A 288,358-nucleotide genomic window follows, 5' to 3' on the forward strand; every position below is an offset into this window, starting at 1 on the left:
CACATGGTAATGTACGTACAGTATGTACTAGTATATTATTATGACAGTTAAGGTTGAAAGTTAAGGTTGTTATATTAAAAAAATCAACTAGACATGTATATTAATAATAATTACAGTACGTTTAAATAAGTAAATCATGTGTGCTTAAGAAAATATTCTTTTTAATGAGCTTTATGGATTTTTTTTTTATTTTTTAAATGATATTGGAAGGAAAGTGAGGATTTATTTATTAGTATCAACTTCGCTCTTTGGTCCCTCTGGAGCCTATCCCAGCTGACTTTGGGGTACACCCTGGACTGGTTGCCAGCCAATCACGGATTTGGACTTTGTTCTTGCAAAATTACAACTGTTTTTTCCAGTTCCATTGTTGTCTTTTTTTTAAAAAATATTTTCCAAACATTTCAGATTTCTTCCTGTAAGTTTTCGACTCCTAATTAAGACTTTATTCCTATAATAATATAAGTTTTTCCGCAACCTAATTTTCCAAAAACTTTATTTAGTTTTGTTTGTTTCCCATAATATTAAGAATTTTGAAAAATGTTATTTTTTCTTGAATATTTCAACTCTATGCCACTAAAATTACATTATTTTTCCTTTGTTTAGTTTTGTTTGTTTCTCATAATATTATGATTTTTTTTTAAAAGGGTATTGTTTTCTTTAATATTTCAACTCTATGCTACTAAAATTAAAACAAATTTCCTTATAATAATACAAGTTTATGCTTACAACTTTATTTATTTTTAGAGTGCGACTTTTTCCCTTAATATTTTGACTTTATTTTGGTACATGTATGTTTTTGTTTCCAGTTCTGCCAGTTCAGTGTTTTTTTTTTTTTTTTAATTTTCCAACTATTTCAGATTTCTTCTTGTAAATTTTCTTCTCCTATTTATGACTTAATTCCCATAATATAAAGTTTTTCTGCAACCTAATTTTCCAAAACTTCAGTTTTGTTTGTTTCTCATATTAAGAATTTTTACAAATAAGGCATTTTTTATTTAATATTTCAAGTTTATGCCACTAAAATGACATTATTTTTCCTTATAATATTACGAGTTTGACTTTATTTCCATAATATTTTCACTTTATTCTCATGACATTATAACTTTTTCTCCAACCGAGTTTTCCCCAAAATTACAACTTTATTCACAGGTTTTTTTTAATTCATATTACGACTTTTTTTTAAAAAAGTTTTTTTCTTACGTATTTAATCTTTGTACTACGTTAAAATTACAACTTTTTCTTGTTAAACTTTTTTCTCTCTCTCTCTCTTTTCACTTTTTTTTGTAAAATTACTGCTGAATTTTTCCATTTCTGCTGTTGTTGGTTTTTCAAGTGAGTTTTCTTGTTAAATTCTATTTTCAGAATGCGTCGTGAGTCAATAAAAAAAACAAGCCAATCAAACCAAAAACGCAATTGGGTCCTGGGCCGCACTTTGGACATCCGTGGTCTAGTTGATATTTTTGAAAGTGGTGAACATAAGTGGTGAATTATTGTTGCAACTTTTAATTCAGGTTGAACAGTAAGTACATTAGATTGTTACAGTATCTTTGCTGCAAGACAGAGGTTCTTTTTGTTTGGACACAACATAAAACACTCAAGCAACACACGTGGCAATCTTATAGCCCAGCTAAAGATCAGACTCGCATATTTATGATCCGTCGGAGTCTTTTCTACTGGATATCCATGGCTACAATAACACACCGTCAGCAATGAGAATATCTGTCATCAGCAGTACAGTACAACATACAGTATAACTTTTTTCTGACAAGTCCTGCCGTTCAACCTTGCACACTTTCTTACAAGTTAGCACATGCGGGAGATCAAAATATTTTAAATAAAAAAAAAGACTTAAATAGATGTCGCTTGGAAGGAAAGAAGGCATCTTCTAGACGCCTTTCACTTGTCTATGGCACACATACGCTACATGCACTCAAGAAGCAGATGCTCACATCCTAATATAGGAATATTTTATAGCAGGTGATTAAGCCCATTAAAAAAAAAACAAAGAAACAAGGCCAGCATAGTTTTCTCAGCCCGAGCATTTGGATGCCATCAGCAGGTGAACCTCAAATGTCCCTTCCTGGTATTCCCGGCTACAGGCACTCAGACAGCACTTCATGCTTGTCCAGCTCCGTGGATGTCTCCGTGACGAAGCTCGCGCTCAGCTGAAGTTTCAGCCTCTCCACCTCGTAGTTATGCAGGTACTCTTGAATCAGGTAGCGCTCCCGTTTAATCCGCGCCTTCACATCCGAGGGCACGTCCGGGATCATCCACGCCACGAAGAACTTCACCACGAACACCACGTGCTGCAGGAGGAGAGTGTGGAAGCTCAATCTGACGCATTCCCCTACAGCAGTGCTTTCATGTCATGTTCATATCAGCAATACAGCTTACTTCCATGATGATAATGAAGGCCATTTTGGCGGCCAGTATGTGCCAGAACTGCATGGTGTGAGTATACTCCTTCTGGTGGCCTGGAGGGTAGCGATAATCTCTGTATCTGCAAAAACCAGCAAGGATACAATAGAACAGAATCAGCTTTTAATAGTCCTGCAATGGGAAAATTCCAGAATAACACTTCCGCTAACAGCTATCATGACCATTCATTGTCGGTCCTAAGCTTTTAGCCCCATTTTTTAAACCAGGGGTGTCCAAACTTTTTCCGGCGAGGGCCACACAGTGACAAAAGAAAGGATGCAACTTCTCCATTTTGATATTTCGTAGAGCAACACACATATATATGCTAAGAAGTTATATATATTTCAAGAAAAAAACACATTTCAGCTTTGGGATATAAGTGAAATGCTACTAAAATGATTATATGATATTTTCCCCCATAATTTTATGCATTTTTCCTCATAAATTTCATTACTACTATGACTACTAATATGTATGACTGTTTCAATGCAGTATTATCATTGTGGTTGTTGATACTATTTTGTCCTTTCTGACATTTGCTGATGTAGTCCTGTTTGTTTCTGTTGTTTTGTTATTGTTGTCACAATTGTTGTTGTTACTGTTGTCCTTGTCTCTCTCTTTTTGTCCCCCTCTCATCCCCGCACCCCCCTCTCTGTTTTCTTCTCTCTTCTTCTCTGTCCCCTCCTGGTCACACCAAATTTGCATAACAACAAAACATCAAAGCCAAATACATTCTGTATAACAGGGGAAGTGTATCTCACACTTTTCCCTGGCAGAGCAAATCTGTTGAGCACGTGAGGGCATTTAGATCAACAATACTATCCGTCCTAATGGCTGGACAGGACAAAAAAAAAATCCTCCTTTGCTTATGACTTTTTCTCTCAATATTTTGAATTTATTTTAGTAAAACTACAGCTGTTTTTTTCCATTTAAACTGTTGTGTTTTTTTTCCCCAACTAAAGTATTATTTCAACTTTCCTCTTGTAAATTTTCTTCTCGTAATTATATGACTTTATTCCCATAATATTTTGACTTTATTCTCGGAACATTCTAACCACTCTGCAACATAATTTTCCAAAATTGACAACTTAATGAATTTTCTTCTAATAATTGTGACTTTATTCCCGTAATGTTTTGACATTACTCTTTTTCCACAACCTAATTTTCAAAAAATTACAACTTTATTAACAATAATAATATTACAATATTTTCTTTTTTTTTAATATTTCAACAATATTTGATTAAAAATATGTTATTTTTCTCATAATTTTAGAAATGTATTCTTCTAAAACTGTGACTTTTTTTTCCCTCTTTAGACAATTATTTTTTTTCTCTTAGTATTTTGACTTTACTCTCTATATTTCTGCTGTTTTTTTCCATTTGTGCTGTTGCTTTTTATATAATTTTCCAAAAACTTCAACTTTTCCTTGTATTGATGACTTCTTATTCCTATTATATTTGGACTTTATTCTCAAAACATTCTAACTTTTTCCCAAACCTAATATTCCAAAAATTTTAACTTGATTGTTTTGTTTTTTCCTCATAATATTACAACTTAATAAAAATATTTTTTTTCTTTCTTATTTCAACTTTATGCTACTAAAATTATGTTATTTGTTTCCCATAATACTGCAATGTTAATATCGTCAATTTACAACTTTTTTCTCTTAAAAGTTTGACTTTATTCTTGTAAAATTACTGAAGATTTTTCAATTTTTTTCTGTATTGTTGTTTTTTTGTTTACTTTTCTTGTTAATTTATATATTTTGATAATTTACATATTTGAAGTTATTATTTCATGCTGAGAAGTTTTTTATATTTCAGGAAAAAAAACAGCCTGCATCTCAGCTTTTATCGGTTATCGGTAACAAAGTTTATTATTAGTATGAACTTTTTCTCCTTATATTACGCTTTTTTGCTGTGTTATTTTTATTTTGACAAATATGTAAACTTTCTTCTTATAATTTTATTATGATAATATTTTTACTTTATTATCGAGTTTTTCCTCAACCTAATTTTCCAAAAATTGGAACTTTAGTCTTTTGGTTTTTTTTTTTTATATTATGAATTTTTTTCCTTTAATTTTTCAGCTTCATTACATTTTTTTCCTCTTAATATTTTGTCTTTATGCTTGTAAAATTACTGTTCTTTTTTTCCATTTTTGATGGGTTTTTTTTTAGTTTTCTGGTTAAATTATATTTTTCGAATGTGCTGCGGGCCAATAAAAAAAACCCAGCCGCGGGCCACACTCTGGACACCGCTGCCTCAATGTATTATTATTGCTCATTTTTAAATATGCTCTCTTTTTAGTCTTTCTGCGCTAAAATGTAAAGAGTTATAAATATATTCTTATTACCTGCAGTTGGCTGTTGAATTATCAAACCAGCTGGCTTGTTCTTCTGGCATGTTGTGTTCAGGGATCTGTGAAATGTTGTATACTGACAAGCTGTTGTTCACGTAACCCCACATGGAGGCCTCTTTACTGTATGCATAGAGGTAGACCAAACGGGGAATCATGTCTGAGGTGAATGCCATGATGAATGCCTGAAATCAATGTGAGCAGGGTTTAAAAAAAAAATGAGTACCAAAAAAAAGACAATGCAGTAATTGGACACTGAATTCCTCTTGTGTACGTAGGACGCTCACATTCGTAACAACGGACAATATGGCGACTGCATTGAGAATCTCCTGCCATGCTCCGATGTTTCTGGCCTTGGATGCCACCGGTCGTCTGAACTGGGTGGTGAACTTCCAAGCATCCACCCGAATCTCCAGAATGTTGTTGAAGAGAGCCAGGAGAGGAGCCAGAGGAAACGAGGCCACAAACAGAGTGATGAAGCCAAACTGGACAACTGAGAGTGTGCAGGGGCACGGGGAAAATAGACATAATAAATAATCAAAGCTGAAAAAGAAATAGCACAGCTTAGAAAGCATTCAATGATCGTACCCATCTCCAAGTACTCATAGAACAATCCCAGCTGGCTGAAGTTCTGCAGAACGTGGTCCTGCTCCCACCGGCTATAATGATTCTCAGGATGGTGGCGTCCTCTTCTGCTACTCCACCAGTTTCGCATCAACCTGATAGAAAGGTCATGAAGGTGTCAGGTGACATTTTGAGTCACGCAATCAGTAATTGAAGCCCTCGTGAACATGAAAACTAAATTGCAATATGTAATCATGCAAAAAAAAAAAAAAGTACAGGATATAAGGTATGTAAAGTTTTGTAAAATACAGTAGAACCTTGGTTGGCGTCATTAATGCTGACTCTAACCAAAACAGATGCTAACCAAATCAATTTTTCCCATCAGAAATAATGTAAATCCAATTCACCCGTTACAGAAAGTACGTTTTTATAATTTTACAATTATAGTTTTGCATGCAGTTAACAATTACAAATGCATATAAAGGATGAATGAAAGAATGAACATTCAAGGTTACTTTTACCTTCATCGAAGATGAGGCGAGACGCCACACAGACACCACCTTCCTGTTTTTCCATGAGTTATTTCTTGAATTCAATGGTGTTTCTCACCTCAATAACGCAAAATGGAGCCATAGAAAGGTTCAAGTGCCAGCATTTTGATAAAGAAAGTGACAAAACAGGACGGTGGTGTCCGTGTGGTGTCTCGCTGCCACATCGTGTCTTTGGGAACATTCACACCAAGAATCTTGCCCTCAGTGAAGGTAAAAGTAATTTCAAATGTTAATTTATCCCTTTCATTCGTCATTTATATGCATTTCCAATTGTTTTAAGGATCTAAAACTATAAACACGTTTTTTGTGTTAACATTTCATAAATAAACATTGTGCAAAAGATAAACACAGCACAACAGTATGCAGTATAAGTTACAGTATATAAAAATGCCATATTTATTTTAAACATTTGGTCTCAACTAAAGTCATTAAAACATCATGGCCAATTAAAGGAACTCCTTACTTCCTCCTCGCATAACCAGAGATTTGACTGCGAATTGAAGCCGTTTTACTGAGACCCTCATTTTGTTTTCTGCCTTCTGACAGGATGTAACGCTTATAGTTTTATAGTGAAGGCGGAAGTGTGCTGTCTTGTCTTTTTGGACTCCTGACGCCTGTATGGTGAGCGGGTGAGATGAAGCTCCATGCTAATAAGAGTGCCTGTCGTCCTTTCGTCGTGGTGAGCTTGCACAACGTAAGACCCTCGCTTACACATACAGTAATCCATGGTGGTTCGAACATAGCTCCATAACTCTATCTCAGTTTCTCAAAAATGCATTACTTGATAAATGATCGCTGGTTCATGGCTTGTATGCATGTTCAAATCAAATTAAACCATATATACCATTACCATATATATATTTAAGCACGTATTTAAGCAAATGTTGTGTATTCTTGGCCTAAAGATGCATTTTCAAGCATAAAAATGTTCTAAATGAACTAAAATACAAATACAGACGTACATGAACTGTATTACACTGGCCACGAGGTGTCACTAGTAACACGCACCAGACTGGGTCGCCAACGACAGGTTTTTTTTAATTATTTATTGAAGTTATTATTTATCTCACGACAGGGACAATAATAAGATCATAATAATATTAATAGTTATCATCATCCTCATAATAATAACACGAGCTCCACATACTCCAGTAACACTCAACACACGCTCAACCCCCGACGTCACTTCCTGTCTACACGTCCGGAAGACATTTATTGAAACACACTTATTTTCTCTGCTTATATCTACTATATTGGGGAATTTTAGCGTAAAGGTGACCGTATTGGTGTTATTTCATGTCTAGAGGGCTCTAATAATGCCAACAATTGTATTTAGAAAGTCAAACAAGTTCTCTATGCTACAAAAACTTCTTGGAAATTCACTTATAGATGTTGGGGTCTGTAACTTGTTAGCTGGGATAAATAAGGGACTGCTGTATTTACAAGACAAAGGAAACTTTGAAATAACTACAAACCACGGACACGCAGAGTTAGCAAGCTTGTTGCTGTGTGGCGCACATCATGACTCACACGCCGATTATCATTACTGGCAGAAAAAAAACGATTCCGATATGAACTGATATCTCATTTTTATGCCAATACCAATGTCGGTCGGCCGATATTATGGGACATACTTACGGTAGCAGGGCTTCCTGGATGTTTCCCCATAGTTGTTTTCCTGCCATGACAATCACCAACTGAGTAGTCAGCTCAATCAGACAGCCTCCAGGGTCACACTAGGATGGTAAAAAGTTTCAATACAATATTTTCATTGGCTTTTTACTACTGCTGATTGATTGCTGTGGCATAATCCTTCATGAAACGGAAGAAAACGGCGCAGTGGAAGCTCTGATGTCCAACTCAATCCATTCTGATTAGATTGGAAAACAAAACTGTTTTCAGGAATTTTATTAAGTAGGCCTACCTCTGTACAAGCGGTAAAAGTTAACCACTGTTGTACAATATGTACAAATATGGTTGCCCACCACTAATACATTTGGACCACCACAGATAGATTAGGTGCTACTATTAAAAAAAAAAAAAACAACCTTCCTGTTCACACTTACTCATAAACACACAATACCGGGACTGTCTCTCTGAAGCTTGTTGTTACAACTCCGTACAGTAGATGGCATTGTAACTCTGCTTCTTAACACACTTGGTCACGCATTATAATGCATCCGTTCATCAATGTAGTGAGATATTACATGTACAATGACGTGCACCTTATTTTTAAAACCAGCACACACTTACATAATCACCAATGCGCGTTGTAAGGCGCACGGCTGCATGTCTGCCACTGCAGGAAATGAAACCAACACCCGTAGGTCGATAACTTCATGTTCTGTTGTCAGCGAGGTTTCCAAACATGAGATAATATCGCACATTTTTTATGATACAAACCAAAGAGCTCCCTTTTACTCATCCACACACACAAACACTGAGTGAGAGTTGTGGAAAATCTTCACTAGTTCTAGTTTTGCATCATGGCCAATTATGCAAATTAGACAACAATGTCACCTAGGCCCCCTCCCCTTAGGTAGCTTGCAGTCAGGTGGGAAACACTGTGTTTATCACTGTAAAATAAAAAAACAACAACAATAATACACTTTCAAAACAAGGGACAAGGCATACAATGAAGTCTAAGCGCTTTGAATGTGAGTCTGCATAACATGCTGAATTGTACAACATGACAGGCGTTTGACTCTGGAGTAGGGGTGTCCAAACTTTACAGAAAAATCAATATATGCAGGGGGCCACTTTGATATTTTTATATATATTTTTTTGTTTATAAAAAATAAATAAAAGAAGAATTATGAGTATAGTGATACCTCGGTTAACATCCACCCTGGTTAGCATGTTTTTCGGTTAACATCCAAAATTTTGGATTGCGTTCGCCCACTTGTTGAGCGTCGAAAATACCGTCCACTTTGTTTACGCCGCCATCTTGTATCACAAGCCAAAGATGAAATCTTGTGATACTTGCAAGTGACTGTGCAACACATTGTGGGCCGTGGGCCAGTGTTTGCTTTGCTCGAGAGCGATACACGACGTAACAAAATACATGGACAGCACCAAAGAGGAAGGCGATAGACCCTACCGAGACAAGAGTGCAGGACCTCTGAATTTTATGACTTAAAAGAGAAAAGAGAGATGGTTTTGTGTTTTTTTTTTCCTCAACAAAACTAGGTAAAAATGATGTTAGATGTTAAGTTGTCCATTTGTCATTTGTAATTATTTTTTGCTTCATTTTCTGCATGTAAAAGTATAATTATTGTTGATAAAATGTGTTTTGTGTTAACATTTTTGGGTGTCTAGAATACATTAATTGGATTTACGTTATTTTCTATTGGAAAGTTTCCTTTGGTTAGAGTTCATTGTGATTTCAATCGGACCTTCTGGAACGGATTCATGACGTTAACCAGGGGACCACATTTTTGCTGTTTTATTTTTTTTTGCTCTATTTTTCCCATTTTTGCTGCCAATAATGCCGAAATTGGTCCCCGGGCCTCACTTTGGACACCCCTGCTTTAGTGTTTCCTCTGTATAGCCAACCATCCATTTTCTGTGCCGCTTTTCCTCATTAGGGCTGCGGGGGTATGCTGGGGTCTATCCCTACACCCTGGACTGGTTGCCAGCCAATCACAGGGCACATATAGACAAACAACCATTCACGCTCACATTCATACCTATGGACAATTTAGAGTCACCAACTAACCTAACAATCATGTTTTTAGAATGTGGGAGGAAACCGTCTTCATCGGTCCTCCCTATCTCCTGAGTATGTGGCCAACATGCTAACTACTTGGCCACCTTGCGGCCTTCCGCTGTATAATGAGTTGCAATTCAGGACCAAAGACACCCACCTCTTCATTCCTCAGTTTGCTCCACTTTCCAAACATGTACGAATATTCACCAGGGAAGCCCACAAATTTTCCCTTGAAGAACGCAACATAGAAGCAGGAGGAGTAATAGTTGACAAACTGAAAGAGGAACATCTTCATGGTGAGTCGGTTCTCATACTCCAAATGGGTCTTTGGAATCTCTGCATGAGTAACACAACGAGAGATGAACGCATGAGTAAAAGTCACCAAACAGTCATAAGATCAATTTACCCATATCTGTGATCCAGACAGCCACCCTCTCGTAGAAGAAGTTGAGGATCATGATGATGACAAAGTTAATGCAGGAGGCAGTCACGGAGGTGGCCAGTTGTGGAGTGATGAACCTGCCCACCACCTGGATCTTCCTCATGGGGTCTTTGATAATACTGGCAAAGGCAGCATACACAGCCAGCCTGTACGCGATGACGCCGATAATACAGGCCAGGATCAGAGAGATCTGTTTCGAGAACGAACATACAGTGTACTATTAGAAGTGCATGAGCAGGCATGGTCCATTGTCAAACTGTTTTAAACGGTCCAGATACCCAGAATATGACAGTGGTTCCGGAAAGGCAGAAGCGGGCACACTTGCTGGTGATGGGGAGATATGGTTCCATTTCCTGGAAGATTAATTCTTGTTATTGTACAGTGGAACCTTGGTTAGCATCATAAATGTGTTCTAACCAAAACGGATACTACCTGAATCCATTTTTCCCATAAGAAATAATGTAAATCCAATTAATCTGTTCTAGAAAGCCAAAAATGTTATCACAAAACTTGTTTTTATAGTTTTACAATTATAGATTCACATGCAGTAAACAATTCCAAATGCATATAAATACATAAATGATGAATGAAAGGGTTAAATGAACATTTAAGGTTACTTTTACCTTCACTGAAGATTCTTGACGTGACTGTTCCCAAAGACACGATGTAGCAGCGAGACAACACATGGACACCACCTTCCTCATTTGCCATGTGTTATTTTTTTAATTCAATAGTGTTTCTCACCTCAGTAACCCAAAATGGAGCCAAAGAACATTTCAAGTGCCAGCATTTTGATAAAGAAGGTGAAAAACGCTACTGAATTCAAGAAATAACCCACGGCAAAACAGGAAGGCTGTGTCCATGTGGCGTCTCGCTGCCACAACGTTGCCAATGAAGGCAAAGGTAACCATAAATGTTTATTTATCCCTTTCATTCATTTAGAATTGTTTTATACATGCAAAACTATTAAAACATGTTTTGTGTTAACATTTTGGAAAGTCATAGATGAGCTACGTACCTAGCTTCTTTGTTATAAGCTAAGGACATTTTGTGATAAAAATACAGTTGGACTCACAGAGTGTATTAATAACAGGACGAGACACGCGCCGTGTTGTACGCTAACCGCAAAATGGACGTAAACCCGGGCTAAATTTTGGCATCAATTTTCGATGTTAACTGAAAAATATGCTAACTGGGGCGGACGCTAACTGAGGTTCTACTGTATTCATATATTTAGATGTGATTGTTGAATGCACTAATCCAGATTAATTCATTTGTACAATTAATTTGATTACAATTGCTAGCAATTCCGCACACTGGCGCAGTGGTTCTCCAATGCTACTCAATCAAAAGCAACAAACAAGACAGCATAATTGACAGAACTTAAGTTTGCAAACTCTACATTAGAATAAGTTACAGTTATCCCTAGATAATCATTAATTGGTTCAAGACCTGACCGTAAATAGTGAATATCTGCAAAGTAGGATTCCTTATTTATAAATGGAATATTTTTGTATTTTGAGCATAGAAAACCTGTTTCCAACTGTCTAAATACGTTTTTTTTTAAACATTATTAGAACCCTGTAGACATGAAAATAACACCCCCGTAGTCACCTTTACACTCCTATTACCCAATATATGAGACATAATGAGATAAACTTGTTCACCTGAGTGATCTTGTTGAGTCTCCTGTTAGTACATCTGATTTCAAACTCAGGCCGGATTTGAAGCTGTTGCTGTTCCTCTTCAAAGTCCACCAGGTCCCACTCGTACTCCAACCGCGCCTGACGCCGCTTCCAGAACTCCAAGAAGAGAGTTACTGTCAACCGGAGATGGAAGCAAAGATCACTTCATTTATTTGGGAAGCAGCCCAGGTGAAGGTTGTGGTTATGCTATTTACACTCATTGGACATTTCATTAGGCGCACTTGACGATGCCTTGACAAAGATAACACAGTACTCAGTTTGACAAAGGTGAAGACATCAATGAATTTTACAGCGCTGTTTATGTATAATTGTGGTTGGTCAAAATTTGCAGCTAAATTAGAGTAAGAGATGGACTACCCAATATTGTAGACATAATAACAGAAAACAAGACATATAAATAAGGCTCGTGCGCGTGTGAATGAGATGTGTGCAGAAAAAAAAATTCTATTTTTGGAGATAATTTAATTGCTTTTTTTTTTAACAAAAAAATCTCAAACTTGCGGGGAATGCTGAATCGCGAATGCACATTTTTGCGCAAGCTTGTGGATTATTTTGGAGTCTTTCTATTGATTTTGTTTCTAAAAGGCAACGGCTATTGTATGTAACTGGTGAGGAGCGATAACATCGCAGTCATTCTGTGACTCGGCTATGTGTCCAAATGTTTATGTCTGTCAAAAATGTTGAATATCCAAGGCCAGGAAACCTGACTTGAACATTGGCAAGTTGATCTGGCCTTTAAGACGCACAAGTGCAATGTTATGCTTGAGTGCGAAAGACTTAACTGTGAGAAAATCCGTCCTCTATCAGTGTTGGCATGCTGAGTTTTTTTTTTTTACACAAATAGAGAAATCAGAGCTTGTCACTCACCCCAAATCCCCATGAATATGGCAAAGAACACAGTCCCCTCATTGTCGAACAGATGGGATTGCTGGAGGAGGAAACATCATATGGGATCAATTAATCATGTGGCATGATGCTGACTCGGCAGGTTACATTTCATTCCTCGCAGGCAGAAAATTGCCCTGAAATGTGAAACTGAAATACTCAAAGGAGAATTACGTTACCCAAGATGAGAGGCATGTAGAGTTGAGCTTCCAGAAAGAGCACTTTTTGTCACATAACGGGCACATGATGATACTGCCTCCAATATTACGGTCACAAATCTCTTTGCTGAAAGGAAAGAGTCAGAAAGAAGCATGCAGGTGTCAATTTGAATTTGTATTTATCTGTAAACAGACATGGACACCGCATCATTTATTATGGCTGCTGTATCCAATAATGGTTTCAACACATATGACTGAAACACCAACCTGGATATGTTGTCGTCATAGCTAAGCACCCCGTAGGTGAAACATATAAAGCCCATGACGGCTGCAAAGAACAACATCTCTGTGTAGAAGCCCAGCCACGCAAAGTAGATGCCAATCTTTTCCCCGTAGTACTTCCTGGAAGCACAGTTGACTCTTAAATGATAACTTCACTTTTTTGGGAATTTTTCCCCTCATCCACAATCTTTTTATGAGACATGAACACACATGTCTTTGTCTTTTCTGTGCGTTCTAAAGATACAACAACAGATAAAAGGTGACAGCTCGTTACTGCACGTATTGGGACACACCTATGCCGCCTACAAAGACCGCTATTAAAAGACCTCCAACAAGGTGTTATGGTTTTATATCCATCTCTAACCATGGAGTAACAGGTACATTCACGATAATATGTAATACTTACCGTATTTTGTCGTATTTTGGTCCTTTTAAGCATTACGGAGCTTCCTTCCTGGGCGCATTGATTTCATTTAGCACCTATAACACCTACATCTAGGATTAACTTTTCCAAACTCCAAAATAAAAACACAGCAGCAGCTTTACCCTTCGGTAGTCGGCTGAGGCGTCGTGAGCACGTTGTGACGCGTTGTGAGTGTGTGGTGAAGCTAGTTGCTAACTGGCTACACTGGTGTGGTCTGGCAAGGTGTCAATGCGCCAGTAACGTAGTTCAATAGGCCTAACAATGTTAATAATAATAATAATAATAACAATGTTGCTGTTGCTTGGTTAATATGCACGTCACATTATATGCAATGAAGCGTTGTTGCCGCTTTTTGGAGTTTTTTTTTCAGAAGGCTTTACAGGCGGAATAAGTGTTTCCCGTTACGTGGATTCTTAGCTCCATCTTTTTATCTGTTTTTATATCTTTAGAATGCACAAAAAAGAGAGACACGTGTGTTCATGTCTAACATGCTGGGCAAAATTCCAAACAAAAGTAGACTTCTCTGGACTTCAATGGTAATAAATGAAAGACATTCGGAAAACAAAGGAATGGAGGTGTCCCACCTGATGAGGTTAAGCGGCTGTTCTTTGTAAAAGCAGAGAAACCTGGCCCAGTGTTTGTACAAGTTGTAGCGCTCGCTCTCACATTCGGCATCTCTTGCCCTCTTCCAGTAACGACACTGAAAGGAGGAGCGACAGAAAGTTGCAAAAGGTGTTGGTTAATGTTTAGAAAGATAGATACTGTATTCCAGCTAGGGATGCCTATAGTTTTTTTTAAAAGCAGATACCGATACCGATAAATTCCTGCTTCTCAAGACGCTAACGTGTTCGGAAAGGAGAGCTAATGCTAACGTTTAGCAAGGAGATGGAGTGACGTTGCAGCTGAGTGCAACACTCGTCAAACACAAGTTTTTCGTGGTGGCACAGAACTAGGGAAGTTTAATACGACCGAACTCATCGCGCATTTGGAGCAGCATCACATGGGAAACTCCCACGGGACGTCAAGACGTCATTAGCTATAACAGAAAAGATGACCAACCCCTGTTGGCGGTGGGTAAAATCGAGTTGAAGCTCGATATTTTTTTCCCCATAGTTGCGGAATGTTTGCTGAGCATTTGGTGAAATGTCTTCATCTGAAACTGTGACAACTCCCACACGATCGACGCCATGGGGAGGTTACGATAGGCTGTTTGCACTGATCTGTACGAAAAAATCTGGATAGACCATACGTCGCATGCGGCCGTGCAAGCCGCTTAAGCCACAGAGAGGCCATCTTACCACTCACATCTCATACGTAGCAGACTACATTGGCACAGCGTACATAGTGTACAAAGCAGATGAAGAGGCTCGCAGAACATCTATATTTTAAATTCAAAAGCGGGGAGATTCTCCCATTCCTTCAAGTAACGCAACCTTCGTCCCTTAAAAACGATTTGATACGTTATTCTTTATCTTTTGGCAATATTAAATGTACTTTTTCCCCTTCCAATTCTCATTGCCTTTGGGACAAAATTCTACTCTGCACGCTGGCTCAGCACTCCCCTATAGCAATGCATAGTTTTACTCCTCTAGAAAGATTTTAATTTTAACTGCCTATCCCATCCCTTTTTTCCACTAAAATCTATGGTCATGATCCTTTACATACAATTCACTATGCTCTCGTCTGTACAAAATATGAATCATAAAAGACAGTGACTTTGGACAAGTTTTAAAATCATTTAACATTTTGCTGATTTTTTTTTCTGATTTTTTTTGTTTGTGTTATGAAATAGAAATAACCTCTTTTCTAATATAGAAATATATTTTAACAAAAACCACAAGAATAATATGTAATATAATATGTAATAATATATAAACGTTGTCTCATTGGGGGTTCATTTTGAATTCGGGTAAAAAAAAAAAAAAGTATTTTTTTATATTTGCAAGCAACCGCAAATTATTTAGTAGTCTAGTCGCGGTTGTTTGTTTACATATCCCCACTGCCCCCTATGTAAAGCCGTTATGACTCAGGTATGGTATGATATCGACAGAACTTTTAAAAATGATCATACCCGAGTCCTTATGACTAAGCTCAAGCACACCTGTTGTGTGAGGTTCGTCTGAAGACTAACCTTGCATTTAGTGTGAGTGGGTAACAAACTAACAACAGACTTAACAACTCACAAGTTCTGACATAAGTCATTGTCCGAGAAGTGTTTCTTGTGAGTGGTAATATAGCGGCCGCGTGGCTTCACAAGTCATTGACCAATGGCCTATCCAGATTTTTTTTGTACACATCAGTGGCTGTTTGCGGCACGTCATAGAAAAGGAGCACTTGATTTGCTCACACTAACCCACCTACAGCCCAGTACAGGTAATCTCACCCCTAATGTCACTTCCTGTCCTAGAAGCCGAACATCTTTATAGCAACACACACGAGCACAAGTCTTATGTATGTCTTAAATGGCTTATTTTCTATTATGTCGACTATATTGGGTAATACAAGTGTGTAGGTGACTATAGGGATGTTATTTCATGTCTGGAGGGCTCTAATAATGTCAAAAACCATATTTAGATGGTCGCAAACAGGTTTTTGATGCTGTAATTAATGAAAATATTCCATTTATAAACAAGGAATCATACTTTGCGGAAATTCACTTATCACGGTTGTTTCTGGAAACCATTAACCGCGATAAACGAGGGATTACTGTACACACATACGTGCACTCATCAAAATTTTAAGACCAGTTCAAAAATTGCAAGAAAGTATATTCTGCACTGTTGGATCTTAAGGAGGTTCCTTGTAGACCTTCAAAACACGCAAAGAAGACATGAGTGAGACAAAAACATTTTTGTGTAAGCAATTTGTTGCAAAGAAGTGAAATAGGCTTCAGCTAGCAGCTGATCAGAAGTTTAAGAGCACAGCCTTTAAAAAAGAAAATCTTGGCAAAAATGTGGATTGCATGTGATTTTGTGTCAGGTATTCACACCGTCATGATCTCTTGATGTGGCAAAGGCAAAAAAAGCTTTCTCTCTTTGAACGCGGTGGGATTGTTGAGCTGCATCAGCAAGGTCAAGTGGTAGACCCCAAAAAATGTCACCCATTGGCTGTCCGTCCAGACACGGGACCAACCTCGGCCCAAATGAAGGTTGTTACCATCATGTAACCATCATGTTACCATTTAACCATCAGACGGCATCTGTGAGAGAAGGGTTTTAAGCAGAAAAAACATCTTCAAAGGCCTCGTCTCCTTCAACGCCACAAACATTGGCCGTTTTGAATTTGCACGAGAGCACCATACATGGGACATCGAAAGGTGGAAGAATGTTTTATTCTCTGATGAAAAAAAATGGAACCTTGACGGTCCTGATGGCTTCCAACATAACAGAGATGACAAGGAGATCCTATCTAAGATGTTTTCCACACGGCACAGTGGTGGCGCCATCATGATCCCTTAATGGAACGATGGAGCTTAAGGTTGTGCAGGGGTGTCAAATGGCAGTGGCTTTGTGGAGATGTTGCTGGGGGCATCCCTCATAACTGAAGGCCCTCGTCTGTGTGGTAATGACTGGCTTCTTTAACAGGACAACGCTGCAGAAATGGACATCAGTTCCAGACAGGAGATGTCCTCTGTGGAGCTGGAGCAACATTCCCGCTAGCCTCCTGAAAACACTGGCATCAAGCATGCCCAAACCCATTTTTCAGCTGATTAACAAGAATGGCGTGTATAAATACTCACTACTGACTCCTTTTTGAACATTTTATTTCCATTTGGGGGTGGTTTCTGAGTTTTTGATCAGCTGATGAACAGCCTATTTCACTTTAATGCTTGTATGTTTCTTCTTGTTGCATTTCGAAGCTCTACCTGGAACCTCCTTAAGATTCAACAGTGCAAAATGTAAATTCATTTTTCAACTGGTTTTGATCAGGAGTGTGTACGTGTGCAACATGTACACAGTGAGACAACTTCACAGTAAAGCTACAATAATGTGCATTACATCAACAATTCCTGCACAAGTACATTTCCCTTACTTTTAAGCGTGTGCATACTCGTGTTCTTTCTTCCAAAGTGACTTACATCATGAAGTGGGAACGCTGCTGTGTATGTCCCGTTGCTGAGTAATCTCTTTATCCCTGTCTTGTCTTTATCTTGTCGCCTGTCTTTGTAATACGGACATCGAGCCAAGATGTAGAACACCTGGAAAAAAGAAAAGATTCGGTCTTCAAATTTTCAGGCCTAGACATTTTTAAATTAAATTTTTATTTTTACTTCCAATTACAGTATAAAGTATTGAACATGTCTCTACTTGCGGATGAATATGAACTTAAAGGCTAAACAGTATACATTTAACACAAATCAAAGAGAGAAACACTCACAATTCTGTTTCTTGTGGAAGGAGGGAAGAAGGTGTCCTTGTCATTAATGAGGAAGAAGTCAGTCTTGCGTTTGTCAAAGGGATAGGTGAAATAATCAGGCTGAGGGTGCATAATGTGCTCCGGCAAGCGGAAAGGATGCGAGAGCCATTCCAGAGGAACATCCTGGCCGTGAGGGATATCACTAGCCTTGAAAGGAACCTTAATCTTCAAAACGTCAGCGTAGGTGGCCAGAACATCCCATGGAGCATGAATCTTCAAGAAGTATGTCTTTTGGTCTTTGGAGTCCTAACACCGGTGTGGATAAGACAGGAGATAAAGGGAATAATGCTTAGTTCTTAATCAAATCAGTGGACAATCAATGAGATTGGCAGTATGTCGAGCCTCCCCTTTAAGACAATTTCCCTGTAACGTCTTGCACCACTATATATTGTCCTCTGGGTGGTGCAAGTGCTGTGTTTGATTCCCTTACAGATTTGTCTTCTGTCTCCAGCTCCAGTCCAGCTTTCTCAAGGTTGGCCTCAAACTCCCTCCTCCTCTCCTAAGGACAAACACACACACACACACACACACACACACACACACACACACAGACAGAGACAGAGAAAACCGCAAGAATGAGAGCAGAACTTAACAGGCTGACCAGGTTTCCCTTTTTCTTCTTTGTCATCCATCTTTGCTAATGCAACCCCATAAGGTCTGACCACGTTTGACCTGCAGCCACAATCTTGCAAGCGTATTTTAACAAAGAAAGTTGTTGGATGGGGAGCGTTATAACAGTATAGTGGTTGTTTCTTCAAAAAGTACAATACAAACATTACTGTGGTTGACATTCAGGAGCTCTTGTGAGTGATTTTGAGTTCTCTGCAAGGCCAAAAAACAGACCAAATAAGATTTTAATTGAAGAATAGTATGTTACCGTGCAGTAATCACCAAATAAATACATGTTAAAATGGTCAATGAGCAACAACAAAGTACTACGGTCTTACTGTGATTGTCACCCTGGTCACATCACTTCAAACTCGGCAGGCTAATATTTTCTCCACTAGGGGGCAGCAAGACGGATGACGTGATAGTGATGACAATGCACACCTGCAAATTGCTTAGTTGTTACAGGGCAACCTAATGATTCATTTGGGGTTGATCTTTTGCCTAGCATGCATTTAAACCCGAGCTAATCTGGACAGTAAGATACATGAAAGACACGACACCCAAGTGGAATGCCGAAACTCGTGTATCTACACATATAAAGACTTGTTGAACAAGACCATGTAGGATTGGAAAGCAAAAAGGACCCAGACACTCATTTAATTAAAAAGTGTACAGTATTGACCGGGTAAGTTAAAGGCTTGATTGATGTCAAGCAGGGGTCGGGAACCTATGACTCGCGAGGTCATTGAGTGGTCAAGCAGTAAACTTCCCGCCGAGCGGAATCTGTAGCAAGCGCAAACACTTTTGAGGAGAAGATGGCGAAAAAGAACGAAAGATGAGTACCATACATTTCAGCACGAATGGACAGAGGAATTCACCGTCGTGGGGACAGCAGGTTGGCGGTGGCGGTTTTGCAGCGGTAAAATGTCATTGATGAAACAGTCAAATATAAAGCGGCACTTCGACGCATTCGGGTGGTGAACTTTATTGTTGCCCGAGCAACATCACTGAATCAGCAGTAATTTTACAAGAATAAATATTAAAAGAAAAAAGTTGTGATCTAATAAGAAAAAATCTGAATTTTACGAGAATAACTTTTGTACCATTATGAGGAAAAATTAGATCATTTTAGTAGCATAAAGTTGAAATATTAAAGAAAAGGCTGATACTTTTTAATGTTGTAAAATTATGCAAAACAAACAAAGCAGGAAATAAAATAAATTAGGCCGGGGGGAATAAATATTACGAGAATAAAGCTAAATATTATGAGAATAAAGTCATAATTAGGAGAGGAAAATTTATTAAGAAAAAAAGTTGAAATGGGGGAAAAAACAGCAGAAAAACAGCAATATGATGAGAATAAACTCGTGATACTATGAGGAAAAATAATATAATTTTAGTAGCATTATGTAATATTGTGCGAAACAAACAAAACAACAAATAAAGGTGTATTTTTTTTTTAATAAGGTTGGAAAAAGGTCATAATACTACGAGAATAAAGTCAAAATATTATGTGGAATGAAGACATAATTACTGGAAGACAATTTGCTACAAGAAACGTAAAGAAAAAAGCAAAAATTGCAAAATCAGCATCAAGGATGATTCATGAGATGTATTCCATTGTAACCTTAATGCATGTTCAAATAAACTAAACCAAACCAAACCAAAACATTAAAAGAAAAAGTCGTATTCTAACAAGAGAAAAGTCATAATTATACAAGAATCAACTCGTAATATGAGGAAAAATTTTAGTAGCATGGGTGGAAATATTACAGAAAAAATATGTAAATGTTTGTTAAGTTGTAATATAACAAACAAAACAAAATAAAGTTGTATTTTTAGGAAAACTAGGTTGAGGGAAAAGTTATAATATTATGGGAATAATTTTTCACTGCATTTAAAGATGTTTACCTCTGACTACTTTAAGTGCAACTCGATGCTTTACCAATGTCGGGCAAATTAGATGAAGGTTCTACCAATAAATGGCCCAATTATGGAGATTAAAGGCACAAAATGGTGGAAAAAATAACGTTTTGATTTTTAAAAAAGCCTGCAAATTTGCAGAATTGTGAATTCCCAAGGCTGCCTCTCCATGTTTAATATGCACACGGCTAAGCTTCTCAGTTTTAATTCCCTTGTAAGCCCGATTCTCTCAAGCGACCACAAGACTGAACAAGTAGCTGAACACCAAGCAGCTACAGAAGAGCTCTCTATTGTACACGACGGTGGTCGTTTTAATTTACAACTTATCTCAAAGCTTACGGCAGATTGTTTTAAGTGCCAGAGCAGACATTTGTAATCAACCCAAGACAGCACTCTGATTATGAGGTTGGGGGCGGTGCCAGCACAAACAACACATTCGTTGGACACAGGCTCTGGTAAAGTCGGTAAATTGTTGCTAACAGCAACACCGGGTCTCACTCAAGCCCACTTGCTGGGCGCATAATAAACAGTCTTCTGATTTTCACCATGTAAATGAGCTCAACTCTTCAATCTCTGCACAACAATTGAATTGTCACAACATAAGTTTTCAGTGTTTTAGTCATTTTTTTTTGTGATTTGTGCCAGTGGAATTTGTGTTCCTACGATCACTTCCCATTTGCGGTATGCTGCATTGCTGTTGTGGATTGTGCAATAAAACTAAAAGCGGCACTGTTGGTCATCGGTCCCACACCAAAATGCTGACTAGTCAGCTGAAGGCTGACGGTTCTGTTACCTGTTTTTTCTCTCCGTCTTTGTCGTCCACGTAAGACAACACAAAGTCGATCCTCCGCACGCCGTCCCGAAAGAACACAGTGTCTTTGTTGGGTTGTAACTTCTCAGTCTGGAAGAGAAACAACAGCCAAGGCAAAACATGGTTACCTTTTTCACTGACTGCGAAGTACATGCAAATGTACTGTGTACCGTAATGTCACTGTACAGTACACTTCATTCTTTTTTGAAAAAGAGAATCTAAAGCAGGGATATCCAAAGTGCGGCCTGTGGCTGTTTTATTGACCCACGGCACATTCTAAAAATATAATTGATAATATCTTTAGGGTCGCGGGAGCATGCTGGAGCCTATCCCAGCTGACTTCGGGCGACAGGCGGGGTACACCCTGGACTGGTTGCCAGCCAATGACAGGGCACATATAGACAAACAACCATTCACACTCACATTCATACCTATGGACAATTTAGAGTCTCCAATTAAGCTAACATGCATGTTTTTGGAATGTGGGAGGAAACCGGAGCACCCGGAGAAAACCCACACACGGGGAGAACATGCAAACTCCAAAGTTGAAATATTAAAGACATTTTTTTTTTCAGGTTGTAAAATTCTGAGTATTATGTAGTATTATGTAGTAAAACAAAATAAAGTTGTAATTTTGGGGAGATTACGTTGGGGAAAAAGTTATTATATTATGGGAATAACGAGAAGAAAAATTACAAAAACAAAGTTGAAAAAACAACAGAAATGGAAAAAACATCTGTAAATTGACAAGAATAAAGTCAAAATATTAAGAGAAACAAGTCGTATTTGAACGAGTAAAAAAGTCGCAATTTTACAAGAATGAACTCGTAATATTATGAGGAAAAATAATGTCATTTTAGTCGCATACAGTTGGAATATTAAAGAAAAAATAGGTTATTTTCTTTAAGTTGTAATACTATGAGAAACAAACAAAACAAAATTAAGTTGTACTTTTCGGAAAATTACGTTGGGGAAAAACGTTATAGTATTACGTGACTAAGGTCATAATATTATGAGAAGAATTTACAAACATTATTTAAGAAGAAAGTAGAAATATTTGACAAATAAAGTATCAGCAATAATAATGATAATAATAATACTATTATCAGCACATTATGCACACACATAATATATTATATATGAATACTTATAGAATAATAATAGCAATACTATTATCAGCACATCATTATTATTATTATTATCATTATTAAAGTATGAATTATATAATAACAAGTTAGTACTAGCATTGCTACCACAGTGTTTGGGTGCTGCACAAGCAAACATTTCATGTTGTACAAAAACTGCATAAAAGAATCCTAAAAATATTGCAGTCTCGACATATTATTATAGCAAACATTTGCTTGAGAAGGATACTAGTGATTTTGCTGGCATTCTGTATTTTAATTTGTGTTTGTTTGTTTCTGCTGCTGTTTGTAAAACTAAACGGTATACTTAGTTATTACACCATTAACTTCTTAATCTTAATTCATGTTTACTAATCTTGCTGTTCTTTTATTTGAGTATGTAGTGTACATGTCTCACAAAGATGGACATATTTGTGTTTGTGCGTCTGCATACGAGGTAAAGAGCCTCCACACACACACCGACAGCAAATACAATGAGCTCCACTTATATACATTTCAACATTGCAATATGAGAATGAATAAGCACTCATATACAGAGTTGGTATCATGAGTGGAGGAGCAAGCAGTAGTGTAAAAAGCCCCACCCATCTTTCTTATCAAAGCAGCACATCCACTAACAGACCTTCATGTAGGAGAGCTATGAAGGCTGCAAGTGGAATAGTGTGGTATGGTTCACACCGATTCAACGCTCCATTAGAGCGCTCAAGTCAAATAAGCAGTGTTTTCAAAGAAATGAAGCGTCAATAGTCTGTGTCTGTGTGTGTGTCCTCTTTTTAGGGAAATGACAAGAGCTCTTTGAGTCACAGAGGTCTTGTGATTCAGTAATGAGAGCTGCGAGTCAGTAAAAGGCCATCCGAGCATATGCTGCACAAGCACCGTCTGCCGAAACAAAGGAAACCCCTCAGAGTGACAGTAAGGCTATTATACTCTTTATACACTATTCTGGACCATGAATATTACACAACATATTCATGACTATAACAATAAAATTGCCCGCATTGATGAGTCTAATGCTGTTAATATTGTAATCCATGCATCATCCTTGCTTATCTGTCTAAGATCTTGTCGATAGTCTTCTTAAAAAAAAATTTTTTGTTAAATGAAACCCAATAAATCTTGCGGGCGTATGCTGGAGCCTATCCCAGCTGACTTCGGGCGACACGCGGGGTACACCCTGGACTGGTCGCCAGCCAAAGGCAGGGCACATATAGACAAACAACCATTCACACTCACATTCATACCTATGGACAATTTACAGTCGCCAATTAACCTAACATGCATCATTTTTGGAATGTGGGAGGAAGCCGGAGTACCCGGAGAAAACCCACGCACGCACGGGGAGAACATGCAAACTCCACACAGAAATGCCAAAGGGAGAATCTGTGACTGTGAGGCCAACATGCTAACCACTAGACCACCGTGCGGCCCCGTAAACTAATTCGTTCAATATAATAAATGAATTACAAAATTGAATTAAAATTATTACAAAAGTAAATTGAATTAATTACAAATGAAATTCATTAAAGTAATTCAGTATTTCTGTTTTTTATTTACGTCAAAAAACACAAGGAACATTACAGTGTTTCCAACAATTTGCATAATTAGCCAGGACACGTGTACATGTGATTTTTATTGGACGCCGTGGGAAACAAAACGTGACGAAAAAGCATGCAAAGCAAATGAAATAAATGCCTCGGTTTTTCTTTATAATTTATTCCAAACGGTTCAACGAAAGCCGAGGCAATTTTTCCCCAAGGAAATCGTGTAAACCCAACTAATCTGTCCCAGACATTCAAAAATATGAACAAAAAATACGTCTTATAGAGAATGATTATAGTTTTACATGCAGAAAACGATGCAAAATAATTCAAAATGACTGCAACTTATTGTTGATGGGGACTTACCGTATAACTTCATGAAATTTACAAATGTCTCTCTTTCTTTGTCAAAACACTGGAATTGGCAAATTTCTTTGGCCCCATGGCAGGTTATTTACCAGTCGCACTGACCGTGAATCAGCAACGCGTAGATGCTGATGACATTGTACGATGACGAAAAACGAATCACACGAAAAATAGTCTCCAACAGCCTCCAATATGACCAGAAAAAGTTAATGGATTTGTCGGGAGAGTATCTTCAGAGGTCTGAATACTCGCTAAGCATAACGACAAAGTCGCTATCAATGGTCCCTCCTGCAGCGTCTTCTTATTCTCTGACAAACCAGGGACCATATGAGGCGTGCTAAGAAGCACAGTTACGATGCCATTTACTAGACGACATTCACAGACAGTCCCATTGTAATGTGTTTGTGAGCGAGCGTGAAGAGGTAGCCACCAAATCGTTAAGTGGCTGCTTTTCGGTCAATAACTACCTTGCGGCATTCGCGCAACAAACAAAAAGTTGACATGTGAGATGGAGATACGGTCTTGCTTACCTCAGTATGTCCTGGCAGTGTTTCTCTCTCTGATAGGGAATTCACACCATTTCCACCGTTTTCATCTGTTGGTGAAACATGTTGAGAAAAAGCATGAAAGATGTTTGAGTCTTTGTGATAAATAAAGAAAATAATATGCAGTATATTGCTAAACTAACAATTATGGCACCACATGTATTTAGGTACACTGACATTTGTCACACGTGTCTGAAAATCATGGAATGTTCAATCAGACAAACGTTTTTCGGCTGCATCATATAGTTTTCACCAACAGTACAGTAGCCGAAACGTATAATCAAAGTTACAACAATGAAAACGCATTCACAAATTGTAAAAGTCTTTTTATCCTCTTTTTTTTTAATTTTCCAAATTCTTCTTAAATAATATTTGTACATTTTCTTCTTATAATTTTATGACTTTATTCTCATAATATTATCACTTTTTCCCCAAGCTAATTTTCCCCCCCCAAAATTACAACTTTATTTTGTTTTGTGTGTTTTTCATGTTAGCAGCTTATTGTTTTCTTTAGTATTTCAACTCTATGCTACTAAAATGACATGATTTTTCCTCATCATATGTTTATAAGTTTATTCTCGCAAAATTGCAACTTTTTTTCTTGTTACAATATGACTTTTTTCTCTCAACATCTTGACTTTATTCTTGTAAAAATCAGCTGTTTTTTCCATTTCTGCTGCTTGGTGTATTTTGTAACTATTTCAACTTGTACATTTTTTGTCGTACTTATGACTTTATTCCCATAATATTTTGACTTTGTTCTCGTTACATTTGAACTTTTCCCGCAACCTAACTTTCCAAAAAATTACAACTTTGTTGTTTTGTCTGTCTCTCAAAATATTACGACTTTCAAAAAATAACTTTTCTCTTTAATATTTCAACTCTATGCTGTGAAAATCATGTTATTTTTCCTCATATTACGAGTTTTTTCTCGTTAGAATAAAACTTTTTTTCTCATAATATTTTGACTTTATTCTTGCAAACTTACTGCTGATTCTCTTTTTTTTCCATTTCTGCTCGTTTTTTTTTTTATTTTTGACTGACTTTAAAAAAGAGTACTTTTGTTTTTATTTGAACTCTATGCTACTAAAATTGCATTATTTTTCCTCATAAGATTACAAAATCTCACACTCGCACTCACACACGCCGCACGCAACACACGCACACACTCATAGCACTTTTATTTATTTACTTATTTATTTATTTATTAGTATTATTTATCTGTATTAATGTCTCTTCTGTTGTTGTTGCTTAATTTATTGGTATTTATGTTTCTTATGTTCTTATTCTTTGTTGTGTTTTCTTTCTTTTCTTGGGAGAATGAACAGAATAAGATTTCATTGCATAGTATAACTGCCTGTTGTACTATGCATATGACAATAAAACTCTTGAATCTTGAATCTTGAAATGATTCTCATAAAATTACGACTTTTTCTTGTTAGATTACAACATTTTTACCACTGATTTTTCAGTTTTTGCTGCTGTTGTTGGTTTGTTTATAGTTTTCTTTTTTAGAATATTTTTATAAACAAATAAACAAACAGCCGCGGGCCGCAAATGTCCCCGGGCTGCAATTTGGACCCCCCTGATTTGTTACAGTTTATTTCTGTTTTGTATTTCCTGTTGGTGTGTTGTTATTTCTTCCGTGCAGCGGAATGCATTTCAATAATTTTTACATCCACTTTTCGATCGATCCAGTTTATCTCTTTCTCCTCATCGGTTGTCGTCCATCCTGGCATAACACATAATCACGTCATTAATGTGTGTGCTTTGCTCCAACTCATCACCTCTATTCTTCTTTTGCGATATGAGCGGTTCATTCTCTCCATTTTCCTCCTTAAAAGCTGACATTTTTTTTTCTCACCCAGCACTTATGCAACATAGCTCCTCGACAGCAGCCTGGAGAACATTGGTTACCTTTCTTTGCTCCTTGGTTATTGATAAATTTGATCAATCGATACCTCACGCCAGACAATGGTGTTAGCATGTGACGAGCTGATAATTGTGGTCAAGCTCTGTGGCCGGGAAAAGCACCAAAATAATCCAAATCGCAGGCGGTAGGCTTCGGTACTTTGAAGGTTTGAGACTGCTTAACTTTGACACGTGGGACAGATCAATTAGGCTTGTTTTGTATCCTATTAGAAAATGAATTGTCCTGGAATGGATTGTGTTCAACTACTGTAATAATTCCTCAGGGAATAGTTTGTTTTGCATGCAAACAACTTTTGTAGCGGTCCGTGCTCTCTGACTGCCTTTCTGCTTCATTCAAAGCTGCTCCTGTCAACTGAGGTTAAATCGGCTTTCCCTTTAAGAGTAATCACCTGGTTAATATGGCTGCATGCGCCTCTAAGACAACCTAAAAAGGTCCTCAAGATAATCATGAATAGAATATGTGGGAGAAATGAAATTAGTGCCACACACATGCTCCTGTCTGTTTGCAATGCAATAACACACCGCATTCCTGCAGGGCAGCGTGGCAGACGCTGCTCACTGCCTCTCTCGCTCTTTTATTCCTGAATGGTGGGAACGTAGAACTTCCTGTGGGGGAGGTTGGAACGTGCATGAAGACGGCGAGGGGGAGGGGCTGAGCTTGTGCGTCTCTGCAGAGCCAGAAATCCCACGTGAACGACGCACACAAAAGACAATCCCCTGCCTCCTACAGACAGCGGCCTCTGATCGGACACAAAGATCTATGAGGACATTCACTACGGAGGAATGGAAATGTGTCATATCAGTACCTCCTCCCTGAGGTAGACAGTTTACATGCACTAAAAAAAAGTATTTATTGTATTAATTTGGTTGAAACCAGCTTTTTAAAATGCATGTAAACACCTTAATCAGATTGTGAAAGACTTTTAAGAAGTCGGATTAACACGCACAGATTAAACTACGCACTTCCATCAATCAATCATCAGAGTCTTTACTTCATAGCAGGGGTGTCCAAACTTTTTCCAGCGAGGGCCACATAGTGAAAAATGAAAGGAGGCAACTTTGCCGCTTTGAAATTTTGTAAGGCAACACATTTAGATATGCTAAGAAGTTACTTGTGTATATATTTCAAGAAAAAAATGCATCTCAGCTTTGTCATATAGGAGGCGAACAAGCATGAACTTCAGTCTTTTTTCTTTCTTTCTTTCTTTTCTTTTTTTAAATTTGCCAAATAGTTTAACTTTCTTCTTAAATAATCTTTGCAAATTTTCTTCGCATAATATTACAACTTTATTCCCATAATATTACAACTTTTTGTCCACCCTAATTTTCACCCTAAAAAAATCACAACTTTATTTAGTTTTGTTTGTTTCTCATATTACGACTTGACACTTCGCAAAAAACAAGAGATTTTTTCTTTAGTATTTCAACTCTATGCCACTAAAATTTCAGTATTTTTCCTCATAATATTACGAGTTTATTCTTATAAAATTGAAACTTTTTTCTCTTTAGAATACAACTTTTCCTCTTAATATTTTGACTTCATTCTCATAAAATGACTGCTGTTTTTTCTTTTTTTTTTGACAAAATGTTACAACAACGAATTAAAAAAAACGTATTCTTGAATATTTCAACTTTATGCTCCTCATATTACATTATTTTTGTTAAATTACAACTTTTTTCTTGTTAAATTACAACTTTTTCTTGTAACATTTTCACTTTATTCTTGTAAAATTACTGCTGATTTTCCCATTTCTACTGTTGTTTTGAAAAAAATTATTTTTCTTGTTAAATTATAGTTTTAGAATGTGCCGCTAGCCAATAAAAAAAATACAGCCATGGGCCGCAAATGGCCTCCGCGCTGCACTTTGGACGCCCCAGCTTCATAGTTTAATGTAGTAGCAAGATATTGTGACACTACAATGGCATCTGCATTTCCTTTCCATGCCGCTGAGGAATTAAAACATTAAACATTAAAATGTTACTGTAGAGCTGCAGAAAGCTGTTATCCATTCCACCAGCCAGCTTCAGCTAGTAACAGTTAGTCATACAGGTGATGTAGCATTCTCTTCCTTGTTAAGAAACCCCCACAACTAATTGTCCCCCCGTGTTTCGGAGGCACAAGAGTTTGGACAACATGGAAATTAAGCTAGTACATGTAAACTGGGACTGCACATAAAAGTGTTGCATCACTGACAAGGCAAACTATGGCAGTAATGCGACTAATGTGCGTATGTAAACGTACTGAGAGAAATCTTTCCACTGGGATAGTGGGAAGCAGTATTAACTCTGCACCTGGCGTTTTATTTTTGCCTGTGGTGTTTTCTTCTTTCCTTTTTTTGGGCCCACTTGACCTTATACACGGCTAGTTATCTGGGTTGAGCAAACAGAAGCAAAGGCTACTTCCACATAGACAAATAAATAAAGTGCTGCCAAAGGCAGAGTGACTGTTCAGCCTACACAAGACTTAAACCAATGCAAAAAATACACCTGAATGTTTAGTGATGGTACAAACACAGATACATATCACATGTGTCATAAAACAACAATGACCAAAAATAAAACATAATTAGCAATGTCTGATAATATCGATCAACCAATGTTTTTTCTGCCGATAACAGGCACGTGAGTGATGACGAATGATGATGCGCTCCACACATCAATCTGCATGAATACATTCTTATATGTGTCCTTCACTGTTTGGTATAGTGTGAGCTCCATAGCCCAGCCTCTGATGGTGTCCACCCGCTTTTAGCTTTAGTTTTAGCCGGATTTCATACATCTTTTCCGGAGCCGGCGGAATCCCCAGGCTACACCACACTTCACCACCGCCGGACATTCTTCTTAGTGGAAGACCTCGCCGTTTTAGCCAGGGTGATGCTCGAGAAGCCAGGAGAACCAGGGTAGAAAAGGGCCACGGACACCTCGCCTGTCCAGCTTTGAGCCATCACGGGGCGGCAGGTACAGTAAGGCATTTTCCAATATGTGGTGCAGACAATTCCCCCTCTTGTATATGTTACTTTTCCATGTTACTTTTTGTGCAACAGAGCAGGCTGTGTAATCTTAGCAGTATATTTATGGTGTTCATTGAATAATTGGGCACTTGGTGCATTTAGATGAAGCAGTGTGACAACATGACAAATCTATAGGATTATGTATAGTATTATGTCAGGGACCCTTTAATGACTTTATTTGAAACAATATGTTTAAAATAACTGTGGCACTTTTTCTGTAACTCACATTGCATATTGCAGTATTTGTTGAATTTTGCACAAACGCTGTTTACTGTGGGTGAGGTATAGTGGGGGTATTTGTCCACGGCAATGTCAAGCCATTGGTATGTAACATAGGACAGCGAGGATGATTTTGAGGTCACTGGTCAGATCTGTACATTTTGAGCCAGGAAAAATAAATCCTCATCTTTTTTTCACTTGTTCAGATACCTACTGTATATTTGAAATGATAGCTGAAATATGACCTTAGTAACTGAGGTTAGATGTATAAGTCGTATAGAAAATGGATGGATCTACTTCGGTTCCATGGATTTTAAAGTATTGTGATATCAACACAGTTATATACACACTAACAGAGGCCAACATGCTCTACTATGTCACTGTTCATTTTTGTGGCATATGAAACAGAGTATCTTTTTCCCCAGCTAGATATCAGCAAATGTTTTCACAGGCTGAACACTGCCTTGATGTGAAATGATGCGAAAAATCAATGGAATTTCCTCAAGGTGAAAACAAGTTTTAGAGGCGGCAAGGCCAAGGAGTCTGAGATAAATGTGCAGCGAGCCCACAAACCACACAAGCTACTTTCCACCAGGCTCAGTGTCAACAAAGCTGCACAAACTTTAGGTATTTTAGTCGGATCAAGGGACTGCGAGATAAGAACCTTGTGCATCCAAGGTAACATAGTCTTTTTTTCTCTTAAAGGAAAACTGTACTCCTTTTTGGAATTTTGCCCATCATCCACAATCCGTATGTGAGGCATGAACACATATGTCATTCTCTTTTTTGTGCGTTCTAAAGATACAAAATCAGATAAAAAGAGGCAGCGAACAATGCATGTAATGGGACCTGCATATTAACCAAGCTACAGCAACATTCTTATTATTATTGTTATCAACATTGTTATGTCGAAGGACTGACACATCGCTACACCACACTGGCTGGCTAGCTACTAACCAGCTAGTGACGAGCTTCACCACACACTCGCTCGCAGCGCATCAGGCCTCTACTGAGTGCTAACGCTACATACTGTAGCTGCCGCCACTGCTGCTGTGTTTTTATTTTTGAGTTTGGAAAAGGTAAGGCTAGGTGTAGCGTTCCTTTCTACGTTGCTTCAAAAGAGAAAGTCGTGTGTTCATTGTCGTGTGATTGTGGATGATGGGCAAAAACTCCCCCCCAAAAAAGGCAGTTCTATCAGAAACACTGTCAACCACTCACTTGCATGATTGGGGGTTGTCATGTCATTTTTGTTCTTAAAAAAGCCATTTACAGTATATTATATCTGCGGCAGCCCGTCGCAAATAAATTTGGCATTGTTCACCCCCGCCCCATCCCTGAATGTAGATTGTTTTACAACTCCATACAGTAGGTGGCGGTATCCATCGTAAAGCCACTTTTTAACACACCTCATACTAGAGGTGTCCCGATCCGATATTGATATTGGATCGGATTATATCAGCCTGCATCTAAAATCTCAAATATTGGCACTTCGATACAAGCAATCCATTCCAGACTCCGCACCTGCACTTCATTTGTGTCGGGACACCCCTATCTCATACGCACCTCGTCTGTCTGTGAATAAGAAGAAGTAGCAGAAGCGATCAGTGTTGCCAACTTAGTGACTTTGTCACTACATACATTTAGCGAGTATCCAGACGAGTGATCGACCGTCATTATCGGAATCTGCCTTTTTTTTAAAATCCAACAGCTGGTAAGAGATCAATTTAAAACTGGGTTATTTTGGCTCTGATGCGTGCGGCCGAGCCTCTCTGTCTGAACTGGCAAAAGTTGAAACTCTTCTCTTACGGAGCGTGAATGAAGCTAGCTCGGTTGGTGTAGTTTAGCAGAGCATGCTAGTTCGGCTGTGTGTGTGAGACTGTATGAGTGTGTTTACAACGTATTGTGTTTCACTGCGTGTTAATGTAACCAAGCCTTTTACGACGCCCGCTGACTTCATGCAAGTTCTGAGTGAAATAAGGACAAGAGGTTTTCAAAATAGGCGCTCACTTTAGTTTGTCAACAAAATAAGGGCGTCATAAAAATGATCTTACAAATTGGAATTGCATCAGTGACTGTGTCTTCCTTAACTACAAGCGCAAACGCTATTGCACTATTTTTGTGTTATTGATAAAAATGTTCTTCCCGACCATATATATTATATAAACATTTTTTGTTGTCAATAGTTTCGCTTTTACTGACAATTAATATCGGCTTTAAATATCGGTTATCGACCTCCTTGACTACTAAAAATCGGTATCGGCCCTGAAAAAATTGGATCGGTCAAGCTCTAATTCAGACCCCTCTAGATACCCCTTTTCCAAAAAGCTACTCGCTACAAATCTAGAGACTTTTTTGGTCTTATTGGAGACTTCTGCAGCAAGCATGTATCGCTCCTCTCAACGAGCAGCGGGTGCCCTCCTCCATCTAGAAGCACTACCAGGCCACCTCCGTCTTCTTTGTGACATAAACAACAAAAACAAGCAACAGAAGAAAGTTTATTTGTATTTCTAAAGATATTTGTTTTGCTTTTTAGTTTTTTTTTACTCGTTTTTCTGTTGTCTCTCCCATAACGCAGCATTACATTTACATGCACATGGCTATATCCTATAATGCACCTACGTTGCAGCTGGAAATGGACATAATTATGAACTGCGAAAGATGTCATTCAGATTATTTGGCTTCCTTGTCTTGAAATCTAAAATTTAGAATATAGCAAAGCATTCACCATTGTTATTGAAACATACTGTTGATCCCTAAGCTCTTTAAAGCGTCTAAACACCCCTGGCAGACCCATAAATATGAATGGTTAGCTATATTCTGAAGGTTCTGAGACAGAGACCCTGACGATGTTAGGATCAACACAATATATCACGTAAGGAAGACTAACAGGCCAATATAGCACAGGCGTGGCATGAGGAAAAACGGCACAGATTGTGCATTCTCTCTTCCAAGCACTTTACCTGAATCAGACCATTAAAGTTTCATTCATGCGGGGTTTGCCTCGAGGCAGGAGATGCAATAGCCCACTGCTTTACAGCTTTGTTTTTTTCTGCCTTTTTGCAAAAGGACAAAATATTCAATGACAGTTTAATAAGCTTGGGGTATACATACAAAACATGAATTCACACTAGGCTGAGCAATAGAAGCACGGCATCTTGTATTATGTACAAAACCTTGTGATGTGTCGTACATGTCAACATTTTCATTTCAAAACATGATCAATTCCGAGGACATTTTTTTTTTCATGGAATGTAAAAATACGAGCAAAATATGGGAGGAAAACGGGAGGGCTGACAAGTATAGTTGTGATATGTTATTCTGCTTGCATTTCTTTCAGTGTGGCGTAAATATGCCTTGATGATATTGATAACACATTTAGGGCAGTTATCGTCAACTGGTGGCTCAGAAGAGATTTTAACATTACTGTTAAGGAAAGAAAAAATATATGTGTATATGTGTATATATGCAGAGAGTGAACTCTCTTTGTGCCTGTTCGGAGGCAAGAGACGAGGAAAACAGGCACACATCCACATGGCAATATATCGAGGCCGGCAAAATTATCAAGTTCGTTTTTCATCGATTGTGTGATTAATTAATTTGTTTGTTATCGTCCCAGGACTAGCGCCCATGGGGCATTTTGTCACGTTTTAATCTCGTGCAATCTTTTGACACGAGATCTTGTGACACCCCTAGTGGTGGGTCTATGCCTGGGCAAAAAAAAATTAACGAACGCATCTGACATTCTTGTCTGTGCTGTTCCCTTGCTCATGTTTCTTTGCGACTTTGTCAGGTTTGAACAGGAGGGGAAGAACATCGAGGGGGAACTTAACGTGCCACCCGTCCGACACAGCTGCAGATATCTGCTGGAGAAGAGCACGCCACAGAGAGGACAGTATCGCACTGCTGCATCCCTATTTAATGTAAGTTTGATTTGAAAAAAATCCTGCAATTTGGGTCACTGCTTGTCATTGAGGGGTGATGGTGAGTTCCACAGCCAAACCAGTTGAGAACCACTGATTTAGAGGACTCTCACCACATTTATGGGCACTACACCTTCCTTTTGTTAGCATGCCTGACTACTATATGTGTACATGCATCAGTGCAGATGAGACATTTCAGCCATGAACACAGCACACTGTACAACCTGCAGTTGGGGGTGGGCGGCGACATGGAGGCAAACAGGCAAAGACGCTCTTGGGTGTGATTAGCACACATACTAGTGGAGAATTAACAGCCAAACAGAAGCAGCGTTATGCTTATCGATTGAGCAGAGCTTGGCACCATGGGAACAAGTAAATGAAATGAGAGAATAGGAGAAAAGTGATGAAAGGACGGACAGACAGGCGTCACAATAAGCCTCTGATCTGCCCGTACCTGTGTGCAGGTTGGTCCTGAATGCAGTCAGCACGGCAAGGCCATCTTTAAAGAGCAAATATAAATGTTAGCAACTGGTATTATTCTGTCAGTAAGAAGTAAACAAGCCTGCTTTTAAATACTGCTGGACAAAGTCCCAAGTGTATCAGCTTGGACAAATTGAAAGATGCGCAGCAAAGCGTTTTATTCCCATATACTGCAGGAACGACATCAGTGCTGTAACCGAGAACCTCAACATTTACTAATATTTGTAAAATAGGCAACAAAAAGGCTAATAGCTTGCTATGACTCAAGCAGGACGTGTGGGTGTCTGCAACTTCACAACAGAAGCACCAATAGCAGCCTTTGTGTTCACATCACTTTGGAAGCATTTCATTTTTAGACAGGAGTTGTGGTCTCACACTTGAGTAACCTCAGCTTGGCATCGTGTTGCAACACTAAGGAAGTAATACTGATGCTTGGTACAGATTTCACTTCCTCCTAAGTCAGAGGTAGAGATGACAGGCGTGCAAGAAAGAGAGGTGCTACGCTGTGCAGCACATGTATGGCAAGATTTGCACGATAAACTAAATCAGCAATTTTCAAATAGTGGGCCGGGCCGTGGTGAGGTGTCATAGGGGGCATGACAGGCAGGGGGGACTGTACTGTGATAAGTGAATTTCCGCAAAGTAGGATTCCTTATTTATAAATGGAATAGTTTCGTAGTTAGAGCATAGAAAACCTGTTTAAACCTTCTAAATATTATTTTAACAGAGCCCTCTAGACACAAAATAACACCCCTATAGTCACCTTTTCACCTATTACCTAATATAGTAGACATAATCAGACAAAATAAGCCATTTAAGTATAAAAAAATAAGGCTCGTGCTCATGTGTGTTGCAATAAATGTGTTCCAGACATGTGGAGGAGAGGAAGTGACATCAGGGATTCAGAGTCGAGTTTTAGCGTAACAGTGGTCCGTGTTATTATTATGATGATGACTATTATTATGGTTATCATGTTATTATTAGGTGTGCATGATAATTTGGGCCATTTATGACATCATACTGATAAAACCGATTTTTAAAAAGGCTCCAATGAGGCGAGCTTACCCGTACTGTGCTGATGAGCAAATCAAACGCTCAGTTTTCCTCCTGCCCGTGAGGTTAACAGCTTGTTGTAACTTCCCCGCCAGCTGAAATGCCAGCATCGCTACGGTTCCCAGGGCTTGTTCCTATCGCCGCTACTTTTGTCGGCTAGTCAACCCCTTGGAGCCACGCTTTGTACTTCTTTTACGTTTTGTTAATGGTACTGATGTCATGATGTTTGATTCGGACAAATCTACAGGTACGGTTTGTCAAATTCAACATTGTTGGAGTCGTTAGTCAGGTGTGCACAAAATACACTTACATCTAAATTAAAAAAAAAGATATAAAAAAGTTATCAGTATCGGTTTTGAGGAAAGTTATCAGCTTGAAAAAAAAATGATTGTGCATCCCTAGTTATTGGCGATGACAGAAAATAATGGAGAACTGCTGATCTAAAAGACCATTGACCAAATGACTAGCATTCATAGTAAAATGTATATTAAATCAAGTGAAATGTAAAAATGAAGCTTGATACTTTTCAGTACTTTCTGCAGACGGGCAGACAGACAGACTGATAGATAAATAGCATTTTCTTCTATCATCAGGATATTGTCATCCCAAGGCAGAGGTTTCCTTGACTATCCTCAGAGAAATCCCTAATTCAAGAAGTCGTCTTGAAGAAAGAGAAGACAATATCTTATCTCCGTGAGACGTGACTTTAAATAGTATTTTTGACATGGCCATGGAACACATGCGTCTAGGCTCAATGACTGTTTCCAAGAACACTGTCTGACACAGATTAAGGTCAATTATAATCACATTAAGACACCATTACCGGATGATTATGCTGGACAATAATATATGCATACAGTCAGAGAATTATATTACTAACAGGCTTATACTTTCTATTTGCTTTCTGTATTTTTTGCATAGGGCTTCAAGATTGACAATAAAGACCACGGTTAAAAAATTTTACCAGATCATCAATATATTGATTATGACACAAAACAATACTTATGTAGAGTATTTGAAGCTGAGAAGAAAGAGAAGGCTTGCTATGGGTTATTTAGTATCATGCCTCCATCGCAGGGGTAATACAATTACAGGGTCAGTTTCCATAGCAACTCTTTGGCTCGGTCTCTACTCCGACTGCGAGGTGACTTCATCTGGCTGCAGATAGGAGAGTGAGATCAGCTTTGAAGGAAGCATAGATGCTAAAACATCAATAACTGCTATGAAGAACTCATGAAAAGGGCAGAAAATTCATAACACTTGAAAATAAGCCATGATTAAAGGCTATCTTTTCACAATCGATGCCTCGAGACCTCAGCTTAGCCAATATCGAAAGCGGGGGTCTTCAAATACATTAAAACTCCACAAGGACATTTTGCATCGAGTCAAATGCCCATTGATTATAGTCGCTCAAGCCACAAGCCACAATATGGATATATTCTAAAGAAAATGCCCTTTTCAATCAAGATAGTAACACAAATACACTAAAATAAAGTGATATTTTTGACATTTAAACATAATTCCCCCCAAATAGTCAAAAAAATACGGTATATCAAGACATGTGTTAAATCCAAGTTGAATCAAGGATCTAAGGAATTAAAAAATGAACATACATACGAAAATAAAACAAAATATTCTCATGTGTCCCAATCTGACGGCCAAATTTTGCTTATTGTGTGCACCAGGGGTTTCCAAAGTGCAGCCCGGGGGTCATTTACGGCACATTGTAAAAATACATTTAAACAAAAAAATGTAAAAAAAACAACAAAGATGGGAACAAAACCAGTCATTTTTGTATTAAGAGGGAAAAAAATAGCATGAAGTTGAAATATTAAGGAAAAAAAGTCGACAAAAACGACAATAATAAAGTTGCAATTTTTTGGAAAATTAGGCTGGGAAAAGATTATTATGCTACTATTATAAAGTAAAAAATATTATGAGAATAAATTCATAATAATAAGAAAAACTGTACAAGGAGAATGTTGAAATATTTGTAAAAAAAAAAAAAGAAAAGAAACAGCAAAAAAGTGTCATGTAAGGAGAAAACATTTAGATGAATAATACACTTTGTCACCCACAACACAAAGCTAAGATGCAGGCTGGTTTTTTTTTTCCTTTAAAGGAAAACTCCACACTCCACAATCCCTATGTGAGACATGAACACACGTCTTCTTCTTTTCTGTGTTCTAATGATATAAAACAGCTAAAAAGAGGCAGTTAATTAATGCATGTAATGGGACACACCTATTCCGCTCGCTAGTAAAAAACCTCCAAAAACCTCCAACAAGGTTTCATGGTTTTATATCCATGCTGTGAACATGTCGTAACAGGTATATTCATGGTAACATGTAATACTTACAGTATTTTGCCGTATTTTGGTCATTTTAAGCATTAGCGTAACTTCCTTCCTGGGTGCGTTGATTTGACATAGCAACATAGAAAGGAACGCTACACCTAGCGTTAACTTTTCCAGACTCAAAAACAAAAACACAGCAGCAGTGGCCGCAGCTCCAATATGTAGCTTTACCTTTCAGTAGTGGCCTGAGGCATTGTGAGCGAGTGTGTGGTGAAGCTCGTCGCTAGCTGGCTCGTAGATAGCCGGTGTGGTGTGGCGAGGTGTCACTACACCACTAACGTAGTTCTTTGGTGTAACAATGTTAATAACAATAATAATAACAATGTCACTGTAGCTTGGTTAGTATGCAGATCACATTCTGCAAATGGAGTGTTGTTGGCAGGTTATGGAGGTTTTTTCGGAAGGCTTTATAAGTGGAATAGGTGTTTCCCATTATGTGCATTCTTAGCTGCCTCTTTTTAGCTGAACGCACAGAAAAGAGAAAAACGTGTGCTTGTGTTTCACTTAAGGATTGTGGATGTGTGCAGTTTGCCTTTAAGTATAAAAAAACGTCTTTGCATCTCTTCATGGGTCGGTTTAGGAAATGTAAGAGTGGCCCCCGCATGTTTTGATTTTTCCGTATGAAGTAAAACTTTGGATACCTCTGGTGTGTACTATTCAAGTAAACAATACATGCTAAACAATACAAGACTACAGTACTTGTTGTAAAAAGCCACCATGACTACTCTCCAAAATAAAACACTTCTCTCCACCCTGCAGCACGTGACAATATGATAAAAATAGCCAGAAAAATGTACAGTATGGGGCCTTAGTCGCTCACCACTTTGCACAGCAGAAGAGTTGGTGTCAATTTGCATTTTACATTTGAGAGTAAGTTGGAAAAATGAGAATTTAGCACACATGTTGACATCGCTTGTGATGAGCAGGACAAGGACACTGGAAGTTTGGACAAAAGGACAAATGCTAGAATAAAGGTCATGTTTTTCTAGTTGCTATAACTTAAGTTAAAGTGGCACATGACAGCGTTTATTGGGAGATATATACAGAAAAGTGCCAGTGTTGGTACTTGTGATCTGGAAATGGAACTTGGGGAAAAGGGGCAGGGCACAAACACCCGCGTGCGCGCATGATCTGACAATACAGACGCATCACAGCCGATTGCATTGCATTACATCACCCCGCAAAATCAAAATGAATACATGCCATTTAATTCATGTGATCGTCTCCTCGGCACACGATGGAGAGCAGATGACACACCAAGCATTCATTTATCTGTGTAGGAAAAAATGGACCACCACAGCCCCTTGACACTTTTTTTGGTGAAAAGTTGGTGATTTCTTCTCACTCTCGCTCACGTTCACATCGCAATTAACGCAACTCTGCATAGTCAGAAGCACTTCAAAACACAGTGAGCACAAACGACAGTTTAAACCCCCCCAAAAAAACACACAGCACAATACGACTACCATTCTATGTGGTTGACTAAGCGCTAACACAAACACGTAACTTTAACTGTTATTTACAAAGCGCCCACAAGGCATGCTGGGTACTCCAGCAGCAAATAAAATATGCCACACTACAATATAGTGACACAAAAGATTATCTTTAAAATCAGCACACTTAAATGGAGTCCTGAGATCCATCCATCCATCCCTCTTCTATGCCGCTTATCCTCACTAGGGTCGCGCATATGCTGGAGCCTACCCCAGCTGACTTCGAACGAGAGGCGGGGTACACCCTGGACTGGTCACCAGCCAATCACAGGGCACATATAGACAAACAACCACTCACACTCACATTCATACATAGAGTCGCCAATTAAGCTAACATGCATGTTTTTGGAATGTGGGAGGAAACCGGAGTACCCGGAGAAAACCCACGCAGGCACGGGGAGAATGGCGACTGGAACCCAGATCTTCCCGATCTCCTGACTGTGTGGCCAACATGCTAACCACTAGGCCACCGTTTAAATTAAAATTTAATTAAAAAATGAAATGTATATTAATTTGACCTTCTTGGGGGTGCGGAAGGTGCCGTTTGGAGGGCGGGGCACCCCCTAATATACTGGCAGGGGAAACAGTGGTCACTGTGCTGCCTAGTACAATACCCCATGGCCGAAGCGACAGTAAGTGGACATCACTAATAAAAGAACAGAATATACGCTACAACGTGGGCTGTGTTTAGTCTTTACATGAAGCAAATCACCTTCCAAGTACAAGCAGTTATCTCGCCCTGCAAGCGTGTCACCACATCTGTCCATTGTCATCAAATTGAATGTTGAATATACAATTTTTTTGTTTTTAAATTTCAGCTCTTTGCACTTTCATGTCAGTCAAGAGAAATACAGTGTTACTTCAGATAAATATCTCTTCTATGTTGGTTTGTATGTTTGACAGCTGCAGTTTGACCTTGGGACAGAATACAGTGGAACCTTGGTTAGCATCATGAATCCATTCCAGAAGTCAGAGCATAGAAAACCTGTTTACAAGCTTCTAAATACGTTTTTTTTGCATTATTAAAGCCTTCTAGACATGAAATAACACCCCTATAGTCACCTTTACACTCATATTACCCAATATAGTTCACATAATAATTTAAGACATTTTAGAGCAGGGGTGTCAAACTCGTGCCATGGAGGGCCGAGACAATGCAAGTTTTCTTTCCAGCCAGTCACTAAAGCAGGTGATTTTAATGATCAACACCTTCAGTTTGAGGGAAGGAGCTCATCAATTAAATCACCTGCTGAAGAAACTGGTTGGAGAGAAAACCTGCAGCGTCTCGGCCCTCCAGGGCACGAGTTTGACACATGTGTTTTAGGTGTAAATAAGACATAGCACAGAATCACACGTTAGCATTGACAGTGTACTTCCTGCGGTGGCTATTGTCTCATCAATGTAACGTTACTGACACAATACTACTGTAATGCCGCTGTTTGTGGTTAAGGAGAGACTCACGATGCACTTCAAAGGCATTATTTACAAACAGAGAACACATATCCAGTGAACATTCAAACAGGAGCTGTTGTCGGCCACAACTCACGCCAGTCACTGGCACGCTCCACACTGATAACCATGCTAAATACAGCTAAATACAGTCAACTCTAGCTAGTAAACGTCACACACGTCACTTCCCAGGCCCCGCCTCTTAAAGGCGCACACAACAAGTCACAGATATTACGTTACACATCAAGTCTGCTGAATGCCTTATATTTGTATTTTTGTTCATTTAGCCATTTTCTTTGGTTGAGAATGCTTAATTTAGGCCAGGAATATGTACAATTTTGCCACACGGTGGTCTAGTGGTTAGCATGTTGGCCAACACAGCAACAGTATGGAGATTGGGAAGACCTGGGTTTGATTCTCCCTTGGGCATTTCTGTGTGGAGTTTGCCCGTGTGTGGGTTTTCTCCGGGTACATAGGTATGAATGTGAGTGTGAATGGTTGTTTGTCTATATGTGCCCTGCGATTGGCTGGCGACCAGTCCAGGGTGTACTCCGCCTGTCGCCCGTAGGCTCCAGCATGCCTCGCGACCCTAAAGAGGAGAAGCAGTATAGAAAATGGATGGATGGATATGTACAATTTGCTTAATGCTTTTTAAAACTAATTATAGGCCGTTATTCAACCACAAAACAGTGAATGAATAAAATGAATAAAATTTTTGAAAACCACGGTCGCGATGTTCAAACCGTGACGTAGAGGCTCAACTGTAATACCAATTCTGCACTTCTTTCAGGCTATAAATTAGAGTTGTCCAACTTTTTCTAGAGAGGTAAAAAAAAGCCTTTTATTAGCATCAACTTCACTCTTTGCTCTTTTTTTTCCCTTTTTTTTTTGCATTTTGAAAATATTTCAACTTTCTTCAAGTACATTTTCTTCCAGTAATTCTGACTTTATTTCCATTTATTACCCCAATCTAATCTTATTTAACTTTATTTGTTTTGTTTGTTTCACATAATATTACAACATTATTCTTGTAAAATTATGACCGTTTTTTCCATTTCTGTGGTTGTTTCTTTAAAGTTTTCCAACTATTTCTACTGTCTCCTTGTAAATTTTCATCTCGTAATTAGTCCCATAATATTTTGACTTTATTTACGTACTATGATTTGCTTGAATCTCGTAAAATTACGACATTAAAAAGTAACTTTTTTTTTCTTAAATATTTCAACATTATGCTGTAAAATGCCATTATTTTTCCTCAGTATATTCCCACATTATTCTTGTCAAACTGTGGCTTTTTCGCGTTAGATTACAACTATTTTCCTCTTAGTTTTCTGACTTCATTCTTATAAAATTACTGCTGACTTTTCCATTTTTGGTGTCGTTCTAATTTTCTTGTTCAATTCTGTTTTTAGAATGTGTAGAATGTGCCACGGGCCAATAACACAACAGCTGTGGGAGGCAAATGGCCCCGGGGCCGCAGTTTGCACACCCCTGCTATAAATCCATGTTGGCCAGCTGACCCTCTGAACACAGAGAGAGAGAGCAAAGTGAGGAGAGACCTGTTCCCCTCCTTTCACATGTGGATGAAGGTCTGCTCTGATAAGATGCTAAACAAAGCCGTTGCAGTCTATCAACATACAACAGCCCTCTGGTAAACAAACTCTACTGTCTGCTCTCACTGCTCTTTATTAAACGCTTGTCAATAAACACTGTTTAGTGTTAGGAGTGAGCTCAGGTTGATGTTCACTGCGCTTCAATCAACACATTTTGCTTCAGCCTGAATGCTTCTTGTTTCCACTACCAGATAACCGTAACTAACAAAATGGGGCAAATTCAACCATGGGGTAAAACCACTAGAACTAAAAATAACGATCACAAGATTATTACATGGGCTGGGTTTGCCAAGAGGGGTGTGATCATCATGCCACTGACAGTCGACCCCACAGCTGTATGCTGTTTGATATTTTAAATGTAAAAATGTACAGATATGTCCAGAAATATATGCAAAGTGTGTGTGTGTTCACTTCATTATGCTTCATGATGTCTCCCATGTTGTGAGAATGCATAAAAAGCTCACAGAGAGGAGACACACCCACCAATATATTATAGTTGTGCATGCATAAACAATTCTAAATGCATATATCGGGCCCAAGGAAATCAATTTTATTTTTTGTTTTATTATTTGTTTCAAATTCAGTTTTCATTTATTAGAATTCCGCGTTTTACTTTTTACACTTATTTTACCAGCATAGAGTGTGCACTTTTGTGACAGTAAATAAAATGCCAGTTAATTAAATGCAAAAATCCTTGGACAATTTTGCCCAGTATTTTTCAGCTTTGCTAACTTTTCTAATGGGATGTCATCCTTTGCACACATTCCTACAAGCTGTAATGCCCGTGCTTGTGGTTAAGGAAGATGTAATCACTGATTCAATTCCAGTTGAGTTATTTATGTAAGATATTTTTTATGGCACCCATATTTTGTTTACACAATTAGACAGGATATGGAGAGCAGCTCTTATTTTTAAGGGGTGTCGTTGTGTGTTGAGATGGTTAAGACGTGGTTAGATGGTTAAGACGAGCTGGGTGCAAGACTAAACGTTCCTCTCGTCCTCATTTAGCTCAGCTCAGCGCACATCCTAAAAGACTTGCTATTAACAAGCGGTAAAACACAACGCGGTGTCAACACACTCATATAGCATAAGTCGGACACACGCAGCCACACTAGCATGCTCTGCTAAACTAAGCTAACCCCGCTAGCTTCCATTCAGTTTTGAGGGGGGTTTTTTTGCCAACTTTCCCCGTTTTTACATGTTGAGTTTGGGAGGGCAGGTTAGTGTTTGTGAGTAAATTTGGCCAGGATTGAGCTGTGGGCTGGGGAAATACTTCCCCACGCAAACATTCCTTCTTCTCACGATGACCTTCATTCTCACATTACGGCAATTTCCGCAAGATTCCGCTTTCAACAGTAGATTCTGTTTTCATTGGTTTCCGTGATTAGTTTAGTCACGTGATTAGTTTAGTCCGTGATTTTTAGTCACGTCAAGAATCATGTCTTCAATGAGGGTAAAAGTAACCTTAAGTGTTCATTTATTTTATTTATTTCAGTCATCATTTATATGTATTTACGTGCAATTCTAAAACATTTTTGGCTTTCTGGAACCGATTTACATGATTTCTTATGGGTTTACGTCTGTTTCGGTTAAAGTCGGCGCAATTGACGCTAACCAAGGTTCCGCTGTAATAAAGTGATTCATTGCTAATTAATACTTCATTGATGAAGCCTATGTAGGGGTATTTGGCCATTCCTAAATGGACCCCCCAGGATACCTCTCTCATTCCTAATGATGTCCCTCATTTTGCAAGCCATCTGTGATTGTTAACATCAACAAACAATTGTATAACAATGACGTTCCATCACAACAACACATGAAAGCACATCTCCTGCCCTTAATGGGTTGTGGAGGCTTTGCTCCAAACCGCGCTGTCTGCGTTTTGCTGTTTAGCAAGACTGATTGATGCCTTACCCTCAAGAAAATGAGACTGCATTAAATATGGATGTAACATATACACGGCCTGGCCAAAAAAAAGTTGCACGCGTTGGACCGCCTTTAGCTTTGATTTAGCATTTGCTGTGCTATCTTTTCCGCAAGGTTCCAGCACATCCCAATGATTCTCAATGGGCTTCAGGTCTGCAGCTGACCCTAAAACCCTTGACCAATTGCAACAGAGTAGGCGTGGTCAGGGGAGCAGGCGGCGGAATCTGAGAGTTGTAGCCAAGAGGAGAGGAGTGCAGATTTACCCTGGACACAACTTGAGATTTATGGGTTATTTCATTATAAGAAACTAGTACTCCCTGTGATTGGTTGCCGACCAGTCCAGGGTGTACCCTGCCTCACACCCAAAATCAGCTGGGATAAGCTCCAGCATACCCACGACCCTAGTGAGGATAAGCGGCATAGAAGATGGATGGATGGATGGAAACTACAGTAGTACTATCGTGCCCTACTGCGATCCAATATCATTTTAAAAGCCCCTGAAATGAGCAGGATGAGACCCCTTTAAATCCAGGTGGTGACCTTTTTTTTGGCCAGGCAGTGTATAGACAGCATGGTGAGTGCCACAATTTTTCTCTATTTTTAAAAAAGGCAGTTAGGCACAAAACCTACCTGTAATATATGGACATTATCTTATAATGATGATCAATCTACATGTTTTGGAAACACCTTCCAGGGTGCTTGTTTCTGAATGACACACACTCCAATAAGTCAGCTCCAGTCTGGTAAACTTTCCTACTTTACGTGACGTCATTGAACAGAGTCTGTGCCAAGAAGCGCACAGACTTGAATGCAACACGTTTGCACTAAAATGACAACTCAGTCATTCAGGCACTGGACAACTGAAACCTTGGAACCCCCTAACAACCTTAAATTGTTTATTTAGTTGACTTTTTGATTATATTATCTCCCAGGGTAGTGACTCTTGTGAGTGACTGCAATTTGGGCATGCTTTTTGACGTAAATCATTGAAGATGGACGATGACTGCGCAAACAAAAGGGCGCTCTTACCTGCTGTGTGAAAGTCGGTGGTGTTCTGCAGCTCGATCAAAGTTTCATCCTTCGCCTTGCCCGTTATTCTCCTCATTGCGGCCGACAATGTGCTCAGTCAGAGAGGCTTGTGACTGGGGGAGGGCAGAGGGTGCCACTGTGGCACTGTCCATCCACCACGTGAACGACGGCTTACCATTCACCGAGGATGATGATCGAGCCCGGATCAATAAAAGGATGATAGAAGCATCTTTAGCACATTTGCAAGGATCCCAGCGAAAGTGAACCCTTCTGGCTGCCAGACGCTACCCGATCAGAGGAGGCACACATAAAGGGGAGTGGCAAGGGTGTTTTCATCGGCTAAATAAAGTGATGGGTCGTTTGCGATGGATCCGGCTCTTAGAGCCGTCTTTTTGGAGCGAAGGACGGGAGTCAGCTCTTTGAAGCGAAGGAGTATAGAGTGTTTTCACGTGAAGTGACAAAGTCGGAAGTCGGCCACGTTGGAGATACTCACCAGGCAAAACAGTATAAAGCAAAGTTTAAATAAACTAGAAAAGCACTGGGGGAGCGCAGACCTCCACCAAGCGCCACAGTTCCCCCCATATTGTGATTCACACCAAAATAATAATCCTTTTTTGTATCAGCCTTTCATATTTTGTAGAACCTGTTAGAAACGTGTCCTGTATTTTCCCGCCCCCCCAAGTGTTCTGACCATTTTTGTGTAGTTTGTGGAGCACAAATGGTGAAAATGGTCTTGCAATGTTAAAAATTCCTGGATTCAGACGGTGATCCAGATCACCCTTAAAATTTCATCAGTTCTTTCATATCAAATTTCCAACAATTCCTGAAAATTTCATCCAAATCCATTGAGAACTTTTCAAGGTATTTTGAACACAAACCAACAGATAAACGCAGGCAAAAATAAAATGTCTGCACTGAGCTGTGCGCTGCGGTTGCCGGAGGTAAAAAGCCAAATGCACGTATGCTTCAAAATGTTGAAATGTGTAATATCATGCCTGTAATCGAACTAATCAGATGAAGCACCAAAATAGTGGCTAGCATATGTTACGAACCGTGGTTTAAAAGAACAGATGGTGAAAAAATGCCTGTATTTTAAGCAAAATTGCATAAAAATTGGCGTAAATTGTCATTCGGCCCGAATAAGATCACGGCTGCCTCGTAGTCACGTAGATTTCTGTAGTGCATCCACACGCACAAAAGCTCAAAAGTCTCTGAGAGTCACGCTGTTGTTATGATACATTCAATGATAGCCAACATTAGCAGCTAAATTTAGCCACATTGCTGTAATTAGCTGACAACAAATGTCACGAATTGCTGTGTTATGTCTGCGTAATTTACATATATTATGTCACAGCTCCCTATTTCTCATTCCGTGTGGAAGTGCTAAGTTTTGGGCTTCTTTGTCCTTCTTGAAACACTTTCTTAAGTTTAGAAAACCTAAATTGGAAAGGCTAACGAGTTAGCTCGGTACAAGCGGACAATTTAGAGTTGCCAATTTTACCTAACGTGCATGTTTTTGGAATGTGGGAGGAAAACAGACTACCCGGCGAAAACCCACGGGGAGAACATGCAAACTCCACACAGAGATGCCCACCGGAGATTGGAACCCAGAGCTTCCAGGTCTTCTGACTGTGTGGCCAACATGCTAACCACTCGGCCACCGTGCCACTACATTTACCTTGTCTTTCAATATTTGTCGACTAATAGGCTATAGTCAACCACGAAGCAGCCATCATTTATTAATTATTTTGTGAAAAAACACAATATAGTGAGGGAGCAATATTCGACAACTGCATCTTTCTTATTATTTATCCAAACTCAATGACATCTTCATAATTGGTTAATCAATTAGATAAGTAATTGATGATAATAATTGGAGCACATCAACCACAGAAACCAAAGCGTAAGTCATTTAAACACGCGTTAAAACATTACCCACAACACGAAAGACCTGTAAGGTGTTAGATGATCTGTTAGTCTTACAGCTTTAGCAGGGGAGGCTTCACAGCTAATATAGCATGTAGCTTCATCTTCTTCTACACACAAAGCCATTCAATGACCACAATTGCCCCCTAGCGTTTGTAGTGGGCGTAGTGCGCAGCAAAGAAGTTTGCTTCACTTTCATTTGCCGTTTGTTATTTATTTTTACTCCAGCCTCTTTTGCTCATTTGTTTTAAGCTTATTTCCCTCCCCCGCCTATCACGCAGTTGTTTCCAGAGGGGAAAGGAAAGGAATAGAAGTACGTAGAGCTGGGTTTTAATGTTGAAGACATTTCTAAAGCAACTGTGATGTTACAATACAAACAGTTGGATGTTGTTCTGATCAATTTGACAAAGTTTATTTATCGAGAAATACATACCGTATCGTAAATAAAAATAATAATCATTAAATTAGTAAATTAGCATTTATTACCACATAAACACACACAAAAGTACCAAAATTGACACCGTTGAGTATCGGTACCAATTCCCTGGTACCAGATATCGGTACCGTCTCATCCCTAAGCTCATGTATGCAGCATTTTCGCTCTGATTTCACTTGATGACTCGCCACAAGCACGCCTGTTTGCCCCCCCATCTGCTATCCACTATTTGAAGATGTTATTCTCAGATCATAACATTTCCTAACTTTAAAGATCTTTTGTAAACACATTTTTAAGTACATCAACACAGAATGTACCAAAAAGTTGCAGAACATTTTGGTTTCCTGAACTGAAGGAAACGCTGGCAGGAAGAGGTTGAGGAGATAAAAAGCTATACGGCTGTCAAGTGATAAGTTTCTGGTGAGGACACGTCGAAGCATTAGTGTATTTGGGAGCGACTGCCTCAGTATTTTTCAAGAAAACATTGTGCGTGTCTGTTATATAATCATAATAAAATGAAAAATGAAGCAGTAAAGTTATTGAAGCACAAAATGTAAGTGACTCCCAACGTTTTTGGCAATAACTACATGAAAACATACGACAAAGGTAAAAAGGTTGTTACTACAGTTAATTGAACATAATAACCTTCCACTGATATATACATAGTCTGCAGCACACATACTTCATTTCAATGCCATAGTGATAAGACTATTAAAATAAACAGCTCATTGAGAAAGACACAAACATGTACATTTTAATCCGTAGAAGGAAGAAATAAAGCAAGGAAAAATCGCAAAAATTAAAAATCGCATTGTAAACATTCATTCATTCATTTAAAACAGGGGTGTCCAAAGTGCGGCGCAGGGGCCATTTGTTGCCCACTGCTGTTCCTTTAGTAGCCCGCGGCACGTTCTATAAATATGATTTAACAATAAAACTTAAAAAAACAAAACAGCAAAAATGGAAAATCAGCAGTAATTTTACAAGAATAAAGTCAAACTATTAAGGGAAAAAAGTTGTAATCTGGCGAGAAAAGGTCGTATTTTTACGAGAATAATAACATCATATAATGAGGAAAAATAACGTCATTTTAGAAGCACAAATGTGAAATATTCATGAAAAAAGACGTATAATAATATTTCATAATATCATGAAAGATAAAATAACACATGAAGTTGTAATTTTTGGAAAGTTATATCGCGGAAAAAGTTACAAGGTTACGAGAATAAATTCAAAATATGATGGGAATAAAGTCATAACTTTGAGAGGAAAATGTACAAGATGAAAGTTAAGATGGTTGAAAAGTTTACTAAACAAAACAACGGCAGAAATGGAAAGCGCAGCTATCATATTACGAGAATAAAGTCAAAATATTACGAGAAAAAGTGTAAATCTAACGAGAAAAAAGTCGCAACTTGCTGAGAATAAACTCGTAATATTATGAGGAAAAATAATGTCATTTTAGTAGCAAAGGAGAAAAAATATTATAGATTTTTTTAAAGTCATGATATTATGAAAAACCAACAAAACAAAATAAAGTTGTAACGTTGGAAAATTAGCTTTTGGGAAAAGTCCTAACATTGAAAACATTACGAGGAGAAAAATGTATGAAGATTATTTAAAAAGGCAGTTGAAATATTTGGAAAATGTTTAAAAAAAAAACAATAGCAAAATTGGAGGGGGAGAAAAAAAACAAAAGTTGACAGTACTAATATGCTTTTTCACCTATAAGACAAAGCTGAGATGTTTTCTTTAAATATATACAACTTCTTAGCATAACTGCAAACAATAAACAATCCCGGGGACATTTGATCAACCTCTGTGGTCTGCTTGATTGTTTTGGCTCAATGAATATTTATGCTATAAACATCTTTTTCAAATCTCACTCAGCTATGTACACTACACTACATAATTAGTACCTTGGGGACAGAAATGTCCCTCTGAAACTTATTATACCCCTTCCTTTGCCGTTTTAGCATGCAATACATCATACCCTCCAATGTATGAGCTTTCATTTTGCACAACTTTGTTCAAAATGAAAAAACAATTTCACGTTTGGCCTGTGGGACACTTTGTTTACCATGTTGCTCACTGGTTCACGATAAATACCGCATGTTGTCGTGCATTTATGAACATAAATGTGGAGACATGTTGTTCTCCGATGTAACTGGTAATGGCAGCAATAAATGACAGCTGTGCAGTGTGCTGTTAAGGGTTTGACCTCCCTCCTGTGGCCAAAAAGTAGATTTTTTGCTACAACTATTTTAATAGTACACATTTGAGGAGATGCAGTGAATCAGCTCGATATTTACACCCTTATTCACACATCACAAAGCAAGCTTATCAGCCCAAATGCCTACCTCACTCACGGGGCGACCAAAAATAACAAAAGTAACACAATGTAAATACACCACATGGACTACTGCATACTCTACATCCAAATAGACGCTTGCACGCTGATATACTGTTGCTCCTCACCACTTTGTGGTTTTAATTTTCCGGCTGCACTCCATCACGGTTTTCAAATATATATATTAATAAATAATGCTGTTTCATGTTTGAATTTGGCCCATTATTAGTCCAAATTTTTTTTTTTTACCTAAATTAAGCAATTTCAAGCATAAACATGGCTAAATGAACTGAAATACAAATATAAGGTATTCATAAGACACATTCAAAGATCTTGACATAGTATTCTGCACTGGTCACTAGGTGTCAACAGTGTTACTGTAGTGTTGGGTGAGACACACAAGCACCAGACTTAACAGGCGTTTATTGGAGGTTTGAATGATCTCACAACAGGCACAATAATCCCTCATAAAAATCCCAAATAAAAACACGGGCTACTGTTGCGGCCGTAACCCACAGCGACCCCTGACGTCACATCCTGTCCGCCACTCACTCTGCTCCCCTAGGGAGCCCATTTATAGCAACACACACGAGCATGAGTGTTATTTATGTCTTAAATGCCTTATTTACTCGTATTATGTCAACTATATTGGGTAATATGAGTGTAGAGGTGACGATAGGGGTGTTAGTTCACGTCTAGAGGCCTCTAATTATGTTAAAAACCGTATTTAGAAGGTTGTAAACACATTTTCTATGCTCTTACTATGAAAATATTCCATTTATAAATAAGGAAATTCACTTTTCACGGTCGGGTCTGCAACCAATTAAGCGCAATAAACGATGGATTACTGTACATGACCAAAACAATACTATTTTGTACTAATTTATAACCCGCAAGGCATGCTGGGAAGCCCTCGCGCTCGCTTCCCCAACATTTTTTTTAATGTATTTGTATGTAAAATCAGTTTGCTGTATAATACTGTAAAATATTTGGTTTGAAGTATTTAAAGACGGATATCCCTCAGGTCTGGCACCCCTGGTAGCCTGGTAACATCTGTTTTGTTCCCTGAACACGCAGCATTTCTTTCATGCAGTTGCTTTAAGTGGCTTGTGTGTGTTTTGCATTTTGATCTGTATTTTTCATCTGTAGCCCCAAAGCTGCCCCAGGGGTGGACTGTATAGTACGGACGGAAAAGTGGCTGCCAATTTGTGCCTCCCTGATTACCACCAACATCTTGTAGGACAAAGTGGGTGAATTGTCTTGCCCAAGGCCACAACAGCAACAACTGGGATGGACAACGCAGGGCTCATACCGACAAACATCCACTTTATACCTCACAAGCCATATTTATGATGGCAGAGAGAAGCTATTCGAAAGAGGTTAACAGGACGCTTGTGAATACAAAAAAATAAAAAAATAAAATAATTTATTTAAAATGTAGACAAATAAATACAAATTTAAATGCTCAATTTATAATCAATCCACTTTGGGGAGAAAAAAAAAACACATTAAATGCCCATAACTAATGTGACATCCAAGGCCATGATGAGTGTATTTTTGTGTTTTATTTTTTTCTGAGATTACTAGCTATATTTATCCTCATAAATCAAATGAAATTATGATGATGATGGTGAGGATTATTACTATTTTCATTTTAAAGTACTGTTTTAGTCTTAATTCACATACTTAAAACTACATCAAAATGCGTAACCTATCACGATCGTTTCGACCGCTCCCCCATCCCATCTCACGCAATGCACTATTCCATGTTACTGCGCATGCTCAGATAGATCAGGAAGACGACAGGAAAACAAACTTTTTGGCGCAGTTTGGAAACAAATGAAGCTCAGTTACCCCAGTGGAGCTGAGAAGAGGAGAAGGTGAGCGGAGGGCAAAACAGATTTGAACAAAAGTACCGAAGATGTCGACCTTTTTCACAGTCACCACAAATGTTGACACATGACGACAGCAGCAGCTCTGGCACTGTCAGCCACGGAGAATGCAGTAGCTCTGGAGATGAAGCTGAGAGTGACGCTTTTCCTTGCAAAGATGTGAGTATGTGAGTAGATATTCAATGCTGCTTCATGTTCTTATCAATTACAGTAAAAGCGTTGAATAAAACTTTTGTCTGTGCAGTATAAGGATGTGGAGGGACCCAATTGCTGGGTTTACCTTGGGCCCCCAAAGGACTAAATACGCCCCTGGTTATGGTGTAAGTCTGCATATTCATTTTAGACAGAAAGGAAACTTTAATCATGATAATGCAGTATCCAAAGTGCAAAAATACATAGAACCAACAATAACGATAAAGTCTCATTTTCAGTGGAACCCCCACTCACAGTGACTGGTTTTCACCGCTGAGCCGTACTGAAAATGAAATCTTCAAGATGAAACACATTAGATTACTTTATTTGTGGGCGACAATACACTCTAAATTGTCCATAGGTAAGATTGTGAGGGTGAATGGTTGTCTGCGATTGGCTGTCGACCAGTCCAGGGTGTACCCCGCCTCTCGCTCGAAGTCAGCTGGGATAGGCTCCAGCATAGCCGCGACCCTAGTGAGGATGGTGAGGCATAGAAGATGGTTTTTCAGCTGTAGTACCCTGGCCATGACGTTAAAAAGGCAACAAAGTTCAGTACAATAAGACAAAACAATAAAACACAAAATACATGCAGATTAGAACAGTAAGGACATCAGAGAATAGTTAAAAAGATCATTTAGAAAAATAAAAGTACAGCAATAAACAAAGTAATTATATATATATAATAAAATATATATATATATATATATATAATAAAATATATATACTGTATGTAACAACACAAAAATAAAATGGGGTATACAACACATCAGATGCACAAAATAATCAACTTACTTATTCATTCATATGATCAGCTTCATGCTCTGTCTCCTTTCTGCTCCGTTCTCCTTGCGCCGCGAGGCGTTCAGGCGCACTCGTAATTGTGAGTGTTAGGCGCTAATTGTTTTTCATTTGTATTCCCATAAGCCCTTATGACAATTGGTGCACGCCATTTTTTGGACTTGGGCATTAGACTGCAGGCGGCCAACAAAGGGTTGTAACAGACATACACATAACTACCACTAGAGGGCACTACATTACAGCTGAAGAGGCGCTGCTTTGTTCTCGTGGAAGAGTTCCTTGTTTATCCGAACAGGTTCACTTATGCTCAACCATTAAACAAAACACCCTCCTGCTATATGTTATTTCTTTTTTGTTGTTGTTTTTTTGCCTTTTTGCTGCCTAAATAGCCCAATTTGCTAAATAATTGAATAAACAGCTGCCTTGTTTTTTTTTTAACTTCTTTGTTATTTATTTACTTCTTTGTGTGTATCCACAAAAAATACACATCTAGTTGTGCATTTCGAATGACAATACGTGTCATGTGATGTGGTCCATATGCCAAATTATTAATTGTTGCGCGACAGTAACTATTACTTTGCGTTGCATTTAATGACTTAATTTGTGTCCGTCTTTTTTTTTTACACAAATCTACTCGACTCTTTTGTTCTGTGGTGTGTGTGTGTGTGTGTGTGTGAGAGAGAGAGAGAGAGAAAGAGAGAGAGAGAGAGCGCATGGTTGGTTCTAGTGGAGTGGATGAAGAAGAGAAGGAGGAGGATAGGGAAAGCGGGATGCTGACAGATTCCTGATAGATGGCTAAAATGGCGAAAGCGTGTTCAGTCGCCCCGTAGGTCCGAACATGCACCTGGATGTTCCTGAACCTCATCTGTTAACTTCACCTTGTTTTCTGCAAGCGCCGGATTATTTGAGCGTTTAAATGGCACCCACCATTCGTTGCCGCCTTGCTCCGTGCTTTTTGGGGATCCTCTTAAACGCCTTCATGGGTAAGTGGTGGCATCATTGTCCACATCGATGTGGATGGAGGTCCGCTCGCCTCCGCCTGCGTATTCGAAGCTGGCTGCGTGCTGCAAGCCGAGATAAGTGCGAGGAGTGACCGCTAACCTTGAACTTGGCCCCATATATGGCTGTGGATGCCACTGTGTAGACATGGGACAGAGCTTGCATGAATATGATTGTGTCTTGCAATATGCTAAAAGTTTTGTCAATGTACACATCCTGTACCTTCTGTGCGTGTGCGTGTAGTTGAACGGGAACCACGTGCAGCGTCACACGGTCAAGTTTATTTTGATGTGAGCACGTTTAAAGCATGCAACAACCTCCTAATCCACACACTAATACGACTGCTTGTGTGTGTGTGATTTGTCTCCATAGACGGATCCCATCTCATTATTAGGGGTGGACACTGCAAACTTTGGGCTAGATCAGTGGTTCTCAACTGGTGGGTTGAGACCCAAATGCGGATGGCAAGCCAAAAATGACATTAGAAAATGTTATATTCAACTGACGTTTAACTTGTTTATTGTATTTTACTCATCTTGCTTTTTGGGTTAAGTTAAATAAGATTTATTGGCCTTATTTATTACACATTTTCAGATGTAATTTCAATTTATGCATTACAGCATTTGCATGCAGTTATCATTTCATTATCATTTATCATTTCATGACAAAATGCCTTAACAAACATGTAATTTTGTGTATTAGTGTTTCAAAACGTGACCCGAGCCATTTAAAACAATAAATACATTTACGTAGTTTGACTTACATAAAAGTATAACATATTTAAGTAATAAATAAATGAAAAATAAAGGTTGCACAGTGGCCGAGTGGTTTGCATTTTGGCCACACAGTCAGGAGATCGGGAAGATCTGGGTTTGAATCTCCGCTTGGGCATCTCTGTGTGGAGTTTGCATGTTCTCCCCATACGTCCGAGGGTTTTCTCCGGTTTCCTCCCACGTTCCAAAAAATTGGTGACTCTAAATTGTCCATAGGTATGAATGTGAGTGTGAATGGTTGTTTGTCTATATGTGCCCTGCCATTGGCTGGCGACCAGTCCACGGTGTACCCCGCCTCTCGCCCAAAGTCAGCTGGGATAGGCTCCAGCATACTCCCACGACCCTCATGAGGATAAGTGGTATAGAAAATGGATGGATGAAAAATAACTAAAAATATAACAAATTCAAGGGACTTAACATGTAAAAAAACCCCAAGAAGAAGTAAAAATAAAAATGACTGAAATAAAGATGGGTGGTGACTAATGACCGCTGGAAAATGTGGGTCCCAGGTTGAGACCATTTGAGAACCCCTGGTCTAGATCCCATACCAACACAAGACCAGTATTGCTGATACTGTTTGTGATACTTTTTACTTTGTTGAACGATTTGGTCATTTTTCTTGTAATTTGTTCATCATGGTCATGACAGTGTAAGTCGGAATTTATAGCTAAATTAACTCCTAAGTCACTCTCTGTACACAGAACACTTCAAGGAAATATAAAATACAGTAATAGGAGGATTAAATACAAGAACTCCGACAACAACTCCTTATTTTTATCCTGGAGGTTGTCTTAAAATCTTACAAGGAATCCATGAACAGCTTAGTATTCATTAGCATTCCATAATCTTTATCCTTAATGATGATCACCACCAATATTGGTGGGCGTGTCTCCTCGTTTGGAGCTTTTTATGATGTTCATTTTCACTTCCACGGCGTTGGCTTTCCTTTTCTTCCCGCTCGGGAAACATAATGAAGTGTACAACGTGAACTAATCAGCGATGTCATCCTTCCTCAGTGTGGCTGCTCAGGCGCACACTGCATTCTTTTGCCGCACGTGGCGTGTATTCGTCCACCAACAAGTGCTGCAAGTGGTTCTCGAGCGAGTTTCGTGTTTACGGGCCAAACGGAACGCCTGTGTATAAATGCAACAATATAAGACGATGTGACAAAATAAATCAATTAGTGAATTTGGCTCTCATTCAGATCCTTTGCCTTATTGCCCCCTGACAAATGTACTCCCTGACTTTGTAACCAATATAACAATATAGACATGTAACAATATCATGAACTATTAGTGAGAATAAACACAGAAAATAACTAAAAAATATAAATTTCTTCCTGCTAGTATCAATCCAACTCTGATCCTACCCCTGGTATGATACTATCGATTTATGGAGTGATCCACCCGCTCCTTTTTAATTATTATTCACCACTTATATTGCTGATTGCCTGAGCCTTCAAAGGAGGAGCATCATCAAAGTCTTTACATTATGTAATTAATGGTAATGATAAGAAAGTTAATGAGTCCTTAATGGGCTTATTGATACGGCATATGAAGGGTGGTAGGTGTCTTTAATATTCATTATTGATAGACGTCAAGACTTATCGAGGATGGTGCATTCAATGTCACCTGGGTGGGATTTGTTGACTGTTCAGCCTGCTTAGGTATGTGGACATGGTCTGAGGATACATGAAAAGACGTGTACGGTTATTTGCTGCTGCAGAGAATGTTTGGACATATTAAATGTCAAGACTGTCTTGTTCCTTTGCAAATTCTCTCTTTGGGGTGGGGTGTGGGGTGTGCGGGGGGGTTCTTTGTTCACTGTGAGGCCCCCGAATTGAAAGAGCGGAGGATATTGAATATTTGCCACACAGAAAGAAACCCGGCTGGACGGTCAGGGGACTGGGATACATCAGAGCAAGGCTTTTGTTTTTTCTTGTTTCAATTCAAATTCAATCTGCAAATTAGAGAAATGAAGACTTTTAGATTAGAGTCGGTTTAGATGAAGACACCCTTTAAAGACATTTCAATCACGTGGATAAGAAAGCAAGAAGATGAGAGTCGGTGTCACAGCTCATGAATGGCGCTGCTAGAACTCATCATCCATCAGATCTCGTGATAAGACTTTAACTCGTACAGTCTTTCCCACAGGAGAGCAATATATTTTGTGGGGGCAGGTTGGGGGTGGGTGGGGGGTGACGTCATTGTCTAATTTGCATAACAGGCCACGACATATGTGCATGTCATTTTTATAGGCGCAGCGGGAGACAGACGGGGAGCAAAAAAACCTGAGCAAAACAAATATGTTTAACAAATTAGGGCTGTCAATCGATTAAAATATTTAATCGTGATTAATCACATTTTGTCCATAGTGAAGTTATAATTTGTTGCAATTAATCACAGATAGAAGTTTTTATCTATTGTAAGTAGGGATGTAAATCTTTTTTTTTTTTTTTTTCCCCCCTGTCCTGTCCAGCCTTTAAAGCAGATAGAATTGTAGATCTAAATGCCGTCAAGTGCTCAACAGACTTGCCAGGGAGAAGTGTGATATACAATTCCCCTGTTATACAGAATTTATTTGACTTTGATGCTTGTTATTAAGCAAATTTGGAGTGACCGGACCGGAGCAGGAGGGGACAGAGAAGAAGAGAAAAGGAAACAGGGGGGCGGTGCGGGGATGAGAGGGGGACAAAAAAAAGAGAGACAAAGGCAACAGCAGCAACAACAACAATTGTGACAACAAGAACAGAACAACAGAAACATACAGAACGACATCAGCAAATAAATGTCTGTGACAACTATAAAGACGAACAAGGACATAAGGACAAAGGACAAAGCAATATCAACAACCACAATGACAATGCTGTCAATGACAATCACACGTAATAGTAGTCATGAAATGATGAATTATGATAGTGATCACAATGACAATACTGCATTGAAACAGTCACACATAATTGTAGTAATGAAATGATGAACTATGATAGTGATCACAATGACAATACTGCATTGAAACAGTCACACATAATAGTAGTCATGAAATGATGAAGTATGATAGTGATCACAATGACAATACTGCATTGGGGATGTAAATCTTTTTGTGGTAAACAGTTTGTTAAGATACGATTCGAAAACGATATATTTTAAAAACAGAACGATTCGATATGATTCGATACAGTGTACAAACGATATGATTCGATTCGATACGATTCAAAGGTGACATTCGTTGATGTAGACATTAATCTTCCATTATAAAATAAAGAATCCAATTCTATAAAAGCGGCATTCTTACAGTATTTTCAAATGCGTAAAAGAGCACATCACACCCCCAAGCATGCTGTAAGACAGGGGTCCCCAACCAGCTCGTAACCCAGATTTTAGCTCGCAGTTCAAAGCAAAAAATCATCCGAGAGATGGATCACATTTAAAAAACACTCGTTAGTTGGGACACTCGTATGCCAATGTACAACTGTATAAATGACAATAAAAAAAATACCGGCAGTACTCCGGTGCCTTCTCACTTCTCTCTGGCAGTCGACGTATTCTGTGACAACTCCACTTACAGCGACAGTAGACACAAATGACTTTGGTCTTGTTGCGAGATCCATCTGCCAGGGCTTTGAAGCTAAACGTACCAATCAAAATACCCTTTTCTTTCTCCATTTCTGCTCAATATTTGTTCCCGCTTGTGGTTCCACATCCAATGCTGTGTTTCCTCAAACTATGGTGTGGGCCAAGGGTCAAACTGAATGTGCGCACGTTGATTGCACGTAAAAAAAAAAAAATGCTGTTAAAGGAACCTTCCGTTAACATTTCTGTGCCATGACAGCCCTCATAGAAACACAAATTAACTTTTTGTTTTTGTTTGTTTTATGTCACAAGCAGTTAGTAGAATAGGGCTGAAATATTTTTTAAAATACCTCTTTTTTAAATCATAATATTGTGAGAAACAAACAAAAAGAATAAGCTGTAATTTTTGGAAAATTAGGCTATGGAAAAAGTTTTAATATTATGGGAATAAAGTCAAAATATTTTGGAAATAAAGTCATAATTATGAGAGGAAAATTTACAAGAATAAAGTTGAAATTGTTGGAAAATATACAACCCCCCCTAACCCCCCCCCCCCCCCCCCCCCCACTGCATAAATAAAAAAAACAGCTGTGCAAGAATAAAGTCAAAATATCAAGAGAAAAAAAAAACCCAACTTTTTTCACAACTTTTTTTTTTTTTATTACGAGTTTATTTGCTTAAAATTGAGACTTTTTTTCTCATTAGAATACACCTTTTTTTCTCTTGATATTTTGACTTTATTCTTGCACAGCTGTTTTTTTTATTTATGCTGTTGGTGGGGGGGGGTTGTATATTTTCCAACAATTTCAACTTTATTCTTGTAAATTTTCCTCTCATAAAAAAGTTGGTAAGGTTGTGCTACAATTAAAAAAATGTAATTAAAATAAAAAAAAACAGCAAAGGCATAAAAAGGAAAAAAGAGCAAAGGCCGAAGTTGATCGTAATAATAAGCGTTTTCACCGATATGACATGATGATATTTTTTCTTAAAATACAATATACTATTCTTAGCATATGCACACGTGTTGCTTTACAAAATATTAACGTGGCAAAGTTGCATTGTTTCATTTTTCAATATGTGACCCTTGCTGGAAAAAGCTTGGACACCCATGAGTTTTGGTTTTGCCGGCAAAATATCAGAAACGAGGTAAAAATGTCCATCACTGTTTTACCTTTCCGAAGTCAAAGCTGATGTGTGTGAATATCTTGTTTAGCCTAAAACTCGAAGATAACAGGTCTGCTTTCATGGATGATGAAGGAAATTAAAAAAATATTCACATTTGAGAGGCTGAAATCAGAGAATATTTACAATTTTAAATAAAAAAAATGATTAATCGAATACCAAAGTAGATTGAGGTTGATTAATTGGGTTGTTGAGTAATCAGAATTGTTCCAGCTCTAATTCACAGACAGTCCCATTATAATGTGTTTATAAGCGCAGATGGTGCAAAATAAATTCAATAAATGAATGTATGACAAACACTATCTTAGAATAGCCTACTTTACATGTTCTCACTAGATTGTGTAGTTCAGTTTTCACTCATAGCAAGGGCCGTACAGAAAAATAAATGTAACATCAACATCTTAGCTTTGGGTTAAGGTTGACAAAAAGAAATTTATATAATATGTAATAATACATCTCATTAGTAATGAGTTAACTTTATGTTTACCATATGCTGAGGGCCAATAAAAACGAGCTGCAGGCCGAAAATGCTGTCACTTAAAAGATGATTTCCATTAAAATTTCATCATCCTCATAAGTTTACATGAGATTGCACATGGACTGTTTCCCACTGTGCTAGCTGTAACATTACCATGCAATTTACTTGCCAGTACTTTGAATTGCACGGCCATACAGTGCATAGGTAGCTACAAGAGACCAGTATTGATGTCAAAATTCTCTAACTAAGTCTTATTGGGTGAAAATATAAGCACTGTTTGCACTTTTCTGCCTAGAAGGAGAATAAATATGAGCTTTTATGTTGGCACCAAAAGCTGAGTGAGAAAGAAATCGGTATGGGAAACCCTCCTCAATACCTACCGTAGTTTATTTATAGTAAAAAGAGACTGAGTAATACACCAGCACCATATAGACATAAGTATTGGGACAGCTGGTCATTACAGGAGCTGGAAATTGTAGAAAAAAATGAATGGCCTCCCTTTTTATGTTAATGTACAGAATGTTTTTGTTCATTATTTGTGAGGTCAGGTCACCAATGTGGCTCACGATCTTCATTGTATTTTTTTCCCCAATATTTTCATGGGGTTGAGGTCAGGGCCTCGGCATTCTTCCACACCAAACTCACCATGGCATACCTTTGTGCGCTGTGGCACAGCCATGCTGGACCAAAAACTGGCCTTCCCTCGACTGTTGGAGGAATATACTGTAGTTGTTGCGAAGAAGGATTGCCATTTTATGCCGCATGGTGGTCTAGTGGTTAGCACGTTGGCCAACACAGTAACAGCTTGGAGATCGGGAAGATCTGGGTTCGATTCTCCCCTGGGCATTTCTGTGTGGAGTTTGCATGTTCTCCCAGTGTGTGTGTGGGTTTTCTCCGGGTACTCCGGTTTCCTCCCACATTCCGGTTAATTGGTGACTCTAAATTGTCCATAGGTATGAATGTGAGTGTGAATGGTTGTTTGTCTATATGTGCCCTGCGATTGGCTGGCGTGTACTCCGCCTGTCGCCCGAAGTCAGCTGAGATAGGCTCCAGCATGCCTCCACGACCCTAATGAGGAAGAAGCGGTATAGAAAATGGATGGATGGATAGCCATTTTAATGCTTGAAAATGCTTAATTAAGGCAAAAAATAAGTAAAATGTGCTTAAAAATGCACATTATAGGACGTATTGAACCACCAAACAGCATGATTTATTAATTAGTATATGAATGCAATGCAGTTGTGCCTTGTTTATTGCAGTGAATTGGTTCCAGGCTCTATCACGAAAGTAGGATTCAATATTAATAAATGTAATTTTTTCATAATTAGAGCATAAACAACCTGTTCATGACCTTCTAAATGCGGGGTGTCATGATTGGACTCCTTTCCTTGGTGAATCCTTATGCGTGAGCCTGTTTTGTCCTCATGTGACTTGGTACTGTCAAAAATATGACTTGTGTCTGCTAAGTACGTGTGTCTGTCAGAGATTGTGTGTATGATCTCACTCAAACCGCTGCAGTAAAACCTTCTTGCCAGCCAGTCACATTAATCTGTCAATAGTAAAGCGGTGCATGACGCATCTGTGTCTTCCTCTCTCATGGTCAAAAGTTTCAAATCTGAACACATTTGGTAGTGTAGGCACACTTGTCTATCTCGCTACACAAAGGACCTTTACTCATTATTGACCTCAACTTCGTCCCGTCTGCTGGATGACTCAGTGTTGTGTGCAAAATAATTTCCTCTGACCTTTTCACACTTGCTGCTCGCATTGTATTAACTGTCCCTGTCGTCAGGCCTTCATTAACATTCATTAACATTGCTTTCTGCTGGCCCACACATGAAAGTGTGATTATGTAAATTCAAAGGGAAGAGCACGTTGCATCAATGAACTAACAACTTGAACACCTGGGGTTCCTCAGTGCACTACACCATTCGCCCGTCAAAGAAAATGAAAAAGATAATTAAAGCTGCAAGCTGAAGGGGCCCCCGTGCAACTCAGGGCTCATGTAACTCAGAGGGCATGCACATTCCATTTTCTGTTGCCACTGGGTGGCGCTGAGGCGAATTCAGGAAGTGACCTATGTATAGCTCCAAGGCGTCGTCTTCATTATATGTACCAATTATGATGAAGGTCTGACGTGGTAGAACTGAGTTGTGAACATTTAAAATTTAGCGGCGAATTGTCTGAGGGGTCATCAAAGTTTGGTGCCATGCCCCGCCCACATCTTATGAAACAGCCTAAAATCCTTCATCACCCGTCTGTGTAGCATCCGTGATTTTCATTTGGGTTCATTTGGTTTAAGTGCCTCCGACTATCTTATGAAAATAAAACCCCTGGTTTGCCGCCAAAATTGGAAACCAGACTAGCCAACGTCCTATGTGTTTTGGAACATGCGTTCTTCAGACTTTTTTGTGCATTCTGTCATGATTGACGTCACCACCAAATTTCGGGACGTTCTGTGAAACTGGTGGGAGGGGAGCATTTTTTCAAAATTTAAAGGAGGCGCGACTGAGTGAGTTTTGGTTGTTCGCGTTCGGCACCACTGAAATATCACATTTTTCACCAGACCTGACACGCTTGCAAATTTTGGTGAGTTTTCATGAATGTTAAGGCCCTCAAAAATGTGAGGAAAGTGCCGGATTAATAATAATTAAAGCTGCAAGCAGCGTTGCTACTGGGTGGCACTGAGATGAATTCAAGAAATAACCTATGTATGGCTTCAAGGAGTTGTCTTCATCATGTGTACCAATCATGATGAAGAGCTGACCTTGTGGAACTGCGTTATTAATCTATACAGTTTATTGGCGAATTGTGTGATTGATCATCAAAGTTTGTTGCCATCCCCTGCTCACATCTTATGAACAACCTAAAATCCTTCGCAATATAACATCACCCGTCTGTCTAGTATCCGTGATTTTCATTTGGGCTCATTTGGTCAAAGTTTAGACTAGTTTGTTGAAATACAACCCCTGGTTTTCGTCAGAAGAGCCAACTTTATAGCCGTTTCTTTTGGAACATGGGTTCTTCTCATGACTGACGTCTCCACCAAATTTCGTGAGGTTCTGTGAAACTGGTGGCAGGGTCTAATGTTTTAAAAGTTTAAAGGAGCACTATTGTGTGAGTTTTTGGGGGTTTGCACTTGCAAATTTTACCACCAAAATCTGAAAAAAAGTTGCAGAATATACATAATTAAAAATATATATTTAGTCAGGCCATCACTAGAAGCTAGCAAGCTAGAGAAGGCCTTTCTCCAAGCTACGTCTACATAATCCACACTGCTTACTTTTTGTAATTCCAGTAACAATTTAACAACATATATTACTTTCTGTTCACCAAATGACTGTCAAAGCTAGTGCTTTCATAGGACATAACTGTGGTGTGTTCAAGGACTGTCAAAACAAAGTGCGAACACGAAAAAACTATCAGTGAAACATGACGTAAGCATGTAAATAGTGTGCTTTCTCACAGTGGTACGTGTATGCTGTTAATATTTTTATCTGTATTATCACATGTTATTTTTAATTTTAATTACCGACTTTTGAGGAATGACGTGGTTTTTCCTTGAAAATTTTGGGAGAAAAATGAGAAATAAATGTGGCCAAAAATCTGTGAATGCCGAGTTGTGAATGTGCAGGAATCCGCTGTACTTACTTACTAGGATTTTAATATTTTCAGTTCATTACGTTTATTCATTCCTCTGAAACCTGTTGTTTGACGAATCGAGTAATTGGTCAGGCCAAGGGTGTCCAAAGTGCGACCCTAGGGCTATTTCTGGCCCGCAGTGTTTTCTTAGATGGCATTGAAAGCATTCCAAAAATACAATTAAATAGGAAAACTAAAGAAAAAAACAACAGCAAATATGGAAGAGATGAGCAGTAATTTTACGAGCATAACAAAATACTAGGAAGATAACGTTATCATATTAAGAAAAAAGCAGTACTCTTTCAAGAACAAAAATCATAATTTTACAAAACTAGAGTCATAATATAATGAGTGGAAAAATATATTTTACAAGCCTAAAGTTGAAATATATAAAAAAAAGAATCATGTTTTCTTTCAAGTTGTAATATGAAAAACAAAAATAAAATGATGCAACTTTTGGAAAATAAGGTTGAGAGAAAGTTATATTATAAGAATGAAATCAAAATATTTTGTGATAAAGTCGAAAAATTATGTTTGAAAAGCCTAAAATTTACATATTACATAATTTTTTTAAATTTTTGTTAAATTTGTACAAAAAAACCCCATAGAATAAAGGTGCAACATTGGCAAAATTAGGTTGGGAAAAAGTTGGTTGGTGTACAAAGTGTAAAATATCAAAGTGCCCCCCCGCATTCTTTAATGTTTCAATGTGTGGCTCTCTGCGGAAAAAGTTTGGACACTCCTGAGTTAGGCCCTAGACGGACCAAACCAATATGAACCAAACACAAACAGTTATTGGTTTGGTCGGCAAAATATCAGGCAAAAACTTCCATCGCTGTTTTGCAAAGCTAAACCTGATGTGTGTGAATATCTTGTTTTGCCTAAAACACAAACACAAAACACCACCTGAACCATGTTGTAGACACTATGCTTTCTTTACACTGTTCTCTTTACTTGTCTTGCTGCTGTAACAAGTAAATTTCCCCGCTGTGGGATAAATAAAGTACATACATACATACATACATACATACATACATACATACATACATACATACATACAAAGATAATAGTTCTGCTTTCACGGATGACTAAGGAAATGAAAAAATATTCACATTTGAGAGGCTGAAATCAGAGGATATTTACATTTTTAAATAAAAAAACAATGAATCAAATACCGTAATAGTTGTCGATTAATTAGATAGTCAATTAATCATCGATTAATTGTTGCAGCTCTAGTCTGGAGCATAATTTTTGAAAAGCAACAGCAGAATCTGAACCTGCCAGTTAAGGGTTAAATATTTCTACTACCACCCCCTTGTTTTTCACAAGTGGCAGCACTGATGTGTCTCTGACCCTGTGGTCCATTTTACTGACTGTGCTTTTTGATTGCGAAAAATAGCACGGGAGAAAAGGAATGAGGAAATAACTCTTTTCTTTTAGTCGTGATGTGATCATTGCGCTCATTCAGCTTCTCCTCTGAACCAAATGGGAAGCATTTTCTGGCTGGAATTTCAGGGATGAAGGTTTTCTGTTTTGACCCGTGTGCCCCCAGCCCCGCCCCCCATGCTGCCCTCCACCAGCCCCATCCCCTTCCACCAGATTCCAGGGCCTGGGGGCAGAGACTGGTAGTGCTTAGTTCATCAGCAGCTGAAACGTGATACCCGGAGAGCCCGCCAAGCTCCTCTTTTATAGAACCAAGTCAGTTTAAACTGTTTACATTCTTTATTTATTGTTGCCAGCCCGTCTGTGGCCACAGAGATACCACAAATATGGCACATTTGCTCGATCACGAAAAGGAAATCCTTACCTCAAACAAATATCAGGGATATGAGTGTGGTTTATTTTACGGCAGAATAAAAGATCCCAGGATGAAGGCGGTTGTCAGCTGTTTTAGCGCGCATGTTAAAGGTTGTCGGTAGGTTAGTGTATGTGTGTGTTACACATGCATTACCTGATTCAAACTGTGAATTCCCCGCAGACTTCAGCCCTGAGGTATTGTAACACAAAGCTTTTCATTCCTGTAGAGTTGCCATAAGTGATACTCCACACAGGCATACTGTACATCCTACTTGTTTGCATGTGAAGGTCGATATGGAAATGATTACTAAGGCCACAACTGCTGCAGTGCTTGCTTTAGAACCCAGCATGACTCAAATCAAAGGATGATGCAGCTTCTCCAGACATGCAACTTAAATCTATTTCAAGAAGCTGCAGGAGAAGTGTCAATTCTGTTCTTCCAGCCAAAGTACTATAACAACCTTAACTGTGAATATTCTCATTCACCCAGGTCATTTTACTCTCAGGGCACTGAGTCGATAGATGTTAACCGAAAAACATGTTAACTGTGGCGGACGTCAACCGAGGTACCACTGTTCTGGGAAATACTGGGAGAAGGATGCAAATGCAAATGTAGTCATTTTGCACACACAATGTGATTCAGCAAATCTGACACTGTTTGCGGTTGGAGTTTTGCGTCTATATTTAGCAACGTTTGAAAAGCAGGTCGGCCGCACGGTGGTCTAGTGGGTAGCATGTTGGCCACACAGTCACAGTCAGGAGATCGGGAAGACCTGGTTTCGAATCTCTGTTGGGCATCACTGTGTGGAGTTTGCATGTTCTTCCCGTGTGTGCGTGGGTTTTCTCCGGGTACTCCGGTTTCCTCCCACATTCCAAAAACATGCATGTTAGGTTTCTTGGAGACTCTAAATTGTCCATAGGTATGAATGTGAGTGTGAATGGTTGTTTGTCTATATGTGCCCTGCCATTGGCTGGCGACCAGTCCAGGGTGTACCCCGCCTCTCGCCCAAAGTGAGCTGGGATAGGCTGTAGCATACCCCCGCGACCCTAATGAGGAGAAAATGGATGGATGGATGAAAGGCAGGTGCAAACTGGTGCGTTACGCACAAATGGCTGCGGTTGTTGTGGCGAGAAGGAGGCATAGATGCAATACTGACAGATGATGGAGATGAAGAATAACAGTACATTTGAAAATTTTTTACATGACTATCGTAACCTAATAAACAGTCAATTTAATTGTTTAATAATGTTGTAGTCTAAGACATGTATATTAAATGACGAAATAGACTAATATGGCGTTATTATGATGTTGTGACGTCTCTGCTGGAGTTCACCAGTGTGTTTATGTGCATCCTCCACCAAGACCTCCAACTCCATGGCTCCAAACCTAATTTTTCATGTACGTCCACTCAGCTACCCTAAACTGTCCATGGTGAAAGCCGCTACCACATTCTCTTTTAAATAGGGCTGTTGGCACCACTTTTGCAGTTGTTCAAAATTGCACAAGCGATCATAGGAGCTCACTAATAGCACGTGCCATTTTTTTGGTTTGCTCACACAAGTTAACGCTCGTTATGTGGCATATCAGTAGATCAGGCCCATAGTGTATTATTGTATAACTATTGTATAACGGGCCAAAATTAAGTTTTTAATTGCTTTATGGGTGCGCGTTCGTAACAACGAAACATAACATGTAACACCGTAAACCGAGGACCACCTGTATAGGAATAGAGGCTGTATTTTATATTAATTTTACTATATGTTTTATACTGCTGTTTGGTTATTAGTGTTATTTTGTGTTTTTTTGCAGGTGTGTCATGTGATGCAGAGCTCTCCTTCACCCTGGAGCCCAGTGACATCATTGCAGTACAGCAGCAGCCCCTTATGCTCCACTGCCAGGTGGACGGCATCCCCCCTATCACAACACAATGGCGGCACAACGGCGTGCTTCTAACTCAGGACCAGTATCACACCACCTTCATCAATGGCTCCCTCCTCATTGGCCACTTCCTGAAGACCAAATCCGATAACTCGTCCGATGAAGGGGACTACGAGTGTATGGCCCAGAATTCTTTTGGGTTGGTGGTGAGCCGCAAGGCGCGGATACAAGCAGCCAGTAAGTCTTTTTGCCTTATTACTCGTGTTTTGTTTTGTTTGGCCATTCACTGAGATACCTCTTGGAACTCAAACACTAGGAGACTGCTTGTAACATAGTTAACTTTGATGTAAGTGTACAGAGTGCAATGTAAAAACAATCAAATACAGTAGAAAATGAACCTTTGGCATTAAGTTGATTTTAATTTTGGTCATTGACTTTTACACTTTCGCTCATCATTATTGGTATCTTTGTGAAAGTGTCTACAGTGGAACCTCGGTTTTTGGGAGTACACTCGTCCCTCATTTATCACGGGTAATTGGTTCCAGACCCGACCGTGATACGTGAATTTCTGCAAAGTAGGATTCCTTATTTATAAATGAAATATCTTGGTAGTTAGAGCGCAGAAAACCTGTTTACAACCTTGTAAATATGTTTTGTATCATTATTAGAGCCCTCTAGACATGAAATAACACCCCATAGTCACTTATACACTTGTATTACCCGATATAGTTGACATAAATAATGACACAAATAATAAAAAAATAAGGCGTCTTAGACATAAATAAGACATTACATAGACTCACATGTTAGCAATGACACCTAGTGGCCAGTGTAGTAGAATACTACTGCAGTTTTTATGATTACTATAGCCATTTTTATGATTGAAAATGCTTAATTTGGGCCAATAATATTTATTTACTAATAGGTCGTATTCAAACACGAAACAGTGATCATTTTTAATTAATACATTTGTGAAAAACCGCAATAGAAGGAGGGCATGATGTTCGAACCGATGTTAGCGAGGAACGACTGGAATCCGTTCCAAAAGGTCCGACAAAAAACGAATCGTATGAAATAAAGCAATTTTTCCCATAAGAAATAATGTAAATCCAATTAAACCATTCCAGACACCCTAACATCTGAACAAATAACACATTTTAAAGACAATAATACTTTTACATGAAGAAAACAATGCAAAAATACTTATAAGTGACGAATGAGCATTTAACATCACTTTTACCTTTTTTGAAGACTTGTTGGAGAACAGGCGAGGTGCCTTTGTACTTTGTTACGAGTTCTATCTTGAATTCAATTGTATTTCTCACCTTCTATATCAAACTACTGACATTTGAACCTTTCTTTGGCCCCATGGTGGGTTATTTTTTGTAGTCATAATAAAAAAGCAATAAGCAATAAAACATTCCACTTTGGCTTATCATTATTGATGTCTTTGTTAAAGAGTATACAGTGGAACCTCGGTTTTTGGTAGTAATGCGTTCCAAAACGTCTGACAAAAAACGAATCCTACAAAAATGTACGCATTTCTTCCCCATAAGATATAATGCAAATCCAATTAATCTGTTCCTGACACCCAGAAATATTAACACAAAGAGTAATTAGAGTTTTATTTGCAGAAAACAATGCAAAATCCTTATAAATGACGAAGGAACATTTAACATCACTTTTACCTTTTTTGAAGACTTGTTGGCGAGGAGGCGAGGTACCTTTGTGCTTTGTTACAAACTCTGTCTGGAATTCAATCGTGTTTCTCACCTTCTGTATCAAAGTATGGAAATTTGCAGTTTTTTTTTTTGGCCCCATGGTGGGTTATTTTGCACTCACAGTCATAGACTTGGTCAGCAATGCATGGGATGCTTTGTTTTGGGCACTCGATTCCATACGCGGATGATACGCGGGCAATGGTTTGTTATGTACAATGTATGACCATATGATAATTGAGATGGCATATGAAAATGTTCACAAAAAAAAATCAGTTGAAAACCAATAAAAGTGTGGCGTACTAAAACCGAGGTACCACTGTACATACAAAACATTTGAAGGAAACAGTTCAGTTTTTTGTGGCTTTGGTTCACAACCTATGCAAGTTTTAATAACGGTGTTTATGGCCTGCCTTGTCTCACAAACAGTTGTTCACCAGTTGCTGAGATAAAACATGAAAGTAACCAGGAATAAAGGATGGAGGAAAGTTAGAACTTCTCCAATCGCAGAACCGCTGGTGGTGAGGCGAGGCCGTGATGTAACCACATTTGCCACAAGCTACTGATGAAAAAACAATGTACTGTAATTAATAGAGCCCATAGGACTGTAACAGTGCAAGTGCAGCACCACCATTGGGTTAGGTTTGATTTACAGACCGATGTTCCTGACAAATGCATACACTGTAATTGAAATATTGCCTTGATCACATTTTAGCTTTGGGGTATTGCCGTGCATGAACGTGCACAGGCTATGAAGTCATTTGCATATTTTAATATGGGTGTAATGAGCTATCTGATGCTCACCTACAGGACTGCTGCTGCAGGCCTTTGAGCTCGGTATTAACAAGCCCACATGCTGAGTGTCTCAATGCTGCTTTGTGTGCTCTGCAACAAGCCTGAAGCAACACAAACACACATATTATTTAAGCATTATATCTCTTCATTTAAAGTAATTGTAATTCACAATTAAATAAAAAAAAACAATATAATGAAATAATCGTTGAACTCATTCAATACCAAAGACGTATTTATACTTTTTTATAATCCCAAACGCCCGATCCCAACAAAGTATTTGTATGTCTTTTGCGTTTTTTTGCGCAAGAGGTAAAAAAAGGTGATTACGCAGCCCTCCACTAATGCATTTCACTTTAGAGCACTTTTAAACCATAAAAACGGCCACAAGGTGGCAGAAGTGCATTTGATAAGAGCTCGGGCAGGGATCAAGTGAACGGAAAATCACACATGACAGGAAGCAGGAAGTGAGAGAGCCTGGAGGAGTGTAGCGTGCAGAAGGTGACGCATTGCAAGACAATTTTAACACATGCACACACACACACGTGCCCACGCGTGCGCACACATGCCCAGGCACACGCGTGCGCACACACGCACAGGCACACGCGTGCGCACACAGGGTTCAGTTGCAAATGTGAAAATTGTAAATAGTTCATTCCACATGATGTGGCCGCGACCCACCCACCAGTTGACAATCACGAATGTAAACGATACCCGACCATGGTGTGAACACGCTAAATTCAGATTAAATTTTTCATTCCAGTAAATTTGGGAAGAAGATAACTTTTTAAATGAACTCATTCAATCCCAGCCATTTTTCAAAAGACAACCCCTTCTGTACCGGCCATTTTATTTTGACTGATCTTTCAAGGCACACAGAATATTGTATTCTATGTTCTATAAACATGGAAGCTACCAAAAGAAAGAATAGACTCCCGTCCTTCCTTTTTCCGTTCTTTAGTAATGAGCAGTAGAACATAGGTAAGATTCAGGAAAATATCAGCTCCCGACTAGAAAAGGGAGAAAACCAGTGAAAAGATGCAAGCATAACTTTCGCTGTGGCACGAATATTTTTTGCTTTTATGACTATACCAACATAAACAACACAAAAAAGGGTTTGCTTTACATGAAAATACCAATTTATTTACAAATATAACACCATGAACTACTTACAATTTTCACATTTGGAACTGAACTATGTGTGTGTGTGTGTGTGTGTGTGTGTGTGCATGCCTGCGTGCTTGTGTGTGCATACGTCAAAATGTCCCTACAATGCGTAACCTTCTGCACGCTACATTCACCACGCTCTCTCACTTCCTCCTTCCTGTCATGTGTGTTTTTACCGTCCACGTGATTTCTGCCAACCTCTTATCAAATTCGCTGTTTTTATGGCTTAAAATTGCCCTGAAGTGAAATCCATTAGTGTGGAGTTGCGTCATCATCTCTTTTTGCCTCTCGCGCAAAAACAAACATAAAAGACATATAAATATGTTTTTGGGATCAGGCGTTCGGGTTTATAAAAACGTATAACTTCATCTTTGGTATTCAATGAGTTAATAATGTCTTAAAAAGCCATTTTAGAGTGGAAACATAAAAACTCGAGCCAAATTGTTCTCCAATTGTTTCCCAGTTATTGTGATCTTGCCGGTCTCTCACCTCTTTTATAGGGGGGAGAGCGTGCATCATTTAAGCTCTTTGAAACCACTGTTTAACATGCCAGACGTAGTCTGAGGTGAAAATAGGGGCCTTTGAGCTATTGATAAGTTCCTTCCTATTTATTACCAGTGAATGAAGAAAAGCTGGAAAAGGTCTAGAGGGAAGGAAAAGCATGATGAGTTGACCATGACTGATGTGAACCCTGAACGATCACTCAAGGAGATGTGTTCATTCACTGAATGGATGGGTTCTTATAGCACGTCCTTGAATTGAAAAAGGAAAATGTACTGAATAGCATGCTCAGGAGCGATTTGGTCATACTTTCATTCAGATACGTCAAACATGCGGCTTGAGAATCATCTCAGAAGTGTGCATTACACAAAGCACCAGCCACTGTATTCGCCAAAGTGGTCTGTTAGTGGTCTGTGGTCAACTGTCAGTTGAGTTTCTGTTACTCGGATGTCGCAGTGGTCGTATAAGTGCAAATGTAGGGGATAATATTCCTGTCAAGTCTCTCAAAACGCAGCAAATCTCTCAAGACCCCAGTTCAGTCATGTTCGGCCCGCCACTAATATATTTTGGCCGCTACAAATACATTCAGAGCTACCATTTTGTCCTCACACATAAACACGTGACGTACTTTGTACTTTGTGAAAAGATAATCTAAGAAGAAAACCACAAAAAAAAACAATAACAGCAAAAATAGAACAATCTGTAGTAATTTTACAAGAATAAAGTTAAAATATTAAGAGAAAAAAGTTGAACTCTAACGAGAAAAAGTCGCAATTTTCCGAGAATAACGTTGGAATATTTTGAGGAAAAATAATGCCATTTTAGTGGCAGAAAGTTGAACTGTTCAATAACAAGACATTATTTTTCTTAAAACGGTAATATTATGAGATCCAAATAAAACAACGAATAAAATAATTTTTTGAATTTTGTTATAATGTTATGAGAATAAAGTCAAACTATTTTGTGAATAAAGTCACAATTACAAGAAGAACATTTGCAAGAAGAAAGCTGAAATATTTGGAACATAAAACAAAAATAAAAACAGCAGAAATGGAAAAAACAGCTGTCATTTTCCGAGAATAAATCCAAAATATGAAGTGAAAAAAGTGACATTCTAGTGTGAAAAAAAAGTTGCAATTTTACAAGAATAAACTCATAATATTGTGAGGAAAACTAATGTCATTTTAGTAGAATAAAGTTGAAATTTTACAGAAAAAAATATATTTTTTTAAAAGTCGCAATATTATGAGAGACAAACAAAAGACCAAAAAATGTATTTTTTTTAATTAATAAAGTATTAATAAAGTCACAATTACAAGAAGAAAATTTACAAGAACAAAATATTGTAATTTTAGCAGCATAAAGTTGACATATTAAAGAAAAAAAGACATTCTTTTAAAAGTCTTAATATTTTGAGGAGACAAACAAAACAACAAATAAAGTTGTAATCCTTGGAGAATTAGGTTGCGGAAAAAGTTAGAGTGTTACGAGTCAAAATATTAATGGAATAATTACGAGGATGACATTAACAAGAAGGAACTTGAAATAGTTGGAGTGAAAAAAAACAGCAGAAATGAAAAAAACAGCTGGAATTTTATGAGAATAAAATCAAAGTATTAAGTGAAAAAAGTCGTATTCTAGCATGAAAAAAAGGTTCATTAAACAATTCAGTTATTAGCTTTGCCAACATTCATACAGCAGACTTTACCGTTCTGCGTTTCACTCGAGTATTACAATAAGTCATACTAGTGCAGGGGTGTCCAAGCGTTTTCCAGATAGTGAACAATGAAAGGATGCGACTTTACCACTTTGATATTTTACAAAACAACACATATAGATGTGCTAAGAAGTTATATATACAGTATTTCAAGAAAAAAAATTATTGGTATCAACTTCAGTCTTTTTTCTTTTTTCCCCATTTTTGCTGTTTTTTGTTTTGAATTTTCTAACTATTTCAACTTTCTTCTTAAATAATCTTTGTAATCTTTTTCCTTATAATTATGTGACTTTATTCACATAATCTTTTGACTTTATTCTTGTCATATTGTTACTTTTTGGCCAACTTAATTTTCCCAAAATGTTTAAAAAAAAAAGTCATTTTATTTTGTTTGTTCCGCATACTATTATGTGTTTTAAAAAATAAGATATACTAATAATATTCAATATAATAATATATAATATTTTAAGAAGTAAACAGAGTTTATTCACTTTTTTTCTCTTTAGAATATGGCTTTTTCTCATAATATTTTGACTTTATTCTCATAAAATTAGTGTTTTTTTCCAGTTCTTCTGTTGTTGTTTTTTTTTAATTTTCCAACTTTTAAACTTGATTCGTAGTTTTGTTTGTTTTTCACAACACTGTAAAAAAAAACTGTAAAAAACATCTTTTTTCTTTAATATTTCAACGTTAAGCTCCTAAAATTATTTTATTTTTCTTTATATTACGTTATTCTCGTAAAATTAAAACATTTTCTTGTTAAATTAAAACTTTTTTCTCTTAATATTCTGACTTTATTCTTGTAAAATTATTACAGATGTTTTCCATTTTTGCTGTTGTATTTTTTTCTTATTAATTGTTGTCTTATATTATATTTTTAGAATATGCCGCGGGCCAATAAAAAAAAAAAAAACAGCCGTGGACCACGGCTTTGGTCCACCCTGCTTTAAAGAAAACTTGTGACTTAGCTGAAGGCCCAGTGCAATCATACACAGGTGCGCTTCCCAGCTCCTTCTAGCCAGAGTAAAGGTGAAGCTTTCAGTCGAAACAGGAAACAAGCGTAACAAAATAAAAGCACAGAACTGGAATTAATGGCAGAAACAGACAAACCAAACCCACTTTAGTTTTTCCATTCTTCTTTTTTTTTGTTCAATCAACCTCTGCTCTAAAGGCATGACAATAACAGCAGCACATTAGCGACATGCCTGAACAGACATGCCTGTCAAATGAGGACGTTCTGTGCCCCACTCAAGGGCTCTGCGGCCGTATTCCTTCTATTTTCCATCTTCAACGTGTGGCTCAATCTTCTCGGCCCCAGAGTTTGAGTAAGCGATTGCCAGACAAAGATCCCTAACTAGTGTTTGTTAACGCTGATGTTCTCTTTGTGGTTGGGAGGTAATTTGCTGCGTTACACATGCTGCTACAACAGAGCTCTGACTTGTACCACTGCGATGCAATGGGTGGTGTGATTACTGAAGCCTCTTTATAGCCCTCCCGGTGGATAAAGCGTCTGTCTTACTCCACGCTACCTCCCTCCATAAATTTCACTTTTTACGAGCTTGACAGCCATTTGTGTGAGCTCACAGTCAGGGGTTGGTGTAGGACGGGCTCCCCGTTGCCCCTCTAAATCGCCATACAGCTCAGGAAACCCGTTTTCCCCCTAAATGTTATCTCTTTGATGGTGAATTTCACTGGCCTCCCTCCAAGTTAGCCTCCGATTCTAGGACCGTTCTCATTAGTTTGGACTCGGGAAGCTTTTCATCATTTCACTGAATGACAAGGCTGGTACAGTGGACCTCCCCCTCCCCCCACGGCACAACAGCGTCACCAGGCAACACATCACAAAAGCCCCCCCCCGTTACGAAATAGCTTTTAGTATCAACTGAAATGACTTTCTTTTGTATGTTTGCCTGGAATTGACGAGAAGGAGTCAGGGTCTTTTTAGACATCTTAAACATAGTTGAGCACTTGACTGAAGCGCTGTTACAACTCCAGTCATGGCGATAGCTTCCAAAATGTGTGTTTTACTGCGGCTGTAACTGCAGACTTCTGAGTGAGACCTACATGAAAAAGAGACGGTAGTAAAGGATGAAATAGGAGAAGCGAGAGGATGCTCGTGAAAAATTGCCTCCGTTTGTTCTCCGGCCCCTGCGTGGTGTAAATGAAACTTTCTGTCACGTAAATAAATGTTCGGCAGAGAGGAAGAAAGTGAGCAGCTTAGAAGATGAAATGTGGCATCATACTACGCAGTAGAAGGAGCACCTTCCAGAGAAAGTACAGGTACTGAGAGTGATTTATGGAGTGCCCGTGTACACATGTGTGTTCGTGCATCTCGAGTGTCAGTGGTAGCCGACTATTACCCTTTGACCTTCCTGTTCCAACCCCTTTCTTGGCTTCCCGCTGGGCTGGACGGCAAAGCGCCATCCCTACCTCTCCTCGCAGCTCCCTTTGTTCTTTGATGCAAAGCACACCCTTGCTCCGCCCCCTTTCTACCCGGTTCCTCTCTGCTCCCTGGCTATGCAGCAACTCATAGCTCTTCATATAGATTAGGCAGCCTAATGCCATATAAGCTTGTTTTGACATTTAAGCGTGAAGTGGCTCTAATCCTTAAAACTCGGGCAGAATATCCCAAACATTTCACACGAAAGCAGGGTGTTTCACGTTGTATCTATTCCATGGACGAAATTTGGTCGTCAGAGCTATACGCACATGCGCCCACGCACACAGACACAGATTAAAATGTTATTGTAAATGAAAAACTCTGATATTAAAATGCATCTAGCTGACGTGACGCAGGCGGAACAAGCGGCCAACATGTTAACAGCTTACACCAGCAGATGAACACGGACTCCTGGCCAACTAACAAAACATCGGTATGCAAGTCTAGGTACTCATGAAGTGACAGCAGGGACGGCCAATCACACTTGAGCAAGAAACGGCAGAGCCCACTGATGAGCTTGTGGGCCGTCTGAAGGAGAACAGGCTTCAGATTGAGCGGCTTTTGGCCGCTTGGCCGTAGTGCTTGACCCGTCTCTGCGTAACATTGCGTACTGTATAACAGTGCATATGAGATATTCTGCCCATTTCTTGTATTGTAGCTTGCCGTAGAGCGCAATTTGTTGGTCACTGTTTCCGCGCCAAGGAACAAAGAATATCTTATGTAATTTGCTTGAAACTATCCTGCCCATACAGAGGAAGAAAACCTCTGAACTGTCGTGACTGTATTGCCTGAGCTACAGGGCATGAATTAGCCGACTGTTTTGTTCGGATGATTCATAGGGGTTCTTTGGTCAGACAAAAATCTAAATGTACTAAAACCGAAGTCATCTTTCCCGTAGGAAATAATGTAAATCCAATTAATCCATCCAAAAATATTAGAATAATTATAGTTCTACATGCAGAAAACAATTAAAAATTAAAGCTGCAAACAGCGTTGAACATCATATGTGTCATATGTGCCAATTATGATGAAGATTTGACCTTGTGGAACTGAGTTATTAGCCTTTACAGTTTGTCTGACTCGTCATCAAATTTTGTTGTCACGCCCCGCCCGCATCTTATGGAACAGCTTAAAATCGTTCACAATATATCATCGCCCGTCTGTCTTGTATTCGTGATTTTCATTTGGGCTCACTTGGTCAAACTGCCTGGGACTAGTTTGTTGAAATACAACCCTTGGTTTTCGCCCAAAATTTCTGCCGAAAACCAAAGTGGCTGGCTTCCTGTTTGTTTTAGAACATGGGTTTTTGAGACTTTTTTGTGCGTCCTTTCGTGATTGACTTTGCCACCAAATATCGTGATCTTCTGTGAAACTTTTTTTCAAATTTTAAAGGGGGCGCTACTGAGTGAATTTTGGGGGCTTGTGTTTGGGAACCCTGAAATATAATTTTTTTTGCCAAAACTGATGCGTTTAAGTCACTTTCTGAATTCATCTCAGCGCCACCCAGCAGCAACAGGAGATGGAATGCACATGCTCGATTCCGTCGAATGATTGTTTGTTGTGGGCTACATTGTATGATAACAGACCAAGGTTAAACCAAGGTTACATTTTTGTCAAAAAACGAATCATACAAACACTGGTGCATTGGGAAACCGGGGTTTAAATTTATATGTAAAGGGCGAGTTGGTTAATGAATTTGATTTGTTAGCGACTGAATTCTGTGAGTTAAACACTCAGTCTTCAAATATTTTTTTTCATAGCATTTCCCATGTTTACATTCTTGTCGAGTAGTATTACTGGATAAGGACCTGGCCTGCCGCCGCTCTGAGCCATTCCTTTGGGCTGGCATGTGTGCTAAGGATGTTAAAAAGCAGTATTCCCTCCTGCTGTGTCGTCAGCACCTTTCCATCTGTATGCCATTGTGTCAGACGGAGTGAGGAAACATGGGATTTTTATCTCTACCCGGGAGCTTTGACCTCTTCTGTGCAATTACACAAGCTTCTAGGTAATTACTGATGGGGCTCAATGCCATATGTTTGATTTGAGGAACATGGGGAAACCATGTAATGCGTCAAATTTTTTTACATGACAATATGTTTGCCTCTGAGGGGGCGTAGCAGATATACTGCGACTATGTAATGGCATTTTTTATTTAGAAAAACAAAGCAATAGGACTCTCTCCAACTAAAATCGCTTCCAACAGTAACATTATAAACACGCCTGCCCATACCATAACCCCTTTGCTGCAATGAGTCGCTCAATCCGCAACACAGGTGCATTTTATCGATGGTATTTTCCCCATTATTTTACAGAAGATTTCCATGATTTTCAAATGCAGATGTTGACAGGCCTGACAAATAATCTATTAACCAATTCCCCAAAGCGAGTACTTCCACAAAAGATAGGCAAACGTGAAGCAAGGATGTACCGATGGCAGCAAAATGCAGATGCAGCGTGATAATTTATAAAGGAAGCCATCATTGTGGAACTGAGGTCTGTCAAGGTTGTCAGCATTATAAATGAGATGCTTTGCCACATTAGCTGTCCCGTTTACAGAGATAACAACATAGCATTCCGAGGACAGTGGAACCTCCGTTAGTGTCCGCCCCGGTTAGCGTCTAATCCAGTTAACGTTGAAAATTTACGCCAAAACTTTGCCTCGGTTTATACGGTACATTTCTTGGTTAGCGTACAATCCGGCACACGTCTTGTTAAGTGATTAACTCATTCAATACCGAAGACGTATTTATATGTTTTAATAATCCCGAACACCCAATCGCAACAAAGTATTTTCCTTTTTTTTTTGCGCGAGAGGCAAAAAGAGGTGATGATGCAACTCTGCACTAACGCATTGACATTTCAGAGCACTTTTAATCCATAAAAGTGGCCACAAGTCGGCAGAAGTGCATTTGAGAAGAGATCGGCAGGGTCGTTTCAATGGAAGAATCACACATGACAGAAGGAGGAAGTGAGAGAGCGTGGAGGAGTGTAGTGTGCAAAATGTTGCGCATTGTAGGGAAGTAGTGGTTCTTTGGAGCGTTGTTGGCTGTTTTTGGAGTTTCTTTCAGAAGGCTTTATAGGCGGAATGGTTGCGTCCCATTACGTTCATTCTTAGCTGAGAAAGACATGTGTTCATGTCCCACATAATGATTGTGGATGATGGACAAAAGTCCAAAAAAGTGCAGTTTTCCTTTAAAGTTTGATTAACAATTAATCCTGCCAATTGTATCGTATTTAAAAATGGTTCATGAAGACAAAAAGCTGCTTGTTTGCTTTGCTGAGTGATGGGAAATGTTCCAGATTTCAAGAGAAAACAGCCAATACAACAAAAAACTGCGCAAGCGATGTCTGGGTGCTTTCATCTTGAGCTCTGCTGACAGGTCTTCAGCCACGCGCTCGTGGAAAGCCACAACAATCTTCGCTTTGACAGGAGCCAGCGTGAGGGATGAGCTCCTGTGTGTGGAACACAATGGGAGCCCCGGGGCTCTAAAAATACCTGCTGGTGCAAACACAACTACTTGGTAAGTCAAGCCTCTAAAGGGAGCGCAAGAGTTGACATTTAACATAAGAATGACAACCAAGGCATACTGATAAACGTCTGCATCCCAACGTAAGCATTGTGGAGAAACTCTCCAATAATGATGTCAAATTGTGATATACAGTAATCCCTCGACACTACACACTTCCAATTTCACGGCTTCACTCTATCACGGTTTAAAAAAATATATATATTAATGAATGACTCATGCTATTACGTGGTAGAATGTGGCCTATTATTGTTAAAATATGTATCATATTTAAGCAAATATGATATATTTTTTGCCCAAGTTAAGCATTTGCAACGATGAAATATATAAATTCACTAAAATGCACATACAGTATAAGGCAAGGGTGTCCAAAGTGCAGCCCGGGGGCCATTTGTGGCCCGCAGATGTTTTTTTTTGTTACTGTCCCGCGCCACATTCTAAAAATATAATTAAAAAAGAGGAAAAGTAAAAAAATAACAACAGGCAAAAATGGAAAAATCTGCTGTAATTTTACAACAATAAAGTCATAATAATAAGAGAAACAAGTTGTAGTTTATGAGAATGGCGTAATATTATCAGTTTTTTAAAAAACGTCATTTTAGTAGCAAAGTTGAAATATTGAAGAAAAAAGACTTTTTTTTTAAGCTGTCATTTTATGAAAAATAAACCCAACAACGAATAAAGTTGTAATTTTTTGAAAATTTGGAAAAAGTTATAATTTTACAAGAATAAAGTCAAAATATTAGGGGAATAAAGTCATAATTACGAGAACAAATAAAAAAGAGCTGTAATTTTACAAGAATAAAGGGAAAATATTAAGAGAAAAAAATTCTAACCAGAAAAAAACGTCTCAATTTTACAAGAATGAACTTGTAATATTATGAGGAAAAACAGTGCCATTTTAGCAGCATAGTGTTGAAAAAACAAGAAAAAATGTTATTTTTAAAAGTCGAAATATTATGAGAAACAAACTAAAAACTTGGAAAATTACTTTGGGGAAGAAGTTACAGTGTTAAGATAATAAAGTCATAAAGAATAAAGGCATGATTATGAGAACAAATGGAAAAAAGAGCTGTAATTTTACAAAAATAAAGTGAAAATATTAAGAGAAAAAAGTCACAATTTTACATCAACAAATGAAAATTTTATGAGGAAAAATAATGTAATTTTGGCAGCATAGAGTTGAAATAGTAAAGAAAAAATATTTTAAAAAAAGTCATATTATTATGAGAAACAAACAAAACTACATCAAGTGGTAATTTTTGGAAAACGTTACAATGTTATGGGATTAAAGTCCAAATATTATGCGAATAAACTCATAATTACGAGAAAAAAATGTACAAGCGGAAGGCCACTACAAAGCTAAATCCAAACTATTTTACATATTTGACATTTTTTCAAAAAAGTAACCAGTTAAATTTTTGAATGTGTAATTCTGTACCTAAATCAATTATGTATTTTGGAAAAGTAACCATAAATGATCATCTTTTTAATGGAGCATTGTCTGAGCTGCAAAGGGGGACTCTGTTAATGAAATGGGTGTTGATCCCTGCCTCTGGACCACCTTTGGTTTTCTCAAAAAAACAAATAAAAAGGGGGCCTAAAATTCCTTTGGTCTGCTTTTAAGGCTCGTGGGAGGAATTTTCATTAATAGAGGTGAAAGGTGAAAAGAGGGAGAGCAAAGGCCAAGTCATTGGCTGCACCAAATGCTTGAGCCTTGCTCTACAGTCTGCGGCAAACTGCAGGGGTTAAGCCTGTTTAGATATGTTTTGTCTTCAACTGGAGCAATCCCCTCCTGTGTTCGCTATGGATTGAGGGTCTATGTAGTTTCAAGATCAGAATCAAGATGGGAGACCCAGATGAAGTTTAGGTTAACAGCATGTGGCGTCTACTTGGTTCGCCCTCTGTCCCTGCTCCACTAGACTTTATGATCAGATAATGCCGTTAAAAAAAACTTTACATAGTCTGCACCATCCACCAATAAAAACACCCATACAAGTAGATTTGAGTTTTGCGCTGGTAAAAATGCTTGAAAAGGACAAAGACAGATGGGAGTTATAGTCCGAGACCATAATGAATTATTAATAACACTGCAAGTGGTAATAATCACTTAAATATTAATGCATTTGGCGAACACTGACCACTTAGAAATTATAATCAGGAGGAAACAAAACCACAATTACACATACTGCTAACAATCCAACGTTGATTTATTTCACATGTTTGTTTATGAGGAGAAAGTGAACTAGAAAAAGTTCCACGGAAATTTTGAATGCTTTGCAAAACGGAAGCGTTCCTGGGATTTATTTTTTCTTTTTGTCAGTTTGTGTCCACACAATTAGTAAATATTTGCATCACTAGGTGAAACGGACGTAATACACAAGGCACACATACGTGTGGCGCCGTAAACAGAAACGCAGATGGAACCACGTGACACACCAAACTACCGAAGAAAAGAGAACGCATGCGCATAAGTCTGTCGTCTTCGACTAGTTTAGACTGACAACGAAGTGGAATTAATTCTGCGAGTCAGTTTAGAGTAGAAGACATCAAAATATCAAGAGAATGTCGACTGGGGCGAGTCATGTTATTCGAAATATTCAGATATTATGTTGGCGTGTCGGCTTGTCACTTCTGGTCAGGGGACGTCATTGTTTTCAGAAAGTAGAAGTTTGGTTGTCTACACGGCGACGACAAATCAGTGTTAAAAAAAAAAATACAGTTTTAGTGCACGCAGAACGGCATTTCTGTGTGGATGGAAGGCTGAAACGATAAAATACTTTGCAGTTTTGACCTGAAAAAGTTTCCGTGTGGACAGCCCCTAAGTTTCAAGAAAGTAAAACACATCCCGTTGTAACCAAATTTTTTTTTTTTCCTAAAAAGATCAGCAAAAATATTGACCAGCAATTTTCACCTGAGAAAAATAATCGTATATAAAGGACGTATCGCTTTAAAAAATATGCTTCCCATAAATCAGTTATTTTTTATAATAACAATCTGAAAACTTCATTTGGATTATTCTTTAGCAGCAGATTAAGAAAACTTGTCCTAAATTAACACCAAAACTGGCTCAGGTATTGTTTATGACAATAGGTTTATAAGGGAATTTTAGACTCTGACGAAATTAGGTGTTTGCTGCATGGTGGCCTAATGGTTAGCCTGTTTTCCGCACAATCAGGTGACCTGGATTCAAATCTCTGTGTTGAGTTTGTACGGTCTCACATTTCGAAAATATGCACGTTTGGTTAAGTGGCAAAAAAAATTGTCCGTAGGTGTGAATGGTTGTTGGTCTGTGGTAAAACCTCTGGTGACCAATGCAATGGAAATGTTATATATTACCATTAAAGAATATAATAATAAAGAACAGTTTAAAAAAAATATAGAATATATAATCAAATGTTGCTTAAATATAGCCTCATGAAAGCAAATTTGATCTCAATGTATGAATCTTCTTAGAGCATTTGGCTTAATTCTTACCTTGTATTAAGAACATTTTACTTAAGTCTAGCTATGTGATCTTGCACAATTTTCCACTTTTGCTGGGTTTTCAGTGTATTTCAAATCTGCAATGTGCCACAAGCCTATGGGAGGTGAGCCACAGTCCACAGATGGCCTCCAAGCCACACTTCGGACACCATTGGTTTGTGTGTTTCCCCAGGAAGGCGAGGTGTTGCCAGTCGAGGGAGGAGTGTCTCCAAGCTTTCATTTCTGCTAGAAACTTGGAGCATTAGTAACTAACTTCCACCGGTGATCGCCGGTGCTTGTAAAGTTGGCGTCAAGCCAAATGTAACAAGCGCAAATAGAACAACTTGCTGATAAACACTTCAGACAACTCCAAACCTCTACACTAAAATATTATCTGGAGCAGTTCACAATCAATACTTATCCAGTAACATGACCAAAACATCAAACCTCTAAGTAAAATACATCTACACACCAGAGATTCCAGTTCATCCTCCTCAGTCAGCCACTGTTAAACAGTTTTGCTGTGACAAACAAATCAGAGGGCGGGAAAATGTTGACATTATTGTAGAGCCAGCCAGCTGGCCCTGTGAAGCTAATCTGAAATGTAATTGGTTAAAGACAGCCCCATTGCTAATAGTGTGCATCTGACGGGGGCCAGCACTCCTGACTCTGAAGGCCCTGGACAGATTACATCGATATGGTAACACATAGAACCTGAAATCTGATTGGACAAAAAAAAATAATAAATTAAAGGAATACAACTTCATGGAACCGATACTAGAATTGAAGTTGTAAATGTCGGTCAGGGCTTCTGCTGGCCCAGACTGAACACCACTGAGTTACACAGAATGTTACACACTATAAATAGCACACTTCCCGTCATCGAGACCTTTCCAGTGATGTAGCACGTGGAGGTCCTTCGCATGAGTTGCTGCATTGAAGCAAGACTGTAGTCAAAACCAGTTAGGGTGAGGTTATGACTAGGCATGGGCCGGTATGAGATTCTGACGGTATGATAACCTTGGGCAAAAATAGCACGGTTTCACGGTGAACGAGGAATAACACAGGACATGACAAAGCATTTCCACGTATTTACTGTGCTGGAACTCCAAGGCAAGGCAAGTTTATTTATAGAGCACAATTCGTGCACACAATTCAAAGTGCATACGTTTGGCTGCCGACCAGTCCAGGGTGTACCCCGCCTCTCGCCCCAAGTCAGCTGGGATAGGCTCCAGCATACCCCCTGCGGCCCTAATGAGGATAGGTGGCATAGAAAATGGATGGATAGATGGATGGAATTCAAAGTGCTTTATCGGAAAGAAGGGTAAAGTCACTTCATATAATAATTTAATAAAACATAACCTCATTCTAAAATCATGACAAAAAAATCAATAAAATCATCAAAAATGAATTAAAATTGAGTGCAGATAAAACAGTTTCAGTTGTCAAATGCACAGTTTTCAGCCTGGATTTGAACATTGCCAACGTTGAGGACTGCCGCACATCTCCTGGAAGACTTTTCCAGATTTGGGCAGCATAAAACTGAAACACAGCCCCACTGTGTTTAGTCCTGACTCCGGGCACCCGCAGGAGACCACTCCAGGAGCGTCTCAGAGTCCGAGATGGATTACGTGGCTCTAACATGTCTGAGATGTACTTTAGCGCAAGACCATGAAAAGCCTCGTACAAAACAGAGCTGTTTTAAAGTCTGTTCTCTGAGCGACAGGAAGCCAGTGCAGAGACCTTAGTACTGGACTAATATGGTCATATTTACTGGTTCTAGTCAGGACTTGAGCAGCAGCGTTCTGAATGTGAGAAGGCCGTTAGAATAGTCTAGCTTGCTGGAGACAAAGGCATGGATTAGTCTCTCTAAATCTGGCTTAGACACTATTCCCTTGATCCTTCACTTTCTCTCATACCGCAGGAACGGTAACATTTTTTTGAAACCATGACTTTTTCGTACCATACCTTGAAACCGGTAACTGGCCCATGCCTAGTCATGACACGTATTTAGACAAAAAACTACCACAGAAAAATATGCCCACTCTCCAAAGTGTCGCCTTAGTCAGGGGTAAGGGTTAGTGAGCTCTACTTCATTTTACGCATCAAGTTATGTAGAAACGTGTGGGGCCATGAGTCCAGTTGTGTGTTTTGTTAAAGCAGGGATCATTTCGGCAGCAGCTCCTCTGTGGGCCTCAGCTGCCCCTCTCTCCTCTGCGTGTTTGTGTGTGCTGGTACCTCTGGGAGCGGAGCAGCGCCTATTGTTGGCGCTGAACTCCGGGGCAGCTGAGTGGCTGGGAACAGGCGAGGCTGTGGGGATGTGCAGTCCGTGGTGGCTCTGCTGCGTGGTGGTGGCCTGAGCGTTTTGTTCTCCTGACCAAATCATCTCGCTAAAGCTGAGGCCTCCTTTTGTTGCCGCTGACTTTGGGTGGGTGTGTTTCCCCTTGTGCCCTCGCTCACTCTCCTTCTCCTCTGTTTCAGCATTGACTTAGAAACAGAAGGGTCAGAGGTGTTTGTGGGTGGTTGATGGAGAGGTGGGGGGTGTAGCTGGGAAATGGTGACCTTTGTGTGTGCACGAAAGCAGAATACCCCCCACCACACCCCCGCCCTCCCCTTTTATCCATTAAGGCTCTCCTCCTCCATTGCTCGGCCTCCTTCTCATTCCCCAGGGGAGGCCCACTCCCCTCCCTTGATGGCCCCAGGGCAGTGACAATGACCTTGGCTTTGGCAGTGAAAAAAGGTGGCACAAACCTCAGCATTGCTACTTTAACCCTGAACCAAACCGGCTTAAAGCAAATAAGCATCATGCCAAAAGCATCAATCAATGAATGGAGTGGAGGACGGGACGTTTGCAGAGTCAGAAACAGAACCACCATCAATTAACAGTTGAAGATCCACGTGTGTATGTTTTAATTACAGTTTGCTTGGGAAACGTCGCTGTTGAGCGGGGGTTGCTGCACACACATACTACTGGAAAATGAGGAGGTTTTGCAGAGCAAACTTTCAGGATGGGTCAGTAACCCGCTGGGTCTGGGTTACATTCAGTCAACCGCGATTTAACGTCATCGCCTCGCTCTTCATTTGCGGCCAACTTCAAATCCTACCATGCGCCACTGAAGCGATTGTCTTTCATTGTTTCCCGAATTTTAAAGTGGAGTTGTAAGTCGATTTCACAAACTCGGAGCCTTTCCCCTGTCACTACGTCCACGCAAAGTGGATCAACAGCCTGTATAAATAATAGCATCAGTGCTCTCAACTGGCTCTAAGTACATTGTGAGCAGCTAAAACTGTTATCTTCGACTTTCCATTCCAGCGGATTTACTTGACGTGTGCAGGCAGAGTGTATTTCTTTGTTTTGTATAGTTCTGTTTTGTTATAATGCATGAAATGTAGAATGTAGCTAATGTACAAACTAATGTACACACACAATAAGAAAATACAATGAAATTAATGTAAGTGAAATAAAATAAAAATAAATAAATAAAATAAAATTTGAAGTCAAAAATACAATAAGATCCAAAATGTTCTCCCCATGTGTGCATTCGGCTTTTCTCCAGGCTCTTCCCCCCCACATCCCCAAAACATGCATGCAAGGTTAATTGGAGACTCTACATTGCCATTGACAACGTTTGTTTGTTTATACGTGTCCTGTGATTGGCTGACGACCAGCTCGGGGTGCACCCTGCCGCTGGGACGTGCTACAGCTCACCCGTGACCCGAATGAGGACAAGCAGCATAGAAAGTGGATGGATGGATACAATTATATTATATTATAAAATAAACTTCCGATTGTTAAAGTCTTCCTTAATTCTGTGTGTAATTTTTTTTGTGTCTAATTGATTAAAACATTAGAAAACACACCTGAGCTAATTAATTAATTAATTGAGTAAAACAGCCATTCAGTAGGGCTATTTATACTGTGTATTTTTTATTGTATTTATTTATTTATTTATTTTCTCCACCTTATCACATTTTTATTTTTATTTTTATTTTTATTTTTATTTTTATTTTTATTTTTATTTTTATTTTTATTTTTATTTTCACTTTGGATTCACTTAGGTGAGCGATATTAAGAAACAACACAAGCAGTCGATGTTTGCAAAATACAAGGAAGAAGAGTCTTGAAGTTGTTATGTGATTTATTTATTTGTATTTATTATTATTTCTTTATTATTATATTGATTATTATGTATGATTACTATTTATTATGACTGTGGAAAAACCTTGACAATTATATCACCCTATTGTTAGATAGGGTGATATAAGTGACCTTATCACTTTTTTATGTATCAAAAAGATCACATATGAAATACAGGAAGTGAATAAATGTACAGCAACTGATGTGGGTTAGGACTAAATAAGCTTTGCTTCTTCCTTCTCCTTTTGGACATGTGGAACTGTGAATTGAATTATGTGATGTATTCCACCGTAACTTAAATAAAATTAGACCCTTACCATTACCAACTGCTCTACTTTTAATCACTTTTAAATGCTAATTACAGTTTGCACATTAATGGTGATGCGGGGGTGACTCAGCAGCACTCGTGACGAGCTTGCAGGCCGCTGCCAAACGGGCTGCCAACAGTGAAGCCGGCCGCGGTTTAAATGAAAGAGGAGAGTGGTGGGGAGTGAATAGTTGGTCTCAAATGATCTCTTGGCCCCTCTGGAGGCTGGACCTTGAACCAGGAAGGAACATTCCATTCCACTGCTTTGTTATGACCTCCTGACCCCTGCAGCTCTGTTTCAAGGCCAGCTTTAGACAGGCAGCCGGATGCCAAGCAACCGTGGAGGGCATGCTTCTGCTTTTAGAGGATGTTGGAAAAGTTGCTCACCTGACCCCACGCTTGTAAATGGTTTTTGCAGCGCTTACCTGTGCTATCTTCAAATAGATGTATTGATGTATTTGCACATAGTGACAATGGTTCGTGGTTTGCGGTTGTTTATAAACACTGGCGACTGAAATATTTATGAAATCCCTCTGCCAGTGATGTAGGAGCCATTTGAGGATTCGGGGAAACGCGCAGCTACTCCAAGGGATGAAAAGTGCTTTTTTGATAATAACACAGGATTTGTATCATCCATCAAAATGCAGCCTTTAATCATTTTTATGAACGCGTCTTGTTTTTCTTTCTTTGTCTTTTTTTTTTTAAAGTGACTTCATGTCATGCGTTAGTAAGTCACGTGTTGGTGAAGCATTTCATTGCCTCGACGTGAAAAGAAGACACACGATGCTCGTTGGCCAAGCAGAGGCATTATTTGTGAGTGGGAAGACAGTTTTAGAGGCTGAGCTCGCTGATGGCAGCTTGAAAGAGGCAATGATATGTGCTGATGTCCAACGGCTCACAATAGTGTCCCCTCACATCCACGGTGGGCAAGAGAACGTAGCTGTCACATACAGTACACTACACTCATTGGTCACAATATTGCCATAGTTCCCCCCATAACGTGATTTACACCATAAATATTAGTCCTACATTTATTTTATCTACATATTTAGATTCGTGACCATGACAAAATACTTTTAGCAATTGTATTCATACTGATATCAATGTTAGTTCAGTAGTTATTCACAAAAATCACATTTTCTGTAATGGCAGTTTTCAAAGCTTTTGGAGAAACAAATCCGTTGGCACACTCCAGATTCCACAGTGTCTCGGCTATATACTGTATCATGGTGTTTGTTGCATGTTTATCGCTTCATTTGTTGTTAACTATGATGAAAATTCCAAAGGTCCCCTATTTTCTTTTTATATTCTGGATCATAGTATCCAGAATTATTCCATTATCTGGATCAGTCTTTGATATTTTGTCGAACCTGCTGGAAACTTGTCCTGTATTTTTTTTTTTTTCAAGTGCTCTGACCGTTTTTTGTGGAGTTACAGGGACAAATGGCGAAAATGGTGCTATCTCGCAATGTTAAAGATCCTTTAAAAAAAATGCTGGATCCAATGTGTTGGGGGTGATCCGGATCACCCCCAACATTTATTCAGTTCTTCCAGATCCCATTTGCGACAATTCCTGAAACTTTCATCCAAATCTACAATATTCAGAACTTTTCAAGTTATTCTGAAGACGAACAAGGAGGTAATTAAATTTCAAATAATTACAAAAAGAATTTAAAACATTAAAAAAATTGTTAAAATGAATTAAATGAAACTTCTCTGACAACTGGAGCAAATGGAGCAGTAGTATCTCTAGAAGAATATTTTGACAGCATTCGACGTGCCAACTGTGGTGGCTCGTGACTGTACAGCAGGAGTGTCCACATTTTGTGAAAAATGAAAGGATGCAACTTTGCCACTTTGATATTTTGTAAAGCAACGCATGTAGTTATGCTAAGAAGTTAGATATATTTAAAAAAAACCTGCATCTCAGCCTTGTCATAGAGGTGAAAAAGCCTATTATTACTACCAACTTCGGCCTTTGCTATTTTTTCCCCCATTTTTGCTGTTAATTTAAATTTTCCAAATATTTCAACTTTCTGTGTAAAAATACAAAAAAAAGTTCTTTTTTTAATATTTTCACTTAATTTTGTTTTGCTTGTTTCTCATAATAGCACAGCTTCTAAAAAATAACGTTTAGTATTTAATCTCTATGCTACTCAAATTACATTTTTTTTCCCCCATTATTCTCGTAAAATTGTGACTATTTTTCTCTTTTGAATACTATTTTGTCTCTTAATATTTCCACATTAGTCTCATAAAATGACAGCTGTTTTTTCCGTTTCTGCTGGGGTTTTTTTCCAACTGACTCTATTCCCATAAAATGTTGACTTTTTTCTTGTAACATTACATTTTCTAACCTGATTTTAACCTGATTTTCCGAAAATTACAACTATAATTGTTGTTGTATAATAGTATTAGGCGACCAGTCCAGGGTGTACCCCACCTGTCGCCCAAAGTCAGCTGGGATAGGCTCCAGCATAATAATGAGGAGAAGCGCCATAGAAAATGGATGGGTGAATGGATGGATGGATAATAATATTACAACTGAACAAAAATGTCTTTAATATTTCAATCTTATGCTACTAATATGAAATGCTATTAAGTTATTCTCATAAATTTACGACTTTCTTGTTAGATTACAAGTCTTTTCTACTAATATTTTGACTTTACTCTTGAAAAAATTACTGCTGATTTATCCATTTTTGCTGTGTGTTGTTTTTTTCTTTTAGTTTTCTTGTTAAAATATTTTTAACAGGCCAATAAAAAAAAGCCACGGGCCGCACTTTGGACACCCCTGCTGTACAGTTTTACTACAAGCAGCCTAGCCCTCTTCTGCAGAAAATGTATTCATTTATATTATATATAGGTGTGAAACAATTCCTCAAGCCATTGGAGTACCTTGATTGCAAGAAATGATGGAAAAATTTCAGCCTGGAAGAATTGTCACATGTGCTTATGTCACCCACGCGGAGAAAGAAGTGGATGTTTGTTTGAAGGAGCGGGAAGATGGAAGAGGTGAGGGATGATGACAACGGCAAGGAAGAGAAGGAAAACAAAATAATAAAAAAAAACAGACAGAAAATGTCCAAAGTGTGGGAGCTTTTTTAGTTGTTCCACGACGTTTACTGTACATACCACAATAGTGCAGCATTCATGTTGCAGCAACTCCAAAGACACCCAGAAAGGGGCGGAATATCCGAGACAAGGTCAAATTACGTAGCGCAAATCAATGAGATAAACGTCAATGTACCGTACTAATTATTCATATTAATGAATGTGTGGCTACACTATCATGATGGTTTGCCCTTAAGGTTAACGCGACTTCATCCAGGGTTTATTTCATCTGCAAAAAGACAAAGCTGTGAGTTAAGAAGATGGAAAATCAAAACATTTTAGCTCACTTATCAGTAGCTTGTCATTTGTAGCAGACATTAGTGTGTAATCGAACAAGGAAGTGTGTGTCTCACTCGCTTGGTTGAAACTAATGTGTTCCACTACATTAGATGTCTCATTTTGGTTTGAACGCTGCAAAAACTCTAAATAAAGGTTACTAAATAGGGTTTATAAACGCACAGAATCAAATGAATGATAATTATGATCGATAGAGCAGATAAATTGGCGTTAGTGCTGCAATTGAACGATCTCAACGCTTGATGAAAAAACATTGTCAGTGAAGCATAAAGACATCAACATGTAAAAACTGTGGGCTTCCTGACAGAGTATATACATACCTTTTACCTGTATTGTCACGTATTTATAAATCATTGCCTATTCAGACTGAACAAGAAAAAAATTTCTGTGGAAAAACCAGCCTATTTTTGGAGAAAAAAAATATCTTTTGAGTCATCCCTCACTACATTGCAGTTCGAACATTGCGCCCTCACACTATTGCGTTTTTTCAACAATTAAATAATAAATGATCTCTGTTGAATGTGGTCTATTATTCGTTTTTAAAAATGCATATTGAAAATTGTACATATTCATAGCCAAAGTCAAGCATAAAAATGGCTAAATCAATGAAAATAAAAATACAAGGCATTCAAAAGACATGATATGAAGTGTAATACAATATCAGTGACTTGTTGAGTGCGTCTTTAAGAAGCAGGGCCTGGGAAGTGACGTGTGTGATGTCAGCCAGCTAGAGTTGACTGTTAGCTGAGTTCAGGTTGGCCGTGTAGAGTTGGCGACAGCACTGCATGTGTTCTCTGCTTGTTAATAAAGCCATTGAAGTGCATCGTGAGTCTCTCCTGAACCACAAACAGAGGCAGTAGGGTAGTATTCTACACTGGTCTCTTGATGTCAGTAACATTACATTGATGAGGCAATCTCCACCAGGAAGTATGCTGCTAATGTGTGAGTCTGTCTTATTTTATTTATGTCTAAGATGGCTTATTTTCTATTATTATGTCAACTATTTTGGGTAATACATGTGTAAAGGTGACTATAGGGGTGTTATTTCATGTCTACAGGGCTCTAACAATGGTAAAAAAAAGTACTTAGAAGGCCATAGAGAGGTTTTCTATGCTCTAACTACAAAAATATTCCATTTATTAATATTTACTCATACTTCACAGAAATTCACTTATCGCGGCCGGGTCTGGAACGGATTAACTGCGATAAATGAGGGACGCCTGTAGATATGTTTTTACAAAAAATATGCGGGGCCGTGAATGCTGAATCGTGAATGTGCGAGGATCCACTGCATTGCTACACGCAACCTGGCCCCATTTTGTAGAAAATCTATATGTAGTGTGTACGTACTGTGTATGAATATGGGAATTCTGATGACCATGTAACTGAGTGAAAAAGATGAACGTCTTACCTCCTTTCATACAGTATATATACGAGAATATATCAGCCCAAAAGCACTTGCTGAATCAAAATGATAAAATAATCCCTTAATTCCTCTCAGTGGGTAATTTGACAATAACACCTCTGCATAAGCAACAACTAGAGGTTCATCTTTCTTTCTAATCTAACCTAACCTGAAGTCAAAGCAGTCATTTTTCAAATGCTGGACAGCCACTTTACTTCACCAGTCGACCACATTACATCATATTCAGTGCCAACGTGAGGGATTTAAATCACATAATCACATAATTTTCCTTATTCCGAATTCTGAAGCATTGTTTGTGGTTTTCCAGACAAAAACTAGGAAATTAGATGTTCAATTTATGTAAATCCAGAGTGTCTCTTTGTTTACTCAAATCCTGTGAACGATATTGGATTATCTGATTGAGCAGATCCTCCAAATGCAGTCTGAGTTGGCGAACACACTGCAGGTAGAGAAAGACAAAGGACTTTGATTTATCACCCGGCGTAGTATCGCACTAAATGGTTATGACGGGTACTATGTTTGCTTCTCCTCTGCTCCTCTTCCTCTCTGCTTATTTTCCTTTGTGCACTAGTGTGACCTAGACGCTGCGCGGTGGGCGTGGCACAGATCGCACATGTGCACATAAAGAGTCCTGGGGGGGGTTTACCGACTGCATATTAACATAAATTCATCTGGATTTGGCAATTTTGCAGGGAGCAGGGTGCATGGTCCCCGGGCTCAGCAAAGGACAATAATATCCCCAGTGACTGCATACTGCTGGAGAAGAGGGATGGATTGAGGGAAAACAGTGATAAGAAAAAACATTAAATCCAGACCTGCTATACTGATGTCACAAAACAAGGTGATTCCAATTCCCCAATGGTACATACCGTCCCTTCCGTGTGCATTTTTTTTGATAGCGTTTTGGCTCCTGATGATTATATAATGTGATATAGTATAATATATAATATGATATACTTGTAGTATATCCGTCCATCCATACTGCTTGTCCTAATCAGTTGACTTTGAGTGAGGGGCAGGGTACAGGGCACCTTGGACTGGGCGACAGTCAATTGCAGAGCATATATATCGACAAACGTGTTGTAGGACGAAGAATGTTGCATTGGATATTCAAACCCGCAATTTCATGACTGTGAGGCAGACGTGCTAACCACCATTCCATCATACTGCATAATATGATCAGTGGCGGCCCGTGCATTTGGTACTTGGGCCTTCAGTGGGGACTTAATCTGCCTCTTAATATCACTTAATATCACGTCGCAATTGTACAAACCATAAATAATGTACAAAAACGCAATATACAGTAACAAGGTGTGGGATTACACAAAGAGAGGTATTTTCCGCACTGGGGATGAATACCATTATTACTATAGCACAATTCCCTGTTAACGAGACGTGGGAGTTAATTTCTGCTAGTAACTTTGGCGCTCGGCCGAACCTCTGCACCACAACATCATCTGCAGCAGTTCAGAATCAATATTTATCTAATAGCATGACAAAAACATGCAACTTTTAAATAAAATACATCATACTCACCACAAATGCTGATTATTTATCAACAAAATCCATGCCCTTTTCCAGATCGCTACAGACAATTTGACAAGTTGACGTTATTGTGAGCCAGCTAGCTGGCCCTGCGAGGGGGACCTGAAATCTGATTGGTTAAAGAAACAAACCTATTAATAGTGTGTATGGGCCAGCGCTACTGATTCTGAAGGCCCTGGGTGGATTGCACTGACATGGCAGCACACAGAAGCTAAAATCCGATTGGGAAAAAAAATCAAACATACACATACAGTCATCCCTCGCTACATCGCAGTTCGAACATATTGCGTTTTGTATGCTGTCAATGCTAATGTGTGAGTTTTTCTTATCTTTTTTATGTCTAAGATGGCTTGTTTTCTATTATTATGTCTACTATATTGGGTAATACATGGTAAAGGCGACTATGGCGGTGTTATTTCATGCCTACAAGGCTCTAATAAAACCGTATTTAGAAGGTTATAAAGAGGTTTTCTATGCTTTAATTCCGAAAATATTTCATTCCTGACTATTGAATCCTACTTCACAGAAATTCACTTATCGCGATCTAGAACCAGTTAACCGCGATGAATGAGGGACGGCTGTAAACGTACCAGAAGCAGTGCAGCCAATAGACATGCTACGAAATGAAGATAATAATAGAATTTTATGGAAGAAATACTAGAGTTTAAGTTGTAAATATTGGTCAGTGCTTCTGGTAGTGTTTAGGCCAGCAGAGAAGGCCTTGCAGGCCCTGACGACACACTACTTAATATAAAATTTAATATACAGCATTAGTGGTTCAATATTACTCATTTTTCTTAGGACTTGACTATAGATATTATACTGCTGCAGGTGAATGCTTAGAAATGCTTTGAAATGCCTAAAACACAATGAATTCAGGAATATAACGGTGGTTGATAGATCAAAAGTCATCACGTCGATCAGAGAAATCTTGGGAATCTAGGGAGCAAATATGGTCCGTAGGTGCATTGTGCACGCTGACCTCGAGTCAAAGTGATTGACTTATGCTAAGTTAGGACAGATGTCTTAGAAAAATGAGTTAGAATCCTTTGATATGCGCTTAAACATTGGTACCGTGCCTCATCATTACACTCTCTGATTAGATCCCTATTTTTTGCTATGGCGTAATCTCCAACCCTCAACCCCCCCTCTGCCAAGGATCCATGTTTGCCACACATGTGATGGCACAGCGTTGCCTGGGATTGTGATTAATGGGTGCTATTCAGCCCGAAAAATTCCCTTGAGTGGTTGCCAGTTGGCTTACTCGGAGAAGAAACTCATTACTGCTGTCAGTTGAGCTGACGAAGAAGGGCGGGGTGTAAGTGATTGAATGCGTGTCTGCATGTGTGTGCGTGCGTGTGCGTGTGCGTGCATGCAAGGAGGAGAAAAACTGATTTTGTGCATGTCAGTCAGTGCATGCATGTCCGTCCACCTTTGGCATATACGAGCCATCATGCGTGAATAAGTGTATCCACGGGTTGAGTGGCAGGGCTCACACATTCATGAGGACAATTCTTTAATTTATTACCTCCCCACCAACTTCACGCGTGCACAGTACTAGCATATGGATCATACCTAGCCTCTCTTGTCTGTGGTAAGTTAAATTCCACAACATGTCAAATAATATTTCTTATTGTCAGGGCATTGTTCAAGTTGTCTGAGATGTTCCGCCCCTTATCCAAGCAGGCTCATCCGTTCATGCTCAAAGACTAGATAGGACAGCTTTAGTTTGATATACACTCCTGATCAAAATTTTAAGACCAGTTAAAAAATTGCAAGAATTTACATTTTGCACTCTTGGATCTTAAGGAGAGAGCTTCAAAATGCAAAACGACAAAATTGGAGTGAGACAAAAAATGTTAGTAAGCAATTTATTGCCAAGAAGCATTGAAGTGAAATGTCCATCAGCTGATCAAAAGTTTTACACCACAGCCTTTCGAAGCCAAAAATGTGGATTGAATGTGATTTTCTGTCAGGTATTCACACTGTCATGATCTCTTAATGGCAAAGTCCAAAACCTTTTCTCTTTTTGAGGTCGGATTCTTGAGCTGCATAAGCACAAAGATCCTGAGGGTTATTGAACAAAAGCCAAGTGGTTGACCCAAAAAATGTCATCAGAGGATCCCATTGGCTGTCCATCAAGACACATGACCATCTCCGGACCAATTGAAGTTTGTTACTGGTGCCGAGTGCAGTCCAATAACCATCGGACGGCATCTGAAAAAGATGGCTTTTAAGAACAAAAGACGTCTTCAAAGCCCTCGTCTCCTTCTTTGCACGAGATATCCCACCCATCTTGATCTGGGCTGTTTTTTCCTTCAACGGAACAAGCGTCAGGTTGTGCAGGGGCGTCAAACAGCAGCTGGCTTCATGACTGAAGGCCCTTGTCTGTGTGGTAATGACTAGCTTTTTCAACAGGACAAGGCTGTAGTTCACAATGCCTGCCTGACAAAGGACTTCTCCCAGAGGGATAAGCTCACTTTTTTGGATCATCCTGCATGTTCCCCTGATCTAAATCCAATTGGGAATACTTGAGGATGGATGGGAAGGGAAGTTTACACAAATGGACATCAGTTCCAGACAGTGGATTCTCTCCGTGAAGCCATCTTCACCATCTAGGGCATCATTCCCGCTAGCCTCCAGGAAGCACTTTTTTGAGGTGATTAACAAGAATAGCGCAGATACTTATTATTGAATCCTTTTTCTAACATTTTATTTCTATTTCAGGGGGTTTTGCTTTTTTTTTACGTATGGTCTTAAACTTTTGATAAAGTGGTGAACATATCTGATATGATTTGCATTTGAGTGCCTTCTGCTGTCATGATTGGCGGGGTTGTTTCAACTGGTTGCAGTTACATCCGCATACTGTGCAGCCAATCATTGTATTCTGTTTCGGAGCCTGTCCCTCTCCAGGTGTGACTGTTTGCCGTGCTGATGTTTGCGACACCAGATGCTTTTTTGATCCTCAGTTTGATATTGTCCACATAGCAGAGGTTCGCCACCTGATCTGAGTCAGATCGTCCTTGCTTGAGATTGTTGAATATGCTGCAGCCGAGGCACACTGGCCCTCTTTTATTTGACAATTACCAAGGGCAGATGCGGGAGGCCTGGCCTGCAGAGATTTACACAGCCGTTTCAGCCATTTGGGGAACCCCGTTTTCAGCGTGCTGTGAAATGCACTGGAGCGCACGGTCCAGTCCCGCCCTGCATTGTTTACATATCCCGTGGGAGTGCCAGATGTGGGGTCAGAGTTTTACCCCTAAGTCAGAATAGTAGTCCCTGTCTATTCTGAAAGAATTTTGGATTGCGCACGTCATAAAAGGAAAGCACATACGCATATTTTATCAGTTGTATCTTCTAAGATTTCTTTTATTAAATTATTTTTTATATATCGATTCAAAATGAAAGAAACAGTGGCACAAAAGGAAAAAGCCTCCCTAAAGCTGCCTTCCAACCCAACAGTTGTTCTCTAATGAGGGGGAAGTAATGAGTGTTGCTCCGAGGTGAATTGTGACCCTAAATGTGTGTTCAGGTTGTTATTCACAGTCTTCGCCGTCTGCGGGCCTCACTTATTCCTGGCTTCACAAAACAAGAGGCGTTGACAAATCCAAGGAAGAATGTTATGGCATTTCCATTTAAATATAAGCTACATTTTACCCCAGATGTCTCGCAACGCTTTCAAATATTTCAAGTTCCTCCAGAGACAGCGAGACAGGAATAAAGCATTTTTAAGGTTTTTCTTTTGTGCAGGGAGCCTGCACTGAATGATCTGAATAAAGGCGGCATATAATTTATGTGGATAAGAGAACATATATGCAGGTAGGATGATGGGAGCCCCATCTCATTTGAATTCTAAAGCCGGCAGTTGCAATGCCGAGGTATTGGCGATATTAATTAGACATGTGGCCTCTGGGCATTATAGTGAATGGCATTGTGAAGGCGTCACATCTCCCCAGCAACAATCAGGCGCAGGAAAATGCAGGTCTTTCTTTGCTGTTTTTGAGAATCATTATGCTCCCAAAATGCAAAGTAGATTCTGGAGATGAAAAAAAGACTCGTTTACATTTGGAGAGAAACATAAAGCTTTAATGAGACATGTAAAAGAAAAAAATGTAGTTTGTCACTACTTCTACTTTTCTACCTCGACAATGCCTGGTTTAAAGATGTGTGAGCAATGAACGAGTCGTTCTCTGCTGACTCGTTCTATTACTCACCCCTGATAGTCTTAGGTAAATTAAAAAAGGGAAACAAGCAACATGTCATTAATTGTGCAAGCGTTACTCTCACTCCATTTGTACAAATGTCTTAGCCTTAGTGGAAAAAGCAACAGATCTAGTCCTCACCTCAAATCATCTCTCCTTCACCCTCCCTGCCCGAGCGACATCACGGGTGCTTGACAATGACTGGAGTTTCACTGAGTCACAAGGACTCGACGGAGACTCGAGTTTCACTGACTCACGGGTACTCAACGAAAACTCAATTTTCACTGACTGAAGGGTACTTGACAAAGAGTCGGGTTTGACTGATTCAAGGGTACTCGTTAAAGGCTCGAGTTTCACTGATTCACGGGTACGCCACAAAAACTCAACTTGAATTAACTCATTGGTACTGGACGATGGCGTGAGTTTCACAGACTCACAGGTACTTGACGGTGACTTAAGTTTCACTGACTCATGGATACTCGGCGAAGACTCGTGTTTCACTGACTAACAAGCCTTGAGTGTCACTGACTCATGGATACACAACGAAAACTTGAGTTTGACTCACGGGTGCTCGATGAAGACTCACTTCATGGGTTCACTTGACAAGGGCTCTGGTTTCACTGAGTCACGGGTTCTGGACAACAACTCGAGTTTCATTGACTCACGGGTACTCTACAAAGCCTGGAGATTCACTGACTCACGGGTACTCGAAAAAGCTGGGAGTTTGACTGACTCACAGATACTAAGCGAAGATTCAGGTTTTGCTCACTCAAGGGTACTCGACGAAAACTTGAGGTTCACCGATGACGAGTGCTCAACACAATCTCGAATTTCACTGACTCAAGGGTCAACGACGAAAACTCAAGGGTGCTTGACAAAGACTCAGGTTTCACTCAGTGACGACAGCTTGAGTTTCACTGCCTCACTGACTTGGGTTTCACTGGCTCACGGGTTCTCAACTACAACTTGAGTTTCACTAACTCACGGGCCCATGACGAAAACTCAAGTTTCACCCACTGACGACAACTTGACTGTAACTGTAACTGTAACACTGACTCATGGGTGTTTGACAAAGCCTTGAGTTTCACTGACAAAAGAGTGCTCGACAAAAATTCGGGGTTCACTGACAAAGACTCTGGTTTCACTGATTCAAGGGTTCTCGACAACAACTCAAGTTCCACTGACTCAAAGGTACTAAACAATGACTCTAGTTTCACTGATTCACGGCTACTCGACCAACACTTGAGTTTCACTGACTCACAGTTACACAACCAAAACTTCAGTTTCACTGACTCACGGGGGCTCGACGGTTCACTCAACAAAGACTTTGGTTTCACTGACTCACGGGTACTCAACCATTACTCGAGTTTCATTGACTCATGGGTACTTGACAATGACTCGAGTTTCACTCACTCACGGGTACTCGACAAACACTCAAGTTCCACTGACTCATGGGTGCTCGCCGAGTATCTACAGCTCAGCTGCCGAACTTGTTGCGCATGTGCGAATTTCTGCTCTCTACTCTCAGTGAATCGAGTACCCGATCACTTCAGTAAGTGACTAGAGTCAGTAAATGGAATTCTCTCGTCACTGGCCTGGTTTAGGGTGAAACAGCTTTAAATATGGACGTAGCAACATCCTAACTAAGATGGTAATTTGGCAGAGAGATAAACTAAGTAGGGGGTGTGTTGGGAGGAGATTGACAGTTCTTTCAAGTGGAGGATTCTAGGCCTCAGCAGTGGGAGAGTTATGCACTGAGCTGTCTTTATCTCCACAATCCTCTTGTTTCACTCTCCCCAACACACTGAAAGAAAGAAAACGGACTCTCAAGAGTATAAGCAGGTAGCAAAAATTGAAAACTATATCTGAACAAATGTGTTCTCAAGAGATGACGAGAGATAAAAGCACTCTCCTCATCGCAGCGCTCACCGGCTTCTTCTTCTTTTTGCCAAACACCAATTTCCACTATGCTGATGGAGAAGCTTGATAAGGAGCGTTTCAGTTGTCGCGGTGCCTGTGGGTGTGTCCGGAGAGGACATGCCACACAAACCCCATGAGACGCTCGAGACAGAAAAGCCCACTTGCATGTTGAAGATGTCTTTGTTGGACAGCACAGAATACATTTGACAGGATTTGTGGATCAGTATAGTGGTGGGCAAAGTCTTTAGAGGCTAGATAGATGTGTCCCTTTGAGTCCATTGGAGCCATTACTCCGACTATCATGGGAGAATCTTTGAAGTTTGTATAATGATGATGGGGTTTAAACCTAGTTAGTCCCTCAGTGACACAAAAGACCCTCTCTTTATTGTTCACACACATCAAATCCCCTCTTTGTTGCCTGTGAGAAAACAACATCATTTTTTCCTTAAAAGACAAGACACTATTTTCAAAGTTAGACCGACAATGTCTGCTAATTCAAATGAAAGGCTACTTTTAATGACGGCGGTTTGTCTTGTTATTTTCGCCCTCCCACCAATCACACACACAAGCACACTCCCTTACACACTCTGTTTTGCCTGTCTCTAATCTTACCCAAGCTACGCCTGCAAAATTTAAATAATCCCTTAATTTCCAGCATCTGCTGTGCTTTAATGGCTCTCTCTTTAATTAGGCCTGCAAGCTGCAGCAAGTCCAGGAGGCTTAGTGCGCAGATTTGGGGCTACCGGGGCAGGGCAGGGTGCCGCAGTGGGAGGAGCAGCAGTCTGATGGACAATGGGGCTGTGGGGTGTGGTGGAGGGGGACTTGAGGTGGTGCAAGAGAAATGGGTGGGATGGAGGCCCCCATCTTTGTTCTTGGAATGGTGATGTAGCAGAATGGTGAGCGGGGTAACTAAACAGTACCTTTAGCATCATCCTCTGTGCAAACATAATAGCTATCATTTCCTTCCTTCAATTACTTTGATACTAATTCATGCTGGCGTGCTTTGTCTGAACACTAATATAATCCAGACTGTGTAATTATGCTGTTTGAGTGTTGGTTCCACTTCAGCCCTATTGGCAGGCACTTCCTTTTTGTTTTGCTTGGACCGCTCACCCTCGACCCACTGCTTCCACCCCTTAAAAATGAGCGCACAATTGCCGAGCTGTGTTGATATTAAAGTTGTGAGTGGAAAAAAATGGGCCATTTAAAAAGGTCACAGCATCTCTGCAAGAGGGTAGCGGCTGAGATGCACAGACCATGTGTCATCTGTAATGATTGTAAGCGAGACAGCTGTTAACTAAAAGAAAAAAAGAAAGAAAAATAAGTTAAATGAGGTGACAATGGGAGTTGATTGGTTTATGTGCTGAATTCCTGCACAGTGAATGTTGGTGTAAATGTAAACGTGAACGGTTGGCAACCGATCCAGGGTGTATAGTCAGCCTGGGTATTCCAGCGGTAACTGGAATACCGGTCATGAGGATAAAATCGGAATATTATGGAAAAAAATAATGTCATTTTAGTAGCATGGAGTTGAAATATTAAAGAAAAAAATTTTGAGAGTTGCAATATGATGAGAAACAAACAAGACAAAATAAACTAGCAATTTATGGAAAATTAGGTTGGGGAAAGCTATATTATTATGAGAATAAAATCAAAATATTATAGGAATAAAATCATAATATTACTCAAAGAAAATTTACAAAGATTATTTAAGGAAGCAGTTGAAATATTTGGAAAATGTAAAAAAAAAATGCAAAAATTGGGGAAAAAATAGCACAACGGGAAAACTTCATAGAAATAATACACATTTTCACTTACATCACAAAGCTGAGATGCAGTTTTTTTAAGTGTACATAACCTCTAAGCTTATCTACATGTGTTGCTTTACATCAAAGTGGCCCTTGCATCCCTTCATTTGTCAGTATTGGGCCCTCGTACCCCTGCACTGTAGTGAGATATGAGGGAAAACTGCACTTCCGTGGGAAACGCTGATGCATTCTGTGTTACATGCAAACATAAGCGTCACTGCACTGTGATGAACAACATCATCAGTGAGAACTTTTTTTTTTTAATTTGACAAAATTCGAAAGAATTTGTGCTGTTGATTTGTTGGGTTGTTTTTTTTCCCCTCGCATCAGATTTTTTTATTGTATTATTTTTGTGTCAACGGCCTAGACCAAATGCGCGCTCCATATATCTACCATGACCGTGAATGCAGCCGTCCATGTTTGATATTCTCCGTTCAAACACCGCAGGTGTGCAGAGGTACATTGTAAAAGTGAATACAAGATATAGCGGTGGATAAAACACATTCACAGATAATCTCACTGCTGTGAAAAAGCCATGCCACACACTTTGACGGGATGACGATAGATCGTCAACTGGAAGAAGAGCAATCCTCTGCAGGAAATGATATTGCTGTCTGAAGGTGCAGAATATGGAGAGGTTAAAATAGCACCCCTCATCGGCTGTCGGCGCCAGATAACACCTGTGACTTTGCGAACAGGTGTACCGTAGTTAATGTTGCACACACAGCCATGCATTTTAAGAATGACAAAAAAATCGAGAATTGAAACAACAGCGATGATAAGCTTTGACAATCCCAAGGTACACCAGGTTTTTTTGTTGCAAAGATATGTGCCGTTATCTTTATAGCAGCAGGTTGTAATTTGCATGCGCTTTCATGAGGCTAAACCATCTGCTGTGGTACTTGTCACATATCAGAGGCTGCAACCTAATCAATACATCGGTCCTGCTCATCAGATGCATGAAAAGGCTTTAGAGCAGCTTCAGACATGTAGTCCATTTTGGATTTAAAAATTTAAATATCCCCTGATTTCAGCCTCTCAAATGTGAATACTTGTTGTCCTTAGTCATTCATGAAGCAGAGCTGATATTTTTGCGTTTTAGGAAAAACAAGACATTCACACACATCAGCTTTGACGCTGGGAAACAATGATTGAAATTGTTGCCTCTTTTCTGATATGTTGCAGACCACACCACTTATTGTTTGTGGTTGGTTCATATTGATTTGGTCCGCGTAGAGCCTAACTGATTACTCAATTAATCGAGTACAATAGATTAATTGACTAAGGAAATAATCGTTAGTTGCGGCCCTGCGCCACTGTATCTTAACGACTGTCGTTTTGCACCACAAAACAGTGAAACCAGTCTTGGTTGCGGTGTGACTCTTTGTTAGAGGGTAAATACTTGGCTCTTGCACCATTAACCTCGGACGAGAGCTGTCCTATCTAGTCTTTGAGCATGAGCCGATGAAGACTGCTCATCAACTTCTTGTCTTAGACCCCAGTCCAGTTGTGATCAATTCAGTTCCCTGAGAATGCAATGACTGAATAAGAATATTCACAGATACAGTCGCCCCTCGCAATAACGCAGTTCCATTATCGCTCCCTCGCTATATCACAGTTTTTCAGAAATTGATTAATAAATGATAGCTGCTTCATGGTAAACTGTGGTCCGTTATTAGTCAAAATATATTGAAATACAAGTGATATGTGGCGGCAGTCATGACACAAAACATTGAGACATAAGCTTACATTACATTACCTTAACACTGCATGAAGTCATGAAGTCAGCCATGCCATGTCCGACATGATAGAGTGAGAAGTGGCAAGTTTTTATCTTAAGTTTAGAAGAAACACATTTGTGGCCAACCAGTTAGTGCGCTAGATTGTTAGCTCACCAGCTAGCAGCCATCTCGACTCCCTGCAGCATAGGAGTTGCACAATGTGTTGTGAACAATGAATAATAGGAGTATAAAGGTAACTACAGGATTGTTATTTCATGTCTACAGGGCTCTAATAATGTTTAAAAAATTGCATTTAGAAACTCATAAACAAGTTTTCTATGTCGTAACTACGAAAATATTCAGTTTATTAACATTGAATCCTATATTGTGGAAATTCATTTATCGTGGTCGGGTCTGGAACCAATTAACCGCTATAAACGAGAGACGACTGTATATGGGGTTCACACTTACAGGCGCCCCTCTATGATGCGGCCCATGATGACGAGTTTGACGCTCTGATACAGTATATTTAAATATTAATACAGTAATCCCTTGTGTATTGCAGTTAATTGGTTCCAGATCCAACCAAATTTCCAAATTGAAGTAGGATTCTTTATTTTTAAATGGAATATTTTTATAGTTAGAGCATAGAAAACCTGTTTAGGACCTTCTAAATACAGGTTTTAACGTTATTAGAGCCCTCTAGACATGAAATGACACCCCTATAGTGACCTTTACATTCCTATAACACGATATAGTAGACATAAGAGTAAATAAGCCATTAAAGACATACATTAAAATTAAATCGAATTAAAGACATAAATACCACTCACATGCGTTACTGTAAATGTGTTCCCGAGGCGAGCTGAGCGAGAGGCAGACAGGAAGTGACGTCAGGGGTTCAGAGTTGAGCTTCACCTTTGCGTGGTTAACGGCCGCAACAGTAGCCCATGATTTTATTAGGGATTATTCTGCCTGTTGTGAGATAATTCAGACCTGGTGCTTGTGTGTCTCACCGAACATTGCAGTAACATTACTGACACCTAGTGACCAGTGTAGAATACTACATATAATCAACATTTTTGGATGTCTCTTCCGAAGGCCTTACATTTGTATTGTATATTTAATTTAGCCATTTTTATGCTTGAAAATGCTTAATTTAGGCAATCGAAATACATAACATTTGCTTAAATATGCGTGACCGTGATAGGATGAAGCCGCCATGTACGAAGCGCGCATTGGCAAGGGAGGCCTAGCGGTTAGCATGTCTGGCCTCACAGTCAGGAGATCATGGGTTTGTATCTCCGTTGGAACGTCTCTGCGTGGGTTCTTTCCAGGTACTCCAGGTACGGCTTCGTCGCACATTGCAAAAATATGCCATAGGTGTGAATGCACGTGCGAAGGGTTGTTTTTCTATATGTGTCCTGTGATTGGCTGGTAACCGTTCCCGGGTGTTCCCTGGGTGTACCCTCACCCGAAGATAGCCGGTGTAGGCTCCAGCATACCTTTGACCCTAGTGAGGACAAACACCACAGAAAATGGATGGATGGATAGATGGAAATGGGCGTATATTTGTAGCATACTTTGAAAATAACATCAGTCTTTACCAGCGCAGCAGAATTAGATGCGACCGAAATACCAGCTGAAACTAATATGCAGATGAACATACAGATGGTGGATGAGTGGTTAGCATATTGGGAGATCAAAGGTTCAGAATCTTCATTTGGGTATCCCCATCCCAAAAACATGTAAATGTGAATGTGAATGGTTGCTTGTCTATATGTGCCCTGTGATTGGCCGGCAACCAGTCCAGGATGTACCCAGCTGGGGATAGGCTCCAGCTCACCCGTGCCCATATGAGGACAAGCGGTATAGAAAATGGATGAATGAGCAGAGGCATTGACTTTTTTAGCAAAATAAAGGGGAAAACAACTTTTTTGACTGATAAGTCCGCTCCAACCCCTTCCACCTCCTGTAGAAAACCTTAATAGCATCCATCAATCTTACTATGTTTAACTTGTGCACAAGTGCTGCTGCATTGATCGACACAACAGAATAAGGATGCTCACTCTGCTAAAAAGCCGAATGCAAACAAGCGTGTAGCATGATTTGCCCTTACACTGCAGGCCAATTTTGTAATTTTAAGTTTGATTTTAAGTTTAATTTGAGAGAGGAACTATAGTCATATCTTTATGTTCCAGTCAAACTTAGCTAACACACAAGCCAACTGAGGTGCTGTTGCTTCCTCTTGATACCAAACTAATGTCATGGATCAGGAATCCATTTTCTGCCACACACAGTTCATGCGGCAGCTGTGCAAATCACCTGATACTCTTTTTGCAATGCAGGTAGCGTCTCTGGAGGGTTTTGATATGGTGTATCGTTAAAGGTGGGGAATGAGTGAGCGCGCGCGTGTGTGTGTGTGCTAGACGTCGCTTCATAGGTGATAAGCATCACGCACCAGGAAGCGGCAGATTGATCACGGGAGTAGTTCAGGCTTGGATGCGGCACGAGGACAAGGGAGGAGTGGCAGGAGGGGCGAGCGGGGCAAGGAGACAATAAAATATCACATCTGCATTAAAATACCATCTCTACTACACAGCCTGCTATTTCAGGGACACCCGTTTAAAGGCATGAAGGCCGAGCCTTCTATGCTGGAATAATAGCATGCAACAACTCCATTATTTATTAGCTGCATCTCTATTTTACTCTCTTACCATGGTGGGGGGCGGGGAGGGTGCAGCAGTCATCACTGCAACCGGAGTAACTTGCACTTAATGATATCGCAGGCTTGAGAGGACACTTGGGGGTGGGGAATGCCAACGGTAATGGCGGTGGCGTGGGGGGTATGGACGGGAGGTATAGTGAGGACATTACAGCCACATTTACACTCGTGCTGCAGGTTATGATTGGCATTGTATCACAGTGTATCTACTTGCATCATTAGCTCTGTAACGTCCACATTAGGGGTGGAATAACTTGAAAGATGATACTATTGCATTATTTTGCCAGTGATGATATCACGATACAGCGATTATGCCGTAACTAATACACTGGAAGAATGATACGATACTTGATTGAATTGGAGACTCGAAATTGCCCAAAGGCTGCGAATTTTACCCACAGGCCATCAGGCTCCTCAACGAAGCACTCGCACACGCCGCACGCAACACACGCACACACTCATAGCACTTTATTTATTTATTTATTTGTATTATTTACTTGTATTAATGTCTCGTCTGTTGTTGTTGCTTAATTTATTGGTATATATGTTTATGTGTTTATGTTTCTTATGTTCTTATTCTTTCATTTGTTTTCTTTCTTTTCTTGGGAGAATGAACAGAATAAGATTTTCATTGCATGGTATAACTGCTGTTGTACTATGCACATGACAATAAAACTCTCTTGAATCTTGAATCTTGAATGTGAGCGCGAGTGGTTGCTGCCAGTATGTCCCCTGTGATTGGCCTCTCGGCTCCAGCTCACCTGTAACCCTCATCAGGCGGTATAGAAAATGGATGGTTGAATGGATAGATATGGTTAAAATGGAATATTATTGCTGTAAATATGAGTAGGCTTGGGTATTGTTTATATATTATCCCATATCTGTGCCAAATCGATACTTTTGAATTGGTGCCGCTGCTTAAAAAAAGGAAAACATACACATTTTGTTAAAAAAAATTATGCCTTTTTACTTTTACTGAATTTTTGTGACATGCAAGTTGCAACAGAATAATCATTTCAATACTTAAAAAATGTAAATACCATGATAAGTGAGTCATAGGTGCACCATTTCAAAATAAAATCCACAACAAATTGTCATAATTATCACAGCACACACAGCAGCAAGACAGAACACACTGAACGTGCAAAAAAAAATTGCGGTAAAGTGGACCATCTGGTTAGCGTGGTTTTCTGTTACGCCAAAATTTGGCCTCATTTTTCAGTTAGCTTCTTGCCATGTTTTTCATACACTGTGTGAGTCCAACTGCGTTCTTAACAGATCACAAAACGTAGCTTGCTAATACATGGAAACAGAAATAGTCTATGATGTCATCGGCGGTTGACGCTCTAGTTCTTTGCTAACACCGTGGCACCGCGAGTCGCAACAATGTTAACACGCAACACGTTTTTGTAGTTTTCAAAATATACTTTTACATGCATAAAATAATTCTAAATGCAAATAAATGACAAATGAAAGGGATAAACGAACAATTAAGTTTACTTTTACCTTAATTGAAGATGCAATACCACCTTCCTGTTTTGCCATGAGTTATTTCTTGAATTCAGTAGTGTTTCCCACTTTCTTTATCAAAATGCTGGCACTTGCAACTGTTGTTTTGGCTCCGTTTTGGGTTATGTTACAGCCGTGGTTAAAAGAAAAGCAGAGACTTAAGGTGACAAACACTCTAGAATTGAAGACATAATTCATGGCATGACAAGAACGTTGTGTCCACATTGCGTCTTTGTAAACAATCACCTAAAACTCCCTTTCCCTTTCATTCATCATTTATATGTATTTATATACATTTTCAATTGTTTTCTGCATGTAAAACTATAATTGTATAATTATGAAACATGTTTTGTGTTAACACTTTTGGCTTTCTAGAACAGATTAATAGGATTTACATTATTTCTTATAATTCTTATATTCTTATAATGTAATGTAATGTTGATGTTATGAATTTCGGTGTTTGTGAATGCACCTCGATTGCCGTGAGTGTGATTGGTGGGTAATAAGAACTGTTTTATTGTGTGTTGGTATGGAGAGCGGAACTCAGTGTTGCTGTTGGCGTGTTAAGGTCGGTGATAAAATTAAAAAAGCGCGTGAGACTCTGTGTTCCTCTTGTGGCTCCGTCGAAACGCAACATTACTTACAAGACATTCAGTATCACCTTACAATGCTCAACATCACCTTCGCCCGGGTCTGCATTAATTTAGTACCCAAATGAGGCACCGATCGCTACTTAGGCTCTCGTGTGCATCGCCACCAGTGCCATTGTGTGAGTTCTCATACTTTTTTTCTTGGATGTTCCTTGTTGAAACTGGGCATTCATTTGCATGAAGTTAGCCACAAAAAGCTAAAAAGTCAAATTCAGAATAGTACAACTGCAGGGGCATTTGACCTTAGAGCTTGTACTTTGTGATGGAGTTTAAAAACAAGTCAAGTTAGGTGAAGGCGTAGGTCAGGGTGTAAGTGTGGACTGTTACAATAATCCGCAGACTGGTCGTTCTGATAATGGCGATTTGATTTCTTAATTAAATGGATGAGAGATGAGCTGTTCCATGGAAAAAAGGAGAGTGAGCCCGCCATTCCAACTTTCTCTAGTGCCAGAGAAGTGGGGTGGAATTGATGAATGGAGAAATTAATGGCAGTGACAGCACTTTTACCCTGACACTGGTTCTCAAATCCAATAATCACTATTCCAGTAAAGCTGTAGTCATATTTCATCCTTTGTGGCGGTACGAGATTCCCTTATTCAATCGACTCTTCTTGCGTTTTCTTTTTGAAGTACGGTAGTCACTTTGCTATCAGTGTCCCCCCGATACCCGTCTTTTCTCATTTCCTTCCCTCTCATTCTTCTTTAGTGGTTGTCAACTTCTGTGTATGGATTTTTGTATGGAACCAAAATAATCATTATTGTGGTTTTACAGTTCACTACAACATAATGAGAAGTGTGCCTAAAATGTTACAAATAAGATCACCAAAATAGTACAAGTAGTCCTCGGGTTGTGTACGTGTGTTCCGTTCCTAGACGAAGTAAGTTAGACCGTATACATTCCATGTCCCAAGAGCCATATTTGACTGTTGAAAACCAGATGCCACCCAACATACAATTCCCCTCCCCCAGGCCTGGCTCCAGGGTGAGACCCCAGTGTCCCACATCCGGGCGAGGTGCAGTCTCCCCTTTCATCGTTTCTCATAGGGTCTTCTGAATCACTCTTTGTCTGGCCCGTTACCTCGGACCTATTTGCCTTGGGAGGCACTACCAGGGGCATATAGCCCCAGAGAACATAGCTCCTAAGGTCACTCGGGCACTCAAACCCCACGGAGGGTGTCTGCATTAATGCGGTCGCTGTACCAGACCGTCATGGTGAAGAGAGAGCTGAGCCCAAAGGCAAAGCGTTTATCCGTCGGTCTGGGTTCCCACCCTCATCGATGCTCATGAGCTTTCGGTTGCGGCCAAAAGAACAAGAACTTGCACACTGGGTGGTGTTAGAAAGAGAGGAGGAAATCTCAGTTATGAGTGTGCTACACTGCTTATGCTGTTATCACTGTCCATTTCATAGGCACAGATCCTTTCACATGTTCAAGGATACCGTCTTTTAACCGTCATGATGGTCACCCACCGCATTTCAGCGGCTTGGACGGGGCATACGACCAATGTTGATTTCTACACCGAGCGTCCCACGGTGTGTGATATCACTTTCACTTTTACAGACCACCGGCCAAGTATGCCTCACTGCCTTGGGAGTCATAATGGAGATTAAGCTTAAATTGTTAACTAAAAAGAACAAACTGAGCTCAAACGCAAAGCTCTCAATTTGCCAGTCGATCTATGTTCCTACCCTCACCGATGGTCATGAACTTTGCGTAGTGACCGAAAGGACAAGACTGTGGTTACAAGCGGACAAAATCTGTTTTCTCCATACGGTGACTGGGATCTCCCTTAGAGATAAGTTAAGGTGTCATCCAGGAGAAACTTGGAGTAAAACGGCTCCAGATGAGGTGGCTCGGCATCTAGTCAGGATGCCTCCTGGATGCCTTCCTGAGGAGGTGTTCAGGGCACTTCTGACCGGTAGGAGATGTCGGGGAAAACCTAGGACACGTTGGAGACACGATGTCTCTCAATGGGCCTGGGAATGCCTCAGGATCTGCCCAGGAGGAGCTGGACGAATTAGCCGGGGAGAGGGACGTCTCGACCTCAGATAAGTGGATGAAGATGGATGGACGGAAAGAACAAACAGGTTGTTGTCCTTCATGTCAGTGTAGCGACGCGACCACGTGTTACTCTGCCAGTCCGCCAATGTATTCATCCACCGACGTATTACTTAGCTGTATGCACGTGACTCATTCCCTTTTTCTTTTTGTACAATATTAATAATAAATGGTGATGACATAAAATGAGGGCCACCTGTACTATAAACAGCACCCAGTATGACACAGTGCATGACTTACCACTATGCAAAATCCATCCATCCACCCATTTCCTTCCGCTTATTCTGTTCACGGTGACAAGTGAGCTTCAGCCTGTCCCAGCTACCTTAAGGCGAAAGGGTGGACACCCTGGACTGGTCCCATATAGAAAAAGACAACCATTCTCACTGACATGGAAGGCACCAGTGACTTCTATTCAAAATCAATTACAATAAAAATAGCACATCCATACTTTACATGTCGATACAAAATCTATTTTCTTCGGCCTGCAGTTGCTGATGCATCACTCTTCTGTTGATCTATAATCCCACCGTGATTATTCTATTGGGGTTGCTACTTGTGTGTCAATAGTGGCAAGGGCGTGGCTCATGTGCTCTGTATGATGGGCGGGGTCCAGTAATGTCAGGAAGATCAGCCAAATGAGCAGAAACTATAGTGTCTTATTATTTAATGCATTTGTTTCACATGAACATACCTGTATAGTGCATGCTTGTGAGCACCTTTATCGCCGAGCTTCTCATTTGTGTGACTTGTGTTCTGAAGGATTTTCAGTACACCTAACCGCCGCATCATCAGCAGCAGCAGTGATGCCTTCAGGGCTTTAAGTCAATGCTGCAGTGCACCTGAACTCTACAGCAGTTCTGTACCACAGAAAATATTGGCTTTTGTTGACACGCACCCCCGGATAAGAAATGACAAGCCTGAACATTATGGGCGAAAAGTATGCATTGATTTCACAACTTTAGTTGCAGTGCATATATAGGCTACCCTATACCTGACTGTGATAAATGAATTTCTGCAAAGTAGGATTCCTTTTTAGAAATAGAATATTTTCATAGTTACAGCATAGAAAACCTATTTACGACCTTCTAAATATGTTTTTTTAACATTATTAGAGCCCTCTAGACATGAAATAACACCCTTATAGTCACCTTTACCCAATATAGTAGACATAATAAGAGAAAATAATAACATGCTCGTGTGTGTTGCTGTAAATGTGTTCCCATGCCAGGGGAGCTTAGTGAGGGGACGGACAGGAAGTAACGTTGGAGGTTCAGAGTTGAGTTTTAGCTTGACATGGGCTACAGCCGCAACAGTAGCCCGTGTTAGGGAATATTGTGCCTGTTGTGGGACAATTCAGGCTTGCAATAAAAGCCTGTTGTTCCGGCGATCAAGTCTGGTGCTTGTGCATCTCACCAAACATTACAGTAACATTACCGTGTGTAGTAACCCTAAATTGAAAAAAAATAAATATTAAATTAACATTATTACCACATAAACACACAAAAAAAGCACCGAAAATTTGTATCGTTGAATACCGGTACCGTTTCCCACATGTGTTCCAATGTGAAAGGCGCCCATCCCAATCTTGAATAGAATAGTTAAATGATTCAAGGACCCCTCTGGTGGAATACTAAACAGATGTGTTTAAATTTTCAACACAGCTCCTAATATGCATTGAGAGATCTAAGGTCATGCTGGAGAATACCACACTTCTCATTAAGCTATGAAATGGAATAATCACAGCGTCACATTTTCCCACTTACAGCCACTTTATATCAGCCACCTCTCTCTAAAGCACTCTGAATATGTACTCTATTTGTGTAGCATGCGCTTAGTTCTGTTCCAGTTAATACATTTCAAACAGTACGATAATCACCCCACACAAGAGCATCAAATGGATAAAAAATGACTTCACAGAGATGAATCAAAACCAAGCCGAACAAAACTTTACTTATTAATAAAATATGTCATGTGTTTCTGTGGTGTACAGCCTGCAAATTGTCCATCCTCTGCGGAATGAATTCACGCAAGCTACAGGTTGTAGGTCATAGGTGTCCAAAGTGCGGCCGGGGGCCATTTGTGTGCACGCGAGTATGTTTTTATTGGCCCGTGGCACATTCCAAAAATATAATTTAACCAGAAAACTGAAAAAAATAAAATTAAATAAAAGCAAAAATGGAAAAATCAGCAGTAATTTTACAAGAAGAAAAAATACGCAATTTAACAGGAAAAACACATTTTGTACGAGAATAAGATTCAAGATTCAAGAGTTTTATTGTCATACGCACAGTAGAACAGGTAGTTATACTATGCAATGTTGAGGAAAAATAACATGCATTTCAGTAGCATACAATTGAAATATCACGTTTCTCCTAATATTATGAGAAACAAACAAAACAACGAATAAGGTTGTCATTTTTGAAAAATTTGGTTGCGGAAAAAGTTATAATGTTAAAAAAATAAAGTCAAAATATTATGGGAATAAAGTTATATTAGGAGAAGAACATGTGAAAGAAGAAAGTTGAAATAGGTGGGAAATTAAAAAAAAAAAAAACAACAGCAGAAATGGAACAAATAGCTTTAATTTTACAAAAAGAAAGACGAAATATTAAGAGAAAAAGTCTTACTAAAAACATAGCATAGAGTTGAAATATTAAAGAAAAACATGTTTGGTTTTTTAAAAGTTGTAATATTATCAGAAACAAACAAAGCAAAATAAAGTTGTCACTATTGGAAAATTAAGTTGGGGAAAAAAATAAATAATAATAATGTTATGGGAATAAAATCAAAATATTATGAGAATTAAGTAATAATAATACAAGAACAAATTTTACAAACATTATTTAAGAAGAAAGTTAAAATATTTTGAAAATTAAAAAAAAGAAAAATGGAAAAAAGAGCAAGGTTCATACCAATAATAGGATTTTTCACTTTTTTTTCACACAGCAAAGCTGAAATGCAGTTGAAAATTGAGCATATCTTTACAGAATATCAAAGTAGCCCTTGCATCCTTTCATTTTTCAGGATGTGGCGCCCGGTGGAAAAGGTTTGGACGCCCCTGCTGTAGGTTATGAAATAATAAGAGATGTGCTTTTGCTGAATGTACGTGTGTGTCCACCCTCATCCAAGTTAATTGTGGCTGACATTTAAATGAATACGCGTGCTGGCGAAGTCGGGAACAATGTGGATGAAGAGGGCTTCTCTAATTGAGTTCGCTGCTGAATTGGCCGCCGATGCCGCCTTTGTTTTGTCAGGGGAAGAAATGTGAAGTGTAGCTGCTGGAAGCGCGGTGTACGAGGATATTGATGCATGTGTCTGTCTTGTGTTGTCTTAGACGGTGTTGGGCATGAATTTTTTAAAACGCGCCTGACCTACATACTAAATCGCTACATATGTCAGGAAATCTATGGGGTTTTTTCACAGATGTCAGCAGAGATCACATTCCCCAACTGTTCAACATGAGTGTTCTACGATTAGAGGGTAATTGTTGTGTTTGTGTGTAACGTTGGCCCACAGATCAGGTAAATCCTCACCTATAGCCCCTCATGCCATGCCTTTAGAATCCACAAGGCTGTATATGCCGCAATTTCGCTTTAGTAAAGGTCATGGTGCTTTTAAGCAGCAGTTAAGAATAATTGGGTTTGTGTTGTGCTCCCAGGTCCCCAGCCTAGCGTAGCAGAGATCTTACAAGTCGTAATGCAGACTGTTGCATCTCGATGATGAAGATGTCTTGGTTGGTATTATGTTCCAGACACTCCCCACAAAGCACACATTTATGTTAAATATTAGCTCCCTGTTCATCAATAATTCCCTTAGTAGTGAACGTCTGCTGAATATTAAATATCTACGTAAATAATTCCATGTTCAAAGTTGCCTACTGTATGTGGGGTATTTTCATTTGTGGGGTGATTTGCTGGGATTATCTCAAAAACAGCATCAAAGGATCACTAAAGCACTAAAGCTTGCGATGAAAATAACAGAGAAGCTCTTCATCATATTACAACCCAGTTTACCGTGAAAAGCTTTGAAGCTATTATTTATTTTAGTCAATTCTCGTGGTGTGCGGATTGATACTGAAATATGCAAGGGATATTCAATATTGGCATTTTTGACGAAAACCGATATTGTCCAACTCTCAATTTCCGATTCCAATATCAACCGATACCGATATGTGTAACATCACATATCTTTTTCTTGTGTAAAGTTGTTGTAAAGTAACAATACTCTTTCTTTTTTTGTCATGTCCAGCCATTAGAGCTGGAGATAGTATTGTTGGTCTAAATGCTCTTAGGTGCTCAACAGATTTGCTCTACCAGGGAAAAGTGTGAGATACACTTCCCCTGTTGTACAGAATTGATTTGACTTTGATGTTTTGTTGTTATGCAAATTTGGAGCGGCCGGACCGGAGCAGGAGGGGATAAAGAAGAAGAGAAAAGAAAACAGAGAGGGCAGTGCGGGGATAAGAGGTGGACAAAAAAGAGAGAGACAAGGACAAAAGCAACAACAGCAATTGTGACAACAAAAACAAAACAACAGAAACAATACTCTTAAATGAGAACAGTTGTTTTGTTGGCTACTCCACCCATCTCTTAGTAGATCATTTAAGTATTACATATTTTATATACGAATACATTTGCGTTTTTTGTGCCTTGATTTGTTATTTTTGGAAAGATTTAATTTATTTTTACTTAAAGGGTTATTGTTTAAAATACATGAATTTACTGATTATTATTTTTGATTGATAACTTTCATGTTCTTATTTTACATTCTTATTTTATTGCATTAAAACTACTCATTAAAGCTACTATGTATTTATACATATGTTTCCCAAGTATTTTAGTGTGTGTGTGAATGTATAAACGAGAGGCATTAACTTACATGTCTTTGTAGAAAGGCGCTTTATGGAAGTGTCAGGTTCAAACACCAAACATTATATCACCAACTGTGAAAGAAGACACAAAGACGTGAGTACAGTTTTACTTGCAAGGAGAGTGATCAGAGACTGCTCAGTTACAATCCTCCAACCCACTCTGAGTCAGCCTCTGTCTCGTTGCCCTTTTATTTTGCTTTGGGTATGCCCTAGTTACATGCAGTTTCAACCGCTAAAGGGAGGGAACATTCTTGGCGCCGGTTGAAACTGATTCTTCTGCTCACACAATCAACCAGAGACAGGGCGTCCTGTCTCCACTCTGCAAAGCAACTGATTCACACATCCTGCAGCGAGACGTCTGGCCTTGATACTTTACTGCTGCACACACACACATTTTATTCAGCACAGCAATTTGGATAATATTGTATAAAAAGCATAAATGTATGTACATTTTCCCAACATTTCCCTCCTGTTTATCCACATTGCTCATCTGAAAAGAGATCATTCAACAGTCACTTCCGAGGATTTTCGACTGCGAAATCATAAGGCAATGATCATGTGATAATTTAGGGGGTCGTGCGTCCCTCATAATCTCCTGGATCTGGGAAAAGATCAGGTGTGTTAAAAGATGTTTTATTGTCAGAGTCCATTTTGTCGTCGTCCGATAGGATGACGTCGTCTTGTGGAAGGAGGGCGTACAGTTCCTGCAGGTTCAGCTGGATGGGTGTAATGGCAGCAGATAGCATCTGGGTGCAACTACGTCTAATGATAGGAATACAAATACCTCCACATATTGCCAGAAGTACGACAAACGCCGCTATAGCCAATGCAATTGTCATCAGCAGTGGTTTCCACTTGCTGAAAAAGTCACCAAACCCAGACCATATAGAGGTATCTACCCCTGAATGCTCTTTCATCTTGACGTTGAGGGACCGAAGTCCGTCCAGGGCCCTGGTGAGGCTGCCATCGGAAGCCGTGTTGTTCGGGATGTACGTGCAGCACTGGTCACCAAAAAGGGCACAGACATGTCCTTCTTTTGCAAGTAACATGTCGAGAGCAATACGGTTCTGGAAGGCCATCAGTGATGTTGCTGACAATTGCTCATGAATAGCCTGAAAACCAGCATGAGTATAATTTCCCAACTTCTGCACATTATAGTGGATGTAATTGATTCTATCAACATTTTTATTTATTGTTATCCAAGGTAAAATTGATTCAAACCCAGCTGCTACCTGATGCACCAATTTATATTCGTCAGGAACGCCTCGTGGAATTCCTATGGCGTCGATGTAGGTGGGGTCATCTGAACTCCATTCCCTGGCAGCTCGCTTTGTATGATGCCATGAGCTTGGGATGACGGATGATAATATGGAGAAGAGCTCAGGCGCAGTCATCTTGTAAATGTTCACAGGTAAAATGAGTGTAATAGATGCACACAGTCCAGTAGTATTGTAGGGCAACCTGTCATAAATCATACTTCCTCCACACCACCACCAGATGTCACTACGAGATTGAGGCCTGAAAAATAGTTCAACAGTGATAATATACATACACTGAGTATCATTAAGAGTACTAATTGATTTACCCTCTCCAGTTCGATTAATACAAGTAAAGTTGGCCTGTGCCACCCTGGTCGAAAATATAGGTTTATTCTTTTCGTATTTGGTCAGTGGATAAACAGAATCAAACTGACTACAATTTTCTGAGGGGTTAGTTTTGTTCATTACTTCTATGAGGCAAGTGTTAGTAAGCACAGATGGTACGACCTGTAAAAGAGGCCGTGGGCCCATACATACAACACAATCATAATGAGTAACGTTTGCTGCTTGCTCGACCATCAATAACCAGTTATTATTTATACTTGACACCCCTGTGGTCGCCCTGAACCACTCATCTACGTTCGTTATTAGAGATACTATTATACCAGCTGTGCGAGTATAATTACTTAAGATAGGGTCGTCTGTTTGTGCCATGGTTGTATTTTCGCAAACAATTATAGGAAAATATGGATCTGCTCCAGAGGAATAAGCCCATAGTAGAAATGCCCAACATGATGTGTTGAAGATGCTTGCTAGAGGTGTGTCGTAGGGATTCAGTTTACTTGAACCAAAAGCAAATGTCATTTTTAAGTTTGCTCCATACTTTAATAGAATGACCTTTTTATGAAAATGTTTAGCTTCTTTAGTGGAACCTGGACTCCAGTAATCTCCTTCTTGCGTTGTGATAAGGGAATTCCAACTCAAGTCTAACACATGTCCAGTGACATACCACCAGTACTTGTCCCACCCGGTTCCGGTTATTTGTTGCCTATTTTTGAACCCCTTCAGTGCAGGTATGGGTATTTGTAGTTCTGTGGTTGTATTGGGGGCTATTGTGAATCTAACGGAGTTGTTATACGCCCACCATATGATCCATGCAATTGGGGTCTCGCTTTGCCCTTCACGCTTTTTCCTCACCTTTCCTTCATCCCTTCTTACTATAGGGGGTGCAGTATTTGTTACCGTAAGCAATGATGAGGTCTTATTGTTGTATGGTGTCTCCCTGCTGGTGATGTTTATATGTAGCTTCACTAGGTCTACACATTGTATCCATGATCTTCCTGTTTCATCCATACATTTTTTCAATCTATTTTTAATTGTGCCATTCATTCTTTCCACTAACCCTGCACTTTGCGGATGGTACCCACAGTGTCGTTTTAGATCGATTTGGAAGGCTTTTCCAATATTGTCTACTATTTGATTGACAAAATGAGTACCATTGTCACTATAGATTTTTTCAGGTATACCGTATCTAGGTATGATGTCTTTACACAATGCTTTGGCTACTGTAAGTGCATCTGGATGTTTTGTGGGAAAAATCTCAACCCATTTTGAGAATGAATCTATTATTACCAGGCAGAACTTTTTGCCTTCGCTTGGGCTTAGCTCGATAAAGTCCATATGGATGTGTTGAAACGGGTAGTCTGGTTTTGGGAACTGACCTCTCTTGGGTCGTATATTGCCTTGTGAATTATGCCGCGCACATATTAAGCATGCTCTACAAAAATTTTTCGAATAAGAATTAAATCCATATGTTGTGTAAATGGTGTTTACTAATCCCACCATCCCTCCTGTTGAGACATGGGATGTCCCATGACTCACTAATGCAGCCCATTTGTACAAATTTTTTGGAAGGATGGGTTTATCTTCAGGTCAGAAGTAAATTCCGTCTTTTAAGTGAGCGTTTTTGCGTAACCACATATCAAGTTCCTGTTTAGGAGATTGTTGTTGCATCTCCCGCAAAGTGTCAGCAGCCAAGGGTGAGATTTGCTGTTGCTGCAAGTTCAAAACTTGTATGTCACCATTAGCGGCTTGTTTGGCTATGTTATCAGCAAAGGCATTGCCTTGAGACACAACATCTGTTCCGTTCGTGTGAGCAGCACACTTGCAAATGGCCAATTGTTTTGGTAATTGGATAGCTGCCAGTAGATTAGTCAACAATTGGGCATGTGTAACAGGCTTTCCTGTGGAGGTCACCATGCCTCTGTTTTTCCAGTACATAGCAAAGGTATGTGTTGTAGCAAAGGCATATTGGCTGTCTGTGTAAATCGTGGCGGTTTGATCTTTCATCAATGTGCATGCTGTGGTTAGCGCAATGATTTCCGCTGCTTGAGCAGAGAAGTGTGAGGGCAATGCCTCTGCTTTCAGGACTTGATCTGTGGTTACCACTGCATATCCTATTCTTGTTTTACTTAGTTCGTCTTTCCGTGACGAACCATCTACGAATAACACGTGTCCTGTAGATAATGGGGTATCTAATAAATCAGGTCTACTTTTAGCATTCTGTTCGGCAAGGGACTGACAATCATGAGGGATACCATCCTCCTCAGTAGGTATAAGTGTTGCTGGATTCAAGGCTGTACATCGTTCTATCGTCAAATGTGGTTGGGACAACAGATTAGCCATGCATGACAGATGTCGTGCAGGGGAGAGAAAGGTCATTTTGGTTTGTAATAACAGTGCAGATACAGCATGTGGCACCTTTAGGGTTAAAGGGTGAAATAGTACCACTTCTGCACTTGAGGTAACAGCCAAGGATGCAGCAATCACTGCTCTTACACAATGAGGCATTGCACATGCCACTGCATCTAATTTGGTAGAATAATAGGCTACAGGTCTCAATTTAGTTCCATGCATTTGGGCCAACATTGATGTCATAAAATGGCCTTTACAATCTACCATTTGGATAAAAGTCTTTTTATAATCTGGCAAAGCTAGAGTAGTTGTGCTCACCAGAGCTTGTTTAAGTTTACAAAAGGCTTCTTCAGCCTCAGGGGTCCAGGTCAGGGCGTCAGACATCTTAAGTTGTTCTGAGTACATCAACTGCTGCAGCGGGGCTGCTATTTCAGAATAATTTGGCACCCATTGTCTACAATAATTTGTGAGACCTAAAAAGGACATCATTTGTTTCTTAGTTAGAGGTTTAGGTGCCTGTAAAATAGTTGTCTTTCTGTCTTCCAAAATAGTACGTCCCCCTGCACTCAGCTGATGACCCAGATATTTGACATGTTCTTTACAAAATTGTAATTTAGCTCTACTGACTTTATGTCCTTCTTCAGCCAAATGTTTTAGCATTGCAATTGTGTCAATTTCGCAGTCCAGCCTAGTTTTTGAAGCTATTAAAATGTCATCCACATAAGTCAAGACTTGACTGCCCTTTTTAACATCCTCACTTGTCCATGTCCTAAACACTCTTACAACTGGACCCTGATTGGGTTCACCCGCTCTTGGATTTGGTAGTTCGATCAATGGACATAAATCAGCCGTTGCTACATCCCTCATCCCAGATACTGGGCCACATGCACTTTTTACCCAGGTCTCAGACTGAGGGGTAGCAAGGGGTGATATAAGTGTCTGCGGGGGAGGCGATAACAGGCCTCCTTCTGCTCCTGTTACCATTGTTTTTGTCCAATTCCCTACAGGACCCTGTGTTCTGGTGTAGGGTCGTGCCGGAGCGCTGGGTATGGACATTTTAGCAGCAGCAGAGGGAGTGTAGACCGGCGGTCTATCCTCCTCTGGTGCTGAAGGTGGCTGCTGTAAAAGCTGTCTTGCCTCACTATATGGTCCTACATACTCGTCATCTTCCTTCCTGTGAAACATTATCTTTGTCTCTTCCTGATCTGCCTCCAATTTTTTTTAATCCTTTCCTCAACATTCTGTTGCTCCTGTCTCACTTTCTCTTGCCTTTCTTTATCCTCTTTCTCCTGTTCTGCTTTTTCGCGTTTTGCTCTTTTTTCACCCTCTTCCCTTTTCCCTGCTATTTGCATCCAAACCGCAATATATTGATATCCTTGTCTGTTCATTTCCTTACTTTTACCTTTAGTATTGTTCCTAATTTTTTGTTGTAAGTCTTGTAACCCTGCGGTGATAATTTGCCATTAAAATCGTATTGTTTTATCCAGTAATAAAGAGGTTTTATCGCATCTGGATCTTGTTTTTCTACAAACGTCCAATCTTTACAGTCTAATTTATCAAGACATTGTTGCTTACTTTAACTTTGGGATTTACCCATTTTGCAAATTTGGTCCCAGTTATTATGGTAACTCCTAGGGAGTTCTAATAACTGGGGATGTTCTTCAGTGAGGTGGTGAATTGGCTTATGTGGTAATCGTCAAGCTTCTACCCCGGTGAGGGCGGACGATTCTTGCCTGTGCTTCCACAAAAGTCACCACGTAAGGTCTCACTGTTTTGGTATGGAGTTTGGGTTCCTAGTGGTTCCTTTACTCCCACACACACTCACAGTCATACACTCTTCTAATACGTGATCCTCTTAACGTATTAGGTTAACATGTTAACTACTTTTGCCAGAGGTCTCCCGCAACGACCTTGTATTTGACGCGTGTTCAATTCTTCTGCACGGAGTTAACTGGTCTTAGTTTACCTGATAGAGTCTAGAATTGTCAGGGTTTTACACTTTGGCACACTGGCCCTTTACTCTTTGGCACACTGGCCTTGGCACACTGGCCCACACACACCTTTTGATCAAAAGGCTACTCACTCGTCTTTATGTCCCGATGTCCCCGTCATCCATCCGACTCCAGTCCAAGAGGAGAAACCAGTCCCGAAAAGGGTGATAATGCTGTGGCCACAGTCTTACCTGGGTCTCACTCGAGTGCTGGAATCGTCAGGAATATTGGGATCCGGCTCGAAGGACCAAGTTAATGTCAGGTTCAAACACCAAACATTATATCACCAACTGTGAAAGAAGACACAAAGACGTGAGTACAGTTTTACTTGCAAGGAGAGTGATCAGAGACTGCTCAGTTACAATCCTCCAACCCACTCTGAGTCAGCCTCTGTCTCGTTGCCCTTTTATTTTGCTTTGGGTATGCCCTAGTTACATGCAGTTTCAACCGCTAAAGGGAGGGAACATTCTTGGCGCCGGTTGAAACTGATTCTTCTGCTCACACAATCAACCAGAGACAGGGCGTCCTGTCTCCACTCTGCAAAGCAACTGATTCACACATCCTGCAGCGAGACGTCTGGCCTTGATACTTTACTGCTGCACACACACACATTTTATTCAGCACAGCAATTTGGATAATATTGTATAAAAAGCATAAATGTATGTACATTTTCCCAACAGGAAGTAAGTACATTTACTTGTATTCATTTACAGCGCAGCCTTGCCACCTCCAATATGGCGGCGACGTCGACGTACAGCTCAGCGATGCGGCGTCTACATATATGGTTTTGACAACAGCGCTTCCTGTTTCCTGCTCTAGTGTTGTTGTAAATGGCGGCTAAGTTACATGTTTAGGCCTCACATACAGTAGTTGCTGGTTATTCTGCATTATTCGTTGGTAGTGTCTTGTCAGTTTATCTACCTACCAGTTACGTTGCTGTGTGATTTTTTTTTTTTTTGTAGCTCTTTTCTTTCTTTCGCGATTTCTATGGAGCTGGCAAGTTCATTGTGAGCTCTGTTGTTACTGTGCTTGCTAACTATAGAGTTACTTCTCACTCACGGAATTGTGAACAGCACAGTATTATCTACACGATGCCAGTATAATTATTGGTGGCTGACATTATCGGACATCCCTAATCGATACCTCCGATATCAGATCTTTACGCTCTAAAATTGATTCTCAAATCAAAATATTGCTACTTTGACACCTCGCCCATTTGAGGTAATATATATCATTAACAGTGCTGGAAGACGGTCTGAGCGTTCTCTAAAGTGAAAGTGAGTTCCTCTTCCTCATATGCCGTCTGTGGAGGCGGTCCCAGTGATCAGGAAATGTTCTGTTAAATGTTGTTGTATTGGTCTGATCTGGTTTCAACCAGTCTTGGTCAGGTGGCTAAGCGTCTCAGCCAGGCGACAGGTAGGAGACTTATAATGAAACGGTTTGTTTGTTCCAAGGGAAAGGCCTCGTGATCGCGTGTTATCGCTCTTGTCGATAAGTACGAACATGTTACGGTACAGTGGTGTTTACTTTGAAACAAAATAAATGCCGTTTCAAAGAAATGCAACTGGCGGACGACATTCAGATGCAACTGTGCCGCCGTCAATACACGCACAAAGAAATTAAAAAAACTGTAAGCAAAGCTGGGCTATCATCTCTCCGTCCTGCTGTGTGATGCAACTTTCTTTTTTTGGACTTTTAACTGATTTGAAATGCTGCTGCAATGCAACTTATTTTTATTTCGTGCACTTTTGTTTGCTTGACATGACGCTATGAGTTCAGTGTTTGCGGAATGCTGTGATGTTTGCAAGTCATATCAAATAAAAGCATTCAAAATGTGGTTACTCACTCAAGTGAACATAATGGGAAAGCGCATATCTGGTCCTTGGGCCCTGAGAGGAGCCAGTTGAGTGTTTTGATGGATAGATAGATTTTTACAAGGAGTTATCTTCTAGTCGGCTTGTTAAGAAGGAGCTCTCACAGAGAACTCGTGGTCACAGGATTTGTATGGTGACTGTAACATACAGAACATTCCCTGAAAGACACATCAAATGCTTTGAAAAGAGAAGTTGCAACGTGCTAACAAGTGCATGACCAAATGTATCAACACCCCCCACTCTGCTCTTCCCTCAGCCATGGCCGACTTTCATGTACAACCAGAGGCGGTGCATGTCGAGGAGTCTGGTGTGGCCAGATTCCAGTGCCAGATTCATGGTCTGCCAGAGCCCGCTATCAGCTGGGAAAAAGATGGCCGTCCTGTGGAGACCAAGGACAAGAGGTCGGTATTGCACTACATCAAGACACATTGACGTCATGTCACTTTATTAGTGATTTATAGTTTATGACAGAAGTAGAAAGTATGTAGACACACATCTTAATTGATCAAGTAATCAATCACGGTCTCACTTGTTTGTACAATTCAGTGTTTCTCTGGAGTGAACAGCGTCCGACCTCGCAAGTGTTCCTCAGGATGAACGGACAACAATTCTCACTCCCACTCCAAAATCTTGTAGGACATGAAAAGTGTCAAATGGAGGCCCGATTTAATTCATCCATGCATCCATCAGTTGTTGTTTGCACAGTGGAGGCAGCATCCTAAGGTTTACGGTTTATGCTCCTGCGTGTACGCTACGCTGCCTCGCTCCTCCGCCTCCAAATGTGCACCTAAAAACAACAAAATCAGACACAAATCGCACGTGCTGGGTTTTAAAGGAAAAGTGCACATTTAAAAAAAAATTTATTACCCCTTATTTATCATCCACAAACCTTACGTGAGACATGAACACACGTCTTTCTGTTTTCTGTGCATTTTAAAGATATAAAAACAGCTAAAAAATAGGCGGCTAAGAATGCACATAATGGGATGCACCTATTCAGCCTCTAAAGCCTTCTGAAAAAACCTCCAAAAAGTACCAACAAAGCCCCATTTACATAATGTGACCTGCATGTTAACCAAGTTACAGTGACATTGTTCTTATTATTGTTATTAACATTGTTACGCCGAAGAACTACGTTAGTGGTGTAGTGACACCTCGCCACACCACACCGGCTAGCTACTAGCCGGCTAGCAACTAGCTTCACCACGCACTCGCTTGCAGTGGTGTGCTCACAGCACATCAGGCTACTACCAAAAAGTAACAGTACATATTGGAGCTTCCGCCACTGCTGCTGTGTTTTTGAGTTTGGAAAAGTAATGTTAGGTGTAGCGTTCCTTTCTGTGTCGCTATGTGAAATCAGTGCACCCAGGAAGGAAGTTCCGCTAATCCTTAAAATGACCAAAACACGGCAAAATGCTGTAAGTATTACATGTCATCATGAATGTACCTGTTACTACGTGGTCACAGCATGGACATCAAACCATAAAATAATGTGGATGATGGGTCAAATTTTAAAAAAGTGCACTTTCCCTTTTGTATATTACACAATAGATCATTCCCCCCGCCCCCCCAACATTTGCATTAAAAGTGACTGTTGTAATTGTTAGATTAGATTCAGCTCCAGAACCCTCCCCTTCTCTCTTCAATTGCCATTGTTCACTCACAATACAAGCCCTAAATATGCCTCACACACTAAATCATCATTTAAAGTATAACATATATCGATACTCACCACCAATGATGACAGTAATAATAATAACAATAATAATAATAATAATAATAATAATAATAATAATAATAATAATAATTCCACAGATGGAATTGGAGTTATGGTGTAGAAGTTTTGCGTCTCACAGCAACCATGGTGCGTTCAAGGCCAAAGTGTGAAATCGCAACATAATCAGTGAAGCATAAAGACATAAACATATAAAAATTGTGGCCTGTTTTTTTTAAACAGTGGTACATGTATGCTGTACATTTTACCTGTCTTATCACATGTTCATAAATTATTACAGACTTCTGGGTAATGAGATGTGTTTTTTGTGGAAGAAACCTTTTGGAAAAACCTTTTTTTTGGTGGGGAGAAAAAGAAAACAATCAAACTTGACATTGGTTTGTTCCAGCTCCAGTAACAACTCACTCACGATGAAGGAGGCTAACAAGCTCAATTCAGTCGTAGTCGATTGTCATGGCTGCTCACTGAGTTGACTGTTCAGAAAAAAAAAAAAAACGCTTCTCGCGTTTTGGCAGAGAATTGCACGTCACACGCTCAAGCCCAATGAAGAGCTATAAACTGATCAAGAGGTTCAAAAATGTGGCCCGGGGGCCACTTGCGGCCCGTAGCTGTTTTTTTTATTGGCCCACGGCACATTCTCTTAACAAGAAAACTAAAAAATATATAATAGCAAAAAGGGAAAAATCACCAGTAATTTTATGAGAATAAAGTAAAAATATTGCCAGAAAAAAGTTGTACTTTAACGGGAAAAAGTGATTTTTATGAGAATAACATTGTAACATTATGAGAGAAAATAATGCCATTTTAGTAGCATAAAGTTTAAATATATAACAGAAAAAAAATGTTTTTCTTTAAGGCGGAATACAATGAAAAAGAAACAAAACAAAGAATAAAGTTATAATTTCTGGAAAATCAGGTTGGGGAGAAAGGGTGTATTAGAAGAATCGAGTCATAAAATGATGGGAATAAAGTTATAATATCACGAAAATAAAATTTACAAGAAAGTTGAAAAATGTGAAAAAACATTTTTTAAATACTCTGCAAAAATGGGAAAAAAACCAACAGTAATCTTACAAGAACAATGTCAAAATATTAGAGAAAAAAGTTGTAATATAACAAGAGAAAAGCTGCAGTTTTATGACAATAAAGTTGTAATGTTATTAGGGAAAATAATATCATTTTATTTGCATAAAGTTCAAATATTAAAGTAAAAAAATATATACTTCTTATGCCCAACAATCAAAACAAAGAGGTTTTTTTTTTTAGATTGGGGAAAATGCTATAATATTACGGGAATAAAGTGAACATATTATGGGAATAAAGTCATAATTACAAAAATAATATTTATAGGAGGAAAGTTGAAATATTTGGAATTTAAAAAAACAACAGCAAAAAAATGGGAAAAAAATGATGAAAGGCCGAAGTAAAATGAAAGTGGCAAAGTTGCATCCTTTCCTTTTACACTATGTGGCCCTCGCTGGAAAAAGTTTGGGCACCCCTGGACTATGCAGAAGCATAAATCAGCCAGGACTCTCTGTGTTTCCCACATCCTCCAGTTTAATGAAGCGCTACCAGGCCAGCCGTGAGACGTGTAGACTGTGTCCAAACTCAGGGTCTGCATCCTTCTGAGGGCTGCTGCCGTCATCGTGCAATGCAACGTGCAAATGCGGCCGGCAAATGTATCCTCTTGTGGGCATTGAGTGGGCATTTAGAGCAGCGTTCATTGCCGCACATATCCCAGGATTCTTTTACTCACCCTTGAATCATTGTGGTACAGAGAAGAAAGGTCTAAGTATTGATTTTGTTTACTCATTATTACATTGAACGAACGATATGTTAAGCCTTGTGGGACCTTTACAACCTTAAATTTCTGTTGACGTTCACTACTGAGCCTCCTCCTAGCCTGGCTGTGAGTGCAAGAAGCCTGATGTGCAGAGCTTCTTTCATTTCAGCCTTTGGAAGTTAAATACTTCTCTTAATCAATTCTTCGACGCAGAGAGATTGACTTGTGTCTTATTAACCGGTGGAAATGTTGTTGACGTACAAATATGCACCAAGGAGGAATCATTATTTTTCTCTGTGGCCATCACGTATACATGCTTTATTGGCAAATGTTGTGTTTGTTAGCGTTTAGGAATGTTTGCAACCCTGCTGTTTATGTGATCGTCTTCTCTAATGTGTTTACCTTGTCTCTTGCTGCTCACAATAACTATCCTGGAGGAAATGGGCTCATACAAAAAAAAGTATGTCAATTAATAAATATTATGCTGAAACTGCTGCTGTTTGACGCACCTATTTTCATGTGCTGACTAAATTGCAAATATCCACCCACCAAGAATAGAGAGCGATTCCCGCATGTTTACAATTCAGCATTAACGGCTCCTCAAATTTGCAGATTTTTAAATCTCCATAACGATAACGATTCATCAATACGTGCTCTTAGAAGAAGAGGAGGTACAGCATACATGCACCACTGTAGGAAAGCCCACATATTTTATATGTTTGTGTCTTTATGTTTCACTGACAATGTTTTTTTTAATCAAGCATGGAAATGTCACACTTTTTTCGGCGGTCCTTACATGTACCATGGTTACGTGTCATCGGAAGCACTAGGTAGCATGAGCCTAATGACCAGGTTGACTTTGATTCCATCTCTTCATGGATCGTCTTACATAATCATCCATTAGTGGTGAGTACCTACACATTTTAGACTTTAAATGCGTTTGGTAAGTGTGTGAGGGATATTTAGGGCTTCATACTGGATTGTGTCGTGAGCGAACAATGGCAATTGAAGAGAGCAGGGGACGGTTCGAGCCATTCATTGGTGGTCCCGGAATGTCACTCGGGCGAAAAGTGGGTTCTACTTTTAACAGGCCATGCAAATGGAATGAAAAATTATCGCTATATCGCGGTTCAGATATTGCTCCCTCACTATATTGCGTTTTTTTTTTTTTATTTTTTATAATTAATTAATAAATTAATAGATTGCTGTTTTGTGGTTGACTATGGCCTATTATTAGTGGGAAAAGTATTGAAAGCCCAGTTATATGTATTATTGTGGCCACCAGGCATCAGTAATGTTATGAGACATGACATTACCTTTCACACTGCATGGAGACTGGCTACTGAGCCAGCAGAGCCCAGTGGACATGCCATGGCTGAGATCGAGTGGAAAAAAAAAGGTTTCCTCTCATTCCGTGTGGAAGTGGTATGCTTTTGGATTCTTTGCCCTTCTTCCCCACTCCATTCGAAACACTTTCTTAAATGAATTCTAGAAATTCTGAACATACGGATGTTCTACATGAAACATGTATTTCAAAAACAGCTGAGCATGACTGCATGGCAGTGTTGCTGCACTGCATTCTCACAACAAAAATCGTACTTCTGCCCATCAGTACAACATCATCTGGAGGCAGAGTGGATAATCATGTCCTGCTCCCCATCCTTTTGCTCGGAGTCGGATTCTCAAGTCGGAAATTGAGAGCTTCACCGTTTGGAAGTCTAATACATTACTCTACCAGTCTGTCAATCTCATCTTTCCCCAGTCGAGGACAAGACCCCAGAATACTTACCCCCTCTACTTGAGGCAGAAATTCTCTCCCAACCACACAGGGCCACCAAACTGGAAAGACACTGTATCTTGTCTGTATACCTAGAAATGAAAAATAATACGGAAAGAGTGACAGAGGGCAGTTTGTAACGATATTGTATTATGTATATTGAATTTGGCCTTGTTTTCTTTTTCAGGTACACCCTTTTACCTACGGGCGTTCTGCAGATTACAGGAGTGCGTGAGCAGGACAGTGGAAAGTTCTGCTGTGTGGCTCATAACAGTGCAGGAGTGAAACACAGCGCTGAGGCCCTCCTTACCGTTTCAGGTTGTTACATTTCCCAACCCTAACGTCCACGTAGCACCAAACAGTCCTGCTTTTTCCTCGTGGAGCACACTATAGATTAATAGCTTTATGTTATATGGTCTGGATCCTGATCTTTTGTGTTCACTGTCACCACTCCAGTATATTCCCAAGATTTTCCGAAGCTATTGTTACTCTGCCGGATCTAAGAGATACACTATATCGGTCTGAGGCACTCTAGAGAAATTCAATTAAAGGATGCCATCCATCATTCTCATTCCTATCTTACATGTGCTTCTGTTTTCTTTCCCGCAGGTTCCCAGTCTTCTGTTTACAAAGAACCAATGATCCTAGTTGGGCCGGAAAACCTCACCCTCACTGTCCACCAAACCGCCATTTTGGAGTGTGTTGCCACAGGATACCCTCGGCCCATCGTTTCTTGGAGCAGGCTAGGTAATATGAAACTAACGAAGGTTTTGTCCACGTCAACACAAATACTTTCAAATACGCACATGTGAAAAAATGTCCATCCACCACCAGTGGAGTTTAAAAAAAAATGTCTGTCAAAATAAAAACACATTGACACATTGCCTGAAAAGTCAACTTGGTTGCACATCATAACGCTGCTGTTCATCTATGTATGTGTGCACTATTGTTAAAATCAGCGTTCACTTACACGGAGCCCAGAAACACAGCCGGCTAAAATGCTAAGAGCGTCGTACATGATTACAGTACTTCCTAGTTTATCGCTATTGCGGTTCATTGCTTCCAGGCCTGACCGAGATCAGTGAATTCACGCAAAGTAGGTTTTCTTATTTCTAAATTGAATATTTATGTAGTTAAGCATAGAAAATCTGTTTACAACCTTCTAAATATGCTTTTTAACATTACCAGAGCCCTGCAGACATGAAATAATACCCCTATTGTCACCTTTACACTTGTATTACCCAATATAGTAGACATAATAAGACAGAATAAGGCAAAATAATAACACTTGTGCTGCTGTATATGTGTTCCAGTGGCGTGGACAGGAAGTTACATTAGGTCTGGTGCCTTAACATTACTGACACCTAGTGACCAGGGTGGAATACTGCATATCATCACAACTTCTTTGAATGCTTCTTCTGAATGCCTTGTATTTTGTATTTTAGTTCATTTAGCCATGGTTATGCTGGAAAACGCTTAATTCAGGCAAACAATATGTACGATTTGCGTGAATATGTTTCTTTATTGGTAATAATAGGTCGTACTCGTGGGCAGCACGGTGGCCAAGTGGTTAGCATGTTGGCCACATAGTTAGGACATCTGGAAGATGCTCCGTTGGGCATCTCTGTGTGGAGTTTGCATGTTCTCCCCGTGCGTGGGTTTTCTCCGGGTACTCCGACTTCCTCCCACGTCCAAAAACATGAATGTTAGTTAAATTGGCGAGTTTAAATTTGTTTGTCTATATATGCCCTGGCTGGCGATCAGTTCAGGATGTACCCTGCCTCCCAGGCATAGGATCTGGTATAGGCTCCAGCATACCCCCGTGACCCTAAACACAGAAAAATGAATGAATGAAAGGTTGTATAAACTGCATGATTTATTAATTCAGATATATTTGAAAAATGGGATGCAGTGAATCCGCAAAATTTTAAGCGGGATTACTGTACATTAAAACTAGTTATTAAACACTCACATTGATTCAAACATGAAGCAATGCCCAATTAGTACGCACGGGGAGAACATGCAAATTCCACACAGACAGTTTCCAACCCAGATCTTCCCGCTCTCCTGACTGTGTGGCCAACATGTTAACCACTAGGCCACCGTGCGGCCAAATTGCCCGCTCATGCATTAGGTATCTGTATGAGTGTCTGTCCACGTTTGTTCGTGCAACACAGCCTTGATTTGCCTTGTATTGTCTGGTGTGTCTAGACACGTGATGCAACGGGACACATAAGGAATAAGCAAACATTGTGTTGATAACTACGTGCCTCGTCTCCTTATGAAGCCCAAGATGAGATCCTGGGGAATAATTGCTATGTGGGGCTGAGGCATATGCAATTAGCTTCCCCCTCCCTCAGCGCATATTTTTATTCTTGACTATCACTCGCATCTGCCTTGATCAGTTCTTCAATCTGGCATGTGTTTTCTTTAGCAATTATCAAATCTGATTTGCTGGCCTTTTGGTGCCCCTCCCCTCAAGCCGCCGAGGCATAATCACATTGACGGTTCAATCTTGCACAATGCCTTCAGAATGAAATGCTAACACGATGGGATTTGTACGTATTAGATTACAACAGGGAGGCTGGGAAAAGCCACAGAACGAATCTAATAGTTTCACATCAGTCTCTGCTTAACGCCGCTGTTTGTTTAGCCGGTTTTTCATTGAGCCGCACCACACCCTGCTGTAGCGCCAGCTCTTTCTTTTCTGACACTAAGTTAATTACTTCCCGGCGAAGGGAAAGTGAGAACGGAAGAAATGTAGTAGTAAAAGGAGCAAAAAGAACAAGACTGCTGTTGTTGAGACAAAGCTGGACTGTTACTTCTCAGTCCAGCAACTTTGCTAGTTTGTGGTGATGGAAACATCACAACATCACAAACGAAATTTAAAGTAATCATTTTCTTTTCGATTCATCAATACAAGATTACATCTTTTCTAAAAGCAAGTGTACGGTATCCCCCTAGCGACCCGAGTCTGACATGTGTTGGGTTTAGTTACTAGTTAGGACATTTTCAGAGTTTTTCACCTTATATTTGCTTTTGCACATCAGTACAGTGATCTTGTGCTCTCCGCGCACAGCAAATCCTGCGCAACAAAATAAAATCCACCCTGATAAAATAAAATAAATACATAACAATTTATTCTGTGCCGTTTTGCAACGCAACTCTGTGAGTGACGGGTGACAACAAGGGGTAACAACACCTTGACGAACACTGTGCAGCCAATGATGAAATACATACAGTACTTAGCACATCCCGGTGTTTTGCAGGTTAGTGTGTAGCTAAGTTGGTGCAGCGAAGGTCTGCTCTGAGCCAGTTTTCTGCGTGAAAAGTGTGGATTAAAATGAGTGGCTTAACCGTGTATGTGGTACTGGCATGCTTTTATTTTGATGGTCGGACTTACCGAATACGGGAAGGGACCGGAAGGTGGTTGTTTTTTTGGGGTTTAGACAAAAGTAAACATACAGCAAATATGGCATCACTTTCAAGTAAATTTCCAAAATGAAATAGTGCCAGAACAGGTTGCAGAAGTAGACATAATTAACCAAAATAAATGGTAAAAAAGAAAAGAAATGGAAAATGAAATGATAAGCTAGGTGTTTCCTGCAAGATTCAGATCGTTAATCGGATGATAGTTCCACAGCTTGTTTTGTCTGAGATGGGCAAAAAAGAAAGCTACATTGTGAAATACGCCTTGCTGATCTTTTGAACCCACTCGAATAGAAGTTGGACTACCTCAGGTTCTCAGGTGTGACACTACAAGTGATGGCGCTCACAGAGGTCGATGCTCAGGTCGTTTTTATGTATTAAGGACATATATTATGTGATTATTTTTTCACTGATGAATTTGTTGTACTGACATGTCTATGACATGCTTTGATCAAAAGACCCCAAGCATCCAAGCTTATCGCACACCTAAAACCCTCCATAAACAACCCTGTTTAGAGCAGCCGGTTTTTTGGGACTGACCTATGTCATGTAAAAGAGCCACTGCTCACCCAAGTAGGCTTGGAGACACATTTTCTGACATAGGCAGCTAACATAAAAAAGACATGCTTGTGTAATTACAAGACTTAATTATGACCTTGCTGCCTGACTTAACTCTCTATTTGAAATATATTAGTTTGTATTCAATGCTATTGACCAAAGGGGTTTATATTGGCCTACTGTAGGTGACTGCAGGAGGCTCCTGCCTCTGCATGTGTCCGGCACAATTCACATTCTCTGCATGGCCTTTTAACACATAAAACGTGAACCTAACAGACTCCAGATCGAAGTCTAAAAGGGATTAAAATGCCCCCTTGTCCCTTTAGCTAATAGCAGAGACAGACTCAAGCCATTGTTGGGGCTGAGACGATAGATAGGGAGCACAGGAAAGTGTGAGCTTATCGTGTAAATACCGATAGAGCAGCGGGGAGAACGGAGGGAAGGGGTCGATTGTGACCATAGATGTTACAGTAGATTAGACGTTGCAGTTAGTTTCTGGTGCCATCCTGGTGGTTAAACACCTCATTCACAAACATTCACATATGGCAAATTCAGGGTTAAACATTCACGGCCCTGCAAATTTGCTGATTTTTGGGAAGGGTGCAACAATACATGTGGTTCGATACAGTGGTCTTTGTTCGATACGCACTACAGTATGAATCAAATGACACTCAAAGCACTGGTCAAAGTCCCTTACTGATTTGCTGTTGCTCCCCCGCTGCAAAGATCCTGTCTCGAGCGGCATAAATGGTCCTCATTGCATATGTAGCAGCTACTTCCATGCAAAACCTTAAATAAAAACTCAGTTGCACTGTGCGTACCCTGAACTTCATTACAGAAATATGTTTTTCTTCACTTACTTGTTATTGCTGCTATTATTTTATGATGGACTGAAAAATTTTCTTATGGCTTATATTTTTTTATGTTTTGCCTTGACTTCGGCTGTGTGGTCATTTCCATAATTGTTTTGGTTTATTTTATAATTGGAATGTTTAATAGCAAACTGGATGTATAAATAATAGGGCTGTCAGTCGATTAAAATACTTAATCGTGATTAATCACATTTTTTCTCCATAGTTAACTCAAAATTAATCACATTTAATTGCAGATAAAAATACGTTTTTTAATCTATAATACGTAGGGATGTAAATCTCTGCGGTAAACGACTTCATACGCAACTACGATAACTACATCAAATTTCATGTAAAGGGATATCAATTTTGGAAATATGGGCCACTATTTATACAAGAATAACATACAGTTACAAATTCCACAGTTTTTGAATGCTTATTGAATGCGATTTGTCCCACCGTTTGAGGTATAATAATAAATAAATAATAATATAATTTATTATAATACATAATAAATAAGTTAAATTAGATCCTTATAAAGTAGATATGTTTTATAAAGTAGATATGTTTTAATGATGTGTTGATGACTAGCTAGTGGGCTGCTAGCGCTGCTGAATTGATAGAAGCCCCGACATAGCTGTCCTCGGCTATGCCTGCTGTTAACTAGCAGCTCGTAGCGAAAATTTAGCTTGCAGTTCCAAGCAAAAAATCTGCCTGCTTCAAAAAAAACATCCTCATTAGTTTGGACACTAGGTACCACTGAATAAATGGCAATACAAAAATACAGACAGAGCATAGGGCGTAGTCCGTGACAATTCCAATCACAGCGACAGTAGATACAAATAACATTGGTCTTGTTGTGAGAGCCATCTGCCAGGGCTTTGAAGCTAAATTGACCCTTTCTAATAAATATGAATAGCCCTTTCTTTCTCCATTTCTACTCAATATTTACTCCCGCTTGTAGCTCCATGGTGACCACTGCTTCCTCAAACTACAGCGTTGGCCGAGGGTCAAACAGGATGTGCGCAGGTTAATCGCGGGGAAAAAAAACTAGTGCCGTTAAAGGAAACTTACGTTGACTGGCTAACAATGCATTAACTTTGACAGCCCTAGTAAAATAATTAGGCTACAAATTGTTTATTTATTATTTATTTTCTGATTATGTTTGGGTTGGTGCTGTTTTATATTTGTTTTATATGTTTCAAACTTGTGCGTATGCACCGCAGAAAATGAAGCAGGCATTCATTTCAAAAACTGTACTATTGAGTTGAAACAAATGTTGGTCATTTCAATATAATGCAATTTGCAAAAGACATTAAAATATAATAGACACACACATATGTAATTATATGTATATCATTTTTTTCAGAAGAATTCACCACTGGTCGGTCATAATTTATGAATACATAATGCATATGCATATGATAATGCAGGTAAAAGACAACAAAGGTCAAATGTACAGTCCGCAACTTTTACATGTTTTTGTCTTTATGCTTCACTGATGTTTTTTCGTCAAGCTTTAAAATTTTTCGCCTTGTTCGGCGGTCCTTGAACGCACCATACTTGCGTACTGTGAATGGCAACAGCGTGACTGGGATGCCGTCTGTGCAGGGAGGTTTCTGGAGCTGAGTCTTAATGTATAAGAATCTCTTGTTGCAAATGTTGATCCAAAATCGGAGGAGAGCGCCAACTTCAAGCTAGCAGGAGGGGGGTGCAGAGGGGAATATCAAATCCTCGCAATGTTTGTTCTTTCACTAAATAAACTGGATCTTTTTGGTTTGATTTGGTTTGGTTTGGTTTATTTGAACATGAAGGTTACAATGGAATACATCTCGTGAATCATTCTTTGACAGTTCCACATGTCCAAAAGGAGTAGGAAGAAGCAAATTTAATCCTACCCCCCTTCCGATCTACATCTAGTACAGTACATGTTGTTCACTTCCTGCATTCCATGTCATGTTTTCAGTGATAGTCAGGATAACACATTATAGATAACGGTAAGATAGCCCTCCCCCCCAAAAAAAGAAAGAAGAAAAAAAAATTATATATATATATATATATATATATATATATATATATATATATACATACACATACAATAATAATAATAATAATGATGACAATACTAAAATACTAAATAAATAATAAAAAAAAGAACAAAGCTTTTTTCTTTTTTTTTTAAATACAACAAGGAAAATTATTTAAAAAAAAAATAAAAATAAAAATTAAATTAAATTAAATTAAAAAAAATAAATAACAAACCTGACAGAACAATCAGGACTCTTCTGCCTTGTATTTAGCAAATATCAACTGCTTGTATTGTTTTTTGAATTTGCTCATCTCTGTACATTGTTTGAGTTCTTTACTCAATCCGTTCCATAATTTAATTCCACACACGGAAATGCTGTGGGTTTTCAGCGTTGTTCTCGCATATAAATGTTTTAGGTTTAATTTTCCTCTAAGATCAAGAACTCTGGCCTCTGGTCCTCCATTTGCTTTGATGAAGATTTTGCAGTTTGCACTCCATGTTCCTTGAATCTTTCCTTGCTTCCTCAGATCACGTGCTTTCTTCGCAATCTCAGCGTTGCGCTTGGTCAGGTGGTCATTCATGTAGACATTTGTTCCTTTCAGCTTCTTTCCCTGTTTCAGCAGAGCAACCTTGTATTTCCTATTAGTGAATTTGACGATGATGACGGGTGTTGTACGGTTCCTCCCATACAGTGGGATGCAAGTATCAATAGATTGGATGTCTACATCTACATTCTTTGATTGCAAGAAATCAACAACTTGTTGCTCTGTTGAGGCGACATCCATTTCGTCTGGTTCTTCAGTATTCGCCACTGCTCTGGCATCGGACCTTGGTTTGATTCGAAGTCCTGTCACGACCACGTCATTCATTCGCGTGTTCTGATCCATGTCATCTATGGTGTTTTTCAGCTTCTCAATGATTTTATCCTTTTCTTCACATTCATTTTTGAGTGTGGCTCCCAGTGCATCATAACTTTCCTGTAATTTTTTATTCTCCACTCTCAGACCTTGCATTTCCTTCCTTAATATCCCCATTTCATTTTGAAATGCTTCTCTCTGAACTTGAACTTGCTCTTTCATACCTTGCATTTCTCTTTGTTTGGCGTTGGTAGTCTCTAGCACACTGTAAGTGAGTTTTTGCAGGGAGTTGGAATTCTCCACAAGTTGCTGCATCTGTTTTCCATAATCCTCCATGGTTTTCGCCATGGTATACTCACTCTTTTCCATTGAACTTCTTTCTTGCTTTTTTGCGCGGTGTTTAACCTTCTGCAAGGCTGTCGCTGTTGCTTTGTCTATATTTCCACTCAAGTGTGTCATCTGGTTAACTGTGTCATCCTTGTTGGGTCTCGGCGGCGGTTGTGGTAGTAGGTGAGCACCTCTGGTTGTCACAGGAATCTGTTCTAGATCGACATCTTCCGTATATATGACTGAATCTGGAGTACTTGGACCAGAACTGCTAGAGCCACCGCTTGTTACGCTTCTTCTCCCTCGAGCCTTTGACATTGTTACTGTTGCTTGGTAACGCCGTCAGTTAGCCGTTGGCTTGTGGTGCAATGCCTTCGGTGATTAATCTTCGTTATAACGGCGAGTTTCTCTCTCACCAGTATCTCACCAAAGTCCCACCAGTCCTCGTGGGCCGAAAAAGCTGCACAGGAAAACTCCAAATATTATCCTGTTATTAAAATCAGGCTTCAAACCGCGGCTAGCATGATAGCTTGCTTGTAACGGCTGTCGGCTCCACCTGATTGTCTCTTTTGGTGAGTTTAGTCCACTCGCGGGTCCGAATTGAGGCAGAAGTCTCAGCACTCACTTGCAGAGTTGTAATCACAAGTTGTGATCTCGAACTGTATTCACCAAGGTCGCAAAAGTTTAAAACTCCGGTAATAGTGGACGGAGCTTTTCCGTGAGCGTCCTTTCCGTACAACAGGAAGTGAACAGAGTGTGTATTTTGGGGAAATACACTGAATTAAATTGACTGCAAGAGCACTCAGAGAGCCTATTAAACATTTTGGGCTTGTGAAATACACAGTAAAGAGATTGCATCAGGGTCTGAGTGTGTTAAATGGGATTTTTCATGTTAAACACACAGTATTATGATATCAATAGAAATGTTTTCATCACATGATCTATAAGTGGCGAATAATGGAAATTTAATAGGAGCCTATTTGGAAGAATAGCATGAAACATTCAGAGTTATAATGTCTACTTAAAAATGCACATCGAATATTGCTATGAAAATAACAATCTTTCCAGAGGTAATTAGTAATATTTGCTGACTGGGCAGGCACCCACGTACACGCTCTGTACGCACTGTCGTCCTCACTGGTCCTCACTTGAATGATCCTCTATACCATTTTTCATCTAGTCCTCTTAACTGACTGCTCTCCTTTCCTCTCTCTTTAGACGGGCGCCCTATTGGTGTGGAGGGAATCCAAGTGCTTGGCACCGGCAACTTGATGATTTCCGACGTTGGTGTGCAGCACTCAGGGGTTTACGTGTGTGCCGCGAACAAACCGGGGACCCGCGTTCGTAGGACTGCTCAGGGTCGTCTCGTGGTCCAAGGTGAGTTGAAGAAAGCAGTGTTTCATTCTCAAAATTCTGACCGATATGAGGGAATTATGACGTCATACCGATACATTTGATTATATTAAAACGCTCCGATCACGCGAGATGACCTTTTTTTCTCGCGCCTGTAACTTCCTCGGAGCTCACTTGTTAAACTTCACTGTTTCAGATGAAGACATTTAACCAAATGCTCTGCAACGAGGGGAAAAAAAAAACATCCAGCACACAAAAAACCTTATCAGCCACCTGACACCATCGCTAAGACGGCTGGGGCTTGTTGTGCCGCGACATTTGAAAAGTGCAAAATGTTCTGCCAGAGACCAGAGACCTAACCGGCTGCTTGCTGCGTGTGCCTGAATACAGTGCGCTTTGCCGGGCCAAGCCGGGTGGCTCCTCCCACTCTATACTCCGGCTCTCCTCACCTCCATAGCGGCACACCGGCTGCTTGGAACATGTGTCCGAACATAGTGCACCTTTCTGGGCCACAGCCGGTGGCTCCCTCCTGTCTATAGTCTGGTTCTCCTGAGAGTAGTGATGTGGAGGTAGTAATGTCATGATATTTGATTACGACAAATCAGCAGGTACAGTTGGTCAAATCCAACGTTGTTTGAGTCCTTCATATCTAGGTGTGCGCAAATTACAGTTAATCCTTTAGGTGCCAGAGTTTTTTTCATTTTCGACACTACTATATCAAAAGGTAAATGAGAAAAAAATCATCAATATGCCCCAAAGTTTGTGATGGGAGTAAATTCACTCATTTAATCAGCATATTATGACATCACAAGGCTCTGAATTTGCCAAGCAAATCCAGCCATCATGATCGTCATTTACAGTGGGATCTTGAACACCACTGCTGCTTCCACCGCTATTACTTGTATAATAGAGACAGATATAAAGTATCGAGCTATCTATCTATTATGCCTGTGAATACTCTCATTCATCCAGGTCATTGTATTCTCAGGTCATATCAATTACCTATTTGCGGTGCGTTTTTGCTGAGGAGTCTCCCGCCATTCCTGCTACCCTCCTCACCAGTAGCGATTTTTTGACAACCCATCTCGTCCCCCCTTGCCACCCCGAACACGGTGAATCAAAGCATCGGCTCAAGTATGCTACGTGTGTTCTATAAACTTCTCAACCTTGCATAGAAACATGCCTGCAAATGTTGCTCAGATTGAAGTTACAGATGTCCACCATCTCCTGGTGTAAAGTATTACAGGCACCATATTTGGCACTTAAAGGGCTATGTATAAATAAAAAAAAGTAGAAGTGAGTAAAAGTTATAGGGTACCTGTATCGGTCTGGAAAAAATATTGTGCATCTCTACTCAAAATCCAAGTCGGTTGATTGTAATTCAGTTTAAACCTGGGCTGTCCCCGATACACCTTTTTACTGATATTGCAGCCTTGAGTGTTGGCCGATACCGTGGTCACTGCTCCTCTGTTCTCGCCACTTCACAGTCAGTTGTTAGATGAACAAAGCATAGTCTGATGCCGGATTCGCCAATATTCATCCAATTAAGTCTAATTGGAGTCTAAGTCTAATCTAATTCTTCTTCTGTTTGCTAATAACATTTGACATGTAACTGGTTGGAGGGGGCGCGTCTCTCTAGCGGTGACTGGGGTTGGGGGGCCGAAATCGACCCTTGACCCCTGACCAGTCACAACAGAGTAGGTGTGTTTGGCCAAGAGGAGAAGAATGCAGATTTACCTTTGACACAACTAAACTTACTATAGTGACCCACTGGGGGTCCAAAATCTTTTAAAAGTCCCTGAAATGAGCAGGATAGGCAGGATCCACAATTCTTAACTAGTCCTTCTCATTCAAATATGATCCAACGCTTGATGTGTCGACAAGGTGAGATAGAATTGTATGGATTTGACCAGTCAGAAAACATCTTGCATTCTTGCATGTTTGGGGGAAAAGTAAATATATGTATATATACTATTATGGGAATAAAGTCATAATATTCCGAAAAAAAATTTACCAAGATCATTTAAGAAAAAAGTTGAACTATTTGGAAAAAATAATTTTAAAAAACCCAGCAAAAATGGAGAGAGATAGCTGAAAAAGGCATAATATAAGGAGAAAAAGTCAAAATGTTGATGCTAATCACACAAATCGGACATGTGTTCTTTAGAAAACATCTTGCATTCACCCTATTCTCCGTGGCAGTATTGATCCTGATCAATATTTCATTTTATCTTCTTGTCAAGTCAAAGACAAGCATTTCATCCCCAGAGGAGTAAAGAAAAAAAACAGGTGTTAACTGTGTCACTGTCTGTGTTTTGTCTCTGGCTAGAAATAATTGACTGTTAATGCCATACATGTCCAGATGTGCTGAAAGTTATTCAACCATCGCTTTTATTTCTCTTGATTTGCTAAATTTAAAAACCTGCTGTAGTTTGCACTAAACGGTCACAATTTTTTGGACTGTCGAAAGTGTGCATTTAAAAATAAATGTCATTTTCAATAGGTAAGGATAAGGTATCATATGTACACAGGGAAAAAAGCTGGCAGCTCAGTCGCCAGTCAATCACAGTGCACATATCGACTCACAAGCACTCACACTCGCATTCACACCTATTTAGAGAATTCAACTAACATGGTATTAAAAGTATCCCGGAAAGAAAGTGAAACCAACAAAAAAGTACTAACAATGGTGAAAAACATCTTCTTCAGGCACACGATCAGACACAGCTTGCTTCAAACTCAACTCCTAGAAGGAAAAATAGAGGAAAAAGACTAAAACCTGAGGGAAAGCTAAAAACCCGTGCTGGCGTTGAACCATGACCACCAACCTTCAGCCAGAGGACGGAACTAAATGTTGTATTGTCCAGCCGGGACTTCAAAGTGACACAAAGTGTTCAATTCGACTGTTAAATTTAGATCAGGGATGTACAAAGTCATTTCATTGGCCCGTGGCACATTCTTGGAAAATGGAATTTTCCAAGAAAAAAAAGGGAAAAGTGGGAAAAATCAGCAGTGATTTTCAAAGAACAGAGTCCAAATATTTAAAAAAAGTTGTAATCTAACAAGAAATAGTCCTAATTTAGGATAACTGGGAATAACATAATATTATGAGGAAAAATAACGTCATTTTAGTAGCATAAAGTTGACATAGTAAAGAAAAAAAAATCTTTTTTTAAAAGTTGGAATATTATGAGAAACTAGAAAACCAACAATTAAAGTTGTAGTTTTTGGAAATGTTAGGTTAATTGGAGACTCTAAATTGTCCATGGGTATGAATGTGAGTGAATGGTTGTTTGTCTATATGTGCCCTGTGATTGGCTGGCGACCAGTCCAGCATGTACCCCGCCTGTCGCCCGAAGTTAGCTGGGATAGGCTCCAGCATGCCCCCGCGACCCTAATGAGGATAAGCGGCATAGAAAATAGATGGAAGGATGGTGTTGCGGAAAAAGTTATAATGTTACAAGAATAAAGTCAAAATATTATGGGAATAAATAGTTGAAAAATTGAAACAAAAAGAAAAAAATAACAGCAGAGATAGAAAAAAATCGGAAGAATAATGTCAAAACATTAAGAGAAAAAGGGTTGAAATATATAAGAAATATATATAAGAAAAGTTTTATTTTGAAGTTGTAATGTTATGAGAAATAAACAAACAAAATAAAGTTGCATTTTTTGGAAAATTAGGTTGGGGGAAAAAAAATTTACCAAGATCATTTATGAAAAAAGTATTTGGAAAAAATAATTTTAAAAAACCCAGCAAAAATGGAGAGAGATAGCTGAAAAAGGCATAATATAAGGAGAAAAAGTCAAAATGTTGATGCTAATCACACAAATCGGACATGTGTTCTTTAAATACAGTAATTGTACTGTACGGTACTGTAAAGAGCGCACCGGTATACAAGCCCCCACCCACAACATTTAAAGAGAAAAAAAGATATGTACATATATATATAGGCCGCACCGCTCTATAAGCCTCAGGTGTCCACATTATAACATGGAATATTTAGTGCACAGGAAGATATTGCACAGAAAATGTTTTTAAACGTTTAATTAAATACATGCTTTTTTCCAAACAGTGCATGTAACATGGCTAGTTAAACAGTAGCCTACCAGAAATGTTACTCATCGCCGTCTTCATCTTCCTCCTGGGAATTAAAACCACTTAAAGTCGTCTTCTTCTGCATCACAATTGAACCGCCTCATAATTTCTTCGTCTCACACTTTGTCAGTTCGCTCTCTCTTGTTTTTGTTCTCAGAGCCACTTTTGTCTCAAGGCAAATTAACCCTTTATCTTGAGCTGTCGTCTTCATCACGCAGTAGCCCAGCCTTTCGAAACCTGTTTTTTTGACACACTATAAAAACAGACAGACTCCAAACCTTGCAATCCAACCTCCACTCGATGTTCCCAGCGTCACTCGTTACATCCGATGATGAGACGTGAGAAGCAGTCCAAGCAGTCCAAACAGAAGGTGCAGTAATTCTGCACGAGCACAAACTCACTTAAGGATGGTCAGCTCAAACGGGATGTTAGCGCCCACTTCACTCATCCAATTCACTACTTCCTGAAGCGGCACGCTAAGCATCATGGGAACCGTAGTTCTTTTGGCCATAAATGAGCCACATCACTGTATAAGCTGCAGGGTTCAAAGCGTAAAATAAAAGTAGCGGCTTATGCACTGAAAATGACAGTGTATTGCGTATCTCTTCTTAGCATATTGGATTGGTTTTTAGCCTTTTTTCACAAAATGAAAAATGTCAAAAATGTCCGAGGTTCCACTACATGTGGTAAAGTAAATGTTTTAACACCCCTGTTAATTTAATGTATTTACTATGGGAACATGCTTTGCTATATCGCAGTTACTTCCTGCTTCCTGTTATTATGGGAAATATGAGTTATTCATTCACTCCCGAATGTGATCCGATACGAGAGCTACACATTCTGCCTCTGCAAAGACAACAAATGTTCTGTTTTGAATGAGACTATCCATTTAATAATATATTCCTGTAGTTTATTTGTACGGAAGCGGTAAAATCTATTTGTGCAAATTGTTAAATCCCGCAAGTTCTTATTTTCAGTGCATGCGGCATTCCTCTAACAGGCAATATGTTCTCCAGCATTCAACCCTCTAGTGATGAGTGTGAGATATTAGCAAAACACGCTTTCTTAATTAGCAGGCATAGATAATTCATGGTAATAGTTCAAATCATGTTGAATTGCTGAATACACCGGAGTCTAGTTAAATGAAAGCATCAACTGGGAACCAAACTTCAGCAGAAGCAAACTGTAATTACTTACTGTGATTTAAAGTATCCATAAAGTCCCTGCCCAGCTCCATATGAATAAGTTATCACCTGTAATTGACCACGGGTGCTTGCCTGTGGCATGGGATGAGACATAATATGATGAAACTGCAGTTTACTTTCATGTGTTTAAGTGTTTTAAAGCACATTAAGCTTAACAGATGCTCTTCTGCACGCATCTTTCTGCTATTTCCCTGTTTGCACACGACTAGGCGAGCTGATCATCCTGCTAACCGACGCCAAATTACATCTGCGAAAAACATTAAACCTTTACAGCCTCTTCATTTGAATGAAAATAGCTTCCTGTACATACAGGAGGTTGGGGTGGGCGATACTGCAAATTTTGGTATTGATTTGATACCAAATAAATACAGCACCAGTGTTGACGATACCGATACTGAAGATGAGGGTTGTGGGGGTATGCTGGAGCCTATCCCAACTTACTTTAGCCTCTCATCTCCGCAACCCTAGTGAGAATAAGCAGAATAAAAGATGGATGGATGGACATGCAGAAAACAATTGCATGTAAAAGTAAAAAAAAAAAATTGTAAAACTATCAAAGTGTGTTTTGTGTTTTGGCTTTCTGGAATGGATTCACTGGATTTACATGATGTCTTTTGGGAAAAAATGATTCGGTTAACGTCCGTTTTGTATTCGGATCGCCCCCGACACACGGTAGCATGTCAAATCATTCTACTCACGTTTTGATTTCTCACACTTTGGTGATTTGCCTCTTGTCTCAGCTCCTGCAGAGTTTGTTCAACCTCCGCAGTCTATCGCTCGACCCGTGGGGACCACCGCCATCTTCACATGCCAAGCCCAGGGTGAGCCGGAGCCCCAGCTCACTTGGTTGAAGAACGGCCAAATCTTAGAGCCCGGGGGCCATGTCAAACTCAGGAACAACAACAGGTAAGGGGGAAAAAACAAAGCATTTATTGTCCTGTTTTGCATTCTAATATATTTACACCTGTTTAAAACTAACAAAAGCCCTGCAGTTAAATGTCCTATTTGTGGTGTTTTGCTCTCCCCGGGAGGTTATATTTATATCTGTGAGGTTTTGTTTCTTTGTTTATTAGTGTGTGTGTGTGCGACCTTCAGCATAGGTGTTCGTCTGGGAATATTCCCAGGCAAGTCACGGGTAAATGTGCAAGCAATGGCTAGTTTCGGTTTCGATTTCGGTTATATCGACAGCCGCTTATGTTGACATCAGTCAGCCAGTCCGAGATCTGGCGCTCCCTTATTTCTTTATTTTTACAACACTTTAATAATATGATTGTCTGTGCGGCTTGTCATTACAATTCCGTACAGTAGGGGGCACTAGCACTAACAACGCTAATGCAATTATTTATTAATCCGACACATCGTGGATGTGAATTTTTTTCAACCTGACAAAAAAAAAAAATCCCAGGAACGTTGCCATGTGGACATAGCAGTTTTGCATCATAAGCAGTCATGGAAATTAGACATACTATATGTCATGATCACACTTGCAGTCAGGACTGTAACATGATTACCACACATTTTTATGACCATAAGTCTTAATGAAGCAATTAAGCAATGTTTGAATCATTAAGGAACACAATTTTGCATTGCCGGGCCGTGATAAATCCCTCTGGGTGGTGTTTCTCCATCAGCTCGGTAGGTTTAACGCCGCAGCCGTCTGATTTAATGCTGGTCTTTGTATGTGTGAAGCATATTGGCTAGATGTTGGATGCTTTCCCATGGTGGTCCCCTAGAGTGTGATGAGTGCTGTAGGACCGTGTTTTCACACCATAAAGTCTACACGCTGCAGGGGATGTTTTATCGGGTTGCTGGATGTGGCATTGCAAAAGCATCTTCCAGATCATTTAGATGACGAATTGCAACATTGTTCCCACTTCTACACACCTACCTTTTTATTATCGTCTAATTGCACGAAGTGTATTGAAATAATCTTGGCTTCATTTCATGGTTGCATTGTTGCAAATAATTGATCATACTGAGAAAGTTTCTTGTGCATATTACACAAGACTATTGTCAACACAGATAAATCAAACTGCATGGTTGTTCTGTAACATACCACGATGCACAAAATGTGCCATTTTTTCTCTCAGTGCAGGCAGGCAGTCAGCCGCTGCTCAGGGTTTTATAAGTAAAAAGTAGGGAGTAAGTATATTACATATGCATGAAAAAGATCAATAGTTACAGTGTGGTGCAGCAAGTATAGGGAGCACAGACCACCATCACTCATGTGCGCTGATGCACTCCTGCTTGCATCCGCCAGCTGACACTGTATTAGGGAGACTGGGAAGAGGAGAGGGAGAAAACAAATGAGGCACCACGTTTGGTTGCAGGAAAAAACATGAAAAATAGCCGACCAAACGCAAAGTGATGAGTGGGCAAAAAAGAGCATATGAGAAGATAAAGCGGTCATAATCAGAGCATCACAGTGTTTCCACCAGGCACCATTAGTGTATGACCTGCTATAATGTGGATGTCATGCTTCACAAACCCTCCTCTGATTGCTGAGGGAGCCAGACTTCATCATGTAATCTACCATTAGCTAATTAGCTCATAAACTCGGCTAGTTGACCAGAAAGTGCTTTCTGCCACATAGAGCCGGTTTGCATCTTTACAATTTCCCATTGTGTTGTAATGCTGCACATAGGTTATAGCGGGGGTATCCAAAGTGCGGCCTGGGGGCTATTTGCCACCTGTGACAGTTTTTTTTTTTCTGAAAATATAATTTAACAAGAACATTTTTTCAAAAACAAGAGCAAAAAAGGACAAATCAGCAGTAAGTTTACAAGAACAAAGTCACAATATTAAGAGAAAAAGTTGTCATTTTATTTTATTATTAGGAATTATGAAAAACAAACAAAACAAAATATATTTTTTTTATTTTTAGAAAATGAGGCTGCAGAAAAAGTTATAATGTTACGAGAATAAAGTCAAAATATCATGGGAATAAAGTCGTAATGATGAGGAAAAAAGAAAGTTGAAATATCTGTCTAATAATGTTAAAAACCCTTTTTAGAAGTTCATAAACAGGTTTTCTATGCGTTACAATGTTACAATTAAGACAGTAGCCACCAGGATGCATGCCATCAATGCTTACATGTGAGTTTTCTTATTTATAGCTAAGATGGCTTATTTTCTAATATTATATCTACTATATTGGGTAATACAAGTGTAAAGGTGACTATAGGGATGTTATTTCATGTCTACAAGGCTCTAATTATGTTAGAAAGGTCATAAACAGGATTTCTATGCTGTAACTATGAAAATATTCCATTTATTAATATTGAATCCCACTTCACGAAAATTCACTTATCTCAGTCAGGTCTGGAGCCAGTTAAGCCAATGGCAGCGCTGCATTTGTAATTAAGAATATCCTTATGCATTATGACATTTCAGTCAAACTTGTTTAAGCTTGGTCTGTCATGGTCGCATGCTTTACTGATTCATTTATTCCAGTTTGTATGTTATTAAACTCATACTCTTAATACTTGTATTTCATCTATGACAGTATACATTTTACTTTTCATATATCGTCAACATGTCCACCATCCGCGCGTGTTGTATATCCTCGTATGGGCACAGCGACACTCGTGTTGCTGGGAACTTAGCATGACCGGTTTCTGTCCAGGCTTTTTTTAATAAACCAGGACGCGACGCTGAACCAGTAAGATGACTTTTACTTTCGAAGATGACTTTTGAAGCTCCAACGGCCTTTAATCTCTGCCATGCAGACTGTTTTTACTCTGGCGGATCAGAATAGAAGTGAAATGATGGCATTTTTACCCCCAGAACCACGGCAAAACAAAAGTAATCATATGTAAATTGTATTCAACTGCTCTGGGCAGCACAATGCCTCTATTCTCATATATAGGGTGTATTGCTGCTCTGGCGGGGAAGCCTGAATATAAGAGTGCAACAGACCCATTTTAATTAATGAATGCGGTGGGTACCGGAGAGTGTGTGTGTTTGTGCAACAATACACACAAGATGAGGTTTCTCCCTTCAGCCCCTCATCTCCCATGACCTTCAAGAGCAAATCGGACAAGGGTAGGAAGGGGAATCGATTGTATATTTCATTCACACACACACACGCACACGCACACACACACGTGCGCAACAAATTCATCAAAACGCCAGCGAACACGTACGTGCGCAAACAGCTCGGCAGCGCCATTATTCATGCGAGGTGTGCACACACATAATCAAACATAACATTTTACAAATGTGTTGCCCTTTGAACTTTACAGAGGTGGGGCATACTGGATGTGGTGTCAGCTCAGACCAGATTGGCTGCTTATGTAAACGGACATGGCCATTCTGGGGAGGCTGTTGGCTCTCGATATTAATGTTGACGATACTGATACCGGCCTTGTATTGATTCCTTGTGTGTAAAGGTTTTATGAAGGAAAAGCACGGAGTTTTTGATGTTTCAAGGTGCAAACTACACGTTATGTCACAGAATAAGCTTTTCTTTTCCTCCCCACACACACACACACACACACACGCACACACACACTTTCTTACACCAACACCAGCCAGCCTTTCTTGTTTGCAGCCCCTCTCTGCACCCCTCCCCGCATGAATTACTGAGAGCTGGGGCCTGGGCATTGGCCTTGACCTCTAACCTCGCCTGTAATCAGTCATATCACCCGGCCCTTTCCTCCTCTCAGACCACAGCCTGTCTCCCCTCCCCTTTCCCCACCTCGTCCTCCTGTTCTTCTCTTTGTCCTTTTTGCTTGTGCTGGGTTCAGAATGGCCATAGTGGGGGTTATTTTTTCTTTTTTGATGAGATGCTGCTCTGAGACAATGGCGAGCAAACACGCCCTCAGAGGTGGAACAACAGACCCAAGGCCCCACTGTTAGACACGCTGGCCTTATCCATCAATCCGTGAAACGACCTTGAACTGATGGGTAAATGATGGTGTCACCCTGTCAGGAGAGGACAGCTTGAGCTTTGGACTTCATGCAAGACAAGCAAACAACCCCTCCACCCCAACCCTAAATCCCCAAACACGTTTGTGTTTCACTCTTTCCATCTGTTTTTTTCTTCTTCTTTGGAGCCTTTATGGCAGGGGTGTCCACATTTTTTGCGAAATCAAAACATGCAGGGGACAGTTTGATATCTTTAAAGAGGACCTATTATGCTTTTCCTCTTTTCTGACCTATTAATGTTGTTACAATGTTGTATTCTCGTGTTAAACAATGCCAACGTGTCAGATAATGAGGTTTGTGCATTTGGAAGTGAGCCCTGATAGCAGTTTTGGACGGCTTTGCACGCTGTTTTAAAGAGGGTTTTTTTAGCACCCAGTTCCACTGACATCAGTGCAACCCGGACTTCCTTATATGGGCATGCTTGGATACACGCTGTAGGACTGCCCTTCCCTGCCCTTCCCCGGCTCTGCTTCACTCTGTTCATCGTGTTAGCCATGGCTCCCAGGAAATGTTTGTTCGGTTGTGAGGGAAAGCTAACATTGTTTAGCTTTCCTAAAGAGGCAAGCATCAGGCAGAAGTGGTTGGAGTTGCTGATTCCCGGCAGCAAGAGAAAAATATGCCCGTCTGTCAACGCCACATCACACGGGACTGCTTTGTGAATATGGGCCAATACGAAGCTGGACTACCCGCCAAACTGTTACTGAAGTCCAATGCCTTTCCAACGTTACTTGGGTGTGTTGAAGAGTCAGAAGAGCAAGCTGTAAGTAACAATTTATCAGTGTCCTAACTGTGTTTATTTCGTGTAACCAATCGGACAAAAGCGGTTTTCTGTGTAGCATTATAGAGTGCGCATTCAGGGCTGTATGTTAAAAGCGGACATTTTAAAAAGATAAATCGCCCGTTTACTATCAACTCCTGTACTGGCATAACTAGAAAGTGGGGTTCGGCAGCTGTCCAGAAATCCTCGGGAGTACTTGGGACCAATCACAGCGGAGTAGGCTCGGCGGGAGGCGTACCTGGAGGAGAAAATGACACCGACCATTTGGGCGGAGGCTGCAGGAAGAGGTGCAGAGTCTGGAAGATCTAGAAAGCTTTTTGTGTGTTGCTGTCGTGTGTAGCTGCTCTATAGGAGTCCAGAACTCCAAACAAAGGCCTGAAAATGTGTATAAACGTCCTCCATGACGTAACCTTAAATGTTAATTTATTCCTTTTTTTTGTCATCTATATGCATTTACAATTGTTTTATCCATCCATCCCTCCATTTTCTATGCCACGTCTTCTCATTAGAGTCGCGGGGGTATGCTGGAGCCTATCCCAGCTGACTTCGGGCGACAGGCGGGGTACACCCTGGAATGGTCGCCAGCCAATCGCAGGGCACATATAGACAAACAACCATTCACACTCACATTCATACCTATGGACAATTTAGAGTCGCTAATTAACCTAACATGCATGTTTTTGGAATGTGGGAGGAAGCCGGAGTGCCCGGAGAAAATCCACGCACGCACGGGGAGAACATGCAAACTCCACACAGAAATGGCCGATGGAGATTCGAGCGCAGGTCATCCCAATCTCCTGACTGTGACAGTGTGTGGCCAACATGCTAACCACTAGACCACCGTGCGGCACTGTTTTATGCATGTAACACTATAAAAAACGTGTTTTGTGTTACCAGTTTTGAGAGTAAACCGCTGATGACATCGTAGACAGGCTACGTAGCTGACTTCCGGTTCCGGTTGCCATTTTGTAAGGATGTTTTGTGACAAACATACATCAAGAATACAGTTGGATTCACTCAGTGTATTAATACCACAACAAGATGCACGCCATAATGTACGATAACTGAAAAATGTACATAAATCGAGGCGAAATGTTGGCGTAATTTTTTTACCTTCACTGAAAAACCAGCTGACTGGAGGCGGACGCTAACAAAGTACTGAATTATTATTTCATATGATATATTTATTATCATTATCATATTTTCTGGACTATAAGTTACACTTTTTTCATGGTTTGGCTGGTCCTGTGACTTATACTCTGGAGCGACTTATATATGTTTGCTTTCACACTGACAGCCACAATTCAAATTCAAATTCTTTATTTTTAAAAAGGGACAGTGTACATTAATCAACATTTCATCAGAAAGTAAATGTACCCGAGTTAGCTGAAAGGCTAATTTTCATCGGCAGTCCCTTTGCCAGATGGTAATAGACCCAACAAAACAAAACAACAAAAAAGACACCATACACAACAGACATAGACAGAAAAACAGTCAACATTACATTTCCCCACAGTACAAGTTATATAATAAAATTAATAAAACCAAAATGAAAAATTATAATACAAACACCGCCAAGCCAGCCATATTTGCTACCTTACCATTTACATTTAATTTGTTCTCTACCTGACACTGGTAGAATAATGGATAGTACCAGTGATACTGCTAGTGCACACATCTTTGCGATTCAACAAGCCAATTCTTAGCATTGAGTTTAAAAGAGTGATATGATGAAGATTCTCTGACTGATTGTGGTACTGTATTCCATTGATGGGATGCTCTAAATGAGAATACAGCCTGGCTAAATGCAGTTTTCCTGATTGGGATTGTGCAATCTTTTTTAGTGGCACCTCTGGTGGCTCTGATAGCAGAGGACCGAAATGTTATGAAACCGGATAGTGGAAGAGGAGCCAAACCGTGCAAGATCTTATATACGAAGCAGATGTTTTTGTATTTGATGAGATTTTCCCAGCTCAGCAATTTATACTTCTTCAAAATATGGCAATGGTGGTATCTGAAAGGTTTTTTATCCAGTGTTTTAAGTGCTTGTTTATATAATGATTCGAGTAGTTTCATTACAGTGGAGTGTGCATTAGACCAACTTATCAGACAGTATGTGATGTGAGAGATAATCATAGAGAAGAAGTATATCTTGGCTGCTTCAATTGATAGAGAGTCTCTAATAAATCTAAAATTTGACAAACTAAACTTTACCTTATTGCAGACTTTCTTTATGTGATTTTTGAAGCTGAGATTTGAGTCAATGTGTAGTCCTAGATATTTAAATTCTGTAACAACCTGTAGCCTCTCACCAGAGACAGAAATGACCGGATTCATGTTTGAATTGTTCATCCTTGAAAAAAACATACAGACCGTTTTAGTAACATTTAACTGCAAACAACATTGATTTAGCCAGCATGTAATTCTCACCATTGCATCAGTTAGCTTAGTCTCAACCTCCCCTGCCGTCTTCCCATGACCTAGGATTACTGTGTCATCAGCGTACATTAAGATGTCACATGATTCACACACAAAAGGGAGATCATTAACATACATGCTGAATAGAAGTGGGCCTAGTACTGAGCCTTGCGAAACACCAGTTGATAACCCTAAGACATTGGAATTATGGTTATGATTTTTAACCAGCTGAAAGCGAGATGAGAGGTATGACTGTAACAAGTTAAGACAGTTTGTGGAGAGATTGAAATTCAGGAGTTTCTTTAATAATATAGAGTGATTAACAGTATCAAATGCTTTCCGCAGGTCTAGGAAGACAGCACCCACTGCCCCCCCTCCCCGGTCCATGGATGACTTGATTTTTTCAACAAAGTAGCAAGTGGCAGTTTCTGTAGAATGGTTCGCTCTGAACCCAAATTGCTTTGGATGCAGTGCGAAAGTGCTATTGTTGAGGTGGTCAATGATTTGTTTGGCAACCAATTTTTCAAAAACTTTTGAGACAGTGGATAATATGCTAATAGGCCGGTAATTTGAAGTGAGGAAAGGATCCCCTCCTTTAAAAACTGGAACAACGGCAGCAAATTTCCACGCTTCTGGAAATATCCCCTGACTTAGTGAAGCGTTAATAATGTGTGTTAATGGACCAGCTATTGACTCACTAACTTCTTTAAGTATGAATGTGTCCATCCCATACACATCCTTTGCTCTGGATGTCTTGAGAGATGTTATCACTTTTGTGACTTCAGTTCTTGACACAGGTTTAAAAACAAACTGTGGCTCATTTCTGTTTGCTACGACAGTACTAGTAGTACACTCATTATATTGAACTGGGAAACTCCGAGCTATGTCCGCAACCGACTCGATAAAGTAATGATTGAATGTCTCAGCCACATCAGTTGGGTTTTGCAGGATGGTACCATTAACTTTTAATTCAATTTCTTTCGTAAAAGTATGATTTGGACCAATTAGTTTATTTATTTGAGTCCAGATGCTTTTCGAGTTGCCGTGGCAGTTTTCAATAATAGAAATAAAGAAATCTGCTTTAGCTTTTCTCATTTGTCTAATCACTTTGTTCCTCAGTATAGTAAATATCTGCCTGGCATGGCTCAGTTTAGTTTTTATGGCTACTTTTAAAGCGTTATCTCTGTCCTTCATGAGTTTGATGACATTGTCAGTCAGCCATGGGAGAGACTGCTTCTGGCTTTTGCGTTTAGTTCTAACTGTGAATTCCTTGATTTTGCTTTGTATGTTCTTTATAAAATTCTGACTAATTATTTCCACATCATTGTCTGAAAGTAGATTGTCCCAGTTCAGGTTTGTTATGGCTGTTTTGAAAGCTTCCTGTTTATTCCTTGGGATACCAATGAAGTCTTTACTGCCAGAAAGTGTAAAATTTTGCCTATTACTTAATTTCCTAGATATAAGTACCAAATTATGATCCGACAGCCCAGTTATCATATTATATGATTTTGTAATTCTTTCGGGCCTGTTGGTAAAAATCAGATCAATTTGAGTACTGGTAGAGGTTGTAATCCGTGTAGGACCCTTTACTACTTGGACCAAGTTAAAACTATCAGTTATCTGCTTCAGCTTTTTTCTTGAATTTTTATCTTCCCAGTTTAAGTTTAGATCACCCATTATAATGACCTCCTTTTTAAAATCACACTGGCGTAATATTTCCTTAAACTTATCGAAGAAGTTAATGTTAGAGGACGGTGGCCGATACACGACTATGAGAGTGAAAGAGAAGGCGCTCTTGTCTTGTGTGCCTGTATCTGCTACTCCTGCCACTCCTGTACCACTAAAAATTTACAAAAAATCAACTTATAAAGACAACTGAAAAAGACGGAACACAGATGCCACCAAAAAGAAAATCATATTCTGCAGATTACAAGCTGCACATAAACTAGCTACATTATGTTGTTTAGGCTATAGTTATCTGAATAACTGTTAATATGTTACCTTAACATACCACCTATTCATGTTACTCTAACAGACACCTATTTAGCCTGTTGTTCTCCATTTTATTGTTGTTATTATAACTTGGCTTTCAAGATTAAATGTCTGTTCTTGGTGTCTGATTTTATGAAATAAATTTCCCCCCAAAAATGCGACTTATAGTCCAGTGCGACTTATATGTTTTTTTTCCTCTTCATTGTGCATTTTTGGTTGGTGCGACTTATACTCCGGAGCGACTTATAGTCCAGAAAATACAGTAAACTTATGAGTATCACATTTGCCTTTTTGCTCTTTTTTTCCCATATTTCTGTAGTTTTTTCAAGGTTCTTGGGATATATTTTTGGAATGTGCCACAGGCCAATAAAAACGAGCCAAGACCTTAAAAAAAGGTAGATTAGGCAGAAAGGTGTATTATTAGTAGTAGTCCATTTTTTTGTTGTTACATTTAGCTTTTTTGCTCTTTAAATTTTATTTATTTATTTATTTGTTGAATTTTATTTCCTACAATGTGCCGTCATTAGTATTAACTGGAGGTGTCACGAGATTGACAAGTTTTCTCATTCAGAAAAAAAATGTCTCGTGGGCGCTAGGTCTGGTTCAATAACAAATGAATTAATCACGCAATAAATGAAAATGAACTCAAGAATTTTGGCAGTCCTCAACCATGTGCATGTGTGCCAGTTTTCCTCGTCTCTCACCTCCAAACAGGCAGGAAGAGAGTTCACTCTGTGCCTTGATTTCAGCACCTTGGCACGTTTGTTCCATAGAACAACGGCATGAACCGAGTGAGCCCTTTTGTCAGTCATACAGTCTCTTTGTCTCAGTGCGTGGAGGCGGGGCCTCTAGCGTACACACAGAGTGCAGAGAAGTGTAACGTAGTTGAAATTCTATTAATAGAATGCAATATATTGTCATATATTTTTTATATTTTTTCACTGTAATCTTCTTAAAAGTAATGTTAAAATCTCATCTCTCTTCTCATAGGCCCAATCTCGTGTATCGTCTCATCTTGTGAACTGTGAGATAAGTGATGAGATAAGTGTCCTGTGACACCTCAAGTATTAACATTTCTACATTTTCTCCTTACATTACGCCTTTTTGCTATTTTGGTTTATTTTTCTTTTTTAATTGTATTTTTACAATGTGCCGCAGGCCAAAAAAACGAAACCAAAAAAAAAACAAGCTCCGCAAATGGTCCCCAGGGCCGTACTTCAGACATCCCCGCTTTATGGTAATCAAAACCAAAATATCATTAGCACTATTTTTTTTTTATGTAATTCGTTATTTCATTTGATATTCATGACACTGACACAAATAGGATTTCACCGTAAGCCCCCACCATCCCATTCATGCACCCTCTGGTATTTCCCCCCCCCTCGTACAGGAAGGAATGTGGTTTACATTTACAGCAACACGACTAACACCTACTTCAAACAGAAGCGCTTTGTGGGAAAAGGCTCACCCCTTTTGTCAGCCACCAAATGAGCTGCAGGAAATGTCAAAAAGAACACAGTTAGCCCCAAACATGATGCATAAATATAAAAAAAATAAACATGCATAAAAAAACAATTGACTGCCATCAAACGTTACTGAACTCTAAATATAAGCAAAACAAATTACAACATTACATACATACTGTATCTGATGAGCTCCAATACAACAGTTGTAAAGTATTCTACCTTTATGAAGCACTAATTCATTCATTGTAATTCACTATTCGCGGCCCTGCAAATTTACACAGTCACATTGTTTTGTTTTCCGAAAATAGGTCCTCTTTTATGCAGAAAACACGTCTAATTCACCATAAGTCAATTGTAACTACGCATTTTTTAAGTGCAGTACAGTGGACAATCCCAATTTGCCATTTGTGGTCCTGCAAATTCACAAATTTTTAGTCAAAAAAATTATTTAAAAAAAAAAATCTCAAAATAGGTATTTTTTTCCACAGAAAACACATCAAATTCACCATAAATCAGTATTAATTCAGTTAAATGTACAGTATACACGTATCACTGTTAGAAAGCTAACAATCTTTACATACTTATGTCTTTTTGCTTCACTGATCATGTTTTTTTGCCCAATACTGAGGCATCGCACCTTGTTTGCCGGTCCTTGAACGCACCATAGTTGCTGTGAGACGCAAAAATGCAACTTATATACAGTAACCCCTCGCCCCATTGTGCTTTGAATTTCATGGCTTCAGTCTATCATGGTTTTTCAAAAATATATGAATTAGTAATCATGGTGTTACCTGGTTGAATAAGGCATATTATTAGACAAAAAATTGGCATATTTAAGTGAATATTCTGTATTTTCAAGGATAAAAATGGCGACATGAACTAAGGCATTCAGAAGACGCATTCATATAATTTAAATTCAGTACTAATTCAATTAAAAGTAATATTTTTTTATTAAGAATAATTAAACATATATATATAAAATATATATACATATACATAATGGTTATATTAAAAATAAAAAAAATAAAAAAAATATTAAAATAATAATGACAATCTTAACTAATTAAAAATAATTACATTGAAATATAATAATTTAGCGCAATTCAATACTACGTGTAGTACACTGGTCACTATGTGTAATATTCGGTGCGACACACAAGCACCAGATTATATCACCGGAACAACAGGCTTTTATTGCAGGTTTGAATGATCTCACAGCAGGCACAATACTCCCTAACACGGGCTATTGTTGTGACCGTAACCCACGTCAAGCGCCAACTCAACTCTGAAGCTCCGATGTCACTTCCTGTTGGCCCCCCACTCAGCTACCCAAGCACCGGAACACATCTACAGCAACACACACAAGCACATTATTATGTCTACTTATTTTGGCAATAGGAGTGTAAAGATGAGTATAGTTCATGTTTAGAGGGCTCTAATAATGTTAAAAACTGTATTTAGAAGGCCGTAAACAGGTCATAAACTGAAAATATTCAATTTTTAAATATGGAATCCTACCTCGCGGAAATTCACTTGTCACTGTTGTAGAACGAGCCGGCCTCAGAACTTGCAGCGAGGTGAAGGACAAGTTCAAGAATTCAAAGGTCGTTCTAAAGGTTGGACAGACTTTTTGCCAGCAGGTGTGGAATTTCATAAGCCTGCATGTCAGCAGTATCAATGTGTGTGTGTGGTTTGTGCGTATTGGACGCTACTCTACATTGGAAACAATCAATATATTGATAGCTTTCCTCGAAAGTCTCCTGACACTCTCAAAGGGCCCATCCAGGGCCCATCCAGATGCGTTGGCATCAGGTCGGGTGCCCCCAGGGGCCTCTTGTGCTTCATCCGGTCACGTTGCCTCTTTGCAAACACCCCGTCCATCGCTGATATGAAAAGCTGCTAGAAATGTGATGGTTGAGTAGTGAGCGGAGGGCTGGTGACTGCCGCCACCTCCGGGGTCGGAGGTCAGATTGGCTGAGACAGGACGTTAATACAAAAGGCCTCTTTGACCTGATAATTACCCAGATTGAATCCACCTGGCAGGGAAGAGAATAATTATGCCGCCGTCTCACAGCTTTGCCTGACCCTCATTAGACACAGTATTGCAGTCATTGTGTCTATTTTTGTTTTTTTAATTGAATGATTCTCCTCTCCATTCTGGCCTCCTGGCCCAGAAAAGCGCTCCGCTTTCCCAACAAATGTATCCGTCCAAACCAAAGTGAGGTCAGCCGCGTCTGTGGAGCTCCAATACCACTTCCCAGATGTCCAATTAAAAGGTCTACAAGGTGACAACTGAGCGACAAAGTAGTCTGAACACGGCTTATATTTTCCTCTTTGAGTAAATTGCAGGTTTTCCTCGCAAGATCATCCCCGTATATCCTCATATGAAAACAGAAGAATATCAATACAAATAGGCACAAATGGAGGAAAATGACGCGGACAAACTGCTGTCAGCTAAAAAAATCCTTTATTATCACCGATGTCTCTGGCCAAAGTCACAAGTAAATGCGCAAGCAATGGCTACGTCGACAACTGATGTGCACATTATCTCGAGAATTCTCGGTGCTCAACAAAGAGAAGGACGGAAAGTGTAAAAAAAGATGTATTTTGCGTGGGTAGCTGTGTGTGTGCGGACAGCGCACGCGTGTGTATGGACACATGAAAGGTTTCACTGATGTCGTCAAATTACTTTTTTTTTTTTTTAACTCTAAAATAGATTTATGTTTTCCGATGGGAGTTCCAGCAGATGACAAACCAGTTTGAAATATGGGCTCTGAGAGAAAAGCTCTTCTGTGCGCAGCTGCTGTGTGGGGGGGTCCTTTATTGTTAACACCTCCCAAATCACATTTGAAAGCAATATTTGCATCATTTTATCTTTTCTTATACCTGAAGGTGATTTGGTTTGACTTTGGCTACACACCTTACACCAGGGGTGTCCAGAGTGCGGCCCGCTGCTGTTTTTTATTGGCCTGTGGCACATTCTAAATATATAATTTAACAGGAAAATTAAAAAAAATACACACATCAGCAAAAATGAAATATATGCAGTAATTTTTTAAGATTAAAATCAGAATATTAAGAGAAAAAAATTGCAATCTAATGAGTAAAGGCTGTAATTTAACAAGAATAGATGTAATATTATGAGAAACAAACAACATAGTTTTGTTTATTTCTCATAATATTACATCTAAATTAATTATTAAATCTAAAGGTAGAATTTTCAGAAAATTTGGTTGTGGAAAAAGTTATAATATTAAAAGAATAAAGTCCAAATTTTATGGGCACAAAGTCATAATTGTGAGAAGAAAATTTACAAGAAAAAAAGTTGAAAGGGTTGGAAAATTGGGGGAAAAAAACAGCACAAAATGCAAAAAAACCAGCGGTAATTTTAGGAAAATAAAATCAAAATATGAAGAAAAAAAGGTTATAGCATAACAAGGAAAACATCACACTTTTACAGGAATAAACTCACAATATTATGAGAAAAAAATAATGTCATTTTAGTAGAATAGAGTTGAAATATTAAATAAAAATGTAATTTTTTAAAAGTCATAACATTATGAGAAATAGCAAGAAATAATGTTAAAAGTTTTTGAAAAAATTTGGTTGCGGGAAAAGTCAGAATAAAAGAATAAAGTCAAAATTTACAAAAAAAGAAAATTTACAAGAAAAAAGTTGAAAGAGTTGGAAAATTAAAAAAAAAACAGAACAAAATGCAAAAAAACAGCAGTAATTTTACAAAAATAAAGTCAAAATATTAAGAAAAAAGTAATATTCTAACTAGGATTTTTTGATGTGAATAAACCTTAATATTATGAAGAAAAATAAAGTCATTTTAGTCGCATCGAGCTGAAATATTGTATAAATGTGTTTCTTTTTTAAGTCGTAATACTATTAGGAATAAAACATTTTCGGAAAATTAGGTTGGGGGACAAGTTATAATATTATGGGAATAAAGTCAAAATGTTACGAAAAGAAAATTTACATAGCTTATGTGAGAAGAAAGTTGAAATATTTGGAAAATAAAAAAACAACACAAACTGCAAAAAACAGCAGTCATTTTAGGAAAATAAAGTCAAAATATTAAGAAAAAAAGGTCATATTGGTCATATAAAGGTCAAAAGTTCCTTTTTTTGAAAAATTTGATAGCGGGAAAAGTTATATTAGGAGAATAAAGTCAAAATGTTATATATAAAGCCATAATTATGAGAAGAAAATTTAAACAGTTGAAAGAGATGGAAAATATTTTAAAAATAACAATGCAAAATGTAGCTGTTACGAGAATAAAGTCAAAACTTTATGGGAATAAAGTAATAAATATGAGAAGAAAATGTACAAGAAAAAAAAAAGTGCATATTTAATATACCGGGCAAGGTGGTTGTGCAAAGTATAACATGAATGTCACACACTTGGGTTTTGATTGGGGTTCCTATTGTGCGCTTCCCTCCAGTCAACTACTGTTCCATCCAGATGACAACGAAGCTTGTCTCCCTTCTGCCTCTCACAGCACGCTGACGATTTACGGCATTAGCCAGGATGACGAGGCCATCTACCAATGCATCGCTGAGAACAGCGCCGGCTCCACGCAGGCCAGCGCTCGCCTCACAGTGCTCTGGGCTGACGGGCTCCCTGGTGTGCCCACCGACGTGCAGGCCGAGGCCCTTTCACCGACCACCATCCAGGTGTCCTGGAGGGAGCCCGAGCAGAACACGCAGGACATCATTGGTTATGTCCTCCACATACGCAGGACCACAGGTGAGACTGCAGACCGTGACTATTACCTGATTCATCATGCAGTGTTATTACATTCAAACATAAGAAAGTAGTCCCTCGCCACTTCATGCTTTCAATTTTGCCGCGTCACCCTTATCACAGTTTTTCAAAAATACATTCATTAATAAATCATGCAGTGTTGTTAATTATTAGTAAACAAAATGCATATTTAAGCACATTTTTGTCTAAATTAAGCATTTTCAAGCATAAAAATGTCTAAATGAAGTAAAATACTAATATAAGGCATTCAGAAGACGCATTCAAGGATGCTGTGATGATGTGTAGTATTCCACAATGGTCGCTCGGGGTCAGTAATCTTACTGTAATGTTGGGTGAGACACACAAGCACCAGATTTAGGCTTGAATAATCTCACAACAGGCACAATAATCCCTAACATGGACTACTGTTGCACCCGTAATCCATGCCAGGCCAGGCTAAAACTCAACTCTGAACCTTCAACGTCACTTCCTGTCCGCCCCTTACTCAGCTCCCCGAGCACCAGAACACATTTACAGCCACACACATGGGCTTATTCGTGTCTTAAATGGCTTATTTTCTCTGATTACGTATGTGTACTATATTGGTTTACAGGAGGGTTAAGGTGACTGTTACGTCATGTCTAGAGGGCTTCGATAATGTTAAAAACGATGTTTAGAAGTCATGAACTGGTTTTGTGCGCTTGAGCTATGAAAATATTCCACTTATGCGAAAATCTCCTCATCACAGTTGGGTCTAGAGCCAATTAACCTCGATAAACGAGGGATTCATCTATTAAATATTATATGAAAAGAGTTGATATGATAAGTTGACAGTTTGCAAAAATGAAAACAGCTGAAATTGTTGCTGAGGTGCGCCTTTTAGCTGCTCTTCTCGGCAGGTTATTCTCTCAGATGTGTAATTAGCGGCCCCAGGCGTCACCCAATAAGATCTGCTGTAATTACACTTCCAGGATGGCACGGCGTGATTGTTTTAGGGCTGGAGGTAGATTGTGGTTATAGTCGGGTGTCTCCGGATTAAGAGCAATAAAATGCAATAACAGGCCCTCTTTAATGCCTCCTCCCCCGCCTCTGGCTCCTCTCTCAGACTCGCAATTCACACCAGCATCAAGTCAAACTGGATTACCTGTTAACTGGTAAAGCCAGTGAATAAGCAATAACAGTTAAACAAAGACAGAAGCAGATTGAATATATTGCTTCCTCTCTTGACCGCATTTGATATCGCATGAATGCATAAGCGGCATCTAATTTCAGGCTTATCTCCGTCTGACTTCATCTCTCTGCACTTTCTCCGTCATTCCACAATCAGACCCTGTGGAGATGGAATACGAGGAGGCCGTGAGTAAGGTGACGCTGCAGCAGGTCATCCGAGATCTGGAGCCTTCCACCAGCTACACCTTCTACGTCAAGGCCTACACGTCCCACGGTGCCAGCAAACCATCAGACAGTGTCATGGAGAGCACTCGCGGGGAAGGTGGGAGCTCACACGGATCACATCTGTACAGCACGGAGAACTGCATTTTAAAAATGATTTTACTTTATTATGCAACGTTTGATTGAGATGATTTTTTTTCTTGACATTTATAAACTGCATAACTTCTTAACAAAATCACTCAGTGGCAAAGTTGCATCCTTTCATTGTTCATGATGTGTTCCTCGCTGGAAAAATGTGGACACCCCTGAGATAAACCATACCATGTACCACTGAAAAACATCCTCTTCTAACCAACTTTTCATTTGATTGCTTACTAGGCTACAGTTGATGAGTTGTTGTGTACTGTGTTGCAGTTCCAGCACCTCCGTCCCTCTTCACCAAAGTGGTGAACAGCAGTGTGGTGCAAGCGGTGTGGGAAGCTTCCACCAAGATGGGTCAGCACCAAGGCTTCCGACTCTACTACAGAAGAGCCCATACAGCAGTCTTTACTGGACCCATTGTCTTACCACGCAACGCCACCCAGTACAACATCACTCAGCTGGGTGAGATGTTTTATGCTTTTGGATCCAAGCAGGTTATCCCTTAACAAGGTTGTTTTGCATGAAAAACGCTGGTTTCTCAGCTTTGTCATACAGGTGCAAAATCCTATTATTAGTGTCACCTTCACTCTTTGTTCCTTTCTTCCCCATTTTCGCTGGGTTTTTTTTTCAAATATTTCAACTTTCCTCTTACGTAATCTTCAAAAATGTTGTTTTCATAATATTATGACTTTATTTCCATAATATTTGGTCTTTATTTAATTTTAATAAAGAACTTTTTTCTATAATATGTCAGTTTTATCCTACTACTATTATTTTTCCTCGTTAGAATACGACTTTTTTGTCTTAATTTTTTGACTTTATTCTTGTAAAATTACTGCTGTTTTTTCCCATTTCTGCTGTTATTAATTTTCCAACTTTTTTCTTGTCAATTTTCTTCTTGTATTTACGACTTTATTCCCAAAATATTTAGAGGTAATTCTCGTAACATTTTCCAAAAATTACAACTTCATTCACTGTTTTCTTTGTTTCTCATATTATTACTTTATATTGCATTTCCGCATTATGCTACTAAAAAGGTGTTATTTTTCTTCATAGAATAATGTTATTCTTGTAATATTGTGACTTAATCCCATAATATTATAACTTTTTGAATAATATTACGAATTTTAATAAATAACTGCTTTTCTCTAATATTTCAATTCTATGCTACTAAAATGACATTATTTTTCCTCATGTTACGAGTTTATTTTTATAAAATGACAGCTATTTTTTCCAGTTCTGCTGTTTTTTTTTTTTCAATTTTCCAACTTTTTTCTTGTCCATTTTCTACTTGTAATTCCGACTTTATTCCCAAATTAATTCTTGTAACATTAGATGTGTTTCCGCAACCTAATTTTCCAAAAATTCCAACTTCATTCATTGTTTTGTTTGTTTCTCATACTATTACTACGTTATATTATATTTCAATGTTATGCTACTAAAACAACATTATTTTTCCTCATGTTACGAGTTAATTCTCGTAAAATTGCAACTTTTTTTTAGAAAGAATACAATCTTTTTCTCTTAATATTTTGACTTTATTCTTCATAATATTTTGACTTTATTCTCATAACATTACAAATTTCCGCACCCAAATTTTCCAAAAATTACAACTTGATGTGTTGTTTTGTTTGTTTCTCATAATATTACAACTTTATGTTACTGTATATTTCAACCTCACCACAACACACACATATTTCACATATACACACATATTTCAACACACGCCGCACGCAACACACGCACACAGTCATAACTTTATTTATTTATTTATTCATTTATTCATTGGTATTCATGTCTCTTCTGTTGTTGTTGCTTAATTTATTGGTATTAATGTTTCTTATGTTCTTATTCATTTTCTTGCGTTTTCTTTCTTTTTGGGAGAATGAACAGAACAAGAATTTCATTGCATAGCAGAACTACCTGTTTTACTGTGCACATGACAATAAAACTCTTAAACCTTGAATCTTGAACCTCATGCTCGTAAAAGGACATTATTTTTGTAGAATTACTACTTTTTCTCATTAGATTACAACTTTTTTCTCCTAATATTTTGACTTTATTCTTGTAAAATTACTGCACATGTTGGTAGATGTTGTTAGTTTTTAAGATCATATTTTTACAGTGTGCCACAGCTTATAAAAAAAACAGCTGTGAGCCGCAAATGGCCCCCGGGCCACACTTTGGACACCACTAAGATAATGAGGGTTTTGATCTGTTCTGTTGGACTAAATGGGATTCTCTTTGTCTGCATCCAGATCCTTCACTGGTCTATGAGATTAATCTGCTAGCGTACAACCAACACGGAGACGGCAACGCCACCATGCGCTTCGTTTCACTTCGAGAGGCGCTGGAGAAATCCGGTACACAAACGCAACCACCCACTTTTATGATGACTAAAATGTCACCCAGTTGTCTTTTATAGGTCTGCAGTCTTGTTTGAACGTGACGTGTCTTGTCTCCCCAGTTCTGGACGCCTCGTGCGACTGTGTGCAAGACGAGCACAGCAAAACTTCCACGACAGGCATCATCATTGGCATCCACATCGGCGTCACCTGTATCATCTTCTGCGTTCTCTTCCTCGTCTTCAGCTACCGCGGCAGGTGTGTTGACGAAAACAACCTGCCAATAACCCCCGTGGGGGATAAATGGCGGTCTGTCAGGTGTGCGCTTGACTCGTTTTGTAATGTGTGCGTTCTTGCAATCCTTAGGTTGATGATGTGTAAGGCGGTTCAAGCCACCCCCCAGGCAGCACGCAGCGCAGCGCTGGAGTCTTCCTCCTCTTCCCAGGGGGCCTGTGGGCTGAACACGGCCACCAGGAGTGAAATGGAGGTCAATGGCAGCGCAGGAGGGAACAAAGTGGTGGACAGCAACGAGCTGGAGAGGCTCTTCCCTCAACCCAACACACAAGAGACACGCAGGGTGAGTCTTGTGAGTCTCTGCTTTTCACAAATATATTAATTAATAAATCATGCTGTTTTGTGGTTAAAAATGGCTTATTTTAAGAAATTAAAATGCATATTCAGGCAAATTGTACATATTTTTTGTCTAAATGATCTAAAATACAAGTAAAAGGCATTCAGAGAATCAATGATGCTGTTAAATGGTTGACAACAGCCTATTATGAGTAATAAATGCATATTTAGGAAAATTATACATATTTATTGTCTAAGTTATCTAACATACAAATATAAGGCATTCAGAAGATGCATTCAAAGACGTTGTGATGATATGTAGTATTCCACCCTGGTCACTAGGTGTCAGTAATGTTACTGTAATGTTTGGTGAGACACACAAGCACCAGACTCTCTAATTAGCGCTGGATCAAAAAGCTTGACATGAACAAACTGTAGCTATGGGCAACCTCCTGCTGAGGTTTTCTGTATTATGAGTGGTCAGCTTTATCTACTGTACCTCTGCATGCGCTTTAAAATGTTGGATGTGCTACTCGTGCCTGTTACACTTGCCCTACTGTTGTTTACAATGAACGTTGGTATTAATGCTGGCCAGCTGATGAGGCCATTTGCTCTTTAGCGCTATTACAACATTGGTTCTGTTGCTGGCACTTGTTAATAAATGACCAAAAATAGGTAAAAAAGAGCTACATTACACAATTACATACAATGTAATACATTACAGTCGTCCTTCACCACTTTGTGCTTTGAATTTCGTGGCTTCACTCTATTACGTTTTCAAAAATATATAAATTTATAAATCATGCTGTTCCGTGGTTGAATACGGCCTATTGTTAGTCAAAACATATGCATATTTAAGCAAATGTTAAATATACAGTATTTTGCCTAAAGCGCAAAAATGGACTAAAATACAATTATAAGGCATTCAGAAGACGTGATGATATGTAGTATTCTATGCTGGTCACCGGGTGTCAGTAATGTTACTGTAATGTTCCGTGAGATACACAAGCACCAGACTTCATCGCAGGTTTGAATGACCGCCCACCAGGCACAATAATCCCCAAAACGGGCTGAAACTCAACTCTGAGCCCCCAACGTCACTTGCTGTCCAACACCGGAGCAAACAGTATTTACAGCAACACACATGAGCATGAGTCTTATTTATGTCTTAATGTCTTATTTTCCCTTATTATGTCTACTATATTGGGTAATAGGAGTGTAAAGGTGACTATGGGGGTGTTATTTTATGTCTATAGGGCTCTAATAATCATGTATAAATATGGTAATAAAAATTAGTAACAATATATAATATGAATAAAATAAAATATATAAATAATTTAGAAACAATATAAAGAATTAAAATTTATAATAATTTAGAAATATAAAAATGTCAAAATATTGTTTTTAAGTAATAAATATATTTAAAAAATAATATAAATAAAAACTACTTCGCGGAAATTCACTTAACATGGTCGGGTCTGGAACCAATTAACCGCAATAAACGAGGGATGGCTGTATTACCCGTTAACGGAAAACAATAACAGCATCAGTAACACCGTTACTAATGCTGAGTGTTGCTGAGCACAGCGAAAGCGGCACTGCTCCTGACTGGAGTGGATTGTATTTTTGTTTTTTCATGAAAGTTAAAAATAGTGGGAAAATAGGGCAAACTATTAGAATGCGAGGGCACTGGGGGCAAGCGCACAGGTGCTGCATGACATGACTGATATAACAGTGTTACAGTACGTGTGTACCCAGGAGTCATTGATAGCCAGGACACGATTGATTCCTTTAGGTGTGAAAGCGAGTGCGAATGGTTGCCTGTTGTCTCTCTATGTGCTTTGTGATTGAGTAGCAACCAGTCCGGAGGCGTAGTCTGCCTCTAAACCACAGTCAGCCTTCATAAAAGAAAGCAAGATGATGATAGAAATGAACTCTATGACGTATTATTGTATTTCTTTGCACGCATTTTCAGGCTGACTCCACCGTTGTGTCCTACTCACCAAATGGCACCCAGCTGTCCACAATACCGCTCGATGAATTCACCATCGAGCGGGACACGGAGACGCAGTCCCAGGAGTCCCTCGCGACACGAACGGGTCAACAGAACCAAGGCTAATCCGCGTATGAAGACCAACTCACACGCGGCACTGTCTGCAGTGTCCACTCAGCTTCTTTCTCACTCAGGTTGTTCCTTCAAAGTAGTTTGCATTTTGTGCAAAGATTTTTATTGGTAAGTTAAGGAAGTTCTAGGGAGTCTAGGACTGCTTTAGGGGAACTTGTGTTTCGCCTGGCAGACCAGCTAAGTGTTCTTGTGCTCTCGCTATTTGGTCTTTTGTTTGTTTTCTGGTGTTAGGCAGCACACAGAAGAGCCCCAAAATGTCCTTGTTATACAAAGATGATTTCCTTTTTAAGTTTATAATTATATATTTACATATATCTTTATCATCTCTATGTCAAAGTGGTTATAAGTTATTGGTCTTATCACTACTTTTCCGTGGATGTCAAAGATGCGTGCTGCCTCGACATACCAACGATTCCATCTTCTCGCTCACAGAAGACCTTAGCCTTTTTCAAGGGACTCAGTGTGTTCTGTCTCAGGACTTTTGTTTTATTCAGTCGGGAATTCTGGGCCCTCATGCAGGCGCTGGGATGTGTGAAGCTCGTTATTCAACAAAAACCTACCTCAGCCGGAATGAATGTGTTACGGGAAGCCTTCCAGGACTTTATCTTCCCCTGTGTTCTCACTTACTTTACATGCGGAGGAACTGATGGGTCCGAATTACAAGATCAGGTGCCGCGCTACCTCAGATGTCAAGAATCGTCTCTCTCCTAAGCTCCTCTCGTGCTTGTCAAAAGCAAAACGACAAAAACGAGTATCCAACATAAAGCACTTCCAAATGCTGAATTGAATGTTCTACCTCAAAATAACATTGTTATATTTGTCACAGTTGGAGTTGTTGTTTTTCTGTTTTGTTGTATCATGAAAAACATTTCCTCTATGTTTTGGTGGAAGAATGTGATGTGTGTGTTGGTACGTAAACGCATCAGGGCCGCACTGAAAAGAAAAAAAATAGGATATGAGTTTAAAGGCAAAATATTATCAGTACTCGAGAAGCACTCGGAGAGCGCAGACCTCCGCCAAGTGCCATACTTCCCCTCATATTGGGATTCACACCAAAATAATAATCCTACATTTTTTGGATCAGTCTTTGATATTTTGTAGAGCCGTTTGGAAGCTTGTCCTGTATTTTTTTCCCCCCAAGTGCTCTGACCATTTTTTGTTCCGTTATATGCACAAATGGCAAAAATGGTCCTATTAAAGAATCCTTTTTAAAAAAATTCCTGGATGCAGACGATGAAAAATGCAATCAGTTCTTCCATATCCCATTTCCGACAATTCCTGAAAATTTCAATCAAATCCATTCCGAACTTTTCAAGTTATTTTGAACAAAAAAGAAACAAACAAACAGATAAACGCCAGCAAAAACATAAACTCCGTGCTGCGCTTGCACTTTCCTTGGCGGAGGTAATCAAATTGGGACATAAGAGAAGACATTTTACAAACTAGAAGAAACCCATATGTATCTTGGCAAGTTAATCTTAAATGGGCCCGATCCAACAGTTCCATATTTTTTCAGTCCACCCTGGATTGGTCACCAACCAATCACAGGTTGACACCTATGGACATTGAGAGTCTCCAATTAATCTAACATGCATCCATATTCTTGGAATGTGGGAGAAAACCCAGGCTCGGGGAGAACATACAAGTACAAACCCCGATCTTCCAGATCTCCTGAGTGTGTGGCAAACATGCTACCCACTAGGCCACCGTGCTACGTTTTATTCACAGAAACTATAGTGCCCCACTGGGATCGTTTTAAAAGACACTGAAATGAGCAGGATTGGCCCCTCTTAAGCTACAGTCATGAAAAAAATGACTAGACCACCCTTGTTTCTTCAGTTTATTGATCCATTTTAATGCGTAAAGGTACATTTGTTTGGATAAATATAATGAGGATAACAAATACAGCTCATAAGAGTTTAATTTAAGAGCTGCTATCTAGGAACTTTCATGGTTTTCTTTCTTGGTCTTTCTTGGTAATACCCAAAAGTTCTTACATGAATAGCTATAGCATTGTACGGCCAAAAAATGTAACTCTTATGAGCTATTTTTGTTGTCATCGTTATATTGCTCCAAACAAAGGCACCTCTAGTTGGATCAGGCATTAACATCAACAGGAAACTGAAGAAACAATAGATTTTTTGCATGATTGCACATACTTTTCAGAGGCAACGAAATTTCATATTATCACACATTAGCAAAGTCATCAGTACGACCAGTTTCATTTCATTAAAAAAAAAAAAAACAGACAAATTGAAATTTTGGTGGATTGTTTCATTATTGACCAAATTGTATTACCCAATTCATTAAAATAATAATGCAATTAATGTTAATTGTTTCTTTCCATAATATTTTTTTTTCTTTTTAGTGTGGCCAAATATTGCAAATATTGTTTTTTTAAATGTATGATTATTATTAGATTTTAATTTTACTTTTTTTTAACTGTTTTAAAACATTCTGCATTGAAAATAACATTTTCCAGACTATCTACTGCTAAATGAGCTGTGATGCTCCTTTGGATGAAAGGCAAAATGACGTCGATTAGTCTTTGCGCTGAGTGTTGTATGTGTGTGTGTGTGTGTGTGTGTATGTGTGTGTGTGTGTGTGTGTGTGCGTGTGTATAATGAAGACCTCTTCGTGTGCAAGTGATTTCTTTCATTCACTCTCAAGGATTTCATTTCCACACAAGCACAAGTCTGATTAAACTGCCAAGAAATATTTGACACTTTTGCTGGCATAGTCCAATATTTTGGTCAGTCATTTCCACAGTCTCTTTTTGAGAGTGAGAGGAGACGGTTGATGCTGCTACTCCCCTGATCAAATTGTGAAGAGGTGTTGGTGCAGTAGCAGTACTATCGCATATACAAATGAAAGAACTCGTCTTTAGACAAACAAATGATGAAATGTCCATTCTACGGCCGATCTGTTAAATTTTGTCTCTTCCCTGTTTTTGTACAATTAAGGAATAACAACTACAAATTCTAATGTAAGACAATTAGAGCCCATTTTAAATGAAGCTTTTCACACTAGAGGTTAATATATCGTCCAATATGTAGTAATAATACGACTAAGATAAGATTTCAAGCAGTTTGGTTAGGCTTCCTTCCTGGTTCTTTGGAGCGTGTTGCTATCGGAGAAGAGAAACCATTTTGAAGGTTTTCAGCATTAAAAAATAAGGGAAATATATTTGCTTCCAGCGCTGAAGTCTTATCATCAATGAGGAAGATAGAGCAAGAGCCCAGAAAGTAAACAGAAGTCTGTAAAGCATTTGCCGCACTCCTCTAGAAAGTGAAACTTAAGCTTGTGCGCTTGGAAACTGCAGGTTAAGTTTGTGTGAATGTGAGAGTTAAGGTGGTGTGAGTGAAGAATAATGCATCTATTATGTGTCGCCCATATCTAACAATCTAACAATTCTGATTGTGCTATGTGAGTGTGTCTGACAATGCAGTGAGCTATTAGACAGTATAATATCTAACACTACATTTTTTAAATTAAATTTACCAATTACAGCCATGGCAGTGTTCAGTGGTGCTATGTTAAAATAAAGTGGCACCTCGGTTTCCGTCATTAATTCGTTCCAAAAATGTCAGACGAAAACCAAAACGTAACCAAACCAAACCGAAGCAATTTTTCCAGTAGGAAATCATTGAAATCTAATTAATCTGTTACAGACACCCAAAAATAATTAACAAAGTTAATTAGAGAATAATTATACAGTCGTCCCTCGCTACATCACTCTATTGCGTTTTTTCAAAAATGTATAATTAATAAATCATTGCTGTTTCGTGGTTGAATATGGTCTATTATTAGTAAAAAAAAAAAAATATATATATATATATATATATTTAAGCAAATTTTTTTTTACATATTTATGACCTAAATTAAGCATTTTCAAGCATAAAAATGGCTAAATGAACAAAAATACAAATACACTAGGTCCCCAGCTTACGAACATCCGACTTACGAACATTCGGAGATACGGACGCAAGCTGAGTGGTCTATATTTTCATGTATTTTGCTTTGTACTAACTCAATATTTATACTGCTACATGCTGGACCAGTAGAGGGCACTGTGACACCGCTAATGGGACCAACAGGTAGAGGAAGAAGGTGGGGCGAGAGTGTAAAGGAGAAATGCAAAGCTAAATTGTAGCTGTATGATACAACCCGGACAGAGCGTGTGATTAAAGTTTATGAAGAGTTAATAGGCCTGCTTAATTCTACACCACCCACAGAACACTACCTCTTTTAGAAGAGTCTAACGATGACGACGATTTCTCCTTTTTCAATAACTCCTCCTCCTCCACCACGAGTATGCTCAACCACTCCTCTTCAAAGGTAAATAACATTTATCATTACGTATTATTATATCATTTTTATTATTATTGTTTTTTTCATTAATTATCCTCATTTAATTTTACTACTACATCCAAACTCATATTTGCATACATACACAAATACTGTATATGTATACACGTACATGTAGTACCTATATCATTGGTAATATTACCTTTTGTTGGACTTACTGTACGAACAAATCGACTTGCGAAAGGTCGCCTGGAACCAATTGTGTTCGTTAGTTGGGGACCTACTGTATAAGGCATTCAAAAGACGTGATATGAAGTGTAATACAGTATCTGTGACTTGTGTTTGCCTTTAAGAAGCGGTGTCTAGGAAGTGACGTGTGCGACATCAGCTAGCTAGAGTTGACCGAGGGCTGGAAGCAGGTTAGCCGTGTAGAGAGTGGCCGACAGCAGCTCCTGTGTGAATGTTCACTGCATGTGTTCTCTGCTTGTTAATGAAGAGACTGAAGTGCATCGTGAGTCTCTCCTTAACCGAGGAACGTTACATTGATAAGACAATGTTGATTCTAACGTGTGAGTCTACTTTATCATATTTAGGTCTGAGATGGATTATTTTGTATTATTTTGTCTTTTATATTGGGTAATACAAGTGTAAAGGTGACTATAGGGGTATTATTTCATGTCTACAGGACTCTGATAATGCTAAAAAAAAAAAAAAAAAAACGTATGTGGAAGGTCATAAACAGATTTTTTATGCTCTAACTACAAAAATATTCTATGAATATTTAATTTTAATTTTATATTTAATTCAGTCTGGAACGAGTTAAATAAACGAGGGTAATTTTACATGCAAAAAATTTATTTTTTTTATCTTTATTGTAGACTTGTGCAGGGGAAGACGGCAAGATACGTGCAAACATTGTGCAATAACTGCACGAAAACTGAAAAATTGTCATCGAAAACCAAACCCTACAAAAACTGGGCCGTTCAAAAACTGAGGTTTGATTGCGCTGGTTTGAGGAAAACAAAAGACATCAACCTTCTCCTCTTACTTTTACGTTAAAAAAAGAGACGTCTGTTGGCCAAGATGCTGAACTATTTTCAACTTCACATGACTTTGCTCATGAAGGTGTGGCCTTTCACACTGCTGGTGCCCAGCAGGCAGGACAGGTGCTGATCTTAGCCTGCCTTTAATCTCCAAACCACCATTGCTGCTCGTTTTTTTCTTCTCCTTAAATCCTCATTTCAGAGCTTCAGTAATACAGTCATGCTGGATGTCAATGACCACAGACAACGCGCTGAATGAGGAGGTCATTATTTCCCAACAGTTCTTTTCTGGGTGGTGTCACAGGGTCTCGCTCTGATATGCATTATGGTTACCTACCTCAATAGTTTCTGTCAGGTCAAAAGTAACATACTGTACACTACACGCAAATGTCAAATATTCACTGGACACTCACTAGCCAGAAAGACACATACAGTATGCAAATACTTGTAGGCACTCTGTTGTGCACTCATGATCGCAACCATGTTCTTGCTCAGTTCCTAGCTGATGTGAATGTGTAACTTCATCGGATTCTTGTTGTTGTTGGGTTTTTTTATACCACGAACCTTTAAAGTTATTTTTTGTCACTGGTGTTTGAATTCGATGTTTACCTTTGAATAAAGATAACTGTCAAATGTCATGTGGGTGGAAACTTACAACACAGCACAACGTGAATAATGATTTATTTCAAGGGTGGAATAATTATACAACATACAACATCAACGATTTTCTTTTAAACAACAACTGACTCACACAATGAATTTACGATGTATTTTGGATGTTCTCTTTAAGCCTAGGTCACAACCGGTCGTATGTGCTCCTACGGCCGGTCTACGTGCAAAAAAAACACAAAAAACGTGCTGGTTTTCGAGCTGTAGACCAGGCCGCAGAGGTTCTTTGTCATGTCAAAAAAACTCTACCGGTATTGACGTTTGGGTTTTTTTTAGGTTGCAAGACAATCTTACGCACGTCGTACGTCTTCGTGCGTCGTCCGTACGACCAACGTGTGTCTTCCGTACGATTTGCTTGAGTCAGGTTTGGGCAAAGTGGCCGTTTTTTTACGGACGCGGACATGCGTTCAGATATTTCGTACGTCCCCCATGCGCGTCCAGTAAGTCGGTCGTGCATTGCCTGTACGTGCGTCACGTGTACAGGTGATGTGCGGATCGATACTGAAATATTGATGCTCCCGATACCAGCTCCTCGTGCTCTAAAGTCAATTCTTAAATCAAAATATTGACACTTTTGATACTTCAGATATATGATTTTGTCCTGTTTTTTTTCTGTTGCTGTATATGAGCTTGGCTATATTGTAAATCACCCTGCTGCCTCAATAACGCTACTATGTCTTGTATTCTTCATGCTCTGATTTGAAATACTGTACACTACTTTTTAAAATTTACCAGACACATTAGGTGCATTTGCACAAAGTATCGCTATTGGATCGATATCGCAGATACCAGCCTGAATTTTACCCAGTAGGTGGAAAGGGAGAGAGTGCACTGTGATGTTGCTCATGGTCACCACAACTATGTTCTCCACAAACAAACAAACAAACAAAAACGCAGCGGTTTGGGGAACGCCACAAATCGCACCACGAAAAAAACGCACGTCCGGTTGTGACCGAGGCTTTAAACAAGGTCTAAATCAGCCTCATTCTGAAGCAGTGTGTTATACAGTAGGCGACAAAGCTTATTATTTATATCAGCTTTTTCTACTTACATTGCACTTTTTTGCATTTAAAAGTATTTTTTTTTTACATATATTTAAACTATATTCTTGGGAATGTTTTTTTCTCAAAATATTATGACTTTATTTCACTCTTACAACTTTTTCTTAACCCAGTTTTCCAAATCTTTATTCCTCATTTTGTTTCTCATGACTTTTTTCTTTAATATTTCAACTTTATATTTCTAAAATAAAATATTTTTTTCCTCATAATGTTATGACTGTATTTACTGAAAGATTACCATTTTGTTTCTTAATATTATACTTTTTTTTTAGTATTTTATTAGGAGTTATTCTCGTAAAAGTACTGTTCTTTTTCTCAGTTTTTGCAGTAATGTTTTTTTTTTTTGTTTTGTTTTGTTTTTTTTAGTTTTCCTGTTTAATTTTTAGAATGTGCCAAGGGCCATTTAAAAAAAACAGCTGCAGACCGCACATTTTGGACACCCCTGATCAAAATCAGTGATTCTCAACTGGTACGACCCGATGTCCATGAATGCACCTCGCATTCTTGTCTATGCTATTCGCTTGCTAGGTGACACATGCCATTTTTGTAGGCGACTTTGTCAAACCTGAGCGTGAGGGGAAGGACATAGTTGAAACCTTCGGCTTGTCTTTAAGGGGTGATGCTTGGTCTAGTTCGGATTTTTTAACATGAAGTTGTATGACATCCCCATCAGCAGTGGACTATATCAACAGTGTATGTGATGACGACACTTGCATCTTCTTGCGCTGAGGAACACACGCAAACAAGATGGCCGCGGTGCTCCGTCACGGATGACGATGCATACACACGAATGGAGAGGTGACAGTGCGCAGGGACACGGCGGGAGACAAACATAAAGCAGAGCGATTTGTGATGCAAATGTATGACTCTTTTGAACGTAAGCCAAACTCTTTACTTAAATGATCCAGCAACTAAGCAGAACTACGTTCCTCGTCACCGGAATCCGACCAGAACTGGACTCGCAGGACCAAACGGGGGGGTAAGTCACTGTTGATGTAGTACACTGCTGATGTCAGCCAACTTCATGTCAAAAAATCCAAACTATCCCTTTAAGAGCCACTGGTTTAAATCATACAGGCTCAAATACATGAGGTGTGTCAGAAAAGCTCCAGGACTGGTGTCACACAAGATAAATGTCAAATCCAAGCTACAAACTACAAGTTTTCTCTTTCAAAGTAATCCCCCTGGAGCCTAATGCATTTTTCCAGCCTTCTCTGCAACGCCTTCATGCACTCCTGGTTGGATTCTTCATGGATCACTCTTTGTTATCAAGGCCATCTTGATGTCATCCACGTCACACAGCCAGGTTGGGTGAGTAGAGCGGTTGTTCCAGCACGATGATGTTCTTCTCAGCCAGGAACTGTTGGATACTCACGGCATTGTGAGCAGTCACAAGTTGTGCTGCCACAACTCTCACCTGTTTTTGCACACTGAAAGACGCAAATGCTGCAAGATTTCTTTGCAGACATACTGGCTGATTCTCTGGCCTTGCGGCAAGAACTCACAGTGGACGATGCCCCTCACATGGAAAAATGTGATCAGCATGAACAGTCCTGGAATGAATGACTTACTATGAAAATGTACGGAAAACGTGTTACTTAAATGAAATTTGGTGACCCCAATGGTAAAAAGTCGATAAGCGATATGGTGAGAAGCACTGGAGAAACTTGGAGTAGAACCGCTGTTCCTCCGCATTGAGAGGAGCCAGATGGGGTGGCTCAAGCATCTGGTAAGGACGTCTCCCGGACGCCTCTATGGGGAGGTGTTCAGGGGACGCCCGACCAGCAGAAGACCTCGGGGAAGAACCAGGAGGAGGAGCCAGAAGAGCTGGACGAAGTCGCCGGGGACTGGGAAGTCTGGGATTCCCTGATTCCTCGTGACAATGACCTTGGAAAAGGGGTAGAAGATGGATGGATGGGTGGATACACCCCGACTAATATTTGGTTTAATGTCCCTGAGCAAGTTTCACCTCCACCAGACACAATTTTTAGCCACCAAACAGCTTCTGGTGTAATTCTGGCTGGATATTTGAACATTCTTTTTTCAATTAAAGTTAATTAAGTTGTTTTTTTGGTCACAAATGTTCAACAGTGTTAAGGTGATTAGGAGTTTCTGTTTGATCCATTCCAGAATCAGTTTTGATGTATTTTTGGTATCACTGTCTTGTTGGAACACCCAACTGTGTCCAAGTGTTGATTCTAGCTGCTGAAGAATGTGTAGAAAGTCCTTTGTCTTCATGATTTCATCCACTGGCAGCAAAACAGCCCCAGAGCATGATGCTATAGACCATCGTGCTTGACAGTTGCTACTGTCTTTTTAGGCTTGAAAGCCTCACATCGACACATCTCTGTCTCATCTGACCATCCAACGTTTGGCCAGAAGACACTTTGCTTGTCCAAGTGGGGAGCTGCAAGTTTCAGTTGAGCTTGAAAGTGCCAAGTTTTCAATACAGGGGTTTTATTCTCGGTCGATGATTCTAGTGTTTCGGCAGTTCATAGCAGACTTGAGCCTTGGCGGTTCCAGGGTTGTCGAACACGCACAATTGGTAGAAGTGATGGATATTTGAATCTGTAGTTGTTTAAAAATGTCTCCAAAAGGCTAGGTCTTCAGTAAGTTGCTTGGACTTCCCCGTGGTTCTGAGCATTCTTTTAAGCTGCCAAAGAGAAACTACCAGCTGCAGTCGATCATGATCACTAATAGGAAGTTAATAGGGCTTAGCCTTGTCCAATAAAAGACATTCTGGAACCCATAGCCCCACTTATTGAAAGACAGGTGAATTGATGTATACTGTGGAGCAGGGGTCTCCAACCCACTGGGCCGCATCAAGAATTCCACAAAAAAAGACGTTCATGTATTCAGAAAAAAAATGTAAAACATAAATATGAAGATATAATATACTGTAACATCTCTGGCACTTATTTTTTTTAAAGTTTGCTAAAGTTTTGAGTTAACATACAGTAGTTATTATTCCCCATAGTAGTAGTAGTAGTTGCCCTATGTGTGTTTACTTACCCGTTGTATCGTCTAGTGACCCTCAACTCATCTATCTTAAGTGGGACTCAAGATACACTATATATCCATCCATCCATTTTCTATACCGCTTTTCCTCATTAGGGTCGTGGGGGCATGCTGGAGCCTATCCCGGCTGACTTCGGGCGACAGGCGGGGTATACCCTGGACTGGTTACACTATATAATATCAATATAAAGCAACCAGGCCACACTAACACTGAACTCTGATGGCCACAAAATATGGTCCCAAGAATGACCCGCGGGTTTGAAACCTCGGTGGTGAGAAAATCCCAACTAATTTCAAACTTCTTATTTCTAAAAATCATTGAAGATCATTGACATTGTATAATTATTCCACCCTGGAAAAAGAACGGTTTTGATAAATAATTATGAGCGTCAGAATGGCATTCATGCCCATGATGAACGCATGCCAACCTCGACTGCAACTGTGTACCACCATACTACACAACACTCATACTTCACACTCTATGAGATGTTTCACTTCCTGACACTAATGTCAGCGTGTCAGGGATGTTATACTGCACACTTTTATGTTATTGTTGCATAACCTGTGCCTCGTGCCGTGCCAAGTTAAGTGTGTAAATGTCCCTTGTCCACCACCTGTCTACTACGATGATACAGTCAGAAGTATTTGAGTGTTGGTTTTCACAAACTTGTTGCTTCAGTGTTTTTAGATCTTTTTGTCAGATGTTATAATGTTGTTCCTCAAGCCACTTAGTTATCACTTTTGTCCTTGGGAAAAGCATTGCAGGCCTACCTAAATAAGCCATAAACGAATGAAGAACAAAAGTTACAAGAATAAACTCATATTCTTATGGAAAAAAATCGTATTTAGTAGCATTTCACCTAGATTACAAAGCTGAAGTGCAGTTTTTTCTTGAGCTACACATAGCTTCTTAGCATACTGTATCTCTTTGTGTTGATTTACAAAATATCAAAGTGGCCCTTGCATCCTTTCATTTTTCAGAATGTGGCCCTCTGTGGAAAAAGTTTGGTCACCCCTGCTGTAGGACATTCCCACTAGTACACTCCTGATCAAAATCTTAAGACCAGTTGAAAAATTGCTAGAATTTGCATTTTGCACATTTGGATCTCAATGAGGTTTTAAGTAGAGCTACAATATGGAAAAACAAGAAGGGGGAGTGAGACAAAAAGCACTTTGAAAAAGTAATTTATTGAAAACAACAATGCAAGTGAAATAGGCTGTTTATCAGCTGATCAAAAGTTTAAGACCATCGCTCAAAAAATAACAAAAAACTCTCCAAACCAGAACAAAAAATGTTCTCAGTAGGACTTAGTAATGAGTAGCTCCACCGTTCTTGTTAATCACTTCAATAATTGCTTTGGGCATGCTTGATGCGAGTGTTTCCAGGAGGCTAGTGGGAACATTGCTCCAATCGGTGAAGATGGCTTCACCAAGGGGATCAACTGTCTAGAACTGATGGCCATTTTTATAAACTTCCCTTGCCATCCATCCCCAAATGTTCTCTATGGGATTTAAATGAGAGGAACATGCAGGATGGTCCAAAAGAGTGATGTTATTCTCCCTGAAGAAGTCCTTGGTCAAGCGAGCATTGTGAACTGCAGCGTTGTCCTGTCGAAAAACCCAGCTGTTACCACACAGATGAGGAACCTCATCATGAGGGATGCCCGCTGCAACTTCTGCATGTAAGCATCCGCCCTTTGACGACCCTGCACCACCTGAAGCTCCAGTGTTCCACTGAATGAAAAAGCACCCCAGACCATGATGGGCCCCCCTCCACTGTCCCGGGTAGAAACATCTCAGGTGGGATCTCCTTGTCATGCCAGTAACGTTGGAAGCCATCTGGACCGTCAAGTTACATTTTTTCTCATCAGAGAATACAACTTTTTTCCACCTTTCAATGTCCCATGTTTGGTGCTCCCTGGCAAAGTCTAAAGGCCTTGCTTATGCAGCTCGACAATCCAATCACGTTGAAAAAGAGAAAGCTTCTTAGCTTTAGTCATCAGGAGGGTATGACAGCGTGAATGCCTGACAGAAAACATTTTGAGCAGATTTTGTCTTTTATAGCCTGTGGTCTTAAACTTTTGATCAGCTGATAAACAACCTATTTCAGTTTTATTTTGTTTTGTTTAAATTACAACTTTCAAGTGCTTTTTGTCTCACTCTCCCTTCTGGTTTTTGCATATTGTAGCTCTATTTGAAACCTCATTAAGATCCAAATGTGCAAAATGCAAATTCTAGCAATTTTTCAACTGGTCTTAAGATTTTGATCAGGAGTGTACATGCCTACTTTTTAGCATTGTGTGCTAATTTGATTGTTTGTGTCACTTATACAAAAGTCATAATAAAACAAATTTCATTGTTAGTAGGGATTAATCCAATTTGGCACATTTGAGGTTATTTCACATGAGTTATATTTGGTTTTAGTGTCGCTTAAAATAGTGTGTTGAGTTATTAAGCTTATTTGTATTGGTTATTGTGCTTATTTGCTGCTTCACATATTGTGCCAACTTTGGTTTAATAATGTTATTTTTAACCATAAATAAGCCCATATCCATCCATCGAGTTTCTAAAGCGCTTGCCCTCACTAGAGTCGCGAGCAAATCAGCTCATATGTGAAATCAATTTGCTCTTTATTGCTGCACACAAACAAAAGTCACCATCATATCTGATTAGTAAAGCATTTTCTCATATCTTTGGAGAGAGAGAAAGAATATTTGACTTCATTCAGCGTATTACCAATGCTCCCAAACTACCGGCATACAACTCAAAAAGTGATGAGCCTGCATTTTGGTCACAATTGATTTGCATGTTCTCCCTGTGCGTGGGTTTCCTCCCACATTCCAAAAACATGCATGTTAGGTTAGGTTAATTGGAGACTTTAAATTGTATGAATGTGTTATCCTCACTAGGGTCGCGGGTATGCTGGAGCCTATCCCAGCTGACCAGCTGAGGCAGGGTACACCCTGGACTGGTCGCCAGCCAATCGCACGACACATATAGACAAACAACCATTCACTCTCACATTCATACCTATGGACAATTTAGAGTCGCCAATTAAGCTAACATTCATGTTTTTGGAATGTGGGAGTAAACCGGAGTACCCAGAAAAAACCCACGCACGCACGGGTAGAACATGCAAACTCCACACAGAGATGCCCAACGGAGATTCAAACCAAGATCTTCTCGATCTCCTGATTGTGTGGCCAACATGCTAACCACTAGGCCACCGTGCGGTCCTTTGCGCAAACATGAGTAATAATGTTATCGGGTCTCAGTTAAGTCCTATTCTTTGAAAATCAACAAATTCCAAGTAAGAGTTGTGTGTTTTCACCCATCGCAGATATTAGACATTGTCTCCTCATGGCAGTCGAATCGATCGCAACTAGACTTCAGACTTCATCCGATCAGTTCATGCTCAAAGACTAGATAGGACAGCTCTAGTCAGAGGGGATGGTGCAGGATGCAAAATAGCTGTGAGCTTTTGAACTACTTTGGTTCCTCTACCATCCCCCTCAGACTAGAGCTGTCCTATCTAGTCATTTAAGCAGTCTTTCCAAAATCATATTGTCATGCTTGTTTGCAGTTTGTTTGTCACTTCTTTGTAATTAATTGTACACTGTGGTGTTAATATCCGGTAACAGGTGTCAACAAAGGCGTCTCTTCTGTATGTTTATTGTCTACCAGTAGGATGTTCTACCTTAGCTCCACTGAGGTAATTTTGGGGTGGTTCATTTCCTTGAGAAGTGCTGTGTTTTTCTGCCGTTTCTTTCTCTCGTACCTCTTCCTGTGTGTCAGTTTAATCGCCTCCTGCAGGAAATTGCCCATATGGCCTCTGTGGATATGACAGGTTTGAGTGGCGTGCTGTTTAACCTGATTCACTGGGGAAGGGGGGGTTGCGCTGAAGTGATGATCGCGTTTACGTGGTTCGACCTTGATAGGTCAGGAGGTTAGGTGATTGGAGCCTATATTACAACACCGCACTCTGAAGCTGCTTTTGCTCTGACTGTTGGGAAAAAAAGGAGGTGTTTGTCTTATTGCATCTTGGGAAATGATTTATCTCAATTCGCTTCGTCTTCCCAGCCTGCCGGGCTTTACCTTAGTACGGGAATGGGTTTGCTCAGGGAATGCGTTTGCTCAGTACACACATGTTCAGTATCACTTGTGCTCTGTATTAGGAAGATTATCCAGAATAATACAGGTTTCTAATACAGCAATTTCACAAATGTATACAACAAACTATAAAATGTGTTTGACTTGGATTTGGGCATTTTTCGGGCTTTTTATGGGTGCATACGTCAAACAGTCATGGCCAAATGACTTGAATATTGAAATATTTTCATGAAATGTCTTTATTTGCATATGTTGGTATGGACATCATCCTTCGGTCCATACCAACATTTATTGCATAATTGCATGCATGACTGAACACAGGCCCATTTTCCGGTGGGTAAAAAAAAACAATATTAAAGGGTTAAAATGTAAAGAAAAGTCAAAGAAGAATTATTGGGCCTCTTTCACGAAACGTTGTTACGCACAAATGTGTTCTTAAAGCCTTCTTACGAAGATTTTTGGCATTCACGAAACGTGTTCTTAACTCACAGTTCTTAGATCTAAGAACAAATTCTACGAACGCTCAGGAGGACTCTTACGCACAAACAAAGCTTGCACTTTCAATGCGCAATCGCCCTCATGATGGATTTTGCAACCTGATCCCAAAAAATGTAGTGCAAATAAAATATCCCAACAATTATTTATCATCAAAACAACTAAAATATACTCCATGGATAAATATATATTCAAATCCCAATTCATCAAAAAAAAAAGTACCTGGCTGGACGTGCGCTGCGCAGAGAGAGAATGTAAAGGGACCATTAGATTTATTTGCTGAAAGCCACGAATATTTGATGTCCCGCTTCAGGCTTCAGGCTTCCCTCTCTGTTCTTGCAGGTGTGCAGGATCATCAGAATAACATCGCAATGAAACGTGGTGTGTCTATTGCGCACGGAGCACCCCCAGATAACGACATGCGCCCCCAGCCACGTCTTGAGCCAGAGCACGGGGCTGCTGTATTAATTAGGCAGCGTCTAATCAAATGTAACCACACTAACTATGTATTTTGACTTTATTTTTCCATCATGATTGTGTAAATATTTTCTAGAGTTTCCGAAATGGTTTGGTTTCTGATTGATGGCCCACCTCCCGTTTCCTCCAGATCCCTCCGGTGCAGTCCAATCTTTTTTTTTGAGTCAAAACACTTCTTTTTAACCTCTGCGGTGGTGCGTTTCTCCGTGGAAACGGCATTTATGTTTCCTGCAATGGTGCTCCATGCCGACTCTTTTTGGATGGCCTGATGACCGGTGGATACACGTGAAAATAAGGTGGTCTTGTGTTCGCTCACTCCTTGTAAAAGCACCTCTATTTCTGGACAATTGAAGTTTTTCTTTCGTTTGTTGTCCAGCTGCTCCTCAGTCTTGCCCTTGCGCGTTGCCATCTCCGCCTCCAGCTGCCTGTTGCGCACGGCACATTTTTTACCTTATATAGGAAATAATAGGCGGTGGCCTATGCAAATTAGGCCTCACATGCACGTGCATCGCAGTTGGCATTCATCAACCTAAGAACACGGGTGCGAACGATTATCCCTACTTAAGAACGTGTCGTGAATGTGGCGCAGTTTCCAACCCGCGCCTTCTTAAGTACACTTCTTAAGAAGACTTTTAAGAAGATGTTCGTGAATGAGGCCCATCGTTCTAACGCTGCGATACCCAGATTATTCCGACAAGATTGGTCTTGCCGGAAATGGTTTAATTGTTGGATTTTACTTTTTCCACAACATCAACGGTGACGATTATCTCCGAATGTTGAATGAGCATGTCGTTCGTTCTCTCAGGGGAATGCCGCGTTTTCGTCTTCAAGGAAATGGTCGATTGGCACGTGCTCGGTGGCCCCAAGATGGTGCTCCACCACACCGGAGAACTGATCGGCTGACAGAGATTTTTAGTGACAATGTTATTGCTTTGAACCGCCCAGTGGAATGGCCCGCGAGGTCACCTGATTTGACGCCACTGGACTTTTTTCTGCGGGGCCATCTCAAATCAAAAGTCTATGTGACACCGCCATTAAACAGCGAATCAGAGCTGAAGTTAACATCCTCCGGAGGGACGGGGAATGATCAGGCGAGCAGTGCAGGACATGCAGAGTAGAGCGCAATTGTGCATCCAAAAAAATGGAGGTCATGTTGAGGACTAAGTTGACAAAAAACTACATCCATTACCTCACTGCAAATAGTGTTTTGTTTGCCCAGCGGAAAACGGGCCTCTGTTCAGTCATGCATGCAATTACGCAATAAATTTAGGTATGGACTGAAGGATGATGTCCATACCAACATATACAAATAAAGACATTTCATGAAAATATTATATTTTTACTGTAGTGGCAACTTTTTGGAGAGTCTGCTTTTTTTTGATACACCCTGTATTTTTGGCCATGACTGTATATGTTTCTTTTGCCATTCACTGCAACGGAGCCACTGCAACACGGCAACTGATGTAAATCTACTGTGTATTATACACTATTAGGACTACAGTTGAAGTCAATGTCTGTCCCTTGAGATACAATCTACACTACCGTACCAAGACTAACTACTGAACTGTACATGTAAACATGTCAAGGGTGCAGAAGTCGTACCTTTGAAGATACCACCCCACTGACAAGTCATTAGGCCATTTAAGTTACAACGAGAGTAAAATACCAGTCATGGGTGTAAGGACCGTGCTGTAACTTCATGGATTATCTTAAAAGCAAAGTTGGGGGGGGTCACATGTACGCATGGCAGGTTGAGTCCAAAGCCTGGATCGAAATAACTTGCATGATGTGTTATTGATCACTGCGGCACCAAATCACCATCCTGTATGACTGTGAATTGACTTGGTGTCCAGTGCGTTTGTCTCTTCTCCTGGGCTCTCAGACTGTGTTGTCTGTTCAAATAACGCTGACATTTTCCAAGTAATTTATTCTCTTGTCAAATACCGTAATAATGTCTTTGTAATTTCAGATCAGTATCATATTTTGTCTAAATCTCCCAGCAGATAGATTCCAAAGAAGCTGGTATGCAGACAAAATCCTGAAAAAAGTGTTAGGTGATTGATATTGGACTTGTCACGATAATGTGGTGATGATATGGTGATATCTGATGGTGTGTGTTGGTGAAAATAGGCTGATGATCTTTCAGTGGGTACGTCTAAAATCTGTTTTGCCCCTGCCCAAACCCAATGGTCTCCGTACTCCCACTAGTCATCCTCACTTGAATGAATCCCAGTAAGGTCCTGTTGCTGTCGTCATTCCCCCTCGTAAAACACGCTTACTTCAGGAAAACGTCTCCTCTGTATCAGTGCTGTCAACACGATTTAAAGCGTTTTGGATATTAAATAAAAGTGGAGCATTGCAGGTGTGATTGACTCCAACACCTGTCCTGCAAGGTTAGCGTCAAAGCGGCAGGCGCGCGGAGCTTTCCCTGATGCAACATGATTGATTCAGTGAGTTTACACGGCCATCATTGTAAAAATCTAATGTACGGGAGCCTGTCAGGTCAGATTGGTTTTGTGACTATATTTGTGATTTGTGCAAGATTCAGTCGTAGCGGATCGATCTTGCTGTCCTATCAAAATAAGACAATACTTCACCTATTCTTGCCTTGTGCTGTTGGTTTGAACTGATGCATTAAATTACATGGCACAGCTTCTCCTCGGTTCTTCTTAAAACGGGCGAGGAGCATGAAAATGAGGGACATATTGCAATATCCTTCTATCCTGTTCATGCGGAAGCTATCCCAGTTGACTTAGGCTGATACTAGGCCACCATAAATACTCCACTTTAGAGGTTGTGGTCATGGGAGACCTCGTTCACAGAAAATTGAGGAAAGCAATGCTTTCGCACTGCCGATTCTGATTTGAAACACAGTGGATCCCCGCACATTTGCATTTTTTGTTTAAAAAAATATCATTCACCATAAGTTTATAAATACAGGTCAAATGTAGCGCATAACCACCCACAATTTGTACATGTTTATTTTTTGGTGTGTCACTGTGTGTTTACGGAAGTAAACATTGCCCCAATGCGTGGTCTCTCTGCCGCGTTTGTGACCATTTCAAGGATTTTAAACAACTGGAGTCAATGTTTTTTTGAAGAAATGATATTGCATAGTAGATTTAGAAGGAAGAGGCCAAGACTTTTTACCTTTGGCAGTTTGAGACGTCTGTTCCGAGGAGCGTGCGGGTGGATGTCGGCGAAAGGAAGTGGTGGGACTTGCCTGGCAAGACAAGCCTTTCGATGACCTTTAACGCTACGTTCACACTGCAGATCAATTCCGATTTTTTTTGCTCATATGTGACCTGTATCTGATTTTTTAATGTCAGTGTGAACAGTACAATTCCGATTTTTTTTTTTTTTGTATATAGATATAAATCTGATATGCATCTGATCCACTACAGTCTGAACGGTCGGGTCGTTATACGTCACAGAAAGGTGCATAAAGGTTCTCACTGAGCTAGGCAAAAGCTCTTGTTGTCATCCAAAAGATATTTTTTAAAAGTGTCAGTGAATAGGTTGATGGCAATGTCCCACTTCCGCTCACACACTCCTTGGGACAGACATTGCAGCAAGTTCTCAACGAACTGCCACAGGCAATATTATTGCCCTTTTTTTCTTAATCTCCTACACGGAATCATTTGGTTCAGAAAATATTGACTCCCGTTTCACAAAATCCTTGAAAGTGCCACAAATGCGCCAAATAGAGCACACACTGCAGCAATCTTTATTTACGTAAAAACACGGAAATGCCTGTGTCACTCTTTTGCGCATGCACATCACTTACCGGACGCTTTGCGTTGACATTTGCAAATCACATTTTTTTTTTTTTGGTAATGTGAACAACCGCATAAAAAAATTGGATTAAAAAAAAAAGACCTTGCGGTGTAAGATAGCCTAGGTTGGATATATGCGACCCAAATGTTCAGACTGCAGTAGCATCGGATGCATATCGGATTTATATCCACATACAAAAGAGGCCTGGGTCACATTAAAAAAATGGCAATTGTGCTGTTCACACTGATATGAAAAAATCAGATTCAGGTCACATAGGAGCAAAAACATCCCAATTGATCTGCAGGGTGAACGTAGTCTTAGTGTGTGATGGATATTTAGGGCCGAAACTTGCCAGTGAACAACGGCAGTTGAAGAGAGAAGGGAAGGGTTCTGGAGGGAGTCTGAAGCAGAGTCTTTTAAATGTTGATCCAAAATTGGAGGACTTCCGGTTATCACGATTCTGAACGTAACCCCTGCAAAAAGTAGGGCTCTACTGTACATTTCGGTCAGTGAGACTGAACGTTATATAATAATAATAATACACAATATTGCAGAACAAGATGTACTTGGTCGTCCGTTAAAAAGGAAAAAGTTGACAATGTCAAAACCAAAACACAACAAAGTGAGAGGCAAAGTGCTTCCTGTCGGTTACTGTATGTGTTGACTGTTTTACATCTTCATGGGAATTTCTCTCCTAATTCCGTTTGTCATGGACTCAATCTATCCAGTGCCAATGACCGCTTTGGCAGTTGCTTGTAAGGAATCCAATGATGAAACAACAGGTCTCATCAAAGTCTGGAAATGCTTTCCAGACTTTGATGAGACCTGTTAAAACATGACAATAGAGGTTTATAGAGTTTATTTTCAAAGTGATTGGCATTAGAGTCCACATAATTTGTGTGTGTTGCTCTTTGTGTGTAGTAGTGAGTACTACTGTTGCTGCTTTTACTGTCTTTCCTGCAGTTCAATCCAGTTCAGGTGAAACATGACGTTCATATTTAATGCAGAAATGTGTTTATACTTATTTGTATGAATATCCACATATACTGTATGTGTATGTGTGTGTAAATAGATTAAATAGACCAGTTTAGTGGTTTGTATTGTTTTAGAGTTTCATTGTGCATTGACTGAAGACAAACAATAAATGAATTGTCGTAATAACAACAGATACTGTCTTTATTGAGCGCATGTGGTGGATAATGAAATGTAATTTACAGCAAAGAGTTTCCTCTGTTCCACTGAGGAGCTAAAAATCAATGTGATGCAGACTTCCCTGCTTCCTCTGCACTCTTTGTCTGGCGTGGTAGACGAGGAGGATTTCATCCAAGAGCAAACGATGTTGGTCGAAGAAGAACAACGTTGGACTTCAACTACCAGTGAATGCTCCTTTTTCTTGGTAATTGTATAGTCTAGTTTATTGGAACCCAACACTTGTGAGAACTGTAGGAAGCATCAAAAGTCATGTGGAAGTAGGCACGGGTACCGACTTCGGTAATTTTACAGGCAACAAACGAATTTTGGCGGTACTACCGAGCACCGATTCACGTAAAATGATATCTTATATCTTTAGAATGCACAGAAAAAAGAAATACGTGTGTTCGTGTCTCACATAAGTCTAGTCTAATCTTTCTTTTGGTAGGTTAAATGTTTATATAACCATAGAGTACAATATTCTGTGTGCCTTGAAAGATGAGTCAAAATTGTCTAAAATGGTACTAAAGGTGTTGTCTTTTGAAAAACGGGCTGGGATTGAATGAGTTAAACTTATATTAAACTTTATTCATTGCTTTGTACTTCAAAAAAAAATGTAAACATTTTTTTTCTTTAATATTTCAACTTTAAGCTCCTAAAAGGATGTCATTTTCTTCATAATATTACATTATTCTCGTAAATTTACCATTTTTTCTCTTGATTATTTAACTTTATTCTTGTAAAATTACTGCTGATTTTTATATTTTTGCTGTTGTTGTTTTGTTTGTTTTTTTTATTTTTCTTGTTTCATTTATGTTTTTAGAATGTGCCGCAGGCCAGTAAAAAAAAACAGCAGCGGGCTGTTCTTTGGAGAATGAGCTGATTTGAATTGAAGTTGGTGAGCTTTAAAGATGAGAATCTATTCTTGACTGTGAGGATGTTCAGCGGTGCTTGTGACACAAAAGACAGAGATGAGTGTGACACTTGTGCTTTGTGGTGAAGCGTAAAGGACTTTGATAAACAGGGTTGAAACCACTGGGGGGGGAGCTCACGATCCAGCCTATCTCCATATTCAAGGACAAACATGAAGGTTAAGTGCACAATTGTTTCTTAGTTGCAGAGAGACAACTTTGAGAGACAATCTTTGATTCTAAACGTGTTATTGATTGACATTCTCATGTGTATGACACAACAGCACAAGTTTTCATCATTAATCAATCAGGTTTTGTGATCGCGACTATAGATGATCCTAATTATTATTCCCCAGAAATTATATGCTTCCAAATTTGAGCGCACAAAAGTTACCCTGGATGATGTTTATCTTACAGTATTGGTACATATAGGCATATGTTTGTGGTCACCGACAAGAATTGAGTGATGTCTCACTTTTCTGTGGTCTTCACGGGGGCGACAGCAGAGATGTTTTCATGTTTCCCCTTCTTAAGTCGCATGCACAGAACAGGACAAGCGATGTAAAGCAGTGAAACTCTATACCAGACCGGACCACCTCTACCGGGCCCCTGCTCCTCCTGACCCGTCTGCATTTAAAGCAAGTTGAGAGAGGGGACCACTGTTTCCCAGAGAGAAGACATCGGAGGATCGGCGGGGGGGGGATGGGTACGGCTGTCCTCTGCCTTCTCACACGACACGCTTTTTAGCAACTCAAAAAGGAGCAGACAAGAGGGAGGGAAGGTCAGAGGTTGAAGCAGTCCACTTTCATACCAACTACCTCTGATGTTCCACGCTCGTTTTTACTTCTTTTTTTTACTGTTTCCAGATTTCCCAACCGTAACACACTTCCCAGGTGACGTCCCGCCTCTACATTTTCTCAGCTTCTGCTTCCCTGTTAATGATACCATTGACTATGTACAGTATGTGCATATGACACAGTGGATCCCCGCACATTCACCTTTCACCACTAACTTGCAGACTTTTTTCAAAAAGTCTACAAATATGTGAGAATACAGGGAAAACGTATAGCAGGCATGCGCCACTGTTAGAAAGCCCACGACTTTGCATCACTGACAATGCTTTTTCAAGTGTTGAGATTTTGCACTTTGTTGGGCAGTCTTTGAACGCACCACTGTGGTGTGTACCTATACATTTTATACTATACTTTAAATGTGTTTAATCATTGTAAACCTGGATTGTGGCGTGAGTGCACAATGGCAATTAAAGAGGGAAGGGAGGATTGTGGAGCTGAATTTAATCTAATAATTACAGCAGTCACTTTTATTGCAAATGTTGATCTGAAATCAGAGGAGAACATCTACGTCCAGCGAGCAGGTTTGGGGAAGCCGTGTGTCAAAAATCTTTATGGGTCCATCAGTAACTCTTAATAAATTAATGTTTGTTAACAACGTAATTAAATTCACTTCAATTCAATTTTATTTATATACTGTAATGCCCAATCATAACATTTTTTTTTTAATATTAATCATATATTACTATCGGAATATACCAACTTTTACCTATTATTTTTATTGCATCTGTATTTTTTGCTTTGTTTCTCATAATATTACAACATTTTTTTTATTATATACTGTACTGTATTTAAACCTTAAATATATCAACTTGATGTTATATTTGTCTTAATATTATGACTTTATTTTTTTATATATTGTCTTTATTCTTGTCAAATTACTGCTCTTTTTTCCATTTTTGTTGCTGTTTTTTTTTTCTTTTGTTTTCTTGTTTTCTTGTATTTTTAGAATGTGCCGAGGGCGAATAAAAAACTGCCTTTGGACACCCGTGAAATATCATGTTAAAAATATGTTATATAATTAGAATAATTGATTTATAATTAATAAGCAATTAAGTTTACTCTATGTCTGTGTGTGTGTCCACCTTCATGATTCTAAAATAAATATAATACACTTGCCACAAGTGCAAGAAGGAGTGGTATGATGGAGGGTGACTGATGGAGAATGTGCACATTAACATGCCAAGGCCACGGGAGACGTGGCACTGAAAGCATTAATAGAGTGACTGTTTCAGAGAAAAGGAGTGCTGATGTGATTGCAATGTGTGCTGAGGGAATCGTTCTGCCGAAGCTGACCGTGCAGACTTTATAGATGCCCTTAGAACACATTTCTATGTATTTCGCAGATAAATCGGTTGGCCTTTACAATGAAATTGAGTGGAGGGTGTACTGAGACATGCGGTCATCTTTTTTGACACATCCACCCCCACCCTCCCCCGCTTCCTGCAGTCCGATTTCTCATCATTCATCACTCATGCGCGCACTACATACTCACCAGTTAACATATACAGCATACAGCATATACCCGAGTGCCCTCAAGAAAGACAAAGGGCGGAGGAGGGAACAGCGTGGGGAGTGATGGGGCAGAGGGGGAGGGGGAGAGGTAGCTCTATCACATCTCCTGTGTGCATCAACGCCGCTGATGTGTGGAGCAGGACAAAGAAGGGCGGGACAAAGGCAGCGAGGGAAAGAGATGCGGTGGAGGCTGGCGAGAGCAGACAGCAGCATGGAAGGATGCTGGTGGTACAGCAACAGATGGCATCAGGTGGAAATCTGGCCCTTTTCATGAGAAGGCTATATGAATGCATTTGAAATTTGACACTCGGAGGACTGAATTATTTGTATTTTCCCTGTCACTGGTACAACTTGGAAGCTAAATGTTTAAGTGTATTGGATGCTGAGGTGTATTCATACAGTATGTTGCACTTGCTCAATAACCCGCAGTCCCCACCTACTTTGTTCTCTTAAAAGGCTCTGGAACACCAGGATGAGCAGGGCCTTGTTTGGTACAAATGACAGAAAGAAAGGATCGTACCGTTTGATGGACCGGAACATTTTAACGTTTGGATTTTTCAGGGTCTTGTTGTCATGCTGCTTAGTACCAAGGTTGGCTTCCTGTTTCATTGCCCAGAACAATCCGTAGGAAACAGCTCATGCAGCAATACCATCAATAACAAAACTACAGCCCGTGCCCGAGGTCACCCAGCAATTCCAAGCCATCCCACCCTATGTTTTGTTGTTCTTTAATCCCCCTCAATACACATCATATTTAATGAAGCAGAGCCATATGGATGGTACAGTGTGGTGTATTAATTAGACCCCTGGGTGTGGCATCACGCAGGGGACTGACTCGCCCTGTCATTATGCTGGAAGCTACTTCTACTTCCTAATTTGTTTGGAATGACGGGACCAGGTGAAATCTGCTTGCAAATTTGTATATTTTTGGTCAATTTTTTCAGAAGAAAGAACATCTCATTCAACCTACGTCTGTAATCATTTTTAAATACATGATAATACAGGTACAGCATGTACCACTGTTAGAACCCCACAACATTTTTACATGTTTATGTCTCTATGCTTCAATGATAATGTTTTGTCCTCAAGCTTTGAGATTTCCCACTTTGTTTGGCAGTCCTTGAACGCAAATTTGTTAGCTGTGAGATGGCTTTGTTTCAACGGTCAATCCAGCCTCAAAACTTGCAGCGAGGTGAATACAATTTACTATACTGTCGTTACTGGAATTACAACAGGCAAGCAGTGTGAATTATGCAGGCATGGCTAGCCTAGCACTAGCCAAACGACCAGGTTAAAGGCTACACCGTGACTCTAATCCCATCTGTACATCGATCATCTTCCATTATCATTTGTTGGCGGTGAATGGTGAATGCCTATCGAGTGTTCAGTCAAGTCCAGCAAAGCCTTCTCTGCTGGCCTAACCACTACCAGAAGCAGTGACCTACATTTACAACTTCAGCTCTCGTATTTCCTCCATGAAATAGTATCGTAGTATCGCTCTATTGCGGTTCACCTTTCACGGATTCGCTGTTTCACTGAATTTTTTTAGTGCTTCTTTTTTTTTATTACCGCGTATGAACGCTGTTACAGCAGAGCCTGAAGAATTGCAGTGTGGGAATTTGAGTGTTTCTCTCTTCGCTCTCTCGTCTGTCTGCACCGGCCATTGTTTTCTGAGCCCTGATTGGCTGGATACCATTGTCAATCAATCTCCTTCGCGCCGCCCTGACATGTCTCCTGTGCCATCGCTAGCTTGCTAGCTTGTAAATTAGTCTGCAGTTTGAAGGAGGAGGACTGCAGCAATATGTTTTAACAAGTATACAAAAATGCTACATTACAGCGGAACGATGCCAGGACGAAAAGACATGGTCACCACAGGAGTGAAATTCACATGAGTGACTGAATAATTTCTTGTGTCCGACCTGTAGGTTGATCATTAAAATTCAAACGAAGGTTTGAAGTTTTTTGAGTGTTTAAACAAGAGAGAAATGTTATTGCTGTCTGAGAAAAGTGTATAAAGTGTATGGTGAGGGGTTTTACAGTCTTAAAACATACATAATGATTGTAAAAAAAAAATGAAGTTGGCTACTTCGCGGATCTCACTTATTGCGGGCTATTTTTGGAAACTATTTCCCGCGATAAACAAAGGAACACCTTATTATCATTTAGTAGTGTGTTTTTCGTCCAATCAGATTTCAGCTTCTATGTGTTGCCATATCATTGTAATCTGCCCAGGGCCTTCAGAATCAGGTGTGGCGTCCCCAGTCACATGCACACTATTAGAAATGGGGCTGTTTTTTTTCGCTTTTTTCAGTCTTCCAAGTGTCCTCTCAAGACCAACTAGTTGGTCCCAAGTGACATCAGCACTTTTCCGTTCTCTGGTTGGTTGATCAGAGCAGTTGAACAAGCTAAGTTACGCCCACAATGGTTGACTCAGGTGGATAAATTGACATCTCTGGTGAGTACATTTATTTTACTACAATTTTTTTATATTTCTGTCATGGTGTTAGATAAATACTGAGATGTGGTTATAGTGTCAATGTTTGGAGTTGTTTGAACATTTAATAAATAAGGTGAAAAACGTTTGTGTTTTCTTTTATTTCTGTACAATTTTACTAAGCTTTGAAGGTCTACATTTCAAACACATCTTTAATTCCATCGTCGTGAATTCCTACAAACTTTGTCCAAATACTTGTTGACATAAATGTAATATCAGGAAGTATTCGCTACACATTGTGGCACTGGACTAGTCAAGCTATATGACCTGAGGAAGGAAGAATGACCGTGTTTTGTGGAGGACGATAAACATGAAAGAAAGGCAAGCATGATGTTTGAATTTTTGTTCATTCACGCAAGGCTCTTTTCAATTGGTAAACCTCAGAATGAAAAGATGTATAGGGAGTGTATATGTGTCTTGGTGAACCTGGTAAATGGATGAAGAGAAGAGAGAAACAGATCAACTGAGTCAATGTACGGGTTCACTTAACATCGCCCCCTCGTTGGTCCATTGTGAAACACGATAAATGGCAACAAAGTGAATGTTTCAAATGCAGATATATGGATGTAGTTAAGATAGACAGAAAGATCTTTGTCTTGTCCGTTATTTGTACCTAAACATGCTGACCCTCCTTGCCTGGAGCAACCTTCTCTATTTGCTCAAGTTCTTAAGTGGTTGGAATTCCTACATCTCACACATGGTTCCCACTGAGGGACCGAAGACCTGGGTGGGCATCAGGACCGTGTGCTTGGTTGATGAGGTGGGCTGTTTCAACTGAGGGGCCAACGGATGGAGCACGGGGGGGGCGCAAGATGGGGAGTTGATGGGAGTGAGGTCAGCTTAGGAGGTCGTGGGGAAACGGGCAGATACGGGTCAGTGTTTGCCCAGCTGTCACCATGGGAGTTGGAAAGGAAGTAAACGGATATGGTTGGTTTTTGGTAGGTTCTAAAAGACCCTTCATTGTTGTTGTTTGTCTGTCTTTCAGTAAGACTTAGCAAAAGCGACTGTTTTAATAGTCTCTAAACTTGGACAGACTTTTCTAGTGCTTATTCTGCTCAGGGTCACAAGGAAGCTAGAGCCTATCCAAGACGACTGTGGGCGAAAAGTGGATGAAACCCTGGACTGGTTGCCAGTCAATTATAGGACACAAGTACAAATATCCATTCACAGTCATATTCACACCCACTGTGACTGGGTGGGCATCAGTCCCATGCGACACAGTGTAAGCCAACCATCCATTTCCATACAACTGTACCATCTTGTTCAGCAATCTCTCCAGGATTTTGAGGGTTTTTTTGGTGATTGTGCCTAAAATGTCAGCTTCTTCACAAAAGTTGTCATGTTTTGAGGCTTATTTTTTTTTTCAACATTGCATCAGCTTATTTTTTGTCAATAACATTGCATCAGCTTGTGAATTTACCAATGGGTTATCAATGTTTTAAGTTTTCTTTGTAACCTTAACCCAGGGTTGTCTAAACTTTTTCCAGAGAGGGCCACATGGTGAAAAATGGAAGGATGCACCTTTGATATTGTGTAAAGCAAAACATATAGACATGCAAAAAAGTAACATATATTTCAAGAAAAAACTGTATCTCAGCTTTATGAAAACCCGCTGTTAGTATCAACTTCACCCTTGCGCTTTTTTTTTTTTTAAATTTTCAAATATTTCAATTTTCTTCAATAATCTTTGTGAATTTTCTTTTTGTAATATTAGAGGTTTTTCCACAACAATCCATCCATCATCCATCCATTTTATATGCCGCTTCTCCTCATTAGGGACGCAGGGATAGGTCAGCCTATCCCAGCTGACTTCGGGCGACAGCACGCTAGACTGGTCGCCAGCCAATCACAGGGCACATATAGACAAACAACCATTCACTCTCACATTCATACCTATGCACAATTTACAGTCGCCAATTAATCTTTGGAATGTGGGAGGATACCGGAGTACCGGAGAAAACCCACGCACGGGGAGAACATGCAAACTCCACACAGACATGGCCAACGTCTTCCCGATCTCCAGACTGTGACTGTGTAGCCAACATCTAAGACGTACTTTGGCGCAAGACCATGAAAAGACTTGTACACAAGCAGAGCTGTTTTAAAGTCTGTTCTCTGAGCGACAGGAAGCCAGTGCAGAGACCTGAGTACTGGGCTAATATGGTCATATTTCCAGGTTCTAGTCAGGACTCCAGCAGCAGCATTCTGGATGTACTACAACTTCTTTTACAGCTCGTTTAGAGAGCCCGGTGAGAAGGCTATTACAGTAGTCTAGCCTGCTGGAGACAAAGGAATGGATCAGTCTCTCTAAATCTGTCTTTGTCTTTGTCTCTGTTTTTTAGGTGGTAAAAAGCTGATGACGTTATTGATTTAATGAGGCTGTTAAAGTTCAGATCTGAGTCCATTATTACCCCTGGATTTCTAACCTGATGATTAGGTTTCAGAGAAAGAGCCTCAGGCCGACTGATAACACTTTCTCTTTTTTTCTGTGGGGCAAAGACAATGATTTCAGTTTTGTCTGAGTTTAGCTTGAGAAAGTTATTTTGCATCCAAACACTGATCTGTTTGATGCAGTGACACAGTAAATCTGCAGGAACATGTTCACCTGCCATCAGTGACACGTAGATCTGCGTGTCATCACAAACCACTCAAGATGTCGAGAAATTGTTGTAGTGTGGCTCTCCCCTCCCCTCCGCCTCCTCGCCGCCTTCGCCAAGAAGAGTCTTCAATAAAGGTAAAAGTGATGTTGAATGTTCATTTATCCATTTCATTCGTCATTTATATATATATATATATATATATATATATATATATATATATATATATATATATATATATATTTAAACTATTTAAACTATTTAAACTAGAATTATTTTCGGTAAAATGTATTTTTTGTTCATATTTTGGGGTGTTTTTACATTAAATGGATTTACATTCTTTCATATGGGAGGCATTGCTTCAGTTTTTCTACATTTTGGTTTCGTTTGACCTTGTGAAGCAAATTAATAACGAAAACCGAGGTACCGTCACTTCTCGTCTTGAATCATCTCTTCTCTTTTTTTCTCTTGCTGTCTTTCGCTCATTTTGTTTGATGAGTTGAGGTCATCCTAACGTCGTGGTTGCGGGGTCATGCGGAATGATTGCTCCGCCGTTGCATCATGGGAACGCCGCCGTCCATCTGAAATCTGAAATCCGGCCCTCTTGTGTCATTTTAGGTTTGAAAGATGTGAGTGGCAGTTAGGATGCAGGTGTTGTGATGGTAGTTACTGGTTTCCTTCTTAAACCTTGAGCTGCTGCACAGGGGAAGCGAAGGTCACAATGGCGACCCGTTCCCCAAATAGCTACCATCCCCCACGTTCCTTTGGTCAGTGTCCTTCTTTACTATTGACAGCTCACTCAATAACCATTACTCTCCACTGAACATGAGGTTGGTGGACCCCGCCGGGCTGCTAATCGCACAATCAATAGATGGTCATAAAACACTAGTGAGAGCACCAGAGAGATCTATTAGAAACACTAACACTAATAATATTACATCAGGAGCGACTACTGCAATACTGCAATTTTTTCATATTTTGTGATCAAAATGTTAAAAAAATAAAAATGTTTTCTCAAGAATATAACTGGTTTGATCACTGATGCCATTGTTGCTTTGTTTTTCAACGCACAAGCACAACACAAATGGTCAGCAGGCTTCATAATGTGCAGAAAACACACGCGCTTACTTCGCACACACACGTTTGCTGTCTTGTTCAAAAAAGAAAGACACCGCCCCCACATGGTCAATTTTGGTTACTGCAACAGTCCCGCTCAAAGGAATGCCTACTGATGTACAACTTATATATTCAGTATATCATATATTTGATTTTTCCTATATTTTTTTTATTGAGTTTAATTAACACTTTTTGTTTTACTCCACTATTGTATAGTATACGTGATGCAGATTTTCTTCCTATATGGCAGGGGTGTCCAATCTTTATTCAGCATACTGAAAAATGAAAGGATGCAACTTTGACACTTTAAATTTTATTAATATTTCCCGATTCCTCCTTTCCTGATTTCTTTTTTTTTTTGCATGTTTGTCACACTTAAATGTTTGTGATCATCAAACAAATTTAAATATTAGTCAACGACAACACAACTGAACACAAAATGCAACTTTTAGGTGAAACTTTTTATTATTAAGGGAGAAAAAAAAATCCAAACCTACATGGTTCTGTGTGAAAAAGGGATTCCCCCTGTTAAAACATAACACAACCTAACTGGGATTAATTGAGATCTATCGGCCTGGAGCCTGACCTCAAGCTGAAACCAACTTGGGTTCTGCAGCAGGACAATGATCCAAAACACACCAGCAAGTCCACCTCTGAATGGCTGAAGAAAAACAAAATGAAGACTTTGGACCTGAATCCTATTGAGATGCTGTGGCATGATCTTAAAAAGGCGCTTCATGCTGGAAAACTCTCCAATGTGGCTGAATGACAACAATTCTGCAAAGATGATTGGACCAAAATTTCTCGACAGCGCTGTAAGAGACTCATTGCAAGTTATCACAAACGCTTGCAGTTGTTGTTGCTGGGTGGCCCAACCACTTATTAGGTTTAGGGGGAATCACTTTTTCACACAGAGCCATGTAGGTTTGGATTTTTTTTCAGCCTGAAGTGAGAGGCACATAAAAACACATAAAATCTTAAGCATCATGAAGACTTTTCAATTAGTCATAAAATAACATACAGTGTTCCCCTGTTTATTGCGGGGGATAGGTTCCCAAAATAGCCCGCAATAAATGAAATCCGTGAAGTAACCAACTTTATTTGTTTACAGTTATTATATATGTTATATATATTACATATACAGTACATATATATATATATTATATATGTTAATATGTTATATAAGGCTGTAAAACCCCTCACCATACATTTTATACACTTTTCTCAGACAGGCATTAGAGTTTTCTCACATTTTAACACACTCAAAGTTCAAATTTCGTTTGAATTTTAATGATCAATCTACTAGATTGGACAGAATAAATTATTAGGTGACTCACACGTATTCGTCCTGGCGCTGTTCAGCTGTAGCATTTTTGCATCCTTCTTAAAACATGCTGTTGTCCTCCTCCTCATCGTCCTACTCCTTGAACCGAAGATTCATTAAGCCGGTTAGCTGCTTCTTCTTCTTATATTGTTTATTGGCGGTTAGAAAGCGACTCACGCAGTAAGCTAGTTTGCTAGCAATGGCATGAAGGAGATTGATTGAAAATGGTCTACAGCCAATCAGGTTCTCCCTTAGCCAATAAGGACTTACATTTAGCGGGCTATTGTCTACTGTGGGTTCCTAATATACTTGTACACAAACATAAACATACTGAGATGAGGTGGAGCTGCACACGTCTTCAACATGAGTATACAACACCCTCTACTGGTAGCAGTGGTAAATACAACAGACACATAAAACAGATCGTGTAAAAAAACACAATTTGGAATTGGAGTTCAGGGCGCCGTCAAACGACTGATACCTTTTAAGGTTGTTGCATGGAACTAGCCACTACAAATGGAGGACCTTTATTGTATGTACAGTATATGCATCTACCGCAGAGTGATTTTTATCCAGAATTTGGATAATAAAGATGCAGTTTTACAGAATCGTTTGATTCATAGTGTGTACCGAACCGAGAGACCCCTAATTTCTTTCCAAGCAATCTAAATGTTGATCTTTAAGTAGGAATGTTTGTGTGTGTACAGTAATCCAAATGGAGGGAACATCGGGATCATGCTGCAGTGATGGATTGTCTTGTCCAGTATTGCTGACGAGAGTGCAGTTTCCTTTACCATATCAATACAAACAAACTTGCATCCCACTGTTAAGACACACACACACGTATCCACAAACACACACACGCCTACGTGCGCATAATGTGCTACCAGGCAATCAGTCATCCAAGGCTGCATGTTGGTGTGGACAGTAAACCAACGTGCAATAAGGCTGTCAGAGAGACATACACTTTCACTTCTTCCTACATATGTCTTTGTCACAACGTTTAATAATACCCTCCAGCTTCCTCTTGTGCTGGCAGGTTCCGGCATTGCTCAAAACTGTGAAGAGATCAAGCTTGGACACATGTGTCCAATCAATATCTGGGGATTTGTCAACATTCCCCTGAGAAGCTGCTCTTCGTCCCCCGGTCCTGTTTTGTGTCTGCTGGCTTAACCCTCCATGTAACTAGCGGATGCTTCTGCAGAGCAGCCTGTACTGGTATTGATTTGCACCTTTGGTTTGTAACGTGGTTTAGAACGACACTGTAACAATAGCCTGTTTCAGCAGCAGGATTTCTCTAATGATGTAGAGGCGCCTATGATCAAAATTATGGAGAACCCCCTGTCATACCAATTACAGCACAAAATGAAACATGTCATATTTTTATATAAGATGCCCTGCGATTGGCTGGCGACCAGTCCAAGGTGTACCCCGCCTCTCGCCCGAAGTCAGCTGGGATTGGCTCCAGCATACCAAGGACCCTAGTGAGGATAAGCGCCATAGAAGATGGATGGATGGATGGATGGATATTTTTAAATAACACCTTCAAAATGATTTTGATTCTGAACTGGCTTGTAAAACAGCTTGCATTACTTGTAGTGATTTGACCGGGGGTCATTTGTGGACCGCGGCTGGTTTTTTTATTGGCCCATAGCACATTCTAAAAACTATAATTTAACAAGAAAACTAAATAACAAATAACAGCAAAAATCAGCAGTAAATTTAAAAAAGTCATATTTTAAGAGAAAAAATGTACAATCTAAAGAGAAAAAATCGTAATTTTACGAGAATGACATTTAGTAGGATAAAGTTGAAATATGAAAGAAAAACATCTATTATTATCATTATTATATACATTATTTATTATTATTTGTATTATTATTTATTTAAAGAAAATGTAAAAAAAAGAGTAAAGAAGAAATATTTGGGAAAATTTAAAAATAGAAATAAACAACTGTAAATGAAGTCAAAATATTAAGAAAGTAATGCCACAATATTATGAGGAAAAATAACATAATTTTGGGGCATAAAGTTGAAATATTAAAGAAAAAAATACGTGTTTTTAAAGTTGGAATATTATGAGATACAAACAAGATCATTTTTTTGAAAATTAGGTTGCGGAAAAAGTTCTAAAGTTACGAGAATAAAGTCAGTATTATTTGAGTTAAGTCATAGTTACGAGTAAAACATTAACAAGAAGAAAGTTTAAATAGTTGGACAATTTTTTAAAAAATAACAGAAATGGAAAAAACAGCTGTAGTTTTATGAGAATATAGTCCAAATATTAAGAGAAAAAAGCTGTAATCTAACAAGAAAAAAAGTCGCAGTTTTACAAGATCAACTTGAAATATTAGGAGGAAAAATAATGTCATTTCGTACCGTCGAGTTGAAAACATTTTTTTTTTTTTTAAGTTATAATATAAGAAAGAAACACAGCAAAATAAAGTTTATTTTTTCAAATTTGTGGAAAATTTGGTTGGTGAAAAGCTCTAACACGGCGTTTCTTAACCTGGGTTTGATCGAACCCTAGGGGTTCGGTGAGTCGGTCCCAGGGGTTCGGCGGAGCCTCCGCCACGGAGGTTAAGACACACCGGACCTGTCGTGTCAATTCGTGATGACTCGCCGCCGCTTAGCCATCACTGGCTGCAGATAATCACATTAAATTGCTTGCCTTGGTCAATCAGTGCTGCGAAGAATTTAGTGCGCTCATGGTGCGTTCCATTTGTACTTGGAAGTCGGAATTTCCGAGTTCCTAACAGGAACACTCGATTGAAACGCCCCTCGAAGTCTGAATGTTCAACTTGGAAGTCAGAGCATCCACACCACCTCCGAGTCAACAATCAATGATGGCTGCCTCGTGTGTAAACGATAAATAATCAATAAATAATTTATTAAAAATATTGCTATAGTGTGACGTTTTTCTGACTTGGCAACTGGAACGCTTTTAACTCAGAGATCACGTGACTGTCATTCCTACTTCCCAGTTCCGAGGAGAAATGAAACGCACCATCAAGTAGTCAAAATGTGACTGATGTGGTAGTACGTCGTGTGATTTCGTTCTTTTAATATTTTAACCCATACCAACTATGTCGAGCAAAAAAAGAAAGTGGTGGGACAAATATGTACAGCATGGATTCACATGTATCACGAACCGTGATGGGAGTCAGCGTCCTGTCTCTGTCATTTTGTGCACCAGTAAACAAACTTATACCTATAAACAAACATATGCCTATAAACAAACCTATGCCTATAAACAAACCTATGCCTATAAACAAACATATACTTATAAACAAACATATGCCTATAAACAAACATGCCTATAAACAAACATATACCTATAAACAAACATATACCTATAAACAAACATAAAAAATTTACAAAGATTATTTAAGAAGAAAGTTGAAAGTATTTGGAAAATAAAAAAAACAACAGCAAAAAAAGGAAAGTTGATACTAATAATAGTATATATAGTATAGTAATAGTAATAGTATAATAATAATAGACTTACAGTATATGACAAAGCTGAGATGCAGTATTTCCTTGAAATATATATAACTTCTTAGAATATCTACATGTTGTTGTTTTTTTTTTTTTTTTACAAAATATTAAAATGGCAAAGTTGCATCCTTTCATTTTTCACTATGTGGCCCTTGCTGGAAAAAGTTTTCACACCCCTGGTTTATGGTCCAGGCTAGACCCCTCTAGAATGCTATCATCTCCTTCAGCTGTTTATTACCAAATCATCACATTCAGCCTGTCAAAAAATGCATATTTTCTTTCTCTTTTTGTTGTTGTCTATTTGATAGTGGCATTAAAAAAATGACACTTTGCAACTGCTGAGGGAGACCAAGACAGTTATACATACCCTACATACACTCCACAAAAATATAAACGCAACACTTTTTCTATGTACACCGAAGGCCTATTTCTCTCAAATATTGTTCACAATTCATCTCTGTGTGGAGTTTGCATGTTCTCCACATGCGTGTGTGGGTTTTCTCCGGGTACTCCGGTTTCCTCCCACATTCCGAAAACATGCATGTTAGGTTAATTGGTGACTCTAAAGTGTTATTAGGTATGAATGTGAGAGTGAATGGTTGTGAGTCTATATGTGCCCTGTGATTGGCTGGCGACCAGTTCAGGGTGTACCCCGCCTCTCGCCTGAAGTCACCTGGGATAGGCTCCAGCATACCAGCGAGGATAAGCGGCATAAAGACGGATGGATGGATGGATTGTTCACAGGCTGGTCACAATAAAAGGCCACTCCAAAATGTGCAGTTTTCCCACAGATGTTGCCAGCGTGCAAGAGTTTTTTGGGGGTTTTTTTGTAGAAAGCAGGTGATTGTCCCCACCATCTCAGTATTCTATAAATGTGTGCAGGTGTGCTCTGCTCTGTCGCTCCATGCGCCACCTCCTCGTCATCCTGCTGGGCCACTCAACTGCTTCTCTCTGGTTGCTGGTGTGACGCTGAGCAGCAGCCTGGGTTTTTCTTCTGGGTTTGTTTTAGTTTCTTATTTTCCCCAGTGTGACCACCTGTCCTGTTTTTGGTTTTGTTTAGGGTTTTAGTTGTGCGTTCTCTCATTTAGGGGTAGCGGTGAGGTGACTAGACAACGGTCCTGTATCAGTTTGGCTTGTTCACCTCACCGTCCTTTTGTTTGTTTGGGTTGGCGCATCCGGATGTGTTTATTTTGTCAGTTTGGGAAACAGGAGGGGTTTGAGTGTTTGTTTTATTTTTAGTTTATTCATTAACAATTTTGGGTGATCGAGGGAAAGGCTTCTTGAGACGTCATCTGTACTTCTGTGAAGAATGTGTCGGACGTTTCGCTCCTCATCCGAAGAGCTTCGTCAGCGAACTAATAAGTGCTGGTAGCCTAGGCCTTAAATACAGTAAGAGTGGGCGGAACACAGAAGTACAGATGACGTCTCAAGAAGCCTTTCCCTCGATGGACAACTCCTGTACGACTGAGAGCCTACACAGACGAATCTTGGGTGACTTGATTTTCTCGCCTCCTGTGTTGTTCCACTGGGTTGTAACAACCGAAAGGCGTCTCCAAAGGACGTTTTAGAGAATTCGGCAGCACATCCAACCCAGCCCAGGACATCTTCACCTCCAAGATCTGCACAAACTTTCAGAAATCTTCTCAGGGAAGCCGTCCATTCGTTGTTGTAACTGACTTGAATTGATTTAATTACCAGCATCGTCTGTATGGTAAAGTTAGACTTTTTATATTTGGTTGTGCTGTGATTTTTAAGGGCCATTTTTTTAGTCTGTTTTGTAGTCACCAATAGTGTAGTGGTTCACTTGCCTGCCTTTGGTGTTTGGCAGCCTGGTTCACTTCTCACTCAGGGCATAGTGTCCTATCATTGACTGAAAACCAGTCCCAGGGTGTCGCCTCCCTGTGGAACAGGCTTCAGCTAACGGGCTAAGCGGTACAACACAGATGAATGGTATGTTTTACAGCGTTTCACATCTAGGCCTGCTGCAGGTTTGTAGAGCAAAAAATGAGAATATCATAAAGGACCATTTTGATATCTGAGCTGCACTAAAGAAGACATTTGTTCCTCCTCCTCTCATATCAGATACAATCTCACAGAAGGTGCTTCACCTTTATTCAATTATCATAACCATACCCTATAATTTGCATACATGTCCTGAATAATTCATCATGCATAATACTGGCAACCCTGTTCAAATGGTGATGGGAAATAAAAACTCAAACCCTTCTCAGAAGAATATACTCGTTAATTCTCTGCATGTATAATTCCGTATGCTGCGGCAACAAAGAACGAAGGATGGCACGCGTTCACATTCAAAAACTCAATTACTTCATCTACAAATAATGTAGAATGAAGAAATTGTATTTTGCAGAATGCATACTGAATGTGCCACGATGAATTCAAGATAATGTATTTTTGGAAAGATGAACTGTGCAAATGACAACTAGGTCATTATTTACTGAATTTTATCATACATTATTCCATGTCCCTAGAACCAGATCTGGCCGCCAAAGACCAGGTCGCCCAGGTTGCCCAGGTCGCCCATGTCGCCCAGGCGCCCGCCCTCGACCGCCACCCAACCCGCTCAATTTACCGATCGATCTATGTTCTCACTCTCACTTATGCTCATGAGCTTTGGGTCGTGACCAAAAGAACGAGATACAAGCGGCTGAAATGAGTTTCCTCCGTAGGGTAGCTGGACTCACCCTAAGAGATAGGGTGAGGAGCTCGGTCATCTCCTCGGGAGGAGCTCAGAGTAGAGCTGCTGCTTCATGTTGAGAGGAGCCAGTTGAGGTGGCTCGGGCATCTAGTCCGAATGCCTCCCAGACGCCTCCCTGGAGAGGTGTTCCGGGCATGCCCAGCCGGAGAAGGCCCCGGGGCAGACCTAGAACACGCTGGATGGATTATGTCTCACAGCTGGCCTGGGAACGCCTTGGTGTCCTCCCGGTGGAGCTGGAAGACGTGGCCGGGGACCGGGAAGTCCGGGCTTCCCTACTGAGACTGCTGCCCCCGCGACACAGACCCGGATAAGCGGAGGAAAATGGACGGATGGATGGATAGATCATACATTATTTTGTATGTTTTGCAGAAACAAAAATGTTTAGCTTTTAGAGAACCTGCTGTCAGGCTCAGGGAGCCGTGTTACTTGGATCCCGAAATGCAGACACAAGGATTAGTCCAAAAGTTCAAAACAGATGAGGCAAAAAACAGGAACTCAGGGCAACGGTGCAAAAAACTAAGGAGGGCACCGTGGGCAGAAAGAAAGGACAGCTATGAACAAAAGAGTGCTGGAGCTACCGCTTGAGCTGGACGGAGGTCTGGTGCAGCAGGAGGACTGAGAGCTGGTTGGAGTGGCAAGAAGAACTGCAGCGCTGCGGCTGGGGAGCATGCAGCGGGTGACAGGGAGAGAAGTGTAGAGCGACTTCATGTCGTCAATCTTGACAAGCTTTGGGAAATAGCTGAATGTATTTCCTTAAATTCTGCTTTGACGTCACTTGCCATTTTTAACGGGTGATCAAAGAGAAGGAAATGACCAAGGAGGCACAGCCTAATCACAGTAAAAGTATCACAGTGTATTTCTAATACAGGCACACCAAATTATTGGGGGCGCCACAGCTTCAATCCGCCCAAGCCAGAACCGCCACTGCAAAAGGGCATTGTTCTATGGAAGAAATGCGGTGAGTTGCTGAAACCAATGCACAGAGTGAACTCTCTTCCTGCATGTTTGGAGGCAGGAGATGAGGAAAACAGACATGCATGCATATGGCAATGTATCGAGACCGGCAACATTACTAAGTTCATTTTGATTTATTGTGTGATTAATTGATTTATTTATTATCATCCCAGGCCTTAGTGCCCACAATAAATCTTGTCACCTTTTAATCTTGCGAGATCTTGTGAAACCAGATCTTGTGACACCCCTAATGTTAAGTATGATATTTATGTGTTTCGGTCATCCATTGGTAATCATATTCTTGCTTTCTCGCTTGTTGCCAAGCCAAACATGAATTTTTCTAGGATATCGCCGTCAGTTAATAGGTGGCACATTGAGAAATATAAATAGAGTTGCGCACAATCGTGAAGTAGCAGAGGGAAGCGAGGCAATCAAACTGTTATTGTCTGATGAAGGTCTGTTGAAGGTCAAAGCAACAGATCCCTCCCTTCCCTTCCTTCTACGGCTGCCTTCCCCCACCCTCACAGTAATGTCATTCAGGCGTGTGTCCCTGCTGACGGACTTGATGGCCAGGCTGCTGCATCCTTACAGAACACCACTTGGATCAATTCACCATGTGCCCTTCATCTGAACTGTCCATGCAGGCCTTAATCAAAGTGGAAGAGGAGGGCCCTAATCAAGCATTCGGATTTGTTTTATGAGACGTCACAAAGTGCCATTAATCAAATAAAATGATTAAATTCCAATTCCTGGTACAAAAATTCCTGGCATTTTTTTAAACTGCTGTTTTAATAATGCGCCTGAGACCAATTAGACGCTCACTGTTGCAGCCCATCATTCACTTATCGTGTTTCAGACACATCTCTCAGAGGGCTGCCATAAAAACTGTCACGCATTCATTTTCACTCTCATTCCTCAAGAATCCATTGTGATTGTGCATGGAAACTAACATTAGTGTTAAGCATGCATGTTTGTAGAAAAACATCTGCCTATTCCTGATGGTGACTCTAAACAATTAGAGGTCATCCATCAGTCTGTAAGAAAATAAAGGATCTTACAAAGTGGAGCTACTGACAAGTTCATATCCATCACGATTAATTGATTGCTAAGTTCTTGGGAATATAGCCTTGTCATACAATCAATTGACCAAGACTTTAAACGGACAGAAATGGACAAAACTCATGTGTGTGTCTTTACTGGTGAATTGCAAAACTGTTCCAAAATCAATAATAAAAAAATAAGTCCACAAAACAAAAGGAGAAGACACTCACAGATTGTTGATGATGTACTCAATTTCCTCAAATGGCTCTTCTGGTAAGTCACTTAGGATCCTTGTCAAGTATTGCAATAGAGTCGTCCCTCGTTTATAGTGGCTAATTGGTTCCAGACTCGACCGCAATAAATAGATTTCCGCAATATAGGATTTCATGTTAATACATGGAATGTTTTTTGGGCTTTTTATGACTTTCTAAATATGTTTTTTTAACATTGTTAGAGCCCTTTAGACATTAAGTAACACCACTTTAGTCACCTCTTCTCAGCCCTATTATTCATTAATTAATTATTAAGACAGCTGCTAGCTGGCGAGCTGCTAGCTCGCAAGCTAACCAGTTAGCCTTGAACTTAAAAAGCCAAAACTTAGGACCTCCACACGTGGGTTGGAGAACTTTTTTGTGAGGGACAACTGTAATCCCTTGCCACTTTGAATTTCGTGGTTTCTCTCTTTTTCAAAATAACATAACATAACATAACTCTTACTGTGGAAGTACAATTTCCTGCTTGGAAATTCCAGAAAAGATCTACATTGGAAACGTGAATTAAACTTAAATTACGTGGTGTCTTTAAACGCAAGCCCTCATGGCTCTTAATAACAGGATTCAAGGGTGATGCAAATATTCAGCTACAATTACAGAGTCTTAAAGAGTTAAACTTTCAGTTCATTTGGAGCTGTTAATACACATACAAACATACAAATATTTGTGCCCTGTCCTTTAACTTCCTGTACATAAAATACAATAAAAAGAGCCATATTTCACACATAGTTGCAAATGGTGATTAATCATGATTAATTCATTTGAAAACTGTCATTAATTTGATTACATTTTTTAATCATTTGTCAGCCCTAGTAATTATACTTGGGCAGAGGGCGTGTGCGATCCCTTGGTTATCCTTTGCTCAAGTATGCCCAGGAAGGGCAGTGGCTGGAATCACATTTTCAGTGATGTGGAGGTATATCAGTGGTTCTCAACTGGTTTGGCTGCGGGACCCACCATCACCTCTTAATGACAAGGGTATTAAGACCTGGCACTGATGAAACATGGTCCACAAATGTTCAATAGAGTTGAGGTTGCTTTGGGAAGGCCTCTGCATTCCAAAACCAGTGAATTTGAAGAATTTGGAGGTTGTCCTCCTTCTTCATGATTCCATCCACTTTGTACAGAGCCCCAGTAGCACGGGCAGCACAAACAGCCCCAGAGCATACTGCCACCACCATGCTTGCCAGTTGGTCCAGTGTTCTTCGGTTTGAAAGCATCACCTCGACTCCTCCAAACATACTTCTTGACATTATTAAATTTGTAAAGATGTAAAGATGGCGCCCTCCGTGGCAGACGTCTCTGTGACACTCTCCCATTGTTGGGGCAGCCCTCCCCTCACTGCAAGTAATATATAAATCTAGAGTCCTACGCAAAACACACAACCTCATCAAGGACAGCACACATCCACAACACTCATTATTCACACTCCTACCGTCAGGCAGGCGCTACAGGAGTTTGAAGTCCAGGACCACAAGGCTGGCAAACAGCTTTTACCCACAGGCCATCAGGCTTCTCAACGAAGCACTCACACACGCCGCACGCAACACAAGCACACACTCATAGCAATTATTTATTTATTTGTATTATTTATTTGTATTAATGTCTCCTCTGTTTTTGTTGCTTAATTTATTGGTATATATGTTTATGTGTTTATGTTTCTTATGTTCTTATTCTTTCTTGTGTTTTCTTTCTTTTCTTGGGAGAATGAACAGAATAAGATTTTCATTGCATGGTATAACTGCTGTTTTACCATGCACATGACAATAAAACTCTCTTGAATCTTGAATCTTGAATTATTATAACCTTTTCAAGTGGTCTCAGTCAGTGTTGTTTCATGGATGCTGGTGATTACACTTCAAAAGAAAATTGTTGGAGAAATTACTTTAACAAGCCTTCACTGCACGTTGAGAGTGTTTCTCTTGATCAAAGACCCTATTGTTTGAAGACTCAGGAAGTCACAGAAGTCATAGAAAAGCATTGGTATGCCTTTATTTTGTATTGCAGTGACTGGAAATAAATAAATTTGTCACTGTGAAATCTTTACTGTTGTGTTTTCATTCAACCCAGCTCTCTTGCTGTTTGTTTAAGTATCAGCACAGTATGATCAACAAATTTTCCCAACACTGTTAAAAATCAATTGTGATCCTTCCAGGAAGTAACTGAGCGTGCACTGATGAAGCCAGCCAGAGAGAAGACTAGAGCTCTCCTATCTAGTCTTTGTGTGAAGAGCCAGCGAGAGGACTCGAAGAAGATTCAAAGACAAATTAACAGTCCACTTGCAGTCGATTCAATACTCTGAGAACACCATGACAAAAAACTAGATAGGACAGCTCGAGTGCGACAAGCCAGAGAAAAGAATAGCGCTGTCCTATCTAGTCTTTGAGCATGCACTCATGAAGCCTACTCAGCTGAGAGGCCAAACATTGTCTAAGACAACTTTAACATTCCATTTGCGGTCGATTCAATACCCTGAGAATACAATGACAAAAGACTAGATAGGACAGCTCTAGTATGAAGAGCCAGAGAGAAGAATAGAGCTCTTCTATCAAGTCTTTGACTAGATAGGACAGCTCTAGCGTGACGAGCTAAAGAGATGTCTCGAGCTCTCCTATCTAGTATTTGAGCATGTACTGATGAAGCCCGCGCCGATGAGAGTCCAAATGACTTCTAAGACAACTTGAATAGTCCAGTTGCGGTCGATTCAATGCCCTGACAGTACGATCTGGGTGAATGAGAATATTCACTGGCGTAAATGAAAATGTTCCAAGTGGAAAAAAAGAAAGACCAAGGTGTTAAAGGGTAGTGGTAATAAAAACAGATGAACAAGCTTCTGTCAAGGAGATAAAAATGCAGGTCAGTTGGGTGAGAGAAACGGTGAATACAAGGCTGTGGCTTTGAGGCAGATGTTCCTGCTGAGTTCGGGTCGAACTCACATCTACAGGCCTGCAGGTGCACTCAATCAGTCTTTGTGCCAGTGCCCGGCCGATCCATAGGCTGAAGGATAAAATGAGAAGCTTTGAAAGTAATCTCAAAGATAATAGACTCCCGTTCTATCCAGAGGTAGATCAATGGTGGGCTGGACAGAGCAGGCCAGAAAGGAGACATTTTCCTCTGTCATCTACTAGAGATGGTGCACTTAACCATTATCTAGACCAGCATCGGGCCAGCAGTCCAACAGCTTCAATCTCTCTGACACAGCCAACATAGATGGAAAACGTATGAAAGAAGGTTGTCTGACTCCTTGTGCAAGTTAATTATCTTCCACACCGAGGGAAGGAGAGATGGTCTCGCTGGCTCTCTGACAAGGAATTTCTCAGAGCTCTACAGAAAAAAATCAGGTCAAGAGGGTCACACACAAAACACAACACAGCATTCACAGAAGGCAGACTTTTCCACAAAGAGAAGAGTTCTTTATTTGACCAGAAACTGTTCCAATGTTATGGAAATGTACTTTTAAAATGGTGAATTGAAGATTCAGTGTCTCCAATGGTGGCACCCTTTCTTCCCAGCTTACACACACTTAAACTAAGCAGGGGTTGGGGTGTGTGTGTGTGTGTGTGTGTGTGCGTGTGTGTGTGCGTGTGTGTGTGTGTGTGTGTGTGTGTGTGTGTGTGTGTGTGTGAATGTGTGTATGTAGAAACATGGTGTCAGTCAAAGTGTACAAACGTCTGTTTGTCCGCTCTCTGCAAAGCACCAATTGTCACCCTGGAAGCTGCTCTTTCAAATGAGCCACAAAAGGCTCTTTCCCAAAATGCTCACTTGTAGGATACCCCGGTTTCTTCTTGAATCAATCCCAAACAGAATTGCAAAGACAAAGCGTGAATAAATGGGGAAACACAAGAAGGGTTTACAGTATCAACTCCTCTCATCTCAAGAGGGGTGAAGCCAGTGTGAGACACAGAAAGGTCAGAGGGTGAACAGACTAAAGATTGCCACTGTAAGAAGGGAGGGGAAATGTTCCCTTGGCTACTGTCTGTTTGCTCTGTTGTTATTTTCCCCCACCTACATAGTTATTATGATTTGAAGAGGAGTTCTGACTCGGTCTCGTGTGGTTACATGAACATTGTGACCTTGTCCAGATGGCCTATTCTCTTCTGCTCAGACTGTGACAATGTAATGCACCTAATGGGGGAGGTGTGTGAAACCTGTGGAACTTGCAGGCAGAAACCGAACGATATGGCTTGGTATCCCTTGTTGGGTATGTTAAGACATGACAGCTTTGGTTTGGTTAAATTAGGGGTGTCCAAACTTTTTCCAGCGAGGGCCACATAGTGAAAAACAAAAGGATTCAGCTTTGCCACTTTGATATTTTGTAAAGCAACACATGTCGATATTAGGGATGTAAATCTCTTTGTGATAGACACTTCCATTAGAATGTACACACACAAGTTACGATACGATTCAAAAGCAATGTAGTTTAAAAACAGAACAATTCCATGCAATTTGATGCAGTGTACAAACGATGATATTTCGATTTGATACGATTCGATTCTACAGTAGTTTGTTGATAAACAATTCTTGTAAATTGTCTTCTCGTAAGTATGACTTTATTCCCTTAATAATTTATTCCCATAGTATTTAAAATCATATTTATTGCCATATTTGGACTTTATTCCCATAATATTATAACGTTTTATTTTGTTAGCTTTTCCTAATAATATTATGACTATAATATTTCAAATCTATGCTACTAGACCATTATTATTTTCCCTCATAATTATTTTTCCTCATAATATTATGAGTGGAAGCACTCCCAGCGACTCAACAGTAAATGCTATTTTTACATTTAAGGTTTATATTTTTTGTGGAATACTCATGCTCACCCATACTGTACCACCAGCGGCACCCAGGTAAGTTGAGTTTGAGCCCCCTGGCATAAGGAAAGCATCACCATCATCTATATAAATAAAATAACAACAGATACAAGTTGCATTTTTGCGTTGTATGATTGTCTTAGGTGCAAACAATACACCACAATAGTTCTCAGTTTGTGTTTATTTATTTTGGATGCATTTTTCTTTGCAATGGAACACGTTTTTTTTATCCTTGGTTCTACAGTATGTCCATACTGACATTACTAGTTTTAAATACGGGTGAAAAGCCACAAAAATATTTTCAAATTCTTAGTTGTATGACATCATAGGCGTTAGACTGCTTGTGGTGATGTGTGTGGAACCTTTATGACGATATTAGTGTCACTTTTTGAATCTCTAGTTTTTAGACTTTATTTTTAGATTGGGATTTCTAAAGGGAATTCCATACACAAGCAAGCATCAGGCCTGTCTGCGTGTGTGTGTGTGTGTGTGTGTGTGTGTATGAGAAAAGCAAGCCAGCTGATGACAGAAATCATGACGATATCGTTATTAAAATATCACTTCCTGGTTCATGGAGGATGAAAAAGAGTTGCCTTGATGATTCTGGGGTGATGGACTGTTTTGATACAACAGTGATTCAAACAGTAATACTGTATTACTTTTCTCTACTAGCCCATTCATCTAGATATGTCACCAAATGGAATGGATTAAATCTTCTTTAATGCGCCACCCTTCTACAAAATTGTTTTGTATTTTTCTTGTAATCCTGCTGATTGTGTCTTTTACTGTGCCAAAAATGAATGCCATGAAAAAGGTCCATCCATCAATCCATTCACTGATTAGGTGTCTCTTTACTCATCCATGGCATAAATGTACATACCGAGGAGCTATATATAATATTAGTACAGTACTTGTATTTTTATGCGTGTTGTGTTTGGGACTTTTTCAAAACATTACATTGGAGAGACCAAGCCACAAGGAGGGGTGCAGTTTAATCGGGCCCAGAGTCAGCAGTTCATTTGCTTTTCAACACGAAGGGAGATTCCATTGAGGACAATGGTAGGGAGAAAGGGAGGACCACTGGTTTGAAAGAGGTGTGAAAGAAAACTCGAAAGGGGTTTGCACTATCACCTATCATCTGCTTCTGACAATGTCCTGACCTCTCTCTGCCAATGATTGTCTCATTACATGGGAAGAAGAGTTTTGCCACTAGGCAGGTAAATGACCTATTCTTAACAACAACAACCCTATTGTGACCACCCTCAAGGGACACACCCAACGGGGACAAAAATAGACTCCACACCGAACATTTTAGAACTGAAGAAGCCTTTTTGACGAAAGGTGAAACATCTTCAAGAGTCCACTTGCCTCGATTCAACTTTTGTGGACTGCAAAAGGTATACACTGTCCTTTTAAACTCTCATTTGCTGATTGGTATTTTATGTTTTTCAACAACTTTTCTTATTTGTTTTCTTTCCTTCATCACTGCTTAATACAGTGGCGCAAAAAAGTGTCTGACCCTTCCCGATTTCTTATTTTTTTGCATGTTTGTCACACTTAAATGTTTCAAATCATCAAACAAATTTAAATTAGTCAATGACAACACAACACTGAACACAAAATGCAGTTTTTAAATGAAACTTTGTATTATTTAGGGAGAAAAAAAATCCAAACCTACATGGCCAATGTGAAAAAGTGATTCCCCCCTAAACCTAATAAGTGGTTGGGCCCCCCTTAGCAGCAACAACTGCAATCAAGCGTTTGCGCTAACTTGCAAAGAGTCTCTTACAGCGCTGTGGAGGAATTTTGGCCCAATCATCTTTGCAGAATTGTTGTCATTCAGCCACATTGGAGGGTTTTCCAGCATGAAGCGCCTTTTTAAGGTCACAGCATCTCAATAGGATTCAGGTCAGGACTTTGACTCGGCCACTCAAGTCTTCATTTTGTTTTTCTTCAGCCATTCAGAGGTGGACTTGCTGGTGTGTTTTGGATCATTGTCCTGCTGCAGAACCCAAGTTGGTTTCAGACTTTCAGACTGGATTTTTTGGAAGACAGCAGAATTCATGGTTCCATTTATCACAGCAAGTCTTCCAGGTCCTGAAACAGAAAAACAGCCCCAGACCATCACACTACCACCACCATATTTTATAAAGATGTTTTCCTGGCAAAATTGAGACAAGCTTTAATGTTCTTGTTGTTCAGCAGCGGTTTTGGTCTTGGAACTCTGCCATGCAGGCCGTTTTTGCCCAGTGTCTTTCTTATGGTTGGGTCATGAACACTGACCTTAACTGAGGCAAGTGAGGCCTGCAGGTCTTTGGATGTTGTTGTGGGGTCTTTTGACCTCTTGGATGAGTTTTGGGTGGTCGGAAGATTCGCCACTGTTCCATGTTTTCGCCATTTGTGGATAATGGCTCTCACTGTGGTTCGCCGGAGTCCCAAAGCTTTAGAAATGGCTTCATAACCTTTTCCAGACAGATAGATCTCAATTAATCTCAGTTAAGTTATGTTTTAACGAAGTAGCTCTATATAATCACAATTTATTTATGAATATGTGTTTCTGTCCAACTGTTTCACTCCAAAACCAATTTATTTAAAAATTCATCCCTAATATCTTTTTAACATATTTAATTTTACATGATCATAAATATAAAATAAAATAATAACAATACATTACATAATACATACATTTTTATTTTATTTTTTATATTTATTTTAGCATCACAACACAGAATTTTCCTGTCACATTGCACAAGCTATATTCTGTACACAAATAATGATGACAAGCACCTAGACCTAGATCCCACTGAAAATGTGTGTGGTGACCCGAAAAGGAATGAGCATCAGAAATGTCCTTGCAAACTGACAGATTTGGAGCAAAGGTGTTTTGCAGTAAAGGATTTCATATACAGTACAGTAGATCACTGCTTTTCACTGGGGTTCCGTTCCAGACTTACCAGTGAATGGCAAAAAAACTCACCACTCATGAATGATAATGTAAGATGGTTGATGATTTATTCATCTGTATCAGTATCTTTCGTTTTGCTCGCGCAACTACGCTGCATTCAAGGACCACTGAAAATTGGACAGTGGTACATGTGTGCTGTACATTTTACATCTGTATTATCACGAACAGTGAACCTTGCAAATTTGAAAGACAAAATCACAGAAATGGGAAAAAAAGCTGTAATTTTACAAGAATAAAGCCAAAATATTAAGAGAAAAAAGATGTATTCTAATGAGAAGGAACTCACAATTATACAAGAATAAATAATGTAACTGAATTGAAGAAGTAACTGTGAAAGAATTTATTTTTAAGTTGTAATATTAGGAGAAATAAAAAACTAAATTAATAAACAAATAAAAATAAATTAATAAAGTCAAAATATTATGGTAATGAATATTATGAAAAAAATACCATAGATTATGTACAAATAAAGTTGAAATAATTATATAAAGATAAAAACAAACAAAAAAATAAAAAAAACAACAGCAAAAATGAGAAAAAAGAGCAAAGAGTGAAGTTGATACTAATAGTAGGCTTTTTCACCTACAGTATATAACAAAGCTGAGATGCAGTTTTTTCTTGAAATATATAATTTCTTAGCATATCTACTGTACATGTGTTGCTTTACAAAATATCAAAACGGCCCTTGCATCCTTTCAGTTTTCACTAAGAGATCCTTGGAAAGAGTTTGGACATCCCTGTTGTACGCTAACCGGGGCAAAATTTTGCTGGAATGTTTTTATGTTAACTGAAAATCACGCTAATCAAGGTTCCACTGTATTTATAAATTGTTACTGACTTTGGGTGAATGAGATGTGCTTTCTGGGGAAAAAAATGGCCTATTTTCGGGAAAAAAAGTGAAAGGAAAAAGCTATATTTTTTCACCAAAAATCTGCTAATTTTTGCGAATTGTGAATGTGCAGGGATCCACTGTACATTTGTTGACATTTTTTTTTGTGTGCCGTCGTCCGTAGCTACGGAGTTTGAACATCACACACTCACCCTATCGCGTTTTTTCACATAGTAATTAATGAATAAATGGTTGCTGTTATATGGCTGATTGTGGTCTATTATTGGTAAAAAAAAAAAAAATGCATATGCAAGAAAATTGCACTTATTTTTGGCTTAAATTAAGCATTTTCAAGCATAAAAATGTCTACTTGAAAAATACAAATACAAGGCAGAAGGAGCGTTGTAATTGTGAATGTGTGAATGCGTCCCTGTTTGGTGAGACAAGGACCAGACGTGATGGCCAAAAAAGGCATTTCTTGTAAGTTTCCATTATCTCAGGCACAATAATGACAACATAATAATCATAATAATAACACGGGCTACTGTTGGGGCCATAACCCACGTCAAGTTAAACCCAACTCTTAACCTCCGACGTCACTTCCTGTCCTAGACACATCTGTTCACCCACCACGGAGGACCACTGGGGAACACATTTACTGTGACACACATGAGCAGGAGTTGTATTTACGTCTTAAATGGCTTATTTACTCTTATTATGTCACCAATACTGGGTAATACGAGTGTAAAGCCATTTAAAGCCACCATCACAATACATTAGTGAGACAATAGCCACCGCAGGGAGTAAGTACGCTGTCCAGAAAAAAACAAGAAACTGCTAATGTGTAAGTCTGTTATCTTATTTTCTCTGATTATATTTACTATATTGGGTAACAGGAGTGTAAAGGTGACTGTAGGTATGTTATTACATGTCAAGATGTCTCTGTTTAAAAAAAAACATATTTAGAATACTGTAAACCGGTTTTCTATGCCATAACTACGAAAATGCTCCATTCATTAATATTGAATACTTTGTGGAAATTCACTTAGCGGGGTCGAGTCTAGAACCAATTAACCACGATAAATGGTTAATGCACCTGCCCACACTCTCTTCAGCATGAACTATATGATCTTGAGCATGTTATTTCCTGTATGGCAACAGCTAATTAACTTGTTGGGTTCTCCTCCTGGCAGTGATCTTGTAATTTGGCACTGAGCCATACTGGATGTGAACCACGACTTACTTAATGACTAACGATTCCAGCAGTGTGATGACTTTGAAAGTTCAGCAGCTTGACCGTGGCATTTAGGCGTTGTGCCTTCCAAAATAACAGGATAATATGCTTGTCGTAAAAATAACCACGCTCGCTGCATGTAAATCATGAAATGATATCATGGCGCCGTGGTTTTACCCTCAGAATGAGCACACCGCAGGATATTCACGCTCACAATGTCATACGATCATGCTAAAGAAGACAAAAAGGAGAAAGACATCTGCCACGCACCTTAATTAGATGGTAGGAATACTGAAGGGGATATTTAGCGACCCCGCAAGGACCATGTGACTTTCTCAAGAATGGCTATAAGCCTTGCAACAGTGATTGTCCACTTGTAATGATGTCCATTATCCAAATGTGGGCAGAAAGGTCACACATGGAGAAAACACGCACATGCGCATTTTCTCAAACGCAAACATGAGAGTCGTTTGTGTTTACACATGCTCACATTACCACAGAGAGTAAATCGATTTTAGAAAGTGACAAAGCAAAGCCGGAAAATCATTTTACCAACCAAACCAAGGAATAAAAATAAAAAGTCATAGGTTATGCCGGGTTTGACCTTTTCCAGTATAGTCAGCCTTGCTGACCTTTAAAGACCATCATGTTTTAATGAGAATCTGCTCTCCTAACAGAACAGCTGGCCACATGCATTCAGTGTAACCTTTCACCAAAAGCTCTTTTTTTGGACTGATGAATCCCAAATGAAGACATTCTTTCATTACAATTGATGATGGGATGCCAATGCTCAAGTGAAATTGGACTGCCAGATAGGGACACCTACTGGCTGAATGTGTGATCATCACACATGATGACATGATCTGCCAGTGTAATAATATTCAGTTAAATAACAAAATAATTCATGAATTAATCTCAAATGTATTACAACAAATTGTGTTCTTTGGTATCATTGACTGTAGTTCATGTCCTTGAGTGCCCTCAGATGCAACGGCCGAAATATTTCATTTGGGTGGCCATTACCCACATAGGGATGGCAATTAGTTGCTACCTGAATTATCTAGATGGCCAATGGGGCCGAACAGTGACCAAGGGTGGCCACGGCCACCACTGGCCACCCCCGCGTAGCGCTGCCACTGTGTTTGGACCATCTATTAGAGCAATTAATAGCTGAGCAGTGTGCCGAGGACATGTTTTCAATGCATAGTTTCTGGATTCTGCTCACCATCATCGTGGCCAAACCCGTGCAGGACATAATACAGAAGTGGATGCCGATTGGAACTGCTGGTTTAACTCTAGACTTCTTGGTTTGCATGCCCACTTAATCTGCTACAGAGAGCTTCCAATATTAAGAGATTTATGTGCTGAATCACGCTTCAGAATTTAAGTCAAAGTCAACATACTGAGAAACGTTGACCGGAACCGACCAAAGTAGTAATGGAAAACTTACCTACCGCTTGCAGTTCATCCAAGACGCGGTTTTATTGACAGCTCCTCCACAAAATAGGAAAGTTGTGTGCTGCAGTGAAAAGCGTCCAAGCGGAAACGGCGGTTAATGTTCTGCACCACAGAGCCGCATTTGTCATTATTGTCCCCAAGCCGTGGGGGTGGCCACTAGGGTGAATGGCCGGAGAGTGACCAAAAGTGGTCACGGCCACACCAGGTCACCTGTAGCTCCGCCACTGGTAATTTTGGACAGTGATCATCTGTGACGGATCTACGAGGAGGTCACGGGTGGTCGTGGCCACCCTTTGTCACTCTTCGGCCACCCCAGTGGCAACCCCCCACAGCTGGGAGACAATTTTGACAAACATGGCTCTGTGGTGCAGAACATTATTTCAGCCTAACCGCCATTTCCGCTTGGACGCATTTGACTGCAGCACACAACTTTCCTTGTGGAGGAGCTGTCAATAAAACCACGTCTTGTATGAACTGCAAGTGGTTGGTACTTTTTCCATGATTACTTTGGTCGGTTCCGGACAAGTTTTCTCACTGTCTATGTTGACTTTGACTTAAATTCTGAGGCGTGATTAAGAACATAAATCTGTTAATAATGGAAGCTCTCTGTAGCAGCATGAGTGGGCATGAAAACCAAGAAGTCTAAAGCTAAACCAGAAGTACCGATCGGCACTGGCCATCTAGACAATTCTGGTATCAACTTATTGCCACCCTTATGTGAATAATGGTCTCACCTTGGCCACCTCAATGAAAAATTTCTGGCTCCACCACTGAAAATCATCACTGTAAGGTCACCACTAGAAAGCAGCACTGCTCTTTTATTCAATTCTCTAACTTTGCTTTGCTACTTTTTCAGGGCTTTGGTAGAGCTTTGTAATCCACTACTTCACATCAATCTATCATGGTTTTCAAAAATGTATTAAATAATAAGTAATGCTGTTTTGAGGTTGAATACAGGCAAGTATTAATTTAAAAAAGTGCATATTTAAGCTTTTTTTTTGCCTAAATTAAGCATTTTCAAGCAGAAAAATGGCTAAAAATACAATTAAGGCATTCAGATGACGCATTCAAAGACGTTGTGATGATGTGTAGTACACTACACTGGTCACTGGGTGTCAGTAATTTTACATAATGTTGGGTGAGACACACAAGCACCACACTTGATGGCTGGAATAATAATAATAAAAAAATCCCTAACACAGGGTACTGTTGCGGCCATAACCCACTCTAAGCTAAAACTCAACTCTGAACACCTGACGTCAATTCTTGTCCACCCACCACTCAGCTCCCCAAGCAGCGGGTCACCTTTACAGCAACACACACGAGCACAAGGCTTATCTATGTATTAAATGTCTTATTTTATATTATTATGTCTAATACATGGGGTAATAGGAGTGTAATGGTGACAATAGGGGTGTTATTTTATGTCTGGAGGGCTCTAATAATGTCAAACACCGTATTTAGAAGGTTATAATAGGTTTTTGATGCTCTAACTATGAAATATTTCATTTATAAATCAGGAATCATACTTCATGGTCAGGTCTGGAACCAATTAACCGTGATGAACAAGAAGGGATTACTGTACGTTAAGTGAAAATACACGTGGAGCCAGAACACCGCCATTGAGGTATGGCATTGAAAAAAAATAAAATGACATTAAAATATATATTTTACAGTACAGCAATCCCTCATTTATCGTAATTAATTGGTTCCAGACCCAACCGCGATAAATTAACTTTCTCTAGGTAGGATTTCGTATTTATAAATTGAATATTTTTTGTATAGAAAAACCTGTTCAAGGTTTTCTAAATATGTTTTTTAACATTATTAGAGTCCTCTGCACATGAACTAGCACCCCTATAGTCACCTTTACACTCATTTTTACCAAATATAGGAGAAATAATCAGAGAAAATAAGCCACTTAAGACAAAAATAAGACTCATGCTTGTGTGTGTTTCAATAAATGTCTTCCAGACATGTGGATAGGAAGTGACACTGGGGATTCAGAGTTGAGTTTTAGCTGGAGTACGGCCACAACAGTACCCTGTGTTGTTATTACGATGATGATTATTATTAATATTGTTATTATTGTGCCTGTTGTGAGCTAATTTAAACATGCAATAACTGTTGATGACAGCGATCAAGTCTGGTGTGTGTTCCTTGTGACACCTACTGGCCAGTGTGGACTACAGTTCATTAATGTCCTTTCATCCCTTAAATTGTACAATCTCCCTTTGCAATATCGCAGTTCAATTACCGCTCCCTCGCTATACAGTGTTTTTTCAGAAATTAATTAATTATTTAATAATCGCTGTTTTGTGGGAGACTATGGTCTATTATTAGTCAAAACATATTGAAATACAAGTGATATGTAGTATTCTGGCCACTAGGCAGCTGTAATGATTCATTCATGATTCATTAGCTTACATTACATTAGCTTAACACTGCATGATGTCAGCCATGGCAGGTCTGACATGATAGAGTGAGAGTTCTCCTCCCAATCCGTGTGGAAGTGGTAAGTTTTTGGCTTCTTAAGTTTAGGAGAAATAAATTCAAGGCTAACTGATTAGCTCACTAGCTAGCGGCCGTCTCGAGTCCCTGCAGCATAAGAGTTGCGCAATGTGTTGTAAACAATGAATAATACGAGTGCAAAGGTGACTATGCGGTGTTATTTCATGTCTACGAGCCTCTAATAATGCTGAAACCCATATTTGGAAAGTCATAAACAGGTTTTCTATATTCTAGCTACAAAGATTTTCCATCTATTAACATTGAATCCGGAAATTAATTTTTTCACGGTCGGGGTTGGAACCAATAAACTGCTATAAACAATGGCGTTAAGTTACGGCATTGAAAAAGATTTAATTGAAAAATAAAGACATTTAAAAATACAACATTTTGCTTTGATTTTTTTTTTAATTACTGGTATTTGGATGATGTTCAGTGTCAGTTTTCAATTTACTTACTTTCATGACCAAAACTTCATGGCAGTGTTCTAGCTCCATAAATGAAAAAAATACAAGGACACAAAAGCATACATTTTGGTACACTGAAGGGTTTGTGTGAAGGTTTCCCGTTGGAGGGTATTTCCATTTGTAAGACTCCTGCTGACTGTGAGATGCAAAAGCAGACTGTCTGGGGTTGCCGCTGTTTAGAGAAGAGATTAATATTTCAAGATATTATAAAGTCTAAAAAGAACAAAACACATACAACAAAGATGGGCAAAATCTACAAAGAGCTTCTTCAGAATAAATGGCATGAATAAGGAATGATAGAAACCGTTAAACCGTAAATAGAGGATTAAAGAGACTTTGGTTTGGTTTGGCTTGGTATTAGTTTATTTTACTTTAGTAGTCATCATGATAGACACAACTGAGTAGAACCCAGCTCAGAATTCAATAAAAGATGACATCCAGATAAGACAACAGCAGAGTATTAATAACTGCACTGTAAATTGCATGTTCTTGAACAAAGTGATGGCCCTCCACCCACATGGGCTTAATATCCAAAACATGAACTTGATCAATTATTTTTGCCTGTATTTGTTATTATTTATAAACAATTGCCTTTCAAATTATTCAACACTGTTATTACTATTTTTTGTTTTAATCTCGAGGCCATACGGTGGTCTAGTGGTTAGCATGTTGGCCACATAGTCACAGTCTGGAGATCGGGAAGACTAGGGTTCGATTCTCCCTTGGGCATTTCTGTGTGGAGTTTGCATGTTCTCCTCATGCGTGCGTGGGTTTTCTCCGGGTACTCCGGTTTCCTTCCACATTCCAAAAACAGGCATGTTAGGTTAATTGGCGACTCAAAATTGTCCATTGGTATGAATGTGAGTGTGAATGGTTGTTTGTCTATATGTGGCCACCAGTCCAGGGTGTACCCCGCCTGTCGTCCGAAGTCCAGCATGCCCCCGCAACCCTCATGAGAAGTGGCATAGAAAATGGATGGATGGTTTTAATCTCTAAATCAGTGGTTCTTAACCTTGTTGGAGGTACCGAAAACCATCAATTTCATATGCCCACTCACCGAACTCTTATTTAGTGAAAAATAATTTTCAAATTCAAGACATAGGCATATGTTTGTTTATAGGTATATGTTTGTTTATAGGCATGTTTGTTTATAGGTATATGTTTGTTTATAGGCATATGTTTGTTTATAGGTACAGTATATGTTTGTTTATAGGCATATGTTTGTTTATAGGCATATGTTTGTTTATAGGTATATGTTTGTTTATAGGCATATGTTTGTTTATAGGTATATGTTTGTTTATAGGCATGTTTGTTTATAGGTATATGTTCGTTTATAGGCATATGTTTGTTTATAGGCATATGTTTGTTTATAGGTATATGTTTGTTTATAGGCATATGTTTGTTTATAGGCATATGTTTGTTTACTGGTGCACAAAATGACAGAGACAGGACGCTGACTCCCATCGCGGTTCGTGATACATGTGAATCCATGCTGTACATATTCGTCCCACCACTTTCTTTTTTTGCTCGACATAGTTAGTATGGATTAAAATATTAAAAACGAAATCACACGACGTACTACCACATCAGTCATGGTGCGTTTCATTTGTACTCGGAACTGGGAAGTCGGAATGACAGTGACGGTTGCCAAGTCAGAAAAACGTCACACGATAGCAATATTTTTATAAATTATTTGATTATTTATCGTTTACACACAAGGCAGCCATCATTGATTGTTGACTCGGAGGTGGTGTGGATGCTCTGACTTCCAAGTTGAACATTCAGACTTCGGGGGGCGTCTCAGTCGGGTGTTCCCGCTAGGAACTCAGAAATTCCGACTTCCAAGTACAAATGGAACGCACCATGAGCGCGCTAAATTCTTTGCAGCACTGATTGGCCAAGGCAAGCAATGTAATGTGATTATCTGCCGCCAGTGATGGCTAAGTGGCGGCGAGTCATCACAAATTGACACGATGGGTTTGGTGTGTTTTAACCTCCGTGGCGGAGGCTCCGCCGAACCCCTGGGACCGACTCACCGAACCCCTAGGGTTCGATCAAACCCAGGTTAAGAACCACTGCTCTAAATGAACAAAAAACAGCAATCCCTCACCACTTTAAATTAAAAATAAATAAATCCTGCTGTTTCGTGGTTGACTACGGGCAATTATAGGTTTAAAAACATTGATGTTTAAGCAGATTTTACATATTCTCCTCCATCAAGTATTTTCAAGCATAAAAATGGCTAAATTAAGTAAAATACTAATATCAGGCATTCAGAAAATGCATTCAAAAATGTTGTGATGATATGTAGTATTCTACACTGCTCACTAGGTGTCAGTAATGTTACATTGATGAGACAATAGCCACTGTAGGACGTATTGTACAGAAAACCAAAGTAAAAAAGAACAATAGGGAGCTCTCCCAATGCAAACGTGTGTGAGTCTATATTATGTGGAATATGTCTTCTTTTCTCTTATGTCTGCTATATTGGGCAAAATGCGTACAAAGGTGACTGTAGGGGTGTATTTAGAAGCTGTATTTAGAAGGTGATAAACAGGTTTTCTGTGTTCTAGAAAATATTAGATTTACAAATATGGAATCCTACCTTTGCGGAAATTCACTTATCACTGTCGGGTCTGGAACCAATTAACATCAATAAACGAGGGATGACTGTACAGCAAAAAAATATACAGTGACAAACTCCAAAATAAATTCAGCAGTCCTAAGAGTATAATGTAAAAAAACTAACAAAAGGCAACACAGGCGTCGTTGGAGAGTTTTCTGGTATTTGGGGACTTAAAAGTGAAAGCATGTATTGTTCTACAGTTTGTGTTGTCACTGAGCAGCAGTACCGGCCCGCCCCAAAGTGGTCACAAGCCGTCAGTCCACTGTCAGCTTCCGCGGCACACAGCGTAATAGAGCAAACTTTACACATCCATGGTGATGCCGCCAGAGTGGAGTTCACCCTGTTTTACAGAGTTGGGTCTAAAACGTAAATGTTTTTTCATCTTCATGAAACTACTACCCATTACACTCCAGTACCCGTGGAAGGGTGGAGAGATGTTCTAGTGTTCCACGACCAGGACAAAAACCACATTGTACCTCCTGTCGCCCTTCTGAGAAGTTGAATGACTTGCCAGGGCCTCTTCAAGGCCAAGCGCAAATCGTGCTCCATGGCCTCACCAAACTCCTCCCACACCCAAGTTTTTGCCTCGACCACCGCCAAAGTTGCTTGTCGCATTGCCTGCCGGAACCTGTCAGCTGCTTTGGAAACCCCACAAGCCATTCATGCTCGATAGGACTCCTTCTTCAGCTTGACTGCAGCCTGGACCTGACTGTGGACCTCTGAGGGCAGGGGTCCACAATCGGGTCCGGGTTTGCCACAGCTCTGATGGGCTGCCTCAGCAATGGAGGCACTGAATACGGTCCGTCCTTATCCTCTCCCAGGTTGCAGGAAAAGCTCTGCCAGAAGTGAGAGTAGAAGACTGGATGAACCCATTTAATCCAATTCATCACCAGGCAGTGATCAGCTGATAGCTCAGCCACTCTTTTCACCCGCTTATCCAAAACATGCAGACGCAGGTCTGATGATATAACGATGATATATGATATACTGTAACTATGATATGATATAACTTCAACTAAGTTATCATAGACCTGGTTCCATAAGGTGCATAAAATTTTGTGGACATTCTCAGGTTCGAACATGATGTATTATAGACAAACTGTGGTTTGCACAGAATAAAGAACCCGCATGGGTTCAGATTGGGGAAGCTGTTACTCCCAATCACAGTCCTCCGGGTAACACTGTCATTGCCCACACGAGCACCTCCCTGATAGACTCCAAGAAGCCTTGGTACTCTGAGCTGCCATTTGGCGCGTACATACAAATGACAATCATGACCCTTTCCCCAACCCGAAGGCGACCTATGTGACTATGTCTAGTTGGAATGTCTCGACCTGTCACAGAAGCTCGGGCTCTTTCCCACCAGAGAAGTGACGTTCCATGTCCCAAGAAAGACTTAGCCGCCGAAGATGAGGTCGCCCAGGCACCCGCCCTCAACTGCCACCAATACGCAAAGCGCTGGACACTTGTGCTTGCCCCACAGGCGGTGCGTTTACCGGGGGAGATCCTGTGTGGTTTCTTCCGGCATGAGTGAAGGCCTGACCAACAGGCGCTCGCCTGCGAGCCACTCCCACGGACCTGGCTCCCTGTGACCCCATAAACTTTGGGCTAACCACTCCCACAAACACGAACTGGACAACATCACATTACTGCACTGTACTGCATTTATTTATTCATGTAAATTCAACCTCATGCTCTTACATCTACCTAGGATTTTTGCACATTTGGAAGTATTTGCACCGTTGTCGGTTTGTTGATGATCGTACACATGCTGTACGATACATATGCCCTATATGACAATGATGCCACATAGCTTTTATCACCTTGATGACATGTTTTTACTCTATGACATGTTGCTGTAAAGGCGCTGTTGTTGCAGGCTGCACTTAGACAAGACGCCACACAAGTGATTGTAAGCATACAAGACCTGTAAGCACACATTACTCACCTCAGAGCCAACTGGTAAGTCAGAACTATTATTGCTTCTAAAACAGGGGTGTCCAAACCTTTTTCCAGTGAGGGCCACAAACTGAAAAATGCAAGGATGCAACTTTGCCACTTTGATATTTTCTACCTCAGCTTTTGTGATAGAGGTGAAAAGTCAATTAGTAGGAGCTTTACTGTTGAGTTTCAGCTCCATGGAAGGAAAAAGCAGCAAAGATCATAATGGCAGAGTGCGCGAGCCAAACTTGCGCCAAACTTGAATGTCACGTAAGGGGGCCACAAAATGAAACCATGGGCCATGGATGAGACCTTTGGGTTACAGCATGTGTGAGGGGAAATGCATAGTAAATTGCAATCTGTTTAAATTGTAAATATAAAAATGGACTACTTACGTACTGGATTGAACAACAAATAGATTTTTTTTTAAATTAACAAATGTTCAACAAGCTAACCTGACAGGCTATTGGAAAACAGAAAATAAAAGCTAGTGGAGTTGAGTTGAGAAAGTGTCATCTTCCATCTTCCCAAGTATAGGCAAGCTTCATCACACAAGAACTTGCTACATGCAGACCAACGTAGACTTACCGGGCAAGAAGTCCATCATCCTGGTAGCCATCATCCTTTCGATCATCCTCATTGGAGTCCTCTTCATCTACATGGCATCGCCACTTCCTAAAGTGCAAAATCTGTTAGAAACTGATGTACAGAATCTGCCAGAACATGTGAACAACCTGGGAGGTGCAGTACCAGAGACCAACCAGGGTGGTGCGGGACCACAGACCAACCAGGGAGGTGCGGGACCAGACACCAACCAGGGAGAGGCGGAACCAGAGACCAACCAGGGAGGTGCAGGACCAGTGAACAACCAGGGTGGTGCGGGACCACAGACCAACCAGAGAGGTGCGGGACCAGACACCAACCAGGGAGAGGCGGAACCAGAGACCAACCAGGGAGGTGCAGGACCAGTGAACAACCAGGTAAAAAAAATTAAAACAGCTAAAATAACAAGCTGCTCACAAAAAACCTTCAGCATATCCATATGAGATCAAACAATGTACTGACACAAGGGTGTTGCAAAATTAGGTTGCGGATTGCGGAAAAGCGATGTAAGTGAAAATGAGAATAAAGTGTAAAAGAATACATATATCGGCTATTACTGACAGTATTTGGGGACAGACTGGAAAAAGCCTAAGATAAGATGAATAGTCGGAACAGTATGGGTTGCTCCCTCCAGGTTGGGAATAAGGTCCTACCCCAGGTGGAGGAGTTCAAGTATCTCGGGGTCTTGTTCACGAGTGAGGGAAGGTTGGAGAGTGAGGTTGATAGGCGGATCGGCGCAGCGTCTGCAGTAATGCGTTTGCTGTACCGGACCGTCGTGGTGAAGACAGAGCTGAGCCGGAAGGCAAAGCTCTCAATTTACCTATCAATCTATGTTCCCACCTTCACCAATGGTCATGAGCTTTGGGTCGTGACCGAAAGAACGAGATCGCGGATACAAGCGGCTGAAATGAGTTTCCTCCGGAGGGTAGCTGGACTCACCCAAAGAGACAGGTTGAGGACCTCGGTCATCCAGGAGGAGCTCAGAGTAGAGCCGCTGCTTCTTCACATCGAGAGGAGCCAGTTGAGGTGGCGCGGGAATCTCGTCCGGATGCCTCCCGGACATCTCCCTGGGGAGGTGTTCCAGGCATGCCCAGCCGAGAGAAGGCAACGGGGCAGACCTAGGACACGCTGGAGGGATTATGTCTCACAGCTGGCCTGGGAACATTTTGGTGTCCTCCCAGTGGAGGTGGAGGAAGTGGCTGGGGACCGGGAAGTCTGGGCTTCCCTACTGAGACTGCTGCCCCCGCGTCCCGGACCCGGATAAGCAGAGGAAAATGGAATGGAATGGAATAAGATGAATAATAATTGATTTACATTCACAGGATCATCTGCCCAACGCAGGTTAGCAAATCAATTTATGTTTACAATTAACATAATGCTGCCTTTGTTTGGTGCTTTTTCTTAATATATTTTTTTTCTCAGACATTTGCCCTCCAACTTGGCGTAAACATGGCAATCAATGTTTCCTGTTTGTTAGCAGTAGGGACAAGTGGCACAATGCTGAGGTATGGCAGTCCTTAATCCTTTGCAATACTGTCATTTCTACGTTAACTTATGAAAAACACCAAAACTTTTTGGTGCTTTAACACTCATAACACATGGTTATTCAAGATTCAAGAGTTTTATTGTCATGCACAGTACAACAGGTAGTTATGCTATACAATGAAATTCTTGTTCTGTTCATTCTCCCAAAAAAAGAAAGAAACCCAAGAAAATGAATAAGAACAAAAACATTAATACCAATAAATTAAGCTCCAAGAACAGAAGAGACATTAATACCAATAAATAAAAAGTGTTATTAGTGTGTGTGTGTCTGTGTGTGTTGCGTCGGCGTGTGTGAGTGCTTTGTTGAGATGTTCCCCTGAAGAAAAAACATTTATTGCATGCTTCGAATGGGGAAAAGTAGCACCAGACTAATACAAAATTTAAAAATAGAAAGGCAATACTTCAAATTGAAATCTTACTATTAAATTGTATTAGTGTATGGCAAATGCGCTCTAAAGAGGACTGGTTGATAGTTGGAAGCAGGCGACAGTGAGATTTGGTAAAAACTGCTCAGTCTGCTTTAATATTACGAATGCGTGAATTGTAAATTGTGGCAAATGTAACACAACTGATTTGATAGCGCATGCAGAGCTGGATAAAGCTGTTGGATGCTATTTAAAAACGCTGCTACTCCCTAACTTCATCAGGAGGTTGCCTACTGCCACAGTTATTCATGCCAATCTTGTGCCATCCTCTGTTGCTTTTTCAGCATTACTGCGTAGCCAGGGGCGGCCACTTGGCCTCAGTTCCCAACCAAACCATGTATGATTTCTTCATCGAGGGATTGGCTAATGAAACTACGATTTGGGTTGGGGGCAAAAAGGTTTCCTATCAGGTGGGTGATGAAATAATCACAGGTTCATTGAGATTTGCTGTTTTTTTAAATACAAAATGAGTTGTGTATTGCAACATTCATATTAATGTTGTAATAAAACAAGTTTGTTTTGGTTAAAGATGAATAGCTTTTACAACATTTTCATGGTGTAAAAGTAGCTCTACTGCTCTATAGGATGCCAATTTCTTTTGATATTTCAGATTGGTCGATGGAAATGGACGGATGGTTCCAAGTTTGAAGTGAAGACGCATGAAGAGAAGGGTAGCCAGGATGCTGGATGGGCACAAAATGAACCCAATAACGCTGATGGCTTCGAAAATTGTGTGGAGATTAACTTGGGATGTATGATTGCAGAAATGTCTTGATTCATGAACATTTTAACAACCCTGCATCTTGTAACTTTTGTACCCGATTTCTTCACAGTGAATGGACTCAATGACAGCTCGTGCTCATACAGCACATCCGCATTTGTTTGTCAGAAGGGGATGGTCTCCGATGTGTGATCTGGCTGCTCCTTCAAAGACGTCAGTGCTGAAAGATCATCACTCTGCGTTTAATTCAGTTGCTTTAATGAATCATAATCAGCGTGCACATTATCCAAAACAAAATGAAGATGGTACAATCTGCAAAACTGGAGACAAAACACAAATTTACAAACTAAAGCTAGTACTATTTGCAGACAGCATTCAGACCCGGAGCTAACACAATCACACATAAATTCAATCAATTAAAAAAACATTTTCAGGGGTCATTAACATTTTGACCCTACTTTGTATTACCATTGAATCAGAGAAATTCACTGATCTTTTACATTTTCAAGCAGCTAAAATGAAGCACAAAGCAAAAGCTGCAACACAATGATGGACTACAATTTTTCTCAAGATAAATACATCTTAAAACAAAAATGGAAGTCATTAATAATTTAACAATAAAGTTTAAAAATATGAAGACAGATTTGTATTCAACGAGAATAGAGAAAATAATTTTGAGAGTACATAAATTATGTTTCAAGAAAGTTGAAATATGACAAAAAACAGCAGAAATGGATAGAACAGCTATATTTAGGAGATAAATAATTCATTCTAAATAGAAAAAACAATTTACGATTGTATTTTTTTATTGTAATTTGGGGGAAATTAGGTTATTAGATTATAATGGAATAGGATAATTTTGAAATATTTTGGAAAAAAGTGAGCAAAAGTTTATATTAATAGGCTTTTTCACCTATATGACAAAGCCAGAAACTTATGGTTTCAGGGGGGTCCACACACTATGCGCAACACCACAAACCCACAGCATATCTATGTGGGATTCAAAACAATGTACTGATAGGATCCATTTTGTGAAATGGCACAAATGATTTGATATTACGTCAGTTTGATATGATCAAATTCCTACCCATCACTGAGTTACATCAAACATTGGCATCCTTTTATTTACCTTAGACATGGCTTCAATATCGGATGGATATTTTGGCGTGTAATGTGGCGAGTGTTGTAATTTCTGGATGTCGGCTGGTCTGATCCAGTTGTGCAAAGAATTTCTTTCTGATCCATCGTCTGACGCCAATCATATTGTACAAAGGGACGTAACTGTCGGGCGGGGGCAGCGACACGTAAGCCCCGCCCCACGAAAGAATGCACAATAGCAATGTTAAATGGCTCAGTTTAGCTGCAAATGTTAGCTATCATTGAAGCCATCATAGCCTAGTCAGCTTGTGTGACAATTTCTATGCTAATTGGGAGATGTTTTTGTTATGTCTTTGAAACCACTATGGATAGCATGCTAGATTTCTTGTTTTAAGTTCCAAATGGTCCCTTGAATTTATTATACTGTGATTTAAGTAGGGGTGTCATGGTACACAATATTGGCTTCTAGAAATTTCCAGGACAAGACCAACAAGACTGAGTTACTTACAGTAACTGAGTCAATAGTCAAGTGTTAATAGCTGAGTCAATAGACGAGTGATTCTTGAAAAGCTGAGTGCAGGTTGGATTTTAATGTGTGCTTCCAATCCTGCCTCGCCCGCTGCCACCACATGCGTAATCATTCACAGCAGCAATGCAATAGTTTAGTCTTATTGGCTTCTGGCTGCCCTGTTCCTGCTAAACATTTCATGACACCCCTATTATGTGTTCTTAGTGTTTCACATGTTATTCCAATATGTGCTCCTGGATGTTGGAATTTCCTTTGGAACCAATAAAATAGGTCTTTACAGTTTTCATCTTCTCCTGCTGATTACTAAAGAATGGAAAAAGTAGCTTTTGTTTTGGTAGGTTGCATGTTTATATAGCCATAGAACACAATATTCTGTGTGCCTTCAAAGATCAAATACCACCCGAATGAGAGAAGTCCCTAAAATGATGCTCTGAAACTTTTGATACATCTTTGTGACAAGGGCGTCACTCTGATTCATCTCTAGAACTACTGCATTCTCTGCGGCTGACACTGAGCATCTGGCTTTCTCTCGTGTCTGTGACTGAAAAATGTTGACACCCTGGTAGTTTTGAAATTGCTTTTCCTCTCGCTGCTGCCTCTGCTCCACCGGGGTAACTGCTTCATTTTTCTCTTAACCACGCCCATACGTTGGTTGTATTGCTACAGTCTTCCTAAATCAATCACACGCGCAGTAACACGGACATTGCATGAAAAGGGAGCAGGAGAGGTCAATTTTCAGGGGAGATTCTGGGACCCCTGGGCACCTCGGGGCTCGAGGCAATTGCCTGTCTTTGTTTAATGGCAAGTCCGCCCCTGCTTGGACCAGTTGTGTGAAGCCAGCGTTCATATAAACTTGTAGTGAATGCAAGTTTGTTGAAAATAAGTAATTTTATGAGGGGAACATTAAAGATGAGGTGTAAAAGATGCAGGTGCAGTGCTGCTAATGGCACTAGTAGTGCACATTAACTCCTGTTAGAGAAATGTATATACACGTGTATATAAGTTATCACCCATTTTGGAGACATACTATTGTTTGTAGTATTACTGTACTCCTGTGCACAGAAAGGAGCAAGTAGGCCCCGTAAAAGAGAACAAAGGACCAGTCTTGTGTGACTCAGAAGTGGAGGAGATTGAGTTGCACAAGGCCAAGCTGCTTTCTGCTCCAGTTCACATCCTGTGATGTTAGAAAAGTGATTTAACCACACATGTATGATAACACCTCACACACACACACACACACAGCTAAACAAAGACAGAGTCCAGCTGTTGTAGGCCCCTTCCTTTAGAGCTGAGCTCTTCTGTAACTAGGGAACACCCAACAGAAAATAAAGAGACAACTTGTCTTGTGTCTTCTATAATTTTGGTGTGTTTTACAAGTGTCACAGGAGTTTGAACCTGACACTCCTCAAACAGGAAGTGGCCCGATATTACAACTTGGTTCCAGACCCGACTGAAGTAAATTTCTGCAAAATAGGATTCCTTATTTATAAAGGGAATATTTCGCCCAAAGTCAGCTGGGATAGGTTCCAGCATGCCCTACAACCCTAGTGAGGACAAGCGGCTTAGAAATGAATAAATGGATTTTTGCAGTTAGGCCATAGAAAACCTATTAATGACCTAAATACTTTTTTTTTTTTTTTTTTTTACATTATAGCTCTGTAGACCTGAAATAACACCCCAATAGTCACCTTTACATTCCAATAATAACAGGAAATAAGACATTCGTGTTGTCAAAAATAGCTCATTAATGGCGTTAACGAATTTATTACTAATTATATTAATTATAATTAACACATTATTTCTATTGATCCTCATTTAGTTCATTACTTATAAAATGTTGTCCAAGCGCATGTCAGGGCAGCTTATATAGTGCCTTGGGACTTGTAATTGGCTACCGTAATTGAACTCAGGTGTGCATGTCATGAGACATGCTGCATTTAAGGGCCAAGGAAAGTGGGGGGAACCATCCGCTACAAGACTAAGCTTGGGGATTTTATCCCTGGTTACACCCTCCCCCCTTTAACACTTGCACGTCTAATGCACCTAAGGCATTAGACAAGCTACAGTCAAACCTGTCTTAGCGGCCACCTGTATAGATGGCCACTGAAAAATCCCCCGCAGAAGATTTGCTTGTTATAGACCCTGTGTATAGCGGTCACCTGTCTAACGCGGCCAGCGGCCACCCATTTTGTATCCCTTGGTCAATATCTGACCGCATGTAGCGGCCAAAATACCGACGGTCACCTGCTGCTGCGCCCCGTTTTCTTGCTCTCTCTCTCACAGCTGGGCGTGCAGCAGGAGCAGGGACAACTGGACACACCGGCATCTAATTAATCCTTCCCCTACTTAACTCGGATTAGGGGAAGCTGTGAGACGCCGGTTCCTTCCTTGACAACTCAGTCTATGCACTCGCGGCTCACCAAATCGCTCAAACCCTTCCAGATTCGGCGTCTCCACAGCTGGGTGTTCCAGTTGTCCCTTGACCTAGCCGCTTGCAAATTCTCTTGTGTTTTTGAACCTTTTACTCTGGGGCTCCACAAGCTCCACAGTTCACTCCTGTGATTACCTCCACGCTGAAAAGCAAGAACTGCCATCCACTTACCATGCTTCCGCATTCTGTGGTCCTCCGCACACGCATCCGTAACACTTCATGCACGAAAAATAATAAACTCACATTTGAAAGAAGAAACATGTAATAATGTTTTAAATGTGAAAAGATTATATTAAAACTTTTTATTAAAACTAAAATTTCCTTCAGCCAACCAAATCCAAATTCAAAAACAAAATATGGCCGCCAACCTGTCTATAGTGGCCACCTGCCTATAGCGGCCACTTTCGCCGTTTCCCTTTAGTGGCCGCTATAGACACGTTTGACTGTATGTAACAATGTCTGAATGGATATTAATGGGTTGTCAAAAGAGGCATATTTCAATGGTTTTTTTTAACTACAACTGGGACCTTGTAAAGTGAGCGCGAAGGTAGGGTAACCAAACAGCTGCTTACACACAAGCCACCCGACGGCCTAAATCCAGGTGCTGGATGATTGCAGACGGGATGGTTGTTGGAACGGACACATTGGCAGACCCTTCGCCCACCACAGTGCATGCAACTGGCTGGAATAAGCACGGGGGTCTTGCTGCAGAGAGTGACAAGTCCAATATGATCCTCAAAGTTGCTCTGATGTCTCAGCTGGAGAGTTTGTAGGACAACTTTGTATCCATGAGAAATGGGCTGAAAAGTGGAAGAATCACTGCCACGAAACTGCTCGTAAAATGCTTCAAGGCTGTTCATACGAATCACAATGGAAGCTGGAAATCTAGGTCTGATATATGGAACCACAAGTGAGTTTGAACGGCAACATCAGTTCCAAGGAAATCTTTTGGAAATTCTGTTGTCAACAGATCCAAGGTAAGGAACATTTTGACCTGCTGCACTTTCAATATAGAGTAGCTCATTGAGTGAATGAATGGCTTGATCTGACAAATAGTCATTGTAAAAAAAGACACAGGGATTGTGGTTACTTGAGACCCCGTATCAAGGAGGCATGGACAAGTCCGGGCGGCAACATTGACTTCTGCGGTACATCTGGAACCGACTAATCCCTCTGGTAACCATTTCTTCAGTTTCAGGTTTGACTGAATCTCTGCACACTGGACAGGTTTGGTCCGGCACAGCTCCTGACTGTCCCTTAGCAGAGGCTGAGACTCGTTTAAGTTTCCAGAGGTGCTTGGTTTACTATTGAAGTGTGTTCTTTTAGGGCTGACTACTTCATGATAGATTCGAGGGGTTCTCACATTGCGGTTGAATATGACCATCTTCTCCGTAGCGGTAGCAAAACCCAGGCTTGGAAGATTTCGGGTTACCAGGCCTTTGTCTCTCGAAGGTCTTTGTAGCAGAGGCTGGTGAAATGCTGGCCTTGCTTGCAGTCAGTGATGCAAGTTGCCTCTGAAATAAAATACCTCTGTTTGGTAAGTGTTAATGCAGCACACAAGTTGGTTTCTTCCTCTGGCTGTACAAGCTGTGCATGACTTGCAACTTTGTTTTGCAGCACTCAGGTGCTGTTTAATCCGGGCTGCCTTTGCTGCATTTTGGTCTTCCTCTGTCTGAAGTAGCCGGAGGAGTTTGCAAATGAGGGTGGGTTACTTTTCTTCTGTTTTAATTGTAGCTCCACAATGGCATTGTCCCAACATCCAGAATTGGGTCAAAAGGCACTTATCCACATCCTTCACAGGCATTCATCCATCGTCTCCTGGAGAATCTCTGCATAGACACTTTAGCAACATTTCTGAACTCTGCCATAAGAGTGTGAGTCTTCAAACCACAAATCTTGGATGCATAAATGTCAGACAGGTTTTCAATGCAAAATGTATTACTTGCATTAGGGGTATAGGTGTATGGCAATATCGGGAATATCTTCACTAGTGCTGAACTGGAAACAAATTCAATGCGGTCATCAAATTCTGACTCTGTATTGTTAACAGCAACATTTGGTTTAATATCACCATACTGTACAAGAAAATCAGTTACTTCACCAAGCAGTGCGGGTTCATTTGCTCCATCCAATAGAACTGCATTTGGAATTTTGATTTTAAGTTGATAAAAAAAATCTCCATATTGGCAAAAATAAACTTGGTGAGAATGAATGGAAACAATATTTACTGTCCAACTGCCCTCCTGGCTGGCCCGCCAAGAAATGTAAATGTTAATATGTCGATGTAAAGGTTAGCACAATATAAAGGGTGTAAGGGTCAGTGAATTGCAAAGAAGACCAGGTTCGGCCAGGTTCCAGCCGGACCAATCAAAGGGGCTGGAAGGACGAGGAGAAAATGGCTGAGTGGCGTGTATAGAAAGAGACCGGATGTTGTTTTTTTTCCCCCACACGCGTCACCACAAATTAAGCAAATGAACTTGGAGCTTTACATCATTCCGGAAGGCTTGACGAAGGAACTCCAACCGCTGGACATTGGCGTAAACAGCGTTTAAAATGAAGTTGTGAGCGGCGTTGGAGCGATAGATGACAGCTAGTGAACACAGCTTCACCAACACTGGGAGGCAACGCCGTGTGAGTTTTGCAACAATTTGTGAATGGATGTAAACACGGCATTTAAAGTGAAGTTGCGAGTGGCGTGGGAGCGATGAATGACAGCTAGCGAACACAGCTTCACTAATGGATCGTGGATGCTTGGGCTAACGTGTCTGATGCACTGTTCGAGCTTTCACAAAAGCCAGCATCATTTGAGGCACCACACGGCAACGAGACCGACTCTGACAATGACGACAGGGAACCTGGTGTGTTTGATGGAGAACTTGGCCCGCTGTTCATTTGGGATACAAAAGATGATGACTTTGATGGATTTGTGGATGAGTATTGATCAAAAATAACGTGGGTGCATTGTTAAATACTTCAATAAAGTACAACCCAACTCAGTTTTGCTCTCGCTGGCTTTTTAAAAACATACAATAGCGTGCATGCTAGCGTATTGTAGCGTCGCTGGGAGCACTTCCTGTTCCCCAACGGTAGTGTTTTGGTGCAAATGCTCTTAAAGTTACATGTTTGAGCTACAGAGTTGTTAGTTATTGTTCTGCAAAAATAGCAGTAGTGTCTTGTCTGTTTTTGTGTTGCTATGTGATGTTTTTAGTTGTGCACCATAACTGAGACTGTTGTGTTGAGTGATGACCATCCTGATTTCATGTGGGCTTGATAAACTGAAAGTTCTACTCTTTTTATTTGAAGAAATAAAGTATCGTCGCTTCCTCACTGACTTCTGAGCGACATGGTATATTTTAGCGTGCATACCTGCGCCCAATAATACGATGTGCCTTGTGTGTGCGAAATACAAAAATAGCACCTGTAACTGAGACTGCGCCTTTTAATACGGTGCGCTTTATGGTCGTGAAAATACGGTAATGACAAAACAAAATTACATTTGCGTGTGAATCATATTGAAAGTAAATTGTACAAAAACATAAATATTTACAATACTGCAGGTTTTCTTCAAAGTACTGGTACTAGATTTTTTTACTGCTGTGCACAGTTCAAAGTAAATATTAACCAATTCAGTCCCTCAATTTCCAACACTCTGCCACAAAAGAAAACAGTCCAGTTCTTCAGTTCCCGATGGATAATCTGACCGAGAGAATTAGTCACAATTGTGTGTGAGAATTATTTTATTGGGAAACAGTGTCCAAATGCGCAAGTTGTCCAAAATAGAATGATGACTGGAATTATCACTCGATCTGAGGGAGGAGTAGGAAACGACAGGCTGCAGAGCCTCATACCAGACCTTGGGCAAAGAACGTTGACTGAAACGAAATGTCCAGGCTCCTGGCCTAGATGGACCAAACAATTTCTTATCAGAAATAAACTTAACAAGGTTAGCGCTAAGCGAGCATTACCAAAGCAACTTAACAATGTGTTTAATACATTGAAAACCATTAAAACCATGCGTTAGCATGTTTGCATAAGCATGTTAACGCCCGCATGACTAAACAGCATCACAATTCAATTCAGTGCAAAGCTATCAGCATTGTTACCATTCCATTCAACTTACCAGTTCAGTAGATCCAAAAGCACACAAGATAAACAGGTTCCCAGATAAAAAAAAAAAAATTGTCTGGTCACAAGAAAACAGAAAATGTTACCAAATGAAAAAAACATAAAATGTTTGAAAGATCAAATGTTTGGAGACACTGACCTGGAGCTGCTGTTCCTTGTCTTTTTCCCCACCCAAATGTGGAGAATGAAGTCAGGGCAGCTTATATAGTGCCTTGAGACTTGTGATTGGCTAATTGTGTGCATGTCATGAGACATGGTGCATTCAAGTGTCAAGGAAAGTGTGGGGAAAACCGCTAGAACGCTAAGCTTGGGGATTTTAACCTTTGTTACACATGTTTGTCACACTTAAATGTTTCAGATCATCAAAGTAATTTAAATATTAGTCAGTAACAACACAACTGAACACAAAAAACAGTTACAACGTAACTGACATTAATTGAGATCTCTCAGTCTGGAAAAGGTTATAAAGTCATTTTTAAAGCTTTAGGACTCCAGCGAACCACAGCGACAGGCATTATCCACAAATGGCAAAAACATGGCACAGTGGTGAACCTTCCCAGGAGGGGCTGGCCAACCAAAATAACCCCAAGATTGCAGCGACGACTCATCCAAGAGGTCACAAAAGACCCCAAAACAACATCCAAAGAACTGCAAGTCTCACTTGGCTTAGTTACGGTCAGTGTTCATGACTCCACCATAACAAAGACACAGGACAAAAATGGCCTGCATGACAGAGTTCCAAGACGAAAACCACTGCTGAACAAAAAGAACATTAAGGCTGATCTCAATTTTGCCAGAAAACATCTTAGTGATCCCCAAGAACTTTGGGAAAATACTCTGTGGTCTGACGAGACAAAAGCTGAACTTTTTGGAAGATGTGTGTCCCATTACATCTGGTGTAAAAGTAACATTGCATTTCAGAAAAAAACATACCAATAGTAAAATATGGTGGTGGTAGTGTGACGGTCTGGGGCTGTTATGCTGCTTTAGGACCGGAAAGACTGTGATAAATGGAACCATGAATTCTGCTGTCTTTGAAAATATCCTGAAGGAAATTGTCCGGCCATCTGTTCGTGACCTCAAGCTGAAACCAGCTTGGATCCTGCAGCAGGGCAATGATCCAAAACACAGAAGCAAGTCCACCTCTGAATGGCTGAAGAAAAACAAAATGAAGATTTGGAGTGGCCTAGTCAAAGTCCTGACCTGAATCCTCTTGAGATGTTGTTACATGACCTTAAAAGGGCGGTTATGCTGGAAAACACTCCAATGTGGCTGCATGGGCCAACATTCCTCCACAGCGCTGTAAGAGACTCATTGCAAGTCATCACAAACGCTTGATTGCAGTTGTTGCTGCTAAGGGTGGCCCAACCAGTAATTAGGTTTAGGGGGCAAACACTTTTTCACACAGGACCATGTAGGTTTGGATTTCGTTTTCTCCCTTAATAATAAAACATTTAAATTAAAAGCTGCTTTTTGTTTTCACTTGTGTTTTCATTGACTAATATTTAAATTTGTTTTAAGTTTTAAGTGTGAGAAACATCTCATATATTTTTCTGCAGCGTTATTTTCCAAAAATTTGATAGAAATTAAAATGATCACCCTATAGAGGGGGGAAATCAAAGACACCCCAAAAATGAAAGTGAAAAAATGATGCAGCAGACTGGTCCATTTTGCTAAAATATCATTGTAGCAACTCAAAATGATTCTCAGTAGTTTGTGTGGCCCCCACGTGCTTGTACGCATGCCTGACAACGTCGGGGCATGCTCCTAATGAGACTACGGATGGTGTCCTGGGGGAGCTCCTCCCAGATCTGGACCAGGGCATCACTGCGGTACCTGGACGCATGGAGGAGATTCCAGGAGACAGGTAGTTACTCCTGGAGAGCTGGACAGGGCGGTAGAAGGCCCTCAGCAGGATTGATATCTGCTCCTTTGTGCAAGGAGGAACAGGATGAACACTGCCAGAGCCCTACAAAATGACCTCCAGCAGGCCACTGGTGTGAATGTTTCTGACCAAACAATCAGAAACAGGCTCCATGGGGGTGGCCTGAGGGCCCGACGTCCTGTAGTGGGCCCTGTGCTCACTGCCCAGCACCGTACAGTAGAGCTAAATTGGCATTTGCCATAGACCACCAGAATTGGCAACTACACCATTGGTGCCCTGTGCTCTTCACTGATGAGAGCAAGTTCAACCTGAGCACATGCGACAGACGTGAAAGGGTCTGGAGATGCCGTGGAGAACGTTATGCTGCCTGCAACATCATTCAGCATGACCGGTTTGGTGGTGGGTCAGTGATGGTCTAGGAAGGCATATCCCTGGAAGGACGCACAGACCTCTACGGGTTAGATAACGGCACCCTGACTGCTATTAGGTATCGGGATGAAATCCTTGGACCCATTGTCAGAACCTACGCTGGTGCAGTGGGACCTGGGTTCCTCCTGGTCCACCACAATGCCCGACCTCATGTGGCTAATGTATGCAGGTAGTTCCTGGAGGATGAAGGAATTGATACCATTGACTGGCCCCCACGTTCACCTGACCTAAACCCAATAGAACACCTCTGGGACATTGGGCCTCATTCACGAAACGTTCTTACGCACAAATGTGTTCTTAAAGCCTTCTTACGAAGATTTTTGGCATTCACAAAACGTGTTCTCAACTCACAGTTCTTAGATCTAAGAACAAATTATACGAACGCTCAGGAGGACTCTTACGCACAAGCAAAGCTTGCACTTTCAATGCGCAATCGCCCTCATGATGGATTTTGCAACCTGATCCCAAAAAATGTAGGGCAAATAAAATATCCCAACAATTATTTATCATCAAAACAACTAAAATATACTCCATGGATAAATATATATTCAAATCCCAATTCATCAAAAAAAAAAGTACCTGGCTGGACGTGCGCTGCGCAGAGAGAGAATGTAAAGGGACCATTAGATTTATTTGCTGAAAGCCACGAATATTTGATGTCCCGCTTCAGGCTTCAGGCTTCCCTCTCTGTTCTTGCAGGTGTGCAGGATCATCAGAATAACATCGCAATGAAACGTGTTGTGTCTGTTGTGCACGTAGCACCCCCAGATAACGACATGCGCCCCCAGCCACGTCTTGAGCCAGAGCACGGGGCTGCTGCATTAATTAGGCAGCGTCTAATCAAATGTAACCACAGAAAAAATACATTGTCACACACAAACTATGCATTTTGACTTTATTTTTCCATCATGATTGTGTAAATATTTTCTAGAGTTTCCGAAATGGTTTGGTTTCTGATTGATGGCCCACCTCCTGTTTCCTCTAGATCCCTCCGGTGCAGTCCAATCTTTTTTTTTAGTCTATTTTAAGTCAAAACACTTCTTTTTAACCTCTGCGGTGGTGCGTTTCTCCGTGGAAACGGCATTTATGTTTCCTGCAATGGTGCTCCATGCCGACTCTTTTTGGATGGCCTGATGACCGGTGGATACACGTGAAAATAAGGTGGTCTTGTGTTCGCTCACTCCTTGTAAAAGCACCTCTATTTCAGTAGAAGTGAAGTTTTTCTTTCGTTTGTTGTCCAGCTGCTCCTCAGTCTTGCCCTTGCGTGTTGCCATCTCCGCCTCCAGCTGCCTGTTGCGCACGGCATTTTTTTTATCTTATATAGGAAATAATAGGCGGTGACCTATGCAAATTAGGCCTCACATGCACGAGCATCGCAGTTGGCATTCATCAACCTAAGAACACCGGTGCAAACGATTATCCCTACTTAAGAACGTGTCGTGAATGCGGCGCAGTTTCCAACCCACACCTTCTTAAGTACACTTCTTAAGAAGACTTTTAAGAAGATGTTCGTGAATGAGGCCCATTATGTTTAGGTCCATCCGGCGCCGCCACGTTGCTCCTCAGACTGTCCAGGAACTCATTGATGCCCTGGTCCAGATCTGGGAGGAGATCCCCCAGGACACCATCCGTAGTCTCATTCGGAGCATGCCCCGACGTTGTCAGGCATGCGTACAAGCACGTGGGGGCCACACAAACTACTGAGAATCATTTTGAGTTGCTACAATGACATTTTAGCAAAATGGACCAGTCTGCTGCATCATTTTTTCGCTTTCATTTTTGGGGTGTCTTTGATTTCCCCCCTCTATAGGGTGATCATTTTCATTTCTATCAAATTTTTGGAAAATAACGCTGCAGAAAAATATATGAGATGTTTCTCACACTTAAAACTTAAAACAAATTTAAATATTAGTCAATGAAAACACAAGTGAAAACAAAAAGCAGCTTTTAATTTAAACGTTTTATTATTAAGGGAGAAAACGAAATCCAAACCTACATGGTCCTGTGTGAAAAAGTGTTTGCCCCCTAAACCTAATTACTGGTTGGGCCACCCTTAGCAGCAACAACTGCAATCAAGCGTTTGTGATGACTTGCAATGAGTCTCTTACAGCGCTGTGGAGGAATGTTGGCCCATGCAGCCACATTGGAGTGTTTTCCAGCATGAACCGCCCTTTTAAGGTCATGCAACAACATCTCAAGAGGATTCAGGTCAGGACTTTGACTAGGCCACTCCAAATCTTCATTTTGTTTTTCTTCAGCCATTCAGAGGTGGACTTGCTTCTGTGTTTTGGATCATTGCCCTGCTGCAGGATCCAAGCTGGTTTCAGCTTGAGGTCACGAACAGATGGCCGGACAATTTCCTTCAGGATATTTTCAAAGACAGCAGAATTCATGGTTCCATTTATCACAGTCTTTCCTGTCCTAAAGCAGCATAACAGCCCCAGACCGTCACACTACCACCACCATATTTTACTATTGGTATGTTTTTTTCTGAAATGCAATGTTACTTTTACACCAGATGTAATGGGACACACATCTTCCAAAAAGTTCAACTTTTGTCTCATCAGACCACAGAGTATTTTCCCAAAGTTCTTGGGGATCACTAAGATGTTTTCTGGCAAAATTGAGATCAGCCTTAATGTTCTTTTTGTTCAGCAGTGGTCATTTTGTTACGAATACATCACCCACTTATTATCAGGAAAGATATTCAAGATCATTTTCCCCCCAGTTTAGATCTGATGTGTTTTTGAAGTTTTCCTCTAATTTTTTTGAGCAGTATATATATGTATATATATATAATTTCGATGCTCTATATGGCCTTCATATGTGGTGAATTGACAGACTCTTGAATCTTAAAATTACATTATTTTTCCTCACAATATTACAAGTTTCTTGTAAAATTCTGACTGTCTTGTTAGAATCTTACTTTTTGTTCTTCATATTTTGACATTATTCTTATTACAGCTGTTTTTTCCATTTCTGCTGGTGTTTTTTTTTATTTCAACTTTCTCTGTGTAAATTTTCTACTCATAAATACAACTTTATTCCCATAATATTTAGACTTAATTCTAGTAACATCACTTTTCGCCCTCCGTGGCAGACGTCTCTGTGACACTCTCCCGTGTTTTTCTATTTATTGCTATTTTATTGTTCATTTTGGACATTCAACAAACTCACGCAATACATTACAACAGAGAGACACTTTTGAACATCGGCAGGGTTCACCATGAACTTTCATTTAGCCTCTCAGACTTTGCCTTTCTTCTGCGTCGGGAGAACGCAGCAGCCTGCGGGTCTGGTGAGGTGAATACCCGGCGAGCAAAGCATCCGAGGCGTAAACGAGGCAAGCGAGCCGGCCTGCATGCTAGGCTAAAAGCTAGAGCGACTAGGCCACAGCTACCAAGCCTGCTGCTAGCCAACGTCCGCTCTCTTGAAAACAAGATGGACGAACTACGAGCAAGGATTACAGCTCAACGTGAGATCAGGGAATGCTGTGTCCTCACCTTCACAGAAACCTGGCTGACGGAGGATATACCGGACTCGGCGATCCAGTTGGAATCATTTGCTGCTTACCGGGGAGATCGGACTTTAGCGTCTGGTAAACACAGAGGTGGCGGCGTCTGTGTTTACGTAAACAAACGGTGGTGCACAGACGTACAGACGATGGAAAAGCACTGCTCGCAGGACATTGAGCTGCTGATGGTGAAATGCAGACCTTTTTATTTACCTCGTGAGTTTAGCGCTGTGTATTTAACTGCTGTTTACATCCCACCACGAGCTAACACTGCTAATGCACTAGGCCTCCTGCATGACATCATTGATAAACACGAGACCAAACACCCAGATGCTGTATTCATTACAGTATATCTGGTGATTTCAACCACTGTAACCTCAGGACTGTCCTCCCCAAATATTACCAGCATGTGAGCTTTCCCACAAGGGAAAATAACATCCTGGACCAAGTCTACAGCAACATGAAAGGTGCTTTGAAGGCTGTTCCAAGACCCCACTTTGGAAAGGCCGACCACATCTCTATATTCCTTGATCCAACATACAGACAACTTCTCAAACAAGCTCCCCCTGTACGTATAGCAGTTAAAGTGTGGAATGAAGAAACTGATCAAGTACTTCAGGACTGCTTTGGCTGCACAAACTGGGATATGTTTAAAACTGCAGCGGGGAGGGAAGATTGTACTGTTGATTTGGATGAATATGCTTCTGCTGTTACTGGCTACATTAGCACATGTATAGAGACTGTTACCACCAGCAAGTATTACAGAAAATACCCTAACCAAAAACAGTGGATGAACTGTGATGTAAGGGCTAAGCTACGTGCTCGTTCGACTGCATTTGTCATGGGCACCGCTGATGACTACAAAAAGGCCAGATATGACCTGAGGAGGTCCATACGAGAGGCCAAAAAACAGTACAGACAGAAGCTGGAGGGCTACTATTCCACCTCAGACCCTCGGCGCATGTGGGCGGGGCTCCAGCACATCACAGACTATCGACAGCAGAGTAGCGTAGCCACGTCCAGCCAAACCACACTTCCAGATGAGCTGAACGAGTTCTATGCCCGCTTTGACACCCAAACTCCTGATGAGCAGAGAGGGTGGCTGAACCTGGGGAGCACACAGAACTCACCTCTCATGGTGACATCAGCTGATGTGCGCAGGGTTCTAAACAAAACAAACCCACGAAAAGCAGCAGGGCCAGACAACATCTCAGGACATGCACTTCGGGTTTGCTCATCAGAGCTAGCTGATGTGCTTGCTGACATATTTAACCTGTCGCTTGCACAAGCATCTGTACCGACCTGCTTTAAGTCCACCACCATAGTGCCCGTACCCAAGAAGAGCAACGTGACCTGCTTGAATGACTATCGCCCTATAGCACTCACTCCTATTGTTATGAAGTGCTTTGAAAGAATAGTCATGACCCACATCAAAAAGAGCATCCCGGCGGCAACTGTGGACCCTCTACAGTTTGCATATCGCCAGAACCGGTCCACGGATGATGCAGTCAACACTGCCATCCACACAGCCCTTTCTCACCTACAGGGCCAGGACACATATGTCAGAATGCTATTTATAGACTATAGCTCTGCTTTTAATACAGTCTGCCCCCACAAACTCACAGATAAGCTCCTCACACTTGGCCTGTCACCCTCCCTCTGTAACTGGGTGTTTAACTTTCTCACAGGCAGACCCCAGTCAGTCAGAGTCCACAATCGCACATCCAGCTCAAGAATTGTGAGCACTGGGACCCCACAGGAGTGTGTGCTGAGTCCACTCCTCTACACGCTCTTCACCTACGATTGCGTGGCCTCCCAGAACAACACCAGCATTATTAAATTTGCGGATGACACTACAGTCATCGGACTGATCACTGGTAGTGTTGAAACATCATACAGAAGAGAGGTGGCGGACCTCATAGCTTGGTGTCGTGATAACAATCTCCTTCTCAATACAGATAAGACTAAAGAGATGATCATCGACCCAAGAACAAGGGAAAAGGAGCCGCATAGACCCCTGTTTATTGATGAGACTGAGGTGGAGAGGGTGAAAACCTTCAAGTTCCTTGGCACACACATCAGCGAGGACCTCACCTGGTCTCACAACACCCAACAAATTATGAAGAAGTCCCAAAGGAGACTCTACTTCCTGAGAAGACTGAGGAAATTTGGCATGTCCACCACAATCCTGAGTTGCTTCTACAGATGCACCATCGAAAGTGTCCTTACCGCCTCCATCACTGTTTGGTACGGTAACTGTACAACACGTGATAGGAAGGCACTCCAGCGGGTGATCAAGACCTCACAGAACATTGTTGGGGCAGCCCTCCCCTCACTGCAAGACATTTATAAAACTAGAGTCCTACGAAGAACACACAACCTCATCAAGGACAGCACACATCCACAACACTCATTATTCACACTCCTACCGTCAGGCAGACGCTACAGGAGTTTGAAGTCCAGGACCACAAGGCTGGCAAACAGCTTTTACCCACAGGCCATCAGGCTTCTCAACGAAGCACTCGCACACGCCGCATGCAACACACGCACACACTCATAGCACTTTATTTATTTATTTATTTATTTATTTGTATTATTTACTTGTATTAATGTCTCTTCTGTTGTTGTTGCTTAATTTATTGGTATATATGTTTATGTGTTTATGTTTCTTATGTTCTTATTCTTTTTCTTGTGTTTTCTTTCTTTTCTTGGGAGAATGAACAGAATAAGATTTTCTGCTGTTTTACTATGCATATGACAATAAAACTCTCTTGAATCTTGAATCTTGAATCTTTTCCCGCAACCTCATTTTCCAAAAATTACGTTATTTGTTGTTTTGTTTCTCATATTACCACTTTAAAACATAACAAATATTTATTTCATATTTGAACCAAAACAGCAGTGTTTTTTGAATAACTCATTCTTGTAAAATTATGACTTTTTGTTATTCAACCACAACTTTTTCCTCTTAATATTTTGACTTTATCCTTGTAAAATTACTGCTAATTGTTAAATTTTGTTGTTGTTTTTTTTTTTAAGTTTTCTTGTAAAATAATACTTTAAGAATATAACAGCCGCGGGCTGCACTTTGGACACCCCCATCCTAAAGTAATTTGTACGCCACTTTGGGAACATGGGTGTTTGCTGGATAACTTTTTTTGATTTCAAACAATTTCAAAGTGATGAAAAACAACAACAGGGATCTCAAACATAAATTAACTGGGGGCCGCTGGAGGTCTTTTTACACGTCTATTATCACTTTGATGACATGTTTTGTACTAAAAAAGATGACTCGCTTGCTTGATATAAAGAATGACATCCAAATATATTTTATCGAGAATTTCATGTTAGTAATGTTCTTTATAAGTAAGAGATTCAAGATTCAAGAGTTTTATTGTCATGTGCATAGTAAAACAGCAGTTATACGATGCAATGAAAATCTCATTCTCCCAAGAAAAGAAAGAAAACACAAGAAATAATAAGAACATAAGACACATAAACATCAATACCAATAAATTAAGCAACAACAACAGAAGAGGCATTAATACAAATAAATAATACAAATAAATAAATAAATAAATAAAAGTGCTATGAGTGTGTGTGCGTGTGTTGCGTGCGGCATGTGTGAGTGCTTCGTTGAGAAGTCTGATGGCCTGTGGGTAAAAGCTAGTGATGTTACGCTCGAAGCAGACGCTCGAGACAAGTGTCGAGCGCTCGCGGCAGAAGTATTCACAATCAGTCGTCCCGATGTCTCGCTGGATCCGGTGGAACAGCTAGTGACGTCACGCTCGAAGCAGACGCCCGACAAGTGTCGAGCGCTCGCGGCAACAAATATCCCGATACGTTGTACCGATGTCTCGCTTCATTCAGTGGAAAATCACCTGGCCGCGGAAGCGAAGCGTTGTGAAGTCACACGCGTGTCGGCCGTGACCGTCTACGTTCACTCAGGTAGGGAGGGGTCGAGTCAGTCAATTTGGTTCAGTCAGACTCACAATGCTTATAAAAAGGGGAAATATCCCTCAAAATGTTGTGGGTTGTGAGGAGGAGAGCTTTTGTGCGCATTACGTCATATTGAGAACGAGGGAGAGTAAAGTGAAGTTAGATCAGATTACACATTAGATTAATTTGCAATTGCACATAGTATAGGCATTCATTGACACACTATACACTGATTTATATAATACGCACACACACACACAAGTTAGTTGTTGTGTCTGTCTGTCAGTTTTTGTGTTTGTCTGTCTGCCAGTTTGTATATTTGTTCATTTGTCTGTTTGTTTGTTTGTGTGAGAGTATTAAGTGTGTGAGTGATTGTGTTGTTGTAGAGAGTGAGGCGAAATAGGGAGAATGGAGGGAAGGCCAACTAACAGAGCCAGGTCATATGTGTGGGAGCACTTTGACCTTATTGCACCAAAAAGGGTCAAGTGTCAGATCTGTGCTCAAGAGTTGGCATTCACTAATAACACATCCTCAATGTTAAAGCACTTGTGCTCTAAACACCCCGAAACAACACCCAATCCAGCTACTCCTACTGCTCCAGCTGCTTCTGGAGTAAGTAGACAAGGTAAGCCTATGGCAACTGTCGTGTATTTATATAGTATAGTCAAAAGATAAAACAAAGCTTAAAATATAAAATATACATGACATTATATTATATTATAAGTTATATGCAAGTAACTATTTACATTGGTCACATTGTTTAAAGGACGACAGGCTGAGCTGGATGAGGCCTTGGTGGACATGATTGTGCAGGACTGCCAGCCATTTTCTGTGGTTGAGGATAAAGGATTTAGAGCATTTGAAATTCTGGAACTCTAGGGCAGCCATTTATCCCAATCTTGCAGAGTTGTCAAAGATTTATTTGCATATTCCTGCCACCGCCGTGCCATGTGACAGAATATTCTCAAAAGCTGGAGAGGTCATTAGCAAAAAGAGGAACCGGCTCAAACCAAATGCCGCTGAGATGATTTTGTTTTTAAATAAAAATGTGTGAAACACCCAAATCCCCATCCCAGTGTCACGAGCATTCTATACACCTACCATCAAGAGTTCCCTATTGCACAAGCATTTCCGTTTTTCATTTAAAAGTAACACAACAGCTTTTTTTTTTTTTAATTCATCTGGGGGAAGAATAAAAAATAAATTTCAGGCCAGGGGTCAAACCTGCTACTGCTTGTACATTAGGCAAGTTATGTAACCACCATACCACCCACAGGTTTAGTTGTTCAGATGACACTTTGTCCTTTGGTTATATGAAAGTTCAATATATTTTTGTCCAGCGGATGTCACCACACTGAATTGTGTCAAATGCCTCGAAGCACTGAACCATTTCAACACATCGCTTCATATTGATTCACTGCTTCAGAAAGCTTCGGTTTCTCCATCACTAGAAGCTGTTTGCCAGCCTTGTGGTCCTGGAATTCAAACTCCTGTAGCGTCTGCCTGACAGTAAGAAACATGTGATGAAATGATAGTTCCCAAAGCTATATGACAATGATGACACATAGCCTTTATCACCTTGATGAAATGTTTTTACTCTTATGACATGTTGCTGTAATAGTTCCAAAGCTATATGACAACGATGCCACATAGCTTTTATCACCTTGATGACATGTTTTTACTCTATGACATGTTGCTGTAAAGGCACTGTCCTTGCAGGCTGCACTTAGACAAGACAACGCACAAGTAATTGTAAGCATACAATACTGACCTGAGAGCCAAGTGGTAAGTAAAAACTATTATTGCTTCTAAAACATGGGTGTCCAAACCTTTTTCCAGTGAGGGCCACAAACTGAAAAATGCAAGGATGCAACTTTGCCACTTTGATATTTTCTACCTCAACTTTTGTGATAGAGGTGAAGAGTCAATTAGTAGAAGCCTTACTATTGTGTTTGAGCTCCGTGGAAGGAAAAAGCAGCCAAGAACATGATGGCAGAAGGCGCGAGCCACACTTGCACCAAACTTGAACGTCATGTAGGGGGAGTTGAGTTGGATAAAGAGTTGATGAAGTGTCATCTTCCATCTTCCCAAGTATAGGCAAGCTTCATCACACAATGGCTTGCAACATGCAGACCAACATAGACTTACCGGGCAAGAATTCTCCTAAGAATTCTCCAAAGGTCTTCATCTTCCTGGGAGCCATCATCCTCTTGATCGGCCTCATTGGACTCATCTTGATCTACATGGCCAACCGGGGAGGTGCAGGACCAGAGAACAACCAGGTAAAAAAAAAATTAAAACAGCTAAACTAACAAACTGCTCACAAAAAACCTTCAGCATATCCATATGAGATCAATGTACTGACACAAGGGTGTCGATTTTTTTAAAACATGTAATTGTTGGAAAATTAGGTTGCGGGTTGCGGAAAAGCTATAAGTTAAAATATGTAAAAGATACATATATCAGCTATTACTGACAGTATTTGGGGACAGACTGGAAAAAGCTTTAGACAAGATGAATAATAATTGGTTTACATTCACAGGCTCTTCTGCCCAACGCAGGTTAGCAAATCAATTTATGTTTACAATTCACATAATGCTCCCTTTGTTTGGTGCTTTTTCTTCATAAATATTTTTTTCTCAGACATTTGCCCTCCAACATGGCGTAAACATGGCAATCAATGTTTCCTGTTTGTTAGAAGAAAGGGAAGCTGGTACAGTGCTGAGGTATGGCAGTCCTTAATCCTAAACTTGTTAAAAACACCAAAAATATTTGGTGCTTTTAACACTCATAACACACTATTATTCAACAAGATATGCAATGTTCCCTTGAAGAAAAAGCATTTATTGCATGCTTCCAATGGGGGAAAAGTAGCACCAGACTAATACAAAAATTAAAAATAGAAAGGCAATAGTTCAAATTGAAATGTTATTATTAAATTGCATTAGTGCACGGCAAATTTTCTCCAAAGAGGACTGTTTGATAGTTGGAAGCAGGTGACATTGAGAGTTTCTTCTAAGATTTGGTGAAAACTGCTCAGTCAGCATTAATCCCGCTAATGCGTGAATTGTACACAACACTGCGGCAAATGTAACAAAACTGATTTGATAGCGCATGCAGAGTTGGATAAAGCTGTTTGATGCTACTTAAAACTTGATCAGGTTGCCACAGTTGTTCATGCCAATCATGCTATCTTCTGTTGCTTTTTCAGCATTACTGCGTAGCCAGGGGCGGCCACTTGGCCTCAGTTCCCAACCAAACCATGTATGATTTCTTCATCAAGGGATTGGCTAATGCAAATAGGATTTGGGTTGGGGGCTACAGGGATCCCTATGAGGTGGGTGATTAAGTAATCACAGGTTCATTGAGGCATGCTGGTTTTTAAATACAAAATGAGTTGTGTATTGCAACATTCATATTAATGTTGTAGTAAAACAAGTTTGTTTCGGTTGAAGATGAGTAGCTTTTACAACATTTTCATGGTGTAAAAGTAGCTCTACTGCTCTATAGGATGCCAATTTCTTTTGATTTTTCAGAATGGTGGTTGGAAATGGACAGATGGTTCCAAGTTTGAAGTGAAGACGCATGAAGAGAAGGGTAACCAGGATGCTGGATGGGCACAAAATGAACCCAATAACAATGGTGGCAACGAAAATTGTGTGGAGATTAACTTGGGAAGTAAGATTGCAGAAATGTCTTCTTGATTCATGAACATTTTAACAACCCTGCATCTTATAACTTTTGTACCCGATTTCTTCACAGTGGATGGACTCAATGACTTGCTGTGCACATTTTGGAGACTCTCATGGGGAAACCCATTTGTTTGTCAGAAGGGGATGGGCGCCGCTGTGTGATCTGGCTGCTCCTTCAAAGACGTCAGTGCTGAAAGATCGTCACTCTGCGTTTAATTCAGTTGCTTTAATGAATCATAATCAGCGTGCACATTATCCAAAACAAAATGAACATTTTGACCCTACTTTATTACCAGTGAATCAGAGAAATGCACTGATCTTCTACATTTTCAAGCAGCTAAAATGATGCACAAAGCAAATAAGCTGCTACCCAAAAATGGACTACAATTTTTCTCAAGGAAAATACATTCTAAAACAAATCATCATTTTGCAATAAAGTTTAAAAATTTGAAAAATTAAATTTATCAAATTTGTAATCAATGTGAAAATAGTTTTTGAGTATGTAAATTGTTACAAAAAAGTTGAAATGGCTGGAAAATTATTTTAAATGGATAATTTATGACAAAGAAAATCATTCTAACTCAAAAAGGCACAATCTTAACGATTGTCTTTTTTTTGTAATTTGGGGGGAATTAGGTTACTTGGTTATAATGGAAAAAGATCAAGTTGAAATATTTTGGAAAATAAAAGGGAGCAAAAGTTGATATTAAAAGGCTTTTTCACCTATGATACCAATATGATCAAATTTCTACCCATCAGTCAACATCAAACATTGGCATCCTTTTATTTACCTTAGACATGGCATCAATATCGGATGGATATTTTGGCGTGTAATGTGGCGAGTGTTGTAATTGCTTGATGTTGGCTGGTCTGATCCAGTTGTGCAAAGGATTTTCTGATCCATCGTCTGATGCCAATCATAATGTACAAAGGGACTGTTTGCAACTCATAAGCGGGGGTGGCGACACGAAAGCCCAGCCCCACGTAGCACTGCACAATAGCAATGTTAAATGGATAAGTTTAACTGCAAATGTTAGCTATCATTGAAGCCATTATAGCCTAGTCAGCTTGTGTGAGAATTTTTATGCTAATTGGGAGATGTTTTTTTGTCTTTGAAACCACTATGGATAGCATGCTAGATTTCTTGTATTAAGAGTGGCAAACGGTCCCTTGAATTTATTATACTGTGATTTAAGTAGGGGTGTCATGGTACACAATATTGGCTTGTAGAAAACTACAGGACGGGAAGTTACTTAACTGAGTCAATAGTCAAATCTTAACAGTCAATAGTCGAGTGATGCTTGAGACTGAGTTCAGTGAGTTGGATTGCAAAGTTTAGTGTGTAATGTGTGCTTCCAATACTGCCTCGCCCGCTGCCACTTCCATATGCATATTATAAAGTCGCAATGCAGTAGTTTAGTCTGATTGGCTTCTGGCTTCCCTGTTCCTACTAAACATTTCATGACACCCCTATTATGTGTTCTTAGTGTTTCACATGTTATTCCAATATGTGCTGCTGGATGTTGGAATTTCCTCTGGAACCAATAAAATTAAAATTGTAAAGACCTATCTTCTCCTGCTGATTACTAAAGAACGGAAAAAGTAGCTTTTGTTTTGGTAGGTTGCATGTTTATATAGCCATTTAACACAATATTCTGTGTGCCTTCAAAGAACAAATACCACCCGAATGAGAAAATAAACTTACAATAAACAAACTTTTGATACATCATTGTGACAAAAGGCGTCACTCGGATTCATCTCTTGAACGACTGCATTCTCTGCGGCTGGCACTGAGTATCTGGCTGGTTTTGAAACTGTTTTCCTCTCACCGCTGCCTCTGCTCCACTGGGGTAACTGCTTCATTTTTCTCTAAACCACGCCCATACGTTGTATTGCTAGTCTTCCTGACTCAATCTGCACATTGCACAGTAACATGGACATTGCATGAGAGGTCGATACATTTTTAGGAGACATTCGGAGATCCCTGGGAACCTCGGGGCCCGAGGCAATTGCCTGTCTTCGTTTAATGGCAAGTGCGCCCCTGCTTGGACCAGTCGTGTGAAGCCAGCATTCATATAAACTTGTAGTGAATGCAAGTTTGTTGAAAATAAGTGCATTTTTATGAGGGGAGCATTAAAGATGAGGTGTAAAAGTTGCGGGTGCAGTGCTGCAAATGGCCCGAGTAGTGCACAGAAACTCAAAACAAAGTGGCCCAATATTACAACTTGGTTCCAGACCCGACTGTGATAAGTGAATTTCGGCAAAATAGGATTCCATATTTATAAATAGAATATTTTGCCTAAAGTCAGCTGGCATAGGCTCCAGCATGCCCCCACAACCCTAGTGAGACAAGCGGTTTAGAAATGAATGAATAAATGCAATATTTTTGCAGCTAGACCATTGAAAACCTGTTTATGACCTGAATATGTTTTTGGGGTTTTTTACATTACAGCTGTCATGAGCTGTGGGGTAGCAGAGCAGCCCCACAGCTTGTTATCCTGTGTTCCTTGCTCTCTGGTCAACCTTCCCTTGTGTCGAGTACTAGTGCTTCCTGCTAGCGAGTACGCATCACTGACTTTTGTTTTTTTGCGTGACTGCTTGTTTTTCAGCAGTAGTGTTATTTCCAAGTCTCTCTGCATCTTGGGATTCTATTACCGGCTACACGCCGCCCGTGTCAGTACAATCTGGCCACGATGGATCCCGCAGAGCTTGACCACTTTCGTTAGCCGCTTGCACACCAGGTGCAATTAGTTGGGAGCCACGACAAGTCCTTCAGGGATATCATGGAGGCCCTTAACGCCCTTTCTACTAACGTTACGCGTTGGCTCAGCGGCTCAAGTGAACCTCCGCTCCCAGTCCTCATGACAAAGCCCTGGCCCCACTTAGTGTAGCTGACGCCAACCCGCCACATACTGCTCCTCCCAGTCACCTACCGTACCGCGAGCCCAACATTCCGCACCCCTCTTGTTTTTCTGGGGAATCTGGGTCTTGCGAGCAGTTTATACACCAATGTTCGCTGTTTTTTTTCATCAGCAACCCACCACGTATTCCACTGACAAGGCCAAGGTAGCCTTCATCATGAGCTTGCTGATGGAGAGAGCGGCTGCCTGGGCGGTCGCCGTCAGCAGATCCAAGCCCACTATCCGGTCCTAGTTTTCTGTTTTTGAGCGAACTTAGGAAGGTGTTTGACCACCCTCTTCCTATCCGTGGCAGAGAAGCAGGCAGTAGACTTCTTGACCTGAAGCAAAGAGGACGCTCGGTGGCCACCTTTTCCATAAAGTTTCGGGTACTGGCAGCAGAATGCGGAGTTTAACCGTATCAGCATTCATAGACCCCGAGGCCGACGACTGCTTTCTAGACTCTGGGATTGTAGACAAGAACCAGTTAGCTAAGGTTCGGCTAGAAAGCCCCAAAGAAGTACATTCCATGGATGGGCGGAAGTGTTCTTTCAGACTGAGCCCTTTCCTCTCCGAATCTCGGGTTACCACCATGAATCGATTTGTTTATTATTCCTTCTCAGCCGGCTCCGGTGGTTCTTGGATTAACGTGGCTCAAATTACACAACCCATCCATCAAGAGATGAATATTAAGAGTTGGGGTAACCACTGTTATGCTAATTGCCTCTGTTCAGTGGTACCCGAGAATCCGGTAGTCAAACCACCAGAAGAGAAGATAGACCCTACTAAGGTTCCCGACGTTTACCACGACCTGGCCTCAGTTTTTAGTAGGGACGGAGCTCAGAGCTTACCCCCTCATAGACCTGACGACTGTGCTATCAAACTTGTCTCTGATGCTCCATTACCTTGTACCAGATTGTATAACGTTTCGGGGCCAGAACAAGCAGTCCTCAGGGATTATATTATGTCCTCGCTAGCTGCAGGGCCTATCCGCCCCTTCACTTCTCCACTAGGGGCGGGATTTTTCTTTGTGGAGAAGAAGCATAAATCACTTCGACCTTGTCTTGACTACCGTGGTCTCAGCAAGATCACAGTCAAAAACAGCTACTATCTGCCTGTTATTGATTCTGCTCCGTTGTTGGACCTGTGTAACGCTTATCATCTGGTTTGTATAAGGGAGGGAGATGAGTGGAAGACCGCTTTCAATACGCCCTTCGGTCATTTTTAATACCTGGCCATGCCGTTTGGCCTTACCAACGCACCGGCGGTATTTCAGAATTTTATAAATGATATCTTAAGAGACATTATAAATCAGTTTTGTTTTGTATATCTGGATGACATTCTCATTTTTTCTGACTCGTTACAGGAACATGTTAAGAACGTATTTCAGAGGCTTCTGGAGAACCGTCTCTTTGTAAAAGCAGAGAAGCATGAGTTCCATGCTGCCAAGGATTCGTTTCTGGGTCACATAGTGGAGAAGGGCAAACTAAGAGCCGATCCCGCCAAGGTACAGGTGGTGGTCGACTGGCCTCCTCCTACATCAAGGAAGCACCTGCAGAGGTTTCTGGGGTTTACAAACTTTTACAGAATATTTATTCGCAATTACAGCTGCAAGGCGGAACCCCTGACAAGGCTTACATGCACCAAGATTCCCTTTATTTGGTCTCCAGAAGCCAAAGCAGCATTCATTAGACTTAAGACCTTATTCACGTCCGCTCCCGCTCTTACTCACCCTGATCCTTCATTGCAGTTTTTCATGGAGGTGGACGCTTTGGATACAGAAGTGGGAGCAGTCCTATCCCAGCGATCCCCGGTCGACCAGAAGCTCCATCCACGTGCATTCTTCTCGCTTCGCCTGACTGCAGCGGAGGGTAATTACGATGTGGGAAATACAGAGTTACTGGCCATTGTTCTCGCGCTGCGGGAGTGGAGGCACTGGATGGAGGGCACAGCACAGCCGTTCGTAGTGGTCACCGACCCGTTGGTCACTGTTCCTCACCAGATTCAACCTTTCCATCACTTACAGACGCGGCTCCAGGAACATTAAACCCGACGCACTGTCCAGAATGTTTGACCCGGCTGAAGTGGAAGGAAGCCCGCAGATAATTGTACCTGTAGCCCGAGTCCTGGCAGCTCTCCAATGGGAGGTGGGGAAGAAAGTGATTGAGGGAGCAGCGGGGACGGAGCTGCCAATTCGTTCAGCAAGCTATTCGTTCCGCCAAAACTCAGGTTAGAGGTGCTGCAACGGGGCCACACTTTCAAAGTGTCCTGCCACCCAGGAGTGCATCCGACTCGGTTCGTGGTCGTCCAAAGATTCTGGTGGCCAACTTTATCAGCAGACATCAAGGAGTTTGTTAATGCCTGCTCCGTCTGTGCCAGAAGCAAGCCCTCACATTGCACACCAGCCGGGCTGCTCCAACCGCTGCCCACACTCTCCCGTCCCTGGTCTCACATTATGCTGGATTTTTTCACCGGTGTCCCTCCAGCTCAAAGAAGAACAGTCATCCTTAATGTCGTGGACAGATTTTCAAAGATGGTGCACTTCATAGCTCTATCCAAGTTACCATTTTCATTGGAGACAGCCCGGCTCCTCGTCAGACACGTTTTTCGCCTGCATGGCATTCCCACGGACCTGGTTTCAGACAGAGGACTACGGTTCTCTTCACGGGTGTGGAAAGGGCTTCTGTAAAGCCCTAGGTGCCTCCGTCAGCCTCTCCTCCGGTTATCATCCTCAGACCAACAGCCAGACAGAGCGGGCTAACCAGGATTTGGAGACCGCTCGTCGTCGTGTCTGCCACCAGCACCCCTCCTCGTGGGCCTTTGTTGGAGTATGCCCACAACTCTCTCGTCAGCTCGGCTATAGGTATGTCTCAGTTTAAAGCTGCATACGGTTGCCATCTCAGTGAGCGGAGATCACAGTTCCAGCCGTCCATACGCACCTGCGGTGAGCTCATCGAGTATAGAAAAAACTCGGACCGCGGCACGTAATCGCCAGTTGGCCAACCGCCACCCTGCTCCCTGCTCCCGCTTACCAGCCGGGCCAGTCGGTATGGCTCTCATCCTCTCATCAAGTCAGAAATTCAAGATTCAAGAGAGTTTTATTGTCATGTGCATGGTAAAACAGCAGTTATACCATGCAATGAAAATCTTATTCTGTTCATTCTCCCAAGAAAAGAAAGAAAAACACAAGAAAGAATAAGAACATAAGAAACATAAACACATATACATAAATACCAAGAAATTAAGCAACAACAACAGAAGAGACATTAATACAAGTAAATAATACAAATAAATAAATAAATAAATAAAGTGCTATGAGTGTGTGTTGCGTGTGGCGTGTCTGAGTGCTTCATTGAGAAGCCTGATGGCCTGTGGGTAAAAGCTGTTTGCCAGCCTTGTGGTCCTGGACTTCAAACTCCTGTAGCGTCTGCCTGACGGTAGGAGTGTGAATAATGAGTGTTGTGGATGTGTGCTGTCCTTGATGAGGTTGTGTGTTCTGAGTAGGACTCTAGATGTATAAATGTCTTGCAGTGAGGGGAGGGCTGCCCCAACAATGTTCTGTGAGGTCTTGATCACCCGCTGGAGTGCCTTCCTATCACGTGTTGTACAGTTACCGTACCAAACAGTGATGGAGGCGGTAAGGACACTTTCGATAGCGCATCTGTAGAAGCAACTCAGGATTGTGGTGGACATGCCAAATTTCCTCAGTCTTCTCAGGAAGTACAGTCTCCTTTGGGACTTCTTCATAATTTGTTGGGTGTTGTGAGACCAGGTGAGGTCCTCGCTGATGTGTGTGCCAAGGAACTTGAAGGTTTTCACCCTCTCCACCTCAGTCTCACCAATAAACAGGGGTCTATGTGGCTCCTTTTCCCTTGTTCTTGGGTCGATGATCATCTCTTTAGTCTTATCTGTATTGAGAAGGAGATTGTTATCACGACACCAAGCTATGAGGTCCGCCACCTCTCTTCTGTATGATGTTTGATGATGTGGGAAATTGGCACCCAGGTTTGTGGGACTGCATATCATCAACGCCATCATCAACACCTCATCCGTCAGGCTCAAGCTCCCATCTGTAATGAAGCTTCACCCAGTCTTCCATGTCTCACATCTCAAGCCAGTATCCTCCAGTGCGCTTTGTCCTCTGGCCGAGGCGCTGCCTCCACCGCGTATGATTGATGACCTTATACAGTCAGAGCCATTTTCGACTCGAGGAAAAAGGGGTAAGTGGGTGCAGTACCTGGTCGACATGGGGGGTTTTGGACCAGAGGAATGCTCATGGGTGGCCCGCTCCTGTATCTTCGACCCCTCTTTGATTAGCGACTTCCACTCACTCCATCCTGTCAAGCCGGGTAAGCCGCCAGGGGTCGCCTTATAAGAGGGGGGATTCTGTCATGAGCTGTGGTGCTGCTCTGCTGACCTCTGCTGTCTTTCTGTTGCAGCACACCCACCGACCAGTGGGAGGAGCTCATCCACACCTGTACCCAATTACTGCTTGGACTCTCTAGACCAGGGGTCACCAAAGTGGTGCCCGCGGGCACCAGGTAGCCCCCCAGGACCACTTGAGGTGCTCGCAAGCCTGCTTTTCATTCAGGTTTTCAGTTAATAATGAAAGAACAGTAGAAAGAAATGCATTCTGAAATACAAAATGTGAGTTGTGGACACCAGCATTTTGTTAATGTTCTGGTAAAACAAGCATATTCGCTTTGTTTGGGTTTAAAATAAGCTCTGAAAATATATGTTACAAAAATGAGTAGCTCTTGGCCATTTTCATTTTGTAAAAGTAGCTCTCACAAGGAAAAGCGTTGGTGACCCCTGCTCTAGACTCTGTCTTGCATGCTACCCATTGCCATATTGTTTTCTCATGCCTGCCTGAACCTGCTCTTGTTATACTGTCTTCTTGCTCTCTGGTCAACCTTTCCTCGTGTCTTGTGTGTGCTAGTGCTTCCTGCTAGCGAGTATACACTAGTGTTATTTCCTATTTTTCCCTGCCAGTTTTTTCCGCAGTGGTTTTGTGTGAGTACATTTTTTCTTATCCTGCTAGTTCTGTGTGTGCAGCGCTTTTCGTTATTATTTTGTTGTGTTTTTTCCCGTGGATAGGCCCGTTTCTGGTTGTACTTTTTTCACCTGTGGACATTCCTGTGTGATTACCCTTTGTTTGTTCATACATTTTTGTAAACGGACAATGGTCTCTCTGCATCTTCGGATTCTATTACTACTACACGCCGCCCGTGTCAGGAGCTCTGTAGACATGAAATAACACCCCAAAAGTCACCTTTACATTCCCAATAATAACTGAAAAAATACATTCATAACAGAAGAAAAGACATTAATAGTGTTGTCAAAAATAGCTCATTAATGGCGGTAACTATTTTATTACTAATTACTGTATATTTATTAATTATTTATATTACTAATTTAGTTCATTACTTATGATAAAAATCTTCATCTCAGCACATGCGCATCATGTCAAGCCTAGCCTATGACGGCATACTGAGGCACAGTCAGTCTACTTTACTCTGACCTGAAAACAACAGTGGTGTGGTGTGGTGTGAAAAAGGGTTTGCCCCCATCCTGATTTTTTTTTTCCTTTTTGTCACACTTAAATGTTTCAGATCATCAAACACATTTAAATATTAGACAATGACAGCATAACTGAACACAAAATACAGTTACAGCATAACTGACATTAATTGAGATCTATCAGTCTGGAAAACATTATAAAGTCATTTCTAAAGCTTTGGGACTCCAGCGAACCACAGTGAGAGCCATTATCCACAAATGGTGAAAACATGGAACAGTGGTGAACCTTCCCAGGAGTGGCCGGCCAACCAAAATGACCCCAAGAGTGCAGCGACGACTCATCCAAGAGGTCCCAAAAGACCCCAAAACAACATCCAAAGAACTGCAAGCCTCCCTTGGCTTAGTTACGGTCAGTGTTCATGACTCCACCATAAGAAAGACAAGGGTCACAAATGTCCTGCATGACGGAGTTCCAAGACCAAATCCACTGCTGAACAAAAAGAACATTACGGCTCATCTCAATTTTGCCAGAAAACATCTTGATGGTCCCCAAGACCTTTGGATAAATATTGTCCCCCTTTACACTTGGTGTAAAAGTAACGCCGCATTTTGTAAAAAACATACCAACAGTAAAATGTGGTGATAGTGTGACGGTCTGGGGCTGTTATGCTGCTTTAGGATCTGAAAGACTTGCTGTGATACATGGAACCATGAATTCTGCTGTCTATCAAAATATCCTGAAGGAGAATGTCGGGCCATCTGTTCGTGACGTCAAGCTGAAACCAACTTGGGTTCTGCAGTAGGACAATGATCCAAAACACAGAAGCAAGTCCACCTCTGAATGGCTGAAGAAAAACAAAATGAAGATTTGGAGTGGCCGAGTCAAAGTCCTGACCTGAATCCTATTGAGATGTTGTGGCATGACCTGAAAAGGGTGCTTCATGCTGGAAAACCCTCGAATGTGGCTGCAAAGATGTGTGAGCCCAAATTCCTCCAGAGCGCTGTAAGAGACTCATTGCAAGTTATCGCAAACACTTGATTGCAGTCGTTGCTGCTCAGGGTGGCCCAACCAGTTATTAGGTTTACGGGGCAATCACTTTTTCACACAGGGGCATGTAGGATTGGATTTTGTTTTCTCCCTTAATAACAAAAAGTTTCATTGATGATCTTGTCGAGTGACCTAGGTACAACACCTCTTAAAAGGCCAACTTTTATACCAAAAGTACTTGTAATAATCAAGGAACAAAGCACAGTCTAGCATGCTCAAACACTCTGTCGCGTTTAGGAATGTAACCATATAATACACAAGTTAGTTGGTACCTCATGTTAGTATACATGTGCATTTATAGGGACAAACACACACACCATTGCAATACACGTCAATAGGGATACTTGCATAACGATCGCAATGCTCAAAGCACTTATATTATAATGTTATAATCAGTATTATTAATAAAAGCATATAGTCCTATGGCCTTGAGAATGTCAAACAGAACAACAGGGTGATGTCTAAGGTTGTATGAAAACAAGTGTTAATGTTTTACAAGTTGAATGCCATGTTCCGATGTTGGTGCTGAACTGAATGTTAAAATAACATGTTGTGATGTTAAAATAACATGTTTTGATGCTAAAATGGTAATGATTATAAGATAACTGATGCCAATGTGAGCTCCTCCATAATCATTAAGCCACAAAGTAGAACATTACGTCTCGGTAGTCTGGTGAAAGGCCACTAGGGGTCATAGTCATTGCAGTACAATGGCAAAGCCAGGCAACCTATATAAGGACATCCTTGGGAGTTCAGCTGAGGACACCTAAGGAGTCATCTGCGGTCACCCACTGAGTTCATCCCAGGACAGGATGATGACCAAATATGGCAGTCCAGGACGGGTCAAACAAGGACACAAGTTCAACCAAGGGGATGAGTCATGCTGAATCAGTGCGGTCGGGGAAAGTACGAGCTATTCTGGGAAAGACACTCCTCTGGGAGGTCTTAGAATGAGGTAATGGACACTCCCATGAGCAGGCGGAGACTGGATACAGCATAAAAAAAGGACGCACTCAACAATCGAGGCTGGTTCCAGGCGATCTACCACGGGGTAGCATCTCCGACACGCCATGGCTCTCGACACAGCTCTAAGACTGCTGAGGGAAGATTGGACACAACTCGTCTGCTCAGCAGAAGGAGAAGACTCCGTCTTTCAGATGAACCTGAGACACCAACTGAAGATTTTGTCTGCGGCGCTACCGAGAGAAGAGCTGAGCCTGAGTGAGCACGGAACCAGTCACAGCAGCGGTCCCCAGCCTTGCCGCTCTCGGGAGCAACCTAGAGCCGTCAGGACAACCAGGGAAGGTCGAAGGCCTGATCACCCGACGCCCGACCCGCATCAACTAGACTTATCCCCAAGAAGCAAACTCATCCTCTCTGGACTTTTTGTCTTCACTACTGGCTTCATTATCGGGGTAGGACTGAGGCACTGGCCTGCGGCCTTGCGCTTCTTTCTATCTAGGTATATGTGAGTGGAGCTCATAGCGGCTAGTCTGACATTGAGTACAGTATATCCTTATAGTTAATCGAGTACCTGCTTCAATGCCCTTGCTAACTTTCCTAATAAAGCTTTTCACTCTTGCACTAAGAGTTGTCACCCAGTATCTTCTTTGAAGGTAAAAGAGTAAGCAGTGTGTTACAGACTGATTCCTTTGAGGTTGTTCTTAGTAAACTTAGTAAAGACAGGTCCCCCTGATTGCTGACAGATGAGTAAATAACCCCAGGTTCTTACCAAGAGCAACTATCCATTAAGAGAGGAAGCAGTCGTAAAAGCAGACGATCCGACGTCTCGTACGACCAACCTTAGGTTACTCTGGTCGTGTGCGACTCGGATGCAGCAGGGCCGCCTCTGCACTACCGAGGCTGTTAATACCTGGGTGAGTTCCTCTCGCCCCTGACTTAGAGGTTTTTCTTCCCTCTACGGGAGAGACCGTAACCCTTTGAACGGAGTAGTCAGGTAGGCAGGTGCGCCTGCTTCTTACACGAGGGAGCAAGGGTCTTGCACCGCCGAGGTAACTAGGGATTAAACAATCTGAAACATATAAATGTGACAATCATGCAAAACAATAAGAAATCAAGACGGGGCAAACAATTTTTCACACCACTGTATATGCTACTAAAGTTACATTATTTTTCTCAAAATATTACAAGTTTATTCTCGTAAAATTTACTTATCACTGTCAGGTCTGGAACCAATTAACCTCAATAAACAAGGGATGACAAGCAGTAAGAGTACAGTAATGTTTTCTAGGTTTAATGTTATTGTAATACCAGAAAACGCAAGAGTCATTGTAATACTGGAGGGCTTCAGCAGGGGGCGCTTAGTGCTTTGGGGCTACAGTATCCAAAGGACACCTTACTTCCAGTGTTGCCAACTTGCCGACTTAAATCTGAAGAACATTCTGGCAACATTCTGGCAACATTCTAAACCCTTTTGGCGACATATTTTCTCAAAAGTGACTAGCAACAAATCTAGTGACTTTTTCTGGTGTCGTTCTGGTGTCGGACTTAAAAGTGAAATCATGTAGTGCTTTACAGTTTGTGTTGTCACTGAGCAGCAGCATCGCCCTGCCCCAAAGTAATCACAAGCCGTCAGTGCACTGTCAGCTTCCGCAACACACTGAGAGCGTAATGGAGCGAACTTTGCACATCCATGAATCACGCAGGCGTGATGCTGCCGGGGTGTAGTTCGCACAGTTTTACATAGTTGGATCTAAAACTTAAATGTTTCTTAATCTTCATGAAATTACTACTCATTACACTCCAATACCCTTGGAAGTGTCACGCTTTGCAGTGACACTACAGTACTCTGGTGCTGCAGGTGAGCACCTTATTGGTTTCTCTGTTAGTTTTGGGTTTGGTTTCTCCTCCTTTGCTTATGTTTTTTTCTCATTCTAGACCCTGGGATACCTTGATGGGTGGAGCTACCGAACGAGCCACAGGTGCTCCTTATCAGAGCTACCCTTTAGCAACACACCTGTGGCAGTAGGAAGGCATCGTTTGATTGATCTTCATGGACTTGTGCCACAAGTCTTCTTCATCCTTCCATACATGCTGGCCAGCTTCATCATTTATTGTTACGGTAGATATGCTGTCTTGAATAGTTGCCTACCTGACAATTTGGTAGCTTCCCCCAGTTAGCCTTCCCGTTTTGAGCTCTGTAGTGTTTATTTTCGGTCCCCTTCCTTTGTGGTGCTATTTTTGTTACTGTTAGTCCTGCACCATAGGTTTTTGTTGTTACCTTTTTTCTTCTTGACCGCTGTAGTGTGTTGTGCTAGAAATTAAAAGACTTTATTGACACCACCCTGCTTATTTGCATTTTTGGGTCCAACCAAGTTTGTGGCGTGACAGGAAGGGTGTAGAGCTGTTCCATGACCAGGACGAAAACCACGTTGTACCTCCTGTTGCCAAGGTTCGACTAAAGGTCGTGCCCTTCTCTCTATAACACACTGGAATAGACTTTCCCAGGATGGCTAAGGAGTGTGATCCTCCTATAGTTGGAACACACCCTCCGGTCACCCTTCTTGCGAAGGGGGACCACCACCCCGGTTTGCCAATCCAGAATTACTATTCCTGACTTCCACGCAGTGCTGAAGAGATTTGTCAAACAAGACAGTCCCTCAACATCCTTGAGGAATTCAGGGCGAAACTCGTTCACCCCAAGAGCCCACTGAAAGTTTTTTGACTACCTCAGATACCTCAACGATGATATTCCTTCCAACACCCGACTATAACCTCAGTCGAGGTCAGCAGGCCTCCATCCCCACTGTAAACAGTGTGTACCAGGCACTGCTTCCCCCTTCTGAGGTGTCAAATGTTTTGCCAAGGCCTCTTCAAGGCCGAGCACAAATCGTGCTCCATGGCCTCACCAAACTCCTCCCACACCCGAGTTTTTGCGTCGACCACCGCCAAAGTTGCTTGTCGCGTCGTCTGCCGGTACATGTCAGCTGCTTCGGAAACCCCACAAGCCATTCATGCTCGATAGGACTCCTTCTTCAGCTTGACTTCAGCCCTGGCCTCAGGGGTTCACAATCGGGTCCGGGTTTGCCACCACGACTGGCACCGATCACCTTTTGGCCACAGCTTCGATTGGCTCAGCAATGGAGGCACTGAATACGGTCCATTTGGACTCAATATCCTCATCCTACCGCAGGTTGCAGGAAAAGCACTGCCGGAAGTGAGAGTTGAAGACTGGATGAACCCATCTAATCCAACTCATCACCAATCAGTGATCAGTCGACAGCTCAGCCCCTCTCTTCACCCTCTTATTCAAAACATGCGGACGCAGGTCTGATGATATAACTATGATATGACATAACTTCACCTAAGTTGATCATAAACCTGGTGCCAGGTGCATTTGTGGACATCCTTATGTTCGACCATGATGTGTTCATCACATCATCACATTACTGCACTGTACACTTTCTATTTATTTATTCATATCAATTCAACCTCATGCTCTTACATCTACCTCGTATTTTTGCAGATTGGGCAGTATTTGCACCGTTGTTGTTTCTTTGTTGATTGTACATATACTGTAGATTCAAGATTCAAGATTCAAGAGTTTTATTGTCATATGCATAGTAAAACAGGTAGTTATACTATGCAATGAAATTCTTCTTCTGTTCACTCAAGATTCAAGATTCAAGAGTTTTATTGTCATATGCATAGTAAAACAGTCTTCTTCCCCCAAGAAAAGAAAGAAAACACAAGAAAAAGAATAAGAACATAAGAAACATACGTACCAATAAATTAAGCAACAACAACAGAAGAGACATTAATACAGATAAATAATACAAATAAATAAATAAATAAATAAAGTACTATGAGTGTGTGCGTGTGTTGCGTGCGGCGTGTGTGAGTGCTTCGTTGAGAAGCCTGATGGCCTGTGGGTAAAAGCTGTTTGCCAACCTTGTGGTCCTGGACTTCAAACTTCTGTAGCGTCTGCCTGACGGTAGGAGTGTGAATAATGAGTGTTGTGGACAGTGATGTTGGTAACGCGATACAAAGGAACGCGTTACTCTTGCATAACCTCTTTTTTCAGTAACGAGTAATTTGAAGCGTTACTATTTCTATCTGATTGAAGTTACTTATCCAAAGCCACTTTGCGTTACTGTTTTTCAACAAGAAAGCCATCATTGCCGCTGTGACGGCGGCGAGTGACGTGTGTCAACAACAATGGCGGCAGGAGGGAGCTCGGCTTTTGCTAAGTGGAAATACAGTCACTACTTCGAGTTGGTGTCCAACAAAGATAGGAATATTACGTTTCGTTGTACGCTCTGTCCTGGAGACAAACTGTTATCTGCCTTCAATAACACAACATCAAACTTGAAGAAACATTTGGACTCGCAGCACGGCAGTCAAGCTCACGGCGAAAGTTCCTACGGATGGAGCAAAAAGGAGAGCTGCGAGTGCAGCAGGTCCGACGCCAATCAAACAACAGAAACTGGACTTCAGTGGAAAATCAGTAAGTGGAGGGGAGTTGAAGAGGTTGGTTGCACGGTACATCGTGGAGGAAATGTTGCCGCTGAACACGGTTGACACACCGTCGTTTCGTGCCATTATACAGAAGATCCCCACTACTGTCACAGCCGAGCTTCCTCACAGAACATCATTTTCATCCTATCTGGAGCACGAGTATGCTGAAATGGAACGTACTATCAAGACTGCAATGAATGATGTCGAGTTTGTGTCAACTACTGTTGATATTTGGACGTCAAATAACAGAAGTTATTTGGGAGTGACGCTCCACTGGATTGGTAGAAAAATTATTATTACATTTATATATTCCATCCATCCATTTTCTATACCGCTTCATCCTCATTAGGGTCGCGGGGGCATGCTGGAGCCTATATTTTTTTACATTTTCATAAAACAGATGTCCGAGTTAAGCTGATGGCAAGTGAGACTTTTTCTTAAATAAAAACATTCATTTTCAATTTTTTATTTAAATTCAACATTATACATACATTGCTGATGTTGCACCGATAAAAATAGTGTTAAAAAGACCTGTTGTCGTTCTGTGCTGAAGGGTAGTGTTGCAGGCAGCAGCTGTAAATAACTGAAAAAGTAACTAGTAATGTAACTTAGTTACTTTCTAAATAAATAATCTGTAAAGTAACTAAGTTACTTTTTAGTTCAGTAATCAGTAGTCAGTAATCGGATTACTTTTTCTTAGTAACTGTGGCAACACTGGTTGTGGATGTGTGCTGTCCTTGATGAGGTTGTTTGTTCTTTGTAGGACTCTAGTTTTATAAATGTCTTGCAATGAGGGGAGGGCTGCCCCAACAATGTTCTGTGAGGTCTTGATCACCCGCTGGAGTGCCTTCCTATCACGTGTTGTACAGTTACCGTACCAAACAGTGATGGAGGCGGTAAGGACACTTTCGATAGTGCATCTGTAGAAGCAACTCAGGATTGTGGTGGACATGCCAAATTTCCTGTCTTCTCAGGAAGTACAGTCTCCTTTGGGACTTCTTCAGAATTTGTTGGGTGTTGTGAGACCAGGTGAGGTCCTCGCTGATGTGTGTGCCAAGGAACTTGAAGGTTTTCACCCTCTCCACCTCAGTCTCATCAATAAACAGGGGTCTATGCGGCTCCTTTTCCCTTGTTCTTGGGTCGATGATCATCTCGTTAGTATACTACGTATGCCCTGCTTTATATTTATATTTTAACATTTCCTGTACATACACCATCTTTTACATTTTCATACTCCCTGCTTAGACTGTATAATTGCACCGTGGGTAGAAAAAAACGTAATTTCGATGCTTTATATGTCCTTGATATGTGGTGAATTGATAAAGAATCTTTAATCTTAAAATTACATAATTTTTCCTCATAATATTACAAGTTTCTTGTAAAATTCTGAGTTTCTCATGAGAATCAGACTTTTTTTTATTAATATTTTGACTTAATTCTTGTAAAATTACTGTTGTTTTTTCCATTTCTGCTGGTGTTTGTTTTTTTTGTGTAATTTTCCAACTATTTCAACTTTCTCTGTGGTTAGCATGCATCTTGGCCAACACAGTAACAGTCTGGAGATCAGGAAGACCTGGGTTCGATTCTACCCTGGGCATCTCTGTGTGGAGTTTGCATGTTCTCCCCGTGCATGCGGGGGTTTTCTCCGGGTACTCCGGTTTCCTCCCACATTCCAAAAACATGCATGTTATGTTAATTGGCGACTCTAAATTGTCCATAGGTATGAATGTGAGTGTGAATGGTTGTTTGTCTATATGTGCCCTGCGATTGGCTGGCGACCAGTCCAGGGTGTACCCCGCCTGTCGCCCGAAGTCAGTGGGGATAGGCCCAGCATACCCCCGCGAACCTAAAGAGGAGAAGCGGTATAGAAAATGGATGGATGGATGGAATTTTCTTCTCATAAATGCAACTTTATTCCCATAATATTTAGACTTAATTCTAGTAACATCTTTTTTCCGCAACCTCATTTTCCAAAAATTACATTATTTGTTGTTTTGTTTCTCATAATATTACAACTAAAAAAAATAGCAAATATTTATTTCATATTTGAACCGAAACGGCAGTGTTTTTCCTTGTAACATTATTGCTAATTTTTCAATTTCAATTGTTGCTGTTTTTTTTATTAGTTTTCTTATATTTTCAGAGTATAACAGCTGCGGGCCACACTTTGGACATCCCTGTCCTAAGGCAATTTGTACACCACTTTGGGAATGCGGGTTGTTTGCTGGATAACTTTCTTTTTTTATTTCAAACGATTTCAAAGTGATGAAAAACAACAACAGGGGTCTCAAATGTAAATTAACTGGGGGCCGCTGGAGGTCTTTTATCACTTTGATGATATGTTTTGTACTAAACAGGAAGATGACTCGCTTGCTTGATATAAAGAATGACATCCAAATATATATTATAGAGAATGTCATATTAGTAATATTCTTTATGATTAAGAAACATGTGATGAAATGATAGTTCCCAAAGCTATACGACAATGATGACACATAGCTTTTATCACCTTGATGACATGTTTTTACTCTATGAAATGTTGCTGTAATAGTCCCAAAGCTATATGACAACGATGCCACATAGCTTTTATCACCTTGATGACATGTTTTTACTCTATGACATGTTGCTGTAAAGGCGCTGTCCTTGCAGGCTGCACTTAGACAAGACAACGCACAAGTGATTGTAAGCATAAAGACCTGTAAGAATACAATACATATCTGAAAGCTAACTGGTAAGCAAGAACTATTATTGCTTCTAAAACATGGGTGTCCAAACCTTTTTCCAGTGAGGGCCACAAACTGAAAAATGCAAGGATACAACTTTGCCACTTTGATATTTTCTACCTCAACTTTTGTGATAGAGGTGAAGAGTCAATTAGTAGGAGCTTTACTGTTGAGTTTAAGCTCCGTGGAAGGAAAAAGCAGCAAAGAACATGATGGCAGAATGCGTGAGCCACACTTGCACCAAACTTGAATGTCACAAATGGGGCCACAAAATGGTACCATGGGCCATGTGTGAGACCTTTGGGTTACAGCATGTGTGAAACAGTAACAGTAAGGGGAAATGCATAGTAAATTGCAATCTGTTTAAATTGTAAATATAAAAATGGGCTACTTACGTACTGGATTGAACAACAAATACATTTTTTAAATATAAACAAATGTTCAACAAGCTAACCTGACAGGCTGCTGGAAAAAAGAAAATAAAAGCTATTGGAGTTGAGAAAGTGTCATCTTCCATCTTCCCAAGTATAGGCAAGCTTCATCACACAATGGCTTGCAACATGCAGACCAACATAGACTTACCAGGCAAGAATTCTCCTAAGAATTCTCCAAAGGCCTTCATCTTCCTGGGAGCCATCATCCTCTTGATCGGCCTCATTGGACTCATCTTGATCTACATGGCCAACCGGGGAGGTGCAGGACCAGAGAACAACCAGGTAAAAAAAAAAATAAAACAGCTAAACTAACAAACTGCTCACAAAAAACCTTCAGCATATCCATATGAGATCAATGTACTGACACAAGGGTGTCGATTTTTTTAAAACATGTAATTGTTGGAAAATTAGGTTGCGGGTTGAGGAAAAGCTATAAGTTAAAATATGTAAAAGATACATATATCAGCTATTACTGACAGTATTTGGGGACAGACTGGAAAAAGCTTTAGACAAGATGAATAATAATTGGTTTACATTCACAGGCTCTTCTGCCCAACGCAGGTTAGCAAATCAATTTATGTTTACAATTCACATAATGCTCCCTTTGTTTGGTGCTTTTTCTTCATAAATATTTTTTTCTCAGACATTTGCCCTCCAACATGGCGTAAACATGGCAATCAATGTTTCCTGTTTGTTAGAAGAAAGGGAAGCTGGTACAGTGCTGAGGTATGGCAGTCCTTAATCCTAAACTTGTTAAAAACACCAAAAATATTTGGTGCTTTTAACACTCATAACACACTATTATTCAACAAGATATGCAATGTTCCCTTGAAGAAAAAGCATTTATTGCATGCTTCCAATGGGGGAAAAGTAGCACCAGACTAATACAAAAATTAAAAATAGAAAGGCAATAGTTCAAATTGAAATGTTATTATTAAATTGCATTAGTGCACGGCAAATTTTCTCCAAAGAGGACTGTTTGATAGTTGGAAGCAGGTGACATTGAGAGTTTCTTCTAAGATTTGGTGAAAACTGCTCAGTCAGCATTAATCCCGCTAATGCGTGAATTGTACACAACACTGCGGCAAATGTAACAAAACTGATTTGATAGCGCATGCATTATAGCTGTTTGAGGCTACTTAAAAATGCTCTTTCTCCCTAACTTCATCAGGAGGTTGCCTACTGCCACAGTTATTCATGCCAATCTTGTGCCATCCTCTGTTGCTTTTTCAGCATTACTGCGTAGCCAGGGGCGGCCACTTGGCCTCAGTTCCCAACCAAACCATGTATGATTTCTTCATCAAGGGATTGGCTAATGAAACTAGGATTTGGGTTGGGGGCTACAGGGATCCCTATGAGGTGGGTGATGAAATAATCACAGGTTCATTGAGGCATGCTGGTTTTTTAATAAAAAATGAGTTGTGTATTGCAACATTCATATTAATGTTGTAGTAAAACAAGTTTGTTTCGGTTAAAGATGAATAGCTTTTACAACATTTTCATGGTGTAAAAGTAGCTCTACTGCTCTATAGGATGCCAATTTCTTTTGATTTTTCAGAATGGTCGATGGAAATGGACGGATGGTTCCAAGTTCGAAGTGAAGACGCATGAAGAGAAGGGTAACCAGGATGCTGGATGGGCACAAAATGAACCCAATAACAATGGTGGCAATGAAAATTGTGTGGAGATTAACTTGGGAAGTAAGATTGCATAAATGTCTTGATTCATGAACATTTTAACAACCCTGCATCTTATAACTTTTGTACCTGATTTCTTCACAGTGGATGGACTCAACGACTTGCTGTGCACATTTTGGGGAATCTCATGGGGAAACCCATTTGTTTGTCAGAAGGGGATGGGCGCCGCTGTGTGATCTGGCTGCTCCTTCAAAGACGTCAGTGCTGAAAGATCGTCACTCTGCGTTTAATTCAGTTGCTTTAATGAATCATAATCAGCGTGCACATTATCCAAAACAAAATGAAGATGGTACAATCTCCAAGACTGGAGACAAAACACAAATTTACAAACTAAAGCTAGTACTATTTGCAGACAGCACTCAGATCCGGAGCTAACATAAAATGAATCGATGAAAAAAATTTTCAGGGGTCATTAACATTTTGACCCTACTCTATTACCATTGAATCACTTAGAGAAATTCACTGATCTTTACATTTTCAAGCAGCTAAAATGATGCACAAAGCAAATAACAAGCTGCTACCCAACAATGGACTACAATTTTCTCAAGAGAAATACATCCTAAAACAAAAACGGAATCAATCATTTTACAATAAAGTTTAAAAATATATCAATGAAAAAATAATTTTTGACAGTATGTAAATTATGTCACAAGAAAGGTGAAATGGCTGGAAAATAAAAAACAACAAATGGATAAAACGGCTATTTTTTATGGCAAAGAATTCATTGTAACTCAAAAAGGCATATTACGATCTTTTTTGATTATAATTGGGGGAAATTAGGTTATTGGATTATAATGGAATAGGATAAAGTTGAAATATTTTGGAAAATAAAAAGGAGCAAAAGTTGATATTAAAAGGCTTTTTCACCGATATGACAAAGCCAGAAACTTCGGGGGGGGTCCACACACTGCGCCAACACCACAAACCCACAGCATATCTATGTGGGATTCAAAACAATGTACTGATGGGAACCATTTCATGAAACGGCACAAAAGAATTGATGTTACCGTTTGATATGATCAAATTCCTACCCATCACTGAGTTACATCAAACATTGGCATCCTTTTATTTACCTTAGACATGGCTTCAATATCGGATGGATATTTTGGCGTGTAATGTGGCGAGTTGTAATTGCTTGATGTCGGCTGGTCTGATCCAGTTGTGCAAAGGATTTCTTTCTGATCCATCGTCTGACGTCAATCATATTGTACAAAGGGACTGTTTGCAACTGCTAAGCCAGGGTGGCGACATGTAAGCCCCGCCCCACAGAATGCACAATAGCAATGTTAAATGGCTAAATTTAGCAGCAAATGTTAGCTATCATTGAAGCCGCCATTGCCTAGTTGGCTTGTGTAACAATTTTTATGCTAATTGGGACATGTTTTGTCATTCAAACCACTATAGGTAGCATGCTAGATTTCAAGATTTGCAAACGATCCCTTGAATTCTGTGATTTAAGTAGGGGTGTCATGGTACAAAATATTGGCTTCTAGAAAAGTACAGGGCGGGACCAACAATGAGTTAACTGAGACAATAGTCGAGTGTTTAACTGAGTCAATAGACAAGTGATGCTTGAAACGCTGAGTGCAGGTTTAGAAAGTTTAGGATTTCAAGGTTTACAGTGTAATGTGTGCTGCCAATCCTGCCTTGCCCGGTGCCACTTCCACATGCGTAATCATTCACAGCAGCAATGCAATAGTTTAGTCTGATTGGCTTCTGGCGGCCCTGTTCCTGCTAAACATTTCATGACACCCCTATTATGTGTTCTTAGTGTTTCATGTGTTACATGTTATTCCAATATGTGCTGCTGGATGTTGGAATTTCCTTTGGAACCAATAAAATGAAAACTGTAAAGAAGACCTATCTTCCCTGCTGATTACTAAAGAACGGAAAAAGTAGCTTTTGTTTTGGTAGGTCGCATGTTTATATAACCATAGAACACAATATTCTGTGTGCTTTAAAGATCAAAGACCACCCGAATGTGGAATGTCCTTCAAACAATGCGCTGAAACTTTTGATACATCTTTGTGACGAAAGGCGTCGCTTGAGTTCATCTCAAGAACTACTGCATTCTCTGCGGCTGACACTGAGCATCTGGCTCTTGTGTCTACGTTTGTGACTAAAAAAGGTTGACACCTTTGGTAGTTTGACTCTCGCCGCCGCCTCTGCTGCAGTGGTAACTGCTTCATTTTTCTCTCCACGGCCATACGTTGGCTGTATTGCTACAGTCTTCCTGAATCGGTCCTTCATACCGACCGCTGTCAGGCTCTACCAACACCTGCACCGCCTGAACCATGTAGTCAATATGCATTCTTTACACTGTACTCTTTACTTGCTTATCTTGCTTGCTGCTATAACAAGTGAATTTCCCCGCTGTGGGATAAAGTACAAATACAATACAATACAAATACAATCAATCTGCACATTGCGCAGTTACATGGACATTGCATGAGAAGGGCGCAGGAGAGGTCGATCAATTTTTAGGAGACATTCGGGGACCCCTCGGAAACTCAGGGTCCGAGGCAATTGCTTGTCTTTGTTTAATGGCAAGTCGGCCCCTGCTTGGACCAGTCGTGTGAAGCCAGCGTTCATATAAACTTGTAGTGAATGCAAATTGTTGAAAATAAGTACATTCTCATGAGGCAAACATTAAAGATGAGGTGTAAAAGTTGCGGGTGTGCCGCTGCAAATGGCCCTAGTCATGAACATCAAACAGGAAGTGGCCCGATTCATTATTAGATTCCTTATTTATAAATGGAATATTTCGCCAAAAGTCAGCTGGGATAGGCCCCAGCATGCCCCAACAACCTTAGTGACTACAAGCAGCTTAGAAATGAATGAGTAAATGGAATATTTTTTTGGAGTATCAAAAACCTGTTTACAACCTAAATACGTTTTTTTAACATAAGAGCTGTCATGAGCTGTGGTGCTGCTCTGCTGCCCTCTGCTGTCTTTCTTTTGCTGCACACCCACTGGCCCGTGGGAGGAACTCATGCACACCTGTACCCAATTACTGCTTGGACTATTTAGACTGTCTTACATGCTACCCATTGCCATATAGTCTTCTCATGCCTGACTGTACCTGCTTTCTTTATCCTGTGTTCCTTGCTCTCTGGTCAACCTTCCCTCGTGTCTTGTGAGTACTAGTGTTTCCTGCTAGCGAGTACGCAGCAGCGATTTGTTTTTTTCCGTGACTGCTTGTTTTTCAGCAGTAGTGTTATTTCCTATTTTTCCCTGACAGTTTTTTCAGAAGTGGTTTTGTGTTAGCACGTTTTTTTTGCTAGTTCCGTGTGTGCAGCCCTGCTAGTTCCGTGTGTGCAGCGCTTTTCGTTACCTCTTATTTTGTTGCGTTTTTTCCCGTGGCTTGGCCCAGAGTTTTTGGTTGTACTTTTTTCACCTGAGGACATTCCTGTGTGATTACCCTTTGTTAATACATTTTTGTACACAGACTTTGGTCTCTGCATCTTGGGATTCTATTACCAGCTACACGCCAACCATGTCAGTACAGTCTGGCCATGATAGATGCCGCAGAGCTTGACCACTTCCGTATGGCGCTTGCACACCAGGGACAATTAGTTGGGAGCCACGACACATTCCTCAAGGAGATCATGGAGGCCCTTAACGCCCTTCCTACTAACGTTACCGTGTTGGATCAGCGGCTCAAGCAAACCTCCGCTCCCGGTCTTCATGACGAAGCCTTGGCCCCACAGTGTAGCTGCCGCCAACCCGCCACATACTGCTCCTCCCAGTTACCTGCTGTACCGTGAGTCTAATATTCCGCACCCCTCTCGTTTTTCTGGGATATCTGGGTCGTGCAAGCAGTTTATACACCAATGCTCGCTGGTATTTGATCGGCAACCCGCCACGTATTCCACTGACCAGGCCAAGGTGGCCATCATGAGCTTGCTGAAGGAGAGAGCGGCTGCCTGGGCGGTCGTCGTCAGCAGATCCAAGCCCACTATCCGGTCCTCGTTTTCTGTTTTTGGGCAAAGGTGTCTGACCACCCTATCCGTGGCAGAGAAGCAGGCAGTTGACTTCTTGACCTTAAACATAGAGGATGCTCGGTAGCCGCCGTTTCCATAGAGTTCTGGGTACTGGCGGCAGAAAGTGGATACGGGGATGTGGCATTGCGAGGCATTTTTCGCAAGGCGCTCCAGCCTTGTCTTAAGGACGAACCTGCTGTCCGGGATGATACCACTAACATACTGTAGATGACCTTATCGACTTGGCAGTATGCCTGGATAACTGACTGCCAGAGCGTGATCGGGAGCACGCGGAGGAGAAGAGATCCTGCTGGAGTCCGATACCTGCACGACACCAAGCTATGCCGATACCACGGGAGGACGACCACATGTGCCCCATTAGACCCACACCACACTCACAACCGCCTCACGATGTCGTGAAGGGAAGCACTCAAGAATCGAGCGACGTCACCTCCGGTGTTGGATCCTCCGAATCAGTCTGTGAGTATAATAATGTGATGAACAAAGAAGGCTCCCTAGCCGCCCAGCTGAGACTCCAAGTACCCGGAACGATTGTTGGGAGGGTAGGAGTATAACCGACTCCGGGACCGACGACTGCTTTCTAGACTCTGGGTTTGTGGACAAGAACCAGTTAGCTAAAGTTCGGCTAGAAAGCCCCAAAGAAGTGCATTCCCTGGATGGGCGATTATTGTCGGAGGTGTTCTTTCAAACTGAGCCATTGATTCTCCCGACTCTCGGGTAATCACCATGAATTGATTTGTTTCTATATTATTCCTTCTCAGTCGGCCCCGGTGGTTCTTGGATTAATGTGGCTCAAATTACACAACCCATCCATCGATTGGCAAGACATGAATATTAAGAGTTGGGGTAACCACTGCTATGCTAATTTCCTCTGTTCAGCAGTGCCTGAGAGTCCGGTAGTCAAGCCATCGGAAGAGAAGATAGAGTAGACCTTACTAAAGTTCCCGCCGTTTTCCACGACCTGGCCTCAGTTTTTAGTAAGGACAGAGCTCAGAGCTTACCCCCTCATAGACCTGACGACTGTGATCTCAAACTCGTCTCTGATGCTCCACTACCTAGAGCCAGATTGTATAATGTTTCGGGGCCGGAACAAGCAGCCCTCAGGGATTATATTACGTCCTCGCTAGCTGCAGGGCTTGTGGTGAAGAAGGATAAATCACTTAAACCTTGTATGTGAAGGGGGCAAACACTTTCACACCACTGTAAATGCTACTAAAATTACATAAAGTTTATTCTCGTAAAATTCACTTACCACTGTCGGGTTTGGAACCAATTCACCTAAATAAATGAGGGATGACTGTACAACAACAAAAAAATATAGTGACAAAGTCAAAATAAATCTAGCAGTCCTGAAGGTATAATGTAAAAAAACTAACAAAAGGCAACACAAACACAAATACAAAAAACGAAATAGTTAAAAACTAAATTGTTTCCCGGCAATGTAGTGTGTTTGGCTTGCCGCCTGCTCCTATGCATTGTTGTGGTTTTTAATGTTGTGTCGCTGGTTATTGTTTATGATCGCCGCACACTCCTTGACATCGGCACCACATACAATGTGCTTGGACAATGTCTTCCACCACCATTTCTGGCGTCTATACCACCACACCTGAGATGTTGTATCGGCCCACTTCCCCGTAAATCTTGCCGCAGAAGACGCAGAAAGAGGGGTGGATTACACGTCAGAATGAGGACCTACCTGGCTCTACCGCCCCCTCGTAAGAGCAATTTGTTGCTGGCTGCAGCCATAGCAGCGCGGGACAACGTTGATCTGCGGCCCCGGAGCCAGCTTCACGCTTCCGCGCTGCCGGCCCGCGAGGATCTACAGACGATGCGCTCAAAACTGTCTCTGCCCGGTGGCTCGCTCCACTTCGCTGCAGGATAACTGGAGCTCACTTGATATGGCTATTTTTAATACCAGATCACTGAATAATAAGACTTTTATCCTTAATGATTTTATCCGCTCTAACAAACTTGATTTGCTTTTCCTGACGGAAACCTGGCTTTGACAACAGCGCTTTCTCGGAGATCCTCCCCCCCAAACTATTTCTTCCTCAACACGCTGCGGCCATCTGGGAGGGCCGGGGGTATTGCTACTGTTTACAAGCAGACCTTAAAGTGCCGCCTACTCTCCACTAAAGCCTGTGCTTTGAGCTACAGTGTTTTGTACTCCAGTGTTTTGGCCAGTCCTGTGGTTTATCGCCCACCCAAGTTCAACAAAGACTTTATAAATGATTTCTCTGAGTTTTTGGCAGAAATCATGTTAAAGTTTGATAATATACTGATCTGTGGTGACTTTAACATCCATGTCCAATCGCCCTCATATCAGCTGGCTCGATGCTTTAATTCTCTGCTGGAATCTATGGAATCTATTGCTTGTCCCACTCATCAGCTTGGGCACACACTGGACCTTGTCATCTCCCATGAACTATCTGTGTCAGTTACTAATATATGGAATGTTCCTATTTCCGATCACTCCATTTGCTTCCAGACGCTAGCACCTCCAGCTGCACCTAAACCTGCTGCCACCTCCCGCCGCCGGGTTATCACCTCCACAACAGCCAATGACTTTGCTGCTGCATTCTCAGGCACAGACCTAAGCCCTATAATGTCTCCGGACACATTCCTCTCCTCTTTCCATTCTACATTCTCCCAGATCCTGGACTCTGTGGCACCATTTAAGGACAAAGCTACCAGACTCACACCTGACCCGTGGTTGAATGAAACCACTCCCGCACTGACACGGCAGGTTGAGCACAAATTAAAGAAGGATGGACTTCCTGTATCACTGGGCATCTTAAGGGACAGTCTTGCCACTTACCATAAAACCGTGAAGGAAGCACTCACCCAGTGCTCTAGCTTGGACCAAATTTGCACCCCTGCGCCTTCTCCTCCAGACTTCTGCGGAGCGTAACTATGACATAGGCAGCTCCTGGCGGTCATTCTCGCCTTGCAGGAGTGGAGGCACTGGCTCGAGGGGGCGGCTCATCCGTTTATCATCTTTATAGACCACAGGAACCTGTCCTATATTCGTTCCGCACAATGCCTCAACCCTCACCAGGCACATTGGGCCCTCTTCCTCACCTGATTTAATTTCGTCCTCACTAACCACCTTGGAGCTCTCAATAGGAAGCCCGACGCCCTTTCAAGGGTGTTCGTTCCTCCAGTGGAAGTTTCTCCCCCTGAGACTATTCTACCGAAAGCCCGGATTCTGGGAGCGCTCCAATGGGAGGTGGAGAAGCAAAGGGCAGAGGTCAACAAGGACACACCTCCTCCTGTCAGATGCCCACCCGATCGTCTCTTTGTTCCTTGCAACCGCTGGTCTAAGGTCCTCATATGGGCTCACTGCTGTAAGCTCGCCTGTCATCTCGACGCCAGACATACGGCGGTCCTCCTGTCACAGCGCTTCTGGTGGCCGCCCCTGCTTACTGACACCAGGAGTTTGGTAGCTGTGTGTTCAGTGTGCGCACGGAACAAGTCATCCAATCAAGCAGCGGCGGGCTTGCTGCGGCCACTCCCCATCCCCTCCCGCCTGTGGTCACATGTAGCCATGGACTCGGTCACCAGACTACCTGCTTCCAGGGGCTTTACTGCAATCCTTGCCTTTGTTGACAGGTTCTCTAAGTCGGCCCACTTCATCCCACTCTGCAAGCTCCCCTCCTCCATCGAAACAGCTAAAATTCTGGTCCAGCATGTGGTCCGCATCCATGGTATAACGGTTGATGTGGTGTCAGACAGAGGCCTGCAGTTCGCGGCTGCTACCTGGAAGGCCTTTTGCAAATCTCTTGGAGCGACTGAGTCTTTCGTCGGGGTACCACCCTCAATCGAACGGACAGACTGAAAGGGCCAACCAGGACTTGGAAGCAGCTTTGCGGTGCATGTGCCACCAGCACTCACTTCCTGGTCCCGCTATCTGCTCTGGGTGGTGTATGCCCACAATACCATGGCATGCTCTTTGACGGGCCTCTCCCCGTTCCACGTCACCCACGGTTTTCAGCCTCCCCTATTCCCCTCCCAGGAGGAAGAATCGTCGGTGGCCTCTGTGGCCTCCCTGTTGCACTGGGTCCACCGGGTGTGGTGAGACACTCGGGCGGCACTTATGCGCACCGCCAAATGGAACCAGAAGTTGGCGGACCGGCATCGCAAACCCGCACCCGAATACAAGCCTGGACAGAAAGTTTGGCCGTCACTCAAGAAGTACCCTGTGTTCCATGTGTCCTTCCTGAAGCCTGTCTCCTCCTGCCATCTTAGCCCTCCACCAGTGCCTCCTCCTCCTCCTCGGCTGGTGGACGGCTATCCTGCATTTACGGTCACATCTATTGTTGATGCCAGGAAGTAGGGCAGGGGTGTGCAGTATCTGATCGACTGGGAGGGATACAACCCCGAAGAACGTTCGTGGGTTTTTCATTCTGTTATTCTTGACGACTCCCTTCTCGACTCTGACTTTTATTAGGAATTCCACGACAAGCCAGGTAACCTATCGAGTGATTCCAGTTAATTGGGAGGGGGGAATACTGTCACGCTCTGCAGTGACACTACTCTGACTCTCCTCCTTTTCTTATGTTTTTTTTCTCAGTCTAGATCCTGGGCTACCTTGATGGGTGGAGCTACAGGTGTTCCTTATCAGAGCTACCCCTTTATATCACACCTGTGGCAGCAGGAAGGCATTGTTTGATTGATCTTCATGGACTCATGCCACGAGTCTTCTTCATCCTTCCAAATGCATACCTGCCGGCCAGCTTCATCTTTTATTGTTACGGTAGATATACTGTCTTGAGTAGTTTCCTTCCTGCCACTTCGGTAGCTTCCCCTAGTTAGCCTTCCCGTTTTGAGTTCTGTAGTCTTTATTTTTGGTCCCCTTCCTTTGTGGTGCTATTTTTGTTGCTGTTAGTCCTGCACCATACATTTTTGTTGTTACCTTTTTTTCTTCTTGGCCGCTGTGGTGTATTGTGCTAGAAATTAAAAGACTTTATTGACACCACCCTGCTTGTTTGCATTTTTGGGTCCCAAGTTTGTGCCGCGACAGGAAGGGCGTAGAGCTGGTCTAGTGTTCCACGACTAGGACGAAAACCACGTTGTACCTCCAGTTGCAGAGGTTCGACTAAAGGCCGTGCTCTTCTATCCAACACCTGGAATAGAGTTTCCCAGGATGGCGAAGGAGTGTGATCCCCTTATAGTTGGAACACACCCTCCGGTCACCCTTCTTGAAAAGTGGGACCACCACCCCGGTTTGCCAATCCAGAAGCACTGTTCTCAACTTCCACTCAATGTTGAAGAAACATGTCAAGCAAGTCAGTCCTTCAAACATCCAGAGCCTTGAGGAATTCAGGGCGAAACTTGTCCATCCCAAGAGCAACAGCCCACTGAGAAGTTTTTTGACTACCTCAGATACCTCAACGATGATGGACCAGTCCGCGTAAGTATCCTCAGACTCTGCTTCCTCTATTGAAGGTATGTAAATGGCATTGAGAAGGGCCTCAAAATATTCCTTCCACCACCCAACTATAACCTCCAGTCGAGGTCAGCAGGCCTCCATCCCCACTGTAAACAGTGTGTACCAGGCACTGCCTCCCTCTTCTGAGGCGTCAAATGGTTTGCCAGGGCCTCTTCCAAGCCGAGCACAAATCGTGCTCCATGGCCTCACCAAACTCCTCCCACATCCAAGTTTTTGCCTCGACCACCGCCAAAGTTGCTTGCCGCGTTGCCTGCCAATACCTGTCAGCTGCTTTGGAAACCCCACAAGCCATTCATGCTCGATAGGAGTCCTCCTTCAGCTTGACTGCAGTCCTGCCCTCAGGGGTTGTTTTAGAATATTTTTAGAGGATCGTGTTCAGTCGGCACACAGAATGACACAGACACATCAAGGTATTTTAGCCTAAACAAGGGCGTATTTATTTAAGCATCAACACACAAGATATATGATTGCAGCGAAAAAGCCTCTTACCTACGCCAACAGAGTGGAGAGCCAACACCCGTGGAAGAGTTCGTGTCAATCGGCTGGGCGTTCGATCACAACCCGCAGCAGACTCCGTCTAGGTGTTTCGCTCACCCCTCTTTATGCCAGTCTGTTCGTGCGAGCGTGAGAACGGGGTGGCCGGCCCCGAAACTCAGGCATTCGCACACAGAGTTACTATTTTTTAACAAGCACCTGGTAGGCAAGGTCAGCAGATATACAGTGGGAAGTGAATATTCAGAACAACACAAACCCTTTCTCACATTCGTATCCTGGGAAATGAATGTTCAGAACAACACAAACCCATCACCCTTTCACAGGGGTCCACAATCGGGTCTGGGTTTGTCACCGCGACTGGCACCGACCACCTTGTGGCCACAGCTCCGATGGGCTGCCTCAGCAATGGAGGCACTGAATACGGTCCATTTGGACTCAATTTCCTCATCCTACCACGGGTTGCAGGTAAAGCTCTGCCGGACTCGAGGTGAGAGTTGAAGACCGGATGAACCCACCTAATCCAACTCATCACCAATCAGTGATCAGTTGACAGCTCAGCCGCTCTCTTCACCCGCTTATGCAAAAAATGCGGACGCAGGTCTGATGATCCATCCATCCATCCATCCATCTTCTACCGCTTATCCGAGATTGGGTCGCGGGGGCAACAGCCTAAGCAGGGAGGCCCAGATTTTCCTCTCCCCGGCCACTTCGTCCAGCTCCTCCCGGCGATCCCAAGGCGTTCCCAGGCCAGTTGGGAAACATAGTCTCTCCAACGTGTCCTGGGTCTTCCCCGAGGCCTTCTACCGGTCGGACTTGCCCTGAACACCTCCCCATGGAGGCGTCCTGGAGGCATCCTGACCAGATGCCCAAGCCACCTCATCTGGCTCCTCTCAATGCAAAGGAGTAGCGGTTGTACTCCGAGTCTCTCCTGGATGACAGTGCTTCTCACCTTATCTCTAAGGGAGAGCCCAGCCACTCTACGGAGAAAACTCATTTCGGCCGCTTGTACCCGCGATCTTGTCCTTTCGGTCATTACCCAAAGCTCATGACCATAGGTGAGGGTAGGAACGTAGATCGACCGGTAAATTGAGAGCTTTGCCTTTTGGCTTAGCTCTCTCTTCACCACAACAGACCGATGTAGAGTCCGCATCACTGCAGACGCCGCCCCAATTCACTTGTCGATCTCACGTTCCATCCTTCCCTCACTCGTGAACAAGACCCCAAGGTACCTAAACTCCTCCACTTGGGGTAGGATCTCATCCTCGACCTGGAGATGGCATTCCACCCTTTTCCGGGCGAGAACCATGGACTCGGACTTGGAGGTGCTGATTCTGATCCCAGCCGCTTCACACTCGGCTGCGAACCGATCCAGTGAAAGTTTAAGTTCACGGCTTGATGAAGCCAGCAGGACCACATCATCTGCAAAAAGCAGAGACTCAATCCTGCAGCCACCAAACCGGAACCCCTCAATGCCCTGGCTGCGCCTAGAAATTCTGTCCATAAAAATAATGAACAGAATTGGTGACAAAGGGCAGCCCTGGCAGAGTCCAACCCTCACTGGAAACGGGTCCGACTTACTGCCGGCAATGCGAACCAAACTTTGACACCGGTCATACAAAGAACGAACAGCCTGAATTAGCTGGTCCGATACCCCATACTCCCAGAGTACTCCCCACAGAATTCCTCAAGGAACACGGTCAAATGCCTTCTCCAAGTCCACAAAACACATGTAGACCGGTTGGGCAAACTCCCATAAACCCTCAAGGACCATGCTGAGAGTGTAGAGCTGGTCCACAGTTCCACGACCAGGACAAAAACCACACTGCTCCTCCTGAATCCGAGATTCAACTACCCGGCGGTTCCTCCTCTGCAGAACCCCTGAATAGACCTTACCAGAGAGGCTGACAAGTGAAGCTTTTTGACAACCTCAGCAACCTCAGCCCCAGAGATAGGAGAGCCCACCGTGGAGTCCCCAGGCTCTGCTTCCTCATAGGAAGACATGTCGGTGGGATTGAGGAGGTCTTCGAAGTATTCTTTCCACCAATCCACAACATCCCGAGTCGAGGTCAACAGCACACAATCTCCACCATACACGGTGTTGACTGTACACTGCTTCCCCCTCCTGAAACGCCGAATGGTGGTCCAGAATCTCTTCAAAGCCGTCCAGAAGTCGTTCTCCATGGCTTCTCCGAACTCCTCCCATGTCCGAGTTTTTGCCTCAGCGACTGCCAGAGCCGCAGACCGCTTGGCCTGCCGATACCTGTCAGCTGCTTCCAGAGTCCCATGAGCCAAAAAGGCCCGATAGGACTCCTTCATCTTGGCGGCATCCCTCACCACTGGTATCCACCAACGAGTTCTGGGATTACCGCCACGACAGGCACCGACCACCTTACGGCCACAGCTCCGATCAGCTGCCTCGACAATAGAGGCACGGACATGGCCCATTCAGACTCAATGTTCTCCACCTCCCTCGGAAGATGGTCGAAGCTCTCCCGGAGGTGGGAGTTGAAACTCCTTCTGACAGGGGACTCTGCCAGTCATTCCCAGCAGACCCTCACAATACGTTTGGGCCTGCCAGGTCTGACCGGCATCCTCCCCCACCATCGGAGCCAACTTACCACCAGGTGGTGATCAGTTGACAGCTCCGCCCCTCTCTTCACCCGAGTGTCCAAAACATATGGCTGCAAGTCCGATGATACAACCACAAAGTCAATCATGGAAGTGTGGCCTAGGGTGTCTTGGTGCCAAGTGCACATGTGGACACCGTTATGCTTGAACATTGTGTTTGTTATCGACAATCTGTGACGAGCACAGAAGTCCAATAACAAAGCACCGTTCGGGTTCAGATCAGGGGGGCTGTTCCTCCCAATCACGCCTCTCCAGGTCTCACTGTCGCTGCCAACGTGAGCGTTGAAGTCCCCCAGCAGAACAAGGGAATCACCTGAGGGAGCACTCTCCAGTACTTCCTCTAGAGACTCCAAAAAGGGTGGGTATTCTGAACTGCTGTTTGGCGCATAAGCACAAACAACAGTCAGGACCCATCCCCCCACTCGAAGGCGGAGGGAAACTACCCTCTCATTCACCGGGTTAAACTCCAACATGGAGGCCACAAGTCGGGTCGCAACAAGAATTGCCACCCCTGCCCGTCGCCTCTCACTGCTGGCAACGCCAGAGTGGAACAAGGTCCAACATCTCTCAAGAGGACTGGTTCCAGAGCCCTTGCTGTGCGTTGAGGTGAGTCCGACTATATCTAACCGGAACTTCTCAACCTCATGCACCAGCTCAGGCTCTTTCCCTATCAGAGAGGTGACATTCCATATCCCTGGAGCTAGTTTCTGTAGCTGAGGATCGGACCGCCAAGGTCCCCGCCTTCGGCTGCCACCCAGCTCACTCTGCACCCGACCCCTTTGGCCCCTCCCATAAGTGGTGAGCTCATTGGAGGGGGGACCATGTCGTCTCTTCGGGCTGTGCCAAATACCTGGTGTCAGGTGCACTTGTGGACATCCTTATGTTCGAACATGATGTGTTATGGACAAACTGTGGTTTGCACAGAATAAAGAACCCACGTGGGTTCAGAGTGAGGAGGCTGTTCCTCCCAATCACACTCCTCCAGGTCACACTGTCATTGCTCACATGGGCATTGAAGTCTCCCAGTAGAACTACGGAGTCACCAGCGGGGATGCTCTCCAGCTCCCCTGATAGACTCCAAGAAGGCTTGGTACTCCAAGTTACCATTTGACGCGTACATACAAATGACACTCATGACCCTTTCCCCAACCTGAAGGCGACCTATGGGTCAAGGTGAGTCTGACGATGTCTAGTCGGAATGTCTCAACCTGTCACAGAAGCTCAGGCTCCTTCCCCACCAGAGAAGTGACGTTCCATGTCCCAAGAACCAGACTTGGCCGTTGAATATCAGGTCGCCCAGGAACCTGCCCTCAACTGCCACCAATACGCAAAGCACTGGACCTTTATGCTTGCCTCGCAGGTGGTGCGTTTACCAGGGGGGAGATCCTGTGTGGCTTGTTCGAGCATGAGTGAAGGTCTGACCACCAGGCCCTCGCCTGCGATCCCCTCCCACGGACCTGGATCCCTCTGACCCCATAAACTTTGGGCTAACCACTCACACAAACTGGACAACATCACATTACTGCACTGTACATTTTCTATTTATTTATTCATGTCAATTCAACCTCAAGCTCTTACATCTATCTACCACGTATTTTTGCACATTTGGCAGTATTTGCACAGTTATGTCCTTGATATGTGGTGAATTGATGAAGAACTCTTGAATCTTAAAATTACATTATTTTTCCTTATAATATTACAAGTTTCTTGTAAAATTACTGCTGTTTTTTCCATTTCTGCTGGTGGGTTTTTTTTTGTAATTTTCCAACTATTTCAACTTTCTCTGTGTAAATTTTCGATTGTGTCTGCCGCACTGCTGCCGCCTGTATGTTTTTTGTTGCAGTGCACCCTGTACCGTGCAGGTGGAGAGTTGCACACCTGCAATCTATTACCGGGACCTTCTTTTGGAAAAAAGATGGCGCCGGTGTGTCTGGCTCGCCATTTCCCTCAGCTCACTGTGATCAGTTTTATTGTTATTTTTTTCATTTATTATGAGGACCATTGACTCTCTGCTGCTATATAACCGTCAGGAACTATTTGAAATAAAGGACATTGTCGCCGCTTGTGCAAAACAAGAGCAATGGGGGCCGAATAAACCACGTCCATCGTACCTGTCGGACATACCTGAGTTTCCGCTTCAGGCAGAGCCATCGCTTCCCAGGAAACGTAGACGCCGGGGGGCACGAGGTGGAAGACTGGTGAAGCTCAAAGCTTGGCTGGCACGTTCTCCCGAGGCGGTAAGGTTCCCAAGTAATGTTCCGAGGGACTTTGAGAACTACTTTCGCCGCTTCATCTCTCTGCGTTTTCCCACCTCTGTTGGGGCCTGGCTGGTGCCCATCGTTGGGCGGCGCAACGAACGTTGTGTGCTGCGCCCTCGCAGCCCTCCTGTAGCTTCTGGCGGTGTGAACCCCGGCAACCTCCGGCCGCTGAACCGGGCAGCTCCGGCGGCTCTTAAGGTTTCAACGAAGTGTGCACTGGTGAATGCGAGGTCAGTTTCAAATAAGACTTTCATCCTCCAGGACCTTTTTAAAGCACATTCCTTGGATTTATTATTCGTCACTGAGACCTGGATTAATGCCGGTGAGTCCCCTTCCTTCTCTGAGCTGTTGCCTCCCGATTGTACCTTCATTAACACGCCAAGAACTATTGGCCATGGAGGAGGCATCGTTACTATTTTAAAAACGTCCTTACACCATAAGCCATTGTCGATGGTGTCTTTCTCCTTATTTGAGGTGAGCTGCTTCGAACTGCGACAAACTGAGCCGCTGTTGTGCGCGGTCATTTACAGACCACCCAAACACAACAATGATTTTATCCGGGATTTTTCTGACTTTATCACTGCAATGTTGGTAAAGTTTGACAGAATGTTAATTGTGGGTGATTTTAATATTCATGTCTGCTGCCCTTCTATGCCTATGGCGAAAGACTTCCTAGAGTTGGTGGAGGCTTTTAATTTAGTACAAAATGTTTCAGGAGCTACACAAATATACGGATACACTTTAGATCTTGTATTGTCCCATGGACTGGCTGTTAATAATGTCACTGTAGGGGATGCAGTGTTCTCTGACCACTGTCCGGTCATTTTTACTTTGATTTGCACTGCAATGCCAGCCTGCCTGCTCCTGCTCGCCTTGGCCCTGACACGGCCTCTGCCTTTGCCTCTCTGTTCGCCACTGCATCTCGGGTTGCAATGGCTCCAGACGCTGCTCTTGACGCTGAGCAACTGATGGACTGCTTTACTTCTACTTGTACTGATGTACTGGACAGTCTAGCCCCACGTAAAGCCATGCGCCCTAAAACCAAGCAGGAAGTGTGGCTCAACGATGTCACATGTGAAGCACGCCGCGAATGCCGAAAAGCCGAGCGCAGGTGGAAAAAAGATGGTTTGCAAGGTTCCTTCGAAACCCTCAGAGCCTTTTGGAAGCGTTATCAAAACGTAGTGAGGGCTGAGAAAACAAAATACCTCTCAGATGTGATATCAAATAACATTAACAACCCACGTGTTCTTTTTAAAACTATTGATTCTGTTTTAAACCCCAGTCCATCCACGACACTGGAAGTTTCTGCTGACACTTATGAACATTTCCTGCACTTTTTTAATAATAAGGTTGCGTCTATACGAGCCAATATATCATCCCCCTCTTTTAATTTGTCTACAGTGACACAGTGCTCTAAAGTTTTTAATCAGTTTGAACCTGTGTCGCTGGCTTTTATTACCAAGGTAGTTGATGGTCTTAAGCCTTCTTCCTCTCCCACTGACCCTGTTCCCCCTCGCTTTTTTAGGGAGGTGTGGGCAACTATTGGCCCCTATGTTTGTGATATCATCAAGAGCAGCCTGTCCTCTGGTATTGTCCCTTCCTTTTGTAAAAAGGCTGCTGTTAAACCTTTGCTTAAAAAAACAGGTCTGGATCCTTCAATTTTATCAAATTATCGGCCCATTTCTAAACTACCTTTTATCTCAAAGATTTTAGAAAGAAGTGTTCTTGCACAGATGCAGCCTTTTTTAGATGAAAATGGGATTTTAGACACCTTCCAGTCCGGCTACAGGGTCTTTCATAGTACTGAGTCTGCAGTTTTAAAGGTTTTTAATGACCTGTTTTTAATGACTGATACTGGTGGTTCAGCCATTTTAGTGATTTTAGACCTGACTGCTGCCTTCGACACAGTGGACCATACTATTCTTTTATCTCGTTTGGAAAACTGTGTGGGTGTCAGGGGGACTGCCCTTGAGTGGTTCAGGTCTTATTTGTCAGGGAGATGCCTTACTGTGGGACTTGGTGACTCCACCTCATCAACTGTCCCCCCTGGACTGTGGAGTCCCCCAGGGATCAATCCTTATCAATCCTACAATTTTAGAAAGCATGGCATCTCCTATCACTTTTATGCAGATGACTGCCAGATCTATTTACCAATTACAAGAAATGGCCATGCCCCCCTGAAACCCCTTCTTTTTTTTTTTTTCTTTTTTTTTACCCCTGTCCTGTCCAGCCTTTAAAGCAGATAGAATTGTAGATCTAAATGTCGTCAAGTGCTCAACAGATTTACTCTGCCAGGGAGAAGTGTGATATACACTTCCCCTGTTATACAAAATTTATTTGAATTTGATGCTTGTTATTAAGCAAATTTGGAGCGACCGGACCGGAGCAGGAGGGGACAGAGAAGAGAAAAGGAAATGGGGGGGGGGGGCCTTGACTATGACAATACTGTATTGAAACAGTCACACATAATAGTAGTCATGAAATGATGAACTATGATAGTGATCACAATGACAATACTGCATTGAAACAGTCACACATAATTGTAGTAATGAAATGATTATCTATGATAGTGAACAGAATGATAATTACTGTAATGCACATCATTGTAAAAAAAACTATAGTCATACTGCTGATATCACCGTCGCTGTAATAAAACCAACAACATAACACCCTGGTTAACTCAGTGAGTAATGTGGGGAAGTACGTATGTACTGTGAGTGTGCATATGTACAGGTATCTCTGTATGTGGGGAAGACTTTATATATATATAAAGGTGCAAGAATGTGTGGGCGTGTAATTGTCACTGAGAATGCATGAAAGGAAAGGGGCCGCCTTCCACCTCCCAGAGAGCCCCGCCCCAAATAGCCAGGCCGAGCCCCCGCCGCCAGAAGGCCACCGGGCCCACAGGGGCAGGCAGCACAAAGATCAGTGCCCCAAGAGCCAGCCCAGAGAGCCCTCCCCCCTGGGAAGACCAGCAAGGGGCCGAAGAGAGGTAATCCCAGCCAAGGACAGGGCGCCGGCGGGCTGGAGGACTGCCAACCCCTGAGACCAGCGAGAGATCACACCCCACAAAGGCAGACGAGTACCGGGGGCCACAAACCGGCAGGCTGAGACGCCCCCACAACCGGAAAGAAGCCCATCCACGCCGGAAGCGCCAATCCCCGCCCACCGCCACCCCCACCCCCTCCACCCACCCGGCGGAGGCACAGGCGGCAGAGATGTATCACCTAGCACCCGACCCCAGGGAGCAAACCCCTGTATGCCCCCCCCCCAAAAAAATAAATAACTAAAATAAATAAATAAATAAAAGTACACACACGCACGCACATACACACTCCTACGCACCCACATGCACGCACATACACACCCCTAAGCCCCCACGTGCACGCACATACACAATCCTACGCACTCAAGCGCGCACACACGCATGCACACACGCGCGCGCACACACACATGCACGCACAGACACAGTGGTCGACTGCCCGACCCCCAGAAGCCTGACCCTATCCCCCGTTGGTAACCCAAGGAGCAGCGGAGCCGGGGACCCCGGGGTCCCAGACATACAATCCAGAACCCAGGCGCGGAGAGCGCGGACCGCCGGGGAGCAGGAAAACACCAGGCCACACCCTCCCAACGGTAGGACGCTGCCAGCAAGGCAGACAGAGGAGCCAGCGAGGAGGAAAGCGGGAAACTGAGCAGGCGGGCGGGAAAACGGGCGAGCAGCCAGGCGAACCACCACACAGCGCCAACCGACACCCGCGGGCCAGCAAACCCCGAAGAGGGAGCGGGAGCACCGCACCCCAAGCCGCAGGGAGGCCAAGCACCAGAGCCGAGAAGGCGAGACCAGCAGCAGACCAGCCGACGGACCCCACAAACCACCAGAAGCCAGACCAGCCACATGCCACCAGAGCCGACAGCGCACCACCCGCGCACCGGAGCCCCACCCCTGACAAGCCCGCAGACAGACCGGGGGAGGCGAGGACAGAGACAGCGGCCCAGCAGAGCACAAAGCCCAACGGCGACAAACGACCAAGCGCCTGGCAGAGGACAACCCCCCCCCAGCGGGCCCGGCCCCAGGACAACCACCCCGCCACCCAGGCCCACAGTACCCACAAGCATGACCAAGCCCCAACCCACCATCCGGCCCGGTGCCCCAGCAGCCGCCGCAGTGCAGCAACCACAAGCGGCACACGGGCCACCTGCAGCACCGGCACCGCCCCCCGGAGACCGCCGAACCCGCCCCAAGAGCGCAGAGGCGCCCGCAGCATGTGTCAGTCCAGGGGAAGCACCGCAAGCCGCCCCCCCCGGCGCAAGCCCCAGCATCAACAGGCCCCTGAGGGCCACCCCAGGGAAGGGCAGGTGAACCAGACAAAGGTATCCCACAGGCCAGGCCACCCTGGGCGAGCCACCGCGACGGCCAGGCCCCCGGCCACACCGCCGACCCTGGCGGGCAGGCGCCGCGGTGCACGAGGCACCCCAATCCAGCCCGCCCCACCCGTGTATGTGATAAGGTGTGATTATGTCTATAATGCTTATTAATTATAAAAAAAAATGATAAATAAATAAAATAAAATAAAAGAGGACAGCTATGAAAAGTTGGTCTCTGTGTCCCTGAGGGGTGTATCTGTGTGCATGTATATGGGGTGTATGTGGATGATAGCTAATGATGCAATTAAAATCGGGGGACAACTGCCGCTCGGAGGGCCCCTCACCTGACCAGCCCCCCAAACCCTAAGTGTCTACTCTGCGATTAAAATTGGGGGGCAACAAGTCAGTGGCACGGCAGGAGCAAAGCAGCCCCGCAAGGCAGCTCCCCTCCCCAACCACGCCCGACCGTAGGCCACCCCCCAAAGTCCTATATGTATGTGAGGTGGTGCAGTGGCACAGGAAGGACGGGGGCCCCATAC

At 40.8% G+C, this 288,358-nt stretch overlaps 2 protein-coding genes across 7 annotated transcripts; one reads left to right on the top strand and one right to left on the bottom strand.

The window, feature by feature from the left end:
- Positions 1–871: 871 nt before the first annotated feature.
- On the bottom strand, positions 872–45,634 carry ano5b (anoctamin 5b). Of its 2 annotated transcripts, XM_054771553.1 has the most exons (21): positions 45,333–45,634; positions 34,388–34,432; positions 24,837–24,901; positions 21,240–21,347; positions 18,345–18,413; positions 17,876–18,160; positions 17,577–17,696; positions 14,083–14,198; positions 13,060–13,194; positions 12,814–12,919; positions 12,617–12,677; positions 11,711–11,862; positions 10,322–10,396; positions 10,008–10,233; positions 9,759–9,937; positions 7,531–7,628; positions 5,366–5,496; positions 5,065–5,270; positions 4,775–4,962; positions 2,395–2,500; positions 872–2,306 (listed from the first exon to the last, which is right to left on the bottom strand). In XM_054771553.1, exons 1-21 carry the CDS (start codon positions 45,406–45,408, stop codon positions 2,094–2,096), a joined length of 2,760 nt encoding a protein of 919 aa, XP_054627528.1. In that variant the 5' UTR covers positions 45,409–45,634; the 3' UTR covers positions 872–2,093. The 2 variants fall into 2 exon arrangements, with proteins under 2 accessions (XP_054627528.1, XP_054627529.1); XM_054771554.1 differs by lacking the exon at positions 34,388–34,432 and having other exon boundaries at positions 875–2,306.
- igdcc3 (immunoglobulin superfamily, DCC subclass, member 3) lies at positions 29,491–172,817 on the top strand. Of its 5 annotated transcripts, XM_054771557.1 has the most exons (17): positions 29,491–29,741; positions 33,804–33,933; positions 51,985–52,095; positions 52,181–52,256; positions 67,180–67,485; positions 122,941–123,085; positions 128,167–128,297; positions 128,589–128,726; positions 137,249–137,407; positions 143,428–143,593; positions 158,778–159,025; positions 160,350–160,514; positions 160,829–161,017; positions 162,814–162,918; positions 163,023–163,158; positions 163,267–163,486; positions 165,446–172,817. In XM_054771557.1, the coding sequence occupies exons 5-17, from the start codon at positions 67,254–67,256 to the stop codon at positions 165,587–165,589; spliced, it is 2,178 nt and encodes a 725-aa protein (XP_054627532.1). In that variant the 5' UTR covers positions 29,491–29,741; positions 33,804–33,933; positions 51,985–52,095; positions 52,181–52,256; positions 67,180–67,253; the 3' UTR covers positions 165,590–172,817. The 5 variants fall into 5 exon arrangements, with proteins under 5 accessions (XP_054627532.1, XP_054627533.1, XP_054627534.1 ...); XM_054771559.1 differs by lacking the exon at positions 29,491–29,741 and having other exon boundaries at positions 33,661–33,933; XM_054771558.1 differs by lacking the exons at positions 51,985–52,095; positions 52,181–52,256.
- The last annotated feature ends 115,541 nt before the right edge of the window (positions 172,818–288,358 follow it).

Source organism: Dunckerocampus dactyliophorus, chromosome 3 (assembly GCF_027744805.1).
Source record: "Dunckerocampus dactyliophorus isolate RoL2022-P2 chromosome 3, RoL_Ddac_1.1, whole genome shotgun sequence".
Lineage (NCBI taxonomy): Eukaryota > Metazoa > Chordata > Actinopteri > Syngnathiformes > Syngnathidae > Dunckerocampus > Dunckerocampus dactyliophorus.

Coding starts and splice junctions, on each gene's coding strand:
- igdcc3 (XM_054771555.1), top strand. CDS start 53,843: ATGGCACCCACCATTCGTTGCCGCCTTGCTCCGTGCTTTTTGGGGATC. Junction 123,086..128,166: donor GTGGAGACCAAGGACAAGAG/GTCGGTATTGCA, acceptor TTTCTTTTTCAG/GTACACCCTTTTACCTACGG. Junction 161,018..162,813: donor GTACAACATCACTCAGCTGG/GTGAGATGTTTT, acceptor GTCTGCATCCAG/ATCCTTCACTGGTCTATGAG.
- ano5b (XM_054771553.1), bottom strand. CDS start 45,408: ATGAGGAGAATAACGGGCAAGGCGAAGGATGAAACTTTGATCGAGCTG. Junction 9,938..10,007: donor TGTCTGGATCACAGATATGG/GTAAATTGATCT, acceptor TTACTCATGCAG/AGATTCCAAAGACCCATTTG. Junction 5,271..5,365: donor CTATGAGTACTTGGAGATGG/GTACGATCATTG, acceptor GCACACTCTCAG/TTGTCCAGTTTGGCTTCATC.